General features: G+C 43.2%; 4 protein-coding genes and 1 pseudogene across 8 annotated transcripts in view; 3 read left to right on the top strand and 2 right to left on the bottom strand.

Annotated features, from left to right (window-relative positions):
- The window catches only part of TM9SF2 (transmembrane 9 superfamily member 2), a 60,414-nt gene extending 43,197 nt beyond the window's left edge, over positions 1-17,217 (bottom strand). Inside the window, exons 1-3 of the mRNA XM_081215190.1 lie at positions 16,868-17,217; positions 2,680-2,747; positions 549-642 (exon numbers count right to left, since the gene is read on the bottom strand). Coding sequence (XP_081071316.1) covers positions 549-642; positions 2,680-2,747; positions 16,868-17,032 — 327 coding nt within the window. The 5' untranslated portion in view covers positions 17,033-17,217. The remainder of the gene's footprint in view (positions 1-548; positions 643-2,679; positions 2,748-16,867) is intronic.
- Positions 17,218-72,713: 55,496 nt separating this feature from the next.
- LOC308604911 (G-protein coupled receptor 183-like) lies at positions 72,714-73,958 on the top strand (annotated as a pseudogene). The gene has a single exon. The product of its transcript is annotated as a G-protein coupled receptor 183-like (transcript).
- Positions 73,959-88,212: 14,254 nt separating this feature from the next.
- On the bottom strand, positions 88,213-253,462 carry UBAC2 (UBA domain containing 2). 2 transcript variants are annotated; one of them, XM_081214651.1, is made up of 10 exons: positions 253,028-253,195; positions 226,991-227,062; positions 225,799-225,926; positions 223,521-223,640; positions 222,545-222,654; positions 154,068-154,191; positions 150,543-150,590; positions 128,597-128,842; positions 100,301-100,423; positions 88,213-89,413 (listed from the first exon to the last, which is right to left on the bottom strand). In XM_081214651.1, exons 1-10 carry the CDS (start codon positions 253,056-253,058, stop codon positions 89,306-89,308), a joined length of 1,110 nt encoding a protein of 369 aa, XP_081070777.1. In that variant the 5' UTR covers positions 253,059-253,195; the 3' UTR covers positions 88,213-89,305. The 2 variants fall into 2 exon arrangements, with proteins under 2 accessions (XP_081070777.1, XP_081070776.1); XM_081214650.1 differs by lacking the exon at positions 226,991-227,062 and having other exon boundaries at positions 253,028-253,462.
- LOC308605157 (G-protein coupled receptor 183) lies at positions 160,243-173,355 on the top strand. Of its 3 annotated transcripts, XM_081214875.1 has the most exons (3): positions 160,243-160,288; positions 167,779-167,864; positions 171,546-173,355. In XM_081214875.1, exons 2-3 carry the CDS (start codon positions 167,809-167,811, stop codon positions 172,645-172,647), a joined length of 1,158 nt encoding a protein of 385 aa, XP_081071001.1. In that variant the 5' UTR covers positions 160,243-160,288; positions 167,779-167,808; the 3' UTR covers positions 172,648-173,355. The 3 variants fall into 3 exon arrangements, with proteins under 3 accessions (XP_081071001.1, XP_081071003.1, XP_081071002.1); XM_081214877.1 differs by lacking the exon at positions 167,779-167,864 and having other exon boundaries at positions 160,254-160,288; XM_081214876.1 differs by lacking the exon at positions 160,243-160,288 and having other exon boundaries at positions 167,656-167,864.
- GPR18 (G protein-coupled receptor 18) lies at positions 214,424-218,219 on the top strand. Its single transcript, XM_081214597.1, has 2 exons — positions 214,424-214,556; positions 217,153-218,219. Exon 2 carries the CDS (start codon positions 217,165-217,167, stop codon positions 218,179-218,181), a length of 1,017 nt encoding a protein of 338 aa, XP_081070723.1. The 5' UTR covers positions 214,424-214,556; positions 217,153-217,164; the 3' UTR covers positions 218,182-218,219.
- Positions 253,463-258,291: the final 4,829 nt, after the last annotated feature.

Genomic DNA, 258,291 nt, shown 5'->3' with positions numbered 1-258,291 from the left:
CAGAATAATTCTGGATGATGAAGTATATATACTGAAGAGAATATCTTATATTGTGCTTAGCTTGGTTCAACTGATGTCCTAAAAATGTATCAAAGATGTACCAAATATACTTCCACTGATCAAAACAGAAAGGTTAGCTTCCCCAAAACCCAAGGGGAAAGCTGAAGTAGTGCTTTATCTGCTAATAGGGAAATTCTAGGCATTCTGTTCCCAAATGAAGTTGCTGGGACAACTCTTCATAACTGAAAGCTGGGTTCCAGGTCCCTCTGTAAGGTGAGGCAGGGAGTCTGAGCACTTTTAGGCCACCACCTTATCATTTATTGATATAATACTGACTGTAGGAAATGTTCCTTTGAACAAACTTATTTATGACATATCCTGAGAAGGGGAGGGATCCTTCTAAACTGTGACTTTTAAGAAATTTTTCCTGGATGCAAAAGAGAAATGAATTCCTTCTTAGCTAAGTTATCACAGGCTTTTCTACAAGGTGGGGAGAAAAAAGAAAAAAGATGCAACTAAATAACTTTTAGATAACACTGAATACAAACCTTATATGGTGACGGTTCAATTCTTTCCCCAAATAATACCTGACCTAGATTTTCAGACGGGCGTTTTCCTTCTGATGCTTGGCAAAAATCAAACCTGCGGGCAAGAATATTTGAGTTTTTAAGCATAAAAGGAAGCAATGAGATATCAAACCCCTAGCCAACCTAGAGGACAGATTAGGTACTGATCACTCCAGCAGCTCTAGTAGATGAATAAGAAATATATTCCTACTCCAAGTTCCACGTACCACATCTCCCCAAAACAAACAAACAAAAAATCTGAAAATTATGCCTTAGAATGCTTTGATTTTTAAATAATACTTTTATTAAGATATAAATTATAGAATTTAAAAATTGACACATTATAATTTATTGTTGTTCATTTCAATGATAAAATTATTTACACCCTAGTGTTCAAGGGAATTTTGCGTAACTCACCTCCTTTTGTTATCTTTCTAATTCAAATATTTACTTAATGCCATTTCAAGAAGATGTGTTAACTACATGGGTTTCTGTCTCATCCCAATATACTGGCCAACATGAAAAGCAGGCTAGACAGACCCTCCGAGAACATGGAGCTGTGGAGAAGCCATAACCAGGCAGCTGTAAGCTTCTCTCTGTGCTATAATTTCCTTGTATTACTAACCAAATTTTCATAAAGTTTTGTTTGAACGTTACAGCCTAATTTCAGCCTTGCTATAGAATATTAAAGGGCAGTTCTGTGGTCACCATGGTTGAGACCAGCACAGTGATGGCTACAGACTAGTTAGATCCCTAAGAGGAAGATGAATCTTGGGTGATAAAAAACTGGGGCTGGGAAGTCCCCAAATGAAGATTCTCCATCTACTGGATATAAGAGATTCACTGAGTTTTCCCAAGAATAGCCACAAAGATTTAAGGAGAGAGATTTGTTTATTTAACAAAACAAAAACTAGAAAAAGTCTCCAATAGGTACATATATTATGGTCGATTCATTCATGAAATTTGTATTCTCTTCTTACACATGTTTAGGCACATGGATTCTTGTAGGATAGTCAAACTTTTTGTGTGTGTTTTCTACAGTAAACATATTTTCTTTCAAAACTCTTAGATACCAGAGAAATTTAGAAGCCAACAAAAATTTAGGAACATATTTTATACCCAATATGGAATATAGTGCTCAAAAGAACAAAGGATATTTATGCGGCATTTTTTATTTCAAAAAATGGAAATAATGAAATGCTCATAGAGAATTAGTGAAACAAATCATACACAGACTCTATACGATCTCTACAAAGGGATAATAAACAGCTACTAAAAAGACTGAGGAAGCTGTGTATTAATATAGAAAAGATCTCCACATAGATTCAGTGAGAAAAACAAGGTGCAAATAAAATATATAAACCCGCCTTCATTTAAAACAAAAATGGGGCTTCCCTGGTGGCACAGTGGTTGAGAATCCGCATGCCAATGCAGGGGACACGGGTTCGATCCCTGGTCCGGGAAGATCCCACATGCCGCGGAGCAAATAAGCTCATGAGCCACAACTACCGAGCCCGCGTGCTGCAACTACTGAAGCCCGTGCGCCCAGAGCCCGTGCTCCACAATGAGAGAAGCCACCGAAATGAGAAGCCTGTGCACTGCGGTGAAGAGTAGCCCCCGCTCGCCACAACAAGAGAAAGCCCGCACACAGCAACGAAGACCCAACATAGCCAAAAATAAATAAATTTTTAAAAAATGTATAAATGTGGTTGTGTATGTTAGAGTAAGCAGAGAAAAAATGCAGGGGGCAGACAACAAAGCAGTTATTTCTGGGGATTGATTATGTGGGACATATGGATTTTGTTGAAAACTATGTGGGTTTTTTTATAATCAAAAAAATTAAAACAAAATGGCTATTTGTCCAGTCAGGTAAAAAAGGAAATCGACTGTTTTCGTTGGTGCTTCTGGTGCATTGCACAGTGACATCAACAGATCACATTTCACATTTTAACCCTACCTGAGAAATAAACAATACCCCTTTAAAAAATGTTTTCAGGCCATGTACTTTTTTTAAATGCATATGAATTTATCCATAACTGTGGAGAAAGTTCTAAATGTACAAAATTCTGATGAGTCATAAAATTTCATATAAAAACCAAGCTGAAAAACTTACGCTGTATATTCATAAGGAAGAACAGATTCCACCGAGTCAAGCCTGTTCACAAATAGTTCTATTTCAGCCTGAAAATGAAGAAACATAGAATTAGAATATAAACAACTAGAGACCACAACTTAGGTCATGCCTAGAATTAAAAAGGAATTTGACTTTTGAAATGAGAAATTTTATGATACCCAACTCACTTTAAAGAATTACTTATAAATCCATTCACTGAGATTTATATGCATTTAAATTACAATAAAAAATTTTTCAGTTGCAATGTCTCCAATAGTTTCTAAATGCTTTAAGTTCTAAAAATTTCTAAAAAATTAAATAAGTATTTAAATTAAATAAGGTATCACTCACTACATCAATATAGATTGTTTTTTAAAACCTGGTTTTCAAATTCAGTATTTCATTCTGCAGCACAAAGATAATTTTTATTTTTAAACAGTTTTTAAAAAACCTTCTCAGGGCTTCCCTGGTGGCGCAGTGGTTAAGAATCCATCTGCCAACGCAGGGGACACGGGTTCGAGCCCTGGTCCAGGAAGATCCCACATGCTGTGGAGCAACTAAGACTGTGCGCCATAACTACTGAGCCTGCGCTCTAGAGCCCGCGAGCCACAACTACTGAAGCCTGAGTGCCTAGAGCCCGTGCTCCGCAACAAGAGAAGTCACCACAATGAGAAGCCCGCACACGGCAACAAAGAGTAGCCCCTGCTCCCCACAACTAGAGAAAGCCTGCGCGCAGCAACAAAGACCCAATGCAGCCAAAAATAAATAAATAAAATTTAAAAAAACACAAAACATTCTCATAGCATTCAAGGAATGCTGTCAACAAGAAGAAAAAGAGAAATGGATGCATCCGAGAAATATTTTGAAAATAAATTTGATAGGACTGATGGGTTTTATGTGAGAGTAAAGATAACACACGCCTCAAGTTTAAAGACGAGAGATGCTTTAATTTTCTGATTTTGACAAGTAACAAAAGGGACATTGGAAGAGGATTAGGTTTGAGGGGAGAGATCATGAGTTTGTCTTTAGACATGTTTTGTTTGAAGTGCCTTTGAGATACCTAAGTGTAGAAGGATAAACAGTCACGGCATTTAGAAAAAAAATCTGGAGATATGAATTTGAGACACATCTGCGATTAAATTCAATATGAGACCACTAAACTTTGGCTAAAAGTTTTCAAAAGCTATAACACCTGGGCTTCCCTGGTGGCGCAGTGGTTGGGCGTCCGCCTGCCGATGCAGGGGACACGGGTTCGTGCCCTGGTTCGGAAAGATCCCACATGCCGCGGAGCGGCTGGGCCCGTGAGCCACGGCCGCTGGGCCTGCGCGTCCGGAGCCTGTGCTCCGCAACAGGAGAGGCCACAACAGGGAGAGGCCCGCGTACTGAAAAAAAAAAAAAAAAAAGCTATAACACCTGTGGCTCTTTGAAATGTGAAGTTGTTACAGCCTTTTGGAAAGCAAAATACATACATTCTTCCACCCAGCAATCCTACTTATGAGAACTTACCTCCTACGAATAAAATCATGTGTGCACAAGAGATGTATAAGAATGTATACTGCAGACGTGTTCATTAAAAGACTAGAAACATATTGTAGTATGCCTGTTGATAGTAAATTAGCTATTAAAATAAACACCATGGGACCATTAAAAAAAAAGAAATGTTGCCAGGTAGGTAAGAAATTTCTAGATCAATTGCACTAGAAACACAATCTCATGCTCTTAAGCAGACAGGAGACAGACAATGACAACATGGTTTAATTCTGGAGGATTGCTTTGATCAATTTGAGAATGCTTAACTACAAAGGTAGTAACAGAGAAGAAATTCATAAAGACCAAATCAAGTTCAACAACAGGGGAGAGGGAGAAAAGCTGTATCAACTTCCTAGGAAATATGGGCTAACTCAAAGCCACACCTTCCTACTGAAGCTCCCAGGATTTCGTCAACGTATATTTGAAGTTCCAAAGGAACTTGTACCCAGGTACCCACTCTCCCAGTAGGGGCTCATTGCTACTCAATACAGAATTCTTTAGTTGAAAATGTCAGTAAGTAATCTGTGCCCTGAAGTACTTTTGGTACTAACCAAAAACAACTAAATAGGAGCTGTTTATCTGTATTTTATAGGGTTAGATCACTATGGCTGCCTCTGGACTCTGATCTGAGGCTACCTGGAAGAGCATACAGCCACACTTGCCATTTTGATCTCATTTACCAGTGCTGTCAGCAGTCTTCTATACCTGTTAATACCCCAAAAGTGAGACAAGATGTTCAGTGTACAAAAACTAATAATACACTGTCATTGGAAAAACAGCAAAACACAGTGGGCAAAAGTAGACCTCTGGGGCCAGTTTGCCTGGGTTCAAATCCCAGCTCTACCACTTATACTTGGTCAAGTTATTTAGCATCTCAGTTTCCTCATGGGTGCTTCAGTTTCTTTATCTGCAAAATGGGGATAACAGTAACTACCTCACAGAGGTATGAGGATTAAATGAGTTAACATTTATAAAGTATGTCAAACAGTGCCTAATACACGAAGTGCTATGTATTTGTTAAATAAAGAAAACCAAATAAATTTAATGATATTCAGAATAGGGAATGCATAAACTACACTGCTCATCCACTAAAATGCTCATCCAATATTCATGATATACAATGGAAGACATTAGCCTTTGCACACGGTACTGAAAACACACACAAAACCCCTAAAACCGTACTGACATAAAATGACAACACAATGGTAACACTGTCTCAAACACAAAAAAAGTTTAACTGTGTCTCCTTGTACAAAATATTCAAGACTGTATCACTGGTCTTTTTGGCTAAGAAGATAATGGGACATGATATTTAAGCTTACAGAATGCTTGAGTAATTATCACAAACTTACATAACTGTTGTGAAGGCAAAATTCCCCGTTGATAGCTTACTCTGCCAAAATAATTTTCACTAATTTAAGGGGTCAACACTGCTATGAAGATATACCAGAATCCAAGCGCTCTGTTTAATGTATCTTTTTTTTTTTTTTTGCGGTACACGGGCCTCTCACTGTTATGGCTTCTCCCGTTGCGGAGCACAGGCTCCGGACGTGCAGGCTCAGCGGCCATGGCTCACGGGCCCAGCCGCTCCGCAGCATGTGGGATCTTCCCGGACCGGGGCGCGAACCCGTGTCCCCTGCACCGGCAGGCAGACTCCCAACCACTGCGCCACCAGGGAAGCCCTATTTAATGTACCTTAATGAAGACTGAAAGTTCCTATAAAGCTAATCCAGTTCACGTCTTTAGATTTCTTTCTAGGGAGGAATGCAGCTATTATATTCTACACAGCTTTCTATGTTTTGAGTCTCAAAATCCATAGATCCACATTTTCATCACATAAGCTAACTCCCTTGTGCCACAATTAGGCATATTCCTTACTCTCAGTACAAAGAGATTAAGAACACAGACTCTGAAGCTAGGCTGCCTGGGTTTAAATCCTGGCTCTGACATTTACTAGCTGTGTGATCTTGGGGAAGTTTCTTCACTTCCCTGTGCCTTGGTTTTCTCATTTGTAGAATGGAGGTAATAATAATCCCTGCTGCAACTGGTTTTTGAGAAGATTCGAGAACAGTGCCTGTCACAAAGTACTATGTAAGTATTTACTATTATGCAGCAACATCCAATAGAACTTTAAGCAATGAAAATACTCTATCTGTTCTGCCAAATACAGTAGCCACTAGCCACACGGGGCCATTGGTCACTTAAAACGTGGTCAGTGTGGCTGAAGATCTGAATTTAAATTTTTATTTAATTTTACATTTAAAAAGTCACAGGAGGGGGCTTCCCTGGTGGCGCAGTGGTTGAGAGTCCGCCTGCCGATGCAGGGGACGCAGGTTCGTGCCCCGGTCCGGGAAGATCCCACATGCCGCGAAGTGGCTGGGTCCGTGAGCCATGGCCGCTGAGCCTGCGCGTCCGGAGCCTGTGCTCCGCAACGGGAGAGGCCACAACAGCAAGATGCCCGCGTACCGCAAAAAAAAAAAAAAAAGTCACAGGAGGACTTCCCTGGTGGCGCAGTGGTTAAGAATCCACCTGCCAATGCAGGGGACACGGGTTCCAGCCCTGCTCCAGGAAGATCCCACATGCCACGGAGCAACTAGGCCCGTGTGCCACAACTACTGGGCCTGCGCTGTGGAGCCCACGAGCCACAACTACTGAAGCCTGCAAGCCTAGAGCCTGTGCTCTGCAACAAGGGAAGCCACCGCAATGAGAAGCCCACACACCACAAGGAAGAGTAGCCCCTGCTCGCCACAATCAGAGAAAGCCCACACGCAGCAACGAAGACCCAATGCAGCCAAAAATAAATAAATAAAATAAATAAATTTATTTAAAAAAATAGTCACAGGCGTCTAATGGCTTCTATATGGGACAGCACAGTAATGGAAAAGAATAAAATGCTGCTTAGTACCCTTTATAAACCCTCTTCATATACTTAATATTTTACTCCAGTCAGTGCAATCTTCCCTTTACTTGGAAAAATAACTCGAACGTTAGTCTATCCCAGAGGTTGGCAAATTTTTTTCTTAAAGGGCCAGAGAGTAAATATTTTAGGCTTTGCTGGACAAGCAGTCTCTGCCTTTGGAGTACAAAAGCAGCCACAAACATTACATAAGTGAAGGAGCCCAGCTGTAGCCCAGTAAAACTATTTATGGGGATTGAAATTTGAGTTTCATGTAATTTTCACTCATCCCTAAATATTCGTCTTCTTCTAACTTTTTTCTAATCACTTAAAAATGTAAACACAGTTCTTAGATTGGGGACCCTACAAAAGAGACAGCAAGCTGGACTGGACTCCTAGTTCATCCTTGAGCTCTGTTCACTAGGTATTTTTCAATGTTCTTTAAGTTCATATCTTAGGAAACCCAAAACAGGGCAAAAGGTTCAGAGATTTGATGCCATTTAAAAAACATTTTTAGGACACTGCTGAAGAGCATATAAATTTAGGGTAAAATGGATGAGGCAAGAATTTCTGCTTAGCCTATGATGTTCTCTCTGAAGTTTCCTGGTCCATCTCTTTCTTACCTATAGGATTGTAAGACCGAAGGAAAACCGTAGTCTCGTTTTCTGACTTCTCTCATCTCTCCTTTGAGTCTTCATCTTTCAAAACGGAAAGGTCTCCTTGATCATGCCGCTGCTTTTCTCGGGACCTTGCCCTACTCTCTCATCTTTCTTAAAAGGTATAGCGCTGAGAATTACAGGCAGAATTCAAGGTATAGACATCAAAGCTTCATATACGTATAGAATGACACTGTTACTTTTCCTTAGCCTTTTTGGCCAAAAGCATAAATTCTTCAATGACACTCTTCATCTCTTTCCAATGTTCTGTAACTGATAGTTTAAAGCTCATCACCTCAAATATATAATTGTTAACTGTTTTTCTTCAAATATACTTTAACTTGTCCATGACCAGATTAATTTACTACCTTTTGTTCTCTCATATAACTTGAAGAGAGCTTCTGGAAGTATATTCCCAGTGGCTTTATATTATGTTGATACAAGAGTTTAATACTACTAGCTAATTAAAACATTTCACATTCATTCTTTTTGCTAAATTTAAGATCCAAATTAGCCTCAGGGACTTCTGGAAGTCTGTCTCCATTTTTACTACTCCCCATGGTTTATTCCCTACCCCCGCTCGCCCCTAAGCTAACCCACACCACTTGAAATTCCAATTTAACCTTTTTAAAAAACAATCTTGTCAAAACTTTAGACATCAAATTCACTGGCTCCCTCTAAGTCTACTTTAAGTCTCTGAAGCAAACTCTAGAAGCCAGGAAAATTTCTCTTTTAGACACCATGCTAGTCTTCTGCTTATATAATTTAGTATCATTTAAACTGATTATTACCACACTTATTCCATTTCAGTCTAGAGCCCAAAGACCCACACACCCTCCCCTCCCTATTTTCTTATTTGTACATTATTAGTTTTTATCCATCTCACACTTGGCATTTTGTCTACTATCAACTTCCCATTAAATTTACCGTATCTATCAACTTTTCCTGATCTGGTGACGTAGCTTCAAATTCTACTCCTAATGACAAAAACGTTAACGTCAACGAAGAAGCATGTTTCAGCCTTGCTGTGTGATTTATAAGGATGTCTACAATTATCAAGGTCTGTCCACAAAATTTTCCAAAATATTGACGGCAAAATTCAAAAACAATTCTTCTCACAAATCTTTCACCCAAAAACAAAACTAATTTTAGCACACACAACATATAAATAGAGAACACAACTTCAGTTTGGAGGGAGAACAGAGTCAGACCGCTGGGTTCATTTCAAATCCTAGGTCTGTTGCTAATAAATATGTGCTTATGGGCAAGTAATTTTGAATGTGAGCAACGAATGAGGTAGTAATAAAACAGAAAACGATACAGAAGCTGGCACACGATAACTGTAAGTTAAATGTTTAACTGTAAGCTAGATAAAGATAGCTGTTATTACCTGTTATTTCAGAGAAGCTGGACCTTCCTCAATCCAAATATGTATTAGTATAAGGACAACCTTGAGGGGTTCTGTGAGAGGCGCTCCTTCCTGCCTCCCATTAAAGGACACTAAGCATAGTGGCTTCTGATCTACTGTTTGTGCCTCTTCATTACTCCCTTCCTGGCTATCGGTCTCGGGAAGAGGAAGATAATAACTATCAAGCACAATTCTCATAGTAACCTTATGAGCTAGGGATTCCTTGCTCTACTTGAAGACAAGTAAGTTCAAACACTGGACCGCTGGCTCAAAGAGGTGAGTCAACTCAACGGCTGCTCCCACTTTTACGTTTTGCTGCTCTCAGTCCTCCACTTTTCTTCCTTCTAGTCTCTCCTGACACTTTTCCACACTTACTTTTACAGGAAAGTTGGTCCATCATAGATATCACCACTAAATCGTGGACCTTTTTCCATCGCTTGGTGAACTAATCAAAACACACCTTGGATATTCAGTTCATTTTGGCTATTTCTGTAGCACTTTCATTCATTCTTCCTTTTTTAAACTGTGAGAATTTGAAATTTTAGTATTTATCTCATTTAAAACATGCTGAGAATTGTAAATTTAAACTGATACATTTAACACAGAATAGAGCAATTTACAACGAATTTGTAAATATGCTACATTTACAACACTCTATTTTAAATATTGACCCTTATAGTGAAACAGGAAAATTTCAAAAATATTATAAGTATTATAAGAATAATATTACGAGATCCTCGGACTATGACAGTAGGACAAATATTAAAAACAAGAAAGAAGAAAGGAAATGAGACTGCTAGTGAGTTTATGTGGTTTCATGAAGGGCAAAAGTATGTTACAAACATGACATTCATCCCTAAAAAATATAAATGTACACAGAGATAAAACAAATAGAAGAAAATATAAACAACTGTTGGCTCTAAGGGTCTAGGTGGATATACAGGTGATCATTATACTATTCTTCCAACTGTTTTGAATTTTGAGAATTGTCGCAATTACAAGTTGGAAAACGAAAAGGCTTGAAAGATGAGAGTGGACTTTAGTCATACTATGAAGTGACAGAAGCCAAATCAAAGCACGAAGAAATAAAGACTAAAGAGTGAAGTTTAGTGTGGGAAGATGTCAGAAGCAGGAAAGATGACTTCAAAAGAAGTCGTAAATAGGGGGAAATAGCAGAATTTGCAATATATGCGAAAACCCAGGAACATTCACAACAACAAACCCTGAAAAACCATGGGAAATTCATTCAACCAACACATTTATTCAAAGCCCATAATGTCCTGTACTAGAGACCGTGAATGCCATAATAATATAAAACCCATGAATGGTTGCCTTTCAAAGAATTTATAATCCAGATGGGGAGATAGGGCACACATTCAAGGGAGTAAAAGAGAAAAGTGGCAAAGCTATTTATGTGTTCTTAGGGTAGCTAGTGGGATTTAGTTTTCTTATTAAAATAGCAATCGCTGTAAGAGAGCAATACTTGACTCATTTTAAGGTCATTTTCCATTCTAAACATCTTCTTTATTCCCCATCCAAGAGTTAATTACGTGCATCTCCTTCTGGAGATAGCCAACTCCAAGATATCACTTACATGACTCAAAAGAGCCTTCCTTAAAGGTTACTTTCTTTACATTCCCACTTTCAACTGTCCCAAAATGAGTTATTACAAGCATGAAAACTTGTGACAACATTAACCATTTTAAGAAATGTACAGATTAATCCTAAAGCAAGACTGTAAATTCTAAAGCAAGACATAGACAAAACAAGACTGATTACAATACCACCCTAAGAAACCTTTTATGGAAATGCTTTTAATTAATTTAGAGTTCTATCATCTTCCTTCTAAATCCTTCTCCCAAATGTACAATTTTATTTCTAGTCCCCATCTGCCCACTCTACTTCTGATCCCAACTTTGGTCACAACTACACCCTATTTTATTACTTCAAAGCATGCCATGCTATAGGACTGCATTTCCCCCCATTTCCTTGTTCCTTTGTGGGTTTTTTTTTTTTTTTTTTTTTTTTTTTTGCGGTACGCGGGCCTCTCACTGTTGTGGCCTCTCCCGTTGCGGAGCACAGGCTCCGGACGCGCAGGCTCAGCGGCCATGGCTCACGGGCCCAGCCGCTCCGCGGCATGTGGGATCTTCCCGGACCGGGTCACGAACCCGTGTTCCCTGCATCGGCAGGCGGACTCGCAACCACTGCGCCACCAGGGAAGCCCTGTTCCTTTGTTTTGATTCTGCTTTTACAACTGCCATCATGTATGTCCCACCCGACACCTACAACTGTTTTTCAAGGTAGAAAGAAATCTCAGTGAAGAAATGTGACTTTGTACAATGATCAAAGCAAGTGACTAGTCACAAAAGTGTCTGAGATACCAAGGTACAGCCATAGAAAAGGAAAACTATGGAAGCTTCAATTACTTTAACATTGGAGAAGCCCACAGTGGGAAAAAGTCCGAAGAAGGAAAACCTTAGCTCAGATACAATTTTAAAATCCCAATAGAAATGCTGGAACTCACAAATGGATGTTCATGAGCTTTGAGTTACCTGACCAACAATGCCCAGAAGCTGATCTCCTAGATACTAAGGTTCTTCCTCCACTTCCCATCAAAAAATAAAATTTCAACTTTAAACTGTATCAAAGAAAGGAATAAACATAAAATGTAACTGGTTAAAAACTGATGACATAGGTAAAGAGCTTTCTGTTGTAACTGCAATAACTGTGGAAGTCCAGGATTACAAGCAGCCCAGGATCGGCAGGGCAGGGCAGGAGAAGAGGTACGGCGCTCAGTCTAGAAGATCCAGGAGTACCCCAACGTGGTGAAGAGCCTAGACTTCGGACTCACACACTCCTGGAGTTGCATCTTAGCTTCGCTACTTATGGAGGTATGTTTGGTTGAGAGGGTACCGCATCCTACCCAGCTTCAGTTTCCCTATCTAAAAACCACAGGATTGTCTGGAGGATTAACTAAGATTAATATATAACTGGCACACATAAAGTACACAAATTGTAGTTTCTATCACTGTAATTAGCAAAGGGCACTAAAGAGGTATGAAAAGGTGAGAGTAAGAAGAACAAAGAAAAATATATTTCACAAATTTCTTACAAAGCCTTTCATCAACACTTAGTTAATTTTCATGGCAATAGCCAATGGCCTTGTAGAGTGCATATATTTAGGTAGCTACAACTAACTACAGTACAACACTTACTACGAGGACACTGCAATAGAAAACTGCAAGGAAGAACAGAAGTAGGGGTTTGGGAAACTGGGCTCTAAGGCTGACTGAGCTCAGACCAGTTTCTAGAACTTATGTGTGTCTGCATGTGGAGCACCTGTCTGTGGTTTTGTTTCAGATGTTCAAGAACATACCTCTTGAAAAGGGCTTCCCTTTGTAGACAGCAGTAGGACAGTATTTTATCTGTATCAACAACGCTTGCTTTCCTAATCCTAGCTCTCACATCCACTATAATGAACGATCACAGTTTCAAAATAGTTTTATTCGAAAATTTAATTTCTGAACGCAAACCTTCTCAGTTCCATGTACTTTTTCACAGGAACAGAGAACAATCGTTGGAATGTGGATTTATCCAAAGTCGTTCTTTCCAATGACAGATTTCATGCCTGAAACAATATCAGTAACCCTCACACACTGATTACTTTCCAGTAGCTAAGAGTCAATACTCTTCTTCCAGAAAAAAACTATGGGGCTTCCCTGGTGGCGCAGTGGTTGAGAGTCCGCCTGCCAATGCAGGGGACATGGGTTCGTGCCCTGGTCTGGGAAGATCCCACGTGCCGCGGAGCGGCTGGGCCCGTGAGCCATGGCCGCTGAGCCTGCGCGTCCGGAGCCTGTGCTCCGCAACGGGAGAGGCCACAACAGTGAGAGGCCCGCGTAACCGCAAAACAAACAAACAAAAAACCTATGAAAACATGAAACTAAATATCGATAAATATATACCAATTATATTGTTAGGTACACATGTAAATTATATTTTTTGTTCAAATATTTCAAAATCTTCAAAATCTCTATGGTCAAGTTAAAGCAGGTAAATAATACATTCATTCCTGTGTTTGTGCAGAGCAACGTTTAGAACTGTTTTCTTAAATTTGACTAATTCCATATTTATAGGCAATTGCTCCCAAAATAATAGACACAGAATTTATTAAAAGCTTCTAAAAGTAACTACTGAGAAAAGGAAAGTTAAAATTGTGATTCTGATTTTTTTAATAAAAAAGTTGTTAAACTAATCCATTTAAACTTTTTTTTTAACACCAGGGGGGTATATTTGGTCATTTTTCCTTACTGGACAGGAAAGAAAATCTTACTCTTTCATCTAAGAACATGACCTGTCCGTGCACACACATCATCAAACAGTAAAAAAGTGGCAAATGTTTTCCAGAGCTAGTTGTTCATGTTGACAAGCCATTAAATAATTGCTTGAAAGTTAAAAGCAGCAAGGGTGAACTGCTCACTAATCTTCAGTTATCAGCCATTAGAATGCCACTTAGCACACTTAAGACTCAATCTAAAGGTAACTTCACATTTATCTATTCACTTCTGACCAGGGCTTACTCTACTTACTGCAGTCAACACATTATCCCCTTAGCTTAAGAAAGTAAAATGCTAGCAGAAAGGAATACCATGGTTCAATTCTTTAATACTGTGGTTTGAAAAACTAACAAAATAAGACAAATAAGAGAATTGAAAGATGGAGAAACCTCAACAGCAACAAAAGCAATGCAGCATTAAAAAATGTTTAGGTACCATCACATAGCTATTAAATTGATAAATAAAAACTATAAAATACTGTGAAGACACATGGAATCATTCAGCTAATGGCACTGTAAATCAAACCTACTTTTCTTCAAAGAAACCTGGTAATATTAAATAGAGCTATAAAATTGCTTCTTCCCTTTGACCTAGTAATTTGTGAATATGCAATGAATTCCTGCTAAATACATTCTAGCAAAATTATTTACAATATAGAAAAATCGGGACCAATCTAAATGCCCTACAAGCAAGAAACAGCTAAGCAAACCATAGTATTGTAACACTACAATGAAATACTGTACAGTCAATGAAAATGTGCACTATGTTGATACTCAAATGTACCTGTAATGATAGCAAGCTAAAAAAGAAAAAAAAAAGGCACAGAACACAGTCACACTGTTTATTAAGGCTAATGAAGATCATAAATCAGAAGTTAAAGGAATATGAATATGACTGTATGTTCACTGGACTTCTGTTTCTATGTCAGTAAATTGAACATAAAATAATTTTGAGAGGAGAAAATGACCAAATCCTCAGGGTTCTTTTGATTGTCTCTCAATATACATGGTGAGCTAAATACAGGACATGGACTTCACAGGATATGTAAAGATTATACTCCATAAATTACACTTATGCTGAAGATAAACTTGGTTCATCTTTACACTTATGAATATTGTATAATATTGCAACAATGATAAATATTGTACTTTCCCTCCAGGAAAGGCAAAATATCTTTCAAGGGGAATATATAGTAAGCAAATATGATTATCTCTATCTTACAGATGGAAAAACTGATAGAAATAGTATGAATGACCTACCCAATTCATCCAACTCCTGATTCCCTAACCTAAAAGCACCTCTGGAAATAATTATTCCCATTTCACAACTCCCATTTCCAATTTTTAAAAGAAGTCCTTTCAACTTTTCTGACAGTGTAGACAAGACTGTCTTCCTTAACAAATATGAAATGGATGAGAAAAAAAATATTAATACCCTGATTGAAGTAATGGAAATTTAAGTTTACTGTTTGAGAAGCAAAGAGAAGAAATATTAAAGTGTACTTCAAATTCCCTACACCAGTTAGTCAAATTCTAGGGAAAAACTGCTAAAAGTGCCTCTTTCTACTGGTCTAAGATCTGTTTTCACTGACCAAGATGTGAACGTAGCTGCTGGCAACAAAGATGAAATCCAGACACTTCAGAAAAATGATCTGTCTTGCCTGCTTTATCCCTATACCTGTGAAAACTAAAAATCCAAAAGGACTCCCTGAAATTAATCGAAAGTTAACTGAAAGGTAACTACCTAAAGAAGGACCTGTTGAGGAAACAAAATTATCTAACCAGCAGACCACCTGTAAATTCCACTCATACTCATGTCTGAAGTCCGTCTCAAATGTTACTTCCTCTCTGTAGCTTTCCCTGAAGACTCCAATCCGCAGATGTTTCCTTATTTGTGTTTTAGAGCACTTTGGACAGCCATCTTTTATAACATATCAGATTTTGATAATCTGTCATAAGCTTATGACCTTTGAGGTTCCTAGGAGACAGGAATATCTTTTTTGTGTCTAAGGCACTAGTTAGACAATATACGATTGCTGTTAAATTTAAATTTAAAGACCAAATACTAAGTTCTAAAGGCTGATTACTAAAATATTTAATGGAAAAACCTGTGGGCTTGTGAGACTAGCTCTCTTCCACTTGGAAGCACTATTTTCTTTCAGTCAGAACTCTCAAAGAGTGAAAATTTCTTGCACTGCAAGGTACGAGAGTTACAGTATTCAAGCACTAACTGTTGATGTGAGTACACCTGAAAGATTCTTAGACATTTTTAGAGATCCAAGTTTTTAAACAGAAACTGTAAAATGCCATGAAAAGTTTAATAGCTTCTTTAGTGCCCTACAATAAGCTCAAAATTCACAACTATAGTAAAGCTAGCAGTAATAAAATAAACACCAACTTAAAAAAAACCAAGCTTAGTAAATAAACCTACTTATAGATTGTAAAAGTTTGCTGAACGATTATTTGAACTGTTAAAAGTATTGACGGTTTCAAAGAGTTTCTTGCGCCCCAAAGGGTAAGTTTTAGCAACTAAAATAACTGTGCATGTATACTTTCCTGCCCTCTACCTAATAACCTAAAAGCAGGTTACTCTACCTACGTCTCTTTTACTAGTGGTTAAACTGAAAACCTTGAGTTTAAAGTGGTACGAGATCAAAGTTTTCAAGATCTGCCCTAGGAAGAAAACGCCGGTTTCTCCTGTTGTCTGCTCCTTTTAAGTGTTTAAAACAATCTCAGAGAAACTAGTGGGGTCTTACGTATTTTTTGCATATTAATTTTTTTTTTTTACACTTAAATGGTAGACATTAACTGTCTCAACCATCACAGCGACTCCTTATTAATGCGGTTTACGCGGTTCTGGGTGTTAAATCCCACAAACAAGGAAGCGACTGCTAACCGTGAGGTTAAAACACCTAAGTCCTAGAAAGAACAAGTCCTCATAACCAACCAGGGTTCCAGAAAAGTAGAAAACGGGAAGTAATAAAATTACACGTTACTAGAAGACCTGGCCGTCCCCTTCCTTGGAGGCAGGACACGGGGCTGTGAGCGGACACTCGCCCGTGGAACGCTCGCTGACCCGCACGCCTCCAACGCCAAAGCGAGCGCCGTACACACACAGTCCCTGTTCCGGGAAAACTCAGCCCACCTGCTCGTGCTACCTGGCCCGCCGAGTCCGCCAGAATCTACCCCGGTACGGAGGCCGTTCCAGAGCCTGCGCCCCACAGCGCGGCCAACCCCACGCACTTCTGGGGACACTCGACCGCACCCACTGCTACGCCCCCTTCCCCTGAGACGCCGGCTCCCCCTGGCAGGGGGAGGCTTCCTCTTCCGACTGTGCACCGGGGGGTCCGCCAGGCCGCACCCACCTTGCACTCGTCGCTCTTTTTTTCTTCCTCGCAGAAGTTGACGGGCGCCAGGCCGGGCAAGTAGAAGGCGGCGCTCCGACGCGGGCCCGGGGCCGCCCCCAGCAGGAGCAGCGACAGCAGCAACTGCCACCGAGGTGGAGACGGCGCCGGCAGCCTCGCGCTCATAACGGCTGTTTCGGGGAAAGGGCAGCAGAGCCGCGGGGGGTGAAGAGGGAAGGAGGGACGGGGAGGCTCGGCGACGACAACCAGTCCGCCGGAGCTGAAGCAGGCCGGCCCCGCGACGGATAGTTCCGGTTGCGCTAGGAGCCACCGCGGGTTCCGCAACAGACTCCGAAGCGGACTTCGACGGAGCATGCGCAGCGCCGCCTGCACATGCTCAGTGAGAGCGGCCGCAAGCGCCCCGAGGAGTTTCCGGGAGGGAGAGTGGCGGAAATCCACTTGCCAGGTTTTCAGCGGGTCGGCTGGGTGTTTGCAGCGGGAGAGGGTCCAGCGCTCCCGTCCTGTTCCAAATTCCGATCTAGAGGCCCCTTGGGGCGTCGTAGAGCGTCTCACTTGTCCAGCGCCCCGTGCTTGCTGCCTTGCCCTGGTTTTCCACGGTTTCCTCACTTCAGTGCCCAAGGCACACCAGCCCCTATTACAGAGGTGGTGCTCCAAAAAGTACTTGCTGATGAAGGCTGAGTTGGTGGAGGGAAGGAGAAGTTTGGGAGACGGTTGGGTGCAGGATAAGGAAACCAATGGGGAGGAACTAGCCACAAATCTTCAAATAGACAGCTACTCAGAGGTGTGTGCACGGACAGGTTCCCAGCATTGGATGCAGTGACTCATTCTTGCGTGGGACAGTGATTGTTTGCATAGACTAAACAAGATCTCTTTAAAGAGGTGAGTGGAAATGAGGTGGGGGGGAAAATGGGAGTAGACAAATAGGAGAAGGGAGTGTTGACATTTCTTTGCAACGGAAGACGGGAGCACACCTGAGAGCCCAGTGAGAAATGTAGTTCCAGCAAAATAGAAATCTGCTATGATCATCCCTGGGCAAGTTTCTGTCACTTTTCCTATTGAAGTGATGCGATGTCCGTTTGTATATGCACAGACGTACTTGTGTGTGTTTGTGTGGTGCATTTTGAGTATTTTTCAAGGAGAAACTTGCTTTTCGTGACAAAGGAAAACACACAACATAAAAGATGTGAGTTAAATTTTATTCGGGGACTTTACTGAGGACCATAGCACAGGAGACCGCCTCTCAGATAGCTCTGAGGAACTGTTCTGAAGAGGTAAGGGAGGAGCCAGGATATATAGGAGTTTTTTGGCTGGAAAAAAACAGGTAGGCCAACATCAAAAGGTTACTGCTAAACACAGAGAACAGACATCTCAAGTTAAAGGTTTTAGTGCTTTTGTATGTATGAGAAGATGCAAGAATCTGAGTTCACTGAAATTGTTCCTTAGATACGCATCTTAACTATCCAGGGCCAGTATATAAAGCACAGAACATTCCTGTTTTTTCCTCCGTCCTGAATTCCCCTCAGGGTGCACTGTTGGTGCACGACTGCAGTAGCGAATAGCTTGATCCTTGTAGAACTGGACTGGTGGGCAACAGTCTTTATAAAGTCAATTCCTCTGAGCTTTAGCGTTCAATCGAATCTGCAGAAGAGGGCACCAACTTAGAGTACATAAGCAAGGGATCATAACCCAGAACTACCTCCCGCTCAGAATTCAAGAATTGGCAAGTCAGGACTTCCTTGGTGGTGCACTGGTTAAGAATCCGCTTTCCAGTGCAGGGGACACGGGGGTCGATCCCTGGTCCGGGAAGATCCCACATGCCGCAGACCAACTAAGCCGAAGCACCACAACTACTGAGCCTGTGCTCTAGAGACCTCGATCCACAACTACTGAGCCCGTGTGCCACAACTACTGAAGCCCGCGCGCCTAGAGCCTGTGCTTGGCCACAAGAGAAGCCACCACAATGAGAAGCCTGCGCGCCACAATGAAGACTAGCTCCCGCTCACCACAACTAGAGAAAGCCCGCACGCAGCAACGAAGACCCAATGAAGCCAAAATAAATTTAATAAATAAATAAAACTAAACTTTCATAAAGTTATTTAAAAAAAAAGAATTGGCAAGTTTGCTAAGTGGACAATTCAGAAAAATGTGGAGACCCGTGCAATCCTATCTAAATTCTTGTGGGGATGTGCACATTTCCCCCCTGGAAAGTTTATAACATTTATTAAGTTTTCAAAGGAATCTATGACCCTGCAAAAAAAAGGCTAAGACCCACTGTTCTATACTGTGGCGTAACCAGAACAATGAAGGAATTCTTCCTTGCAAAGGTAGTTTGCACTATGAACTCCAGCTTTGGAACACTACTATCTAGTTATGTGGACCTTGAGCAAGTTAAAACACCAAGTCCCAGATAATAGGGGAGAACTGGGAAGTAGAGAGAAAAGGATGTCCATCTTCTTTAGTTTGTTGTGAAGTTTAAGGGTGGGGGGGAATGCACATTAAGTGCTGGGCAGAGGAAAGGCAGCCATTTTTATAACCCAAACGGGGGTGAGGGTGGGTAGGCAGGTGAGGGGGGCCTGAGCAGTGGGATCGTGTCTAGGTCACTTCTCCCTCGAGCAAATCAACTAGCATATTTGTTGAACTTACTTGGGCCAGGGAAAATAATTTATAATATCCTATACTTGAAGTCATAGAGATTTCCAACATAACAAGAGGAAGCAATGTTCTCCCCATTTAGAAAGGAAAGGGGCAAGACAATTAACGTTTTTTGTTCGCTATCTTCTAGTTACCTGGTGCCACTAAATACTTATCTTCACTACCTCACCGCTCCCATCCCAACCTTTTCCTCCTCCAGTGTTCCACAAAGCAGAAAATGGGCACCGCTGCCCACCTGCTTCTCAGGCCAAAAACCTGGGAGGTAACCTAAATTTCTCTTTCCCTCACTCCCCACATACAGTCCTTCAACAAGTTGTGCTCGCTGGGCCGCTAAACTAGACCAAATCCTTTGAATACTTTCCATGTCCACAGCTACCCCCTAGCCCAAGCCAAATTCTTAGTTCTCTTGCACTAGTACTTACTGCTACAGCCTCTCAGGCTCCACTCTTGACAACAACGATCTCGTAAAATCTTTAAACCCCTCAATTCCACTCTTCTGCTTAACCCTGGTATCCCACAGTACTTATCACTACCTGGAATTAACGTGGTTATTTGTTTACTATCTCACTCCCTGTTTACACGTAAACCCCATGGGAGTAAGGACCTCTTCTCTACAGCCCCAAGCCTAGAGCAGCGTCTAGCACATAAAGGAAGGGCAAGTAACCGCAAAGCACTACAGGACTGGTACTGGCCGGACCCCATAAATCCTAGATCTGAATTTAGAATCGCGGACTTTCAGCGCCGAAGTAAACCTGAGGTTTTCCACACGCGTTTAACCGCCTCTGTTCACAGAGGAAAGAAGGGGGACTGACTGCCCGCAGTCAAACGGCCACTCATTGAGACCGAGCCCGCTGCAGTGGGGATGTCTAAGGGCGGAGGGTCCCTGACCTTCTTCCTTCCAAACCAAGCCGCCGCCTCTATCGGCCGAGCTCAGCATCAGCAAAAACCCGGAGAAGTGGAGTCTTCCTCAACAAAAATGGTCACCGGACTCCAGGCGCAATCCGGTCCGCCCACTGCGCGAATCGCGCGTGCGCACGGCCAACCAGCCGCACCTCGCCGCTCCTACCCCGGCGACCTCTTCCCCGCTTCCGCCTCCAGAGTTCAGACACGTCATCCCGCAAGGCCGGGCCTAGTGGGAAGGGCCGAGGGGCGGGGCTTGGCCGCGAGGCGGAGCGAACTCCTTACTTCCGGATCCGGCCTGGCCCCAGGTTCTCTCCGTTATCTGGCGTTTCTGTCTGCCAGGTATCCCGGGACTGGCGTGGGAAAATCGCCGGGCTCCTCAGCCAGGCCGCAAAATGGAATCCCTTCCTTGTGGGCGCTTTTACCCTGGGCGCTGCCACGCAGAAAGGCTGAGTGGGGATTCTAGTTCCAAACTAGGAAGAAATGAAGTTTTGCTTCCATCCTCCCCTTGACTGTGACGCTCCCTTTCTTCCAATATTAATACTTCTGACTCGGCTGTAAAACTTGAGGGATAAGATTTTCTCCTTTCCTCTGCTACAGGTAGCATTTGCCGGCTCCGATTTAAGGCTGTTAACAATCTGGCCTTTGTTTCTTCCACCCCTTTACACCAAAGTTATTTGGACAGTGTGCTTTTCTGCATTTCCCACGTCTTCTGTGTCTTTACTCGCAAATGAGATATACGATGCTCAGTTAAATTTTAATTTCATATGAACAATTAATAATTTTTTAGTCTTTGTACCTCCCATATATTCCATGGGACATGCATATATTTAATGGCTTATATTTAAGCCATTATATTTAATGGTCGACTTTATTGCTCGATACAGTGAGGGAGGATGCACACCATGGGGAACCATGGGGTGTCTCAGTAAGAGGGTGTTAGAAGGAGACTCATTATAGGATTTGGGGCTTGTGCTGCATGATCTGGGGGAGTGTTTAAAGAAGTGGAGCTTGGCTCTGGGTTGGATGCTGCCAGGAAGCAGTGGTAATTCTTAAGACTGGATATCTTAATAAGTCTTATCTAGAGGAGGGCAGACTAGACTGAGGCTAAAGTTATATAACTGGTAAAGAAACAGCAGGCATTACTCTTAGCCAGAGTAGGGGGATGTCTGGTCATTTTGTGGTTTGGACAATGTTCAGGGTTTTGCCTGTTGTTTAGACATAATTACAGAGGGCTCCTGTTTTGTCTTGAACATGATCAGAGAGTCCTTGCTGATGTTCATGTTCTGTGAAATTGTTTATACTCAACAAGGCCTACCTGTGATTACCAGGCCAACTCCTCCTGTCAGGGGCTTCTTTGCACTTTTTCACCAAGATAATGCCATCTAGTGGGCACTTTGTCTGGATAAACTAGCCACCCATTCACTCCTCTGTGTCATTAGATATACTTTCCTTTTTCCTGAAACTTCTGTGAAAAATATTAGGCCACTGGGTAAACCCCAACCTCAAACTCAGATTGTGATAATTTTTATGGATTTTTAATATTTTTTTTTTTTTCTTTTTGCGGTATGTGGGCCTCTCACTGCTGTGGCCTCTCCCGTTGCGGAGCACAGGCTCTGGACGCGCAGGCCCAGCGGCCATGGCTCACGGGCCCAGCCGCTCCGCGGCATGTGGGATCCTCCCAGACCGGGGCACGAACCCGTATCCCCTGCATCGGCAGGCGGACTCTCAACCACTGCGCCACCAGGGAGGCCCTTTTATGGATTTTTAAATAGTTCACCTTCATCTCGTAAGTGAGGCAAGTGAACAATATTAGTACTCTAGTTGTTTGCTTTCTTTCATGACCCTGCATCTTTTAAATGCAATTTAGCAATAGTTGCTATGCATATAACCAACAAAAGTTTCCTATCCAGTGCATAAGAACTCTTATGAAAGACAACTAAGTAGAAAAATGGGCAAGAGATAAAACAGATACATCAGAAGAATAGATAGCCAATGGTCAACAAAAATGAAAACATGTTCAACCTCATTAATCATGAGGAAATTGCAAATTAAACCTCAATGAGATACAGCTACACCCACAGCAGAAGAGCTAAAATTTAAAAACCGACAATATCAAGTGTTGGCAGGGCTGTGGAACAACTGAAATGCTCATCCACTGCCAGTGGGCATGCAAATTGGTGGAAAGTTGTTTTGCACACATATTCTATAACCCAGAAATTTCACTCCTAGATCTAAATGCCTATTTACATTCACCAAAGGATGTATTCACCAAGATAGAGCTCTAATGTCTATCTATAGTAGAATGGATAAACACATTGTAGTATAGTTCTACCATAGAATACTACACAGCAATGAAGACAAATCACTGTTAAACACAACAAGGTGTTTTAATCTCAGAAACATAGTAAGTAAAAGAAAGACAATGAGAATACTTGTATGATTCCATTTACATAAAGTTCAAAAACAGGCAAAACTAATCTATGATGCTAGAAGTCAGGGTAGTGGTTACCTTTTGGGATCTATAAAGAGGTAGTGATTAGGTGGGCATGTGGTAGGGCTGCTGCAGTGCTGGTAATGTTCTATAGCCTCACCTGGGTGGTGGTTACCTGGGTGCAGTCACCTTTTAATAGTTCATAGAGCTACACACTTATGATCTGTGCACTTTTCTGTATGTTATACTTGAAAAAAGCTTATTAAAAGATATAATTACTGTGGACTTCCCTGGTGGCACAGTGATTAAGAATCTGCCTGCCAATACAGGGGACACGGGTTTGATCCCTGGTCCGGGAAGATCCCACATGCCGCAGAGCAACTAAGCCCGTGCGCCACTACTACTGATCCTGTGCTCTAGAGCGCGCGAGCCACCACTGCTGAGCCCGCATGCCACAACTACTGAAGCCGCATGCCTAGAGCCCGTGCTCTGTGACAAGAGAAGCCACCGCAATGAGAAGCCCGCACACCTCAGTGAAGAGGAGCCCCCACTCGCCACAACTAGAGAAAGCCCATGTGCAGCAACAAAGACCCAACGCGGCAAAAAAAAAAAAGAGATATCGTTATTGTGTGCTCGCTTCAGCAGCACATATACTAAAATTGGAAGATATCATTATTGTGAATAATATCATTATTGTGAATAATATTGTGAAAAAGTTGGTTATCATTGAAGTTGGGTGTTGGGCACAGGAGGGTACCCTTCTCTCTATTTTATGCATTTCAAATTTTCCATGATAAAAAGTTAAATATATATGTATACATATACATATGTTTCTGTGTATGTATATTTGTGTACCTATATATTTATGTATGTGTATATATGTATATATATTTATTTGTAAATGTTTGAGTTGCTCCTTGACTTGCCAATCTCTTCAAAAGTAAATAAGATTTTCCAGAAACCATAGCAATATGAGAAGAGCCATGTAATTCTTTTATACCATGTTGGATTTAGAAATTGGCATTAAAGAAGTTCAGCATATTTAGACAGTATTAACCAATGAAAGCAATATATCTAATATGTGAAACAACCTGAGTGAACATTTTTATACACATATTAATGGAAATATGTTGAATATATATGTATATTATAGATATAAATGAAGAGAACAGGAGACAATATGACAATGTCTTTTACTACAGGTCAAATCCTATTAAAATGAACTTTGGCAAGGATTACAAATTTTTTATTTCATCAGAATGTTTTAAATATGCTAGAAATAAATGAGATTTGAATGTCATTTGTGAATTGTGTTTGAGAGAAATAAATACATCATTCTGTTCATTTTGCTTTGGGCTCCTGATTAATGATTGGTTTGAAACTTCTGAGTATCACTAGGTATAGTTCCCTAAAGTAAAATGTTGGACAAAGTTTTCAGGAAAAATGTCCAGAAAGGGAAATAAAGAGAAAGGGTGCAGGAAACAGGACATGATTGCTCAACAAACCATATGAGGCCTGTCACCATGATTACTCTTAAGTAGCTGCTGAATGATCCAAAATATACAAGTTCCCCCACAAGAAAAATATTTGAGTAACTTGGGGTTAGAATGTTTACTGAAAATAAAATGTGGACTGAGGGAGTTGGGGAGTGTGGATTGAAGGGTAACTGTATAAAAACAATTCAGTGGAGTCACAGTGTGGTCATGTTTTCTTGAGCACTAACTTTAGAACATAATACCCACGTGGGATGAACCTCACTATTGAATCTTGTTGAACCACCACAACTACCAATAACCACTTGTTTAAACATCTTAGAAGGTTGATACAAAACAGAAAAAGCCTGTAGGCAGACAGGAACACTTTAACATCCTCCCCTTTTTCCTCCCCATACCTACTGACACAAGAGGGAAATGGTTTTAATGACCAGCCATCTGCCCAGGGACTTTTCTCCTATTCCTGAGAGGTTCTTAAAGTCATGGAGCATAAGAATTACCGTATAAGGTAGAAGGCAAGACTCCACGCATTCTGACTTTGAAAGCTACTTAAAGGACTTTTTTTTTTTTTTTGGTGGGGGGTACGCGGGTCTCTCACTGTTGTGGCCTCTCCCGTTGTGGAGCACAGGCTCCGGACGCGCAGGCTCAGCGTCCATGGCTCACGGGCCCAGCCGCTCCACGGCATGTGGAATCTTCCCAGACCAGGGCACGAACCTGCATCCCCTGCATCGGCAGGGGGACTCTCAACCACTGCACCACCAGGCAAGCCCTACTTAAAGGACTTTTAAAGGCACTTTCAGCCTTATACAATTTTTGCCAATTGTGCTGACTTTAGAACCCAACACGCAATTCAGCCATGTTCCATGCAGTTTTGACTCTTAGCTAGGGTTGCAGGTAAGATACAGGGTGCCCAGTTACCTTTACACTTCAGATAGTTTTTAGTATAAGTACGTATGTCCCATGTCTATCTGGAGCATATTTATTTAAAAAGTATTTGTTGTTTGTTTTTATTTGCCAAATCCAGCGACCTTAACAATGATGGATCTTTGATTTACAAGGATTTGAACAAGGACTCAAAAGGGGCCTGCACAATTAAGGTACATTGAAATAAAACCAGGGGAAAACATTTGCAATAAAATATAGTTATTATAGAACAATAAGAAAAAGATGAACTACCCCTGTATAAAAGTATACATGAAGAGACACTTCACACACACACACAAAGATATACAAACAGCAAAAAGCATTTAAATAAATATTCAGCATTTGTAATGAAAGAATAACATATTAGAAAAAAGACATACTTTTTTTTTAAGCTACCAAGGAAGCAAAGTTAAAAAGCAATGAGAGTACCCCATGTGACTTCATATCTGATCATGAGACTTAAATATCCTTTTTGGAGGACAGTTTGCATTGTGTATTTTTTTAAAGCCTTTAAAATGTATATAATATGAAAGAACAATTCTGCTTCTCAGGATCTGTCCTAGAGAAATACTTAGAATGTGAAAAGATTTAGCTCTAAGTATGTTCACCAGTATAAAGTTTTTAAAAGTAAAAAATTTAAAAACAACCTAAATGTTCAACAGAAGAGTTTGTTAAATAAATTACAGTAGTACACCCATGCAAGGCAATACTGTACAGCCATAAAAGTTATATTGAGAAGAAGTAATAACATGGAAAGATGTTTAAGATACATTGCTAAATGAAAAAAGTATATTATAAAACAGCATGCACCTTCTGATTTCAGTTTTGTTTTTAGAAAATATATACACCCTGTTAACAGAATGAAAAGACAGACTATTGACTGGGAGAAAATATTTGTAAATCACCTGGCCAACAAAGGACTTGATTTCAATATAAAGAACTCTCCAAACTCAACAGGAAGAAAACAAACAACACAATTAAAAAATGATGAAAGGCTTGAACAGACACTTTATCAAAGAGGGTGTGTGGCTTGCAAATAAACACATGCGTTCAACATCAGTATCCAATAGGAAAATGCAAATTAAAACCATGATGAGATACCACTACGCACCTATCAGAATGGCTAAAATTAATTCACTGGTAATACCAACTGTTGGCAAGGATGTAGAACATCTGGAAACCTCATATATTGCTGTTGGGAATGCAAAATGATACAGCCACTATGGAAAACAGTTTGGCAGTTTCTTACAAAGTAAACATACACTTACCATATGACTCAGGAATCCCACTCCTAGATATTTAAGGTCTAGAGAAATGAAAACTTTTGTCCACATAAAAATTTGTACACAAATATTTATAACAGCTCTATTCACAATCACCAGAATTAGAAACAACCAGATGTCTTTCAATCTGTAAATAAACAAACCATGGTACATTCATACAATGGAATACTACTTAGGAATAAAAAGTAATGAGTTGTTGATACATACAACATCTTGGATAGATCTTATACACACTGAGTGAAAGAAGTCAATCTCAAAAGGTTGCAGACTCTATGATTCCATTTATATGACATTTCCCCAAACCCAAAGCTATAGTGACAGACAAGTGCTTGCTAGCTCCAGGGATTAGTGGTGAGGGAAGGTATGACTACACAGGGATAATGAGGGAATTTGGGGAGTGATAATATTGTGTACCCTGATTTTGGTGGGGGTAACACAATATAAGCATGTGTTAAAACTCATAGAAATAGGTGTTCAAAAATGGGGGAAAAATCGTTTGTATGTGGAATCTAAAAAAGTGGTACCAGTGAACTTTTTTACAAAACAGAAATAGTCACAGATGTAGAAAACAAACTTATGTTTCCCAAGGGGGTAAGGGGTGGGGAGGGATAAATTGGGAGATTGGGACTGACATATACACAGTACTATATATAAGAGAGATAACTAATAAAAACTTACTGTATAGCACAGGGAACGCTACTTAATACTCTGTAATCACCTATATGGGAAAAGAATCTAAAAAAGAGTGGCTATATGTTTATGTATAACTGATTCACTTTGCTGTACAGCAGAAACTAGTATAGCATTGTAAATCAACTATACTCCAATCAAAATTAAATAACTAAATAAAAATGGAGAAAAATATATAAACAGAAAAAAAGAATGGAAGGACACGTGAAAATTCTTAGAGTGGGTTATTTCTATGCAGTCAGATGCAGCTGATCTCCTCCCTCTCAGTTCTGCAGTATTTCCATTTTAAAAAATAATGAACATATGTTTCATCTGTAAAAATATTTTATATAGACAGGTTATATGTATTTAAACACATAAATATATATATATATAATATATATTTACATATATATGTAGAAAGATATTTTTTATAGGAAAACTTGAGTGATACCTGCCATTATTTCTTTTTGGTCCAGCCTTTTGGGGGCAAAGAAACTTCACCGTGCTATTGGAAAAATATCTTTTAGATAAGATGTTTCTTTTACTTATGAAAGAACTGGCAGTGCTCTCATCTTTCCCATAAATCTTGTGCACTGCCCTGGGCTATAGCACAGTATACTGGCCTCTGCTGCACCGTTAGGTTTGTCATTAGCATCCATTAACCAACAACTTCCACTTTGTGGTATGAGGCCAGAATTCCTTCTGAAATGGAAAAATGTTGGTATGATGATGTGATCATAGACTAAGTACTGTATCTGTTTCCCTTTCACATCATTCTAGTGTGTCTTACAAATGGATCAGAGTTCTCATCAAGAATTAAGCATTAGGAAGCTGCCAGGCATTCCAATAGCACTTGGCTTATTTGATTTTGCTCTACAAAAGTAACCAAGTTATGCTAGGTGAAGTTTTTAAATGGCTTTATCCAAAAACCTAGAGAGAAGAACTTAAACCAAGTGCATGAGGCCTCCTTAGTCATTATTTACCTCATCCAGGACAGAAGCCCGAGATTCTGACCGCAGACTGAGCAGCAGGCCCCTACAGGGCTGTGGCAATCAACACTGTAATCACTCCTTGAGGGATCCCAGTCTCCCTCATCTATTCCTACCATGGCCACCAGCAGGAAGTGAGGCCACAGTCATCCCACAGGCCAATTTGTTTCTCAAAAATCCACAGCTGTTATCCGACACTGAGCCTCTGTTTGACAGCTTGACCGTGAGCAATTGGCTGTCTTGAGAGCTATACCATGCAGGGCAAGGATATTCCAAAAGGCTAGGACAGACAGGTTATAACTTTTTAGGGGTTTGGTCTTGATTCCCATTAACAGTTCTAGAGCTCAAACCAGGACCAAAAACTCTGTATATTTCCACTGCTACTCAAATATATAGGTACATGCGTAGAAAATGATCTAGAAGCAACAATAGTAAGCTTGAGGGGGGTGGGGGGAATTTAACTTTGTAACTATCTAAGTTTTTATAACTTATATTATCTATGTAATTTAAAGTAATTTAAGTCTTAGAATTCTTCTGGGGCGTGTGGGGTGGGGAAAGATTGATAAATTCACCACTTTGTCATTTTATAAGAGCAGTTGTTGGGCTTCCCTGGTGGTGCAGTGGTTGAGAGTCCGCCTGTCGATGCAGGGGACACGGGTTCGTGCCCCGGTCCGGGAAGATCCCACATGCTGTGGAGCAGCTGGGCCCGTGAGCCATGGCCGCTGAGCCTGCGCGTCCAGAGCCTGTGCTCCGCAACGGGAGAGGCCACAACAGTGAGAGGCCTGCGTACCGCAAAAAAAAAAAAAGAGCAGTTTTTCTGAAGGAGTTAAGGGCAGGAGAATTTGAGAGAAGTGAGGGTCTTGCATTCTCTCCTTAACTATGGAAATCTGGAAGCGAACACAGCACCTGATGAAGGAATTGGGCTCTGAGTAAATCTGAATAGGGAAGGTAGCTTCGTAGTTGGGGAAAGAAGCTTCGAGAAATGGGGTTTGACAGTCTACTGATCCAACAGTTCTCACATTGGATTATTTCTGTTCTAACTGCTGAGTGAATGAGAAGTGGAAAAAGATCCAGAACAAAGAGTGACCACATGACTGAAGGAAAGAGATGACATCTGGAAGGGTGGACATACACTGGACAGTCCATGGAGGCAGGAAGGCAAGCTGGGGACGAGGGGCAGGGGGTAGGTGCCGAACCGTCCACCACCATATTTTCTTGCTAGTTGCATTGGCATAAATATTGTTCATTTTGCAGATTCAAGATCTCTCAGGTTGCAAGGAGCAAGGGCACACTCAGTGTAGCTCGAGTGCTAGGGAATGCAAAACTAGGATGAGGGAAATGTCTCAATAGCAAAGCCAGTAGGTTTCAAAGGAAATCAAAGCAGTACGAAAATCATTTGATAGGAGCTCAGAAGACACGGAAGTTGAGAGTCTGTTGTCCCCTAGGTTGGGGCCCTGTCCCCATGGATACTCATCAGCGTCTCCTCATCCATTGCTCCCGTAACATTTTTTTTTTAACATCTTTATTGGAGTATAATTGCTTTACAATGGTGTGTTAGTTTCTGCTTTACAACAAAGTGAATCAGTTATACGTATACATATGTTCCCCTATCTCTTCCCTCTTGCATCTCCCTCCCTCCCACCCTCCCTATCCCACCCCTCTAGGTGGTCACAAACCACCAGGCTGATCTCCCTGTGCTATGCAGCTGCTTCCCACTAGCTATCTGTTTTACATTTGGTAGTGTATATATGTCCATGCCACTCTCTCACTTTGTCACAGCTTACCCTTCCCCCTCCCCATATCCTCAAGTCCATTCTCAAGTAGGTCTGTGTCTTTATTCCCGTCTTACCCCTAGGTTCTTCATGACCTTTTTTTTTTTCTTAGATTCCATATATATGTGTTAGCATACAGTATTTGTTTTTCTCTTTCTGACTTACTTCACTCTGTATGACAGATTCTAGGTCCATCCACTTCACTACAAATAACTCAATTTCGTTTCGTTTTATGGCTGAGAAATATTCCATTGTATACATGTGCCACATCTTCTTTATCCATTCATCTGTCGATAGACACTTAGGTTGCTTCCATGTCCTGGCTATTGTAAATAGAGCTGCAATGAACATTTTGGTACATGACTCTTTTTGAATTATGGTTTTCTCAGGGCATATGCCCAGTAGTGGGGTTGCTGGTTCGTATGGTAGTTCTATGTTTAGTTTTTTAAGGAACCTCCATACTGTTCTCCATAGTGGCTGTATCAATTTACATTCCCACCAACAGTGCAAGAGGGATCCCTTTTCTCCACACCCTCTCCAGCATTTATTGTTTCTAGATTTTTTGATGATGGCCGTTCTGACTGGTGTGAGATGATATCTCATTGTAGTTTTGATTTGCATTTCTCTAATGATTAGTGACGTTGAGCATCCTTTCCTGTGTTTGTTGGCCATCTGTATATCTTCTTTGGAGAAATGTCTATTTAGGTCTTCTGCCCATTTTTGGATTGGGTTGTTTGTTTTTTTGTTACTGAGCTGGATAGCTACATGTAAAAGAATGAAATTAGAACACTCCCTAACACCATACACAAAAATAAACTCAAAATGGATTAAAGACCTAAATGTAAGGGCAGACACTATCAAACTCTTAGAGGAAAACATAGGCAGAACACTCTTTGACATAAATCACAGCAAGATCCTTTTTGACCCACCTCCTAGAGAAATGGAAATAAAAATAAACAAATGGGACCTAATGAAACTTCAAAGCTTTTGCACAGCAAAGGAAACCATAAACAAGACCAAAAGACAACCCTCAGAATGGGAGAAAATATTTGCAAATGAAGCAACGGACAAAGGATTAATCTCCCGTCACTACTGATCAGTCAACTCATTGAGCCTTGTCATTCTAACTCCCTTGAGAGGACTGAACTGATTTAGCCATCGCTGTCCAGTAGAGGGCTCTTGTGGTAGTCAGAGTTCTCGGTTGCATGTAATAAACTGCGTCATTTTCTAGGGCTGCCCTAGCAAAGTACTACAACCTAGGTGGCTTAAATAACAGAAATGCATTATCTCACAGTTCTGGAGACTAGAAGTCTGAGATCAAGGTATCGTCAGGGGTGGTTCCTTCTGAGGGCTGCCAGGGAAGGATCTATTCCAAGCCTCTCTCCTTGTCTTGCAGATGGCCATATTCATGTTCACATGGCACTCTTCTTATATGTGTCTGTGACTGAATTTCCCCCTTTTATAAAGACACCAGTCCTAATGGATTAGAGCCCACCCTAAGGACCTCATCTTAACGAATTACGTCTGCAGTGATCTGATTTCTAAATAAAGTCACATTCTGAGGTACTGGAGCCTAGGGCTTCAAAATATGAATTTTGGGTGGACACAATTCAACTGATAACACAAACCCAGATCAAAACAGTTTAAGTTAAAAGGGGCTATTACTGCAGATCTTCAGGAAGGACAGGGGCTCAGGAACAGTGGAAACCAGAGCCTGGAGGACCACCTTGACTCTGGTCTTTACTTCCCTGTAACAGCTTCGTTTACTTCTCTTTCATACAGTTTACATCCACAGGGCAGGGGGTGTGATGATTGACAGCTCCAGAGATCCACATTTCCATCATCAGAGAAGAGATGAATAATAGATTCTCTGGCTGCAAATTAAAACATTTCCGGATAAGGGCTGTGTTGTTCTGATGTGGTTTCAGAGCTCACCCCTCGACTAACTGCTGTGGTCACAGTTCTTCCCAAATACGTGCCACATGGTCAGAAGGAATGTTTCTCAAAAGAAGGAGGATATTTTTCTTGGTGGAATAAACAAAAGATACCTATTACCTCGTCCCTGGTGGGTAGAGTTCTCACAAAAGACTGCCTCCAAAACTGCTTCCTGCCATTGCACCAGGCCCCTAATCATCACCTAATCAGTGTGGCTATGGTCATGGTGCGCTGTGAAATCACCTGGTACCAAGCATGGCATCCTACATACAGGGATCTCTTTAGTAGGGATATATGGACAATGTAAGCTTTTTTTTTTTTTTTTTTTTTTTTGGCTTAGCCGGGTTCTAGTTGCAGTACGCAGGATCTTTGCTGCCACGTGCAGGATTTTTAGTTGCAGCATGCGAACTCTTTAGTTGCAGCATGTGGGATCTAGTTCCCTGACCAGGGATTGAACCTGGGCTCCCTGCATTGGGAGCCTGGCGTCTTAGCCACTGGACCACCAGGGAAGTCCCAAGGCAAGCATTCTAAGATATCTCAAAATTGCACAATGAAGCAAGAAAGCCCATCATTTAGGTGAATTTTATAAAGCCAGTTTATAAGTCGTTTTCTTATATATTTGCACTCTCTACTTAAAGTCAAATGCAGAGGAAAATATCCTAGTTAATTGAGCACTGCACATGTAAAATTCCCCAGTTCATTCAGGTTTCACCATGCTTTACTTATTCTGAAGTGTTCTGGTGACTAGAGATCACGTGTCAGGTAAAAGAAAAAACCGAACACTACATTTCCAGAAAACTTCTGTTCACACAAAAACCTGCACACAAATGTCTACAGCAGCTTTAGTCACAGTTGCCAAAACTTGGAAGCAGCCAAAATATCCTACAATGGGTGAAAGGATACACAAACTGTGGTCCACCCAGACAATGGAATATCGTTTGGTACTAAAACGAAATGAGCTGTCGGGCCATGAAAGGACATGGAGGGATGTACTCAGATGCGTATTGCTAAGTGAAGGATGCCAGCCTGAAAAGGTTGCATACCGTGTGTTCCAGCTGCATGACACAGTGGAAAAGGCAAAACTATGGAGATAGTAAAAAGATGAGTGATGTGAGAGATAAACAAAGCCTGATGCTAGTTCAAGTGATAAGGATTTTGGTCAGTTGCAAAAGGGAAAAGAACCCAGTGTGGACTGAATTCGACCTTGATCCATGCTGAGGTGACTGGGTGTTTAAAGGGAGAATGAAGGTGGGAGGAGGGGAAGAGGGGACTTGAGAAGAGTCAGGGAAGTGAACAGTCACAAAAAGTGGGAAATGGGGTGGGTCCACATGAAACCATCTGGCTTTGCTAAGTTAGGCTCCTTCCCTCCCACAGAGGCTGGGAGAAGGGACCCCTATCTTCAGGCGCTGGCTGGAACAGTCACCTCTTTGGGCAGCCTTGAGTTTTCTCAGGCAGGCACCTTAAGAGGGGGTAGGATCATCCTAGCGATACGAACTTGAGATGTTAGAAACCATGATAGTGTTTGACCAAGTCTTCGTGGGCCAAGGTTGAGGCCTGGGGGAGAAGAGGGTTCAGAGGAGCCTGGGTAGAGTTTGGAGAGAATTCAGGTCAGTGGTGACCAGAAGTTTGGTGGAGCACAGGGGACTTCAGGGGTAGTGAAATTATTCTGTATAATACTGTCATGGTGGATAGATGTCATGATACTTTGTCAAAACCCACAGAACGTAAAACACCAAGAGTGAAACCTGGTGGAGCAATGGTTAAGAATCCGCCTGCCAATGCAGGGGACACAGATTCGATCCCTGGTCCAGGAAGATCCCACATGCTGCAGAGCAACTAAGCCCATATGCCACAACTACTGAGCCTGTGCTCTAGAGCCTGCGAGCCACAACTACTGAGCCTTTGTGCCACAGCTACTGAAGCCTGCGCACCTAGAGCCTGTGCTCCGCAACAAGAGAAGCCACTGTAATGAGAAGCCCGCACACCGCAACAAAGAGTAGCCCCCGCTCGCCATAACTAGAGAAAGCCTGCAGGCAGCAACAAAGACCCAAGGCAGCCAAAAAAAGAATCCTCCTGCCAATGCAGGGACACGGGTTTGAGCCCTGGTCCGGGAATTTCCCACATGCCGTGGAGCAACTAAGCCTGCAAGCCACAACTACTGAGCCTGCGCTCTAGAGCCTGCGAGCCACAACTACTGAGGCCGTGTGCCACAACTACTGAAGCCCGCACACCTAGAGCCGATGCTCCACAACAAGAGAAGCCACCGCAATGAGAAGCCCATGCACCGCAACGAACAGTAGCCCCCGCTCGCCGCAACTAGAGAAAGGCTGCGCGCAGCAACAAAGACCCAATGCAGCCAAAAATAAAATAAATTAATTAAAAAAAAAAAAAAGAGTGAACCCTAATGTAAACTATGGACTTTTGTTAATAATAATGTATCAACATGTGCTCATCCATTGTAACAGGTATGGCACATTAATGCAGGATGTTAATAATAGGGAAAAATATTTATGGTGAAGAGGGGGGTATATGCGGACTCTGTATTTTCTGCTAATTTTTTTCTGTAAAACTAAAACTGCCCTAAAATAGTCTATTTATTTTAAAATGGAATTTTCAGGTTTTTTCATTAGGTTTGAGTGGAATCATTAAATTTGAAGTGAATAACGCTAGTTGTTATTTTAATATAATATGTTACAGACTTGAAGATAACTTTAGCACGTTATGTGTAAAGGAAAAGTTATGACTGAAAAGTTGATTGCTTCAAAAGTATTGCATAATGTAAAAAATGTTTAAAATAAAAAGTAGCTTCTGGGCTTCCCTGGTGGTGCAGTGGTTGAGAGTCCGCCTGCCGATGCAGGGGACACAGGTTCGTGCCCCGGTCCGGGAAGATCCCACATGCCGCGGAGAGGCTGGGCCCGTGAGCCATGGCCGCTAGGCCTGCACGTCCGGAGCCTGTGCTCCGCAACGGGAGAGGCCACAACAGTGAGAGGCCCGCGTACCGCAAAAAAAAAAAAAAAAAGGTAGCTTCCTACCCCACCCAGGTGACTTCTCTTAGGAGTTTGAAATCTCCCCCCAACTACCCTCATTATTTTGGTCCTCACAAAGTCTTTTCTTGTGTGTGACGGCAGGGAAGCTATTATAGTTCCCGCCTGGAGTCAGTGAGGCAGTTTTCAGAGTTTGGTTTCCATGAGAAAACACCCAAAGGCACCTATTCAGTGCCTGGCACAGGGGTCCTAAAGAAATAATATTTTCCCTCTCTATTGGAAAAGGTACCTCTTTTCATTGGAAAAGGTACCTCTTTGAGGTAAAGCATTTTAAAACATGCTCAAACAAAAAGACTGAGGCTCTAAAAGGAAAAAGTTTTTCCCAAAACTGAGACAGGATGCTAAGGAGCTGGGAGACTTCCTTCTTTATTTCCAGGGGTTACTAGCTTTATTAAGGCGCTAGCACAACCAGTCCCAGGAAGGCATAGCCTTTTGATTGAAAATACCCAGTACTCGGTGAACATCGAGAAGGGCTCCCTATTTGGGTAATGACTCAGATTAGATATCCAGGGGGCTTTCCTGGTGGCGCAGTGGTTGAGAGTCCACCTGCTGATGCAAGGGACGCGGGTTCGTGCCCCGGTCCAGGAAGATCCCACATGCCACGGAGCGGCTGGGCCTGTGAGCCATGGCCACTGGGCCTGCGCATCCAGAGCCTGTGCTCCGCAACGGGAGAGGCCATAATGGTGAGAGGCCTGCATACCGCAAAAAAAAAATAATAATAATAATAATAATAGATTAGATATCCAGCTGTCAGTAATTTTAGCGTTTGCTTGGTTTTATGAAATCTTTTATTGACTTAGGCATTCTGGTTCAGGTTTTGTTTTTTCATTCTCCACCTGTTTGTGGATAGATTTTTATGAGTGGTGTGGAATTCCTTATTTTACACATTTACTTACATTTCATGCTAGATATTTGATGAAGGAAATTGAGCTGTTCTTTCTATTCCCTTATGAGCAGGAGATCCTGGGGTAAACATTGCTGTGTGACAAATCAGGACCAGTAGGAGAACTACGGAAACAAGCTTTGAAAAGAGAGGTAATTACCTAAAATTAGATCAAGCAAAAACTGCCCTATTAGGTAAATCCTGTTGCTAAATTGCTTGCAGCAAGCGAAGCACGGGATAATACTGTGTTGGATGAAAAAAAAAAATTTTTTAAGCCTTAGCAACAGGAAAATGTGTCAAATATCTAGTGTTATCAAGTTCTCTCTTATTTTTCTTTCTTACTTTTCCAACTTGAAAGAAGACATGGGGAATTATATATAGACAACCGATTCAGGGCATGGTGGTGGATGACCCTGTTTTAAAAAATGTTTGAAAATAAGCAAGTTAGTCACTTTGAGATCAAGTGATATTGCTGAGAAATTAGTGATCTTTTTCTAGAACTTAATGGACAGACTGTTTTCAAAACTAGCCATTTGCTCTAGTTGCCCTACTTTCATTAGGGCATTACGAAAGGCTTTGAGGCATCACAGGGATTGAACTTCCTCAACAAAAGGGCCATAACGCAAGTAAGGGACCAGAGAACTGGGTGTCTTGGCAAAGTTGCAGTTACAGCTGTTTGTGATTTCTACAGGAGTTGCTTCTCCAGGGCTATGAATTCAGCCCAGTAGGAGAACTTTGAGCTATTGATACATACTTTATCTAGCTATCTCATGCCTGTTGGGGAAATCTACAGGCTGCAGGAGGTCCCAGTAAGTGGGGAGACAGGACACTGTATCGTTCTTTTCTCTCTCCCTCCTGCACCCACCACTTATAGCATAGTCATCTGACTTAAATCAAAGTAAGAGCTCATAAATCATTAAAATCATAATTTTGAAAACTATGTATAAATTTGGGGAAATGCTTATGACATCATATTACACAAAAGAAGCAAGACACAAAAATGAACTTTGCTACACACCACTGAAAAGCAATTATACTCCAAAAAAGATGTTTAAAAAAAAAAACTTTGCTGTGATTACGACTGTGTAATAGTTATGGATACATATGAACATGGTCTCCAAGACAGCAGGACAAAATGAAAAACATCTGGTTTCTGGGGAGATTTTTAAAAGATCTTTGAGTCGGGTTTGCTTTAATCTTGCTGTAGTTGGTACAAAAAGAAAAAGAAAGGCAGAGTGACATTAAAACTATTGAATAACTGGTATTATACACCACGGAGGCCACTCCAACAAGCAGCTCCCATAATTACAGAGTGAGCCAGATGGTGGCAGGTAAACACAGCCTTGCAAAGCCGGGTTGCACTGAGCATTTCCCATTTGGCTGTGTTGGGTCTTCATTAATGCACATGGGATTTCTCTAGTTGCAGCGAGTGGGGGCTACTCTTCGTTGCAGTGCGTGGGCTTCTCATTGCGGTGTCTTCTCTTGTTGCGGAGCACAGGCTCTAGGTGTGCAGGCTTCAGTAGTTGTGGAATGCAGGCTCAGTAGTTGTGGCTCACGGGCTTAGTTGCTCCATGGCATGTGGGATCTTCCTGGACCAGGGCTCGAACCCATGTCCCCTGCATTGGCAGGAGGGTTCTTAACCACTGCACCACCAGGGAATCCCCGAGAGCTTCCATTTGAAATAGGCATTTGTGGCTACTGCTCACAGTCCATTGGCCAAAGCAAGCCCTACAGCCAAGTTGGATGATAATGAGACAGGCAGAGTATACTCTTCCTACAGGGAGGCCACTGCAAATCGCAGGGCAACTGGAAAGGGACTCTCAGTGATAAGGGGAGTGAATAATTAGGAACAATACTATTCATACAGTTTTTCAGAATCTCTAAGATATACTCTTTCCACTCCGTTCTGCTTAGAAAAGTTTCAAAGAGAAAGTAAGACTTGAGTTGGATTTTCAAGGATGCTTCTAGGCAGGGGTGAAGCAGATGCTAAGGCAGGAATATTTGGAAGCAATAAATAGATGAAAAAGGCCTCATCTCCATGTTACTATCTTTCACGAAACAAGATATTTTTTGCCTATCAGACTGCCAAAAATTTTTTAAATTGATAATATTCAGGATTTGTGGAAGTGCTATTCACTTATAAACTGCTGGCGGGAGTATATATGGTTTAGCTTGTGTGAACAGCAATATCGCAGTATCTACTGAAAATAAAAATGCAAATATCTTTTTTAAAATTAATTTTTATTGGAGTATAGTTGCTTTACAATACACGCAAATACCTTTTGATCCACTGATAACACTTCTAGGAATCTCTCCTATAAAAATATTTGTTCATGTGCACAAACATATATGTACAAAGGATGCTCAATGAACTGGAGAGCCAAATGTATGTCCATCATGGTGAGAACTGTAAAATAAGGTATAGCACTGGAATACTATGCAACAATTAAAAGATATATATACACATAAAGATATATATATACATTAAATGTATATATGTATATATATGTGTATATTACATAGGTATGTATGTATATATCTGTATGTATACATATATATGCGCATAGATATATGTATGTATATATATATACACACACATATATATACATATACACATTTAAAGATCATCCAAACATTTTTAAGCACAAAAGGCAAGTCACAACATATAATCAAAACGCATAACATAATACCGTGGAAACTACATATAATTGTAAAAAAAGTCTTAGCAGGATGCTCATTAAATTGTCACGGCTCTTACAGCCGCAGCAAAATTTGTTGCGATCAGTGGTGACAGGAGTGGTGTAGGACCTTACGTTTTACTCTAAACACTTCTGGGTTGTTTGAATCGTTTTTTGTTGGTTTGTTTGTTTGAATCTTTTATGAATAGAATATATTCCTGTATTGTTTAGCATAATTAAACAAATTAAAATGCCTACAATTAAAATAAAATAATACCAGTTTATTTTATAATATTCATAAAATTCAGAGAAGTAAAAAAGATCATAAAAATCACCACTAGGGTCATTTGAAAATGACTCTAAAGGCAAACTCATTTGAAAGATTGGTCATATACAGGATTCTCTTGTTCTGCTAAGCTTCATTCTGAAAATCAGATAGCCATAAGATAATATTTCATGAAACCCACCTCCAGATAGCTTTAATCAGTTGACTTAATTTTGCTGGCAGCTAATAAAGTCCCATCTCAAAACACTTCTAGTAACCACAGCTGATTGCAAAAGTACTGAGGGAACATTGTGATAGAAGGCTGAGCTGAGAGATGTCCAACGCAAGAGAAATTTCTCGACTGGTATTTAAAAGAGAGTTTGACTAAAACTGATGACTGTACAGCCTGATCCAACCAATCACGTGCGGCATTCCTGCCAAGTTTATTACCTGCTTAAATCAAATCAATAATCTTGGTTATATAAAGCACGGTTCAGTGGTTTCAATTTTCTTTTGTCATCAGAAGGACAGAATAGGAGCTGGAGTAACTAATGGAAATTCCTTTCATTCTTCATCAAGCTGAGTTAGAGGTTTCCTGAAGCCAGATTTTCTACCAACTGTATAAATTGTTGAAAGCCTCGCACCCAGAAAGCTATTCACTGCCATTTTCTTCCTTGATGCGCTTTTCCTTAGACCTACACTGTACTCTTCCTTGTTAGCACTGTTACATTATTCATTTTAAAAGTCCCATTCATTTTAGAAGTGTCCTGGGGCTAGGATGCTTCTCCAATCCATTTTTGTTTGGACGGCTATCCCATTACCGTATTTAGGCCTCATAAGGCCAAGAAATCATCCTTAATGGCACCAGGTAACAAATCCAATACTATCTGCTAGGTACTTCTGTGATCTTTAGAAAACACCCAGCACTGTCCACATGAAGGAAAGGAAGCCCAGCGAGACTGGGTAACGTATCCAGCTCATGGCAGTCAATGTTTGATGGATCTCCAACTTCAAAGTAATTTTACCCCAGCACCACCTGGATTCTGGTTCAGGGCAGCACGATGCCTGTTATGCAGTGACAAAGGATGGAGCCTGGCTCTGAATCCAGGCACCCGAGGCAGTTTTCAGCCTCTCTACACCACTGACTAAAAACAGCTTTATTAAGGTATAGTTTACACACCACAAAATTCACTAATTTTTAGTGTATGATTCGATGATCTTTAAAACTTTTACAGAGTTGTGCAGACATCACCACAATCCAATCTGAGAACACATCCATCAAAAAAAGTTGCCCAGCCCATTTATAGTCACTCTCTGGTTCCCCGCCCCCATTACCAGCCCCAGGCAACCACAAATCTGCCTTCGTTCTCTATAGATTTGCCTTTCCTGGACACCTCATGTAAATAGATTCTCACAATACGTGGTCATCGTTTCTGTCTTTCTGACCTCACAATGTTCAGATCATCATTTTGACAATGTATTCCGCTGACTGCTCTCTCTTTCGGCCACATAGTCACATCTTGCCTTGTTGAGACTTAAGCTCCCTGGGGGTAGGTAGGCACAATTTCATAGCCCCTGTAGTACACTCTCTCAGCGTCCTGTCTCTTTCTCCTTGTTCAAACCATTTCAGTGCATGCCAGCCCAAGTTCAAACTGCTGGAAACTTCCTGTTTCCTTTTTAAGTGGAGGGCTGTTGGGCTATCTTTATGGCAGGGGCAAGGAATTAACTTCCCCTGGGAGCAGCCCTAACCAATGGCTGACTGGACACAGTGTATAAATACCCCAAGTCTCTCACTTCTCAGGAGCCCTTGGAGGTGTGTGTTTTGTACTGACTCTCAAAGAGTTTCCCTAGAGAGACCAAGTTCTCCTTGTCCACAGTAGCTCCTGGCTTGATTGCTGACCCCATACTGGCTGCCTTGCCTTCTGAGTCTCCCTCCCCTACTCCCCTTCTAGTGTTTTCTTTTCCCTGAAAATAAACTACTTACACTGGGATCTTTCTCTCAGTGTCTGATTCTGAGGGAACCCAAATTCAGACACTCCCCGCCATGTGCTCAATACATATTGAGCCCAGGGTAGATGTCTGTTCCACCTCAAGCTTCCTATTTCGCTACTTTCATCAATTCATCCCTGTTACATAATAGCCAACTGGTATAAGGTAGCTATAATAAAAAAACAGATAATAACAAGTGTTGGCAAGGATGTGGAGAAACTGGAGCCCGTATATACCTGCGGGAATATAAAATGATGCAGCCACTGTGGAAAACAGTCTGACAGTTCCTGAAAAGATTCAACATAGAACTACCATATGACCCAACAATTCCAATCCTAGGTACAAACCCCAGAAAAATGAAAACATATATCCACACAAAAACTTGTACATGCATGTTCATAGCAGCATTATTCATAATAGTAAGAAAGTGAAAACAATCCAAATATCCATCAACTGATAAATGGACAAATGAAATGTATTATATCCATAGAATGGAATATTAGCTTTTAAAAAAAATAAAGTACTGATTCATGGAAGTACAAATGGATGAACCTTGAAACAGTATACTAAGTGAAAGGAGCTAGTCAGAAAAAGCCATATATTTATGGTTCCATTTATATGAAATATCCAGAATGGGCAAATCTATAGAGACAGAGAGTAGCTTAATGGTGGCCTAGGGTACAGGGAGTGCAGATAGAGGGTTTGGGAAATGCCAACTAAAGGGTATTGTGTTTCTTTGCGGGGTGATGAGAATGTTCTAAAATTGATTGTGGCGATGGTTGCACAACTGTGTGACTATAGTAAATTCACATTGAATTGTATACTTTAAATGGATAAATCTTATAGTATGTGAATTATATCTCAATAAAGCTTTTATTTTTTTAAGAAATGCTAAGAAGTGTGGTTATTTAGGAAATCTCCCAGGTCACCCTCCACTTACATTCACAAACATGCCTTTGTATCTTGGCCCTCAGATTTCTGGCATCAAGATAAGATGGCAAATAAGTACATGAAAAGATGTTTCAGATCATTAGTTGTTATTGAAATGCAGCTTAAACCATAATGAGATATTACTACACACCTATTCAAATGTCTAAATTTAAAAGACTAACCATACCAAGTGCTGACAAGGATGTGGAGGAACTACAGCACTCATGCACTGCTAGTGGGAATGTAATACAGTATAGTAAGCTTGGAAGCACTTTGGGAATTTCTTAAAAAGTTAAACGGACACCAGTCATATTATCTAGCCATTCCATGCACAGCTATTTACTCAAGAGAAAAGGAAATATATGTCTATACAAAGATTTGTACATGAATGTTCATAGCACCTTTGTAAGAGCCCCAAACAGCAAATAACATTTTATGTACTGCATGTCTGTGTACCCACAAAATTCATATGTTGAAACCCCAATCCCAATGGGATAATGTTAAGAAGTGAGGCCTTTGGGAAGTTATTAGGTTTAGATAAGGGCACGAGTACGGAGCCCCCATCACGGGATTAGTGCCCCTATAAAAAGAGAAAGAGAATAGAGCTTCCTCTCTCTGCCCTGTGAGGAGAGAGGGAGCTCTCTCCAGAAGAAGAGAGCTCTCACTAGAATCAGGCCATGTTGGCACCCTGACCTCAGACTCCCAGACTCCAAAACCATGAGAAATAAAGGGCTTGTTGTTTAAGCCACCCAGTCTATGGTATTTTGTTACAGCAGTTGGAACTGACTAAGACACAGCCCAGTGGATAACAAATGGGTTAACAAGTCTTGGTACATCCATACAGTGGAATGCTACCCGGGAATAAAAAGGAATGAACTACTGATACCCACAACAACATGGATGAATCTCAGAAAAATTATGCTGAATGGAAGAAGCTAGACAAAAAAGTACCACAATATGATTCCACTTATATAAAACTAGAAAATGCAAACTAATCTATAGTGACAGCTGATCAGTGGTTGTCTAGGGAGGGGGGTTAGGACGAGAGGCAGAGATTACAAAGGGGCATCATGAGAAGACCTTGGGTGTGATGGAGATGGTCACCATCTTGACTGCAGTGATGGTTTCAGGGACACACACACACACACACACACACAAACTTAAACTGTACACTTCAAATATGTGCAGTTGATTGTATGCCAATTATATCTCAGTTTAAAAAAAGACATAATCTCCAAGCTCTGGATAGTTTACTATAAAATGTGCTAATCATAATCCTAGATTTCCATATTCCATTTTTCAGGATGAATTTAACTATATTGTTAAAAAAAACAGAAAACCAACCTTTTTTTTTAATTTGTCTACATTTTTTCTCTATTTTTGATTTTTAGATTACTATATGCACAGATTTTCCATGGTTTGCTATACTTAAATAACAAAACAGGGTATAGAAGAGAATATGAGTGAGCTAAAAACCATGCAAGGAAATACAAAGGTCATCTAATCTGAGGAACTATTCAGTTCATAAAAGTTTATTTTAACATTGCACCAAATGGTCGCTTCAACTGTGATTAAATTTTAAAAGATGAGGAACTCACCTTTTCCAAAGACAGTCTATTCCATTTGGACAGTTTTATATTAAAATGTTATCTGGGCTTCCCTGGTGGCGCAGTGGTTGAGAGTCTGCCTGCTGATGCAGGGGACACGGGTTCGTGCCCTGGTCCAGGAGGATCCCACATCCCGCGGAGCAGCTGGGCCCGTGAGTCATGGCCGCTGAGTCTGCGCGTCCGGAGCGGAGCCTGTGCTCCGCAATGGGAGAGGCCACAACAGTGAGAGGCCCGCATACCGCAAAAAAAAAAAAAAAAAAAAAAAAAAAAATGTTATCTACATATTGAGCTGAAATCTGCCTTTCTCTCTCTCTCTCTTTTTTTTTTTTTTTTGGCTGCACCGGCATGCCATGCAGGATCTTAGTTCCCCAACCAGGGGTGGAACCCGTGCCAGAAAACCAACCTTCGATACCTACATTTTTTAATCTTCAACTTCCCACCTGGCTCTTGGGTCTGCGAGCCCCTCTGACTTTGGCATCTGTTGCAGCCACAGGTAGGAGATTCCCTTTCCTAATCTGAGCCCCAGAAGAGCTCCACCAGCTGGGCTACTGCTCAGTCTCCTGCAAAGAGCTTCCAGGCTAGAAAGGGAGCAGACTGGTGGTTACAACACAAGTAACAAATACAATGATAGAGCTCTGGGGTGCAAAGCCTAGGCCCTGACTCACCCTACAGGCCTGGAGGAAGGCTCTGAAGAGGAAGTGTCAGAACTGAAGAGTAGGAACTGGTGAGGGAGGAGGCTGGGGAGCTACATGGGGTGCAACATAGCCAGAGGAGAGAGGAAGCCCAGTGGGTTTGGGGGAGCTCAGGCAGTGGTTGTGAATGGTTGACAGAAAAGAGAGAGATGGGATGGGGGGTGACGATGGGGAGAAGGAAGCTGTGGCAGGAAGAGAGGAGGCTGGAGAGCTGAACGCCCTGTATCTGAGGGGTACCGGGGACCCACTGAAGATCTTTATTTAGGGGAGAGCTATGATCAGAGTTTCAGCTTAGAAGCCAACTTTGATGTAGGCAAATGTTAGGATGGTATAAATAAATCCAGCTGAACCTACCTAGTCTTACGTCTCTGTATCCTTCATCACTGCTTGTATTAGTGTTCCGTTGCTGGGTAACAAATTACCATATACATCAGGGCTCCAAACAACACACACACTTACTAGTTCACAGTTTCTGAGTCCAGGCTGGCTTAGCTGGTGGGTCCTTCGCTTAGGGACTCACAAGACTACGCTGAAGGTGTCTGCCGGGCTGTGTTTCCACATAAAGCCTCCACTGCAGGAGAATCCACTTCCAACTCATTCAGGTTGTTGGCAGAATTCATTTCCTTACAGGTTTGGGACTGAGGTCCCTGGCTTTTGCTGGCTGTCAGCTCAGGTCCTAGAGGTTACTTGCAGTTCCCTGCCCCATGGACTTCCTCAGCAGGGCTTCTCCCTTCATCAAACCATCAAGGACAACCTCTGTAGTTCATGCCGGCAAGGTAACACCTTATGTGTATGTGTATATATATATATCTGTATATACAGTGATATAATTGTACAATGTATATCATAACGTAATCATGGGAGTGACGCCCGACCCCTTTTACCATATAACAGAACCTAATCAAGTGTGGTATTGGTTAGAAGCAAGTCAAAGACCCTGCCCACCACTCATCAAGTGAAAGGGATTACACGTGGCTTGAACTTGGGGGATCCCCTGGAATCTGTCTGCTGCACTGCCCAGATGTAAGAACTTTCAGCCTCAGGCTCCTTGTCCAGCACGTGGGGAGAGAAGTATATATCTTCATAGTTCTTTGCTGCCACGTCCAGACCTTGCTCCTCCACCCTCCAATAAGAATATTGTTCCTTCAAACTCCACCGTTTGTCTCTGTCCATCCTTTTTTTAAAAATATATATATTTATTTATTTATTTGGCTGTGCTGGGTCTTAGTTGCGGCATGCAGGATCTTCATTGCGGTCTACGGGATCTTTAGTTGCTTTAGAAACTCTTCTGTGTCATATTATCACACCCTAGGTGATGTCAGGGCTTCAGAAAAAAATAAAAGCACATAGCTGTCCTTACATAAACAGTGGAGACTTTTGCCAGACAGGACTGGGGTGTGGTCTAATACATGTCATTGAGGACAGTAAACTTTGTTTACTTAGAGTCAAATCCTTAACATTTTCTACTCATTAAAGGACAAGGGAAAATAGTAAGTACAAGATCCCTAACTTGGGAGCTGGTGACCCACATTTACTATGGTAGACACTAAATGTATATATTACTTCATATACTTTTTCTAATTATTTTTAAATTTCTAAAACTATCTTGAAAAATTTCAAAAATATAGCAAAGTTGAAAGAATTTTACAGTGAACACCTATATACCTATCACTTAGCTTCTACTACTAAGATTTTATTATATTTTATCAATATCTATCCCTTTATTCTATCCTCCACCCATCTACAACCTATTCTATTTTTTGGGGGGGACAAAGTAAATTTCAAACATCAGTACACTTTCCCTTAAGTATTTAATTAAGCAGAGTTCAATATCTGTTTAGTTTTTTATTTTAGTGTAAAATTTACTTTCAATGAAATGCAAATCTTAAGTGTACATACACTGTTTTGAAGATGCACATTTAGGGGTGGGATAGGGAGGGTGGGAGGGAGATGTAAGAGGGAGGAGATATGGGGATATATGTATACGTATAGCTGATTCACTTTGTTATACAGCAGAAACTAACACACCATTGTAAAGCAATTATACTCCAATAAAGATGTTAAAAAAAAAAAAAGAAAATGCACATTTACCTGTGAGAGCCTAGACTCTTAAGCACCAGCGGGGCAAAGTTTAAGGTGCTACTTGCCTGATTTGCTTTTATTTAGGCTAGGTGGCAGGGCCAGGACTCACCCTCAGGGTCCTGCGTGTAAAGTTGGATCCTCTTTTTACTTAAAATTTTTACATTTTGTTCATCATGGATTTTTTGCATTGATTTTGGTTTCCTAAAATCGTATTAAAATATTATTTATCTGAATTATGGAATTTTTTGCACGCTGGCGCCCCTTAAATTTTGCAGTAGGAGTGAATGCCGCACTCACCTACCCTGCTAAGTAGGAAGTCCGAAGGGAGGACCTATTTGGAGCAGAAAAAGTCTGGAACAGGAGCTGAATCCACTTGCTAGTCAACACAGAAGCCAGGTGGTTCAATCAATAAAAATCATGGTTCCGGATCACTTCCCTTGCGTACTTAATTACTAACCCCGAGTGATAAGCAAGGCACTCTCTGGCGATGACAGTCACAGACCAAATGCCCATCCACTGGCAACGTTAAGGAGCCACCTTAGGACCAACATTTTCCCGAGCTCAGGAATGGAAGTGGGAGGGTCCCAAATTAGGTGGCGTGGCCTTCTGGTGAGTCTCAAGAATCGAAGACGTTGTGGAAAAATTGGTTTTGTATTAGTAAGCAGACCACCGGAGCTAGAAACTGGGAGCTAGTGGTGGCGCTCTGCTGGGCGGAGGGCCTTACCTGAGCAGCCCGCTGGGCGTGAAATTGACTCGGAGCCGGCCACACAGGTCAACCTCCCTGCCAGCGGGCGGAGGGCTGCGGCTTCCCGTAGGGCGATACCGCGCGCAGCCCACCTGCCCCGGCTGCAGCCCGGACGCGGGAGAAGGGCGCTGGGGACCTGAGGGGCTGTGCGCTGCTGGGACTTTGTTGCAACGCACTGATTCTTAGCAAACAGCTTTGTTTGCCTCTGGAGCCGGTAGCTTTGTTCCAGGACCCGGGACCTTGGTTTTTAGTGATTTCACAACCTGGGCCATAGCAGGGTACTTTCTGTATGATCTAGTTCTAGGAAGTAGGAAATAAAAACGGAGCCCATTACTGCTGCACAGACCTTCAGCGGTAGGGGGGAAAAAAAGTGTATTCTAACGGAAAACGATGCATTGTCTATTAACATACCCTCTGTCTTAGCAGATTCTGGAATTTTACTTCTGATTCTGATTCTGAGCTATCTGACGACTCTAAGAGCAGCAGATAACTGGTAGCCATGTAAATTCCATCCTAACTGGAATTGGTCCAGCTGACTCCCCCTCCTCAGCTGGTGGGGAAAAAAACAGCTTTGCTTCCTTTACTATTCATTTCAACTTTTCTTTTACTCTATGTATATTTGTGCTTCTTGACTTCTTCATTGAAACAGTCATAAAATCTGCCTGATTCCCTCACTGAATGAGGAGCTAAATAGTATCTTTGACACGTGTCCATTTTTTTATATTTGAATGAGTCATGAGTTTATCTTCTCCTGAAATTTATCTTTAACAGCCTCCACTTTCTAAGTCTCTCTAGGATGATAAAGTAACACTCAAGTTGGTTTGTGCAGCTCCTCCAAGGGGAAAGCATGCGTTTTGGGGAAGCAGGAAGGGATGGGGGCTCACATTGACTGAATATGTTCTGTGCACCTGCTACTTTACAAACAAAATTGAATTGAATATGCACAATCCCAGGAAACAGCAATTGCTACTCCATTTTATGGAGAAGACAACTCATGTTCAGAGATAATTTCAGAGGTGAATACTATTCAGAGATAAGTATCATTGGAGATAACTATTATTCAGAGAGTATGTTCAAAGATAAGTAATTTGACCAATATCACTTAAGATTTGCAGTTAAGATTTGAAGTCAGGACTTCCCTGGTGGTGCAGTGGTTAAGAATCTGTCTGCCAATGCAGGGGACACGGGTTCGAGCCCTGGTCCGGGAAGATCCCACATGCCGCAGAGCAACTAAGCCCGTGCGCCACAACTACCGAGCCTGCATGCCACAGCTAGAGAAAGCCCATGCGCAGCAATGAAGACCCAACACAGTCAAAAATAAATAAATAAATAACTTAAAAAAAAAAAGATTTGAAGGCATATCCGTCTAAGCCCCAAATTATGCCACACGGTTGCTATCCAGTGTGAGAAGGTGGCCCTGCCATGTGTAGAGTTTTTAGGTTTGAGGAATATTTCTCTGCCATGTCCTGGGTCACAGGATACTCAGGATACGGGTCTGGCATACTGAGGAGACCGTTGTTAATTTGTTCAACAGAGGAGAGGCATTACCAACGTTAAAAGGAGAAATAGGTGGGGTTCACCTGTTACTGCATTTCCCTCATTCTCTGATCCTGCTTCACCAGGAAAACCAGGCAGAAAGCTGTCTGTGAAGTTTGCTGTCTGTGAAGGGCCGTGAGTTGGGGGTTAGACTATTGATGGGAGAAAGAGAAGAGCAAACAGGTCTTGCCTTCCAACTGACCTCCCTGTCAAAACTGTTCTGTAAAATAGGCAACTGAATAGCCCAGCATGCAGTTTGTTGGGATACTTTAACAAATATCAGGGTGATCAGATTCTCCGAGAAAAGACAGTTGGAAAGGGTTTCTTTTGCCAAGAAAAAAATGACTACATTATGTACACTAGGAAGCCTTTAGATAATGTTCTAGCTGGGTTGGCCAAAGACCTAGAAGGCCCCTCCATACCATGATCACTATGGATCACAGTATTTGGTATTTTGTATATATTTGTATTCGTAATGTGGTCAGGTTATTCTTTATATTAACTTCCATTTTATGCTCATTGCATTCTTTCATATAGGACACAGAAATTTCAAAGTAGCTCCAGCTATAAGATACAGTTTAAAAATAACTTTAGTACCAACTGTTCATTTAAGCATTTAAAAAACGGTATGGAAATTTTAAGAGTCAACAAAGAAATAGGATAGCAGGCCTGTAAGTATTTCCATATTCTGATCACTGTGTATACATTACTACTATTCTAAAAATAATATGAATTTAAAGAACATTTTTGTTTCTCCAGTGGGGGAAAATAACAGTAAAACAGGCAGCATTGTATGTGCAGCTTTGCATAACTGCTCTAGTGTCTTCTGCTGGACACAGTTGAGTACTGCAGGTGAATCTGAACTATTGGGCCATGGACTCCTTTGGCATTCTGCTCATGCCTACAAGCTCTTTCTCAGGATAATGTTTTCAAATGCATAAAATAAACTAAAGGGAATAACAAAGGAAATAATTATATTGAGTAAATCAACTATAATTCAATTAAGAAATTAAATTAAAAATAATTATATTGAAATATAGTGGTGAGAATATTAAAATAGCTTAAGATTAATTTATGTTATTTATTACTCAATTAAATAAAAATATACAGCTTTGGGTTTAATTACTATAATTTCAAAATAGTGATGAGTTTAAGCAATATTCTGAGATATTTTTAGCAAACATAACCTTGCATGAAAATATCTGTGATTTCTATTGGTGACAAAGTTTTAGGTAGTGTGTGTATTCACTTCCTAGGGCTGCCATAATGAAATACCACACACTGGGTGGCTTAAACAACAGAAATTTTTTGTCTCACAGTTCTGATGGCTAAACATCCAAAATCAAGGTGTCAGCAGGGCCATGTTCCTTCTGAAGCCTCTAGGAGAGGATCCTTCTTTGCCTCTCCCAGCTTGTGGTGGTCCCAGCCTTTCCTTGGCTGATGGCAATGTCACTCCAACATCTGCCTCTGTCTTCACATGACCATTTTCCCTCTGTGGCCGTGTGAATCTCTCTCTTCGTATAAGGACATCGGTAATATAATTAATATAATATGATATAATATAATAGATTAGTCTAATTCAGGACACCCTGAATTCTATCCATGGAACATAGGTTAAGAACCTCTAAAAGTTATTTCCAGTTAATACGTATTTATCACGTTCATACTTTGTTCCCAGGAGAGTCTTAAGTCTTGAGAAGAACGTGAAAGATGTCCCAGCTTCCTAGAAGGGATAAGACTTATACCTGTAGAGCAACCAGAAAGCAATATAGGGCACTGGGAAACATTGTGGGATGAATTTCATACTTTATGGGCTCAGAGACTGAGAACTGGGAGAGGTCACATGGATGGGACAGCTGGGCAAGTTTTATTGAGGACTTGGGACTTGATGTGGGTTTAGGATGGCCGCAAGATGTGAATCATCAGGACATGTGTCAGACCTTGGAAATGGTATGAGCTAAAACAAAACCTCAAGAAAGAAAGTCAGACACCCCAAAAAGATTTAATAGTCAACTAGCCTAAAAATTAAGTTTGGAAAAGCTTATCGATTATAAAAACTTATCATTATAATCAAAAGTATTAATTGAATTCCCAGAAATAAAATTGTCTGGTGTGATCAATTAGAGTTGACCCTTAAACAGCTAAGGTTTGAACTGCATGTGTCCACTTGTATGTAGATATTTTTCAATAGTAAATACTACAGTACTACATGATCTGTGGTTGGCTGAATCCAAGGATATAGCGGAACCTCGGATACAGAGGGCTGACCATAAGTTACATGTGGATTAACAATGAACTACTTACAAAATTAAGTAAAAAGTTTCTGCTGAAATGATTTACAATATCTATTTCATCACTGACATATCCCATGCAACGTCTTAATTTTCCTAATCTATAAAGAGCTCTACAAGCCAATAAGAAAAAAGAACAAGAAAAATGGTCAAAGAAGACTTAAGTGTACACAGAAAGGAAATACAAAAGCCTCTTAAGCATATACTAAAAGACGTTCAACCTCACTCTTATAAGAAACATTCAAATTAAGTTATATTGAAATGCCATTTTCATCTCTCAGATTGACCCAGATCAAAACATTGGATAATATGCTCTGTTGGTAACAGTGTGGGGGGATAGACATTCTTATAATGTAAGAATATATTGGTATAATATCTTATACCAGTGTAAGTTGGTGTAATCTTTGTGGAGGTCAATTTGGCAATATTTTATAAACACTGTAAGCACACTTACATTTTGACCCAGAAGTTCCACTTCTTTATCTTACAGATATATTTGCAAGAAATTACTTTTGTGAAATTACTTTTGTGAAAGGTTATTAACTGCTCCATTGTTTGCAAAAGATTGGACATGATGGGAATGTCCATTAACAGAGCACGTTAAATAACCTCTGGCACAGACCTATACAATGAGATTCTAGGCAACTTTGTAAGACAAAAGAATGAGAGTTCCTTAAAAACTACTATGGAAGGACTTCCAAGATACGGTGAAATGGAAAAAGCAATGATGCACGTACATTTTGGCTCATCTATGCATAAAATATTCTGCAAGGATACACACGGGGCAGACAGCTCTGGTTGCCTCTACAGCAACTGGGGGGCGGGGGGCGTGCATCTTTCTGCACCTTGTGAATTTCCAACTCTGTGGGTGCATGACCTATGCAATAAGCAGCCTGCATTTTGGTAAGATTTTCAAATGACAAGTGTTGATATTAACTTACTTTTGCTTATCCATTCATTCTATTCATTCAGCCAATAGTTACGCAGGAACAGAAGCACAGTGGGAAGGCCGCGTGCTCTCCTGGGAGAGTTGCTTCCAATTCACAGGTCTTTAGAGCTTCAGGCGTCTCAGGGTGGACAACGTCCCACTGGAAACTCTTCCCTGACTCACGGTGACCAACTCTCAACAGTGCAACCTCAGTGAGTTAGGATGCTGTCAGTCTACTCTGTGTCTCTGTCTCTGTATCTCTCTATCTCTGTCAGTCTCTCGTGTCTTCAAGTGTCCCCTCCCCATAAGCAGGGGACTAAAAAAAGCAGGGGTTGTGGTGCAAAGTGCCATCCCAGTGCTGTCCCAGTGCAGCACCATGAACCACTGAAGGGCCTGACCGGGGTGGGGCGTGAGCAGATTTTTTGGAGATAAAGTTCTCTGGGGCGGAGCACGTGAGGGCAGGGATACGAGGGAGGTACCTACTGCAATTCTTCCAGTGACGTTCCACATGAGTGAAAAGCAAGCACATGTAGAAAAAGATGACCGAGGTGTTAGCCCAGGTTCTCTTCATTACGCATCCCTGGACAGGGCTATGTGAAACTGCTCTCCCGCAGAAATCCATCAAGCAGATGCCACAACACCTGGAAAACATTCACCAGCACTGAAACGTAACTGCAGAATTCCCCAGGCCTGCAGCGACTCGCCTGCACCGTCCTCCTGCCAGGCCTGGTCTGTCGGTCAGAGGTGTCCACTTGGTTCTATCAGATGCCTTTTGCCCTGGTGAGGTCAGCCTCACCTCTGCTTCCAGCCCCAGGGAGGGTGAGCAGCTCCAACAGGCTTCGCTCTGCTCGGCCCTGATGGGTCTCACCTGCAGCAAGCAAGGCTCGCCTTTGGCTTCTCACCTGTGGTCGGCTGAAAAATGGCCCCCAAAGATCTCTCCATGTTGCAGTCCCCGGAGTCTGTAAATGTCCCCTTCTTTGGGAAAAGAGTCGTTGCAGTTGTGACTAAGGATCTTGAGATGAGGAGGATGACCTAGGTGGGTCCTAACTGCCATCACATGTCCTTACAAGAAAGAGGCAGAGGGAGGTTTGACACAGAGGAGAAGGCAACGTGAAGGTGGAAGCAAAGGCTGGAGAGATGCGACCACAAGCCCAGGAACGCCGTGGCCACCAGAAGCTGGAGGCAAGGAGTAGAGTGCTCCCTAGAGCCTCCAGAAGGAGCAAGTCTCCAAGACACCTTGATTTGGGCCCAGCGAAACTGATGGTGGACTGCTGGCCTCCAGAGGTATGAGAGAAAAAATGACCGTTAGGCACCCAGTTTGTGGTGCTTTTGTTACAGCAGCAGCAGCAGGAAATGAATGGATCACCCAGGGCATCTCCAGAGGCCGGCACTCAGCAGACAGCCTAGGAAGGCATGGGTTACTGCCCCCAGGGGCCCCCTCAACCAGTGGGGGGCCAGATAATGAGCTAAGCAAGGGGTGCCACTCTCCCAGTCCTCCCTGGGCAGGTGGACAACTCTGAGATCATCCTATACCCTCTGCAGGAGCTTCTGGTGGGCAACTCGCACGCCCGCCTTGTATGGTTTTCCCTCTTCTTCTTTCCCTTCACCCGTCCTTCACTGCTGCCTTCTGGGATCACGTCCCATCAACCAAATTACCTGCAGCACACAACCTTTGTCTCAGCTCAGGCAGAGTCCCCCCAAGGCAAAGGCAAGTCTGTACCTCCAAGACTTGGATTCAAGTGAACTCCAAGAAAAGCCTTACAGGGGCTTCCCTGGTGGCGCAGTGGTTGAGAATCTGCCTGCTAATGCAGGGGACATGGGTTCGAGCCCTGGTCTGGGAAGATCCCACATGCCACGGAGCAACTAGGCCCGTGAGTCACAACTACTGAGCCTGTGCGTCTGGAGCCTGTGCCCTGCAACGAGAGAGGCCGCGACAGTGAGAGGCCCGCGCACTGCGATGAAGAGTGGCCCCCGCTTGCCACAACTAGAGAAAGCCCTCGCACAGAAACGAAGACCCAACACAGCCAAAAATAAATAAATAAACAAATGTGGGGTTAAAAAAAATTAAAAAAAAAAAGAAAAGCCTTACAGAATTTTTTAAATATGAGATTAAAGGATCAGCCAATCAGGAACAGTCTTATGAACACTATCAAATGGGCAGTGTGACACCAACCATTTTCTTCTTTACCCACATTCTAAACTGGTATTTCTCGGACTAGGAGTTTATTAAAAATAGTTGGCAGAGTTGATGAAGGAGGGCACATGCCCCTTAAGAATTAAATTTAGCTATGTTTTCATTTCAGTGATAATCTAAAAAAAAAAAATGGATAGGACCAACTGAATGACTCCATCTGGGGAAACCGCATGCAGGGGACATCTTTGTGATATGTGGATGGCTGTGATGCGCCCGAGATCACCTGTGCTTACAGGGTTTTACTTGTAATGCAGTTTCTCAGAGAAGTCTCAATTTTCTTTGGTTCACAAGGAAGTCTTTTCATTTGAAGGGGTCCACGTGTAACTCAGGTTTGTGACCTTGGAGTGTTTCCCTTTATACACACACACACTCTCACAAAATCACACAAACACATAAATATATCTGAAGGGTAGTTGGGCTCATCAGCACACAGGTGGAGGGTCACAATTACCAAGGACAGATTTCAGGAATCAAAAGTTACCAGCAGAATGTAAATTGGTGCAGCCACTATGGAAAACAGTATGGAGGGTCCTTAAAAAACTAAAAATAGAGCTACCATATGATCCAGCAGTCCCACTCCTGGGTATATATCCAGAAAAAAAAAAAAAACTAATTTGAAAAGACACATTCAACCCAGTGTTCATAGCAGTGCTATTTACAGTAGCCAAGACATGGAAGAAACCCAAGTACCCATCAACAGAAATTGACTTAAGAAGATGCCATATATATGCACACACCATGGAATATTAGCTATAAAAAGAATGAAATAGTGCCATTTGCAGCAACATGGATGGACCTAGAGAATATCATACTTCATGAAGTAAGTCAGACAGAGAAAGACAAATATTATATCATATCACTCATATGTGGAATCTTTAAAAAATAATACAAATTAATCTGTATACAAAACAGAAGCAGACTCACACGCATAAAAAACAAACTTATGGATACCAAAGGGGAAAGGAAGGGGGGAGGGACAGATTAGGAGTATGGGATTAACAGATACAAACTACTATGCATAAAATAGATAAGCAACAAGGATTTACTGTATAGCATAGGGACTTCTATGCAATACCTTGTAATAACCTATAATGGAAAATAATCTGAAAAAATATATATACCTATAATGAATCACTTTGCTGTCCACCTGAACCTAACACAATATTGTAAACCAACTATACTCCAATTAAAAAAAAAAGTCAGGGCTTCCCTGGTGGCGCAGTGGTTGAGAATCTGCCTGCAATGCAGGGGACACGGGTTCGAGCCCTGGTCTGGGAAGATCCCACATGCCGCGGAGCAACTAAGCCCGTGAGCCACAACTACCGAGCCTGCGCGTCTGGAGCCTGTGCTCCACAACAAGAGAGACCACGACAGTGAGAGGCCCGCACACCGCAATGAAGAGTAGCCCCCGCTCGCCGCAACTAGAGAAAGCCCTCGCACAGAAACGAAGACCCAACACACCCAAAAATAAATAAATAAACAAATAAAGTTATTAAAAAAAAAAAAGTCACCCACCAAGTCAAGCTTCAGTTATGTGAGAATCACAGCTATGGTTCTGGTTACACTTCCAGCGTGAAATCATGGACCCTGTATCAAATCAGGAGGATGCGGGACAGCCCTGCTGCTCTCCATAATGTGTTACACCTGAGCAAAATGCTCTTTGCATTGTTATTTCCTAAAAATGCTTTGGATCAGATTAATTTGCCCAGCCTTGCAGGCCCACTTCACCTCCCGGCTGGGCACCCTGGTTGACCTGCACAGGTGAGTGGTGCAGGGGTGCCGGGCACCAACAGCCTGCCCTCCGATTTCCTCCATGAAACTTTGATCTGGGGAAAGGACCCGGCCAGAGGTCCCAGCAGCTATTTTCGTCTCAACAAGACTAAAACCAAGATGACTGTATTTCTTCAACTAAATAACAGAGCACAGAACAAGAGGTCAAGAAACCCAGGGGAATTCTTTTCTCTAAATCATTTGCCTAACTTAAAAGGCGCTCATCACAAGCTGCGAGGCTGGAAGTATCCCGGCAGCTTTCTCTGTTGCGTTTTTGATAGGAGAGTGATTTTACGTCTGTAAGAAGTGTGCGACAGGCCCTGGTGTATGCAGGCATATCAACTATGGAGAAACAGCTGTCAAACGTAGCTCTGCTATATAAGTAAGGTTTTGTCTTTGAGGCCTTAGGTGCTGAAGGGTTTCTCTAAGATGCTCGGGGTAAACATTCAGGCAGTTGAGTAAAAGGGACTTGGGTACACATATGCATAGAAAAGAGACTGGAAGGAAAGACCGCAAAATATTAACCAATGATTATCTCTGTATGTTAGAGTTGGCTATAATATTTATTTTCTTCTTTATGCTTGAGTACACATTCCAAACTGAATGCAAGGAGCATCAGTTACTTTTATCAGAAAATTAGTTTTAAAGTTCACGTTCTTCAAAGACAATCCCATCTGAGATGGACACAGGTGACAGGTGGGATGTGGATGAGGTCAGGACACCAATTCATCCACACTATTTATCCCAACCTCAGCGTGTGCCCAGCACGGTGCTGGGTGAGACAGGATGGGGAAAAAAAGGGAATGGACTCTTAGTATTACGAGATCCCAGACACAGTCCGTTCATATGTTACTCCCTTAACTCCTGCAAAAATCCGCCGGGTGGGCTGTTATTTTTCTCACTTTACAACGAGGAAACGGAAGCCCAGAAAGTGAAGCAACTGGGCCAGGTAGCAGCAAACCCTGCACCTCCCACCCTGGCAACTCCGGGCCCACGAGAGTGCACTCACCTTGGGCAGAGGGTACAGCAGGAGGCGGCACAACCCAGCGCGGGTCTCTTTCCTGCAGGAGCGTGCCCTTCAGTCACTTACCGACCAAAACCAACCAAAACCGCCTGGACTTTCTCCGGAGGCACAGCCCAGCTGGAGGCTGTTACCGGCCCCGCAAGTGAAGGCAAACTGAGCTGGAGGTGGGGGAGGGGCAGTGAGCGGTGGGACGGCCACGTGTTCCCAAAGCCCTGGGAGGCATTGCCAAGTAATCAGTGAAATGCACTTCAAGCTTAAAGACTGGCTGCCAAGTACCTTATGAAACGGAATTCCAAGCTGTACTTACTTTTATTGTTCTCTTTGTGCTGTAAAGTCAGGCACAGTACTAATAAACACGGTAAAAGACTAAGGCATGCATAAGACTTTTTTTTTTTTTTTGCGATACGCAGGCCTCTCACTGCTGTGGCCTCTCCCCTTGCGGAGCACAGGCTCCGGACGCGCAAGCTCAGCGGCCATGGCTCACGGGCCCAGCCGCTCCACGGCATGTGGGATCTTCCCGGACCGGGGCACGAACCCGTGCCCCCTGCATCGGCAGGCGGACTCTCAACCACTGCACCACCAGGGAAGCCCCATAAGACTTTTTTTTAAACAATAAAGCCCACTAACCTCCCCGCAGATGTCAGACTTTTAACCTGATTCAGGGTCCGTGGTTCTCCTTCTCTGTGTGTAAAATCTACATGAGCAAACGTCAGCTTACTGCTGAGCGTGAGTCTTCTGACATCAGCAAAGAGCAGCTTGTTCTTCTGGGAAATTCAAGCTCTGAAGCCCTGTTTTTCTTACAGAGAAACAGTAAGGTCACCAAATAACCCAATAACCCATCCCTGAGTCCCGAGGCCTTTCTGACCTATGAGTCTTTGAAGGCACTTCTGTTTATTTCTCCTTTGTGGTGACAGGAGAGTGTGGGTGTCACCTCAGGGAGCCCACTGAAAAACTTCACTGAGTGAGGTCATTTGTATGAGTCAGCCAGGGCTGTCGTAACAAAGTACCACGGACTCGGGGGCTTAAACAACAGAAATTTATTTCCTCACCAGTCTGGAGGCTGGAAGTCTGAGATCAAGGTGTCAGCAGGGCTGGTTTCCTCTGAGGTCTCTCTCCTTGGCTTGTAGACGGACGTCTTCTCCCTGTGTCCTCACGTGGTCTTCCCTCTGTGTGTGCCTGTGTTCTAATCTCCTATAAGGACACTAGTTATATTAGATTAGGGTCCACCCATATGACCTCATTTTCACTTAATCACCTCTTTAAAAACCCTATCTCAGGGCTTCCCTGGTGGCGCAGTGGTTGAGAGTCCGCCTGCCGATGCAGGGGACACGGGTTCGTGCCCCGGTCTGGGAAGATCCCACATGCCGCGGAGCAGCTGGGTCTGTGCGCCATGGCCGCTGAGCCTGCGCATCCGGAGCCTGTGCTCCGCAACAGGAGAGGCCACAGCAGTGAGAAGCCCGCGTACCGCAAAAACAAAAAGAACAAACAAAAAAAAAAAAAAAAAAAACCCTATCTCCATATACAGTCACATTCTGGGGTGCTGGGGGTTAGGGCTTCAACAGATGAATTTGAGGGGGGGACACAGTTCAGCCCATAACATTGCTGGGAGGAACAGAGATGCCATAGAAATGCTCTGCTTTATCCTTTATGGATCAGGGATCAGCCTATGGGAGGCCCCGTGAGGAGGCGACTTTCTCCACCCACTGTGAGCTCAGGATGGAGGTTCCGGTGAGGATGCTCCCAGCCCTCTGCTTCTACTAACTGGGACTCATACTTCCAGCTCAGACCATGCTCTGAGGAAAGGGATCCCTAATCCAGGCAGCTCAGATGCCCGCTAGGACCCTGCAGATCTCTGCGACAACACCTTGCCATCCTGGAAGAGGGCAGAGACATTCACACCAGAGTAGCCCAGGTGACGGGCGCTCCACCTGTCCACTGCCTTGAAGCAATTCTGTATCCACGGGAGTTTGGGGGTGGGGAGGAGGGGGTCTTACAGGTCATCCAGAGTGCAGGGCACCATGGTGATTTGGAGACACAAATGCCACTCAGAGAGGCAGTCAGGGCCGCCCTATCCGGCTGCCCCCCATCAGCTCTAGAAGGCTGCAGCTGGATTTATTCACTCATTCAACTGAAATCTGCAGGGGCCAGATCTGCGCCGGGCACAGGTGCTTGTGATTCATTCACCAGCGAAACAGACGACAACCCGTGAGCTCATGGAGCCTTTATTCCAACAGAGAGGGATGGGAACAGATTCGGGCTGCACCCAGAAGTGTTTCCTGTGAAATGTCCACTCCGTCCCAGGGAACTGGGGACTCCCAGCCTCCTCTGCTGAGGGCTTCTGGGTGGTTTCCTGTTTCAGCCCCACAGCCAGGGGAAATTTCTGCTTTTTGCTCCTCTGAACTCTAAGCTGAGACACGCACACGCTTGATGAGGGATTTTTCTGGTCAGAGGAAAGTTTTATGTCCTGTGTGCACTTCTTAATATATTCTGAAAATCTCAGTTCAAGTGTCACTTCCTGTAAGAAACCTCGTCTGAGCCCACCAGCCCTGCGTCTGCGCTCTTGCAGCTGGAAGAGGGCAGTGTCACCCTGTGGTGCGCTTGTTTGTCTGGATGAGCTGTACGCCTCCCCCAGCCCCTGGGTTCCACCGGGCAGGCTCTCTGCCTTACTGTCTATGTACCTGCCCTAGGGCTACTAGTGTCTGGCACAGAGCATGTGCTGGATTAAATGACAAAACAGAAAACCAGGTGGAGTACCTCCACCCTGCCTTCGGTCTGGTCCTTAGGGTCCAGCACCATCCTACGCTTTCTGATGCCCAGATGGTGGGTCTATGACCACGTGATTTCAAAGCAGCAACGAGTATAAAAAATATTTTGAGATATTGGCAACAGCTAAAGTGTGGTGTGAAAATCTGTTATTTCTCTCGGCACGGCTAAACCTTAGGGATTGTCGCCTGTGTTCATAATAGAAGGCAATGCTCAATTTCAGTGAGAGGTTAGGGAAAATAAAGATGTAAATTTTTCCTATTTAAGTTCATGAACCCTCTGAGTTCCAGTGGTAGACTCTTTGAAGGATCCACATACATATGATTAAGATCCTCCAGACCAGAAGCTTCATCCCCCAAGTCGTACTTAGCCTTTTCCCCTTGTAACCCCCAAGCCAGCTCGGGTGCAAGGTTCTGTCACCTACCAAACCTTGGGTTGATCTAGAAGTCAGATGCCCTCAGCTCCTAGGCTCCACCTGCATGGCGTCCTCCAGCTGCAGACAGAAGCTGGCCCTTTTCCTGCTCCCCCACTGGGCCCCAGATGTGCAAAAGCATCAGTCGCAGGTGATTACCCCAAACAACCTATAGCCCAGTAGACAATCCCTTCTCCCCAGTGGCCCTCCTTGGCCGCCCCAATGCCAGGGTTTGCTTCCTTTTCTTTTTCTCCTTTCTCCCCAGCACCGCCCAGTCTCTTTGGCTTTCCCCTTCTACCATTTCTTCCTCTCCTTTTCATGCCAGAGGCAAGTCACCTCTGTCCCAGCCCTGCCCGTCCCAGCAGCTCAGGTTCTCAGCCCAACATGAGGCTCTTCTTGGGTTGACATTTCAACAATTGCAAACTGTTTATCAAAATGTTTCTTCCAAATGCACCTAGAACCCTCCTCGATATTAACTTGGTTGAATACAATTTTCTCCATCTTATTACAACAGGGTCAAAGGTTCTCTGAAGAATCTTGCTCCTTTGGGATTTTCCCCCACTGGTGTACTCTTCTTGGAACAAGGATACGATCCTTATCCATCACTACCTCTTCTGTTTCATTAGCCTTTGGCCTCCTGTTCATTTGGGGTGATCTACTATATCTCAGTCTCTACATTAAACACAAATACTTCATGACAAGTAGGTTTATCCAAAAAATACAGGAATGGGTTATTATTAGGGAACCTATCAGTGTAATTCACTGAATTGAGGCATAGTTATTTCAGTAGACACCCCAAAAACATTTGACAAGCTGGATATTGTTGACAAACTCTTAGCGATGCAGGCACAGAGGCCACATTCCTAACCCTAACCAGGGTCTACCAGAAGCTTGCACAAATCATGACATGTAATAGTGAAACACTAGAAAGAAGGGGTACCTGCCGTCACCGCTTCTCTTCAACCTTGTAATGTGGATCCTTGACAATGTAGGAAAGTAAGACACAAGGGCCTGAATCTAAAATGAGAAGAAAAATATTGTCACTATTGCAGGTGATGTGATGAAGTACCTAGAGAACCCAAGACCCCGAATGAAAAACTCACGGGAGAATTTGGGGAGGTGGTTGGACACAAGAGCAACATACACAGATCAATGGCTTTCACATCCATCTGTGTGGATATTTTTAAAAAACAATAGAATATAACAAGTATTGGTGAGGATGTGGAGAAATTGGCTCCCTGTGCATTGCTGGTGGGACTGTAAAATGGCACAGACACTGTGGAAAATGGTGTGACGATTCCTCAAAAACTTAAACAAGGAGTTCAAATTCAAATTCTGGATATATATCCAAAGAAGTGAAAGCGGAGACTCAAACCGATGTCTGTACACTGCGTGTTCCTACTCTTCACAGCAGCAGGATTCACAATAGCCAAAAGGGAGAAGCAACCCAAGTGTCCACTGACAGATGACTGGAGAAAACACATGTGACATACATGTGCTACAATGGACTATGATTCAGCCATGAAAAGCAGTGGAGTGCTACATTGTGGACGAAACATGGAGACATTATGTTAAGTGAAAGAAGCCAAACACAAAAGGACAAATATTGTGTGAGGTTCCTAGATCAGATTCATAAAGATAAAAAGTAGAACAGTGGTTGCTGAGGGCTGGAAGTAGGGGGAACTGGGGTGTAAGTGTCTAATGGGTATAGAGTTTCTGTTTGGGAAGATGAGAAAATTCTGGAGCCGGATGGTGATGATGGTTGCCCAACAATGTGAACGTACTTAATGCCACAGAGCCATTCACTTAAAAAGGGTGAAAAAGGTCAATTTTATGCTATGTGTATTTTACCACAATTAAAAATCTATGGTTTTCTTAATCACTAACTCTAACTAATTAGAAAAGGTAAGGGGAAAGGGAACCTACTCACAAGAGCAACAGAATCCATAATATAACCAAGAATGAAACCATGTTTCCTGTTACAGTCACTATAGCTCTACAGGCAAATAAATGAACAAAGCTGAATGCAGAGTCCAGAACTCCCAGACATTCCGCTTCTAAGAATCTATCCTAGTAACAAAAAATGTAGACATGTGCATGGGTATATATGTACAAGGAGGCTCACAGAAATGACATTTGCAGAAGTGAGCAATGTTGAGAGCGATGTAGGATAAAACCCATGGTTCAGTGAGGAAAGTCACCTCCCATTTTGCAGCTGTTTCAGAGACGAATCAGAGCTGTGCGTTCTGACATGCAACGATCCTGGTGATATATTGAGAAGCAAGTTTTCACATAATTCCTCAAGCATAATCTCATTTGTTTATAGACAAAATAAAAGCTATGTAGTTGTATATTACCTAGAGTGGTAAATGCATGGAAAAGTGTCTACAAGTATGCATATCAGACTGTTGTGATTTGTCCTAGGGGAACTGTCCTTTATGAATTTTCTATGAGAATGTATTCACGTAATACTTGGGATTTCTTTTTTTTCTTTAATAAAGTAGGAAGAACCAGTTTTCTCAGTCCTGTGACAAGCTGGTCTTGTCCATGCACCTACCAGGTCCTCTCTGTGGAGCCAGCATTAGGGCATCGGTGGAGGAGGTGAGGACAATAGTTACAAGGCCTCCTGCTGGCCTTGCAGAAGAGGAGGTCTGCATGGGGCTGTTAGGGGAAGACCAGGATTCCACCTGAGACCCTCCCTTCTGGTACAGCAGTCGGCTACTTTGGGTGTCCTGTAACCTTTAGCACAGTCATCCTTGACTTTGACCTTGGCTGTACATTGGAATCACGTGTGAGGACTGACAAGCTCCTGATCCTAATCTGCACCAGGGGATTCCCATTTCTTTGGTCCGGGAGTGGCCCTGACCTTGGGCCATGCTGATGCGTAGCCCATCTCTCTGAATTCAGGGCTCGTCTGTTCTCCTGTTACAGCTCTCAAGGTGTTATCTAGTCTGGCACTTCTCACTTATGCAAGTGATATTTGAAACCAAAGGAGAGGCTTTTTTGACATTTGACCTAACTGGTTTCTGCTCATTACTCTAACCCATTGAGATGTGTTTTAACTTTTTCCATCCGGTGAATCTTTCTGCGTCTCCATCACCATGATGGGACATTCTCTCTGTCTCCTAGGCACAGAAGCCTCACCCGGACCAACCTCTCATTCATTTGGGTCCTTGGAGGAAGGCATGGTTTCCGTAGGACTAAAAATATCTTTCCCCTTCATTAATAAGAAACCAAGACCCAGGAAGACTATTCAGCAACAAAAAGAAACAAACTGCTGAAACATGCATGCCACAACAGGAACCTCAAAATCATTATGCTCAGTGAAAGAAGCCAGATGCCAAAGGCCATATATTGGATGATTCCATTTACATGAAGCATCCAGAAAAGACAAAAATATATGCAGAGAGAGCAGATTAGAGGCTCTCTTTTTCTCTTTTAAATATCAACTAAGTATGGCATCAACTAAAACTGCACCCATGTGTACTCTGTGGCCCAGCAATTCTGCCCTGGGCATATCCCAAAGGAAATGAGTGCAGATGTTCACCCAAAGATGTGCTCAGGAAGGTCTGTAGCAGCACTATTGGTAACAGCCTCAGCTGGATACAACTCAGATGTTCATCAGCAGGAAAATGAATAAATAAGTACTGATCTATCCCAGCAAAGGAATAAAGACAGCAGTGGGAGTGAATGAACTACAGCTATTAACAGTATGGATGAGTTGCACCAAAATACTGTTGAGCAAAAGCAGCCAGAGCTGGAAGAACACATGCCATGTGATTCCATTTATATCAAGTTCAAAACCAGGCAAAAATAATCTAGTATCGTTACTAACATAGTAACCCTGGGAGGTAGTGACTGGATGGGGCTGCTGGGGTGCATAGACTGTTCTGGGCTTTTAATCTAGTTGCTAGTACATGGGTGCATTTTGTAGGGGTTCATAATGAATCCCCCACCCCAAATGTGTCACTTTTGCATGAGGATTATTTTGAGCTAAAGGCAATCGATACCCTGCAGGTTCTAGAGAAATTACTGCCCCTCTCCTAACTACCTAGAAGAATTTCAATTGTGGATTTTTCCCAGAAAAAGAGTTGTTACCAGAGTTACATTTTACCAAAGTGGCCCCATCTGTATGTCAGGGAAAGCACATCTAATTACCCAACATCTGCTCTTCTTATTATCCCCATGATTGACCCTCCCGTCCTTGGAAACCCCAGGTCCTGATTGTATTCCTCAGCTCAGGATGGCGTATAGACCTCATCTTACCTTTATGTCTCTGACCCTCTCATGTATGTGTGGGTCTCTGACCTCCTGTATGTGGGGTTCCTGTATATACGAAACTAAATGTGATTTTCTCCTGTTAATCTGTCTCATGTTGATTTAATTCTTAGACCAGCCAGAAGAACCTAGAAGGTTAGAGGAATGTTTTCTTCCACATCCTCATCATTCATCTCTGGGAAACCTCCCTGACTACTCAGGACCAGGACAAGCATCCCCTCGGGTGGTCCCTTAGTGCCCTGAACTCACTCTCTCAGCTGCGTCTGTCTCTCCATAGAGGTCGCCTGCCTGCTCATCTGTCCATTTCACCAGAAGGAAGGACTCTGTTGCTGTTGTATCTCTAGCTGGTTCTGGAAGTTCAGCATAATGTAGACATTCACTCCACATGAGGGAATAAATAGGTTAGTCAAGTGTCTAGAAGTCTATCAAGGATTAAATGGATTTTAAAAAGGAGGAAGAAACAAATACATCTGTAACCACTCCCAATCCTTCTCCTCCTCCATCATTTAAAAAAAAAAGCGGGGGGGCTTCCCTGGTGGCGCAGTGGTTGAGAGTCTGCCTGCCGATGCAGGGGACGCGGGTGCCCCGGTCCGGGAAGATCCCACGTGCCGTTGAGGTCCCTACCACTGAGGAACTCAACAGCTGGTTGAAATGAAACACCCCTGCCCAAGAAATGACTGGAGAACAGCCCCTGAGAGTGTGAGATCCCATGCAGAGTACAGGTGGTAAGCACAGGACGGCGGCCAGTGAGGGCTGCTACTTACACTGGACGAGATCATAAAAGGGCAGGAGAGATGGTAACTTCGTAAGGGACCCGCTAGGCTCCAGGCCAAGCACGTGCTCGGGGACTGAGCGACGTGTTTCTGTGAACACAAGGAGAGCCCACCATGGACTTCCCAGTCACACGTACACACCAAGGGGACCAGAACATGCCACCCACAAGTGCCACTTTGGCATAAGGATTATTTTGAGCTGAAGGCAACTAAGAAAAATAGCAGAAAGAGAAGGAAAAAATATCTCTGCCTTCTTCCTATTTGGCTAAAAGCAGGATAGAAATTTCCATTGTAAAGGCAGTTCACCCTCCTTACCAGGAAGACAGCAACTCTTAATCATCTGAGAGGACTCTAGACTCTTAGTCCAGAGCCAACAGAGAGGAAGGTGCATGATTAACCTTACTAGACAGCCCTCAATCTCCTACTCCTTTCCCCATCTATTACGGCATCCCCACACCCCCTCCATGCTTTCCTCTGTCTTGTTAGTTTCCACCACTTACCGCTGTTTTGTTTTTTTTAAACAAATTATTTATTTATTTATTTTTGGCTGCGTTGGGTCTTGCTTGCTGCACACAGGCTTTCTCTAGTTGTGGCGAGCGGGGGCTACTCTTCATTGCAGTGTGTGGGCTTCTCATTGCGGTGGCTTCTCTTGCTGCAGGGCATGGGCTCTAGGTGCACGGGCTTCACTAGTTGTGGCATGCGGGCTCAGTAGTTGTGGCTCATGGGCTCAGTAGTTGTGGCACACGGACTTAGTTGCTCCGCGGCATGTGGGGTCTTCCTGGACCAGGGATCGAACCCATGTCCCCGGCATTGGCAGGCGGATTCTTAACCACTGTGCCACCAGGGAAGCCCTACTGCTCTTTGTTAAAATGCTGTATAAACTCATTCCTATCCACTTTGGTTCCTCACTTCTTTTCTGTGAAGCCTTGCAGGTCAAGTCAGAGTAAAAATGTTAACATCAGATAAAATGTGTGCGCCCTTCTCCTGTTTGTTCATCCTGTTCGTTAGTCTTTTGTCCAATTAACGGACACAACTGCAGCCACTAAACCCAGGAGGGCAGAGGAAAAGCTTCCCCTCCCAGCACACACAGGTACGTACATGTTCCTGGCTCGAAGCTGGTGCTCAGTAAACGCTTGTTGAACGACCCATGAGTGAACAGTGTGGGGTGAGGGTATTCCACAGTTTGTTGCCCTTCGTAGTCCTCCTAGTCTGCCCTTTTAGTGGGAGAGCCCTAAATGTCTTGAGGACACGAAGGAAGGTTCTCCTGGGGTTTGCCATCTGTGTGTAAGTCAGGCACCTCTGGAAACTGCATTAGTTGTTCCTTCTGGGCCATGGGAGGGAAGTTTATGGTAAAAGGTGCAGGTAAGACAGGGCTTCTTTACCAAACTTCTCTCCAACTGATCTGGAGCTTTGGGGGACATCTTTTAGGGACCAATCTACACAAGGGAAAATGGGGTCCCATGGCCTTCATCAGTGGGAGGTCAGTTAGGGGGGCGTGTTGACCCAAATTCTAGACAGAGGAGGGGTGGCGGGGAACCAAGGCGTGAGGGATGTCACGTCAGAAACACAGAGCTCGGGGGTGGGGCTGGGGTCCAAGGCCGGGCTGGAGAGCCGGCTGCTGACTGAAGCACCTTCCTTCCGCGTGCAGAGAACGCTCAGAAAGAAGCTCACGCTCACATGCCTGGGGGGGCAACTTGATCTGGGGGTGGGTCTGATGCCTCAGTGATTCGCCAGCTGTGTGGTAGGGAAACGAGGGGGGCACGGGGAGAAGGGGTGGCTGGGGGACACCCTGGTTTCATCTGCCGTCCAGCCACCGCCAAGTGCAGCCCTTGGGAGTGCGGCCCATCAGAGCTGCACGTGGGCTTTCGGGCTCCGTTAGAGCACCTCGCCTGGATCACAAACCCAGGGAATCCCGAGCCAGGCCGAGCCTCCCTTCGCTTCCTTACCCGCAGCCTGAGCTTGGCAGGGTCCCCAGTCGGCACTTCTCGCTTTACGTCGCTCATCACCCCCTCATGGCGGGAGGGGAGAGGGGGGAGAGAACGCTGGCTGCTTTTGAAGTTCCTGACTCTGGTGGCTTGGGAGTAACATCTATCGCCTAAATCCCTGCCTGTGGGGGGCATAGAAATGGAACAGAAGGGAAACCGGTTCCTAGAGCAACATCCCCCCACTCCCTCCTTCTCAGGAGGCGTGGGAGACAGGCCTGCGTGGGAGGCCATGTGTCTGAGCGAGCTTGTCCTGTGGCAGGAAGATCACCTTGGCTGATACCCTGGGTGTTTTTTTTGTTTTCCCTTTCTTTTTTTCTTTTTCAGCAGGGGTGGGGGAGGGAAGAAGAGTGTGGAGTCTAGTGCGGTGCACTGATTCAATTCCTGCAGAGGGGAGAGTGCTCGGGGCGCCTTCGATGCTCCAGGGCCCCCTGGGAAGGCAGCTGGCCACTGCACGAGACTCCGCCGGGCTCCCTGGCGCCACCCTTGGTGAGCGAGGTAAGTCGACTAGAGGTGAGTCTTTTCAGGCACCGCGGGAAGGACGTGCCTCGCTGGGGCTCAGAGAGAAGGGCTCAGATTGTTCTAATCTTCACACACCCTCTCTTTCTGCTTCTGCTGGGAACAGGGAGAGCACCCCTATGGACCCCAGCCACCAGCAGGACCCCTGCCGTGCCTGACCGGGCAGAAGGACCAAAGGTCAGTGTCCGTCTCATGTCACGGAGCAAAACCAGCTGACGGAACTGGGCTGCTCTCCCTGGATCACACCCTGGGGTGCAGACCCTTAGAACCTTCTGGAAGCTCTCTGGATCATTCTTCCCTACATGGCTGCACTAATTGATAACCCCTAACAGGGGCACACCTGGCCCTCCACAGTCACAGCTGGGTGAGTCTCAAAAGGCACATACTCCTGTGAGTGGGAAATGCGTCAGTAGCTTCGTATTAAGACGTAAAAGACTGTAGGGGAGGGGACATGTCCCTTCTTCCCTTCTGGCCGCTTTGGCTGGCCTAATCACGAAATTGACAAGAGACAGATTAACAGGAGAAAAACAAACAAAAGCTGAATAACGTGTATACGTGGGAGAGACCCAGGAAAACTGAGTAACTCGCCAAAACGGGCGAAACCATCGCCTCAAATGCTTTCCTCAGCTGAAGACAGCAGAAGATGTTAGGAGTGGGGGAGCTAGAGATGAGGGGCGAGCAGGACAAGCACAGTAAACAAGGGTAAGGTAGCTCTGCAGATGTAAGTCCTTGCCTTCTGCATTGACTAGAGTTTCTACAGATTGAGTCATTACCCCTCTTCTTGGTACGACAAGGGAGACACTCTTACAAATATAAGTGTCTTTTACAAAGGGTAACTTCTACTTGGTTTTCAGAGCTTCTTCTGTGCCTGTGCTTTCTTAAAAATAACCAGCTTAAAAGAATCCTTAGGCCAAACAGGTGTATTTTGGGGTGGCAGATTCTGCTCCCCTACAAGCCAACAGTGGGTCATTTCCTAAGAGCAGAGGGGATGGAGTTGGAGAAATGGGATACTTTGCGCTCGTGGGGGGAGAACCCGGGGGGCGGGGCAGAAAGGGGCCAAGGAGCACACCTTCAGCAGGTGTGGGCCAGAGCCCACAGTGCACAGACCCACCGAGCGGTCAGGCACTGGGCAGTCAGTGCTCCCGCTGGGGAAGGGACGCTCACGCGGAGGTCTGCACCCGCAGCGACAAGCAGGGGGCTGGGCTGGAGCAGCAGGAAGGCCAGAGCGGCAGGTCCGGGGCGTTAGGGCCCCTCTCTCGACGGCTCCTCATCTGGGTCTGATCTCCCCGGACTCACAGCTGTGCAGCACCCGCCTGCCCCTCTTCGGGATGTGGATGTGACTTCTCCGTGGGTGCCCTGGGAAGGGGGACCACGGGGCTCCCAGCATCACCCACCATCCAGACAGCTTGTTTTGTGCCAAATACCCAAACAGGAAGAAGATTCGGAGAGGCCCGAGGGGCACGGGGTTACGGAGGTTGCTAGGGCGCTGAGGGGTGAGTCATGGGGAGCGGGTACCTGTGAGTTGCCCTTAGATGCTCGAGCACCAGGTGTGGGGGCTGCTGCAGAGACCGGAGGTTTCGGGGAGGAAGTGGCGCTTGGTGGGGCCTCGGGGCTGTGCGGTGTACCCGGCGCCCTGGGTTGCGGGCCGGCGTGTGGTTTGCCCTGGGGAAGAGGCCCAGGAAAGTCAGGAAGTGGGGGACGCTTGCTCAGGGTGGGGTTTCCTTAGGAGCCAGTCCCACCCCTGTGCCCAGTGAGTCCTGGACAGACAGGAAAAGGGACACAGAAAGTTCCAACAGGCGTCAAACTGCTGCTCTGTGACTGCCAGTGATTTCAGCGGCTGAGTCGACCTGTGGTTGAGACCCTTCTGAGCTAAACTGGCCCCTTGAGACACCCTCCTCACCCGGCTGGGGGCACAGAGCCCATCCCTGCAGCTCCCACCTCAGTGCGACCTGAGGACCGGATTGTTCAGTGAAGGGATGAATAAGAAGAGCCTTCCCTCTGGATTCGGAGCTGGCAGGACCCCTGGGAGAGCGTAACTACCTATCTCTATCTAGCTATCTATTCATCTATCTCTATCTGTCTATCTAGTCACCATCTCTATATCTATCTAATCTATTATCTATCTACCATCTATTTACCTACCCCCCCATCTAACCATCTATCTAATCATCCTCACTATATCATTTCCATCTATCCATCCATCCATCCATCATCCTGAGGTTCAAAGGACTTTCAGTGTTCCTCTCTCTACTGTTCAGATGGACTTTTCTTACTTTCCGTTTGAATGGAGGCCCCTTCTCCACCTGTAGAGACTAGACAGAGCTCTCTATGCATAGGTTGCAATGAGGCATAATCTACTGCAGGACCCCTACTAGCTAGCCCCAAACTGGTAAAGGAGGGAACAGCTGTGTCCTGACTCAAGTGAGGTTTTGGGGCTCATGGAGCTGGTGCCCTTCAAGCCAGCATGTGACTGCAGAAATTCAGCACCTCCACCTGGATCTCTGGTCCCGTGAGCTATTGTGGCCCTCGGGTAAACTGCACACCCTCTGCAATCACAGTGATCACGTGTGCATCACAGGGACAGTCACTCAGGCTCCACCTGCTGCACAGAGAGCATTGGTTTTCTCCAGGTATATACCCAGTGGTGGGGTTGCCGGGTCATATGGAAGCTCTATTTTTAGTTTTTTGAGGAAGCTCCATACCGTCCGTTCTCCATAGCGGCTGCACCAATTTACATTCCCATCAACAGTGTAGGAGGGCTCCCTTTTCTCCACATCTGGAATCTAGAAAAATGGTATGGATGAACTTATCTGCAAAACAGAAATAGAAACACAGATGTAGATAACAAACTTATGGATACCAAGGGGGGAAGTGGGGGTGGGATGCGTTGGGAGATTGGGATTGACGTATATACACTACTATGTTCAAAATAGATAACTAATGAGAACCTACTGTATAGCACAGGGAACTCTACTCAACACTCTGTGGTGACCTAAATGGGAAGGAAATCCAAAAAAGAGGGGACATATGTATATGTGTAATTGATTCACTTTGCTGTACAGCAGAAACTAACACAACATTGTAAAGCAACTCTACTCCAATAAAAATAATAAAAAAGATAATGATAGCAGTAGTGATAGTAGTAATAGAACAGTAATCATAATAGTAATAATGTCTAACACATTAAAAAAAAGAAGATATATAAATGGCCAATAAACCTGTGAAAAGGCGCTCACTGTCAGTAGTCATTAGGCAAATGCCAATTTAAACCACAAGAAGATACCCCTGCACACCTACCAGACTGGTTCACCTGAAAAAGACTGACCATGCCCAGGGCTGGTGAGGATGAGGTGCCATGGGAACCCCATACACTGTTGGGAGTATGCAGAGCGGCTGCTTTGGCAACGTGATGGCCAGGAACTACTAAAACGAAACGTGCAGAACCTGTGATTCACCAGCCCCACTCCTAGCTATGTACAGTACTCAGCAAAATAGATATTTATGTGTCACCAAAGACATGTGAAAGAACATGCATAGCTGAACTTGATATAACAGAAATGTTCACCAACAGTAGGATGGATGTAAATAGGTGGTGACGCATACGTACAATGGACTATCATACAGTAATGAGAAGGAACAAACCACAACCACACCACAGTGTGGGTGAATCTCACAAACTAATGCTGACCCAAAGCTCTGTGTGTGAGAATACACACACCCATGGTGTATGATTTCATTAAAGTTCAGAAGCAGGCATACTGAGTTGTGATTTTAGAAGTTAGGATATTGATTACCCTTGAGTAGAGGTAGAGGCTGTGGGGGCAAAGGAGAGCTTCTGGGGGTGCCGGTGAGGTGTCTCCTAATCTGGGGGCTCATCACACAGACGTGTTCACTTTATGAAAATCGTCAAGGTCTACTTTTATGATTTGTGCACACTTTTCCACGTGTCGTGATTTGTAAGTGGCTGCAAATTCTTTGACCTTCCTCCTATTGAGAGGTGGGAGCTATGTCTCCTCTTCTTGATTCTGGGTGGGCTTGTGACTCACTTGTAACAGCAGAAGGCGGACGTGATGATACACACTTCCCAGGCCAGCTTAGAAAAGGTGCTGCAGTGTTTCTGAGTACAGTGTGTTCATAGAAAATCTGAGAGTCAGTAAGGCCAACCGATCAGGGGATGATTGCTGTTGAAAAAGAGAGCCTGTTACTTACAGACCCCAAGAAGAGGGGCCATGCCACATGACGGGGAGCCACAGGGGGAGAGCTGGGGTTGGTCAGGAGACAGCCAGAGGAGCAGAAATGTGGGCAAGAGCCTTTACTGTGGTTTTGGTGGAAGGGAGCAGGCAAGGCAGGGTCAGCAGGCTTAGGATTGTTTGAATCATCTCAGGGGGCTCTGGGACAGAGGGGCTGCCCCTGGTACCTGGCCTTGGGTTGATTAGGGCAGGTGGTGGGAGTGGTTGGTTTGCGTTTGAAAAGTGCACTCAAGGGACTGGTTAACCCAGGGAAGGACAGCCCCTCCAGGGTCAGCCAGGCCCCAGGATGTCAGAGCACCAGAATATAGAAAATAAAAGACATGGTTAACAGATGGAGATTCTACCTAGTTTCCGGGACACTTTCTTTTGGAGCCTCAACCTACTGTGTAAGACACTGAGGTACTTGCAGGCCACCATGTTGTGAGGAAGCCCCCGCCTCACGAGGAGCCCGCGTGCAGGTGCTGTAGCTGACAGTCCAGTTGAGGCTCCAGCCAAAAGTCAGCGTCATTTGAGTAGCATCACCTCCAGATGGTCCCAGCCCCGCCACTGAGGAACCCTCAGCTGCTGATTCTTCCCAGCTGGGGCTCCCAACAGTGGGGAGCAGAGAAAAGCCAATCCCACAGTGTCCTGTTCAAAACCTGACTGTGAAAATAATAAAGTGTTTTAAGTTGCTAAATTCTGGGGGTAATTTGTTACATAGCAACAGTGAGTGGAACAGTATGTCACACTTCCACATAAATTTACTTAAAAAGAGGTAGGCTTCTATGTACCACATCTTCTTTGTCCATTTACAAAACAGAAACAGACTTATAGATATTGAAAACAAACTGATGGATACCAAAGGGGAAACATTGGGGGAGGGGATAAATCAGGAGCTTGGGATGAACATATACACACTACTATATATACGATAACCAACAGGACCTACTGTAAAGCACAGGGAACTCAATCTGTGATAACCTATATGAGAAAAGAATCTAAAAAAGAATGAATATATGTATATGTATATGTAACTGAATCATCTTGCTGCACACCTGAAACTAACACAACATTGTAAATCAACTATAATCCAATAAAGTTAAAAAATAAAGATATATGCTTTTCACGGGCATGTGGCTTCAGCAAATTATTAAGTATTACTCGAAAGAGGCGTAACCCCATGGATACAATATTACATTTAAATATTTTGTCTCCCCAAGGACCTCTATGACATGGCTTCCTGCACGGCTGACCCAAACGGCCTCGTCCACCACGCCAACTCCTGCCTTCCTCACCACCCACCCCGGGTGGCCAGCCTGATGCTTTGTTCTACACGGCCCTCTTGGTCTTCGGCAGCCTGGGAAACATCCTTGCCCTTTGCCTTGCTTACCAAAAGGGCAAGAAGATCAACTCAACAAATGTCTACCTGGTCCACCTGGCAGTGTCCGACCTCCTGTTCACCCTGGCTCTGCCCGCAACAATCGCCTACTATGTGCTGGACTTCAGCTGGCCTTTCGGTGAAGGGTTCTGCAGGCTGACGGCCTTCATATTCTACATGAACACCTATTCAGGGATCTACCTGATGGCGTGCGTGAGCGTGGACCGTTACGTGGCTGTGGTCTGCGCCCACCAGCGTTCCCGGCTCCGTGGACCTGGGCGGGCCAGGCTCATCTGTGTGGCTGTGTGGGTCCTGGAGTTTGTGCAGACGGCGTGCCTGCTCCTGCTCTCCATGCGCAAGCTCGTGGCCGGCAGGCTGACCTGCATGGGGCACGACAGCGTCCAGCCGGTGCTCACGCTGCCCGGCATAGCCCTAGTGATCTCCACTCTGAGCTTCTGTGGGCCGGTGGGCATCGTTCTCTTCTGCTACGTGAAGGTCACCATGAAGCTGTGCAGGACGGCCTGGGACAACCCTCTGACAAGCAGGAAGGGGCACCACCGCGAGGCCTGCCCGCTCACCCTGGTGGCGCTGGTGGCCGTGCTTGTGTGCTTCATCCCCTACCACTTCAGTGTCATCCAGTTCATGGTGAGAAAGGTGCTCCACCAGCCAACCTGCCCCGAGCAGAGGGCTTTCAAACTGTACCTTCAGCTCACGGTGTGCCTCATGAACTTGAACTGCAGCCTCGACCCCGTCATTCACTTCTTCGCATCTACGCGTTACAGGAAATGGCTCCGCAGCATTTGGAAGCTCAAAGCGTCAGCATCCTCCTCCTCCTCCCCTCCGGGAAAAAGTTCCTCGGAAGCACAAAATATCCACCAGACTGGAGGCTCCTTGCCCTTAGAGGAGAATGAGGTCTAATAGGTCATGGGCTTTAAGACTGCATCTGGGGGTAGGGGGTCCAGGGTTGCGGGCCCAAAGCTTATACAATTTGGGCGGGTGTGGGTTCTTTTAAGAAAAAGAATACAAAACAATAGATGCAAAATTAGGTACAAGGTCTTGGATGGGAAGTGAGGAGCCCTGAAGCTTGCACTCATTAGCTTTACGGTGAACCTAACTCTGATGTGTCCTAATAAACGCCACTGCATCCTTGGCCTCTGAAGGGTGTGTGGTTTCTTCCAGGAAAAGAGTATTTTCACAGCAAATGCAGTCACGACCAGAAGAATCATTGGCTGAGTACTAGATCCACAATTTAGACAAGGTTTCCAAATTGGGGTGGCAAGTTGTTGTAAAGAGCAAAAATACTCCCCCCCCAAAAAACAAAATTTCTAAAAGCTTGGCGCTAACGTTTACAAAAATGCCAAGGTTTTCCTGAGAAAGTCAGAAAACATGGGGAGGACGCACTGACTCCAAGTTATTGGCCCAGCCGCCTCTGGCTTCGGGGGAGTGGGGTGAGGGACTGGGTGTTGTGCACTTTTGTAGGAAGAGCCTGAATCTGGTGCAGGGGGTACACATTCCTGTATGACATGTGTGACTGGGGACATCGCTGGGGGAGAAAGTCAGGAAAGCGGGCACGAGCTTTTCATTTGTTTTGTGTGTGTCAGAAAGCGCTTATCCATGGGAGTGTTGTTTCCATTCGGTCAAAACAAACCTTTCCGGCGCTTTCTTGAGTTTAAAACAAGGCACAGAGCATTTCCACTTGGGCGATTTTGAGTTCTGTAAAATAAAACACACATTTCCCTGCCAACGTGTGGGGAGCACCAGGGCCAGCGTGACGTCTGTCTCCGTGGCACGGGCCCAAAGCAACATGCTCACGGCCTCCGTGGCGCCCCCTTGCCCCCTACCCCAAAGCTCCAGCTCCAGATGGGTCCCCCCTGAGGTTGTCCCTGGTCCCTGACCAACAGCGGCCTCCTTCTGCTCCCGACGATCAGCTGCTTCCACCTCCCAAGTTCCAAGTTTGGGGCACTTGGCTCTTGTGCGCAGAGCTTCACGGTGGCTCTCTTGAGGGGGGGCTGTCTCACGGGACACCAGACTGTCAGCTCCTGAGACGTCTGGGGCACAGCCTCCTCCTCTCAGCCCCCTGCATCACAGTCCACGTTACACCTGGGACGGGAGTTGGTGCTCAGCCCGCCCTTGCTGGTTTGAGCTGATGAGCATCCTTCCTCTGACGCTGCTGTGTCCCAGGAGAAGCTCTCAGGGGCTCACGTCGAGGTTCTGGGCATGCTTTTCTTCCATCCTGCCCCCGACTCTGGCTCCGCTGGGCTTGGGGCAGGGAGGACACTCAGCTCCAGAGTGACCCACAGACACGGGGCTGTGGCCCCTGTGGCCAGACAGGTTCCAGCACTGAACGTCGATCCTGGGGACGTGGTGCTCACGGTGGAGGGTGCTTCCTGCCTGCGGCTGGGGCAGGAATGGTGTTTAAAGGCTGGAAGAATTTGCAAGTCTGCTCTTGGGGCCCGTGGACTGAAGGTGAAGAACCTCAGCTGAAAGGTCCATCTCTGCACTCTGAGTACCTCTCACAGGAGCCCACAGCTCGTGTCCACACCTGGCTGGGGTGAAAAGCTCACACTCACACCCTGTTTGCACTAACCCAGCCCTCATCAAAGGGCATGGAGGTGGCAAGAGAGGGCCTGGCCAGCCTGCAGTTTGCTGCCCTCACAACCAGGGGCTGCCTCCGTGGAGAGCGGCCAGGCCAGCAGGGCTGCAGACCTGTCTGACTCTGGACGTTCCAAGTCCCTCTTGGCCATCCTCCCAAGCATTTCTCATCACCTGTCCTTGCTGCACGCCAGGCTCCTCACATCGGAAGCTGCTTGGGGCTGGTTTGAGCTGAGCACCTGGAAACGGGAAGGAGGAAGTCACATCCGGAGGGCATTTGGGAACAAAACAGGATCAGGAAAGAGGACGAGATCGTGAGCTCCGGCCGGAAGCAGCAACAATCACTGCCGCAGGAGGAGGGTGACGGCTCTCGATTCAGACAAGGCGATGATGCGTGTGACGTACAAAGAGGGAAATCTGAATTCTGAGGACTGAACCAGCCAGGGATGTTCCAAAGCCGGGCTCAGAGCGCAGACTCCTGAGCTCAGGGACTCAGGAAGGAGAAGCGTCCTGCTGAGGATTCACACCCATGCCTGAGCCTCGTTTTCCTTGTCTGTAACAATAGGGACTATAACATCTACCACATGGGGTCAGTGTGTGTGTGGTGGAGGTGGTGTTTTATGAACCAGCACCTGTGTAAACCACTCAAAACTACAGAAAGCATTTAAATGAAAACTGGCTGTGGCCACGGAAGTTTGCCGAGTGGGCTGGCACAACTCACATCAGCAGGGATAGACATCTCATCATTACCGGGACCAGAAGGTCCCAATGCCCAGGCCACACCCAGGCCCCTAGAGCAGGGGTTCTCAAAGTGTGGTCCCCAGAAGAGCAGCATCACCTCCACCTGGAGACTAGTTAGAAATGCACATTCTTGGGCCACACCGCAGACCTGCTGAACCGCTGGTCTGGGGGAGGGGCCCAGCGCTCAGTGTCTTAACAAGCCCTCAGGTCATCCTGCTGCAACTCAGGCTTGAGAAACCTGGCCTGAGGGGTCCTTGGAGACGCCAGCATCTCTCTCGCCCACGGTATGAGTTTGCTGGGGCTGCTGTAATAAAGTACCATCAACCGGGTGACTTAAAACAACAAAAACCTTCTCTTGCAGTTCTGGAGGCTAAAAGTTCAAAATCAAGGTGTCAGGAGGGCTGGTTCTTTCTGAGGCTGCGAGGGAGACTGTTCCAGGTCACTCCCAGCTTCTGGCAATTTGCTGGCAGTTGTTGGCGTTCCTTGGCTTATAAAGCATCACCCCATCTCCGCCTCCATCTTCACATGGTCTTCTCCCCATGTGCCTCCGTCTTCATGCGGCATTTTCTTCTTTTCCTAAGGACACCAGTCATTTTTTTTCAACATCTTTACTGAAAGAAAGTATAATTGCTTTACAATGTTGTGCTAGTTTCTGCTTTATAACAAAATGAATCAGCTATACGTATACATATATCCCCATTATCTCCTCCCTCTTGCATCTCCCTCCCACCCTCCTTATCTCACCCCTCTGGGTGGTCACAGAGCACCGAGCTGATCTCCCTGTGCTATGCGGCTGCTTCCCACTAGCTATTTTACATTTGGTAGTGTATATATGTCCATGCCACTCTCTCCTTCGTCCCAGCTTCCCCTTCCCCCTCCCCGTGTCCTCAAGTCCATTCTCTACGTCTGCGTCTTTATTCCTGTCCTGCCCCTAGGTTCTTCAGAACCATTTTTTTTTAGATTCCATATATATGTGTTAGCATATGGTATTTGTTTTTCTCTTTCTGACTTCCTTCACTCTGTAAGACAGACTCTAGGTCCATCCACCTCACTACAAATAACTCAATTTTGCTTCTTTTTATGGCTAGTCATTTTGGATTAGGCCAACCCTTATGACCTCATCTTAACTTGATTACACCTGCCAAGACCTCAGCTTAACTTGATTACACCTATTTCCAATTAAGGTCATATTCACAGGTCCTGGGGGTTAGGACTTAATCTTATTTTGGGGGGCAAAATCCAACTTATAACACCACCCATTTCTGAGCACCCCTCTTTCCAGACACTCTTGAGTCTCATCCCACCCCTGACCCCTTCCCAGCTCTAAACCCCTATTATACCACATCAGAGCCCCATGTCCAAGATGAGACTTGGAGGAAGGAGTAAAAGGGGTCTGTTTTAAACACTAGTTGGTCCAAAAAAAGTTGAACTGCCATGGTTTGTTTTTCAGGTCCAATCAAGACCACCTCATGTCAAAACGGAAGCATCATAGTGACCCCCTCGGAGGGTCCCCTCACTCTGCGTGTGGGAGCTTAGTTCAGAGGAATGTGTAGGGTCCAGGGCAGCCCTGTAGGTATGGGCTCTACCCATACCTACAGGACCTAATGAGGACCCCCGAGTCCCATTCCAGGGCACGGACAACCAGAAGAGGTGTTGGGGAGATTCTCCCTTTGGGTGGAGGGTCTCGTGATTGCTTGACATTTTAAGAAGGAAGAATGGAGTTTCATAAACTGAGCTGGTAGATACCCAAATGTCCCTATGGGCTCTCGGCATTCTCCAGAAAGCTCATTTTCACTGAGAATCCCTACTCCCCTGGCATCGCCACACACCACAAGTTAACCACGGTCCAGCTTTCACTACAGTTTTCTCTCTTCGCCAAGTGACTGCATAGTGGTAGACACAGAGGCGAAGTCCCTCTGGCGTGTGTGTGGGTTGTGGGCAGCCAGGGTCAGGGATGGGCTGTGCCCCCTCGTGGGGACTCCAACCCTGAAGGTCAGGTCACACCTCAGGCCACATGAATCCCTCATGACAGGGATGCCCTGTTTCCTCTGTAATTGTTGAAATCTCGAGGTCTACACCACCTTCCAGTGCTCACATTCTTTGATTCCAAGAAGCCCTGACATGTGCTCTGTTGCCATAGTAGCTCTGCAGTGGGACAGGCAGGGGAGGTGGCCCATCCCAGGCCAGCGAGGCGCCCTCCTGTGTGTCTGTTTGTGTGCTTAATGCTAATGCCTCACAGTATTCCCTTTGGCTGGCTGCACATAAAGGGTAAAGTCCTAGAAACTGACTGAGGTAGGACATTGTCAGACATTCAGTCCCAGGAACACTCATCAGCTCAACCTGCTGCTGCCCCTGCCAGTAGGTGGCAGCTCAGCGGGACGGGGGAGAGCCCTGCAGAAAGGACAGGCTGGCGACACGCCGCTTCGCTTACAACTTACAATTCTGTCTCGGGGCCGGTTTCCTCCTCAACATTCACTTCTTCATTAATTCATACATTTATCAAGTATTCACCTAGGCTCTGAGGATACAGTGGGGATAATGGAGCCACGGCCCTTAAAACTCATGGATCACAGACCAGAAGGTGACACGTACAATTGTAACCAGACGAGGACACACAATGTGCTAAGTGTTCAGTGGAGATTGATGAAGTACAGGAGGAGAGGGTAGGGAGACTAGGAGGACTCCCAGGTTTGGGGATAGACAGTTGGATTGATGGTGGTATCACTCCCAAGGTTGGGAACACAGGAGAAGCTATAGGGAGAAGGTGGGCTTGGGTGCCCCTGGAATGGGCGTATGGAGGTGTACAGTACAAAGCAGGACATCTAAGACCTGAAGCCTAGAAGAGAAGTCCAGGGTGTGGGCACAGACTTGGGAGCGTGAAGTGGATGTTATTTCCAGGGGGAGTTGAGGGTCTGCTTTAAAATATAGCTTTTATTATTATTCAGGTGTGATGAGGCAGCTTACCTGCCCCAGCGATCGTCATCCCTGTGGAGTGGGGTGAGGAGGGGCATTTTGTCAGCGTCGTGTCCTTTAATTCCATCCCCAAGGGATTTGTTACTGATGAATTGGGTTCCCCCCAAAATGCATATGCTGAGGTCCCAAGCCCCAGTACCTCCAAATGTGACTGTACTTGAAGGCAGAGTCTTTAAAATGAGGTCGTTAGGTCCTAATCCAAGATGACTGGTGTCTTTATAAGAAGAGGAGATTAGGACACAGACACACACAGAGGGACGACCGTGTGATGACTGAGAGAGGACGGCTGTCTACAAGCCAAGGAGAGAGACCTCCGAGGAAACCAGCCCTGCCGACACCCTGACCTCAGACGTCCAGCCTCCAGAACGGTGAGGAAATTCGCTTCTGTTCTTGAAGCCCCCCAGTCTGCGGGACTTCGCGGCAGCCCCCGCCAGATGATACAGTAGTCTTCATGTCTCCACCCGATTTCAGGGAAATAAGTGGATCCTGCCCTCTTCTTTCAAACTTCACACCTCCTACCACCTGTTGAAAGAATAAGAGAAGCCAAGACACAGTGAAGGCTATTACTCCCACCGGTTCCCTTAGGCACCTCTAAGAGGCCTAGTGGGCCCCAGGCAGCCTCGGCGAGTCGCTGGCAGCTCCAGAAGCTGGCCTCAAGGGCTTTCGCGTTCCTTCATCAGGATGCCAGCTGATGTCATTTCAGCTCTGAGCACCGGGATTTCTGCGGGCGAGACGGGCAAGACCAGCAAGCGCAGCCTGGTTTCCTGTGAGTCTGCGGGGTTTGCCCGCTACCTGTCTTGGTGTATCTTTGGCAGCTTTTGTTTTGACTTCGGTGGGGGGACTTGATTCAATTCAGAGGTTTAGCCTCTGGCTTGTGTCCGCCCTCATCTGGGAAAACAATGGCTGGCGTGGGGCTGGTATCAAACAGTGTTGGAGAGAAACCTGAAAAGAGAGAGGAGGAGAGAGGAGGGCACAGCCAGGGAGGGTGAGGCCGGGGACGCCCCGCTCAGCGTCAACTGCGCCGAACGTCTGGTCGATGCTGTCGGGGCCCAGGGACCCCCAAATGTGCACCAGTGGCATATTGGTTATTTTGAATTACTTAAGAAACAGCTGATGTAAGAGGGACACTCTGACCCTCGTCTCTGTCTCCCTGAAGGCAGGAAATAAATCTCTCCTATGAAAGGTCCACTCCCTGCACCTGGAAGTAGAAGGACACCCTAATCCCCACAGAGGGAGAGTTCGGGCAAAAAGCCTGTATAAGCAAACCTTGTTACTTATTTCATTGACTACCCCACGCCCAAATTCTGTTTAGATTCTTCACTAATCAAGCACCAAAGCCAAAGTTTCTTTGTCCTGTCATTTCCTCACAAATTTGTTTGTCTAAAAAGTATAGAAGCTGCCTGCTTTGGCCACTTCTTAGGTCCTGTTTCTATGAGACCTCCCTGCGTAAGAATTCATATTTGTTTCTTTCTCTCCTGTTAGTCTGTCTTGGGTCAATTTTATTATTAGTTCAGCCACAAGAGCTCAAGAAGGGTCAGAGGGGAAACCCCCTCCCAAACAGTGCTCCTCCTAGGACCTCGTGGTGGGAGGCAGGGAAGCTGGGAGCTGGGAGACATGCTTGCTGCGCCTGGGATGCTGAGCAAGAAACCCTGTCCCCTAATCATGGCACTGGAACTGGAGACACCCTGTTACTCATTTGTCCCAGCTCAGTGAGGTTTTGGGGGCCATCTAGGCAGCGGAATAAGAAATCAGGGGCAGAGGCCCCTAAACTTTCTTACTGCCGCCCTTTGGGAGACCTCTTTGGCGGTTCTCCTAATGTGAATGCCTTTCTCGCTATCCTTGATTGATGCTACGATAGAAATTCTCTTAGCAGACCCCACTTAGCCATCTCAGGAGTTGTGTGGGTGTGAGGGTCGCCCACCACTCACAGTCTGCTTGTGGCTGGTGGCCTCTCCCCAGCCCCTGTTCTTCTGTGCCCACAACTGGGGCCCTGTGCACCCCAAGAGACAGCTGTGTTTGTTCCCAAACCTTTTCACATCAGCTGCTATCAAAATTAAATAAGTATTACATAAACCAATAAAGTATAAAGGCAAAAAGAAAGAGTTGTTGTTACAAGAACTCAGTTGAACGCTTTGGAAAGTTTGATAAAGGTGAATTGCTTACAAAACCAAATGCACTGTCAAAACAGATGTGAGTGTAACATTTATAGGACGTTGGAAAAAATGTAAAAATCCAAGATGATGCACAATCTGATTGCTTTGCTGAGTTCTGGGGCTAACGTTAATTAAAAAATCCAAACTGGGACTCATAAATGATGCAATATGGGTGTGGATTATGAAAGATACAAGTTTCTAATTAGTATAACTATGATTAAAAAAAATAAAAAAGGCCTTGGCGACATCAACACCAGAAGACTGGTGAATTAATTACATTGACATGTTTTAACTTAAAATATTTAATATATGGGCTTCTGTGTATATATACACAGTACATAAGCATATATGTATGTATGCATGTATGTATGTATATATACAGGTCTTCCCACTGTAAGTTGAAAATATCCTAAGTCGAAATGCATCAATACACCTAACCTACCAAACATCACAGCTTAGCCCAGCCTACCTTAAACGTTCTCAGAACACTTACACTAGCCTACAGTTGGGCAGGATCATCTAACACAAAGCCTACTTTTTAAAAAAAGTGTTGAGTACCTCATATAATGTACTGAATACTGTACTGACGGTGCAAAGCAGAATGGCTGTCTGGGTGCAGAACGGTTGTTGACCCTGTGATCACAAGGCTGACAGGGAGCTGTGGCTGCCACTCCCAGCGTCATGCAAGAGGATCGGACTGAAAAGAACATTGCCAACCTAGGAAAAGATCAAAATCCAGAATTCAAAGGACGGCCTCTACTGAATACGTATCAGTTTCATATGATCTTAAAGTCGGAAAATTATAAGTCAAACTACTGTAAATCAGGGCCCGTTTGTGTGTGTATATATGTTCTGCATTTTACCCAACTTTTTAAGATTAACTGCCTAACTACCAGTTCCCAGCCTAGGATGAGAGGGAAGGTGCCGTTTGTATTAAAAATAGTGGAGGAATATTGTCAGTCATGACAATGATGACATGATGACCAAAATTATTTCTCATATATATTTGGTCTCCATCCGCATTTCCTGGCTCACAGCTCCGAAACCCTTGGAATATCCTAAGTGTAGAGAATGATGTAGGTGTCTTTTGTTATGAGGATGAGGTAATTTTTGGAAGCCTCTAAGGATGGGGGCTGATTGCCAGGAGAACTAACCATCTGATTAGAGGGCTGGAACTTTCTGTCTCATCCCCTGACTTGCAGGGAGGGAAGAGGGGCTGGAGGTCGAATCAACGGCCAATTGCCGGTGATTTAATCAATTGTGCCTATGGAATGAAGCCTCCATAAAAACCCCAAGGACAGGGTTCAGAGGCTTCTGGGTTGGTGAACACGTAGAGATCTGGGGAGAGTGGGGCTCAGAGCACAGAAGCTCCGCACCCTTTCCCCTTACCTCACCCTATGCATCTCTTCATCTGGGTGTGGATTCCTATCTTTTAACATCCTTTTAAAACAAATCGGTAACCTAGTGAGCAAATGAGTTTTCCTAGTTCTGTGAGCTGTGCTTGCAAATTAGCCGAACCCAAGGAGGAGGTTGTGGGAACCTCTGATTTATGGCCAGGTGGTCAGAAGTACAGGTAACAACCTGGGCTCGTGACTCGCACCTGAAGTGGAGGCATCTCGTGGGACCGAGCCCTTCACCTGTGGAATCTGATTCTATCTCCAGGAGATTCTGTTAGAATTGAGTTGAATTCTTGGGCACCCTGCTGGCATCTGAGAATTTCCTGTCGCTGTGGGGACACACACACACACACACACACACACACACACACACACTCTCTCTCTCTCTCTCTCTCTCTCCTCTCTCTCTCTCTCAGATGGTGGAGACTGTATTTTGTTAATTTTGCGCATCCTCGCGCATCCTCACTCACTCACTCGTCGGACCCCCGGGGAAGTGGGCGAAGCTGGGGCAGAGCTGGTGGTGAAGGCTCCCCCACAGGGGGTTTAGGATGGTTATTTCATCCCTTGGTGCACGAGGCAGCCAGTGGTGAATGACCGGCACTCACAGAATCGCTGGTTACCTGTCAGGTTCACCAGAAGCATCACTCAGTTCAGGTCTGGGAGGGTCGCCTGGAGTGCTGCAGCTGGCTCTGGAACGCGGCATCCTGCTCTGTGGGGTGCTGGCCCCAGGCCCTGGGTCCCAGCCCCTTCCTCAGTCCCAGCAGGTCTTTGTCCTGCACCTGAGGCGCTTTTGTGTTCCCGGTGAATTTGAGGTTCTTGATGTCTTGCTTCGCAGAAAGAATTCAGTAGGAGACAAAGTGATAGGTAAGAAGTAGATTTATTCAGAGAGAAACACACCCCACAGAGTGTGGTCCATCTCAGAAGGTGGGAGAGATCCGAAATATGGCGTGGTTAGTTTTTATGGGCTGGGTAATTTCACAGGCTAATGAGTGGGAGGATTATTTCACTTATTTCGGGGAAGGGGTGGGAGATTTCCAGGTGTTGGGCCACCGCCCACTTCTTGGCCTTTTATGGTTATAGCCTCAGAACTGTCATGGTGCTGGTGGGTGTGTCATTTAGCAGCTAATGTATTACAATGAGCGTATAATGAGGCTCAAGGTCTACTGGAAGTTGAATCTTCCGCCATCTTGGACCTACTTGGTTCTAACCAGTTTTTGTCAAGTCCTATTGCCATGTCATTCTTTTAAAGGTTGTGCCTTGCCCCCTTCCCTCCTGTTTCAACTGGACCCAACACGGTTAGGCTGGGAGCATAGATGGGACCGAAGTGGATTAATTCCCACCCAAGCCACAAGCCCCACCAGACATCACAGTCCAGGGGAGGCCTGGGTCTGGCCCTCTGAGGATATCCACCAGCTTTGGACAGGTGGGATAAGGTTTGGACCATGTAAGGAATCTCCTGGAAAGTGTCTGAATCCATGCAAAGTCCTGAGGACATGCTGTGCCCTCCCCAAATCTCTACCAGGAGCTCGGCTGGAAGTGTCCTCACTGTGAAATGAGGGGCGCAGAAGTTCCCCAAAGATGCTGTCTTCCCCCCCCATTCTAATGCCCTGGGGCTGCAGCCACATTCTGCCAGCCTGGGCCCTGGGGCCCTCCCAATGTAGGGGATGCACTAGGCCCTCTCAGTCTGAACCTCTGGAAGAAGTCTGCAAGCCCTTAAGGGGGGATGCGAGATTTCTTTGGAGAGTTTCAACTTTTTGTTGAATATTTTGTAATACAGAAGAGTACTGTTGGTTAGGTTGCCTCTAACCTTCTAGGTTCTTCTGGCTGGTCTAAGAATGAAATTGACACGAGACAGGAGAAAATACAACTTAGTTTTTCATACGTACAGGAAGCCCACATACACGAGAGGGTCAGAGACAGAAAGGTAAAATGAGGTCTAGATGCCATCCTGAGCTGAGGAACGGGGTCGGGGCTTCTGAGGATGGGAGGGTCACTCACAGGACGAGAAGAAGAGCAGATGCTGGGTAATTAGATGTTTGTCCTGACACGCAGATGGGGCCACTTTGGTGAAATTTATCTCCGGTAATAATTCTTTCCTGGGAAAAATCCCCCGTTTCAACTCTTCTAGGTAGTAAGGGGAAGGGCAGTGGTGTCCCTTGAACCCACAGGATCTCAACTGTCTTTAGCTCAAAATAACCCTCATTATAGCTCATTCTGAACCCCTATACTACGTACAGCGTCTATGTAAAATATCAAAAACAAGAGTGAAACAGGCACCCTGTATGCCCCATGCCCTCTTCCCATATATCCACTTCCTTCCCTCCTCTGCCCAAAGCAACAGTATGCTCAAATTTGGAGTGGTTTTGAGCTCCGAATTTAGAAATTTCACAAATGTTTAAAATGGCCCCTCATACAAACACTCAGAAACAAGACAGGCTGGGAGTGGGTGCTGGGCTTTACTTGCTGTTTTGCTGACACCGGGGCTGTCTCTGTCCACTCTGCTGAGGGGCTGGCTTTTCCAATTATTTGCTTGACTGTTTTGCTTGAACAAAACAAGTGAGCTTTCCCCCTTTAAACAGGTCCTTAAGGCACCAGCAGGTGTTGATTTATGGACACTTGATTTAGGTGTCACATTTATGTCTGTGTAGATTTAAACTGGACAGGACCCAGCCTGCTGAGGGAGCCCTGACTCTCCATGCCCACTGGGGGGTTTTGAAAGGACCTCTGACCCTGGCGGCTTGATGCACAGGAAAGGCTGGGGTCAGGTACAGGCTACCGAAATAAGGGTTTCACAGACTTTGCACAGAAAGTACTAGGCTGAGCAATGTTCAGACACAACGCAGTACTTCCGTGGAATGTCACTGCATAATCTTACAATAAAAACTCCACACACACAGCTCTTAGAATAGCAAAAGAGCAGAACTGACCACGGTCCCCTGTGAAGAAATGAAATGGAAATCTTGTAGGACAGAAAAGTCAGCCACTTGGGCTCGGGTCCCCCACTGCCCACCCAGGGGGTCCAGTGCATCTCCGCAGGAGCAGGGGGACCAGAGAGGCCGAGGAGCATGGAGTTGGGACCCCGTTTCCCACCACAACACAGGCCTTCGCCCCTGGGTTCCCTGCGGCCTTCTGATAACTCCTCCCCTTTACCTTTGGCCTGGAAGTGAGGGGGAAGCGTCACAGGGATTACCTGACAGCCACAATCTTGTACTGAACTCAAGTGCTAAATTCAGGATAAGGGGTTTACAAAGGCGGTGAGGTGGCACCACAGGAACCCAGGGCCTCCTGTTCAAGACCCCGAAAGACATCCAGTCCAGTCCGCTGTTTAGCCAGCAAGGCCAGTCCACCGGGCCACTTCTGAAAAGGAGATTTGACCTTAATGCCAATTTAATCTCAGGGGGAGACACTGCATCACCACCAAGGCTCCTGCGAAGTCTGGGGGGTCAACATCCTTACCTTGAACGTTGACAGTGTTAGGAGAGCAGCTGCGGTTTCCCAGGAGCCCCGGGTAGTTGGGAGCAGCCTGGGGAGAGCTGGGTGGACCTGGCTTCGGGCCCATTTAGTAGTTTGGAAAGACAATTCTGGCCCCATGGGAGGAATCCTGGCCTCGCACAGTAAGAGAGGGTTTCCCCGCAGCATCCCTGGGGGGCCCTCCCTTCTCTGCACTGACAGGAGGGCGGCCACCACAGGGGAGCAGCCCCGGGGCCCTGCGACATGGTCGGAGCTGGGGGGAGAGGGGCAGGAGGCAGGCCAGGCCAGTCCCCAGGGAAAAGTCTGGAGGTGGAACACGTGAAACTTTCCTTCTCTCCTCCCACTGCCCCTGCAGGTTGCATGGGGGGCTGGAATTTCCCAGCAGGGCATCAGAGCCCAGCTCTAGGGCAGCCAGAGGGACAGATGCTAACTGTGGGGACCGGTGACCCGATTCCAGGAGCAGCCCTGGGCAGGGCCTGAGGGACTGGAGCACAGGTGCTCAAGTTCCCTAAAGTGTTCACCTTTTGAATCCCGAACTCAGTCTAGGTTTATGAATCAGGACTTGGAAGGCAGGGTTTCCTTTATTTGGGAAGGGGAGGGGTGGCTCGCTGTGGACAATTTCTTCTTTCTTACTTTACAATCTGGAATCTGCTCACTTGCAAATTAGGCCCAATCTGATAACTTTTGCACAAAATCAAAAGCCTAAATGATCTTTTCTTAGGAACCAAACCGAGTGGCTCGCTGATGCCCCCACTACGGCATGCGTGCCCATGCATGAACGCAAATGGGGTCCTTTAGGGGTCCCATCAGCCTGAAGGACTTCCGGGTGTCTTGACAAGAGGTGTGGGTGTCTTCAGGAACTCACACTCCGGCAGTGGGTGCCATTTGTGTCAAATGTGCAGGAAGCAAGGGGTGGCAACTGCAGCAACTGGTCCGAGAGTGAAGTCAGACGTGGAGGGTGTGCAGGGGTGTGGGTGGGGTGGGGTCAGGGACGCCCTAGAAGGTGGTGACAGACGAAGGGGGACAACGGCCTGGAAGCTGCAGGAAAAGGATTTAAAATAACGGGTCACCACTGGGAAGGTGAGACCCTGGCAGCCGCAGGGAACTGGAAAAGAGGTTGGAAAAGAGGTTGAAAGAAGCCAGGACAAACCTGAGGGGTCCTGGCTCTGCCACCGTCGGCGCATGTCCAATGGTCACGCCACCTGTATGGACCTCGATTTCTAGTAAAGGACTGAAGTCAAGGGTCACCGAGGCTCCTTTCAGCTGGACAAGGCTCTCTCATTAGGAGGGAATCCTGACAAGAAAACAAACAAGAACTTGGGGTGGGGAATCCTCTTTACGCCCCACCCTGTGATCCCAACAGGGGGCCCTCGGCTCCCCATCCTCTGGGAGAGAAGCAGTGAAAAGTCTCGAGTGAGAGTTTTGCCTCTGGTTTGATTTCGCTTCACTAGGCGCTCTCTGGAGGTGAGAAGGAACTCAGGAGATAGTGTGTTTTTGGATATGGTTGCTCTTTTTTGCACTGGAAGCCCAGAGGGTGGCTTTAGATTTGCTGCAGAGGTCATACACAAATCCACACTCTTCGGCCCTCTAGTCATGCCCTGCCAGTGACCGTGGTCAAGGACGTCCCATCACTGTCAACTGTCCTTACACCTGAGATGGGGACACTCAGATCAAGTCAGGGCCTGTGCTTGGGACCAGCTAGGCTCCCAGAAACTCACCTCAGGCCCCATTCTGAGCAGCCTGACGGCCCCAACAAGCCTCGGAATGGGGCCTCACTTGCACTCACTCACAGGGCCAGTCCTACTTAAAGGAATCAAAGGGTGCCTCTCACTTCAAAGAAAGCACCCAAATCTTCTGAAGAAAGATGAGCGGTCTGATAAAAAAAATTTTTTTTTTTGTTTGGATGGTAAAGAATAGTACAGACTACAACGAAGTTTTATTTAGGTAAGTCTAATAAGGAAACACCAAAAAGTAAAACACATTAAAAACTTTATTGTAAGTACCACGCATGTCTAAATTTGCATCAGTTTGCAACACTCCCGCTGGCTTTGCAGAACACAAGAGTTGCAAGTTTCCTTAAATCTTGCTTTAGATCTTTTCAGCCTCATCTGCTCTGGCCACCCCCTCCTCCCCACGGTGGGGTCAGTCTACCCTGCCTCAGGCTGGTATCGGATTACCCCAGGGCCAGGTGGAACCTGACTCCAGAGGGGCTGGCCCTGTAGCTAGGACACCCCGTACTGCTCCACAGAGCCCGCTCTTCTCTTTGTCCCATTTTTACTCCTAGCCTCAGTGGCTAACTGTGGATATTCTAAGCAAAATTAACTCCAGTTAAGTTTCATGGAGTATTCCAGAACCTCGAATCGGTACCTGATTATTATCGTTGTTTTTTAATGGAAGCAGGGAGTAGTTGGGAAAAACCCCCTAGACTGGAGCGGGCTGGAACAGGCGGAAGAGGGTTCAGTTCCCTGTCTCTCCCTCATTGGCCGGGTCTGGCCAACTCTGCGTGCGGCAGAGATGAACTGCTCATCCCTAGGGAGTGGGGACCCTGAACAGCCACCTGGGGTTTGAAAGCAAATTTGAGGGGGAAAAAAAAAAAAAGCAATGAAAAAAGTCCATAAAGAAAATTTGACAGTTCCTTTCTGAGTAACAGTCCCCTTTCCGGCACTTATGAACAGATATAATGTAGGAAGATGCATTATAGTAAAAAGAATATGACAATAGCAGTAATTTCCCATCCGGAGTGCTATTCAACTGCTTGCAGAAATCTGCAATTTTAATGCATTTTAAACACATTAGGAATGGGAGATTAATTCTCCAAACCAAGGAAAATACTCCATAAAAAAATAAAGATAGAAAATACATGCTACCTTAATGGCAAACTTATTTTGGATACTTAAAGGTAATGATCTTGGAATTAAGGGAGGGAGCAGCAGGGACCACCCTTTGCTCAGGAGGACAGCGAGGACATCTCGCCAGAGAGTGCCGGGTCCCGGGGCTGAGCCGGTAGCGGGATGGCACCGCTGGGGTCAGCAGCCCGCCAGCCCCTGTGCTGTCCGCTGGGACCGTCAGTGCTGCAGCAGGAAGTTGGTGGCCACGTTAAGGTCATTATTTGAAGCTCTCAGGGCTTCCAAAGCGTCACCTCTGGAAAATCCCATCTCCATGAGCCGGGCAACCTGAAAACAGAAACAAAACCAGAAAAGCCTGATGAGGCTGACGACACTGCCACGGACCCACCAGCCCCCAAATGTTCCTCGTGTGAGTTCTGTAGGACAGATTAAAGAACAACAACACCACAACTGGTTTTCATTTCAGTGTGGAATCTGATGCTTATAAAATTACAACCGGCTCACCTTTTACGGTGCTCACTACATACAGCCGATAAGTACGCATTTCCTCACTGAGTCCTCACTTTAGAGACGAGGAAGGAGGCCTCCGAGGGTCAGTGACCTGCCAGGATGAGCAGAGGGCGGCCGAGCTGCGGCGCGGGGCCTGGGAAGCAGGTCTGCACCAGCCACACTCCTTCAGGGTCGAATTTGACTCCCGAGGAAGAGCTTATCCAAGCCGCAGGCGTCCTGAGGCTGGCGGGCTCCGAGGGTACACGCGCCGTTAAGTTCCTGGCTTGGCTCAGGCAGAGCACGGCCTTGGGGAGCCCCCACCCCCGGCGTCTCACGGCAGGTGCAGCGTCCCCGGCGTCCCCGCTGGCCTGCGGGCAGCAGCCGCGCAGAGCGGGCAAAGCCCGGGCAGAACCGCGCGGAGGAGGCAGCTAAAGCCACCGAGGGCAGGGAGGTCAAGGCCTCCATCTTTCTGACCACAAATCCCGAAATCTGTGAATGTAGAGGTTTCAAACTGTACTTCTACATACAGGCAGTCTCCAAGGTCAAAACAGGCAGTGTTACTACAGTTTATTCGTAACCTGTTTTCCCACTTTTAAAATGTATCGTAAAAACATTTATGACCCTGGACTAGCCGCAGGTGTTTTGTTTTTTTTTTTACTTATTTTGAAATATACTACATTTGCAATAATATATAGTGAAAAGTGATACTCTTACAAATGTTGAGATTTCCAACGAGGTGTGAGTTGACAAGGGGCTGGGGACTGCGTCACCACTTCTAACCTTCCTTCCGGTAGAACGCGATGCCCTGGGGCTCCCCAGTGGTCAGAGCGCCGCGGCCTCTCCTTCCCCCCAGCTGAGGGGGGCGTGCACGGGAGGGCGAGGGCAGGCGGGGCAAGCGGGTGGCCGCAGGGGTGACTGAGACCCCGACTCCTCGTCCCTCAGGGGGCCTTAGGGAGAGGCTAACCGGCTGGGAGGAGACGGCCCACTTTTCAGAAGCTGGGGTTCTAGCTGCTGTTTTTGAAACTGACGCTCTGATCCCTCATCAGTGGGTCGTTAAGACTAGGATTAAAAAAAAAGCACCCAGTGAGGGTCCTCCCTCTAAGGAACTCATTCCAGTTCTCCACCTCCACACACGCCTCCTCAGGGCCGGCCTGGGGGAGGAGACCGCCGACTTCCAGCTCAACTTCCGGGGTAGTGGACTGACTGACTGCCAGCGTGGGCAGCACGGCAGGGATCCCTGCTTCCACCTCCTGCTCTGGGCAAAAGTGGCCCTTTCGGGAGTCTCAGGAACACTTCTTCACTCACTGGCCGGGATGGAAAGCTCTTCCTCAAGGGAGCCGAATCTGAGTCTAACTAGTTACCGCCATGGGACTTCAAAGGCCCTAATTTGCCTTTTGAAGCCACAGGAAACAGCCCCAATCCTTTCTCTGCACGAGGCGCTCGAGTGGCCTCCCCACCTCTGCAGGCACGCAGCTCCTGGTCGGTCCCAGGCCCTGTGGCTCCGTGTCTCCCACCTTTGCTGCCGGTGTGTCCTCTGCTGGGAGGCTCTCCCCTTTGCCCTTGGCCTGATAACTCGTCTTCATCCACTGACCTCGCGGCCCGTGGCCCTTTCCCCTGTTTCCCAGCCGAGGAGAAACCCAGAGTAGGGGTCTCGCGGTCCCACCGGCCTCTGTCCTGTGCTCCTCCCGGCTGTGACTTAGGGTCGACAGCTTCTCCTTACCACCATACTGTAAGGGCCCTGGCTGCCTCCGTTCACCCCTGTGTTTCAGAATCCAGCACTTTCCAGCCTGCCCCTCCCCTTCCAGCCCTCGTCCATTTGTGCTGCTGCAGAATATGGTACTGCTGGCATGGTCTGCCCAGGGCAGAGGGCGGCTAGACGGTGCCATCCCAGCCCTTGGCACAGTGGGTGTGCATGCATGTGTGTGCGTGTACATATGTCCCGAGTGTGTAGCTGGTGAGTTAGCGGGCCTGCTATAAACCCTGAGTGAAATGCGCTCAAGCTGGGCCTCCGAGTAAGTTTGTATCTGTTCTTCCAGGGATTGGGAGCATCTCTGTCGAACATCCTCTGATCGTTTTCTAGCCAACCAAAACTATTGTCGGCTTAAATTCTGTTGTTTCCTGTGTTAGCTCCCTCAAACTCTATCATCCCCACATCTGATTAGCACACTTGCTAAGCTCTACAACGTCACTGAAGTTAAAATGCCAAGCAGACAAGGTCAAAGACAGGGCCCAGAACTCACCAGAGCCCTCCCCTTTCTATCCAAGGGGCTCATCAACAGGTTTTTTGAATTTTAGCCAGTTTCAAACTTCGTATTATTATCTGTTGCAATGTCACTAACATCTCTCCCGACGTGGCGAGAAGTGCAAATGTCTTGGTGGCATCCTGTGTCAACAGGATCAGTTTGGTGCCTTCAGACCACAAGGCTCTTTACCTCTCACAAGTATCTCCTCGATAATCTATTTCAGGCTCTTGCCACACGTGACACATCAGTTTTGCCGTTCATTGATCAGAATCCACACTCTTGCCTTTCCTTGGGGTCATTTCACACTGAGTGGCACTCGGGCACCTGCTGGATGTGCGTCAACAGGGAGAGACCAACTCACTGGTCTGGGTACTCTGGCCAGGCTACTTCATACACTCCTGGACTGAAATGGCCTTTTACGATGTTTATTCCAGTCACTTCCAGTTAAGGACCACTCTCTTTAGTGGAGTGAACGTGGCCAGTGAGGGGGTGGGCAGCTCTGCCTGCCTTGTCTCTGTCACCCACGGACATGACGCCACGGGCCAACGATGTGGCCGCTCTCAAGGACGGTGAGCAATGCGGCAAATGCTACACTCGCTGTCACCTCTAGTACTTCAAGCATAGCTAACGCCTGGCTGCTCCTTTGCGCCCAGCCGAGAGGAACAAATCCACCTGTTTGGCAATTTACGATTCATAACCTGGAGCTGATGCCGTGTGAGCCTCGCCCCGGCGCTGGTACCGGGCGGGGCTGCCGGCCACAGCTTCCACCTGTACTGGAGTTCTCTCTCCACCGACTCCGAGTCTGGTCCGAAATCCAGGAGATGCTGAGCACGGGTTGCTGCACACACAGAGCAGGGCAGCCATGGCACTGTGGCCCCGAGGAAAAAGCGCTGGCCGGGCCACGCCTGAGGGGGTGATGTCTGGCGTGAGGAGAAACGCGTTCTCTGCACACAAGGCTTCCTCCGGGTTCACTCTCTCTTCAGACACACAACCACACATTCCTCACTGGCTTTGACAGCTCAGCTGGGTTTTTCACAGGTCTCCGCTGAAAAGGATGTTTGCTGTTCTGTGCAGGCAGTGGCTGAGTGGCCATCACAGCCCTTTGCCTAAAACTGACTTTGGAGCCTTTTGCATTTCTTCAGGGGTGAGAAGACGAGTGTGATTAGAGGATTTTCACTGCTGAATGACCTGGTACTCTGACCAGATGACAAAGCTCACAAAGTAGAAATAGTGTTAACGCTATTTAAAAACTGAACAAGCACAGGAAGAGAGGGCATCTGTAAGTTTCCTTTAGTGTCCAAAACTGTAAACATCTACAAAAAATGAAATGGCGTGCTCGGGCGTGGGTATGAGGATAACGATCAGAAAACCAGAAGAAGGACAGAGAGAGGGGCTCCGACGGTGTTTCCCGGCTGCCCCGACATCCTGCAGAGGACAGCGCTGGCTGGGGCGGCCGCAGCCAGGCAGGGGGCTGTGCCTCCCACTGTTGCCCCTCCTCGGGGGCTCAGCAGCTCACGGCCAGGACGGTAAGGGCCGCAGCAGAGAGCTGCAGCCCCCGTGGTGGACACTGAGAATCACCGTCGTGGTCCTCCGTGTTCATCGGCGCCTGACTTGCACAACCCTTGTGTGTTTCGTAACCGTCTGAGTGTGAAGCTTTATTTAGCACATGATGTGGGAACTCCCGTGCTCAACAGTAGCAAGAGAAGACTGAGGCCACGCAGACCTGCGGTCGTGTAAGCAAGACATGGATAGGTTCTAGAGGTTCACAATTCCTTAAAATAAAACCACAGGGGAGCTGGCAGCTGTTAGAGAAGCGCCCCAGCCTCAGCTGCTGGGAGGTGGGGACCCCACCAGGTGGCAGAGGGGGCTCTGCGGAGTCACTGTGTGGTCCCAGGCCGGGGACTAGAGCCTCGGGCTCCCAGCTTCCTCACAGCTTTGAGGGTAGGAGAGACAGGTGTGAAAGGCCTAGAATGGTGACCGGCACATAACAGGTGCTCAGTAAGGGTTACCTCTTGTGACCATTCTGTCCTGAGAATGATCTGAGAAGCCATTGGGCTGGGCGTGGAGGATCACTCCCTCAGAGCCTCCGACATGACAAAACTGCCCTCGGGTTTTGTTTTTAGCACTCACTTGAACTGTTTCTACTTTGCTAGTTTTATACCCTTCATTGGTCAAAGAACTGACGTGTCTTTCACAAGATCAAACACAGGCTTGTTTTCAGAGTGGCTGGAGGGAGTCCTGGAGCAGAAGGGCCACCACCACCCCGTCTCCTAGGACCAGGGTCACTGGCATCCAGGGAGAGGCCCGTGTCCCCAGATGACAGGGACCTGATTCCACACCGGTCCACAGCCAAGCACACCCACACGCACACCTCCCGCCATGGCTGAAGACAGCCACGCTGAACAACAAAGCAAGGGACCTTTGCTACCTGTTTCTAGCGTTTAAATTGTGTAAACAAGAATTGGCCTAACAAAACTAAGGTGGCCACAGCCCGAAAGAAGGCGGATAGGAAGACAGCAGAGTCAAGAGCACGTCAGTCAGTGCCGCGCTGGTGGGTCTGCGGCAGTCTGGAGAACCTTCTGAAACGCATCTCCTTCAACATTCCTTCTCTATTCCAGCCCCGTAGGTACCTTCCTCCTCCTGCCTGTGCATCGCAGGAAAGTTTCTGTCTAAAAATACTCACCACAAAACATCAGAATAGGGTTCATCTTGGTTTCTAGCCTAAAAACTTGAACGATCCTTTTCTCTAACTTCTTTTAGAAACCAGGTGTAGCTGGGTTATTTTCCAAAGAGGATGTGATGCTTTTCCCATTTTCCCCATCACTTACTCATAAAATCTCAAGTGACTCAAATATCACATCTCCAAGGCCTGTTTCTTACGATTGAAAATGCAACTTCCCAGCGGCAAGATCAGAGGGACAGGACGGCAGGGAGCGGCCGGCACTGAAACTGTAGCTCAGCCTCCTCACCGGGAGGGAAACACACTTGCACAAGGTCCCTCTGCGGTGACCTCCGACTCTAACAGCTGCTCTTCGTCAGCGACCCCTGAGGCCGGCCCGAGGTCTGGGAGCTGGGACAGGAGCGGGCGCTGTGGGAGAGCCCTGTCACTGTCACCTGGCAGTGCTGCAAAGGAGGACGAGGTGGAAATATGCTTCCCAAGGAGAGAGCTCACCAAACAAGAAAAGAAACCTATAGAGAAAGGAGACAAATCTGGACTGGTTTTCCTTTCCTTTTTCTTTTTGTTTTTAATCCTCTATGGCTGGAACTTGTGCCCCTCCTACCTCAAGGTAATTCTTACTCAAGAAAATGAATAAAACCCCACTTTAACATTCTACTACTCTTTGACACAAGTGAAGTAGGACATTCATTCCAATGAGATTTAGAGCAATTCCTCTCAGTTTGAAACACTCCTTTGCTTGTTTTGTTCAAAGAAGACTGTGGTTTTCTTTACTTCCCTTTAGCTAAGGGTGTCAAAAACAAATCGTTTTTGGGGTTCTTACTTCCCAAATTCTGACTCTTGCAGAAAACAACACCCACCTGAAAGGTAGTCCCGACCAGTCCTCTGTGGGCTGCCCATGGTGGCTGGCCGCTTCCCAGGCCATGTGTGCACCCTGCCGGGAGGAGTGACCCCAGAGAGGCCCTGGGAGGTAGGCTTGCCCTTCCCTGCCCTCATTATAGCTGTCATTTGTCACCAATCAGGGCAAGCTCAATGCCAGACCCCTGTGGGTCAGTGCCACCCTCATTCCCTATCAGCTGACTCCCTCTCTCCTCCTTGGAACTGCTGAACCCCTGTGATCACACGGTTGGCTGAGTGGACTGTACCTGCTTATCTTATGCTCCCGCCCAGCCGCAGGTGGCTCAGCGGCCCCTCATCTTTGTATTCTCCTGCTTGCTTCAGGGTTTAGTCCTGAGAAGGCCCTGGCTACAGGCTGGGGGGGCTCCTTTGCTTACATCTTTCAGTACTCAGCAGAATTAGGCACCCCCGAAAGCTGGTTTATTTGATTGCCACCCAATATTTCATTCTAATGGATAACACGTTCTAACACTAGCACTAGAGATTAGAGGTGGAAAGGTCTGACGAAGGACCACCCTCTAACACATTTTTAAGTGAAAAAAAGTGTTCTTTTGAAAAAGAACCACACCTTCACGTTCAGCCCTGCTCTAACCACCACTGGGGCACCTGCTGTGTGTCAAGCTCTGTGTCAGGAGGGAAACGCTGAGGAGATGGTACAGGCCCTCATGGAGCGCACCATCCGCCAGGGAACCAGATGACATGGGCGTCTCTATACCAACACCCAACTCACTGTGGTCCAGATACTCAGAGCAGAAGCACTAAGTTTTCATAAGGTGAGCATTTTGGAGTTTAGATAGGTTTGTCAGAGGCAGTGGTGAGGACTCCGGAGATGAGAAGAGAGACTCACTGAGATTTAGATTCGCTCATACTGAATACATTTCGCTACGTACCCGCCATGACTGAGAGTGTCTGTGTGCCATCTCTCTTGGGCCGATGGATATTTCAGAGGACATGAATGGAATCCACATGACGCGTCTCACGTATTATAAACGTACGAAGTGGTACCATACCTCGAGTGGGCAAGAGTCTCATAAGCACCTGCACTGTAACATGTTCCCTGGGCAGGGATGGAAGACATTACATACGTGGTTATGAGCATAACATGCCCCTTCTTTCACGTCGAGTCCGTCCTCCAGGGAAATCCAACAATGGGATTCCCTGTTTAAAATCCTGCGTTGTTCCTAATGCCCACAGCACGGAAGCAGAGGTCCATGCCCCGCTGAGGACCACTGGGAAGCCTCCTTACCTCTTCCCCACGTGAGGCCCCTGCCCCCGCAGTCACTCTCCGCTCTCACCTCACCCACCTGCGCTTCCCCCGATCTGATGTGCTTTTCACCAGGCCCCATCTTTACAAAGAGCACTGCCCCCCGCCCTCCCACACTGGCAATCCTTCAGCAGCATCGCAAGATTTGATTACGGTTGGCAAGAGCTGCCCCTGAGCCTGGCTCCACACTGGGCTCTGCACCACGTGCAGGCAGGAATCGCTTGCCCTACCTATCTCCGCAGTTCAAGAACCTAGCCCAGGGGTTAGACTGGGCAGAGCGGACAGCTGATAACTGCTGGCTGACTACAAGGAAGGGGAGACGTGACTGGAAGCGAGGAAGTCAACATTTGTGAAGTCCATGCTTGTCCTCCTTTCGTTGAATGCCAGCATTGGCTCAGTGAGTCCTGTCTAACTTCCTTGTCCGATTTCACCTGTGCGTCCCATTAAGCATAAACTGAAGGGACACCTTCTAAGCTTGGGGAGGGCTCAAGAGAGACAAACTTGGGAAGTTTTTTTCCCTTTTGAGTTAAAACAAAAAAATTGAGGCCAATATGACAAAATTTCATTATTTGTTAATTTTGTGTATGGGTGTAATATGAAAATCCCTGGTTAAGAAGAAAAAAATAAAAAGAGACAGAAACGCAATAATGCATACACTTATTTTTAAGATACTAGTAGGATTTGGGGTGGCATCTGCAAGGGGTGATGAACTGGCAAAGGTGCTTGTTGAAAAATAGTAGGAGTGGATCGTGAAGAACTAAAAATCCAGAAACTTAATAGCAATAGTAGAAAAAGTGGCAAACATTTCTATGGCCGTATGCTAGAGTCTTACTAGACTTAACGGGGGATGCACATTCTTTCTTAGAATGTTCTTTGTTTTCAAAATAGATGGACTACATTTCCTATCTTAAATAACTCTCACTAAAATTCCTGAAGTATTTGCTCACATCAGAAAAAACTCAAATAATCATTTCTCTTTTCCTTGGTTTAGAAAATTACTGTTTCTTAAATGCATTAAAATCACATGACTGATGTTTAAATAAAGTACAGCACATCTAATTGAAAAATAAGCATAAAAAGGTTTTGTTGGGGCTTCCCTGGTGGCGCAGTGGTTGGGAGTCCGCCTGCCGATGCAGGGGACACGGGTTCGTGCCCTGGTCCAGGAGGATCCCACGGGCCGCGGAGCGGCTGGGCCCGTGAGCCATGGCCGCTGAGCCTGCGCATCCGGAGCCTGTGCTCCACAACGGGAGAGGCCACAACAGTGAGAGGCCGGCATACCTCAAACAAACAAACAAAAAAAGGTTTTGTTAATTCAAACTACCTTAATGTTACTAACAAATAATTTTTAAAAATTTATTTATTTATTTATTTATTTATGGCCGATTGGGTCCTCACCGCCGCACGTGGGCCTTCTCCAGTTGCCATGAGCGGGGGTCACCCCTCGTCGCGGTGCGCGGGGCCTCTCACTGGGGGGGGCCCTCCCGCCATGGAGTGTGGGCTCCAGAGTGCAGCCTCAGCAGTTGTGGAGAATGGGCCCAGCTGCTCTATGGTACGTGGGATCCTCCCGGATCAGGACCCGAACCCGCGTCCCCTGCATTGGCAGGCGGATTCCCAACCACTGTGCCACCAGGGAAGCCCGAAATAATATTTTAGACAGTGTCTAGCCTCCAACTAACCAAGGGATTATATGTAACTATACACTTGTAAATATTACTGTAAATGTCTTGAGCTAAGAACAACATCTTTCTTCTCTTTTACAGTCTCTCGAGCACCTACCACAAAAACTACTGAGAGTCTACAGAAGTAATGTTGAGGGGGCCTCCGTATCTTACTGCAGGGCAGTCTGTAAGGCCATTTTTGGATAATCAAGAAATAGGAAAGACAAGATTTAGAAAGGTCAATGAATAAGGAAGCATGTTAAAAACAACCTCTCATGTATTTACATCTTTTCATAACAGAGCCAAGAAGAAGTAAATGATATTTAGAACTGATACCGACATTGTGTTAACCTCGCTCTCATCATTCTGGGAGGATCAAGGAGAGTGATTCATTAAAAACAAAAACGCTAAAGACTTCAGTTACACACATTCACCTTGTTATCATTTTTTGACAGTTTTTTTCTCTCAAGTGTCAAAACTAAGAACTATTTCACCTTTAAATACTTTCTATCGTTAACGGCTGCTCTGTTGTTAGGGATGTGACCTGGGTTCTATCAAGGAAACAGTAATATAACAGAACTTTATTTCTTGTCACCTGAATTTGAGAGTATTAGTTTATTTTTTAATCTGTTATTATAAATGCCTTACAAATGCTGAGTTGCTCGGCTTTATTTTCTAATCGTGGGGCTAACAGCGTTTTGGAAATTCACTAATGGAGGTGGAAGAGAACTATGGTTCCTTAATCTATCTCTCAACCCTAACGAGTTGCTCAAAGGATGGGTCTGAGCTGAGAAGTTAAGGGCGAGGGGTTGGGTCAGCTCGTCAGGCATATTCCCTTGGTTTCTCTCACTTGTGGTGGCCTAACCCAGAGGTGCCAGTGGGGGCCCTGCCCAGAAGCCCCTCCTGAGTTCCAGAAAAAGTCAGGATACATAGAGACCGAGTACCTTGGGTAGGACTGGCTTTTGTTGGCTCTGGGAACAGGGGATGGGGAAAGTGCATGGAGTGACTTGCTATGAAACACTGACCTTGATTTGCTTTTATGAGAAGAAAGCAACATTTGCAGTATGAAATTTAAAAGGGTTGTTACTGAAGTGCTCTCAACCTACTAGCTTAGATTTTCAGAAACTTTCCAGTGTGAAATAATTACAAACTTCTAGAAAAATTTCAAGAAGAGCACAAAGAACCCAATTACTCTTCATCCACATTCACCAATTATTACTTTGCCACAGTTGCTTTCTGTCTACACACACACACACACACACACACACACACACACTCACACACACACACACACACTCCCATTTATTTTTCCTGAGCCACCGGAGATTAAGCTGCATACATCCTGTCCCTTTAGATCATCCTATTTCCCCGTTTCCTCTAATCTACAATACATACAATATAACTTCAGAATTGCTGTACTCATACCACCATGAAAAATAAACCCATGAAGAGTTTGAGGTTTGCAGTTCTTTTTTTTTTTTCTAAGAGGGCATATTATGTTCAAAAGTTACCGAAATTAATTTTCCCTCTCCCTTTTGATTATCTTATTCACTTAAGATACAGCTGGAACATTTATTTCAGTTTCCTTTTAGTTTTATGATCGTCCCCATTGCTGATTTGCTTTTTCAGTAGGTAGAACATTCACTTGGTTCCTAAGTGAAAACCATACAAACAGAGAAGCTCCCTGTCCTCCTGCCTCCCTCTCTCCCAGCCTGCGTAGTGAACCAACTTCAGTAAACATGAAATATCACAGATTTAAAAATAAGTGATCACAATGCATTTTTTTTCAAATTATGCCTTCCTCAAACTCATAAGAACCACAGTAGCCAATAAAGGGCCCATGTATCTATCACTGGTGTAGGTGGTGGTTGACCTGGTATCAAAATCTTTGTATTTATATGCTTGATTTCTTTCAAGTCTCGTTCACCAAAACTGCTTGGAGTGTGAAGCATGGGTTTAGGGTAAGTACCAGGTGTTACTGATTACCTGCTCCTCCGAAACCTCTAGAGGAGGGGATGCTTGCTGCTCAGACTGCCGACCATCCTGATAGTTTACGTTTCGTCGCTGACGTAGAGGAGGGAAAAGACGGTTCCAGTTGATCATTCCTCCCTAAAAAGAGATTCAATGCACAGCGATCAGACAGGGGAGGAGCAGAAACATGGTAACGCACTAAAGAGCTTTCTCCTGCAATGCAGTCACGGCTGCAGACGGGAAATAAAATGTCAGATGGACCTGCTGTGTGCGAGCTGAATCAATAGGCTAAAATCGGCAGCCTGCAGTAGGTGCACAGAGAGAAAAGAAGGTAGCAGGAACTGCCAAAGGAATTTGTTCAATTTGACTCCAGAAGGCAGTGGAAGACACATGCAGTCACTCCTAACCTCAGCCCCGTGGTGTCCCCACCGACACTGTCCCAACTCCGCTGGACTCAGGAAGACACGAGTGGAGGCTAATTCAGGGCAGGCAACCAGAAACCTGGAGCTTCCTTCAGCAGCTCTTTAAAATGTTGCTCCCTCCCCTTCTCCTCCAGCTCTTCTCCCTGTTCTTGTTCTTTTTTAAAATTTGAGTAAATTCTGAGCAAGGTCCACGGAGGGAGACTGCAGGTGGAGATAAAACCCAGGTTGGGGGACAGGCTCGGGAATGTAAAGGTAAACCTTACACGCAGGGACAAGAGGTTCACACCTGTCCTCTGTGTGGCTTTATGGATAACTTCACATTGGTGGTGACGTCATCCTTTGCCTTTTCTATGTCATCAATGAAAAAAAGCCACTATGTGAAGAAAAAATGTGCGCTGCATGATGCTTTTAAAAAATTGACGTTTTTTACCTATATGCCACCTTTTAAATTTATCAACTTAAATCTGTTTCTGGACGTCTTCTAGTTCTGGAAGATTTAGAGACTGAGAAAACCTAAAATTTTTCCTATTATAATATAGGAAAATTATAATACCTAAACATGCTAGATAAAATTTAAAAATATTTCATATGCACAGCTGAACATAAAGGGAAGATGGAGGCCCCAAGGTGCCAGAAACAAGCTCTGGAAAACCAGGGCAGTAAAGAAGAGAGGATGGGGTGCGAGGGGGAGCACAACCTGCTAATCCAGAGCTACTTGGGTTTTATCACCTATTTGGGTTCAGGAGAGGAGGCCTTGGGACTGAAAGAGGCAGTGACTTTAAGCTCATTACCTCCTTAAAGGCACAGCCTCAAATGGCAGCACCATCAGTGAGAGAGGATGAGAGAAAAACCAACCAAAGAGCAGATCTTCCTGAGGGAGGGAGCAGGAATCTCGGTCTGCCTGAGAGGTGAGAACTGCAGGGAGATTTGGGGTTCAAGTTACACCACATATCTGCTCTAAGAACCCATCGAAAAGTACATAAAATTCGTCCTGGGATTGGAGATGGATACACCTAAGGAGCCAAGCAGAAGCAAATCTAAAGTTATTCTGGAGAGACACTCTCTCATCCTGGAAATAGATGAATTAGATGGGATTCATAGATACAGCTCCAGTGGGGGAAGACTCGGACCCCAAACTACAAAACCCATGAGGAAAAAAACCCATCATGAGCAAGAGTCAGTGTGTACAATAAATAGGAGGATTAGATCCCCAAGGACTTAAATTTACAACATTCTGAAAAAAACTATAAAGTTAGAAGTTTTAAGATGACTGAGATACAGAAGGAGTTAAAAAAAAGGAATAGGACACTATAAAAAAAGATAGTTTTTTTAAAAAATAGGGAAACTAAAAATAGAGATATTATGCAAAACTGTTCTGGAGAGATACTGGTAGAAATAAATTCAAATATATTAATGATCACACTAAATATACATTGACAAACTCACAAGCTGAAAGGCTGAGACTGTCAATTTTGAAATCTCTCCCATTCCCCCCAACCCAACAACAGACAAACTGAAAATATAAAGACATAGACAAGTTGATGTAAACAGATGGAAAAAGAAATATTAAAGCAAACTGATGTTGCTATATTCACGTCATATCAATAGACCTCAAGGGCAAAAGAGGCATTATTAGGGATAAAACCACTAAGATACATTGATATTATTTATATATAACATGACGGCATCAAAATACAGAAAGTAAAGTTTAACAAAATTACAAGTGAAGTGGAAACATCTAGACATATAGTTAATTTTTAGCATATACTGACAGATCAAGCAGACAGACAATTAGTAACAATATAGAACATAAATAACAAGTTTGTCTCGACGGACATATATAGCCTGCACTCAATTTTTAGAGAATATACATTCTTTTCTGTTATAAGTAAATTATTTATTAAAAAAGTGACAGTGCACTAAGTCCTATATGAAATGTCTGCAAATACCAAAATATAAATATTAGACAGACTATATTCTCTGACTACAATGCAACTAAAAATAAATATCAAAATTATAATTAATATAAAACAAACAAAAATGCACATATTTGAGATCAAAAATGAAAAATCATAATCGAAGTTAGAAGATCTCTAAAAGTGAATAAAATTGAGACTACTACCAATCAAAGTTTGTGGGATATAATTAAGTAGTTGATGGAATTTTAAAATATTGAGCTTAAAGAAAATGAAGACTGAAAATTAAACAGTTAAATACAATTTAAGAAGTTAGAGAAGGTAACAATGGTCTAAAGAAATTGGTAAGAACGAAGTACAGAGCAAATGTTAATAAAGTGGGAAACAGAGACACAACAGAAGGAATCAATGAAAACCCAATGCTGACTGTTGAAAAAGTCAAATAAAATGAATAAACCTGATGCTTAGTGAAAAGACAAAGAAAGAAGCACAAATTATATTAGGAATAACACAAGGAAGATAATGACAGATATTAAATAAGAATACTTTATTTGTGCTAATAACTTTGATGAAATAGACAATTTTCTAGAAAAATATAACTCGCCAAAACTCAAGAAGGAATAGAAATTGGTAATCAGTTTTAAAAATTGTTCAGGAACATTGACTAAAGCTGCACATACATGGATACCTCAGCAAGTTCCACTCCTGGACAACATAACTGCAAACACACGTTCACCAAGGGCAGGGACCAGAACGTTCTCAGCAGTGTTGTTTGTAAACCTCAAAGACTGGAAACTACCCAAATGCCCATTAAGTAGAATGGATACATTATAGTATATTCACATGATATAGTATTAAATAGCAGTTCAAATGAACAAACTACAATTGTATGCAACAATATGGCTAAATCTCTCAAATAAAATGTTAAATAAAATAAACACCAAAAAGTACATTTGTATGATTACTTTTATATAATGCTAACTTTTCTGTATGTTATACTTCAATAGAAAGTTACACAAAGAAATAGAAAACCTGATTAGACTTTTAGCCATTAATGTAATTGAAATAATACTTAAAAATCTACCTACCAAAAATCTACAGGTGAAGTCTATGAAAAATTTGAGGACCTGCCATCTTACACAAGTTGTTTTAGAGAATAGAAAAGAAGAAGTGCTCCCCACCTAATTTTTTGAGGCCATATAACGCTGTTTCCAAAAATCAGAGAAGGCTATTATGAGAAAGAAGAATTATAAAACAATCTATTTTTCATTTACGGACAGATGCAATAATCCTAAATAAAAGATTAGCAAACTCAATCCAACCATGTTCAAAAAAGATCATCATCTTATCCATTATGATGTACTACATTAGGATTTATCTCAGGAATCTTAGAAAATATAGTCATGTAATTCACACATTAACAGATTAAAGGAGGAAAACCAAAGGCTCACACTCAACAGATATAAAAATAGTTTAATAAAACTTGATGAAGAGACAAGAATGCGTCTTATCACCACTTGCATTCAACACGAGTCATGGCATAATGAGGATGAAACCAACCACTTGTGAAAGAAAAGGCAGGAGGATGGAAAGGGAGAAACTGTCATCACACGGGACGACTGTCTACCTAGAAAATGAGAACCAATGAGTACAAAATAAAAAAAAACGGTAACATTCCTTGCTTGTGATCACTGAGAAAGTATAAGTGCAAAAAATTCCTATTTACAAAGAGAAATAAAAACCATTAGGTACTTAGGAATTAAATCTAACAAAAAATTTGCAAGATCTCTATGAAAAATGGTAAACTTGACTGAAGGATATCAGAAGACCGAAATAAGTGGAAAGACAGCACATTCCTGCCTGGAAGACTCAATACTGTCACCTTTTCACACTCTGCCAATTCCAGGCTGTAGCAGAGACTGCTGGTTGACTTTCAATATCCACATTCCCTTTCCTTTAAAAATAGGACTTTTTTGGGGGGGGGGGTTACGCACAGTTAGTACATTTCTCAGCTTCCCCCACGAGGACTCAGTTCTGCCATTGGTATGCAAGCAAAAAGGGCATCTGGGACCTCCAGAAGAGATCTCTTTATTTCTTTTAAATGAGTTAAAAATTTAAAAAAATTTATCTTATTGAAGTGTGGTTGATTTACAATGTTGTGTTAATTTCTGCTGTACAGTAAAGTGATTCAGTTACACATATACACTTTTTCATATTCTTTTCCATTATGGTTTATTACAGGATATTGAATATAGTTCCCTGTGCTCTACAGTAGGACCTTGTTGTTTATCCATCTTATATAAATTAGTTTGCATCCGCTAATCTCAAACTCCCAATCCATCCTTCCCCCACCCCGCTCCAGAGAGATCTTAAAGGGAGGGATGCACCCTTCTTCATTGTTTCCTCCTCCTTCCAGGAGCCCAGGCGGGCTGAGGACAGGGCAAGAGCCAGAGAAAAGGAGCCTCGGGGCACAACTTCGTGCAGGGGCCCCACCAGCTCGGGGCTATCAACGTCTGACTTCTTTTACTCGAGACAAACTTCTGCCTTGTTTAGGTTTCTGTGATTTTGTTTTCTGTCATATGGAGCTAAACCTATTCCTAATGGGTATTATATTCAAAATTCACAAGTGTGTGCATGCGCGCGCACATGTGTGTATGTGTGTGCGTGTGTTTGGTTGAACGAGACAACCTCAAGGGTCAAAACTAGACCTGAATATTTTCAAGAAGTATAAGGGAGGGGTTTTTATTCTACTAGTTATTAGGACTTACTGTTAGACTACGAGAATTAAAGTAGGACGGTATTAGCACATGATAGGTAAATAGGTCAAAGAAACAGGAGAGACAGTCAACAAATCAAAAGTAAACACGGGCACTTGGTATATGATGGAGGAAACATTGTAAGTCAGCAGGAAAAAGACACACCACTTAATGAACAGTACTAGGACAAATGGTTATAGAGATGGAAAAAGAGAGGACCTCCCTGGCGGTCCAGTGGTTGGGACTCTGTACCTCCAATGCAGGGGGCATGGGTTCGATCCCTGACTGGGGAACTAGGATCCCTGGGGAACCAGGATCCCACATGCTGTGCGGCATGGCCAAATAAATAAATTAATTTAAAAAAAGAGATAAAATTTGACTTTTACTTCATATCGTATACAAAAACAAATTTATTTTATAATAAACCCCACAGGGACTTCCCTGGTGGTCCAGTGGTTACGACTCCGTTCTTCCAATGCAGGGGGTGCAAGGTTCGATCCCTGGTAGGGGAACTAAGATCCCACACACCGCGTCGTGCAGCCAAAAAATAAACAACAACAACAATGTGATTAAACCAGCCAAGATGACTAAATATAAAAATAAAATAAAATAAACCCCATAGATTAAAGATTTAAATCTGGAAAGCTAAACTGTTAAAAATTTTAGAAGAAATAAGAGACATTCTTTATGTTGCTGGGATAGGAAAGGATTTCTAAAACAAAAATATAAAGGATCAATCATAAAAAAGGATTGCTAACAATTACTACAAACAAGAATTTTTGTATGATTAAAAAAAATAAAGCTAGAAGGCAAAGTACAAATTAAGAGAAAATGTTTGTAACATATAACTGACAAAACAGTATCCAGAATATGTAAAGAATCAATGAGAAAAAATAAATAATACCAGAGAAAAGCGGACGTATATGAATAAATGTATATGAATAAATAATTTACAGAAGAGGAAACCGTGAGTCAATAAACATAAGAAAAGATGTTCAACCCCACTAGCATTAGGAAATGCAAATTAAAACAGCAATAAGTCATTTCATACCTGTAAGACTGGCAAAAATAAAACGTCTAACAATACCAAGGATACGGATGATGTGAAGGAAATAGGAACTCCATATATTGTTGATGAGAGTTTAAATTGGCACAAACATTTTAGAGAACAATGTGTCAAGATCTAGTAAAACTGAGGATGTTCTATGATCTAGGAATTTCATCTCTAGGGAGCTATGAGTGCCTAATGGGGCATTTATGAGGATATTCTGTGAAGCACTGATTATAATATTAAGTAAGCAAATGTAAAAAATTCAACTGTCCCTAAAGAGGGAAATAAATTATTAAGTGGTTCTATTATATATGTGCAGCTAGAATAAATGAACTAGGACCTAATGGATAAATCTCAAAAATACAATGAACAAAGAATGTTATATAAGAATATGTATATACAATGCCATTACATAAATTAAAAAATATTTAGAATAGTATACTATTTAAACTATTTTATGGATAGTTTACATATACATAGTATATAAATATAAATATAAATATAAATATATATATATATATATATTTGTGGTGATTCTGCTTCCCAGGGGCTATTTGGCTATGTCGAGGCATTTTTGGTTGTCTTGGGTTGGGGGTGGGAGGTTGGGGACAGGATCGTGGTGCTGTTGGTATTTAGCGAGTAGAGGCCACGGATGCTGCTAAACATCCTATAAGGCACAGGACAGACCCCGCGACAAAGGATGGCCTGGACCAAAATGCCCACAGTGTCCAGGCTGAGAAGGCTTGATATACACTCACAGGTGGTGAAGATACAAACACGCACCGGGAGTGGATACCATACAAAAGCATCAGACCCGACACACCTGCTACGGAACGGTGGGAAGAGGAATGAACCTTTGGCTGATTCTGTTAACATTTTATTCTTCAAAGGCAGTGAGAGTGAAAGAGTAGGCAAAACAAAACTAAACCCCAAGCGGTGATAGTAAAAAAGTGCTTAAAAAGCAGAAAGTTACAGGAGCTCTAGGTTCTGGGATGTTTTGACACTAATCTGCTCTTTCTGTAGGTTCAGCGTGAGCCTCTGCAAACAGGAAACGCTTCCTTCACTTTGTCTTCTTCAAAAGCAATAACCACATATTCAAAAGAGGAAGAAGGAAACAGCTTGCATTTTGAACAGCCATTTTATGTTATTAGTTGTAAGGAGATTTACAAATGAAGTAAAATTTCTTGTGAAAATTAATAAACAACTAATTTTCCAACTGAGAGCAGTAAACTTTTGTTAACGGTTCATCAAGTGGAACTCACATGGAGTAGAACTCCACCTCTAAAGGCCTCGGTGGGTTTCTGAAGGGACGATCAGGTCAGGCAGTGTCTATACCGAGAAGCCTGGTCAGAAGAGCCCCCCAGGGTCCTCTGGGGGCACTTGCAGCTCCCACGGGAGAGAGGAGCAAGGTGCACGGTCTGGTCCTTGCTCCCGTGGAGCTCCTGATCTCCTCGGGGAAGGCATGACATCCAGAAAGGGAAAAGCCAGAAGCAGGCAAGATGGTGTATAACCAGGAAGGAAGCCACAAGGCATCAGTTAAAGGGCACAGCCAAAGCTCGGGGTAGAACTTCAAAGAGGATGGGGGCTTAGCGGAGTTTTAGAGGATGAGGATGATTTCAACAACGGAGAGGAGAACCAGGCATTTTTGTCAGCCTGTTCAAAGACAGGGGACTGAGAATGGGTTTATTCCTACTTCAAGGGCCAAAGCAATGCTAAGGAGAAATAACAGAGGAACGAAAAATAGAGGATGCTGAGTGACTGAGAGGAGTCTCCAGAGCCAAAATACCTGGGTTCAAATCCCAGCTCTGCCACTTATTACGTGAACTTAGGCTTCATTTTTTTTTAACTTCTCTGAACCTCAGTTTTCTCATCTGTATTATGGGAATAATAACTACGCTCACCTCATAAGGATATGAGAAATAAATGAGTTAATATATGTAAAGCATTTAAAACAGAGCTTGAAAACTTCTAAAAGCTTATTACATATATATTAGCTATTATTACTATCTAATATTTGCATTGTATCTTACAGTGGTATTTCTTGTCTTCCCAGCTAGGCTATAGCACCCTGGAGAGCTGCATTGGGGGTAAGATTTGCATGAAACTCCCCAGGTGGCCAGCACAGCTCTCAGCTCAGAGCAGCCTGAGCTGACTCCCCAGCACAGAATGATTACAGAGCAGGCACAATGAATGTGATGGTTTAGGACAATTAAAATTCTTTCCAAAGCATCCTCATCTTATTTTTAAAAGGTCAGTCACTGGGGAAAAAAAATGCATCCTTTATTCTCCATCTTTGGTGATCTGAAACCCTTTATCAGAGTGCTAGGTTTTGAACTGTAAAGCAGGCGGGGCCACCTTCACGGCACTGTCTGTGGCTGCCTGCGGACCATGTCGGGAAGATTCTGGGGGAGGGTATGGGTTCATCAGGAAACAGTGACATGACTGCTTAGTGATACCTGCCTTGGGCACAGAGGAGGTGAGGTGGCACCTATACAGGAACTACTAATCCTGCTATAGACCATGGCTGTCCAGTATTTTCCACATCATGGCACACACAGAAAGATACATTTGTGTGACACACAGGACAGAGAAAGCTGCATGCAACCAGCCTGGCAGCTTCAGGCCCTTCCCAGCTGCCCCAAAGGCTGAGGGGGTCAATACCTCATCAGGCCATCTGTGACCGTGACACAGTGTTCGGAAAGTTCTGCCACAGACCCTAAGGAAATACTTGTACTTTTTTTTTTTTTTTTTTTTGCGTTACGCGGGCTTCTCACTGCTGTGGCCTCTCCCGTTGCGGAGCACAGGCTCCAGATGCGCAGGCTCAGCGGCCATGGCGCACGGACCCAGCCGCTCCGCGGCATGTGGGATCTTCCCGGACTGGGGCACGAACCCGCGTCCCCTGCATCGGCAGGCGGACTCTCAACCACTGCGCCACCAGGGAAGCCCTACTTGTACATTTAACGTGAGCAATTTACACTGGGTACGGGCTACCATGGAGTTCAGACGCAGAGGAGACCAGACTGTTTCAGGTGCATCAGTTAAGGTAAAATCAACGGAATTATTGAGTGTCTGCTCAAGTACCTGGTAGTACCTGAAGCCATGATGCTAAAAAGAGAACTAAGACAATGTCTGTGCCTTCTCGAAGCTCCCAGTCTGGTATCCTAACCATTAAATTGCTTTTTCTTTTTCTTCCAGGTTACTCGTAACACCCTCTGCTTGATCAGTGGTGCCTCATCCGCTGTCCGCCCGCCCTGACCCCTGGCTGCACTGGGCCCTACCGTGCCCCTCCTGACACCCCTCTCTAGCTTCTGTGGAATCACACTTTCTTGGTCTTTCAAGCCATCTGGTCACACCCTGAGCGCCCCTCAGAGATGCCTTCTCCGGTTCGAGTCCTTTATATGCTGGTGTCCCTTAAGGTTCTGTTAGGATTATTCCTCTTCTCTCTCCACGTCTGTCCCCATGGTTTTAGTCTCCCTGCATGTGGTGGAGACTCCTACCCGCTTTCCCCCTCCAGGTGCTGCCCCTCAGAGCCACACGACCAGCTCTCCTGACGCTTCCCCTTAGGTGGTCCAGAGACGTGTCAAATGGAGAGCATCCCACACAACACTCATCGTCAACCCTGTACCTCTTCCTCTGTCCCCAGTCTTGGAGGATGACATCAATGTCCTTCCACAGCACAAGCCAGCTCACCAGGCTCTGGTAATTATAACTCCTAAATACCTTTGGAGTCCATCCATTTCTCTCCACCCTGACTCTCACTGTCCTATTTTAGATCGCCATCAAGGGCGGGCATGGCTTCAGAGTGATTTTCCTGAGATACAAATCTCATCACGTCACCTCTCTACTTAAAAACTCTTCAGTGGTTCCCCGTTGCCTTTTCATTAATCTTAAAATACTTTTTTTCTTCATTAACAGCAATGGCAAAAATCACTACTTGGTAACATACTTTTATAAAAAAATGTTTTCCAAAACAGAAAAATAATTAATGAGAAGAATGTCATTATTTTCTATTTTTGTAAACCTCTTTTGTGTGACTTAACGGAATATAGTTGGATTCTCGTATCTGCTTCTGCGGTCAATTCTGTTACACGCTACTCTGGCTTCTGATGTATATAAAAAAATCTAGCCACGTATAGATATATAGTTAGAAAACAAATGGGAGTACATTAAGAGCCTTTTCAGATAATCGTAGATATTCTTCTTTGATACTACTCAAGTCCCTACTGGTTTTAGGATGCAGTTCAGGTTTCTCACCAGGGCTTGCCAGCCTCCTGTGTACCGTTCCAGTGGTTCTCCTCACCCCTCCGGCCTCACGTTCTCGACTCCTGCCCGGAAGGCTTCTCTACCCCCCGAGTCCGAGGTGAGCGGCTCCTCTCATGTACCCTCACATCTCACTCTGCAAGGACAGCACTCGGTACGTTACACTTCAGTGACATGCTCCCTGGTAGGAACCTCACAGCAGGTGACGAGCCCCACGAAGGCTGAGATTATTCATCTTCTCTCTGTAGACCCAGCCTTGCCTGCCGCCTGGCATATTCAAGTACGTAAGAAATATCTGCCGAGTGACTAAATCGTGGACAAATACACAGCAAAGCATATTGCTGAGATAAGTTCTATGGGATTTTCTTCAGCAAAGACCTCACAGTTCGTTGTAATACAGGCCCTAGTGTCAGGATGGACAGGGTGGGAGGGGAGGACGCAAGGAGGCTCAGAGAGCACAGCGGAGCACACCACGTGGCTGATGTGATCTTTAAGGGCATGAGGCACCTTCTCCCTCTAACACAGCAGCCAGTAGTTTCAAAGGACCACTGCTGGGAGACTGCAAATGGGGACTCCTCGCAGAAGGGGGCATCTGTAACGCACTGGACTGCTGCTGAGTGCCCCTTGGCGGCTACAGCTCGCAGTGTGACGATGGGTATGCTTGGCTTCATTCCTTTATCTTTTACGTGCAGTGCACTGTACTGGGGCCAGGTAAAGAGCGCTGTGACACACAGAGAAGTGACTAATTTCCTACGGCCCTGGAAGAGCTTAGCTGAGTTGACAAAACAAAGGCACATAAGAAAGTAAACAAGAGGCACTGAAGATGCAGCGTGTGACTAGACTAAGGGCTCCGTGAGAGGTATCTTATTAGACTTAGAACTAACAATACGCACTACCAACAAGAGGAGGGAAACATTGCCAGAGGCTGCTGTCATCAGCGATAGCTTCACGGCAAAACCCGAAAACAAAGGAAAAGAAAGAAAAGCAGAACAAACCCCATTACCACCACCACTCACGCAAACTAGCGATACATTCATCACACGGATGAAAGATGGAGGGACGATCACAAGGCCGAGAGTAAATCCTATCACACGTGTGGAAAGCAACTCAAGGGTCACGCCGTAGGAATACGAACAGCAGAAGCACGCAGGAGATGGAAGCTGGCCACGTCGTGTGAAGTGCCACATCCTCACGTTTGCACAGACGCCATGGCAACAGTCATTAGAGTATCCTTCTGGGCTGTTGGGCAGTGAGCTGTCTTAGTAGGTGTGGGGAGAAAATAATCAGCCAGAGGGAAACTAGATGGTGACTTGAACACAATCCCAGGCTAGCTTTACAGCTCTCAGTTCCACTTCTTCTTTGTGGTTTATCGGCCAGCTTGGGGGGCTCAGACACTTTGTATCGTATTATCCTTCGCAGCAAAACACAAAGCAGTTTGCGCGCGGCGAGGTGAGGAAACAGAAGACGCTGCGGCTCTCTGCCACAGCTCCTCCTCCTCGCTCCGATCGCCAGAGCTCTGGGGACCACGGCACTGTCGGTCCTCCCCATTGTTGGGTTCAGAGGGCTGTGGCCACAGATGCTGGTCTAGGGATTGAACCGGGGAGGCGGTGAGGAGGCATCTATCAGGAACCTGTGCCACAGCCCAGCACGCGACTTGAAGGCTCGGCCACTGCTGCTCCCTGCAAGGGACACTCCAGCTGTGCACGCCACCAGCCGTGCACCCTGCGTCCTCTGTGTCGAGTGATGACTTGTCTCTTGAGAGGCTGGGGCCTCCCACCACAGCTGATCCTACTTCTCCCAAGACATGGGTACGGTTTTCACAACAGGCAGAGGAAAGGACTCTGGAGAAAGAGCAGCAGGCTTCAGATTCTCCCTGGCAATGGGCTCCCCGCCCCTGGGGGGCGAGGAAGGAGGGTGGTGTTGGGAACACACTGAGCCAGACAGTGCCTGTGTCTGCCGTGTTTCCCGAAGGCTGGCGGACTCTCCTCTGAAGGGGACCTTCTCCTCCATGGACAGCCAGGATCAAAGGTGTCCCCACCTTCTGGGGGGAGGTTTGGTTTTGATTTTGGTACAGAATGGGAACGCTCAGTCTCCTGTGAGGAGCAAGTGCTGGGGAGGGGCAGTGAGCTCCCCAGGTTGGGGACATCTGCTATAGGAAGAGGACACCTCTCTCTTGCTGTAAGGCCTTTTTACTCTCTTAATCTCATTTACGTGCTTGTGAACACTGAACACAGGTTAGTAAGAACTGCACGGGATAAGATGCAGCTTCCTTGAAAGTATGAAGGGAAGGGCACCTTTTGGCACAGGGGTGACCGACGTCCGCGTTACATCTTTTGTTTCCTCCCTTCTCTGTCGGCCAATTTTCTGGTCACTTCTTCTGCTCCTTAACCTTAGCTCTACGCAGCAATTACTAAATAAAAGTCCAAATTAAAATTAGTTCTGGTACTTGTGACCAGTACATGTTTGGAGAGAAGAAGAGGTGAAACTTGTTATTAAAGAGGAGACTGGGGACCACTCAGGGTTTCCCCTCTCTTCACATCTCCTCCCTCAGAGTGGTCACTCATTTTCGCCCCTCAGCGATCACCTCTCACTCCCTTACTCGTCCTTCAGCCAACACTGGGCCAGGGTGGACAGCATCGCCTGAAAGCCCGGGGACCCTTTTGGACTCAACTCTCTCCCCGATAAATCAAATCCGGCCAATTCTCAAGTACCACTGATTTTTCCCTTCAGGGGGGTCTGCCACTGTTTAAGTCTTTGTCGTTCCCCTCTGAGATTAAGCCAACAGCCTCGTAGATGACCTCACTGCCACTAATACAGGCCTTGGTTTATGGTGATTCCCAGATACTGCATTTGTTACAAACGGAAGGTTTCTGGCAACGCTGCACTGAGCAGGTCTGTTGGTGACATTTTTCTAACAGCATTGCTCACTTTGTGTCTCTGTGTCACATTCTGGTAATTCTCGCAATACTTCAAGCTTCTTCATTTCTATTGCATTTGTTAGGGTGATCTGCGATCAGTGATCTCTGACGTTACTGCTGTAATTGTTTGGGGGTCACAGCAACACTGGGGCCTTAGTTTAAGAAGCTGCACGGCTACCTCAACCTTCAGCACCCACCGCTCTGATCAGTCGGCGGCCGTCAGCATCGAGGCGGGACCCTTCACCAGCATAAAGATTATGACTCCTTGAAGGTTCAGAGGATGGGGAGCATTTTTTAGCAATAATGTATTTTTTGATTAAGGTATACACATTTTTAAAGATATAATGCTACTGCACACTTAACAGACTACAGTGTAGCGTAAACCTAACTTTTATATGCACTGGGAAACCGAAAATTCGTGGGACTCACTTCATCGCAATACTTGCTTTACTGCGGCGGTCTGGAACCGAACCTGCACTGTCTCCAAGGTGTGCCTGTATTGTCTCCATCCAGCCTGCACGCCATGGCGGGTGAGTTGTGCATGAGTTACCCCACCAAGCCCCTGCACGACACCACTGCCTCAACTGAAAACCTTACTGCCTCACATCTCGATTATTCTGTCCTGGTTTGAACGTCCTCCCAAACCAGCCTCATCCTAACTACCTCTTCCCTCTTCCCTGCGTAGTCCTTCCACTGACTGTGTCCCTCGCTTATTCAGACCACATTTGCTCCAATTGTGTCTACTACCTAAAATGCCCTCCCCTGTTCCCTACGACCATCTGCCGCCCTACAGGTTTGTACAGGGCCCCGTTCTTGTTTTGTGCCTCTAACTGGCTTCTTTCTTGACAATCCAAATCCTTACTGGTCTCCCTGTCCGCTGAACTTCTACAGAACTAGGTCAGGTTGCCAATCGAAGAGAATGTAACACTGAGTCTAGGTTTCCTCATCTGTAAAGCAGAAAACTGGACTAGATGATCCTTAAACTAATAATTATTAGTTGCTTCTTCCTAATCAGTATATTAAAGGATGTCTTGAAAGCCAAGCAGTTCTCTCTCAAAAAGAGACCTTCACTGTTGCAGCAGAAGCCCAGTGGCCTCCTGCCAGAGATGTTGCAGGAGGGATGCCCGGACAGACACTGGTCTAGACACCCTCCATTTTATAACCTCCAATACTGCTTATGAGTGTTCCCTGCACTGATCAAGGAGCTCTAACGCGCATCTCTAATGATCAAGGATCCTTGAGCAACCACCCCTACTAGACGGCAGCGATGCACAGTCCACGAATGAGGAATGTGGATTTGTGGAAGTGAAGTGCTGACTCTCACAGTGGTCTCTCACAGCCCAAAGCCCAGGTTCTGAACTACCAATGAAACCTGCACCTGCACCCCTCACCCCACCCTGGGAATCCAGGCGCAACCAGGGTGCATACACCACCATCACTTAAAAAAGTATGATTTAAAAAAAAACCTTGGTATCGCTAATCTGTGCTCTAATCTCGGACAGGAGATCATGACTCATGAGTCTGGAAATTCCTGTACTCCTGCTGCTTTCTTCACAAAGCCACATCTGTCACCCACAGCGAAAGACTGCAGGGTCTGAAGCTGGGGTGGGTTCCATGAAATTCAAGCCTTCTTGAGATGATCAGAAGGATTCTTGCTGAGACACTCACAGGTGGTCCAGGGGTCTGTCCTGCACTAGAATCGTATTCTGGTTTTTGTGGTACACGGGCCTCTCACTGTTGTGGCCTCTCCCGCTGCGGAGCACAGGCTCCGGATGTGTAGGCTCAGCGGCCATGGCTCACGGGCCCAGCCGCTCTGCGGCATGTGGGATCTTCCCGGTCCGGGGCACGAACCTGTGTCCCCTCCATCGGCAGGCGGACTCTCAACCACTGCGCCACCAGGGAAGCCCCGTATTCTGGTTTTAAAACCCACAGCGATGGCTTTTTTTGAGGAGGAAAAATTTACAAAATGATTATAGGGACAATCTTTCTAATGTTCCCCTGTTTGACATTATGTCTGCTTCAAGGTACATCTCTAAATTCATTCATGGTTTTAAAAAGTGATTAATAAGTGAGAAAATAAAAATTATGAAAAGAATTAGGATTGCTGATAATTTCTATCTCTCCAAAACACCAAGTATGTCATCATCATTTACTTGTTTCCTTAAGCACCATGGGACTGTACCACACTCTTCTTTCTCATGAAGACCAAGGCAGAATGGAAAATAGAAATGATTTTCTCGAGGTCACTTAATGAGTCAGCCTTGGACAGGGATTAGAATTTATATTGATCCTATCTTTCTGTTCTGAATTTTGTCAAAAAGGTCAGTATGACCAACTACAAGAGCACCAAAAACATAACAGTAGTTTCTGCAAAGGAGGTGCAGATGGAGATAAACAGCTTAGCTTTAATTTCACTTGAAAACAGAGTTCTTGCACCTAATTTTCATTTAATTTGCAGATTTTTATCAACCAAGCACTAGTAACTTATTCCACACCTGATACTATACACTTCATACTCATAAAAGAAAAAAGTCATAAAAGAACTAACTCTAACTGATTAGATTGCTTTGTTGACAAGGCAGCGCAGCAACTTGAAAAGGATGGTTTTTAAATCAAATTGCACCAAAACGTGAAAGAGCAAAGCTAAAAAGGAAAAGTGCTGAGAAGCATGCCACGTGCCCGTGTGCTGTCTTCAAGGCTGCTTGGGTTCATGTTGGCTGAGAACGTGCTCCCTTTGGATTCAAGGTGGACTCCTTTGCTACACACACACACAAACACACACACATGCACACACACACGTGCTCCCTTTGGATTCAAGGTGGACTCCTTTGCTATACACACACACACAGACACACACACATGCACACACACACATGCTCCCTTTGGATTCAAGGTGGACTCCTTTGCTTCACACACACACACACAGACACACACACACGTGCTCCCTTTGGATTCAAGGTGTACTCCTTTGCTTCACACACACACACACAGACACACACACACACACGCACTCCCTTTGGATTCAAGGTGGACTCCTTTGCTATACACATACAGACACGCACACACACACACACATACGTGCTCCCTTTGGATTCAAGGTGGACTCCTTTGCTATACACACACACACAGACACACACACATGCACACACACACGTGCTCCCTTTGGATTCAAGGTGGACTCCTTTGCTACACACACACACACACACACAGACACGCACACACACACGTGCTCCCTTTGGATTCAAGGTGGACTCCTTTGCTTCACACACACACACACAGACACGCACACACACACGCACTCCCTTTGGATCCAAGGTGGACTCCTTTGCTATACACACACAGACACGCACACACGCACACACACACGTGCTCCCTTTGGATTCAAGGTGGACTCCTTTGCTACACACACACACACAGACACGCACACACACACACACTCCCTTTGGATTCAAGGTGGACTCCTTTGCTTCACGCACACACACACAGACACGCACACACACACGCACTCCCTTTGGATTCAAGGTGGACTCCTTTGCTATACACACACACACAGACACACACACGTGCACACACACACGTGCTCCCTTTGGATTCAAGGTGGACTCCTTTGCTATACACACACACAGACACGCACACACGCACACACACACGTGCTCCCTTTGGATTCAAGGTGGACTCCCTTGCTTCACACACACACACACAGACACGCACACACACACGCACTCCCTTTGGATTCAAGGTGGACTCCTTTGCTACACACACACACACACACAGACAGGTTTAGGCATACAGTTTTCAGGGCTCCACTCCAGACACACTCCAGACCCTCCGTGGCTGGGCGAGGGGCTTCTCCTAGAAGAGGACGCGTGACATTTTGCTGTAACCGCCTCTTCCTACCCTCAGCTCAGGGAGAGGAAAGATTGTGCTGTCTTGTCTGCTGCGGTGCTCCCCAGAGCCTGGCTGAACACTAAATAAATCTCGTGGAAAGGATGCTCATGGAAACTAAGAGGTGAGTAAGCAGCTTCCTCAGAGACCAGATGCAGGGGCGCTGACAGACACCGGCTCCGTGGGGTGGCACCCACCAGGAGGAAGGACAATCAGACATGCTGCCACATGGACAAACCTCAAAAACATGAGGCCGTGTGAAAGACACCCGTCACAAAGGACCCAAAAGTATATGATTAGATTCAATGTCCAGAACAGGCCAATCTAGAGAGTCAGAAGATAGATGGGCGGTTGCTCAGGGCGAGGTGGGTGGTAGGCCTGGGGAGTGACTGCTAATGGGAAGAGTCTCTTTCTGAGGTAATACCAGTGTTCTAAAATCCAGTGTGGTGATGGTGGGATAACTCTGTGAGTACACTACAATCCCCTGAATTGTACTCTCTTTTTTGGCCACGCCGCGCAGCTTGCAGGATCTTAGTTCCCCGACCAGGGATCGAACCTAGGCCCTGGCAGTGACAGTGTGGAGTCCTAACTGCTGGACCACCAGGGAATTCCCTGAGCTGTACTCTTTAAGGAGGTGAACTGTATGGTATGTGAATTCGATCTCAATAAAGTTATTAAAAAACTTAAAAAAAAAGAGAACCTGAGAGCACTTTTAATACACTAAAAATATTTTACTAAATTAAAAATCCTTGATTAATAAAAGGAACTCGCCTGATTTGCAAGGCAGATGTGACTCATACTAATGTATATGTTAGATGTCACCTAACAACGATTGCTGGGGTGGATAAAGAGAAAATTTTCACAGCCACAGAATGTTTCTAAGTGAGGGTGAGAGAATACACCTCACCCTCGCTTAGAAGCTTAGCTAACAATTCAACCAAATGCTGAGAAAAATAACTGAAATGCCCGTGTGAATGATGGTGAGCCGCTGTCGGCATCAACATCTTCTCTCCTTGCAGGTCAAATGAGCTGCTCGTTCCTGTTAACAGAGGTGATCATCAATCAGGAAACACGGGCAGCCGGAGGAAGTGAAGAGGTAATGAAAAAAATGAGCACCAAACGACTTCACTGCTTTGCTGGCAAAATTCCCACTTGGCTTATACCAAGCATGATGCGTTCTTAGTGGGCTTCCCCGTAATTCTACTTCTAGAGTAAATGGAGATTTTCCAGAAATACCTTAGAAAGTCTTATCACCAAGTTTATGTTGTGGTACATGATGGCATTATCACCATCAGCCAACAGAGAGAATGGTGGTCACACAAGTTAACAGACGATCACAACTCAGAGAATACAGACTTCCCGGGAAACAGAGCTGCCTGGAATGCTGCTGGCTGCATAATCTTCTAGAGCAGGGGGTGGGCAAAGTTCTTCTGTAAAAGGTCAGGTAGTAAATGTTTTAGGTTTTGAAGACCAATAGGCAAAATCAAAGATATTATTGTAGGTGCTTACAGAGCCACTGAAAGTGTAAAAACCATTCTTAGCATTGGGTTTGGCCCATGGGCCATAGCCTACTGACCCTCGTTCTAAAGGTTACAAGTTTTAAAGAGTAGTAACTATCCGGTTAGCTCCGAAATCAGGACTCTCCCTCAAACTTCCTAGAGCCCAAAAACAGATCCCCAATGCAATCAGAATAACTAATATTTGACAGATCTTTCTGGTATATCAAGTAATTCTGCATAAATTATTTTATCCTCATGACAACCCTATTAGATAGACTGTGCACAGATCTCACCATCAACCCAGTGTTGATTCCTTAACTGCAAACTTCTTCCCCTTTTCATTTATATTCTGCTTTTCTATCGTGATGGCATCGTGACCAGCAAAGAGGGGAATCCATGCTAAGAAGCTGCAGAGGCTCCTGCAGCAACCCTGCTGTTCAAATGTTCATCATTACAGGGCATCTCAGTGACTGTTCTGGAGGTGTGAACGCACAGAGGCTCGCAGAGCTTGACTGTGGCTGTGTAGTCTCACGCACTGAGGACATGCTGCCTCACCACCAGGACTCAGAGAATCCTCACCATCTCTCGACTGGTCTTCTTCCTCCAGTATCAGCTTTCTCAAGGGTATTCATGTCATGGCCAAAGTAGTCTTATTTATTTATTTGGTTGCATTGGCTCTTAGTTGCGGCAGGTGGGCTCCTTAGTTGCGGCTCGCGGGCTCCTTAGTTGTGGCATGCGAACTCTTAGTTGTGGCATGCATGTGGGATCTAGTTCCCTGACCAGGGATGGAAACCGGGCGCCACCAGGGAAGTCCCCGAAGTAACCTTTATTAAAGACAAATCTAACTTACTCTTCTGCCTAAAGCCTTCACTGACTCACTACTTCTAGCAGGAAGAAAGAAAAAACACTCCTCAGTGTAGCACAAGACCCCCGATGTCCTGACCTCGGCTTTCTCCCCAGCCTCTTTTTCACTGCTTCCTCCTTAGGGAAGCCCTGAACTTAGGCAAATGCAATCACTTGTGTTCCCACAGCTGTCTCAAGCCCTTGTGCTTTTTCTCGCACGGTTCTCTAGGCCTGAAATGCCTGCCTGAGTGCTGGTCTCTTCCAGATTCCCCTCAACCACATAGGGCTTTGCTGAGTCCCTCAGGGAGAACCAGGACTCTTTTGCTGGTGCAAACTCCAATAGAAACCTAGCACTTCGTATTGACTCATCTCTCTTCCCCCAGGGGCTGCAAGCTTCCTGAAGGCCAGGGCAGTGCCATTTTCTCCCTCAGGGCTGCACACTGCGGTGGAACCAAAAGAGGCATAAATAAGTGGAGCACACAGCTCCTGTCCTTCAAGAATTCAAATGCTACTTGGTGAATGAATAAAGCACAGACCCGTGAAAAGTTACGTAACGGTCCCAGCAGTGGAAAATGATCCGCAGCTGCTAGTACCAAAATGACTCGGCAACGTCGCCGACCATGGAGCCAGCACCTCTGTTGGGGGCGGGGAGCGAACCTGAGAGCAAGAAGCTGGTGGGAGTGGACTCAATGTGTGACTGACACGCTGCCGCTACATCAACGCACAGAAGAGTGGGAAAGGTCTGCCGTGGGGGGAGATGAGAGCTGGAAGAAAGGGACCGGGCGTTATTATGTCGTCTACTCAGCCCTCATCACAACGAGTCCATAAGCCAATCAGCCAAAAGCTTCTGCGTAGTGACCACCGTGGACGTGTCCAGAAAGGTCGTGTCACTGTGCCTGATGATGAACTTCAGGACACTGTGCACTGACCCTGTAAGCTCCAGATGAGGCAAGATCTGCAGAGCCATCACACTGCTCACTGCCCTTTAGAGCCATGGAGGTGTATTTGCTGCAGAGCATGTTACAACTGCTTCAGAAGTGCAACGTCAGAGTTCACTTCCAAGAACCAAGATGTGACTCCTGTGGCAATGTCCTAGGATGAGGCTGGCTGCTCAGGGCACAAGCGATGCTTGCCCTTCCTCTGCTTCCAGACCCTGCACTACTTCTTAACGTGGTGCGTTCCCACTGAAACTCCTTTCAAGAGCGAGCCAATTCTTGCTGACTCTTGTGATCTTCTCCTCGTCATTGTCTCTGCCTGGCCTTTTTTGGGGGGTGGGAGGGTAGCCTCTGAATCTGTTGAACACCCCCTCTCCCATTCTTCCTGAAACACTCCTCTCCCGGCTGCTGTGCCACTGAACTCTCCCGGATTCCTCCCCGCCCCCTGGAATTCCTTTCTTCCTCCTCTCTGCGCTCCCTAAACATGGGTCTCGGGCTGTCTTTAGTGCTTTGTCCTCTCAGAGGATAGCTGTATACTTTCCAGCCAGGACTACTCACCTGTATTCAGCTGGCCTCAGTACATTAAGAAACTCTGTAAATATTTATTATATACATATCGAGTCACTAATTCTCCAAATGTATGGGTGGCTACCACATGCCAGGCATTATTCACACATTAGAGACACAATGGAAAAGCCACCACCACCCCAAGACACACCACTGGCACAGATGGGACGTGAGTCAATGGTGAGGGGCGGGAGTGGCGAGGTCAGGAAAGACGCCAGGGGCTCTAAGGACAGACAGAGGGTCAGTCCTGCCCGGGAGGCTGGAGAGGGCTGCCCAGAGGAGGGGATTTCAGACAGTTTACTCAAGAGTGAGCAAGAGTTAGGCAAGCAGAGACTGTGTGTGGGGTGAGATGGGGTGCGGTGGGGAAGTTGGTACAGGGGAAGTTTGTTGTTGGCAGAGGGAAGGGTAGATGAAGAGGCAAGAAGTGAGAAACAACACGGGGCTGAGATGAACTGTGAACAGTTCAGCATGATTAGCCCGAGGCTGCTGGGGGCCGGGGGAAGGGACGGGCTAAAAAGCAGGCAGGGGCCTTGTGTAGCGAGCGTGAACTGCCTTGTAGGCTCAGGAGGGCCTCTGAAGGACTTTGGTGGGAGTGAGACAATCAGGTTTGCGTCTTCACAGAGCTCGCCCTGGGGGCTGGAGTGTGGGGCAGGGCGGGGAGAGGGCGGCAGTTGTGACACGATTGTATTAGGCGAGTGACCACGGGGGCCTGAACTAAGGCAGGGGGATGACGAGAGAGGGAGTGGTGGGTTTAGGGCGAGGAGGTAGACTCTCTGGGGTGCAGGTGAGGGAGGGGACACGAGGGACATGGATGCACAAGGGAAGAGTCCAAGGGGAAGCCACAGTGCTCTGGGTTGGGCCTCTGGGTGGACGATGGTGCTTTCCATCAGGGAGGGAGTGAGAAAGAGAAGCCAATTTAGCAAAGCAAGGGTAAATTTCCGGTGCTTGTGGAGCATTCAAGTGGAGATGCCCGGCAGGCAGTAGGATATTTAGGTCTGGAGCCCAGGAGAGAGGAGGTCTAGGCCATAGGTCTAAGTCTGGGAGCCATGAGCTTAGCACAGAGGGGAGAGCCATGGACTGCGAGTGTGCAGGGGGAGAGATCAGTGGGCTGGACCTCAGGGGACAACGTTGGTTAGGAGCTCAGTGAGGAGCTGGCCATTGTCCCGGTCAGGCATTCACAGAGCCGAGCGCTGGATTTCTAAAATCTCCTGTTGGTCTTTTCCTCCGTGGTCTCTCCTTTCTCCACCCATCTCACATGCTGCAATGAGGGGAAGTTCTCTGAGATACCTGTCCTACCTTTACAACTGACTAAACCACTTTTGACAGCCTCCAATGTCAACATCCAACTCTGCCGTCGGGTTGAAAAACAAACACGTCCCTCGATTACAGTCGCTGTGTTATACTTCTCTCTGTCACTAGGTACCCCACCACCTCAGCCGCCCATGTCTCCTCGAGGCCTTCCCCTTCCTTTCAGGCCTCCTTATCGCCTCCACGCCTCCCTCCCTCTGGCTGGTCCTCTCCTCTGGGATGACCTGCCTCATCCTCTCCGCCCGCCCACATCCTGCCCATCCTTCTAGCCCCTGAAACCTCCTCTCACTGTAACAGGACCCCAGTGGTGCCTTCCTGGGTGTCTTACTGCCCCGCGCACTCCGGTCTGTATTTCATCGTTCTTCGATGTTTCTCTAATTCAAGTGTATCTGCTGAGCTCCCTGACGTTGATCACAAACTCATTAAGGGAAAAGACGTTTTTCACTTCTTAGGTGCCCACCGAGTCCCCACCAGTCTTGGTCACTGTCTCAATAACGACCACTGGCTGACTGCGACCGCAGAGCCAAGTGCGGACCACAGGCGGGCAGGCGACAGCGAGCACAAAGCAGCAGCTGCCAGGCGGCGAGACAAAATCCGACAGAGGCAGGCAAAAGACGTACAAAGGAATTACACTCAAACAAGACTTTGGCATTATTTTGGAGTGCTTGAAATTAAAAACTGCAAACAGATCAATCTAATGTACAGTAATTAGGAACTGATTGGTTTTTTGACCGAATAAATTCTGGGTTCTATGAAAAACGTGAAAACCCACAGTTTGTGAACAAGTGAGAGACATCTTAAATGCAACAACAGAATTTGAGAAGGCCTACAGTAAGACACAAGGACACTAAAACAATCAAAAAAGATATTTCAAAAACATAGAAGATGGAAGCACAAGTTCTAACTTTTTTTTTTTTTTTTTTTTTTTTTTGCGGTACGTGGGCCTCTCACTGCTGTGGCCTCTCCCATTGCGGAGCACAGGCTCCAGACGCGCAGGCTCAGCGGCCATGGCTCACGGGCCCAGCCGCTCCGCGGCATGTGGGATCCTCCCGGACCGGGACACGAACCCGTGTCCCCTGCGTTGGCAGGCGGACTCTCAACCACTGCGCCACCAGGGAAGCCCACAAGTTCTAACTTTGATTGAACATTAAACTTAGCATTGAGTTTCCTGACAGCCGAAGCAAAAAAGGAAAGGAAAAAAAACCAACAACAACACACACACACAGAGGTCCTGGAATCGGACACATCTGGGCCCCTAGTCTGCAGCCCTGCCGGCAGCTGTGTGTCTCTGGGCAGACGGGCATCCCCGAGCCTCAGGGGATACAGAGGAAACAGCTGTGTTTCTTGAGGCCGACGCTGGGAAGAAATGAGGAGGGCACTGAGTAAGCCCCGGACTAAAGAACCACACGCTCTTCTCTCCAGCACAATTAGAAGTCTGCGGCAAGAGCCCAGGGGCTGGGATTCTGAACTGTGGGCAAGACTGACCTCGGAAAGTGGAAGAGCCTGCCACGCAGCGGGGAGAGCCAGACCAAAGGACGTCACTTCACAGTCGCCCGGCTGGAAGGCCCTCTCCAAGAGGGCGGGGATTTTGGTCTGTTTCAGTCACGGATGCTTGGGCTGTGCAACCCGGCAGATACTATGATATTCAAAGTATCTGTGGTGGGGAAGACACCGGGTGGAGTCTGCAGCGAGCCACAGAGGACCACCATGATGCGGATGTCCAGGTCACTGGAGCAAGGGCACGCATACACAGCAGAGAATTACACACTTTTGAAACACTGCTGCTGGACCCTGGGGGACAGGAAGCGCCTGACCACGGGTACAGAGTGAGCGTGTGGTCAGAAGTGTGAGACCTACCAAGTTCTGTGGTCAGGTGGGACCAAAGAAAGCCATCGTCCGATGTAAGTGGTGTATCCAGGGTCAGCACGAGCCGGGCGGGGGGCACAGGCGAGCTGCACAAGCAGGTTCGCCAAGACCACCATGTCAATAACCTCTGTTGCATAAAAACCTCTTCTCCAGTTCACACCTCCTGCTACATGGGGGTGGGTCCCTAACCACCAAGTGACAAGGAGGAAAATGGCCAAATTCGGTTCATAGATGGGTTGGCTTGGTACACAACTGAAAGCTGAAAAGAGACCATGGCTGCACTACAGCTCCACTCAGGGGTCACCTTGAAGGACAGTGATGGGGACAAACGCTCCCAATGGGTTGAGCTTGGGCAGTGCATTTGGTCGTCCGCTTTGCATGGAAAGAGAGGTGGTGGGAGGTAATAACACCTAGGGAGTCACTGGACGTGGTGAAGGACTTGGTTAGGTGGTCAGGGGATGGGAAGGTAGGGGACAAGGAGGCCTGGGCAGAGTCATGTGGGTCCAGCCAAGGAACAGGTATGAAGCGTGACATCTAGGTTCCAGTGTTTGCTGTGAACATCCAGCACAGAAGAGAGAGACAGAATGACTCAGCAGACTGACGTCAGCCAGCCTCTGTCACCGGCCATCCCAGGGCTGGCAGGTGAACAGAGCAGCCAAGATGGCCGGGAAGGAGCCCCACTTGCATGGGCCCCACTCACTAAGGTGGACTTAGCTTCCTGAGTAACAGAGAGCTGTGCTGAGCCCTGATACGTACGCCACCATCCACCAGGGAGAACCAACAGCCACAGAGCCGGGTAGACTATACTGGGCCCTTTTCAATCTGGAAGGGGCACCGTTTTGGACTGAAACATGGTCCCCGAAAACTCATAGGCTGAAGTCCCTAACCCCCAATGTGACTGTATTTGGAGACAGGGACTTTAAAGAGGTAATTAAGGTTAGATGAGGTCATAAAGATGGGGCCCTAATCCAATGGGACGGGTGTCCTTATAAGAAGAGACACCAGGAACACGCAGGCACCAAGACAAGGCCATGTGAGGACACAGCAAGAAGGTGGTTGCCTGCAAGCCACGGAGAGTCCTCACGAGAAACCAACCCGGACGGCATCTTGATCTTGGACTTCTAGCCTCTAGAACAACGAGGAAAAATTTGTTATTTAAGCTGCCCAGTCTGTGCTATTCTGTTAGGGCAACCTGAGTTGACTATTACAGGCAGCAATTCATTTTACCTGGAACTGACACATTTTCTGGTTATGGGGCTGCCTGCCTTTTCTGTCGCTAAGCACCACCTCTGTGGGTTGGCAGAGGGCATGAGGTACTGACCAGGGTTCCAGATGACATCACATCAGACCGCAAGGCCCGCTTCCAGCAAAGAGGGCGCGGCAGTACCAAGACCACGGGATACGCTGACGCTCACTCAGCACGACCCAGGCGCTACCAGCTCGCCAGACCAATCGGTAGCCAGGTGAAGGTGGGAGCGAGACGCCGACCTGGAGATGGTACCCGCCAAGGACAGCGCTTGAGGCTCTAGTGTGCAGTACAGATCCTAAATCAACAACCTTCACACGGGTGCTGTGTCCCCAGCAGGTGGAACACACAGCCCTTGGAAACAAGGGATGGAAGGAGAAGTGGCCCTGATTATCCTCCCTCAAGGGGACCCACCTGGGGAATCTGGGCTTCCCGTCCCACAACTCTGGATTCCGCAGTTTTCCTGTGAGCTCGGCTCACAGGAGGGGAACGCTTCCATCGGGGACAAAGCAAGAATACCGTTACATCTTAAGTTACAGCTGTTGCCCATTCAGGTTGGGCTCTTGTGCCAAAAGACCAGCAGGCAAGGAAAGGAGTCATTATCCCGGCAGGAGTAATTAATCCTGATCATCAGGAAAAGCTACAGCCACGGGCACAAACAGGGGAGGGAAGATCACGGGCGGCCTCGGGTGATCGGCGAGGGCACCTCTTGAACTTCCTCACCCAGTTTCTACAGTAAACAGACAAGTGCAGCAGACACAGCCGGGAAGGGCTTGGGGACCAGGGACCCAGACCCCACAGGGATGACAGCATGTGTCACTTCATCATGTAAGCCTTCCAGCCAAGGGTGGGGACTCTCAAGTGGACAACAGACGAGGGAGATGGTCGTCAGTGTATCCTTGAGACCAGCTTCAGCAGAAAGGGATGCAGTCTGTCCTGCTAACCTTCCTCTTGAAGGTTTCTCCTGGGAAAAGGGCACCACTGCAATCTTGGAGTTGTTGCTCCGAGAACTTAAGTAAAACAAGAAGATCCAAGCAGCACGAGGGGCGGATGCTCTGGACGGATCTGCATCGGGTCTGCGACCCAGATTCTCCCCCTCCATCCTCCTGCTGCCGGGGGGCGGGCACCTGATGGTTCTCAAGTAACACCTGCTCTGTGGATGGCGTGCATCTGGGGAGAGGCGCCTGCAATCTGCGCCAACACCTTTCTGAATCTGGGATGACTCGGAAGGTCTCTCGCAACCCCAGGGCTTGGGCACCGTAAGCTTGGCTCAGGCCTTCTTTGTGACTGGGGCTCGAAGTCTACCTCTGCGCTTCACCACCACTCCCCCAAAGATGCTCATGCTGACGGCGTTCTCCGATCCACTTCACACACGAGAGTGTGCCTGGGGACACCAACCTCAGAACCACAACCTCTCATTTTGCTCATGAGCACAAGACCACAGCTATCTACCAGGGAATCTCCCCCCAGGTAGCCTGAAGGTACCCCAGTCAGTGTATTTCCCATCGCCTGCTCTTCTGATGGTGGTGGGAGGGTGCTGTCGTTGATCTCTCTCCTTAGCTAAGCCAGGAACCTCAGAATCAGACACTACCTCTTTCTCTCCCTCATAGCTCTGTCCATTGTATCAGAAAATAGTTACACTCGTTATTACTCAGTTGTTTGGACACTGGTTGTTCTGGGTTCTCATACTTTTCATTCTTCCCTCTGTTTCCTCAAAGGATCTACCACTTCCTCCTGCTAAATACAGGCTTAGCCTATAGCCTACATTCATCCTGGATGTGATGCTCCTACAGGACTCACCTCCCAACCCTACACACTTAATCCACGATCTGCATCTGCAGCTCTGACCTCTCCAAGAGTGATGCCTGTCCTCCATGTTCAACTACACCAGGGGCACCTTTACTGTATGTTCCAGAGTCACCTCAAATTCAAATACACCCGTAGGGAACAGCCTTCACTTCTCTCTTTTACCTGTAGACTCGGCCCATTGATAAGGGGCCCCCTTCTTCCCACGCCAGACAGAAACTCTGGGACCCACCTCTCCACTGACGTCCAGGGACATCACGCCTGATTTCACTTTCCAGACCACACACGATGAAGACCTACTTCTCACACGCAATGCAGGCAGGAGATCGGGAGATGGCAGGAGAGAACAGAACTGTCTCTCATACCCCAGAGGGTAAAGGGGATGGAGACAAGAAACGAGGAGCCCAATGCACTGGATCACAGAAGTGCCAAAGAAGGACCAGGTATGAGGTTTCAGCCTGACACAGAGTAACCCTGGAAAGACCAGTGTGGTGTTGGATTGTTTGGATAGAGCAGTTTTTGTGGATAAATGCTCAGTATTTCCTGACGATTAATGACAAGGCTAAGAAAACACAGTATTTATCTGATCTACTTGTTGGTTGTTCCCTTGAAAATTTTCTTACCTTCATATTCTATCCGTTTCAACCAAGGAAAATCAAGAAGTCTGACATTTGCTCTTCAGTCCAGAGCACACAATAATAAGCATTTTAACAGGAAGACACTGTGGCTTTTACAAGATGATAAGAACAGATAAAGATCCCCTCTTGTTAACTAGGTTGGTGTTTCTCTAAGAAATCATGCTTATCTAATAGAAGTGGAGCAAGAATGTCCAGTTTGACCAGTCTTTCAGCTGCAAGTTACTTTTTTTTGCCTTAAAAAGAAAACACTAAGAATAGCCACTATCAGAGACCTACATTCCACTTTGGAAACATGTCAAAGTATCTATGATACAGTGCACACATACAGTCTCAGAGGAGGAAATGACGCAGGCCCGAGTGCTCCTGAATTTCCCCTTGTGATTATTGTCGCTTACCTGCTGCTGTCTTTGCCGCCTCACTTGTGCAAACTGTGACAGCGTGAGCTGCCGGTCCAGCAGCTCCACCCTCTGCTGTCTCTGAATGTCTACCGTGGCCCCCATCCCGATTCTGGCCTCGCTGGTGGGTTCTGAAGACGAGAAGATGGGCTCCAGTGTCCAAGAACAGAACTGCGCCATCCAGCTGGGGACGCGGAGCACCTCATGAACTTGTAACATTTTGCTGTTGTAGCAGAGCCCAGAAATCTACAAGAAAAAGAGTCCAGCTGGATTGTTGAAATGTCATAAGATGTTAAAGAACATACTTAACGTGGAAATCAATAACCGCAAAACACTTCAGGTGGTGTTTCCCTTCACTGTTGTAGTGTCAGGTGATAACCAGAACTCCTATCAGGTTGCAGGATACTAAGCAGCACAAACCAACAAACAATTGAATTTACTCAGTAAACAAATGTGTTTTTATTAAGTTAGAAGAGACAGCAAAATCCTAACTATTTAACACGCAAAGTACTGGTACAATATTTAAAAGAACAATGTTGTCTTTAAAAAAAAAGCCATGACATATTTGATTATCAAAACACTTTCACACGGTACTAACTCTGTGGTTATTCTTATTGGCAGATGGCCATCAGAGAGAGATACTGAGAGAAGACAACTTTGATATTCGATGATGTGACCCAGCATCAGTATCAAATATGTAAATACAATACATTTATCAGAAAATAAAGACTACCTAAAATGTATACAGTGTTTTAATAAAATTTGCAAGTATTTTTCCTAGATTTTAAAATCCTTGCCAATAGTTAGCAATTAAAAATTCTGTTTACGAATAAGGCTATTTTTCATCTTTAAGGCAATTTATACGGTAAGAGAAGTCTAAGGAGTCTCTGTGGTTTCCGAGGTAAAAATGAGAATGGCTATTCCTTTGTTGAAGAGAGATCTTTAATTTTGTGAATTTGATTCTTAGGATAAGTTATTCATACCAAATTAGAACATATTTGACAAATTTCTGTCTAATAAGAGAAGAGTACACTTTAATGTTTTACTAATAAAAGTTAAATTAACTAATTAGGCAAAAATTTATTGAGCATCTGCTATATACCAGGTGCTGTTCTAGGCACTTAAAGTATAGCAGAAGACAAGATAAATAAAGCCCTATTCTTAGAGAGGTAATCGTGATCAATACGGAGATTGGACAGTAAACAAGCCAACACACAAAACAATTGCAGACAAGATCTATGAAGGAAATAAAATAAGGTGACTTGGAGCAAGGACCTTCTTTAGGTCTGGTGGGAGTGAGACTTGGGCAGAGTTCTTAAGGATAGTGAGGTGCCAGTGATTTGACGAACTGAAGGAAGAACGTTTCAGGCAGAGAAAACAGCAAGTGCAATGCCGGAATGAGCTTGGGAGCATCCATTAGAAATCTTAGTGGAGCTATCAAGAGGGTTGTTGGATATAAAAATCTGGAACTCAAGAGAAAAGTTTGCAGAGATAAAGATTTGGGAGTCAGTGGTATAAGACCGTGTTTAAAGCAACAGGACTACAGGAGATAATGAGGGCGGGGGACGTATTACAGAGGAAAGAAGAGGACTTAGGATGGAACCCAGGGTGCACCAGCATCTTGTGGATGGACAGAGTCGGAGAAGCCAGTAAAGAAATCTGAGGAGGGGCCGCCAGTGAGAAGGAGGAAAACTAGGAGAGTCTAGTACCACTGAAGCTAAGAGAACAGTGTTTTAAGATGGGAATAGTCAGCTATGTCTAATGTAGCCCAGAGTTCAAGTAAGACAGAGAGAGGAAGATGACTGTTGGATTTGGCAAAATTAAGAACAGTTTTGGTGCAGTGGTAGGAGCCAAAGACACACTGGAGGAGGTTGAAGAGTGGATGGAAAAGGACTTTTGGTTTCAAATAATTTCTATGCTACTTCTCTCAAAAATGGTACAAAACGACAAAGAAAACAAAAACAGAACCAAACTTCACATTCACTGAAACTAGACAGCATCTGTAATCCTCAACCACACTAACAAAATGGAAAACACATTGAGTGGTTAGAAATACTTAGCATATGAGAAGCGTAAATCCAAATGAGGGAGAGGGTCCCCCTGACAGACTCAGGGATTAGAGGCACCAGGTACTGTGAAGGTGGGAGTGAAGTGGAGGATCACTGAACTCTGTGCAAGAAGCAACCCCAGTTCCTCCCCTCACCCAGCAGATCCCCCGTCTACCCTCTCCCTTCTCTAGAGGGAGAAGGTAAAAGCTCTGCAGGGCCTGCATCAAAGAGGCTCCGGAGTGGGTAGAGCAGGCCAACATGGGAGGCCGGGGGCTCTACACATGTGGACTTCATACAGACAGAGAGGCCTTCCGTGTGTGTCTCACAGAACTTCCAGAAGAAGACAACAGAAGAAATATCGGAAGAAGGGGACTATACTTCCAGAGGTAATAGCTGAGTTTTCCAGAATTAATAAAGAATACAGATACTCAGATTGAAAGTGCAATAGTCCCAAGGTGGATAACATAATGAAATTTATATCTAGATCCATCACAGTGAAACAGAGAAAGAAATCCTTGAAATGGTGAACGAAAAAGAACAAAAGAGCGTAGCTCCTTATACAAGGGTAAGTCACAACCCACAGCAGTCACCCGCTGACAGCACACCCTGAGGAGAATTCAGGGTGACAAATCCCTACGAGGCACTCTGCACTTTAGATAAACAGGCCCCTAGAGGGCTACATGCATATCTCAGGAAGAATTTCAATGACCCCGGATTCTTGCCCCTTCACATACAAAGAAAAGCACTAAACTTAACTTGAGATTCTGCTCTTTCTGACGGGTGGTAATCTTTGACTGAGATGTATACTTGACTAGATGTATTTCACAGCCAAAAAATTCACACTTATTATACTGGCGCCTCCCCTACTTCTTTGGAGCAGTTCCTCAGAGCTACGGCCCAGGCTACAGTCCTCAGTAAGACCCTGAATAAACCTTAAACTCACAACTCTTATGTTGTGTGTTTTTCTTTAAGTCAACAAAAGTAACCAGAGATCAAATACTGACTGCCTAGAGGAAGGAAGAACAATGAGCTGTGAGCAGACAACAGCAACAAAAACAATGAGATACTCAGGAATAAGTTTAATAAAAAATATATAAGGCTTTTATAGAAAACTAAAAAACTATAATAAGGGACATTAAAAAAACCCTCTAGTAATAAATAAAGATATCATAACATCACATCTGCAAATGGGAAGATGCAAAATTGTTAAGACATCAGGTTTCACCATATTAATATATATATTCAACATAATAGAAAAGAGACTGCTGGGGTTTTTTGGTTGGAACTTAAATAACAATCCTAAAATTTGTATGGAATATTAAGGTTTAAATGCTTAGAAACATAATGTTGGGAAAAAGAAGCTGGACCCAAAAGATTGCACACATTATGATTCCACTTTGTAAATGGATCAGTCAAGTGGGAAAACCATCAAGCGAAGCATGGCGGTGGTGACCATCTGCGCCAGGAGAGCAGTCACAGAAGGGAGGGGCACCGAGGGCTCCAGGGGCCGGCAGTGCTCTGACCTGCATAGGGTTTTACGGGTGTGTCCACTTCATAGTGAGTTGTTTGGCTTCATGACATTTATAGTTTATGCACATTTTGGTGTGTGTTATGCATCACAATGAAAAGATTTAAAAATAAAGAATAAATGACCCAGAAGAGTCAAGATAATTTTGGGGAAACATAATAAGGCCTATCAGATTTCAAAGTATGCTATAAAGTCTGAGTAATTAAAACAGTGTGGTCTTTACGTAGAGCTACTCAAATCGATGTAAAGAGCAAGAGCAGAGAAAAAGACTCCAGTACAAGGCACCTGGTTCACAGCAGAAATGGGTGCGTTAAACGGGAAAAAAATACACGGGCCACACATAAGGATAAAGACAAAACAGCTCTCCCTTCCTGACACCACACATAAATTCCCAATGGATTAAGGACACAAATATAATTTATAACACTGTAAATCTTTCTGCACAAAATACAGGAGGAACATCTTTTTGGCACTGGGATGAGGACGGATTTTTAAATAAGAAACATAAAGCCCAAACTATAAAAGAAAACACACATTCATCTACTTTACAATTTAAAAGCTACAGTGGGGACTTCCCTGGTGGTGCAGTAGTTAAGAATCCACCTGCCAATGCAGGGGACTCGGGTTTGAGCCCTGGTCAGGGAAGATCCCACATGCCGTGGAGCAACTCAGCCCGTGTGCCACAACTACTGAGCCTGCACTCTAGAGCCCGCGAGCCACAACTACTGAAGCCCTCACGCCTAGAGCCCGTGCTCCTCAACCAGAGAAGCTGCTGCATGCCCGCACACCACAACGAAGAGTAGCCCCCACTCGACGCAACTAGAGAAAGCCCGTGCACAGCAACAAAGACTCAATGCAGCCAAAAACAAACAAACAAATAAATAAAATAAAAGCTACAGGGGGCCAAAAGTTACCATAAATGAAGGGAAACACAACAAGAGCCTGGGAGAAGGTCCTTGTCCTCAACAAAGGTAGCGTCAGAACCTAAAGAAACTATCCATTTGTAAGAAAAAGACAGTCAACCCAATTTATAAAGCAGATGAAAAGGCAATTTCAGAAAAGGAAATTCAGGCTTCCCTGGTGGCGCAGTGGTTGAGAGTCCGCCTGTGAATGCAGGGAACGCGGGCTCGTGCCCCGGTCCGGGAGGATACCACATGCCGCGGAGCGGCTGGGCCCGTGAGCCATGGCCACTGAGCCTGCACGTCTGGGGCCTGTGCTCCACAACGGGAGAGGCCACAACAGTGAGAGGCCCGCGTACCGCAAAAAAAAAAAAAAAAAAAAGAAAAGGAAATTCAAATGTCCAACAAACACATGAAAGGATGTTTATCCTCACTTGCCTTTAGAGAATTGCAAATCTTAACTGAACAATGTTAAATATAATAAAAATTAGCAAAAATTGAAAAATCTGGTTTCAAGTTTTCGTGAGGATGAGGGGGAACTGAGAATTCTCCCACAGTCCTGAGGGAAGGCAAAGTGGCCCGACCATTGGGGAGAGCAATTTGACAATACCCAGCAGAGCTGCCAAAGGTGTATTTCAGGAAATTCTCAATTGCAACGCTCTGTGTAACAGCTAGGGAACAGTGTCCCAGGAGAGGAATGGTTAAAGAGTGGTTTATTCATCCCATAAAATACTAAACAGCAGTTAAATAAACTCGGTGTACATGTATTAATATGTTTCTAAAAAGGTATTACATATTGTATTCATCTTTTTGTATAACTTCAAAACACAACATGCTAGTATTTACTGCTTATGGACACATACTCATGTAGTAAGTACAGAACCACGGAGTGTGGTTTCTTCTGCAGCAGGATGATGAGGGGAGAAGGAAGGGGAGGCGTCCGGGGCAGCACTCTCTGTAACAAACATACATATATGTAATAAAGAAAGAGACAGGAAGTAAATATGGCCAAAATATATAATAATGAATTGGAGGCGAGGAAGTAAGGATTCCTTTTCTGAAGATCTGGATAAAAAGGAAGATAGAAAATGGAGCTGTATAACAGCAAAATCACGCTGATTTAGCTGAAGATAGCAAAATGTTGTTATAAATATAACAAAATATGAAAAAAAATTGATCAAATCAGAACTGTGAGATTTGAATTAAGTGAAAAATTAAACACTTGTATTTTTTAGTCTCAAAGCGATTGTGAATTTGTCCATTTGTCCACAGTTGTTTTAACTTCATGTATTTGGAAAACGGTGGTGTATTTGGAAGCTGTCATCAGGCACACATACACTGACCCTTTTGTCATAATAAAGAATCCCTCTTTGTTCTGAGTAATACTCACATAGAAATCTATTTTGTCTTATATTAATATGGCCATTTCAGATTTCTATTTCCATGATTAATCTTTCTTCATTCTCTTTCATCCCTTTTTGTGTCTGTGCTTAAAGTGTGTCTTGTAGACGCCATATAGCACTATCTTACTTTTAAATCCAGTCTGACAATCTCTGCCTTTTGATGAATGTGTTTACCTATTCACACTTAATGTACTTACCTTGACATAGTTGAATTTTGCTGTTTGGTTCTATCTCATTTGCTTTTTGTTCCTCCTTTCTTACTTCCTTTTGTGTTAAGCAAATATTTTTTAGTATTTCATTTTAATTTGTTTAATGGAATTTTTTTAGCAATAGCTCATATTTTTTTCTTGTGTTTGCTCTAGGGATTACAATACACACATAAGGTGCTTAGAGTTAATACTGAATTACTTCAGTTAAAATATAGGAAACTTCAAGAGTATAATTCCATTTAACATAACCCCCATTCACTGTGCTATTTTTCTGTCTTAATTATATTATACCTATATATGTTATAAACCCATTAATACAGTGTTATTTATGCTTTATGAAATCATATACTTTTTAAAGAAATACAGAAAAAAAATAACGACAATGTATAATTGTTGCCTGTACTTAAGGAGCACACAATTTAGTGAGGGGGCGGGTTCTTAATGGGGGGGCGGGGTTGGTCATAGATTCCTTCAGGGAATTGAAGAAGGCCGAAGATTTTCATTCTCTTGCCCATATCTATCCCCTCACCATCACATATACAGCTATGAAATTATGTGTTCAATATCAGTAGGAACATCCTATGAAGAATTAGGACATCCTACCCAGTAATAAACAAATGCACGACTGCAAATTCTGGCAGGGATAAAGTAGGGCTTTTGTGCTCACTGGCTTAAAGTTCTATTCTAAGGGTTACTTATTTGAATGTATGCTCTGGAAGGGGAAGAATTTTGGTTGGTTTTGATCACTGTTTGCACCTAGTAGCACCTAGAAGAGCACCTGCTGGGAGAATCGTGAATGAAGGGTCCAAAAAACCCCAAAAATGTCATCTTACATTCTTTTAAAGAAAATTGGAAAGGTGCCAGTAGACACACTTTTTTGGTCCTAAGTTCGTATTTCCCATGTAACAAAAAAGGTAGAATTCACCTGTCCACGCCTCTGATACATCAGCCTGACCTCAAGCTGTCAAACAAATAAAGTGCTACTGTAAAATGTTTCAGATGGTGAAATTAAAATTCATATTTTAAGGCAAGAGAAGAAAAATTCAAACACAAAACTTTCGCTGCCCATGTTGTCCTCCTCCGCCTCCTCTGGTGTGCACTGTGCATCTGCACTATGTGTTAGCCAGACGTCCCCTACGGCAGAAATACCTGCCCAACCACAAAGATCCATCTTTCTCCTTCTGGCGCCACTACGTAACTCCTCAGATGATAACACTCCTTACTCAATCCTGTAAATGGTCACAATGACCCACCACTTGCCTTGTACACGCGGACACCTTAGGTGAACTTTAGGTACAATGCCAACATATCATTTTCCTTAGAGATTGGTGCAGAATAGACTGGTCAGACAACCTGGGGAGATACTGGGCTGCACCTTAGCTCTTAGCTTAGGTACTGACTTATCACCTTATTAATTTTACTGGCTATGTTACTTGTATTCTGCCTATTTTACAAGATTATTGTTTTTTTGCATTACCAAATGTGTGGTAAAATAAATGATGATTAGGTGACTTGAAACAACTGACCAAATATACAGTCCTATTAGATCAATGATTTTAACGGTGTGACCCTAGATACGGGAAGAAGCAACAAGAGGGAACCATTTCCTAGACCATAATAGACTAGTAAGACAGGAGGTCCAGAGGGTTTTGGCTACTGTTAACAGGGCCTAGTCCAGTAATAGCACTGAGTAGCCTATCAGTGAAATCCTCCTCTGACCTGGGAATGAGCATTCCTAAGCACAGTGGGAAAAACTGGTCACGAAATGCCTCCCAAACCTTAGTCAATACTAAGACCGAAAGGGAAGGGACTGTGGAATAAACAACGTTGCCCACCATCCAGTTCTCCAAGAAGCAAGCCATTAGCCGCTGCAGTCGCTGACCTACAACAGCAGCACACTCTGAAAGGACTTCAAGGTGAAGCTCAGGATGCAGCACTTTGTGCTCTGGGAAAACGGACAGAACTGGCTCTTAAGACAGGTATTTCAGGAGAAAATGTTATAAACTTAGTTTCTTGCAGCTCTGCATACTTAGAAAAGCACTAAAACCATGAACTAAGGTATCTGTTCCTTGCAAATAGCAGTAACCTTCTACTAAGATGTGTGCTTGACTGCATGTACTCCTTCGTCAAAATCACATGTGTATCGGCCTCCCCCTTCTCCCTGCGGAACAGTCCTCAGAGCTCTCTGAAAGGCTGTCTCCTGGGTTATAATCCTTGGGTTGGCTCGGATAAAATTTTCCATGCTTTCTTAGACTGACTCTTGATTAATTTTTTGGTCAACACAGGTATTCACACAAAGGATTAAAATATAAAGAGCTTTAAGAATTTAGTTTCCTAAAAATATTTGATAATCACATCACCCTATTCTATGAGAAGATGGGGGATAAGATAAACACATTACATTTTACCTAAGTTATACCTCATTACTCCCAAAAGCCTTGAGAGAGTATCACTTATTTATTATACTACTTTACATTTACACATTACTTTTAACTTTTTTCATTAACTCATAAACCCTTCTTATACTGGGACTTCTGAATGAGAGTCTTCTTGAAACCCACAGAGTTTGTGAAAAAAGAGGCTTTAAAAATAGACCACCTGCTGGGATTTGCAACGTCAAGAGGCCAGGGGAAATTCTAAGGGAGAGGTCTGGCAGGCCCTCAGAGCCCAGAAGCCCAAGATCAAGCTGAGAGGCCCAATGACAAGGGATGAAGCCGTGGCAGTGATCTCGGGCAGGCCAGGAGTCAGGGCCAGGATGCTCAGATACAGTGGAAATGAACAAGCGGGCTGTGTCTGCGAAGGGCAGGGAGAGCTGGAACCAGAGCATTCAAGCGGCAGGAGCTGGGAATCCTGGCCAGGTAAAGGGCCCAGAGGTCAAGCAACCAGAGAGCATTCCGGACCTTGTGCAGCTGAAAGTCCAGGCCAAAGGGAAAAAAGCATTTAATTTGCTGGGTGGAAACATGTGAAACTCCCTTGATTACAGAGAGTAAACCTCAACTGTCCTCTGGTCTTGTTTAGTGTTAGCATGAAACCACAGCCAGCAAAGGTGAGAAACCATGACCTGGCACCAGCACTCAGCTTTCTGTTGATCTCTTTCCCCAGTCAACTGTGGCTGAACAAAAACCTACCTGGCAAACTACACTGCCAGGGTCCTGGTGAACCACAGTCCCAACATTCAAGAAACTTGTCATCTAATGGGACAGTAGGATAAACACAAGGGGCTGCTTTCCTGGGGGGAGAGCATTGCTATCCCAAGATAAAGAGGAGCTGAGGGAACAAACGTTCCCTTGTGTCTGGACCCCTTCATGCAGACTTCATATTCACTCAAGTCCTGAGGAAACCAGGCCCGCTGAGGCCTCACGTATTCATTCAACACGTATTTACTGAACTTCTATAAGGTGCCAGGCTGTGTTCTAAACACTGGGATACAGCAGGAGGCAAAACAAAGAAAATTCCTGCTCTAACGAAACTTACATTTTCCTGTTCCTTCTCCTTCACTGAAAAACGCTAAAGAAAGAAGGAAGGAACTTTGGAAATTACTCATTTTATTATGCAAAGAGTATGTACACAAGTTAGAAATGCCCGAAGTTATTTGTGCCATTTGTGATTAATTATGAAATGACTGTTGTTTTCATGACAGAATCATGTGGCTTTAAGCACTTATTGAAAGAGTCTTGCTGTCTTGTTCTCTGTCAAGTACAAAAGTGATTCACATGAATTTCCCATAGCCCTCTTTGCTTTTTCAATATTATTTTAAAGTATCTATTTAAACACTGGGTATCCTTCTGATTCTTGAAAAGTTGAATTAGAATAGGAACAGAATTAATTAAACTAATAACAGATTGTTTCTAACCAATTGTCTTAGAAAGCTGCTCTAAGCTTTTTCTTTCAGAAAATCACGCGTCAAGAGGATTAGGTTAACTGCATAAAGCAGAAAGCTGCAAACAACAGTGGCTTAAATACAACACAAATTTATTTCTCCCTCATGTTAGAAAAGCTCCAACCATCTTAACTGCATTCCAGGCAGCGGGGAGAAGAAAATGAGGAAGAACAAGAGGACCAAAGGCTACTTTAAGGAGCCTTCCTAGAAGTCCCACCAATATGTCTGCTTATAGCTCATTAGCCAGGATGCCAGGATTTAGTTTGACAGCCATACCTAGCTGCAAAGGAGACTGGGAAATGTGATCGTGTAGTTGGAGGCCTTGCTGCCTCAAAGAAGAGGAAGGTTCTGTTACGAAGGAAAAAAATACATTGGGAGTCAGCTAGAGTCTCTAGCACGTGGAAAAAAGCCTTAATCGAACGCTCAAATGTAAAGACCTTTGAATTTCCCTTTCAACAAGGAGACCACCCCCCTTTAAACTTATATTCACTTTCATAAACTGATTCAACAAACTAAAATTGAGGGGAAAACAGGCTTATGTTAAAATCTGCTTCTTACAGTGGACTAAAAATAATAAGTTAAAAGTGAATGTAAAGATCAAGAACAACTTAGGCATTTACAGATAGAGACTCAACAGGGAAAAACGAAATCCTTTGCTAAGACCAGCAACAAGGCAAGGATGTCTATTCACCACTCTTATTTAACATTGGACTAGAGGTCTTAGCTAGTGCAATAGGCAAGAAAAATAAAAGGCACAGATTAGAAATGAAGAAGTAAAACATATAAACCAAACATATTTCCTGATGACTTGATCGTATATGTGGGAAACTGTAAGGAATCCACAGAAAAGCTACCAGAAACAACAAATTCAGCAAAACTACAGGATACAACAGCAATATACAGAAATCAACTGCGTTTCTACATACAAGCAACAAACATTTGGAACAAAATAACTCCATTTAAAATAGCATCAAAACCCCACAGAAACTTAGGAATACATTTAATGAAAGATGTGTAGGGCCTGTACGTCAAAATTTTAAAAATTAAAAAGGGGAATTAAAGAATTACTAGAAAAATGTAGACACATATTATGTTTATGAATTGGAAGACCCAATATTGTTAAAATAGTTGTACTCGTTATCTAGTACTGAATAACAAATTACCCAAAGCTCAGGGGCTTAAAACCATAAGCATTTATTATATGTACAGTTTATGTGGGTCAGAAATCTAGGGACTGCTTAGTTGGGTGGCTGTAGCTCAAGGTGTCTCATGAGGCTGTAGTTGAGCTGTCGGCCTACCCGCCTGCATCTGGGACTCCTGACTGGGGCTGAAGGACCAGCTTCTAATGTGCCTCAGAAACACACCTGGCAAGTCAGTGCTGACTGCTGGCAGGATGCCATCATTCTGTGCCATGCAGACCTCTCCACGGGGCTGCTTCAGTACCCCTGTGACATGGCAGCTGGCTTCCCCCAGAATGAATGACCTGAGACGGAGCAGGATAGAAGTAACGTGTCTCTTATCATCAGCCTTTTGGAGTCACGCTCCATCCCGCCATATTCTATTCACTATAAGTGAATCGCTAAGTATAGCCCACACTCTAGAAGAGGGGAATTAAGCTCCATCTCTTGAAGTAGAAAATAATTTGTGGCCATATTTTAAAATATCAAAATGGCAATCCTTCCTAACTGATCTATACTTTCAGTGCAATCTCAAGCAAAATATTAACTGTATTTTTTCTTTTTTGAAGGAAATTGTAAGCTGATTTAAAAAGGCGTATGGGAAGTCAATGTTCCTAAAATAGCTTAACCAGTTTTGAAAAAGATGAACAAAGTTGGAATACTTATGTTACCTGATTTCAAGACTTACCATACTCAAAAGTACTCAAACAGTATGGTACCGGCATGAGAACAAACATATAAATCACTGAGATAGAAAAGAAAGTCAAGAAACAGACCCACACTGGTCAACGGACTTTCAACAAAGCTGCTAGGGTAATACGCAAAAGAGAAAAGAGTCTTTTCAGCGTTGATGGAACAATGCTAGATATCTGTATGGAAAAAAATACACCTCAACCCTTAACTTCACAAATATTATACTCAAAGTGGATCTTAGACCTAAATGTAACAGCAAAAACTATTAAATTCTAGATGAAAACATAGGACAAAATGTTTGTGACATCAGATTAACAAATATTTCTTAAGATACCAAACCACAAACTATTTTAAAACTTGAAACACTGAATTAATCAAGTTAAAACTTTTGCTTATTCAAAGTCATAGTTAAGGAAACAAAGAGGCAAACCACAGACTGGTATAAAATTTTTACAAAATATATCCAACAAAGGGCTTATATCCAGAATATAAAAAGAACCCTTTTGATTTAATTATAATACAAGTGTAACCCAACGAAAAAGTGGGTGAAAGATTTGAACAGACACAACACAAAGGAAGATATACGAATGGCTAGTAGTCACAGGAAAAGATGCCCAAATCACTAGTCATTAGAGAAATGCAAATTAACACCACAAGATATAATTACATGCCACCTAGAATGACTGAACTTAAAATGACTGACAATGCGAAGTTCTGGCAAGGAGGCGGAGGAACTGGAATGCTCGCGTACTGATGGTGGAAATGCAAAATGGCACAGTCACTTTGTAAGATAATATGGTACCATATATTTTTCATATGATAAATTCTAGCAATTCTACTCCTAGGCATTTACCAAGAGAAGTAAAAACATATGTCCACACATAAATGTGTACGCAGATCTTCACAGCAGCATGAAAAACATGTTTAGGGTGATGGGACTGTTTTCTATCCCGACTGTGGTGGTTACAAAACTGTATACAATGACCAAAATTCACCAAACTGTATACTTCAAATTGGTAAATTTTATTGCATGTAACACTTTAATGAACAAAAAAGAAAAAAAATTTTCATAAAAATGTGAAGATCTAGAAAGATTAAGACATTTCTGGATATATAATTCTCCCCTTAAACTTTATAAAAGAGGTGGGATTTTCAGAGACTAAAACCAATCTTTAGCAATAAAAAACTTCCGATATCTTAAAAATATTCCAAGCTAACATAAACTAACATAAGACTTTCTGATAATATGCTGTTGTTTATAATTAATATATTCAAAATCTCATGCACTGATTTTTACCATAGTTCTTTACCAGAGGTTAAAGTCAAGATATAGGAAAAGTATCAACACAATCAGCTGCAAAGAGGAAGGAACACTGGACATTTCTATTTTAAAAAATCAGTTTAAAGAGATAATCAAAACTGATTCAAGACTTTCCATCTCCTGATAGGAAAACAATGTAAAGACCCTGTGAGAAAATGCTCTGTGGGGCAACAGCCATGTAATCTACCAGTAATCATCTAAAATGAAAACGTATGCGTGTTTTTCTTGCTAACCTCTTCCTTATCTCCATTTCTTTTTCCTTTGACCAGCAGCAGTACTGACCCAGCTCAATATGTTTTATACTATCCTTTATGCTTTCTCAAAGCCATCGTTTACTTCGTTTTCTTGTACATGACAATGCCAGAAACACAAGACAAAGAGTTTGTTGAAGGTGAGGTTTGAGCTGCAGTTTTAATCCATCATATGGAGGACCAGTTAAATATCTTTGATGATATTAGAAAAGAAAGTACAGTACAGCTATAGACAGAATTCTTCACAATAGGGAGAAAGCAGAGGCTGCCAACGGGATCAAGTTTTCTTGGATATTGGTCGGCCCACAATATTTTTAATGAAGGCTGCAGGAAGTTGCTGTGGATATGTCTTTCGGCACCTCTGGGTACTTTTAAAACTTCTTCATGACCAAGACCTCCCCCAGAATCGTGTCTCCGTTGACGATGATCAGGGCCTCATCTTAGTGGTGTAGTCAAGGGAAGATCTAAGAACAGCTTTGTACCTAAGTGTCTTGTGGTTGAAACAGACATGGATGAGAGCCTTAAAATGTGCAGTGGAAGGCACTGAACCCACTGGACCGCCAGAACACCTGGCCTTTGGTCCTGGCTCTATCATCCATTAGCTGTGCAACCTGAATTTCAGCCTCCTCATCTTTCAAATGGTAAGCCCAGGTTCTCCACCACCACACAGAGCGTGTCAAGAACCTAGTAAGGAGGGTTTCCCTGGTGGCGCAGTGGTTGAGAGTCCGCCTGCCGATGCAGGGGACACGGGTTCGTGCCCCGGTCCGGGAAGATCCCACATGCCGCGGAGCGGCTGGGCCCGTGAGCCATGGCCGCTGAGCCTGCGCGTCCGGAGCCTGTGCTCCGCAACAGGAGAGGCCACAACAGTGAGAGGCCTGCATACCGCAAAAAACAAAAAAAAAACAAAAAAAAAACAAACCTAGTAAGGCAGTACACATTGACAGCATCCTAACAATCACGAAGAGTTACAGTGTTTTATTGCACAGAAATAATTATTTTGATAATACTGAATTTTGAAACTCAACAATTAGTTATAGAATAAAGATAAAATGCCAGACACTTTGCTAGGCATTGGGGATTATAAAATAAAGAATAATGTATAGTTTCTAAACTGAAAGGGCAGACTCAGAAAAGGCTTCAGAGTGAGAACTTAAATGAATAAGTTTTTTCTAGGAAAAGAAGGCATCTAATGGTGAAGGAATGGATATAGTTGGAAGAAACTGCATATGGTTATGCAAAGCCACCTCTTAAGAGCACAGACACCAAAGCTCCAGTACCTGCATTTGAATGTTGTCTCCACTACTTATCAGTTATTCTTGGCAAATAACTTAAGTTCTCTGTGCCTCAGTTTCTTCATCTATAAAACGGGGACAACAGTTCCTACATCATCAGGTTTTCAGGAGGACTAATTAAATAATATTCGCAAACTGCTTAGAAAAGAGCTGTATTAGTCTGCTTTCTCTAGGTTATACTGTGGTAACAAATTATCCCAAATTTCAGCAGCTTATAACAAAGGTTTATTCCTCACTCATCTTACATGCTGGCCACAGCCCTGATCCGTGTGTCTTCTTCATTCTGGGGTCTGGGCTGAAGGAGCAGCTTCTATATGTCACATGCTTTTCTCATGACAAACAGAACAGAGCAATGGCAGAACCACACAATGGTTCTTAAAACTTCTGCTTGTGAAGCATTCATCACTTCTGCTCATGGTCCAGTGGCTCACGTAAGTCACAGAGGAGAGTCTGATGTTAACAGGGCATGTAGGGGCAGGCCCTGCAGGGAGGGGCCCATAGAGACGGGCAGCAAATATTCTCAACAAACAAAACAGTTGAACAAACAATATAATCTACCACAAGTGCCTGGTACATAGTAAGTGCCATGTGTTTGTTAAAGAAAAATAAGTGATGGCACAGAATCCTGAGACAGCATGAGATGTCGGGAAGAGTAAGATGCTCAGTGTCCCTGGAGCACAGGGTCCACCGGGCTGAGAGAGGGACCTGAGGAGGCCTAATTTTGAAAGCCTCTGAAAGGTTTTTGCCTAAAAAAAGGTAAGTTAGTAAAAGGTAAGTTACAGTAATGAAAATTTTATAGCTATATTTTATGAGGCACTTCTCTGACAGTTTTATCAAGACATTGGCATGATTTCATCTGTTCTGCACTGAACATTTAAAAGTCTACTAGTCGGGCTTCCCTGGTGGCGCAGTGGTTGAGAGTCCGCCTGCCGATGCAGGGGACACGGGTTCGTGCCCCGGTTCGGGAAGATCCCACATGCTGTGGAGCAGCTGGGCCCGTGAGCCATGGCCGCTGAGCCTGGCGTCCGGAGCCTGTGCTCCACAAGGGGAGAGGCCACAACAGTGAGAGGCCCACATACAGCCAAAAAAAAAAAAAAAAAAAAAAAAAAAGTCTACTAGTCACTCCCTGTGTAACACTTGTCTAGTAAGACATTCTGTCGGCCCTGGACTGAGTTGTAATTGTCATGACAAGGCAGAGGACAGGAGGTTTTGGGACAGGGGAAGGGGGCACAGAGAGGAAGGGAGGGAAAATGGGGGGAGAGAGAAGGTATGAATGAATCAATGAATGAGAGAGAGAGAGAGAGTTGTACAATGGACTCATAAGCACTCAATTTGGTGTTGGGATTGTAAATACTGTGTTATGCAAGAAGGTGAAAGCACCCTCTAAATGGCTGTTTCTTAAGGATCCACTGCCATCTTCTACTTCTACACTAGGTTCTTTCACAAGCCCAACCCACCTCACAGCTCTAACCAGCCTTGACCTCCCTCGGCAGCTTCTGTCCTCATTTTCTTTTTCTTTTTATAAATTTCTTTATTTTTGGCTGCGTTGGGTCTTTGTTGCTGCATGCGGGCTTTGTCGAGTCGCGGCGAGCCGGGGCTACTCTTTGTTGCAGTGCGTAGGCTTCTCATTGCGGTGGCTTCTCTTGTTGCGGAGCACGGGCTCTAGGTGCGCGGGCTTCAGTAGTTGTGGCCCACGGGCTCTAGAGCACAGGCTCCGTAGTTGTGGTGCACGGGCTTAGTTGCTCCAAGGCACGTGGGATCTTCCTGGAGCAGGGCTTGAACCTGTGTCCCCTGCGTTGGCAGGCGGATTCTTAACCACTGCGCCACCAGGGAAGCCCTGCCCTCATTTTCAGTGAACTGCTAGAAAATCATCTCAGTCCCTAAAGTTCAACTGAAAACCCTGGGCATCAGATGAGTTACCTGACCTGCGACACTGTACCCTTCTTTTGGTGAATTGGGAAAAGAAATCTAAGGGAAGCAAGAATAAGGAAGAAGAAAAGGAAGCATGAAGAGCAGAGAAAGGCAGGAAAAGCAGGGCAAGGCTCAGAGGACCCAACTCCCCATCCTCATTCACCCGAGACGCAGGTCAGGGCTCGAAAACTTACTCCAAAGAAGTTCTGATTTCCATAGTAGATTATGCTAGTTCCATAAGCTTTCTCCTTAATGATATACCATGACTTGGAAAGCCCATCAACATAAGGTTCTGTCTGATACTTTTTCTTTTACAGTTACCATAAGACAACGTTTTACTTTTTTGTCTTCAAAACTCTTGTTGGGGGAAGAGAGACAGACAAATCACAGCCCACAAATGAGCCATCCTGACTCCTTCAAGGTTGCTCAACTCTCTCCTTCCCCCCTTCTTTGACTTACAAACCCTAATAAGACTTCTATAATCTTGCACCATTGTGAAGTTTTTTGTTTGAAAAGCTTTAAAGATCCTCCCTGCCTACAGATAAAAATACAAACTCAGACCACAGCCAAAGTCCTAACGAATCTGGTGTGAATCTACGTTTCTAATCTTGTTACTGGGTAGGACAGATTTTCTCTCACACTAAGGTTGCTTGATCACAAGATAATCAAAGTCTGACATACTGTACAGAACAGGTAACAGACGCAGGAAATGACTAGATCGTAAATGGACAGGTTGAAGGGGAGAAGCCTGGAGTCTGAGAAGTACAGGCCTGTCTGTTCATCTGCTGCGAAACAGCCTGAAAGAGGACCAGATGATGATAAAGATGTGAACTGTAAAAAGAGAAAAACTGGCAAAAGCAGGCTATTTTAATCATGCCAGAATCAGCTCAGGCCCGAGACATCAGCTTTTGAGAATCAGGGTACATCCCAGGGGTAATGACTCATAACTATGATTCATAAGATGGCAGAAAATGAAGAAGTGCAAGGATACGGAGGGCCCAAAGACTTTCTGTAGAACCACAAAAGAACTTAAATAAAGTTCGATAAGAAAGCAACGTTTTCTTTAAGGAAAAAAAAAAGTACTAATGTGTAACAAGACTGGAGGAACTGTGAATATATAGAGTGGCCTCAATTTTTGAAGGTCTCTCACCAAAGACGTGAAGAAGAGTAGTTAGACATGAGGTGCGAATATGACGAAAGTAGGTGTATACTAACATTCTGAAGCACTCACTTAACACTGAAATATTTCACTTGGCTACTATAGCCAAGCTTTCCAATTACAATTTTGCAAACTTTCATGAAAACAGTCGTATTTTAGATATTAAATGTTGGTGTTGGGACTTCCCTGGTGGTGCAGTCGTTAAGAATCCGCCTGCCAATGCAGGGGACACGGGTTCGAGCCCTGGTCTGGGAAGATCCCACATGCCGCGGAGCAACTAAGCCCGTGCACCACAACTACTGAGCCTGAGCTCTAGAGCCCGCGAGCCACAACTACTGAAGCCCACGTGCCTAGAGCCTGTGCTCTGCAACAAGAGAAGCCACCGCAACGAAGAGCAGCCCCCGCTTGCCACACTAGAGAAAGCCTGTGCGCAGCAACGAAGACCCAACGCAGCCAAAAAAAAAAAAATGTTGGTGTTAAAAGCCAGAATTGTCAAAGGAAGAACAACACAACATTAAAACATGTATCAATGGTACGTGTGAATACAGTTAAGTCCCCTACATACAAACGAGTTCTGTTCCGAGAGCACGTTCATAAATCCAATTTGTTTGTGAGTCCAACAAAATTAGCCTAGGTACCCAACTAACACAATCGGCTATACAGTACCGTACTGTAATAGGTTTATAATACTCTTCACACAAATAATATATGAAAAACAAACACAAAAAATAAAGAAAACATTTTTAGTCTTACAGTACAGTACCTGGAAAAGTACAGTAGTACAGTACCACAGCTGGCCTCCAGGCGCTGGCATCGAGTGAACAGGCAAGTACCAGCTACATCACCGCTGCTTTTACGCTTTTGCTTCCTGACATCCTGGGCTTGAGATAAAGATTCTGTACTACTGTACAGATACTGTATAGGGTACAGTATTGTACCCTATACAGTACCGTAAAGTACACAAAAGCACAACCACTTGTAGAGGATGCACGCACGTGACAATGTACACCAGACACGTGAACTAACTTGACTGGACATGTGAACGCGCACTGCCATCTCTGAAAGTTCACAACTTGAAGGTTCGTATGTAGGGGACTTACTGTAATCTTAATCTTTACGTAAAACCGAATGACCCTTATCCTTTCTGGCAGCAGCTGGAATCCCTGAGGGATCACAAAACAGAACTGTGGGGAGACAGCTGTCCTGGTCAAATTAACTCATTATTGCTCCTCATAAGCCAAACACACTTCCCCAACCCCGCCTCCACCCAGGAAAAATATTTAGTCCTTATTCTTTTCTGTGACATCACTGAAGACAGAAAGTGCACTCCCACCTAGCAAAATACTGTACTGATGTAATTTATCTCCTCCTCCTCTTTTAGTCAGCAGGACATTTTTAAGCTATGTACTCAGAAACATTTCTAATCATGAAAGAATGGGTGACACAAGGAGAGACAAAAAGCAGCCTAAGCAAAATAAATCCACCAACAGCTAAACAAAATAAAGCCAAAGCTGGCAGCTTTTCAGAAGGGCATGAGTAAAGGCTTTGGTTTCTATGACAGCAGATAACACATGACTTAGGTTTATACAAATGTCTTTTTATAAAAAAAAAAAAGCTCTTTCTCTTAAAAACACAGATTGAAATAAAATTACTTCCTTACTACGTATAGTATGTTAGGAGAACTATTGGTTTCAGAGCTGAAAGGTGATTATTTTATCAACAGGTTTTCTAACATTCCTCCAAAACACTGGAAACCATCTGTGCATTTCTTTCTGGTAATAAAAGTTTTATTTTCTTTTTAGTATTTTATTTAGCATAAAAACAACCCCCCCCCATACAAAAACAAAAAAGGGAAGTTGCCTGATAAATACGGGGAGAGGAGAAGTCAGGTTGAGCAAGAGACATCTGGGACAAGCTGTGGCTTCATGAAATCTCAGATCTCGATCCCTCAATCAGTGGTGTGGGTAAACCAAACATTCACAAATAATTTGAATATCCTCCTTTGTAATTATCCTTATCTGAAGTATACCATATTATATTAAATATTTCATAACAAAAGTATGATTTTTCTGGAAAAAGTCAGAAACAAAATATTCATTAAATTCAAAACAAGCACTCACATCCATGGTATAGCATGAAGGAAAACTGGTGTAATTATCCCTGACATTAATCATCTTAAGTAAAGATAGTATCATCTAACTATGGTGGAATAATAATAAAGAACAAGGCTGATATGAAGATTTATCAGATTTGTGTAATGGTAGGAGGTCAGTAATATTAGTTGAATTAGTTACTATAACGTGAAGATTCCGTTGTCTCAGAGGTGTTTACTAATAGTGGGATTATTCAAATGCTAGCTACATTCATCTGGGGATTATATTTCAAATGCTGAGCAATTCTTTCCACTCTTCTGAAACTAGGAATTTTAATGTGAAAAATTTGTCACACTTCTGATTCCTTTAAAAACTTAAATCAAGCACCTTACCACCTGTTAAGCATCTGTATGAGAAAAGACTGATCACAACACACATACTTTAGATTTTAAAAAGACTAGAAAGAGATGAAACATGGAACCTCCAATTGTAGAGCACTGCATGTCACCAAGTGAAACTTTCCGAGGTGACAACAAGAACTTATCTTAAAACCCGGAATCTGAAAACAGAATAAAGACAGAAAGTGGGATGCCTTAAACCAAATGAGCCACATAATGAGTTATCAAAGGGGCTTCAGATAATGTGAGCAAATCAATTAACAGTAAACTAACACAATGGAATGTAACACAGTAAGGTACTTCGCAGATTTTTGAATGCTTTAGGAAAATATCCAAAAAAAAGGGCTCAAGATTATCACTGCTAAGAGAAACAGAACGTTATCATGAACAAAAGAGTGAATTCTCAGGCTGCTTTCATTATGAAAGCAATGAACTACCTATAGTCTGCAGGCTGGTTAAGTACCTGCCAATCAAGCTGGCAGTTCAAGTGGGGATGAGATTAGACTGGGCAGAGCCTGGCCACTGTGCCCCACAGGATTAGTATGACCCCAGGCTGTCCTTTAAATCACTACAAGTCTTAAGAATACCAGGTGGCTCAGATGGCTTGAAGGCCCCACAATGGAGTTCAGCTCTGTGCTCCTGAAGCAAATCTGGGCATCTGAGAAAAATGTTTAGGGAGGGGGAAACAAAGTGACTTCAATCCCCAGAATTCTGGCTGGATGTTGTGAGGAGTGAAGGATTAAGTTGTATATGAAAAGAATAAACATAGAAAAGGAATAAAACAGAGAGCATAAAGGAAGGAAAGAAGTGAGCAGGCTTAAAGTAATGACCCAGTGTCTCAAAATACCATTCACCCAGGAAACAAGAAAAAGTAGTGATAACTTACTTAAAATGTCTGTAGTGGAATGCAGTTATTTCCAAATCCTTTCCCTTTGATGTTATACATGTTACTATAAATCCAGTCTGTAATTTTCTTAGTCTTTTCCAAGAAAGAAATTGAAAACTATATTTCACATATACTAGTTACAAACTTATTTTTAGATAAATTGGGGAGTTCAAATTTAAGCCATGGATGAAAAATAAAGCTCAGTTTCATGCTTTAGATTCATCTTCAATACCTCACAGAGTTTATTAAAATAAACTTATATGCTTATTAAAATAAAATAAAATAAAATAATAAAATAAAATACAGCAGGGTGGGGATGGGGGAGATGAAGGCGGTCTGCCCACAGAGGAGATGCACCCTCTTCCTTCTCTGGCCACACACCCTGATGAATCTTCCATCAGTTCCAATCCACCTGACTTTCCACTTAACCTTATTTTTCCCCTTGCATGACCATGTCTCTTTCCAAAACAAGCAGAATATCTCTCACTAATTTTGGTAAATCCAACTTCTTCATTTTCTTCTTCTGCCATTTTGTCCTACTATGAGTTCAACTACTAAGTAATTTAAAAATAACACTGACAAACTGAGCTAAAACTTTCATTAAAATTACCTTGAAAACTGAGACAAACTGGCTTCTTTCATCTCAATTATCCATGCAACTGGCTTTTTCCTCACTAAGGAAGTAGCTTTGAGATGCAATCTGACACCTGAATATGACCCATAATCTAAATATGACGTTTTTCCTAAAGTTTGTTCAGAAAAGAGGGGGAATTGGGGGAGGGGGGAATCACACTTACAAGTCCACTTATGGCTACAATCCAGATGTAGGAACCAGAGGTGAAAAGCTATAAAAGAAAAAAAAAGGCAACTAAAAATGAAATTCAACTGCCAGTCACAGCATATTTATTTTTACATAACTACAGCCATAACCATTTATATTAAGTCTTAATTATACATATCTTAATATAAACAAATAGAAAATTAATAAATATCAATTCTGTTATATAAAAGAAAACAACATACTAATTTTTCTTTTCCTTTCTTTCTTTTTTTTTATACCAAGACCTAACTCAGCTTTTCAATAGCCTAAAACAGATTGGTTGAACCCAGCCCACTCCCGTGCAAAGAAAAGTAAGTGAAACTGAAGCACATTCTTAATTACAAGTGGACATTAATTGGCTTAAACAAAGTAAAATACTATATAGAAAGAAATTATTAGCATTAACAACATACAAAATATGTAGTCACCACCCAATGCTTGGTGTTAAGTAATGACATGTAATATTAGTTTATATAATTCTCTCATTTCAATTTCTTGTTATTGCTACTCTAGTTTTAGATGGAAGACATCTGCCAGCATACAGGTCCATGTCCAATGCTGCTCTGCTTAACTGCTGATACTCTCATTCCAGTTTACCCAAGAAGAGCAAACTAAGTAATGGTATCAAAGTTCATTAATGGCAAAAGCAGTTAGAATTGGGTCTCACGAAACCTCTCCCTTTGTTTTCCAAATCATTTACATCCAAGGGTATGCTCAGGGTTTAAAAAAAAAAAAAAGTCACAAGACATCTCAAAGCGTTCCTGCAAGAAAGAAAAGACTTGTAGCCTAATAACAGGATATTATTGGGACGATTGGTGAAATTTGAATAAGATAAAAATTTGAATAAGATTGTATCAATGTTAATTTCCCAATTTTGTTAACTGAACAATGGTTACATAAGAGAATGCCCTTGTTTATAGGAAATATACACTGAAATATTTAGGGAATAAAATAAAGTCACATATATAGATTAAAAAAAGGCTTGTAGCTTAGCATTTGTTCACATTTAGATCTTTAGATGGGGAGTTTAAGCACTTCTGCTTGTGGAGAAAGAAGCGGGTTCATTGCTGACACTGTGCTACATGAAAACCTCAAAGTGGTGCCCATTTATCAAGGATACATAGAAATACACAGAAAGAAGACAAAGGTAAGAGATGACAAAGCACAGGTAAAAAAAGAATCTGACAAGCTGTGCTCTTGTGTCAGCTAACGTGGAAATGAGCACTGGCTACAACTTCAAATTTAATCCCTTGATCTAAAATTTAATCCTTTGATCTAGCATGGATGCTTGTTCAGTGTGAATGACTGATAATAACAAGGATGAGAATTATGTGCAAAAATATTTTTCTGTGGCCTTTTTCTAAAAGTATAGAGAACAATAAAACAGCTAATACTTTCACAGTACTTACTGTATGCTTCCTCCCACAGAGGGGCTTCTTGAGGGCAGGGGCCACATCTCATGCCTCATCTCATCCTCCACAGCCCCCAGCACCGGGCATTACAGGACTGGCCCTTGGGCCATGTGCACTTAAATGACCCTTCACAAATATTTTTGCTCTCCTGATAATGATTTAAGTCATTCATTCACTCATCCACTCATGCGTCAAACGTCCCTGGTTTTAAGAAGTTGTTGAGTAAGAGACAGAGGCACAGAAACGTGTGCGAAGGTCCAGAGGGGAGGGATGGAAGGAGAGAACAGAAGTTTGGGGAACAAAGGGTTCACGCTCATGTCAAGGTGGGGAGGGGTGGGGGCTGACAAGGGACAGGCAAGAAGAAACCCTGGATGCCCTTCATGCTAAGGACTGCAGAGTTTATCAAGAAGCCAGGGGCATTTCCACCTCTGCTTCCTGGCACCAACTTCTACCTCACCAACAAAACAAAACACAACAAAAGAAAACAACCCACTCACAATCTCAGAAAAACCAAAGGTGGCAGCCATAGAGACATAAATGATTAATTAATAATAGGAACCAACTGACTTAGTTCTTATTATCTGTTCAGATTACCCTAAAAACTCAATGCTATATCTCTAATCCTTCCAATGACACTGTAAGATAGATATCGTTGTCCCCACTTTACAGATGGGCAAATGGGGGCTCAGAAAAAGTGACAGAGAAAGAAAATAATTACCAGAGCAACTAATTAAACCAAAGTCTACATGGCTCCAAAGACTTTCCACAATGCTCCACTGAATTCCTACTCCACAATGAATATTTACAATTGTTATATCTTCCATAATGAATAAAACAATGTTTTTCACCCTCAAAAGATGCTCTATAACTAGAGTCAACAATGAGGCTTAGAGGCTTCCATAACTTGACCCAAGTCTCAAGGTAGTGTGGGCCATGTCAGAACTGGAACTTGGGTCTCCTGCCCCCCCCCATCCAGGGTGCTCTTCTACCGTTGCATTCTGCCTTCTGTTGTAACATCTTAAAAAAAAATTAAACATGCCACAGCAAATCCTAGTAATAACAGTAAAATGCGGAAATGGGCTATTAGGTTATAGGAGTATTAAGGAGAATAAGGGAGAGTGTAACGCTATATAGGTTGAGAGATGAAGAATAAACACATTTCATGAGAAACGGCTGTAAAGTGGTTAGGAAACACCCACCCCTGATGAGCCACTGCTAACACGGGACAGCAGACTAGAGAAGTTAGAGGAAATGCTGAAGGTTAAAAGGGGAGGGAGCAGGGTATTCTACAGTGACACTGGTATCCGGTTCCACGTGCGTGGGGTAAGGAATGTTATGAGCATAATGGTGGATCAAAAGGCCAAGCTACACACGGTACCACAGGAAACAGCAGAATAAAAGTTTACATCAAAAGGTGTGAGAGTGAAAGAAAAGTGACAGGTACTACAGGTTGAAAACTGAAAATCACATGTATCTTCTATTCTTGCGCCTGGAACCCAGCAGAGAGCAATCAATATTCACTGAATACTGGTGAAGATAATCTTTTTCAATTTAAGTCAAACGGTCAGTCCTCTAAGGGCCTTCGTGTCCAACCATCTAGTGGATGGTGACAGTGCAGTCAAGCCCGTGCAGCTCGGGAGTTAGGAAGCTGGCAGAGCGTATCTGGTTCCTGCTTCAGAGCTTTATCTGTGACACTCTATTCAATAAATTAATTTTGACAGCAGTTCTCCACTTTCCACCTTCTGACTGTTCTCATTTGTTTCCATTTCATACTAGGATTTTTAGAAGATACTTAAACGCAATTGTACAATGAAATTAAAATATTTTCCACCGATACAAATTACAGTGAAAGCTCTTATCAGATTTCTAAAGGCTATGAAAGTATTCTAGTATCTTACATGCCTTGACGTTCTTGTTCTGTAACACTTCCTTTGAACGTTTGATATAGATCACGAAGCCAAACTTATGGGAGAAAAACACATTGGTTTCAAGGAGATCAAATGAGAAAAAGACCGAGAAAAAAAAAAAAAAAAAAAGAGAGAGAGAGAGATCTGGTTAAAGAAACATGAACATAAAAATGCATACTGTACCTGTAGTCCCAATATATAAATCAGTGTCTTGTTTGTGATGGACAACGGGCCCAGAATATGTGCCACTTGGACTCTCGGGATGGAGCAGTAAAATGGTACAAACAGAGCAAACACAGGTGCCAGGCTATGCAAACAAAACAAACAAAAAAAATCACTATGGTATAACACTCAATTTAAAATACCAATGGTAAATGTATATTTGAAGTAACACTGCTTATCATTTTATTTCAGTCTGAAAGCACAGTCTTAGATACACAAGTTGGTTTCTATACGTACATCACATCCAAAATAATTTGTACATATATATAACATTTTATGAGACCTCTAATTATCTAACCCTTGTCGACCCTCTCAAAGCTATTGCAAAGGGGGCTTCCCTGGTGGCGCAGGTTGAGAGTCCGCCTGCCGATGCAGGGGACACGGGTTCGTGCCCCAGTCCGGGAAGATCCCACATGCTGAGGAGCGGGTGGGCCCGTGAGCCATGGCCGCTGAGCCTGCGCGTCCAGGGCCTGTGCTCCTCAATGGGAGAGGCTGCAACAGTGAGAGGCCCGCGTACCGCAAAAAAAAAAAAACTATTGCAAAGAGGTGGTTCAGCATCTACTAATGAACTGTCGGCACTGTGAGAAAATTTAAAGTTGATGCTATGGTTTCTTCTCACGAATGACCTGAAATCTGATGAAAGAGACTAGATGAACCAAAAGCAAGAAACATTACAATTCATCACACAGTCAAATCCAAAATCTTCATCCCAGACTCTGTCCAATTACATCTCACGTCAGCACTCGACACGGCTCGCCGCTCCTGTCCTCCCTTCCTCAAATTCCTTCCTGCTTTTGTCTTAAACCCTGTGCTCTTGCTGGTCTGCCCATGGGTCTCCCACCACTCTTCTCCTACCCTCTCCAGGGTTCCATTATAGGCTTTTCTTCTGGCTCCAGTCTCTCCTGGTATAATCCTAAGCCCTTCTATGGCTTCAACTAAAAAAATGAAGTGAGTCCCCAAACTGTCCGGCTGTCCCTCACCTTGGCTATGAAACTCGATTTGATAGCTTCGACCTGACATATTCCAAAGTCACAAACGTCTGTCTGCTTAAAGTCTTGTTCCTCTCTAATCCATCTGCTAACACTGCCAACAGTATTGTCTTCCCCAAATACAACTCTGATCATGTCACACCCTTGTTTAAAACCCTTCCTTCCACAGGCTGCCAGTTTTCAAAGAGGAAATTCAAACAGCACGAAAGAGCAAAGTCCTGCGAGTCTTTCTTACCAGTGTGGTTCCCTGCAACCTTCCTCCTCTCCCTTCCCCTGATCTGGCCCATCCCCTCTCGCCCCCTCCCCGCCCAGATGCTCCCTGGGCACCTTAGGCTCTGATGACTATTCACTGACACAGGCTATTGTTTCAACACAAGAGTGTCCGTGTACTTTTCTGCTTAGGAAACTCATACTTACGGTGTATGACAGAGCTCAGCTCCTCTGCCCAGAGGTGCCTCCACCCCGCTGCTGGTTAGCCGCCCTCCTTCACCCTCACAGCTACCCCAGTTTCACTGTCTGCGTGAATCTGTGTGAGAGGCAGTGGACCAGCCACAGCAGCTCCGTCCACATCTCTAAGTAAGAAGCAGCCCCGAACCTCAAGGAACTAGAGCTCCAGGATGGCGAACTCACATTCCTACGAGGGCGAGGCGGGAGACGTGAATGAGGCATGCGGTCTGGACACACACTTACACCCATTCTTCATTAAACTCACGGCTTAATTTAACTAGTCTTTTATTTTCTCATGTTTTGGATAAGTGGCATCGTACAAAGAACGACTGCTTTTACCATAAGAAAAATGCAAGAAGTATTTTTCACTTCCATAAAGAAATGTTCTCATTATCATCTCTGTGGAAACAACGGGTCCCTCTCGTGCATTTTCCCGTTTTCGATAGAGAATGTATTATTAGAAAAATCATTCACTGTCCTCTCGATTATATTAAAAACCAAACCAAACCCAACCCATGTTGAAGATGTGATAACTGGCAGCAGCATCTACAGGCAGCTGTAAGAATGTAGTAAATGCTAGAAGAGGGAGAGCCCCAACCAGCGGACAGCGGAGCGCCAGGCCCTGGTCAGGACTGGAGACCCGAAGACGGGTAAGATGAAGCCTCCCGCGGGCTCGTAAGGAGACGGCAGGGACAGGGCAGCAGGGGTCTGCAGACAGCTCGGCCGAGGGGTCTGGAATGCCCCTCCAGCCCTCCTCCTGGGCCGAATACGTCCCAAGGCAGGGAAGGAGATACATCCTCGTGGTTATCCCAGCATTGAACTCAGCGCTTGGCACAGGAGAAAAGCTCATTAAATGTGGGGCGATGAAACAATTCTAATTCTTGAACAGCTGTATGATCTACATCTTAACTAACTACATAGGGTTTTTTGTTCTTTTTTTCTTTTTCTGGTGGTACGCGGGCCTCTCACTGTCGTGGCCTCTCCCATTGCGGAGCACAGGCTCCAGACGCGTAGGCTCAGCGGCCATGGCTCACGGGCCCAGCCGCTCCGCGGCGTGTGGGATCTTCCCGGACCGGGAAACGGACCTGCGTCCCCTGCATCGGCAGGCGGACCCTCAACCGCTGCGCCACCAGGGAAGCCCTACATAGGGTTTTTAAAAAAATCTCCCATTAGATCATTCACTTTATGAGAAAACACCACATTCTATCTAGCGGTGCATCCCCTAGTGCCTAATGTGGACACTTACCCGTAATCGACCGGCAACATTTGTTAGATTAAAAAAAAAAAAATTAACGAAAGCAATTTTAACAGAGCGTTATTTAAATTGTCATTCTAAATATCAATACTACATACAAACACAGCTGATGAAGCAGCTGTGCATTCTTCTCACTAAAAAGAACAAATTAATCGCTCCTGGGCTTAAAATCCTGCAAAGACCCACCGCCAGCCAAGAGTAAAAGCCAAAGTCATGACAGACACGCACAAGACCCTGCGTCCCCCACCCCGACCTGCCTTCTACTCCGTAGACCCCCCCTCCTCGCTCTCACCGCTCCCCGGACACAGGACCGGGCACACTGTGCCCCAGGGTGCGTGCCACTGCTTCCCCCTCTCCTGGCCATCTTCCCACAGACAAGTGCATCACTCACTCCCTTACACCCTTCAGGTCTTCACTCAAATGGCACCTTCTCCAAGAAGCCCTCCCTGACCACCCCACTCCAAACTGTAGCCCGCGCCCACCTCATCACAGCCCCACCCCTACTCTGCCTTCTCTCTCTCCTCTCCCCATAGCACCAATAACCTCCTAATTTACTACGCGGCTTACTTATCATCTGTCTCCACGACTAGGATGGAAGCTCCACGAAGGCAGGGATCTCTGTCAGTCTGTTTGCTGCTTTACCTCCACTCTCTAGAAGCACGCCTGGCACAGGGTAGTTGCTCAGTGAGTACTTGCTGAATCAATGAATTTCTCTTTAAAATGGTAAAACCATACAGCAGAATTTGTCTTTTGTTTTAAAGAGCCCCTTGTTTTGTTGTTTTTAATGGGATTAAAACACACAGTTTCATAGATATACTCAAAATAGGGCCTGTTGTTCTCTTGGTAATAACAAGAAAACTCTATTTTGGTTGCACTTGAGTTTCTCACTACAGAACATGTCTTTAGGTACTTAACTTATAGAAGGTCTTCTGTTTACATTTAGCAATAAAGTGTAAAGAGTGAAGCTATAATAAAAAATCTGAAGCAGAGTTCTTGCTTGAGGTTACATTCCAATGTAAACTAAGAAATATTGATAGGAATTTTAATGACCCCAGCTCGTATCTTATATACCAATAGAAGAAGTTTCAAAATTCCTTAGAAGTTATTCATCACTGTGTAGTTTTAAATGATGACTAAACACTAAACCACATCTACCCATAACACAAAAGCATATAGTTCAGACCACGGTTATACAGGTTGTTTTGTAGAAAATTTCCATTGCTATTTCTATACACACTGAGTGTTTTTAGTCACTGACCAGTTTTTCTCTTTTCCTTATTTTATGACATTTGTTCCTTATATTGGCAACAATAACTCATTTTGACCTTTTTGTATGGTGAACAGCTAACTTCTGGAAGTCCTGTCTGGCTTAAGCATATAGGGCTGAAGTTCAGAAAAGAGGAACATGGTTTATAAGGAATTCACTCACTAATGTCACTAATATTTATTGAGTATCTACTCTATACTCACAACTGTGCTTTGACAGAACAAATAAAATAGTAGAAACTCTCAGTTCAGGTCACAAACGTCCATCTCTTCTACAGAAAAGGACATGGACTCCACTTTTACAGTACAACTGAAGAAATCCTGGTAACTTTCAACAATAAAAATAAGGTTTGTGAGCTCATGAAATGATCTCACAATAAACCTCAATGGCATCTCAGAGGACAATTACCCTATCACCTCTTCTTTATACACCTGACTACTCTAATACCAAAAAAAAAAGGGGAGATCCAGTTTGCTAGAACATTTACTTTACCTAGATTTCATCATATAATGATGTTTTCCTTAATAAAAAACTATTTCAAAAACTAAAAACCAAAACCCCACCAGGATGGCTTTTCAACAAATTGAAAGACTTTTTCTCAACAGTGTCTTCTTCAAGGATTCTTCAATCCAAGTTTTAAAGGAACTAGTTCTAGAAGATTTTATCATACCGATCCACCAAATCATAAAATCTCTATATTTCCCCCTCACAGAATTATTGGACTAGGAATTATCTTGGTGATCATTTAGTTCAATACTTTTATTTTATATAATGGGGTGGAGACCCAAAGAATTTAGGTGACTTGTAGCTCTTCCGTTTGACAAGGTTTCTCTACAGATCTTCAGCACTTTAGAGCTTATAAGAACCTAACAAGCCTCTCAATGGAATAACACCACTGAGAGGCTAAAGGTCCTCAGCCACTTTGACAGAATCCTGGAGTGGAAGGGCCTCTGAGGTCACAGGGTTACAAATTCCTACCCAATGATTCAATTCTCTCTACACCATCCCTCAAAATAGTCATCCTGTTTATGCAAGTACCTAAATAAGAGACAACATGCCACTTTTTTATGATCTCAACTTTTGAGATCTACTTTCACATTCTGATTTGAAAGCTGTCTGGTAACCTCCTCTCACAAGGCCTTCCTTCTACTCTCTGGAGTTAGGAAGACTGACACATACAATCTAAACCCTTTACCAGGAGAGCTTCCTAACACGTGAGGATAATGATCACGTCCCGGCCAAGCCCAGACATGCTCAGTTTATTCCATCATTTCTCCCAAGACCTGGCATCCAGACCTCTCACCACCCATGCTCTAAGGTCATCCGTGCCCTGGTAAAACGCAGCCTCCTGAGCTCACTGGGAATGGCCAGATCATCTCTCTTGTTCTGAGCGCTCTATTTCCATTATTTTAGCCTGCAAATCAATTTGCATTTTGATAGCCATGTGACACTGTTGGTTTAAACTGAGTCCATTAAGACCTGAAGGTGAACAGCACAGGTCTCCTTCATCCTGTGCACGAGAGGCAATTCTAGCTGTTGGATGCCCCCTTCAACTCTTCCCTTGTCACGCATGTGTCCATGCAATCAGCGATCCAGTCAGTTGGTCTCCTGCCTGAAAATACTGACTAATCACTGTACACAGGCAAAAGAGCATTTTTCTCCACTCACCACAGAAATTTGTTTCTTTCTCATTAAGCTGTTGATAAGATACAGAATGAGTGAACTACTCCCTGCACCAAGTTTCCAGGCAGACAGAATTGTCAAAATTGACATTTTTTCCCTTAAAACCTTTAAAAATTCACACTTTACACATAATATGGATACAAAATCATCAATAACTATGATTCTTTTTTTTTTCCTGGTTAAGGTTTATTGCTTCAGTCTCTTCCAAAGGATTTTTTTTAAACTTAAATCTTTATAGAAAAATTTATAAAGTTCCATAGATATCAAAAATTCATAAATTCCAAGGGGTTTTTGGATAACTCTTTTTAAAAAAATCACTAACAGAAAAATTTCACTTCCCATTAAAAAAAAAAAGTGCACACGCACACATGAGGCTAACTGATCATTACTGTGCTCAGTCACAGGGTGACAGGAAAAAAAGCCACCACCATAAAAGGATGTCTGCATAATCTCCCTTAAAACAACGTGCCAAGGTTAACCCACTTCAGTTTGGGCGAATACTGACTGCTACCATACAGAGGTCCCAACAAGGCACTAAGAGGTAAGTACCAGATATTTTGCTTTTTCAACAAAGTCTTGTGAGTTAAGAAGAACTTTGAAACCCTAATTAAGGTTTAAGGTAAAGGTAAAGAATCTATTCAACAAAAGGCTATAAACATTTCTAACAAAGATTTTATCATTAATATAGTTGAGACTCTCTGGTGACTGGCAGTTCTAATAAGCTGATGGTAAGCTGGGTGAAAGCAATGGATCATGCCAGAAATATCTTTGCCAAAAAACAGGGCTTACTTTGTACTTCTGTGTGAACTCACAATTACACAAAACAGTATCAAATATTAATCATCAAATACTGCCAGTATTTCAGGATGCTTTACGAAGGAAAGGAGTAAAGTTATTTTAAAATGGAGTATTCCTACACTTAAATGTGCTGTACTTATAACAAGTTATACGGCACAATTTAAAATAAAAGAGTTAGTACATGTTACTATTTGACCACATATGTAAGTACATAAAAGTCTTTCCTATACTTTTATTATTTCTCTACTTTTATACTTTCTATTATTGCTCAGGATAGAATCCCAGTAGTAGAATTCCTGGGGCAAAGGGTACACATTAAAAAAAAAAAAAACAACTTCAGATATAAATTGATATTCTTCAGTTTACAAAAACATTTTACCAATTTACTCTCCCACCAGTGACAGTCTGGGCCTCACTGCTTCTCAGCCAACATGAGTATTTTAATTCTAAATATAAACTATTAATCTAATAAGTGAAAAAAGAACATCTCTTGTTTGCTTTATATTTATTTGATGACCAGAAAGACTAAACACATCTCCGTATTTTTTTCTAGAACTTCTGTGTGCCTAGAAAATATCACAAAACAATGACTTATATGCAGGGAATTGCCAGTATTTACATCCAGGTTGGGAATGGAGGTAACAGAAACTTGGTAAAATATAAGCTGTGCAGAGACTCCCTCTAAAGGAGGGTGTGGTTTTTTTTTATTTTGGGGGGGAGGTGGTCTCACTTTAAGTACAATATAGTGTAGTGGTTAAGAGCATGGGCTCTGGAGTCAGACTTGAACTGGGGCTCCATTATTTACCAGCTGCGTGACCCTGGACAAGTTACTTCTCAGGCTTCAACTGCTTCATGTGTAAAATGGGGAGTAATCATACTGCCCAGGTCTTACAGCACTGGCTCTCACAGTAAGTGCTGGAAAACTGCCTGTTACCATTCTCTCTTCCCTCTGCCCATTAAACCACGGAAGGATGAATCCAATACGCAAAGTTTCCTTGCCCTATCATTTCTATGGGAATTATTTTTCTTGAACTTATTTCTAGATCTTTAGAAAATATTTTACATAAAGACTGAGTCTATGGATGATTATACATCTAACTGTGTTTTCTGTCTGGACTTTGCATTTGCTAGTATTTCAGTGCATGTTTTCTCTTGGGGGTTAATCATAGTTTTTGGACATAATACTGCAAAGAGCACGCTGCTCCAGAAAGCATTCTCACTCACAAGGTTCACCTATCATGTGGTGGTGGGAATTCCTTTTATAAATCACTTTCAACTAGCTTCTGAGAGCTTTTCAGTAACATGACCAGTCATTTAATGGAATAAATATTAACTCAGGTCACTATATGACTTTCATTCATTTATGCTTTCCGTAGGCATTTACTAGATATCTGTTGCTGGCCAGTCCTGAAACACTCTATGGGATAAAATGAGATAAAGCCATCATCCTTAAGAAGTTTACATCTAAAAAAAGAGCTCACCATCCAGTAAAGGAGTTTACTAGTGACAGTTTTCTCTCTGCTATGGTTAAGGGCCTCCTGGAGTTGTTAAAATGCCCTGGTTGTGTATGTGCTGAGGATGTGCAGTATCCTCCAGTCTGTATCCTTCCCAGCTTCCCAGGAAGTTTGTAAAATAGTGGGCTTCAGTGTAAGATGAAATAACACACGTTAAAATCCTCTGAAAATGACAGAGGTAACAAAAATCCTTGTGGTATCTGGAAAGCCCAAAGAGAAGAATAAAAATATTTTGCTAAATATCTGCAAATATTTAAATAGCAGTATAAAAATAAATTAACAGCATAAGAGCTATCCTAGGTATTCACCATCTTCTCTCAGTGAAAATTTCAGTCCAAACTGTTTTATAGAAATCTTGTTAAAAATAGTAAAAATCTAAATTTATTTATAAAACTTTTACTTCCCTTGAAATATGCTACAAATAAGTGAATAAATTCCTTATTTATGTCAACATATTTCCCTCCTTCCCTCCCTCCTCTTCCCTCTTCCCATCTCCCTAACCCTTCTCCGCTCGCTGGTTGAGACAGGTGTATGAGTTGGTATGCGTTAAAGTTTTGAGATGTCTTCCTGTTTTACTTGTTTCCTACCAAAAACATCAGATCATGCTGGAAATAGGAGCTAGGGCTAAAACATACTACACTGAATGTGATTTCTGGAGCCAAACTGCCTGGATTAAATCCTGACACTTAACAGCTGCGTCTTTAGGCAAGACTCATAAGTGCTCCGTGCCTCAGTTTCACCAGTGGCAATGGATTTGGGAAAGTTTTGTGAGATTCAGTGAGTGAACATACATAAGGTGCCCAGGGCAGTGCCTGGGACACAGTCTATGCTGAATAATACTGGTTACTATTATCAATCAAACGTATCCTGCAGTCTGATAAGAAACTTTGAGGATCAAGAAAGCTGGGATTCTGCTATTCCTTAATGGATATTTATTGAGCATTAATCATGGGCCAGCTGGAGATGCACAGAATTAACAACACAGCCCCCACTCTCAGGACTTCACAGGCCAGTAGGAAACAGAAACAAAACAAACAGTACAGAGGGCAGTGCCCTGGTGAGGACACCCCACGCTGCCTTTCTGCGGGGCAGGGGGAGGTGCTGTCGGGGGAGCAGGAGAGGATAAAACCAGAGAAGCTTCCAGGAGCAGCTGATTCTGAGCGAAGCCCTGAAGGAAAGCGGGAGCTGAGGATGCAGGACCGGGGAGAGGAGGCTCCAGAGAGAAGGAAGAGGGTCAGAAAGGAACGGAGCTGTGAGAGAACACAGGACATCAAAAGACAGCAAGCAATCTAGTAGGGCCGGAGCCAGGGGGTCACAGGATGGAAGACGGCTAGAGATCCAGCTGAAGAGGGAAGCAGACCCCGAGCACGAGGGAGACCGTGTGGCGTGACAGACGGCTTTCAGTTTGCCTGGGCACCATTTGAACGGCACTGTGCGCGTTGCAATTCCAACTCCACGGAGAAGAGAGGGCGGCCTGAGGCAGGCAGGGCAGTGGGAGCAGCACACACACAGGCAGACGGACAGACAGAAGGGGACGTGCAGAGGAGAGGCCGGGGGCCAGTGGACTGGAGGCAGGAGGCAGCGGGGGACAAGGACACGGAGGCCTGCACGCCTGCGTGGTCCCTGGCTTGGCAACTGTCCTGAGGGGGGACCCTGAGCAAATGATCCAATCTCTCCCGAATTTTGCTTATCCATAAAATAAGGATATTTAATGTTTCTGACTAATTTCTATGAGGTAATAGAGACGAAAATCAAAATTTGAAACTCCTTTGAACTTTAAGGAGACAGGGTACATAGTGTTTCTAGAAATATTTTGGATTCAGAGGATAAAGATTATACTGACTCAGCCCTTCATTATAAGGAGTCTTTGTAAATTATGCAGTTGGTTATCCTACATACAGGTCGAATCATGCCACAGGGAAACACAGTTGTCTTCCTTACACTGAAACGAGTATCACGGCGGGATTATTTTGTCTTCCAGTCCCTAAACATTACGCCATATATGTCAAGTCCAGAGCGCTACCACCTCCTGTCTTCATCTGTGAAGACTTTCATACCGTCCTAGTGAGTATTAAAGCCGCCAAAGGCCACAAAAGGAATAGATAATCAGTGAAAGGTGAAAGAAAAATAGCCAGACTATGTAAAACCCCAAATGTGCAAGTGGGTGTTTAAGCAGATAACACAAATGTCAGGCACCTTTCACTTTCCCATCAATTCCAATGTACATGTTTACAGAAGGTGAAGTGTCTTTAGCGGGTGCCCGCTGGGTTCAGGACACCACTGAGGCACAAAGAGGAAAGTGCAGATGGGCCAATGCTGGGTTGTTTTTTCTCTGTTCTGAGGAAGCTCCCTGTGCACTGTCCTGCACATGACCCTGTGCAGACCTACTGAGAGGTGGGCAGGACCAGGCTGTGCCCTGGGGTCAGCCGCAGGGTCACCCTTCCACAAGCCGGAGGATGCAAGCAAGCAAGCGAGCTCCCTAGGAGACAGGGAAGAGAGGTGCCCTCAGACACACGGACCACAGACGACTTGACTCCTGCCATAAACGCTCTGGCACGTGGGAGGTTCCGTCTGAGAAAGTGGGGGCACCTGTCAGTGGTCACCTTTCTGGATAATCTTCCCTATACAGTCTCCCAAAAAATCAGTCTTGGACACAGCTATCAACTTAGGACTCAAAGCTAGTGAAAAACAAGAATCACCTGATAGTGAAAGAAGATCTCTTTGACTAGGTTATCGGGGTGTGTGCTTGCTGTCAGAGTGGTTCGGAGCAGTGTAGTAGTCTGGAACGGCCATCAGACGGCCCCAGGGGAGGGACGCGAGGCTGGGCCTGTGCTCGTCACTGCCCGTCTGTGCCTCAGGGATGCCTGTTTCGCACCTGCCTATTTTGCAGGCCAGTGGGACACACAGCTGCTCAGGTGATGGTTGTTGAGTCACCTTGAAGCAGGTGAGAAACATGACTGGTTGAGTGCTAGGCCCCGGTATGTGTGACACTGGACCAAACTCAGATGTCCCTGTTTGCTCAGCTTCAAGAACAAGGAGGCTTTTTCAAGCAACTGATAAATACGTACAAAACTAGGTAACAGGAGGAAGCAGCAATGATTTCTTTCTTCCACGGGGTATGTTTGTCCTCAAAGGCAGTAAACAGCCTCAGCCTGCTGTCCTGATCCATCTGTGCTCGTCTGCCTCCCGGGAGACCAAATCCTTGCTGCTCCTTTGAGCCTGGAGCCCTTCTCTGCCCCCTCCTTTCCCAGTGACTCTATTTTCCCACTCCAGGAATTTCCCCTCAATCTTACCCCTCTTCAACAAAATAACCAAAGGACAGTGTAGCAACAGAAATCAGACAAACAATGGGATCAAACAACACCACTCATCATTTAACAACAGACAAGTATCATTTGTATCTGCACGTCCATTCTTCGGGTTGTTTTTGAGAGCACACTCCTGTAACTTCCTCTTTGGTGCAGGCCACTGTGGGCACTTTGAGTCACATCATCTCAATGTGTAAACATGGTCCTGAGCAGACTTCACCTCACAGAGAAGTCACCTCTTATTAATGATCATGTCAGCATGATTTGACCCATTCGATTCATTGCTAAGGTCTGAATTTAAACAAAATTACTAGAAGTTTAACCCCTTCTCACTTTTAAGTGTTGATGATTATTAAGCGAATAAATATTAGGGGTAAAGGTGACATTTCAGGAATCTTAAAGCTAAACACCAAAAGCCGGTATTCTAGCATTTACTAAATCTTTGAATATAATGAGGATTTTATTCTGTTTCTGCCACAAATAAAAGCTAAGAAAATCATTATCCAAGCAAGTAAATTGGGATTGCAGAGGTACCCTGTGAAAAATCACAAATGCCTCCGAGTTGCTATCCAGGGTAAATAGTTCTAGAGTACAAATCACATTAGCTCTAAGTTTTCTTTAATACAAATAAATGAGTTTTGAGGGGGCCTTTTATTTTTTCCTTTCTGTGGCTAGACAGAACTTGACAGTTCATGTCAACATGTCTGGTTATGCAAAACTGACACGATAGTGTCTTAAGAAACACTAGCTACTCTATTAGTGAGGAAATCAATTCTAGAGAAAAGCACACACAGGCCCACTTTCAAGAATGTAAGTGAAAATACTTCGGAGGATATTTTGCTGTGGAAGAACTTGCTGTTTTACACGTTAGGAGAATAGTAACGTGAAAAGGATCAATACTGCGTTACAGAGACCAACCTGAGAGAGGCTCCTTTGCTTATTAACAAAAATGTTAAGAGAAGTGGCACAGATGGCTGCCCCGTAGTTCCTTGGGTGGAACCTGAATAAGGACCCACACTTCCCGCAGCCCAGGTACTATCTGTGCCCTCAGGGCAAAGCTTGCAATCCTCATTCTTGTCTCTCAGCTGTGGGGCACTAAAGGACGACTTAGGGACATTGTACATCTTTTCATTAGGAAGCATCATGAGGAAATGATAATTATTACACGTACAAGTATTCTAAGGAAAAAAAATTAGAACAAACATTTCTTTATGCTTTTCTTAAGGCAATAAAATGACGAGCCATAGTATCAAAACTTTCAAGTACAACTCGGTATATCTATCCTAAATACCATGTCAGACGCTGTTGTCTAATAATTATGACAAATATTTAAAATATAGTGAAAGAAAGAAAGAAAGAAAGAAAAGAAAGAAAGAATGAAAGAAAGGCTTTAGTTATGACTAAAAGAGGAAGGACTAGAAACAGTTAAAAGGGGAATTTGCAATCGAAAGGTTGGTAAAGGAGCACTGTAACCCAAAGACCAAGTAGAACCCGGGTGTGTGTGTGAGAAGAAACATAGCAAATACTGAGATAACACCTCATTCGGACAACAGCACATTCCCAACATCCATCCTTCAGTTTGAGGTCCTCAGATATTAAAAGGTATCATTTCTGAATTTCCAGGATCTAGCCTATAGAGGAGGCACTAAAAACAATTTTTGCTGAATAAAAGAACGGAGTAAGTCAAGGTTCAGGAAAGTAATCCTGAATCCTAAAATGATTAAAGGAAGGGATAAAATAATATTTCTGAGGGAAGATGATAATAAACTGGGATTGGTTGATATAAGAAGGGGATAACACAGTCAAGTATGTGGAAGTGGCTTTCTCTCAATTTGGAAAAGATAAAATGGACTAAAACTATAGCATTAATAACACAGGATAAGTAACACCAAAGGTAATATACTAGAGCTGTTGACGGATGGAATCAACCTTCCAGAGGTTACTAAATATCCAAAAGAACACATTTCAAAACAGCCCAGATTCTCCTTTACTTGAGATCCTCTGGGTCAGCCCATTTACACATCCACGTTGTGCAAGTGCCTTTCTTGGACTGACTCGGGGCAGGGCCAGGCAGCAAACAGCCCTTCCCCAGTCTCCCCCTCAGGGCTCTATGACGCAGCGTCCACCAGTCTGGCCTCCCACTTGGGAAGGCACCTCTCCTGGAGTGGGAGTCCCGTTGTCCTCTGGAAGAATCGTCTCCCTGCTCTGGAACGGCTAGGCCACATGTGCCCCGGCTGTTTGTGTACAGGTGAGGATGGCCCTGAAGTCTAGACCACTTTGAAACCACAAACTCTCAGTTCTTGAAAGGCAGCGTGAAGCAGCTGCCCCTGCCGAGGACTGGACAGAGTAGGAGGCTTGAAGCCAGGCTGGCAGAGAGAAGGATCCAGCATGACCCTTACCTTCTCTCACAGTGGTTTCCTCGAGTGGAGAGTGCGTGCGTGATGGCAACACCTGGCTTGCAGGGCTGCTGGGACGGTTCTTCCAGACATGACTTAAGGTAGGCACCTAGCGAAAACTAAGGCATAAATCTGAATAAAGAGCACTAGCTTTGAAAAGTATGTCAGAGGACAAGGCTTTTGCAAGAAGAGCTGAATTTCAAAAGAGATTTCTTCAGATTCAAAAAGATTATTTACCTATTTATTCATTTCATAGTCAATTCATGTTTGGTGTTAAAAATTTAGAATATATGATGAAACTAAAAAATTACTTGTACTTGTGAATTATGTTTTGGCCTATATATCCATGCAGGGATGAGTGTGTGAATAGTTGCTTTTCCTACCCGCAAAGTGGCCTGTTGTGGAATCTTACTTGACATCGTTCTCTGTCAGGAAATAGGCATCTACATTGCCATCTTCAGTGTCTGCATCGTATTCTACTAAATGGCCATAAAATACTTAACCAGTTCCCTAATGATGGACATTTGATTTGGTTGCAAATTTTCGCACTTAAAACTAACACCGTGTTAAACATCTTTTCCTTAACTTAAAATGTTCTGAAAACACTGCCTTTGTGACTCTACTGGATGCTTTATTTCATTCGGTGAAGCAGCTGGGCAGGCATTTACAACTGGTAGGCAATGGCACATTCTCTGATTCATACATTAGTGTAACTCTCCTAATCTCTACAATAATTATTATTCAGATGGAGGATTAGCAGACTCCACAGTGTATTTTTTCCCCCACCATGTATTTTAAAGGCGGTTCCCAGGAACCTGCTTTGGAAGACTCCTCGAAATAAAATTTACATGTTGAGATTTTCAGAAAAAATTTTTTTTCACAAAAATTAGAAAAATAAAGGCAGCTCTAGATGCCTGTTCCTAAACTGCAACCCGTGCCTGGAATTTCCACCTCTCCCTCATGTCCAGTCTCGGCTCCTGAAAGCCACTTCTCACACGAGTGAAGCCTTTCCCTACTAACTGCATAAAGTTTTCCTACTTTTATTCCACAACTGCAATTTACACAATTTCCCTTTCAAGAATCACTCCATCCCCCCACCCCCGCACAAAATATAAAGTCCATATTTATTGGGTTTTGTTTGTTTTGTTTTCTATTTCATTAATATCTCCAATTCATTTTATTATGCTACTTTTTTGGGGCAAACTCAGTTCTTTACTAGCTTCTTGAGCTGTATATTTAACTTAGCTATTTTCAATTTTTTAAGAAATAAATGCATTCAAGGCTTTGCACCAATCTCAGATTAACTCTTTAGCTGCATTCCACAGTTTTGTAGTATTTTTGCCCTTTGGTTCTAAGTACTTCAAATTTTGCATTGTGATTTCTTAACCCACGAGTTCCTCAGAAACATAGATTTTTAGATTCCAAGTGCATCCTTTATCTTTTTAGTTTTGATTTCTAACTTCGTTGCACTGTACTGCTCACACGGAAGGGGAGCTGCTAGCTAATGATTTTCTGAGAAATCCAAGACACCTCTCAGGATCTAGTACATGGTTAAATTTGCAAATAACTCTAATGTGCTTTCAGCACAAATTCTGTTAGCTTTTAAGTCATGTTGGGTCAATCTTTTTTTTACCTGTCATATTCTAATAAAAATATGTTAAAGTCTCCCATTATGGCTGTGGATTGGACCATTTCTCCTTTACATTCTGTCAAATTTTGCTGTTACACATACAATTCATGATTCTTTTTATGTCCTTGGTGAACTGTTCTTTTTAACTTGTGTAGCGACCTTCTTTACCCCTATCAATATTGATTGTGCCTTGAATTCTATTTTTTTTCTGATGTTAATATTGCTACTCTGGCTTTCCACTGGTTGGGGTTTGCCTGGTATGTGTTTTCCCGTGCCTGTGTTTTCAAACTTTCCAAATCGCTTTGAGTTCCCTCTTTTCTAAGCAGCATACAGCTGGATTTTTAAAAATCCAAACTGCCAGTCTCGTCTTCTAATCGGTGAGTTCAAGCCATTTACATTTGTTGTGACGCATTTCCTACCCTCTTTTTTTTTTTTTGCGGTACGCGGGCCTCTCACTGTTGTGGCCTCTCCCGTTGCGGAGCACAGGCTCCGGACGCGCAGGCTCAGCGGCCATGGCTCACGGGCCCAGCCGCTCCGCGGCATGTGGGATCTTCCCGGACCGGGTCACGAACCCGTGTCCCCTGCATCGGCAGGCGGACTCCCAACCACGGCGCCACCAGGGAAGCCCCCTACCCTCTTATTTTGTGTTTTCTACCTATCATCCTCATCCTTTGCTTTTTCCCAGCTCCTTTCTTATATTCCCTTGATTAATAAAAAGTTCTCCTTCCTTTGTTGCTTCCTTTTGCTTTAGGTTGTATTCGCATTTTTCATGATTAACCTGTCAACACTGTAGATACTGCACACCTATGACATCAGTGCAGTCCTCTCAGAACCCTCCTTGTCCGTCAGCATCACTGTTTTAAGACAGTTAGAACTAAGTTAGAAGAGCTCCAATTCATTTAATACAGCAGTCGGAGAAGTAGATCTGTAGTCACTGCTTTGATAAGGCTAGGGATAGAGTTCTTTCCTTTAACATATAGGACCATCATCACTAGATATACTGAACTTCTCCCTCAGCTTTGGTGCCTTTCAGATTTGTGCATAGAGATAGACCTATCAGAAAATTATTTTTCTTCTAAAAATAACTTCACAGAATTTGTTGCTCTTCTCTTCCTTAGTTTTATCAAAGTTCAACCTCATATATGGAGTTTTATTGTAGGAGTTTTCCACTTTTCAACTGAGGACTTGAAATTTCATCTTAGACATTATTTATAACAAGAAAAGAGTTGGAAATAATCCAGATATTCATAAAGGGAGTAGGTAAGCAAATTATGCATTAACACACTGTAATACTGTAGAATATCTATCAAATGTCTATATAAGATCTACACATGTGACAAAAATATAGATTACACTGATCCATGAACATGGTAAATGAATAAAGCAGAACACAGAACACCACATGTGTAATGCTTCCTACAGTGTGTACATGCAGGAACACATACTGCATGCATCAGTGGGGTATCTGCATTAATTTTAAAGTTTCCCCTTGAAGCTCTTACGTTTTTTCCCTTTTTGTTTCTTTTTCTTCTTTTTTGTCGGGGTTGCTGTGGTCGTCTTCTTTTCTTTCTTTCTTTCTTTCTTTCTTTCTTTTTTTTTTTAAGAAAACCTAACAAAGGCCTTAGCTTGTTTCTCATAATTTTTGGGTTAACACAAATCAGATCACTGTGGTAAGTTCATATTTCACTACATAAATGTGTGACTGATTTCATTTCCTGGCAGTGATATGCATTTGGCGGAAAAAAAAAGTCCAACTGATATTCAATTTAAAAGCAAAGTTTTACGCTTCCTGAAATGTGGGGTGCTTTACATGATTTTACTCTTAACCAGACGATGATTCAGAAAAAGGAAGGGGAAATTTCTGCCGAAAAAGTTAGTGCATTCCCTCTTCTCACAAAAATACATTTGCCCTATTTAAATGGTTCTATTTCCTTTGCCAGAGCTTTGCCAAAACCACCAAATTGTGAGAGTAAAAACATAAATTTTATTCTCTGATCTTTCTGTTACTATACAGTATGTAACCACATTACGTACCACAGATTTTTAAAAATTGTATCAATCTTGAAATTTTAAAAGTTAGATCTATAGGAGGCAGTTTATATCGCTTTTAGTTAAATATGCTTTTAAGTAAATGTCCCCTTGGTTTTTTTAGAGACCTTGAACAACTGCTGATGGATATGAAAATGGACAACTTTACTACACCCTCTGCAGCTCCTCTGGAAGGCGACTGTGACCTCTACGCCCACCACCGCACAGCCAGGATCCTCATGCCTCTGCATTACAGCATCGTCTTCATAATTGGGCTCGTTGGAAACTTGTTGGCCTTGACCGTCATTATTCAAAACAGGAAAAAAATCAACTCTACCACTCTATATTCAACCAATTTGGTGATTTCAGACATACTTTTCACCACTGCCCTGCCTACACGGATAGCCTACTATGCACTGGGCTTTGACTGGAGAATTGGCGAGGCCTTGTGTAGGATAACTGCTCTCGTGTTTTACATCAACACGTACGCAGGCGTGAACTTCATGACCTGCCTGAGCATTGACCGGTTCTTTGCTGTGGTGCACCCCCTGCGGTACAACAAGATGAAAAGAATTGAACATGCAAAATGCATTTGCATATTTGTCTGGATTCTCGTATTTGCTCAAACACTCCCACTGCTCATAAAACCTATGTCAAAGCAGGAGGCTGGAAGGACTACGTGCATGGAATATCCAAACTTTGAAGAAACCAAATCTCTCCCCTGGATTCTGCTTGGTGCATGTTTCGTAGGATATGTACTTCCGCTCATAATCATTCTTATCTGCTATTCTCAAATCTGTTGCAAGCTCTTTAAAACTGCCAAACAAAACCCATTAACTGAGAAATCTGGTGTAAACAAAAAGGCTCTCAACACAATTATTTTTATAATTGTTGTGTTTGTTGTCTGTTTCACACCTTATCATGTTGCAATTATTCAACACATGATTAAGAAGCTTCGTTTTCCTGATCTCCTGGAATGTAGTCCAAGATATTCATTCCAGATATCTCTGCACTTTACAGTATGCCTGATGAACTTCAATTGCTGCATGGACCCTTTTATATATTTCTTTGCATGTAAAGGGTACAAGAGAAAGGTCATGAAGATGCTGAAACGTCAAGTCAGTGTATCAATTTCCAGTGCCGTGAAGTCAGCCCCTGAAGAAAACTCACGTGAAATGACGGAAACTCAAATGATGATACATTCCAAGTCTTTAAATGGAAAGTAAAACGGAATTAAATCTTGGATTTATAGCAAAGTAAACTGTATGACAAACTTTGCAGGACTTTTCTTATAAATCAAAATGATTGTTTAACTTCTAATTAGGATTCTTTTAAATTCCTTTCATTGGGCACTATTTCCCACCTCTGACTTGGAAGTAAATTGATATATATGCATTTTTTTACACTCAAGAACAACATTAAGCAAAGTTCTAATTTGTAAATGAAATACTACACCAAAAGGGAGCGTATTTTGATAACTCACAGTGTAGAAAGAAAAGTTTTGCGTTAATGAAAAATTTAATCATTAATATTTCCTGCCAATAATTTGGCAAAAGAAAAAAAGACTGTTAAAATTGTATATTGCCAGTGTAGAAATGTTAATATTGTAACATATTTCTTTTCTTTTTTTTTTTGATAACATATTTCTTCAGTGCATGTTTCTTTCAATCTTAGACTTTATCTCCTCGATAATAAGTTTTTTTGTTTTGTTTTGTTCTGAGTCATAAATTTTTGTTTCAAAAAACTCTTTTGGAATAAACAGCTGGATGCCACAAAATTAGAAGTATGTCCTTCAATGCTCACTGTCAACTCTCAGCAAAAGTTACAGGGAGGATGAAATTAGCAGTAGACAGATTCTGGACAACAACATTATAATGATGATGGTGACGAATGCAATGAAAGCTCTTCCCAAACAGCCAGCATAGCATTCGAGGGCCACTGCTCAGGAATACGACAAGGACTTGATGTGGAAGGAGGCACCACTTGCTAAATTCTTCTTGAGAATAAAAAAATATACAAATAGCCTTGGTTTTTGGGAGGTCCCTAGGGGATGGTTTCTTATTTATACAGAAGTTGACAGTACCCTGTATCTGTATGTCAGTGGTCTGGGTTACCAAAAAGGGCAGGGAGGATGAGCAGTGGGGTGTAGTTGTCGCTTGCCTAAAGAAGATGGGGAGTAAAATGCAAAATCATAAACTTCAGAGTAGCCAGGATTCTTTACAACATTATATATTTGCTCAAATAAATACCTTTTTATGAGTAGCATGACCTCTGTAAGTACAGTCACCCATCTGCCAGCTCAAATTTGCTTTATTGAATCCCCAAATTACCCCATTATAGTATCCATGTTAGCAATGACACCAAGTTTGATAATGGAACTAAAGAAATGAAATGCTGTGCCATGAGTCATACTTAAAATTTTTATTAGGCTTTATATCCTGGAAATATTTTCTTTTAAAGTCTTCTCTTAATCATTTTCAACTTTTATCCTGTAAGAAAACTAATCTTAATGGTTGATTCAGCACCATTTACTGAGTGCTTTCTGATTTGTATTTTGTTAATTTCATAGCTAGCTAGCTGACCTTAAAAAGCCACTGTCAAAAATAGGCACTGGTCCTTGTTTCACCTTACGGAGACAGGCGAGACCACAAGGATGTTAAGTCAGGAACTTAGGGCCTCTCCTCCACTCCATCTAATAAACTTTTCCAAGTGAAGGAGAAAAAAGGGCAAAACACTAAATTCTATGCAGGGTGGCACTTATGTAGTCATTTGAGTTGGATCCCAAAAGAGAAAACACTGTGAAAGTTGCTAAAGGAAAACCAGAAACAAAGCCTCCTGAATTTCAGATCATCTTTATGGCACCCTAGCTCTATGACTATGTTCCAGCATAGACTGTTGTACGTATAAGCCAACATGCTGTTGTTTCATAGCAGATAAGAGAGTCCTCTCAGTGCTAACGGTCAGTTCTTAAGATCCTCCAAACAAGGCAGTAAATACCTATGTCACTTGACAAAGGAATGACACGCTTCTTTCTGAGTAGTTTTCTCCCTCCTTCTTCCACTACACCACAAGTCTGCGCAAATGATTTTATCCAATCATCAGTAGCCATACTGCCAAAAAGTAAACTTTAAACCTACTTCCAATTCATCTTTTTTAAAAAAAAGGTCTGTACTCTAGTCAACTCAGCCATTCACTCTCCTTCAAAAGGACCTTACTTCCTATTTCATTCATGAAGCCACTGTTCACACCAGGCCTTGGGGCATGCTCCCAGTGTCTTGTAGTATTAGTTGGCTTTAGGTTTATCTCCCATGCATTTCCCTCAGGAGTAGGTAAACTTGGAGAACAGGGACAATGCTGTATAATTTTGTGTTCTGTTACAGAAATAAGGAGGTGGCCTAATATATAATACATTATTTGAAAATCACAACCTATAAATATTTTCTCCATCAGTCAGGTGATATGTTATTAACAATTTTAAATAATAACAGGTAGCTAGGAAAAATCATCTAGAAAAGCTGATAGTTATATGGCAGCTAACCATATTTACCTCTTCCATAATTTTATTTTTATTTCTAAAAGAATCATTTGATTAATTTTAAAAAACCTCTCAAAGCTACTTAATTTGAGTCAGTATAAACATGTAGACCCTTCAGTGATAGTACAGAATAGATAGTATAGAATAGTAAAGGTTAGATTTTAGAAATGACATCATGTATATATGAAGGGTGCAATAATTCACAAAAATAGTCCATGCATTATGTAATGTCTTCCTTTTCACAATCCTGTGAAACAGGATGAGCCGATTGTATCACCCACACTTTATAAAGAAACCTGAATTCAGAAACGGCACCTGGTAAACTAGAGGCAGCACCAGGAACGTAACCCTAACTTCATATCCCAGCCATAAAAGAGACGGAACTGAATCACACAGACCCTGAAAAAAGTATTACAAGGCTTGTTTCCTTGTAGGCCAGCAGGTTAGCTAACCCTTATGTAGGACAAATAACCAAGAGCAGGTAGATTACAAACTCAGGCTGTGAGTTCCCTGAGGATGAGAATGTCGTAGGTTATATACACAGCACGTGGTACAGAGCCTCACCCACAGAAGGCTCTCAGATATCCATCTAATTGAATAGCACCTGTTTTGTACTATTACTAACAAAATACTAAAGCCCTACTGAAATATCTGCGAAGTTCTTAATTTTTCAATGAAATGAAAAGAAACACTCTAAGTGCTTAATTACATATGCTAGAGAATATGTAATCGTGTAATTGAAGACAAAGACGCTCTAAGACCCTGCAATATAAACTAGACATATTAAAGAATAGAACTAATTTCCCAAGAAGCCAATTTAAATCTAGATACAGAAATATGTTCTGCTTGAAAACAATTTTATATTTCAAGAGGCGAGGGCAGAGACTCCTACCGATTAGTAAAAAGTACCAGGCAATTTTAAAACAGGAAGCACTGACCTTAAATTAGCCTTTAAAATGGTCTATTTCGGTCACTCTTAGCCCACTGTAATTTGTTATTCTTTGCAAAGCTAAAAACATTTGCTCATTGACTATTCAGGTAAGAGTGAAAAAATGAAGAGCTGTTCTGGTGACAACACAGCCCACTCTTTTGAATCCAGGGAAGACTAAACGCACTCATGAGAACCGATGTCACTGGAAGTTTGTTTTACGTTAAACTCTGAAGAGCTGGTCACTTAAAAAATAATCTTCAAATTTCGACTCAACTAAAAGCTCAATTAGCTGAGAAGGAATGACTACTGACTGTTTACTATGTGCCACTTTTTCAAGCACCTGACAGGCATTATCTCAGTTAATCCTCATTCCCTTAAGAGGTGGGTATAACTTTTTCTCCCTTTTGCTGATGAGGAAACTGGAGTGCCAGGCCACGGAGACGTGGAGCTGGGGACTCAATCCAGTGCACTACAGGCACTGGCCCCAGTGCCTGCAGCCTGACCTGGAGCACGAGGATGTCACCTCCTACAGAAACATGTTCAATGAGAGATGGCTCCATTCCTCCGCTTCCTGTGGCTTCCTAGGCCTCAGACACTTCCCATCACCACATCGGACTTTCAGCTTATCGTCTTTCTCCGCAGGGGCCCCCTAATTTCTCTGCAAACTCAAGGTCCATTCACTCAGTCACCCACACCTGATCATCCTCTCTCATCCACGGTATTTGACCAGTGAACCCTGCTTGGGTTTTCTCCTCTTGCACTCACTCTTGCCTGTCTTTTCTCTGTCCCAAATCATCATCCTAGTCCGGATGCTGGCATCACACACCTAAATTACTACAACTTCTTTCCCACTGGTCCCCTCAACTGGAGTCAGAAACTTTAGCCTTCCTTTCAGGTGCTATAGTGGAAGCCAGCAGATTAATAATAACAGCAATACTAAATAATTCCTAACAATTACATAGTATAATGCTCTAAGCACTCTCTATATAATCAAGCCGCACAATAATTCTGTGAGGCTTGTCCCATTATTATCCTTGTTTTACAGATGAGGAAATTATGCTCCAGAGAAGTTCAGTAAATTGCCCAGATCCACACAGCTAGTAAGTGGAGAGACAGGCTCTAGACTCTGGCAGTCCGGCTCCAGGGGCTGTCACTCTTAATCACTACATTGTCTCTCTTAAGCAAGTAGAATTATATGCCCAGGTCCTCAGAGAGCCTTGGAAGAGACACTTACTGCTCGAATATCCTCAACTTCCCTCTGGGGGTGCACATGACTACCTCTGGCCGATGGGTTGGGGACAAAAATGCTATCGGTCGCTCACTTCCAGGCTGGAGCTCTGGAGAGCAGTGAGGGATCTTCCATACTGTTCTTCTCTCCTGCCACAGCGACCAGCGAGGTTCTAAATGGTGTGACCTTTTGTCAGCCTGGGTCCCTGAATGAGTAAATGGAGAACTCCCCACCCCTGTACCCTATCCACCTGTGTTGGCCAAGTAGCGCAAATAAGAAATGCATTTATGTATTCAGCCACTGAGATTTCAGGGTTAACTGTGGCCACAACACAGGCTGGCCTCTGATCAGCACAGTGTTTAACCTACTTAGAATGCAACTGACCAATACAGTGAGCGTAAGAAAAGAAAAATGCACACACGGTGCAGTTCTCCTGGCAAACAAACATAATCTTCCTTAGTCCCAGTTTCATCGTGTCATTTCACGCCCTAGGACCGAGAGTATTTCCCCACGGTCTAGCACATGGAGTCCACATTCTTCTCCCACACTTTCAAGCCTCTGCAACCTCATTTCCCTCCACTGCCCAACATGTACCGTTCAAGATAGTATAGTTGGTCTGTGCTGTGAATAGAACAAATATTTGGTTCTCCTGGTTGGATTATTCTGCTTCTGCCATTTATTCTTTACACTCATAGCCTAATCATACCTCCTCCTTTAATTCTCCTTTGACTACTCAAAGCCACGCATCTTCCCTTTCCTCAACTTACTTGGCTTTTATACAGCCTATGCCACATAGTTTTAACTTTAAACAAACATTATCTTGAAAACAAAGGGAGAGGAAAAATACACTGGCCTGGAAACCTGGTTCTGGTTTGACTGCATGTCAGCTACATCACCTCTGTCCAGTCTTTCAGCCTTTCTAGATTTCTGTTATCTTATCAACGAAATAACGGCAGTACAGAATATGTATGCTCTCTGCTAACCGTCAAACAGCCTATGATCTGTTATTTCACGTGCATCACTCTTATGTCCCTCAGCTGAAACATAAACTCCATCAGGGCAGAGACCCTGACTTTTACTTCTTCCTATTCTGGGTAGCTCCGAGCACAGAACCTTGCATAGAGATAATGCTCAAAAAAATATATGTTGACTACAGGTCATCAAATGTTAGCTGAGGACACTTTATGATTAGTACTCCTCAAGTATGTGGATGAGAGGTTTTATTTTTGTGTGTTGTAGTTTGTTAGGCAGCAACAGATAACTAATACATGCTCAGTTCTGAAATACTAACCCTGGAAAATGCATGAAATCAGAAACTGGAATGACATTTAAATTAGCGAAGATTTCTTTCTCAAAAAGAAAGTTTTCTGTTGAAAGTATAAGAGGAGTGCCACTAGCTTTCCTTCTTCTTCCACATACAAGGCAGCTACAGAGGACTACTCTCATTTGTTTAATTTATCCCAGATAATGCATATCCAGACTCTTCAAACTTGGAGAAATCTCTGCAGCACTGTAATTGTTAGAAGGAAGAAACTATATAAGAGGGTCTGTACATGGGAAAATACCTGCTATGATGTTTCAGTAGTTTATCTTCCCCCCAAATTGTAAAGACCTGCTTTCTCTATTTGCACACTTACTACGCTGCTCCTTGTTGTTCAGTGATCTTCAGCTGTCTTGCCTACTTGAGTGAACTGCAAGTCACTCCTGGGCAGGAACCACACCACCTTCCGTCTCACGTGGTACCTACCGCAATGGATCTGAACCAAGAACTCCAGTAACTTTTGATGGGCTTTTAACAGTTTTCTCAGAGTGTGAGAACATTTATTTCTCTTCCCATATCTTGTAAGAATGATTTTTCCCATGCAGGTTGAGAAGAAAAAAAGTGTGTCAGAATGAAACTACACTAAGGCTGCAAAAGGTTTTAATCCTACTCTAAAAAAAGTAACATTTTGATGTGTTCTTACGGCTTCAGTTTCACAATTTTCCCCTTAAGTCCTACAGTGAAACATCTGCTTTTTTTTTTTTTTAATACGTAGTGAAAATATATGGGGTTACTGCCTGTGTTAGGGTTTAAAAAAAATCAATGCAAACAATATTATTGGTCTATCATATATTATAATTCAATGCAGTCCCTGTTGTGAGTCCCAACACAGGGTAAGGGCTCTACCTGAGACGGGGCCTATGATGGTGCCTGAACCCACGCACTCAGGTCCCCAGAGACCCAGGGAGGGGAGACCCTGGGAGGAGGGCGAGACCCCAGGGGGAGAGAGCCACAGAGAGGCCGGTCAACTGAAGGCAGGGGCAGGGCTGAGAGATACTGTAGGTCTTGGCCATGAAGAATTTAGAAAGCAAATAGTAAAATGGAAAAGAGAAAGAAAAAAAAGGGTACCATCAGGGATCCAACTGTCAAATTATTTGAAGTGTGTGTGTTTGACAAAATGCTGATAAGGTGATGGGTGTGTGGTAGTCACTCTCGTATTCTCCTTGCATTCATGTATGTTTGAATACATTTTCTGTAATAAATTTTAAAGCCCCCCCCCACGTTCCCCACACTGCTGTTACATCAGGGGTGGAAGCAGAAATTCAGGAAGGGATTCACAGGGGACTGAGAGGGGGAGGCAGGTGGAGGTCACGCGGCCGCCGGTCTCCGTCTCTCACCAGTCAGCCGCACAACCCAAGTCATATGGGAAGACAGGAATGGGGTACCCGGGGCCACATTCATATCCTAGGAGCACAGGGGAGGGTAGTGTCAACGGACCTACAAGAAGTCCTAGTAAGAGATGGCTTTTGGTGAGAAAGTCACCAGCAAAGAACAGGTTACACCAGAAATCTGCATGAAAAGATTGTCAGGGTTTTTCATAAACACACACACACACATGGGCACAGAGCTGCTTCCTTTCCCTTAAACCACATCCCAGTTCAAATCTGAATGTTTCAGATTCAGGTACGTTGCTTTATACGTATACATTTGAAGTCAAAGATAAAAGTTAACGTTCTTTTGATTACCAGTTCTGTCAGTCAAGTTTCACTTACAGATAATAGAAAGCTCTCCAGCTGTTTGGGGCAGAAAAAGATTTAGTATACAGACCTAGGTGTTTGTGAAATTTCTGAAAGGGCCAGAAGGGCAGATCCAGACTTTGCGTCCAGGAACAGGCTCCTGGAACAACACATAAGGACTGGTCTACCATGAAGACTGCTTCCTCTGCCACATTCAGGATGCTGGGAATCAGGAAGTCATTATGTCATTTCAGCAGAGTCTAGGGATCAGGAAGTTGTCTGAACACTGTAACCTGCAGGGCCCTGTTGGGTCTGTAGAAATGGACCAGCAAAATGGGCATCTCATATGCCACTGCCTTGGCTCACACTGAAATCAAGCACCATACAAGAACCTAAATCACAGGCAGCACTCCGGATGCGAGGGACTTTAAGAAAGACAGCATCCAGCTCTCCAACCTCTGCTTTATGTGGATATACACTAAGAGGACCCTGGAAAAGACAATGAGCAAGCTAATCCAGGCATATTCACTATACCATAAAAAAATATTAAAGTATTCTACCAAAAGGGAGCAAGGAGTGTCTGATTAAAAAGAGAGAGAGGGCTTCCCTGGTGGCGCAGTGGTTGAGAGTCCGCCTGCCAATGCAGGGGACACGGGTTCGTGCCCCGGTCTGGGAAGATCTCACATGCCGCAGAGCGGCTGGGCCCATGAGCCATGGCCGCTGAGCCTGCGTGTCCGGAGCCTGTGCTCCGCAACGGGAGAGGCCACAGCAGTGAGAGGCCCGTGTACCGCAAAAAAAAAAAAAAAAAAAGAGAGAGAGAGAGAGAGAAACTTAAGAGATATCACAACCAAATACAATACCAAATGTAAAGGGCTTTTTCAAAGAGAAAAAATGAATAGAAGAGAAATTTGAATATAGTTTTGGTAGTATATAATATTAAGGAATTCTAAATAATTTTGTTAGGTTAAAATAATATGTTTATATAAGCAAACGTTGTTACTTTTTAGACCTTACTTAAATATGGAATATTACGATGTCTAGAAATTGCTGCAAAATGCTTAAAAGTATTTAGTTTTTAGGGGAACAGAATAAGAATAAGGAAGGGGAGCAAAAATGTGAATGATGAATCCTGGGTAATAGGGGCTCCTTTTATTATTCTCTCTGCTTCTGTGATCAAAATTTCTCATAATAAAAATCTTTAACAGGTTATACCAAAAAAAACAAGGGAAGTACACATTATTTTCATCAAATGCTTCCTTCAAAATCTTTAATTTTACCACATGACTAAAATAAGTACCATCTTCTATAAAGTAACTAACATACTCTTCAGAATGTCAAGAACACAAAAGACAAAGACAGGATGAGGACTGTTCCAGATTAAAGAGTAAAGGGACATAACAACTAAACATAGGATGTAATTCTGAGATGTCCCGTGGACCAGATTTTTTTTTCTTTTTTGCTACAAAACTGGATAATTGCCAATTTTATGGTAATACATACTGATGTATTCAGGGGTAAAGGGGCATTACATCTCCAACTTGCTCTCAAATGATTCAGAAAGAATACCATGGGTACATAGAGAGAAAATGATAAAGCAAACGTAAAAAACATTAATAACTAGGGCACCTGGGTTTAGGGTCCTATTCCTGTAACTGTCCTATAAGGCCTGAATTATTTCAGAATTTTTTAAAAAAGTATAAAACACAGTGGCAGCACTCGGAAGCTCTGAAGAGAAACAGCACAGATTTTTTTCTGTCTATTAAGTTAAAATGAATATTAAGAGCTAAATAACTGGAGTACTTCATAGTGCTTTTTCAGATACCATTCCATGGGGGATTATTTTTGTACTTCTCATTTTAGCAGCAAAATTTGAATGTAATCATAAACATTGTCTTTAGAGACTAACATTTACTTTTATAAACATTTGCAACACTGTAGTTGAAAATCCAAATAGGAAGCCTCAGTTTGATGAGTCTATACACTCAAACTACTTTCTAATAGAATGAACAGGTGACCATTAACTAGATTTTTTTTTACCCCAAAAAAAAGAAAGCGGCATTGAGGCTGTGTTGCACAGAGGGGCATGTCTGTGCTAAAAGTTAGACAGGCATGAATTTCAATCTAGGCTTTGCCACTTAAATAGCTGTGACCCTGATGATTCGATCAATTCTCAGAACCTCCATTTTCTCACAAAGGATACAACCATATCAATATCTACTCTTGCAAGACTGCTGTGGATGTTCATTTAAATCAGGAACATACGTAAAATAGGGCTCTATGGTACAAAATAGTCGTTCAATATTTATTTGTCAAGATAACTAAAGAAAAAGAATAAGTTGTGCTGCCAAAAAAACTCCTCCCAATAGAATGTATAATATTAACATTTCAACACCACTGTATTTTTTTCTCCATGTTGTTGCTGATACTAAAGAACATATCCTCTGTCTAGTAACTTATTTATACAAAAAATGTTTATTAAGGGCCTACTATGAGCTAGGTACTGTTCTAGGTACCAGGATGTGAGAGCTGAAGATAATAAAGACCAAGGTGCCCTCATGAATCTTATGTTCTATAAGCCAACATTAAACATTAAATAGGCAAACAACATCAGCTTATGGGAGGGGATAAATTTAAGTATTAATTATGGTTTTATTGCATCCAAGACTGGATCTTTGCCCTCCCAAATAGTCTCTGAACTACTTTAATAATAAACCTCCTTTCTGCTAAAGAAGCCAGAGTCGGTTCTATTACTTCAACTAACAGGCATGCCTGTGTCTTGTAACTGAGAAAGCCTCTTTTCCTTTGACCTCAGATCAAAGAAGCAAATTAGATACTTCAGAACCCAACATATACCATATACAAAAAACGTCAACCCTAAGATAGGTATGAGATTATTTTTGTGTGTTGTATATTTTGCTATGGTTACCAAGGCGCGGTTAGCATTTTGAATTTTTTTTTCTTAGAATAATACAATGATCTGAATCTAAAATCTTTCATAAGGTGCAACTTTCCAGCCAATGATAAAAAAAAACAGGAAGTGAATCTTGAATAGAACCAGACTTTGAGTTCCCTTCAGTATTACCTTCTCTGCTGTCATCTAGCCCGATTAACAACATTAAACTTTTCACCATCCTATCCTAATTTAAAGTTATTAACATTGTCACTTCTGTTTGAATAAAACATATTTCCTACCGAACTGGAAAATTTGACATATACTCAAATATTTTAAGTCCTAAGAGGAAGACAGCTAAAATACAGGAATTGAGTAGCAAAGCAACTTACAAAAGCAGAAATGAAAACAGATGTTAAACTTCTTTGAAACAAATTTTTACTAACAGCCTCAACCAAAGCTATTTCAGTCAAGTAACTAGAAATATTCTACCTAGTCAAAAGATCTCAAGCTTCATAGGTCATCGGCTCCTCAAGGGTGTACACCAACGCTTTTCAAGGTTCTGTTTACCACCCAGCACCATGCATGGTGTGGGATTTCAAAACAGGTGATAAGCTCTGTAAAAGCTTAGTTTAGGGCACTGGCCCTCCATCAGGGGTAATCTTGCGCCCCAAATGTCATCTGGCACTATCTGGAGACGTTTTTAGCTGTTATGACTAGGCTGGGGTGCTACAGGCATCTGGGGCAGAGGCCAGAGGTGTTACTCAACATCCCACAATACAAAGGACAGTCCCCCACGGCAAAGAACTGTGCGGCCAGAAGCGCCAGCTGAGGCTGAGAAAGCCCTGGTTTAGGGTAACTGTATCACGGCCCCTCACATTCAAATATAAAATCACTGATCGTGTGGCTTCACATACTTTCTGATGACAGCTTACGAAGTCTTTCAAACAAGATACAGTATATTAAATCCGTTCCCTGGAAAGATGCTCTGGCCACTGCAACTGTCAATGAAATCCCTGCAGTGTAAAAAACGTGAGTCTCCTTTCACAATCAACCAGCAATCTCCAAGGGTAAGGAACTCGCTATTTATGCCACTTAATTTGATTCGGAAGACACTGGGCTTCAAACATTACTAATACCTTGATCATTTCTAATCATTCCTAGACAATGTCAAATGCACAAGTGAAGTAACAGAAGCCACTTCCTTTCCTTATGCATCTTCTAATATCATCATGATTTTTCTTTCGCCACTTTACAGAAAATGGTGCTCAAGGTTTCTGAGCCTGCTTCCTCAGAGGAGAGGACAGTTCCCACCGTACAGAGGGTTACAGTGACATCAGTGTGTGGGCAGAGTGCCTCGACAGGCATGGTGTGTGCTGATTCCTGATGCATGACATCAGACACACAGCATTAGACACCCGGAAACTAGACTGATGGGAAGTTTGAGAACTTTTTGGTTAAGAAAAGAGCTATTCTGAGAATATAAGAATAGATGGATTATATGTTTTCCTTTAGGTAAGATCCTGGGAATGATTTTATAAATCTACAACATTTCAATCCTTTAAACATATCATTGAACTCAAATTTGAAATTCATTTTTTACATTTTTCTTGTAACAGCTTTGAGGTGACTTACAAAAAAAAAAGAAGAAGAAGGAAGAGAAAAGAAAAGAAAGGAAAGGGCATTAGGGACTTCCCTGGTGGTCCAGTGGGTAAGACTCCATGTTCCCAATGCAGGGGGCCCAGGTTTTATCCCTGGTTGGGGAACTAGATCCTGCATGCTGCCACTAAGAAGCCTGCGTGCTGCAAGGAAGATCCCGCGTGCCGCAACTAAGTCCCAGCGCAGCTCAAGTAAATAAATAAAATATAATTTTAAAAAAAAAGAAGAAAGGAAAGGGCATTAGCACAAAAGAAAAATTGAAGTAACTAGTATGTGGCAGATCAAAATTTCCGCCGCAGCCAAGTCTCTCTGGTGTTCAAGAACCCTCTTTTCACTGCTCCATGCCGTCTCCCAGATGCTCCATGCTGAGGGAGCTTTAATAAAAGAAAGTAAGATTTTGTTCCTAAAAGCACTAAGTTGAGAGAGGGGCCAATTAGGTAAACAGTTACAAAACCGGGTAATAAATATTGTACATAAATTGTAAGCATAAAGTCATCTGTGAGCACAGAGGAAGGCGTGATCACTTCTGGCTGGGGTAGGGTTTCATAGAGTAGAGATGTCCAAGGTGAGCCTTGAAGGTCAAGCAGAATTTTGCCAGCCCAAGGGGAGAAATGATGTTGTGCTCAGAACTGTCTGATGTATTAATAAATTGATTCAGAGATGTGAAGTGACAAGGGGTGACAGATGGTGGTAAATAATGTGATGAGGCTGGTGTGAGGAGCACAGGCGGGGAATGAGAGTAAACGAGGCTGGAAAGGTTGGTGGGAACACTAACAAGTTAAACTTTACAAGACAGCTGTAGGAAGTCACAGCTTTAAGAAGGTGTAAAGGAGTAAGATAAGATCTTTTTGGAGATAAAATTACGGAGGTGGGGGGACCGTGCAGATGATAGCTTTGAGTCGGTGACAGGAAGAACAGCTGGGGGGCTACTGCAATAGTCCAAACAAAAGGAGATGAACTGGAATCCACGGACCGATGGCTTTCCATTCACTTATTTGCTCCATCTGCCCACCCGCCATCCGTTCACCCATCCAGCCACCCACCCATCCAACACAGCGCCGACTCTGTGGGAGCCACTATGCTGAGGCACGACCAGTAGGTAAGACTGGCACGGTCTCCCGCTTGCACAGAGCTTACATGCTAGTGTAGGAGACAGATATTAAATGGTCTATTACACAATTATTTAATCTCTGCGGTGACAAGTGTTACGAGAAATGTTCTAAGAAAGCGCATCACAAGAGACTGTGACCTAACTGCAGGGTGGGGATGGTCAGAGAAAGCTTCTTTGAGAAGTGTCCTTTAAGCCCTTCCTGAAGCCCTGGAGTCCGGGCTATTTATTATCTCACACCTCTCATTCTAAATAAAAATTTGAGAAACTTCTCTTTCATTCGTCAACTTCGCTTTTGTGCAGTCACATTAAAGTACTTACTTCCTAAAATCCCTGGTGGGTCTAACCAAACCGGTAGGTACTGCTGGGAGGGGAGAGGAGGACCGAGGCTAAACGGAGCAGGGTGGGCAGAAGCTAAAAGATACGAGAAGGGGAAAGAGGAGAAAGTGGGGACTGTGGGAAAAGGAGTGGGGCAGGTAACAGGGCTCAAGCTCCAAAGGCTTTGGCTACACAACAGCAGACTTTATAAAGAGGGACTCATTAAGGAAAGAATGCCTAAATCTTTGCTGTGACCAACACTCAGAAACATAATCCTCTGCAGACTGATAAACATGATCAACTAGCAGCCTGTCAACTTCCACTGCTTTATCTTGATTGCGAGGCATTCTATTTTTAGAGTGGAGTAATCTAGGTCAAAATTCCAACTGACTTCTCTGTCAAGATTGGCAGATTTCTTAGTCTCTCTGAGAATCAGTTTTCTTACCAATAAAATGAGATAATCATACCAATTTCACAAAGTACTTTCTAAAATGGGAATCAAAGGAGATAAGATATTTAAAATATCTATTTGTTCAACTCATCTAATCTATTAATCTAAACACATTAATGTGATCACTTCAAATCCGGAGGCCCTGGCAGCTCTATCTTTGAGAAATATCACTTTACTTCTAAAGTTAAGGCACTGGACATTATTCAAGCTGTGATGATTATTTACATGTTGAATATTTAGCCCAAGTTCAAACCAGAGGGACAAGTAATTTACAAGGCTAACTGCCACTTATTGTTAACTCTGCCCACAATACCCACTTCCCTTAAAATATCCCAACGGTTGATGTTCAAGATGCCCACAGATGATTATAGGTGTGCTGCTACTCTCCAATTGGCCCTCAGCTGGAGAGAACCCAATCCCTTAGCACTTTTTTTTTTTTTTTTTTTTTTACGGTACGCGGCCCTCTCACTGCCGTGGCCTCTCCCGTTGCGGAGCACAGGCTCCGGACGCGCAGGCTCAGCGGCCATGGCTCACGGGCCCAGCCGCTCCGCGGCATGTGGGATCTTCCTGGACCGGGGCACGAACCCGTGTCCCCTGCATCGGCAGGCGGACTCTCAACCACTGCGCCACCAGGGAAGCCCCGCTTAGCACTTCTGAGATTAAAAGTTAACACTACCTCTTGGTGGGGTCCAAATGAAAGCCTCATTTAGAGCAACAAAATTAAGAAAGAATTACATTAAATATCTATGACTGAGTTTTAAAAATACGTCTAAATAACCAAGTCCGTCCACCAAATAAATATGGTAGCACCGTAATATTTGTTTCTTAGCCTCCTGAATTGGCTGTGCCCAGTCCTAAAAAGTTTTATCCTTTGCAATGTCATGAGGCAGAATTAGACCTATGTCAAACATATAATCTGATCATCAAGGACATCAGGAAAGGTCCCTCTATGATAAGACTAACAGGAAACTTATCCTGCTGGAAACTGGGTATTTGCAAACATGCGAAGAACAATAAATTCCTGTGGACAGATCCTGAGACTGAGCAGGCCCCTCCCTGCTCCTTTCCCACCAGCACTCTAGCAGATTACAGTGACCCGTGTGGAGATGCCTAAAACACAATTTGCAAAGACACAGAGAACGAGCCTTGAAAAGATGCTCACAGCTGCTGGGATTGGGTGAGCAGAGTAGAGTAGTAACGAACTTGGCAAAAACCTGAGAAAACTAAATACGAAAGAAGCCACGGTGAAACCTGAGATGCAAACTGATTAACACCCAAGCTTCCCAAGGGCTGCAGGATCAGTGGCACCGAGTTTTCCCAGAACTGCGAAGAGGCAGGCAGTCAGGGCACTGATCCCCTCCCAGCACTCTGTCCACCTGCTGACCGCCCCTCTCCATCCCGGCAGACAACCCGGGGTGGGGTTATTATCTAGAAATGGTAACAAGGAGGGTCTTGCGACTAGGGGACTCCCATGCACGGTTGAGAATACAAATACAATACTGGAAATCAAAGTTTATGTATGAAATGTTGAGACTCCCAGACCTACTGGCTGAAGAGCATGCCCTGAGGAATCTGACAGTTCATGAGGGAAAAAAAGGCATATATTTAGAGACCCTGATATTGCGAGTTCACAGTGGAACATCCCAACGAGGGGACCCTACCGTGAAGTCTATGAGGGTCATTCAGCCCCTCACACACTATCCATTTTTTCAATCAGCTTTTTTAGAAACTGGCTCTTAAATATAGACAGATAGCCAAAGGCTCAGAGATATTTAAGGAAAGCCCCTAACATCAAAAGCAGAAAACAAGGAGGAAAAAAGGAACTCAGAAGAAACAAACTGTGCAGGGAAATGAAAACCCTGAGGCAGGGGGAGGATTATCCTTAATATCATGAAAGATACAAGAAAAAAGACTACATCTATGAAACAAAAACAGGATGCCAGCAAAAATGAATATTGAAAAAGTAAAAAAGAACTAATGGAAATTAAAACTAGAATAGCAAAAATATTTAAAAGGTACTCAATAGATGAAAAGGTACTTAATGTCATTAGTCATAAAGGAAACACACACTAAAACCACAATAATATATCAGTACACATCCACTAGAATGACTGAAATGAAAAGGACTGCTAACTCTCTTGGTACACCTGTGCTGGGGGGATCAGCTGTCAGGTCACGTAGACACTCGGGCAGCTTCATGGTGAGGAACTGAGGCTTCCTGCCAACAGCCATGTGACTGCGCTACCTTGGAAGAGGGTCTTCCAGTCGAGTCAGGCCTCCAAACCACCATGGTCCCTGCTGACATTCTGACTCCAACCACATGACAGACTCAGGGCCAGGGTCACCCGGCGAAGCTGCTCCCAAACTCCTGACCCACAGGGAAACTGGCAGCATCTGCCAAAGCTAAACATATGTACCCCTTACAATTCAGCTTTCAACTCCTAGGTGTACACCCAACAGAAGTGTATACATACACACAACAAAAGACATGTTCAAGGGTGTTCACAGCAACAGTGTCTATAATCATCCCAAATCAGAAACACTACCAATGTCCATCAACAATAGGATGAATAAACAGCAGTAATTCATATAACAAAACACACTATACAAGGCTAAATAAAGCATGAACTACTGCAAAGTACAGCAACATCAACATGATATTGAGAGAAAGACACTAGGTATAGCAGTCCACATTTCCACTTATATAGAGGTCAAAGCCAGACAAAATTAGACCAGGGCTAAAAGTCAGGATAGACCTTGGGGAGGAAGTAGTGACTGGGAGGCAGGTGATGTTCTATTTTTCCATCTGTATAGTGTTTAGAAGGGTGTCGCTTTGTAAAAATTCAGTAGGCTCCAAACTTAGGAGACGTACACTTTTCATGTACATGCTGTAGTTCAATAAAAGTTTATATTAAAATGATAATTAAAATTAGAAGACAGAGCCCAAGACATCTCCTAGCAAGGAGAACAAAAAGACAAAAAGAAAAAGGAGAGAAGAAAAAAAAAAAGATTAAAACTAGACTTGTCCAAGAGGCTGAACACCCAGATAGTACGATTTTTCAGAAAGAGAGAACCAAGAAAATAGAAGGGAAATAATCAAAATACTTCAGGAAAAATTCAAAAAGAGAATGTCTGACTTCCCTGATCGACAGGGTCCACCAGGTGTAGAACCAAAAGAGAGGAAAGCACCTCATCACAAACTGTCACTAAGTATTAATAAGCAGATCTCCACTCAATCTGTCAACAGCAACACTGCAAGGTTGGTACTGGTGACAAGAGGTAGAATTCCCTCACCTACTTCTTTCTTTACATCCTCCCTTCCCCACTCAGACAAACTGCCGTATAAAAAACCTGCTTCTTCTCAAGATTGTTTATTTCTAAGAGTTTGAAGGTGAATCCCCACCTAGCCTGCATGCCTGATGGGATGTCAGCAAACAGGAATGGGTAACAAATGGGCTCTGTGGTGACTGGGTTTTCTATCCTGGGGGGGCTCACTGCCCCAGGGATCTGCTCTGACATTGCCAAAATGTTTAATACGCCTCAGGGGAGCACAAGTTCAGAGGCCAAACTAACTAGGCATCCTTAGAATACAATCACAACGAAAGAGAAAGAACAAACCAAACAATATTACTAAGGAAAGCAGAATTTTTATAATAGATGAACCCCAAGTTATAATATGTATTAATATCTATACTAATATAAGAGAAACTATTAAAAATATGAAATCAGACTACATGGAAACATTAAATATGAAAAACTTAACAGATGGGACAAATACAGGTGAAGAACAAATTACCAAGCTAGAAAAATAAACTAAGGGATCCTACCAGAAGTCAGCATAAGAGGCTAAACAGGGAGAAGACATGGAGGTAACAGGTTTAAAAAAACCATTAGTCATTTAAAGAAGGCACACATATTTCAACTAAAGGTCTCTTAGCCATACAATTGAGATAAAAATAACCTACACGTAGACACATTATGGTGATATTTAAGAAAGACAAGGGGAAATTCTAAAAACTTCCAAAGGCAAAGAATAAACAACTGACAAAGCAATAAGATCAACCTCAAATTTCTCAAAAGACACAGGGGATTCAATATGATAGTACAGTGATACTATTAAAAATATTGAAGAAAGAGAACTTCAACTTAGAAATTTTGTATATCCAACTTATTTAAAAGTGACAGCAAACGAAAAAATATCTTTATGTATACAAGGACTCAGAGCTTTGCCAGACACTGTGAAAATACTCGTGGAAAGAGTACTCCACATGCAAACTGATACAGCCACTATGGAGAAAAGTATCGAGGTTCCTTAAAAAACTAAACATAGAATTACCATATGACCCAGCAATCCCACTACTGGGCATATACCCTGAGAAAACCATAATTCAACAAGACACATGTACCCCCATGTTCATTGCAGCACTATTTACAATAGCCAGGTCACGGAAGCAACCTAAATGCCCGCTGACAGATGAATGGATTAAGAAGATGTGGTACATATATACAATGGAATATTACTCAGCCATAAAAAGGAATGAAATTGGGTCATTTGTAGTGAGGTGCATGGACCTAGAGTCTGTCATACAGAGTGAAGTAAGTCAGAAAGAGAAAAACAAATATCGTATATTAACACATATATGTGGAATCTAGAAAAATGGTACAGATGAACCGGTCTGCAAGGCAGAAATAGAGACAAAGATGTAGAGAACAAACATATGGACACCAAGGGGGGAAAGCGGGGGGTGGGGGGAGGGTGGGATGAACTGGGAGATTGGGATTGACATATATACACTAACATGTATAAAATAGATAACTAGTAAGAACCTGCTGTATAAAAGTAAATAAATTTTTTAAAAAAAGCAAAGAAAGAGTACCCCACTAAGAATTAAGAGGAAACTACAGAAAGCTGAAGTTAAGGGTGATCAAAAAGGAGAAACAGGGCTTCCGGGGTGGCGCAGTGGTTGAGAGTCCGCCTGCCAATGCAGAGGACACGGGTTCGTGCCCCAGTCCGGGAAGATCCCACATGCCGTGGAGTGGCTGGGCCCGTGAACCATGGCCGCTGAGCCTGCGCGTCCGGAGCCTGTGCTCTGCAACAGGAGAGGCCACAACAGTGAGAGGCTCGTGTACCACAAAAAAAAAAAAAAAAGGAGAAATAGACAAATCCACAATTGGAGTTCAAGTATTCAACATTCCTTGTTCTGTAACTAACAAAACAAGTGGACAGAAAACCACTCAGGATACAGAAAACATAAAAAACACATCAACCAACATGACCTAATTGACATTCATAGAACACACTATCCAACAACATCAGAATACACACACTTTTTTTTTTTTTTTTTTTTTTTTTTTACGGTACGCGGGCCTCTCACTGTTGTGGCCTCTCCCGTTGCGGAGCACAGGCTCCGGACGCGCAGGCTCAGAGGCCATGGCTCACAGGCCCAGCCGCTCTGCGGCATGTGGGATCTTCCCGGACCAGGGCACGAACCCGTGTCCCCTGCATCAGCAGGCGGACTCTCAACCACTGCGTCACCAGGGAAGCCCAGAATACACACACTTTTTAAGTGCATTTGGAATATTCAGCAAGGTAGACCAAAAAACAAACTTCAACGAACTTAAAAGAATTAGAATCGTACAAAGTAGGTTCTCTGACTACACGGAATTAAATTAGCATTCAATACCAGAAAAGTATTTAGAAAATCCTGGAAATTAAAAACTTTTTTGAATAGTCCATGAATTAAAGAAGAAGTCATACGGGATGTTGGAAAATATTTTTAATTGAATGAAAATAAAAACAACATAAAACTTGTGGGATGCAGCTAAAGCAGTGCATAAAGAGAACTGTAAAGTATTGAATACATCTAATATTGAATATTAGAAAAGCAAGGTCTAAATCAATGGTCTAGACCTCTATTTTAAGAAAGTAGATAAAGAGGATCAAATTAACTCAAAGTAAGCAGAAGGAAGGAAATAATGATAGGAGCAAAAATCTATGACACTGAAAAGTGAAAGTAGCGAAGAATCACTGAAACTGTTTTTTGTTTTCTTGTAAAGACTATTCTTTCTAGAGCAGTTTTAGGTTCACAGCAAAATTGAAAGGAAGGCACAGAGATATCCCACACACATGCATAGCCTCCGCATTATCATTTGTTAAAAACTGATGGACCGGGCTTCCCTGGTGGCGCAGTGGTTGAGAGTCCACCTGCCGACGCAGGGGACACGGGTTTGTGCCCCGGTCCAGGAAGATCCCACATGCTGCAGAGCAGCTAGGCTCATGAGCCATGGCCGCTGAGCCTGTGCGTCCGGAGCCTGTGCTCCGCAATGGGAGAGGCCACAACAGTGAGAGGCCCGTGTACCGCAAAAAAACCCAAAAAAACTGATGGACCTATACTGACATAACATTATCATTCAGTTCATAATTTACATTATGGGTCACTCTTGGCAGACATTCTATAGGCTTAGACAAATGTATAATAACATATGTCCACCACTTTGGTATTGTATAGAGTACTTCCACTGACCTAAAAATCCTCTGTGTTCTCCCTAATCATTCCTCCCTTCCCCTTAACCCCTGACAACCACTGATCTTTTTACTGTTCCCATAGTTTTGACTTTTCCCAGAATGTTATATATTTGGAATCATACAGCATGTAGCCTTTTCCGATTGCTTTCTTTCACTTAGTGATATACATTAAGGGTCCTCCATGGCTTTTCATGGCTTGTTTATTTCTTGTTAGCATTGAATAATTCCATTGTCTGGATGTACCACTGTTTGTCCATTCACCTATTCAAGGACATCTTGGTTGCTTCCAAGTTTTTGTAATTATAAGTAAACCTACAAAAAAATCCGTGTGTGTATAAATATCTGTGTGTATATAAACATCTGCATAGTTCTTTTGACTTGTTAATATGTAAAAGAAACTGAATTCATAGAGGAATAAAACAAAAACAAAAACACATACCAAAAAAGAAAACTCCAGGCCCAGATGGCTTCACTGGCAAAATCTACGAAATATTTAGGAAAAAAATTATACTTATCCTACACAAACACTTCAAGAAAATAGAAGGCAACATGTCCCAGACCAGCACTAGCTTCATACCAAAACCAGACAAAGATATTACAAGAAAATTACAGACCGATGTTACACATGAATATACACACAAAAATTCTCAACAAAATATTAGCAAATCAAATCTAGAAATATATAAAAGGGATAATACATCAAGTGGAGTTTATCACAGGAATGTAAGGTTGGTTCAACAATCAAAAATAAATGTAATTCTCCATAAAGCAGTCTAAATAAGAAAAACCATAGACCATATCAACAGATGCAAAACAATTTTGGCAAAATTCAGTCTATTCAAGGTAAAGAACTCTAGGCAAACTACAAACTAAAAGAGACTTCCTCAAACTGATAAAGAGTATCTAGGAAATATCTCTGCTAACATTTTTAATGATGACCAAATGTTTTCCCCCTAAGATCTGGAACAAGACAAGGATGTCAACCCTCTCTACCTAATCAACATCATACTGGATTGTCTTTGTCAGTGGAATAAGGCAAGAAAATGAATAAAAGGCTTACAGATTGGAAAGGAAGAAACAAAAATGTCTATTCTCAGACAACGTGAATATCTACATAGAAAATCCTAAAGGATCTCCCCAAAAAAAAACAAAACAGCTACTAGAACAGCTCTGTGAGAAAGTAGAATGCTGGGTACAAAGGCTTGAAAAGAGAGTAGGAAATGGGGAGTTACTGTTTAATGGATGTAGTTTCAGTTTTGCAAGATGAAAAAGTTATGAAGATCTGTTGAACAACAATGTGAATATATTTAACAAGACTTAACTGCACACTTAAATGGTTAAGATGATAAATTTTATATTATGTGGGTTTTACCACAATTAAAAAAAAAAAGCAATAGAAAGCCAGGTTTCTGTTTTAAGCATGGCCATGACTTGGTTATATCTGAATTGTAAAATGATCATTTTTGCTGCCTTTGACCCACTTATGTAATGAAATACATGATATATGCTAATAGGTATTGATATCTTTACATTGAACTATATCAGTATTCCTGGAATAAACCTTACTTGAAAAAAAAATCAACTGTACTTCTATATACTAGCAAGGAACCATTGAAAAATTTTTTAAATTTAAATAACATTTGCCGGGACTTCCCTGGTGGCACAGTGGTTAAGAATCCGCCTGTCAATGCAGGGGGCACAGGTTCGAGCCCTGGTCCGGGAAGATCCCACGTGCCGCGGAGCAACTAAGCCCGTGCGCCACAACTACTGAGCATGTGCTCTAGAGCCCATGAGCCACAACTACTGAGCCTGTGTGCTGCAACTACTGAAGCCCGCACGCCTAGAGCCCGTGCTCCACAACAAAAGAGAAGCCACCACAATGAGAAGCCCGCGCACCACAACAAAGAGTAGTCCCCGCTCGCTTCAGCTAGAGAAAGCTCACATGCAGGAACGAACACCCACCGCAGCCAAAAATAAATAAAATAAATAAATAAATTAATTAATTAATTAACATTTACCATAACACCAAAAACTATCAAGTACTTAGATATGAATCTAAAAAAAAGTGTGCAAAACTTGTATGCTCTAAACTATAAACACTGAATAGAGAAATTTTTTAAAAAGCAGACCTAAATAAATGGAGACAGAACATGTGCATGGATTAGTAGACTCAATGTTGTTTAAATGTCAGTTTTCTTCAAATTGATGTATAAAGTCAATGCAATCCCAGGGAAATCCCCGGCAGCCTTTTGGGGTAGAAACCAACAAACTGATTTTAAAATTTATAATGATAGGGGGCGCAGGTTTGTGCCCCGGTCCGGGGGAATCCCACGTGCCGCAGAGCGGCTGGGCCCGTGAGCCATGGCCGCTGGGCCTGTGCGTCCGGAGCCTGTGCTCCGCAGCAGGAGAGGCCGCAGCAGTGAGAGGCCTGCGTACTGCAAAAAAAAAAAAAAAAAAAAAAAATGTATAATGATAAACAAAAAAACCAGAAGAGCCAAAGCAATTTTGAAAAATAAAAAACTCTGAAGACTCACAATATCTGTAATCTCAATATTTAGAAGGCTACAATAACCAAGACAGTGTGCTATTGAGGAAAGCATAAACATAAATGTCAGTGAGACTGAATACAGAATCCAGAAATAGACCCATTTGTACATGGTCAAGTAACTTTTGACAAAGGTTCCAAGGTAATTCTGTTTAAAAAGGATACTCTTTTCAATAAAAGGGGCTAGAACAACTAGATATTGTTGTTGGATATTCTTATATATCCAAATGGATATTCTTATATAAACAAATGACTTTCAACTCATAATTTGTACCATATACAAAATTAATTCATAATGAATCAAAAATCTAAATGGAAAACCTAAAACTATAGTATTTCTAGAAGAAAAAAATGGAAAAAAATCTCTGTGATCATGGATTAGGCAAAGATTTCTTAGGACACAATAAACATGAGCCATTAAAAAAAAAAAACAGACTGATGGTTTAGATGTCATCAAAATTGATAACTATGCTCTTCAAAGATCACTGTTCAGAAAATGAAAAGACAAGCAAGACAGGGAGAAAATATTTGCAAAATACACATCTGACAAAGAACTTGCATCCAAAACCTAAAGGACGCTCGTAACTCAGTAATAAGAAAACAACCCAATTTTAAAAGGCGGGGGGGGCAAGAGATTTGAAAGAAGATGTACCAATAACAAATAAGCACATGAAGAAATGCTCAACACATCATTAGTCATTAGGGAAATACAAAGTAAAACGACAGAAGATACTACTGCACATCCACTGGAATGGCTAAAAATTTTCTTTAAAAACTGATACTACCAAATGACCTGAGGATGCAGAGTAACTGGAACTCTCATACACAGCTGATCACAGTACAAAATGTTACAGACACTTTGTAAAACTGTTTGGCAGTTCCTTAAAAAGTAAAACATATACTTACCATACCACCTAGAAAAATAAACAAAATCAATAAATAGGAGAGCTCAATATAGTTGCCAAATTCAAGATCAACTTACAAAATCACTAACATTTCTCTACTTCAGCAATAAAATAACTGCACTTGGGAAACATAATAAATAAGTACAATATCATTCACCACAACAAAAATTATATGGTATCTAGGATTACAAAATATCTGTAACATAAAATGTTTAAATCTAATAAACAACATAGATGTTATAAATAAATGGAGAGATCCTTGAGGCTCTTGGATTGGAAAACTTAATAAAGGTATCCGTTCTCCCCCAAAACTATCTATAAATTCAATACCATATCAAATTCCAGCTGACTTTAAGATAACTTACTCTAAAATTTATATGGAAGAGTACATGACTACACGAGTAGTTAGGTTAATTTTGAAATAGCTGAACAAAAAAGTGACTTGTTCTACTAGATATTAACACATACTAAAAAGCAAAATGATTGAAAGATATTAGAGTATGAGGCACATGAACAGATAAAGAGACCAATGGCACAGAATAGAGAGCAAAAAGCAGACACAGACACACACACACACACACACACACACACACACGCCCTACGACCCTATATTTTGCACCTGGTTAAGAGGCCACAGCAAGTCCATCACGGGTTCATTAGAATCACGTAAGTGTGAGTGAAGATACAGATAAAACACGACGACTGTGAGTTGATCATTACCAAAGCTGGGTGATGTTGAAACTTGGATTCATTATAGTGCCCTCTCCACGCTTGCATATGCTTAAAAATTTCTGTATAATAATCCCAAATATCTGAACAAAAAAAGAAATCAAAGCATGTGTTGCTTCAGTGACGCCCCAAGGAGGGTACTAAATACATGCCCCGGTGTAGGGGGCTGAATTTTTAGGCTAAGATACAGCCTAAGATAGGAGACATGGCCTCAAGCTGCTCAAGAAAGAAGAGGAGGACTGAGCACAGATGCTTTTACAGAGAAGGCTAAAAATAGTCCGCTCAGTCTGCTGAAGCAGTGAAGACATTTAGCTTACACGAAAGGCCTTGGGAAAGAAAGAAAGAAAACAATAAACAGTTCCAACAAATCATCACAATCCAAGGCCAATATCATACCTAAATTTGTGGTCTAGATTTACCCCACTTGAATGGCATGGGAACACTAACGTAAGAAAATAACATAAAAGCTATTGCAGGACAGCAAAAATGCCTGGGGACCCAGCAAGAGTAAACACAAAGCCCTCCTATAGAAATCCTTTCATGAGCTAGGGCTTGTGAGGGGTCCCACAGCAAACAAAACCCACGGAAAATAAGTTCACTGTGGGGCTTCGCTGATGGCGCAGTGGTTAAGAATCCGCCTGCCAGTGCAGCGGACACAGGTTCGAGCCCTGGTCCGGGAAGATCCCACATGCCACAGAGCAGCTAAGCCTGTGCGCCACAGCTACTGAGCCTGCGTTCTAGAGCCCGCGCTCTGCAACAAGAGAGGCCACCACAATGAGAAGCCCTCACACTGCAACGAAGGGTAGCCCCCGCTCGCCGCAACTAGAGAAAGCCCACGTGTAGCAACCAAGACCCAACGCAGCCAAAAATAAATAAAATAAATAAATTTAAAAAAAAATAGGGCTTCCCTGGTGGCGCACTGGTTGAGAGTCCGCCGGCCGATGCAGGGGACATGGGTTCGTGCCCCGGTCTGGGAAGATCCCACATGCCGCGGAGCGGCTGGGCCCGTGAGCCATGGCTGCTGAGCCTGTGCGTCCGGAGCCCGTGCTCCGCAACGGGAGAGGTCACAGCAGTGAGAGGCCCGCGTACCGCAAAAAAAAAAAAAAAAAAAAAAGTTCACAATGAAAAATCACGAACTACAAGATGCAACAACAGAATGCCCTAAGGGAGAATTTGGTAATATGAGAACGACAAGTAACAGAACAATGTGTAAATGGGCAAAACGATTACACACTTTTTTACAGGAATAGGAACCATGATTTAAAAAAACCCCAGTATAGACCAATATGCCTCCATCTCCCAAAGAATCATGAAGGGCTCCCTATTGCTCGCCGAGGAAAAGCTAAAGCTGGTACAAAGGCCTGGAAAGCCTGGTGGCCTCGCCTACCCACCCTGGCTTCACCTCCTACTATCCCCTCCCCCCACCCACTCGGCTCCAGCTACAGAGTTGCCTGAGTCAGGCCTCCAGCTGAGGGCCTTTGCGCTGGCAGTTCCCCACACCTGGAATACAACGCCCCCCACCCCCAGACCGCCCCCTGCCCCAGATCACATGGCTCTCCCTTTGAGTCCTCGAGGCCTTTCCTGACCATACTGTTTGAAACTGCGACCATGCTTACACCCTGGTATTCCCTTTCCCGCTGGCTGACTGGTGGAATTGTTTTTACACAGCATATATCATCACCCGTCACACTAAATATTATACTATCTTGTTTACTGCATTCTATCCCCGATTATAATGCAGAGTCAATGAGAAAGACTGTGTCTGTTTTGATCAGTGTAGGATCCTCAGAGCCCGGAACACATACTGTCTACCACAAAGCAGGTTCTCAATAAATGTGTTGCATGAAGAAATGGAGAAATCAGAGGAAGCTGATCGTTCTTGTAAGAGATGAGGTAGAATTCTCTCATTCATTCATGCATATATACATGCACGCTCAAACACTACTAAGTGTTACCTTATAATACAAGGGAGTGTCAAGGTATTCCTTTCCTTACTGTGTAAATTATTCCTTCATTTCCATTTTCAAGGATATAACTCAGACTAAAGTCAGACTAAAACTGACTTTTCAAAAAATAACTTAGATAAAACATTAGAACATTTTCTAAGTTATTAAAAGTACACAGACAGTATAGTAAAAATCACCCTTCACAGTTCAGCTTCCTGTTCCTTACTTTTATCCTTCCTTAGAAGGATATTATGTCCACACCATCAACCATCAATTTCTAAATATATATAGAAACTATATAGTTTGTCTTAAGGCAAACTCTTATCTCCTACTGCCTCAGTTTATGGGCTTTGAAAATATTCTATTTGTTGCTGATACCTATACCCTTGGATATTGTATAGAAATGCTAGAAGTAGGCATTAAAATCTACCACTCCATTCTGTGCCCAAGAATCAGCTAAGGTACATTATTTGGGAAAATAAAAGCTGATGACTATAACATAGTATTATATTATCACCTCTGCTAAATTCCAAGTGTTTTCTTATTAACTTTTACATACATGTGCATTCTGGTAAAAATATAGCTTGTGCCTCATATAAGACTTCAGAGAAACAAAACATAAAACAATATTACTGTATCCCTTTGACAAAAATCTCTGCTCATAATTCTCTTTGGTTAGCCCAGATAACAGTATTTTTTTTTCTTATGATTAGCATTGGGACCAAGTAGGGTATTACTTCATCTTGCATAATTATAAATTTGAAATTGTGCTATATTGAGCCCACTCATAATCAGAACCTAAAATTATTCTTACGTTTTTATCATAGGATTTTCACAATTGTTATACCAATGGTGTCTGAAATAATTTGCCATGTAATTTAGGAATAAATAAACACACATATACCATACCCATTTTAAATTCTAACTACTGTATACAGGCTCTAAAGACAGTCACAGGGTATCCAAACTGTTCAAGCTGTTTGTATAAACCACAATATCTCTCTAGTATTTTTTTATTACAAAACTATTTCACCATTTGAGTCTCATTTAATAATTTTCAGAGTAGATTTAGTTTTTATCAAATTCTGCCTAACACTGCCATCTAATGGTTCACCACGTGACTGCAGGCAAAGCCAATTAAACTGCTTATGTGCTCACTCAGAAAGGGAAAAATATCCTTAACATGGAAGCTTAAACCGTTCATATTAAAGTTCTATAAGAATTGTTAGTAATATATGAAAAATATAAATTATTTTGGATATTTTATTTTACATATGTTTCAAAGATGTCACCCTACTAACTCATTATTTAGGTCTAGTCATTTTACCCTAAATTTTAATTTTGTCAAGATCTTTTTCATTCTGTTTCTCTTTAATTTTAAGTATTTATAAAGTATTTTCTGGAAGTATATACTTCAAAAATTTAAAAATGTTCTTTGGGGCTTCCCTGGTGGCGCAGTGGTTGAGAGTCCGCCTGCTGATGCAGGGGACACGGGTTCGTGCCCCAGTCCGGGAGGATCCCACATGCCGCGGAGCGGCTGGCCCCGTGAGCCATGGCCGCTGGGCCTGCACGTCCGGAGCCTGTGCTCCACAACTGGAGAGGCCACAACAGTGAGAGGCCCACATACAGCAAAAAAAAAAAAAAAAAATTCTTTGTTCATAAGCAAAAGCAATCATGTAGATTATATAGGAAAAAAACCTCTTCATTTTACAAATAGTTTATTTCACTAGTATAATAATCTACTGCAGTGAATTATGTTCTTGTTATATTTATTGAGTATAATTGACATGAAAGATTATATTAGTTTCAGGTGTACAACAGAATGATTCAATACTTGTATATATTGCAAAATGATCACCACAATAAGTCTAATTAACATCCATCACCACACAAAGTTACAAAACTGTTTTTTCTTGTGATGAAACCTTTTTTTCTTTAACTAGATTACCAGTTTATTATAAAAGGATATAACTCAGGACCAGCCAGATGGAAGAGATGCATAGGGCAAGATATAGGGCAAGGACACGGAGCTTCCATGCTCTCTCCAAGTGAGTCACTCTCCGCTCTCCCTGAATCTCCGTGTGTTCACCAACCCCAAAAGTCCTGATGAGAACTTTTAAGATCTATTCTCTTATTAACTTTCAAATATGCAATACGGTATTATGAACTACAGCCACCATGCTGTATGTTAGATCCTCAGGAGTTATTTACTTTTATTTTATACCTTTTGACCCCCCTTCACCCATTTTGCCACCCACCTCCCACCTCTGTCAATCTATCCTCTATATCTGTGAGCTTTTTTAAGATTTCACATATAAGTGAGATCATACAGTATTTGTCTTTCTCTGTCTGACTCATTTCACTTAGCATAATGCCCTCAAGGTCTGTCCACGTTGCTGCACATGACAGGATTTCCTTTTTATATAGCCAAATAAATGTTCCGTGTGTGTGTGTGTGTGTGTGTGTGTGTGTGTGTGTACACGCACCACATTTTTTTAATCTATTCATCCACTAATGAATACTTATGTCTTTGTTATTTAGAGAATAGGAGAACAAGGTTGCTATACCGCTGCCGGGCTGCACAGAACTTCCTGGGAAACACTGTCCCTCTGCTAGACTCCTATTAATGTCTCTAGTTCTCTAAGCCTACCAGCGAATCCCACAGTAAGGAAGAGCATACGAGCAGAGATGCTCAGAGTTTCAAGGGCTTTCACGGAGATTTCACTCCTGCCACCTGCCCGACGTGTGGATTTACTGGACATCCCTGCCTGGTGCTTTTCCAGCCACTGCTTGAGTATCTTCAGTGTCCGCAAGTCAACACCTCCCAAGGGAATCACTTTGCCTCGAGACAGTGAGTGCCTCTGAGTTACCCCTTACCAAGCCCAATAACCTCCTGCAGCATCTCTGAAGTCTTCCTTCACCCTTGGCCATGCCGCCCCCCCACCCCCACCCCAGTTTTTAACCCCTCTGTCGTACTGCAGGCCCTTTCAACAGCTGAAGACTGTTCTCCTGCCCCGTCATCTCCTCTCCAGGATCAACACTGCCTGCTCTCTCAACTGTTCCTCACATGGCAGGTCTGCATCCCCTCCCTGTTCTGCTGCGGACGAGGACCACCAGAGCCGTGCTTGTTGCCCTGTCATGCTACCTACAGTGTCAACTGGTAGTCACATCACAATGCCATCTCACAGGCTTCCCTTAGCTTTTCCAGACACACAGCTACCGAAACAGCCATCCTGATGTTCAGTGACTCTGCAGTTGATTGTTTAGGCTACAGAGAAAGACCTGATGTTCTCTCTCTTCAGCGTTTTACACGTTGATCACAGAGCCCATAACTCGCTGGACCGGTCAATGTATTACAGCAGCTCTTGGTCTTTGAAGGCGATTGCTAGCACGTCCCCCCACACCCATTCTCCCTTATCTCCAGGGACTTGGCCCCCTCGCGAGAGCTAGTTTCCCAGCCCCCCCTACGATTAGGTGGGGCCACGTGACCAATGGTGTATGAGCAGCAGTGACATGTACAACTTCCAAAGGACCTGGTGGAAGAGCAGTCCCTTATCCTGGACTTCCCTTCTGATTCCTCCCTATGGCTAGAAATGGAAACCTTGGAGGGCACATGGTGAGTGAGGATGACACAGCTGCCCTACCAGCTCGGTCCCAATGACTTCCTAGAACAGAGCCCACCTGCCCACCAGGGAGGTTACAAAAGAGAAACAGACACCTGTGTGCTCTGAGCCACTGTGTTCCGGGGTTTCTTTGCTCTACTATTATTAAAATATCTCCCCAAGCTTTTGTAATTTGCAAATTTCATTTGCAAACATGCTACATTTTCAAGGCAATCATTGATACATATTAATCAGGCCCAGCAGGGAATAAGAACACTATAGAAAGGTAAATGTTCTTTCATTTGCATATTATTGTAATAAGAGAGACAAACAATTTCCAGAGCATAAGAAGGAAGCACTTGTAAGTGGAAGGCTCTGAAGTGAGCCAATTCTGGGATACAGCTTGTTTCTGTTCACCCTGCTTTACACCCTCCCGGATGAAGGAAAGGTGTTGAGGACTGGAGATAAATACTCTTCAGATTAAGTCATTGGGGAAAGTCTCTAAAGGACAAACGGATTTTACTGAGGAAAATCTACTCTACCCTATCTTTTGTTTTGTTTTGTTTTTTTGTTTTCGCGGTACGCGGGCCTCTCACTGTTGTGGCCTCTCCTGTTGCGGAGCACAGGCTCCAGACGTGCAGGCTCAACGGCCATAGCTCACGGGCCCAGCCGCTCTGCGGCATGTGGGATCTTCCCGGACCGGGGCACGAACCCGTGTCCCCTGCATCGGCAGGCGGACTTTCAACCACTGCGCCACCAGGGAAGCCCTCTACCCTATCTTAACATTTAAAATTTTAAAGCATTTCAATTCATCCTTATCATGAGAATATGATAAATGGGTGGACCTAAAACCATGCCAAAAAACTTCCTTACATCAAAGGAAACAAGCAGAGCAAGAAGGCAGCCTATGGAATAAGAGAAAATATTTGCAAATCATATTATCTGATAAAGGGTCATTACCCAGAAAATATAAAGAACTCCTACGTGTTAACAACAACCACAAAAACTGATTAAAAAATGCACAAAGGACCTGAATAGACATTTCTGTAAAGAAGATGTATAAATGGCCAACAAGCACATGAAAAGTCACTCAATGTCAATCATCATCAGGGAAATGGAAATCAAAACCACAATGAGATACCATCTCAAACTCATCAGGATGGCTACTATCAAAACAAAACAAAACAGAAAAAAGTGTTGGCAAGGATATGGAGAAACTGGAACCCTTGTGCACTGCTGCTGAGAATGTAAAATGGTACAGCTCTATGGAAAATAGTACGGTGGTTCCTTAAAAAATTAAAAATAGAATTACCACATGACCCAGCAATTCCACTTCTGGATATATTACCAAAAGAACTGAAGGACGGTCTCAAAGAGATATCTGTACATCCATTAGTCACAATAGCTGAAAGGTGGAAGAAAGCCAAGTATCCATCAGCAGATGAATGGATAAATAAAATGTAATATATACATACAACTGAATATTATTCATCCTTAAAAAGGAAGGACGTTCTGACACATGCTACAACATGGACGGACTTTGAGGACATTATGCTAAGTGAAATAAGCCAATCACAAAAGACAAATATTGTACGATTCCACTTACATGAGGTATATAGGGTAGGCAAATTCACTGACAGAAAATAGAATGGTGGTTGCCAGGTGCTGGAGGGAGGGATGGGAGTTGTTCAAGGAGCATGGAGTTTCAGTTTGGGAAGAGGAAAGAAGTTCTGGAGACCGGTTGCACAACAATGTGAATGTACTTCAAACATTACTGAACTGTACCTTAAAAATGGTTAAGACAGTAAATTTCATGTTGTGTACATTTTACTACAATTAAACAACATTTAAACCATATCAAATTTGTCCCAAGGTCACCTTTATGTTTAACTCTTAGTAGAACATCAGGCACAAATAACATTGAAAGTGGAATCTTCTCAAGGCCCTAGCCCAGGAATACATGGTCCTACAGAGGAAAACACTTTCCTAAAAATGACAGAATGCTTCCCATGAAGGCAGAAATGGTCTCTAAGCCAAAACGTTTTAGAGGAATAAGGATATGTCTACTACATAATTCTGTATAATACAGAAATATTGGGAAATTAACATTAAAATATATGTACTATCTTCTACCAATTAACAGCTTTTAAAACATTGATTTCAATCTCAACAAGACTTCAAATCGGGTCAAGGTGAAGAGCTCCACGACCCACTGTCACCTGTAGGTGGCAGTAAAAGCACAGTGTTTATGTCAAAACAACCTTGGAGGTCAATCAGTATGGAACAGTGGAAAACATACATGAGCTTACACATGTGTAAGTCCTCCTACATGAAATAAATTGTATTAACTTTTCTGATACCGCAAATATTTATCTTGCCGAAACACCTTCGCCCTAGGGCCTCTCCTCAGCCAACTCTAATCTATCTCGTTTCACTCTTTTGCTTGATATTGTCTTTGTGATCCTATCTATTTAGAAACATTAGGCGTTCATTCTGGGGGGACACCGTATAGTTTTCTTTCCTTTAGAAAAAGAAACACACAAACACTTGTCAGATCAAAAAGCCTATTTTCTGAGGGTCTACTGTGTGTGAAGCACTATGCTAGGTGCTCTGACACATGTGAAGACGAAGGCACCAGGTCCTTGTCAACGAGACAGACACAAAATATGAAGAATAATACATGAGATGAGAGTACGAGCAAGGGATGAATAAAAACACAACTGTAAAAGAGAGAGCCATGGACACCTCCTACTCCCAACTCTAAAAACCTAGGATTACTGATCCCCAAATAAAGAACTACATTAACATTAGAAGGATAAATCCTCCGCTAGAGGCAGGCTGAAGCCAAGGATGTATGTCCCTCCGTCCAAATGCACACCAGCAGGCCGCCCTGCAGGTCTCTGAGGGTGGTGCTACCCACCCACTTCCTTCCCTTTTCTGTTAAGATACTTATTCAGATAGCACGGCTTGTGGATGGCAAAAGGCCATATGAGTTAAAAGCCATAAACTTCTCGTAAAGAATATCCATGTGAAAAGCATTAGCAATAAGGAGATACCATGGTTGCAAAAATTCAACTGATTTGTCACTGGGGCTAGACTAATTTTTAAGCGTAAGAGGGAGAGTTCTGGTAAACAACAATTCTGAGTAACGCAGACGAGTACAGATTTATTACCAAAGAAACAAAGAGCCCGCACAATTTTTACATCTTCCTCTGCAGGCGGATTATAATGTCTCAAGGAGGTTCTCCACCACCAAGAACGACAGCTCTCCTGAGAGGGTGGCGGAGGGCAAGGGACAGAGCGGGCAGCCTCGCAGGCTTAGGAGCTGGGCAGCCCTGGGCCCGGCCCATCCTCACAGCCGCACTTCCTGCTTGCCACTTACAAAAGTAATGGTTAAAGGAAAAAGGGTTAAAAGTAGATAGGCAAATTAGCTGGAACAATCTAACAGTCTACTAGAAATGTTTAAATGTCTGAAGAATAAATAATATCAAATATGTTAAGATTAAGTTGACTTGGGCTTCCCTGGTGGCGCAGTGGTTGGGAGTCTGCCTGCCGATGCAGGGGACACGGGTTCGTGCCCCGGTCCGGGAGGATCCCACATGTCGCGGAGCGGCTGGGCCCGTGAGCCATGGCCGCTGAGCCTGCGCGTCCGGAGCCTGTGCTCCGCAACGGGAGAGGCCACAACAGTGAGAGGCCCGTGTACCGCAAAAAAAAAAAAAAAAAAAAAAAAAAGATTAAGTTGACTTAAAGATAAATTTTAAATAAGATTTAAAACATATACACTCCAAGGTAAACAACAAGGTAGTACTGCAGAGCACAGGGAACTATATTCAATATCCTGTAATAAACCATAACGGAAAAGAATATGAAAAAGAATATATATATACATAATTGAATCACTTTGCTGTACACCAGAAACTGACATTGTAAATCAACTATACTTCAATTTAAAAATTAAAAAAAAAATACACACTAAAGAAATCAGCACAATAAAGGATACGAAAGGAAGGCAAAGGCCAGGAATTAGTTGGACCCCCACAGGGTTCTGGGTGCTCTGAGTTTCAAGTAGGACCCAAATACCAAGAAACACATTCAAGGCTCCCTGCAATGAGGTTTGACTAAATGACTCCTGGACACATTTGGGGTTCCAGGCAGAAGCTGTGAGGGCACAGAGGCCCAAGTACTATCCTATGTCTCTCATCTCCAGTCCTACAAAAATTCAAAAGGAGACAAAGATAAAATACGCACTGCAGTGGGAAGAGTTCCTTAGAAATGTATAATGCCAGAGGTGGGAAGCCCTTCGAGAAAGCCTCATCCCAATTCCCCTTTCTTCCAGCTGGGAAGAGTCATGATCAGAGAAAATTAACTAACTTTTAAAAACAATAACTCAGCTAATTAATGAGTAGCATAGACAGACCTCTTGCACTGCTATTCACTCCCAGTCTGAAAATTCCCATGAAAAATATGATGCAAAGAAAAAAAAGAGATTTCAGGCAGGAGAGAGACAATGAAAACTAGTATTTGGTGTCTAAAACATGTACTTTACACAAGCTATAAGAATGAGATGGGGCTTCCCTGGTGGCGCAGTGGTTGAGAGTCCGCCTGCCGATGCAGGGGACACGGGTTCGTACCCCGGTAAGGGAAGATCCCACATGCCGTGGAGCGGCTGGGCCCGTGAGCCATGGCCGCTGAGCCTGCGCGTCCGGAGCCTGTGCTCCGCAACGGGAGAGGCCACAACAGTGAGAGGCCCAATTAGCTAAAAAGAAAAAAAAAGAATGAGATGATTCACAGTTAAGAATAGATGATTCACAGATGAGATGAGACTCAAGGTGTTTAAAAAAAATTACTCACGGAAACAGCTTAGAAGAAGCAGACACCCTCAAACCCAGTTTTGCCAACTCAAAGCCTAAGCTTTTTTAAAGAAACCTCTTTGATATAAAATGTAACACTCATACAGAAAAACCCAGCATGCTGGAAGAATCCACTTGCTTCTTTTCTCTTCTGCACCCTGCTCTGTTCCTGAGGCTGAGGGTACAGGTTCCACCCAAAGGCTCAAGGGCCCCCTGGCTTCTGTTGAGTTCTGCTGGTGCCTCAGAGGACATCTGGGCGAGGAGGAGCCTGAGGCCAGGGGACTTCCTCCCCTTGTCCCTTGTTCCTTCACACTTACTGTTTCCAAGGCAGCTGACTCTCCAGGGCTGACCCCTCCAGGTTCTAGTACCCTCTCCCTTCCTTAACGTCTTTGGGCCTAAAGGTGGTGGGCACAACAAGGCAACAGTCTTGCCAAAGGTCCCCCTTTTGTCACTCGGTTCCATTCTTTTGTCATTCGATTTTTATACATAAGCCCTTGAATTATTCTAGTTTAAGTGTGCCATCTGTTTTCTATTGAGACCCTTATAGATACAAGGGCAAAACAAAAATAGACAGCTTAATGAATTATCACAGAACAAACACTAAAATAATTAGCACTCAGTTCAACAAACAGAACTTCCCAGCATCCTGGGAGCTCTCCCGTGTGCCCCACGTATTACACGCTCCCGCAACCCACCAAAAGTTTTTATCGCCTATGCGCGAAGCCCTCAACTCTTTATTTCAGTTTGGTCTGCTTTCTGAAATTCATATAAACGGAATCGTACAATATGAATTCCTTCATGTCTGGCTTTTTTCACTTAACACCATATGCACAAGCTTCGCCTGTGTTGTTCCATGCGCCTTCTATGTGATTCATTTTGATTGTGAAAAGCAGTCAACTGTTTGTCGACACAACTGATCTATCCACTCTCCAGTTGCTGAACATGTGGGCTGTCCCTAATTTGGAGCGATTAGAAATAATGCTACTGTGAACATTCTTATCTCTAACTCCTGGTGCACAGGAACACGCATTTCTACCTAGGAGTGGAATGTGAGTCCTAGGGTGTATGCATCTTCATTTTAGTACTTAATACCCAACTGTTTTCCAAATTTAAGCTCCCACCAGCCAGGCTCTGGACCCTCACCAACACTTTTTTTTTTTAATAGATCTTTATTGGAGTATAATTGCTTCACAGTACTGTGTTAGTTTCTGCTGCACAACAAAGTGAATCAGCCACATGCATACATACATCCCCATATCCCCTCCCTCTTGCGTCTCCCTCCCACCCTCCCTATCCCACCTCTCTAGGTCGTTGCAAAGCACCGAGCTGATCTCCCTGTGGTATACTGCTGCTTCCCATTAGCTATTTTACATTCGGTAGTGTACATATGTCGATGTTACTCTCACTTTGCCCCAGCTTCCCCATTCCCCTGTGTGTCCTCAAGTCCATTATCTATGTCTATGTCTTTATTCCTGCCCTGCCACTACATTCATCGGTACCATTTTTTTTTTAGATTCCATATATATGCATTAGCATATGGTATTTGTTTTTCTCTTTCTGACTTACTTCACTCTGTATGACAGACTCTAGGTCCCTCCACCTCACGACAAATAACTCAATTTCGTTTCTTTTTATGGACAAGTAATACTCCAGTGTTGGCCGAGTACGTATAATGGAACACTACTCAGCCAGCACTTCTTGTTGTTAGTCTTTTTCACTGTAGCCATTTTGGTGAGTGGGTAGTAACATCCTTATTATGGTTTTAATTTTCGCTTCCCTGATTACTTATGAGGTCCAGCATACTTATACATGTTTACCAACCTTTTGGATATACCCATTTTTGAGTGCTTAAAAGTCTTTGGCTCACTGAATGGCAGAGATCTCCCTCCCAAAATTAAACTTACAGGCTGACAGAATCCAGTTACAAAATCTTTCCTTGGGAATATCAACTCATTAGTGAGAAACAGGGAAAGGAAAGGATGGTCTATTCCCTCAGAAGATTTTTTTGCTACAGATCAAATTACTATTCTGATTATTCTCTATTAAGTAGGACCAACTTCAACAAAATTTACTAAAACAAAGTACAATACCATAGTACAGAAAGAGTACAACACAATCTCACAATCTGAGACTCCTGAGTAAATATCCCTGGGTTACACCATGCATACAACTATTGTGTCCTCAACATACTTTGCTGCTGGCATAATGATTAAATTCAGTGAAGCATGTAAAGCACTTAGACCTCTGCTTAATGATTGTTCACCTCTGATAATACAGATAAGAGTAATGGCAGAGATAATAAAAAATCTTAAGTAACTTTTTAAACCAACAAACTTCAACCTATAGACATGTTGTTACTTTTTAGTATACAGATGCCTGATACTAAAATCCTCCATCACACACACCAGTATACAAGTTTGGATTTAAGTAACTCAATAACACACCTCTCATTTCTTTACCAATCCTGACTCTCCACAATACCTTTTTCTTCTACGCTGCTACTTCACCATATTACTAGATATCTTCCCCTAGAAACTCATCTCCCTCTACATGTCTCCTTTAACTGTGAGATCAGAATCTGTAGGAGGTGGCCATGTACATCACAATAACCAGAGAGTTCCAATTAATTGTCTGTGCCCGGGGACCAATGAATGGCTCTCCATGCAGTTAGTGAGACGTCAGCCTGCAAATTCTTGGCCTGGGATTTTGGTGGGTCCAGGAATGATTTCACTGTCATGTTGATGCCTTCTCCTAAGATCCTCTAAGTGAAAGAATCTTTAATATCTTTAGGGAACTCTACTTTGATTGCCAATTTAGATCAATTTTATTTTTAGAATTATTTTTAGAATTAATTATTTTTAGAATTAATTATTTACTTTAGTTTTAGAATTATCTATCATTTTGGTTATCTGGGTTCAACTTGCTTGCTGTGAGGTAAGTAATCATCTGATTGTCTGTATGTCTGTGAAATTGTGAAACTGAACAAAAATTGCCAAGGAAAAGGAATTTGGGAAATGTTAAATTTATAATACAATTTAGGAAGTCAAGTGGAAAGGAGGTCCATACTAGTTTGGCTACAGCTGTAAGTTGCTGGGCTTAAAATAAAATAGATTTAGACAAATAGTATCTCAGTCTTCTTTATCCAGAAACCACTATTCAATATATCTGCCCCTCAAAAAAAAAAAAAAAAAAAAAAAAAAGAGCAGTGAGTTTAGATGCAAGCTTGAAAAAGAAAGGGGTATGGCACAAAGATTCCATAAGATCAAAGTGGGAGACCGTCAGGGCCAAATGATAAGATTTTCACCCTAGTTTGGGGCTCCCCCCATGTCCCTCACCACCTCTCCTTTCTGGGGACTGGCTGTCTACCAACTGCTCTGGCTGTGTGTGCTGATGGCCACCTGAGCTGGGAAAGATAAACAGTAACTACAGTGGGCCCCTCATCAAAATACTGGTCTGAGGAACTAGGAGAAGCCTCACTCACACTTGCTGAGGTACAGAGAAACGTGTTAAGAACGAGAAATACAATTTTATCTGTGGCATAGACAAATCTCTGATATAACATCATGTTTTCTTTTTTTTTTTAATATTTATTTATTTATTTATTTGGCTGTGTCAGGTCTTAGTTGTGGCGCACAGGATCTCTAGTTGTGGTGAGCGGGCTCTAGAGCGCACGGGCTTAGTTGCCCCGCAGTATGTGGGATCTTACTTAGTTCCGCGACCAGGGACTGAACCTGTGTTTCCCCCATTGGAAGGTGGATTCTTAACCACTGGGAAGTCCCAAAGAGCATCTTTTTATAGTGGGGATTTACTGTGTAAGTCTATTAACTACATCCTTTCTGATAATTATAAAATTGGCTTAACTAAATTATAACTAATTATAACTAGATTATATTCACTCTAAAACTGGGCTCGAGTATTAAAATAAAAATTCATTTAGGGCTTTTAGCATCTAAACCAGAATTCAAAAATGGAGCTAAAACAGCTGACTTTATAAAGTGAAGAAAAACTCTGTGAAATCCCTCTTTTGCAAGGGGAAAAATTTCTTTCACTCATATCCCAAAATAAGTGAGGAAATTAAAGCTGCATGAATGGTCCCCGAATGAGATAAGCTCCTCTATTTGAATAAAAATTTCATTAGGTTCAAGTATTAAAGAGGCAAACCAGACACTATAAAAGTTTAATTCTTGATCCATTGTTTACTTACTTGCTGCCAAATGGTTTGGGGGAATTTTTTTTTTTAACTGTAATTCTTTTCCAACATAAAATTATTGTGTGACGAGCCAGGAACACAGAGAACAATGCTAAGTGCTGCAGGGTCATGGAGAGAAGGAGAGTGGGTCTTGCCTCCAGTCTGCCTTGTGACTGGCAGGTTCCCCTCACATTAGCAAGTCAAAGTGTCCCTGATGCTGACACTAGGCTCAATAATTCGACCCTCCATTTCTTCACCTACTTTTTCAGTCACACATTCAACCAGTATTTCCTAACTGCCTATTAAATACATACATATACAACACATGCAAACCCTTAAGGACCTCAATGTAGTGAAGGATAAAAGGCAAATAAACTCCCAATAATAATACAAACACAAGCCACTACAGGGGTAAGAATCCAGTGCTAAGGAACCTTACAGGGGCGAATAACCAACCGGCTTCAGGGGTCAGAGAAAACTTCCTGGGAAAGGCAGCATCTAAGCTAAAACTTTTAAGATAAATAGCAGCCAGCCAAGCCAAGAGATGGGAGTGTGGTGGGAAGGAATGTCACAGCTGTTGGTGGAACAGCCTGTGAAAGGCCAGGAGTAGGAAATCCCGTAAGGCTAAGATGGAGAGAAAGGCGGGACCCACCTTCAAGCTGTGCCCCTGGGTACCTCTCTCTGAGAGACTGGCAAGTCAGGAAGAAGAATCTCCCTGTGTACAAGGGGATTTGTCTTAATGAGATATATGCCTTCCCTATGCCTGTTGATTTCAGCAGCACAGAGAACACGAATCAATACTGAATTTTAGAAGACCTGTCATAGGCTATATGAAATTAACACAATGAAAAGACTGGATCTACAGATAAGAGGTTCCTATCTCCAAGTGAAATATCAAACTCCTATCCTGCACATGAAACATAACTCCATGTATAAAAAACTGATTACTGTAATTCAGCAATGAGCAAATCATGTCTAGTGAATAAATCAGTGTGATCACCTCACAACGAGAAGTCTTTATAGCAGCTAGGGCAGAAAGGGGAGGGCACTGAACTTGGCAGAGAAGAGGCTGGGCCTGGTTGTCTGAGTTCTGCAGCAAGTCACTGGCCCTCTCTGGGCCTCAAATCCTCATTTACACAAGAAATAGTTGCTGTGGCTGTTGCTTGTGCTTCTAAAACCCATTACTCTGGCATTAACATAATCAAAAGTACTTTAATCACCAAAGGAAAGGATTTCAACAATTTATAAGTCACAGATTTACTACAGTTTTGTCTGAGGAAGAAAAAAAAAAGGAGCATGTGCCCTCAAACTGTCTTAAATTAAAAAACCAGTTAAGTTCATGTACCTTTTAAAGGCTGATAAATCACGCATAACCAAGTATAAAGATAATTAAAATTTTAGTACAAGCAAATGAAATTATGATTTTTTTAAAAGAAAAGAGAAAGTAAAAACTGTAATGTAACTAGGCGGGCAGGCAACGATTGGGGCTGCTCACTTCCCTTTTCCTTGGTCTCACTTCCCTTCTTAGGTTAAAATACTCCTAATATGTAAATTATTCCACTAAAGACTTCCAAAGTTCTTAACAATTTGTAGGGATGTTTTTGCAAAAGGAATTATTTCTAGACGTCCATGTGATAGAAAAGGGATATGAAGCACTGGGGACTTAATAAATAAAGCAAACCAAAGTAGGTAAAGGTATATGCAAAGCAGAAGCAAATAATTGAGGGTCCCAAAATTTCTACCATTTAGAAATGGTTTAGGGCTTCCCTGGTGGCGCAGTGGTTGAGAGTCCACCTGCCAGTGCAGGGGACACAGGTTCGTGCCCCGGTCCGGGAAGATCCTACATGCCGCGGAGTGGCTGGGCCCGTGAGCCATGGCCGCTGGGCCTGCGCATCCAGAGCCCATGCTCCGCAACGGGAGAGGCCACAACAGTGAGAGGCCCACACACCACACCCACACCCACACCCACACCCACACACACCCACACACACACAAAAGAAATGGTTTAGCAGTAAAAAGCAGATATTCAATGATTTTAGGAACTTTGTAGTAAAGGGTTAACGCTGTTTGGAAGTTACCTACTAGGTGCCAGGTTAGCCCTTGGGCTTCTCTGGTTTAGAGTCCTCACAATCCTACCACATGGGTATTATCTCTATTTTAGCACTATAGAGACTAAGCAGGAACAAAGGCTCAGAGTGCTTAAGTAACTAGACAAAGTCACACAGCTTAGAAACTAAGTTATACTATGAATTCTATTCAGTCAGCATCAAATCTCATTCTCTTTCAACAGATGATGGCAGACTTTAAGCACTAAGTAAACAAACTGAAGACATTTTCTCCTTTCTGTATGGTTCTCTTAAATATATGCCATCATTTCATGGGGAGCTTATGCTAAGAATGACTTCATAAACAAATCATTTGTGAAAGAGAAAAACCACATCCAGGGCAAAGTCATAAGTTGAAAAAGCCTTATTTCAGAGAGTACTTCCTGAAAGAGACAAAGCAGCAATTACAGCTGAACAAGTACCAACTCCTATACCGAGTATTATATTTGAAACAACTTCTTAAAGCAACGGAAGAACCTAAAACAAAAGAAATACAGCATTTCTTAAATATACCATTTCTAGAAAGAGCTGTTTTAACACAAGCAGCTCAAAGAAATCTTTTACAGAACTGGGTATACCGAGAAATGTTCCTCTCAAACACAGCCTTTTGATGGACAGGAGGTAAGTAGCATTTAATTAACTTCATCACAGATTATCAGAAATAATGCTGTACTTATTTACTAAATCTCAAAATCCTTGTTTTATTTTAATAATATATTACTGAAACTATGTTGGTGAAGGACCCTCAAATGGGATATACTGTCATCTTCCTACATTATTAACATGTTTCATTTATTTTCAATACTGTTTTACATTAATAGTAAATGTAAATTTTTTCAACTTAAAGAAAATGTTGATACAATAAATCAGAAATATCTTTAGGAGTCTTTGTCACCTGGTTTCAATTACATTGTTTCACAGAATGTACTTAAAGGCTTTTAAGAAAAGACTATAGCTAATCATGGAATCTAAAGTTTTTAAAATGCTGACTTAAAAGCCAATCACTTTTCAATATTTATCCAAAAATTTATCTGTGTGTACAGAGTACAACCTGTATGGTAATGCCTTTAAAACACATACATCACACATATTTTAGTTAACCTTAAGCAAATGAACACAACTGTTGGTGACATAAAGTCAGCTTGAATTCAATGAGGGGGAAAAAGATTTACTCAAAAATGGCTTGTAAGTAAGGAATTTCTGTGACAAAATTCGGGAATAAGGATGGGTGGAGGGAGTTCTGATACAAAAGAAAAAAGGATACAAAATGTCATTTACATTACAATTTTTACTATTTAAAAATTCATGGAAAGTTAAAAATGAGTCAAGTCAATAAACTTTTAAAAAAATAAATAAATAAAAAAAAAATAAAAAAAATGAGTCAAGTCTCTAAAATTATTTTCCTTTGTATGGTAATACTAGAGAGTTAATTTTTCTATGTAGTATTTTTCTCATTTTATAGAAATTAATATTCTAGCCAATACAATACTTGGAAATTTTAATAAATACAGGCTTTTAAATATATAGAATTCTACTCCAAAATCATATTTAACCTAAATATTTGGCAAACTCGCTACAGTCAGGAAGGTAGGAAGGGAAGAAAGGGGGGAGAAGAAAACAAATTCATAGCTTGTGTTTGTCCTCAGCAACTGCTCAAATTAATTTTAAATTACAGCCCATGATGCCACTACCAGATGGCTAACCTCCCCCAGTTTTCACTAAAGAGAGACTCAGGGCTGAATGAGAGACAGACCATTCTGCAAAGTGACATTTTTGAGGGAAACTTTTCTTACACCTCCATATTTCAAGGGGGATGCCACAAGGTTCCATCTCTTTGTAGTGAGTCTATTTTTAAAATCACTGTTGTTGATGTTATATCGTGGGTGATAGAAGTTTCACACTGAGGGGGTCACAGCTAAACTCCTTTCCAGTAGAAATGGGCATTTGGGGGGGGTGGAAATTAGTTTCTGCAAACACATAAAGTTACTGAGTGACTTCTTACTAATAACTATTTGTCTTTGAGATTCCTTTTTTAAAATTAAATTTGACAAATAATACTTACGCCTCTGGATCTCGGTAGAGTGAGGGCGTGAAAGTTACCACACGAGCAATATCTTATTCTCAAGGAGTGTAATCTGCTTCTGGGGCACTGGTAAACACCATCTGGAAGACTCAGCATTAGGCACTCCCAACTGTGCATTAAAAACTAGCCCATCTATTGTTTTAAGAGTCAAGTTCTTGTGGGACTTCCCTGGCAGTCCAGGGGTTAAGACTGCGCTCCCAGTGCAGGGGGTACGGGTTCGATCCCTGCTCGGGGAACTAAGATCCCTCATGCTGCAAGGTGTGGCCAAAAAAAAAAAAACAGAGAGAGTAAAGTTCTTGATCTGTATACCATGGCACAAGACACTGCTGTTTCTAGACCTATGATAATCTAGAGAGAACATAATACTATGAAGAAGTGTTTGCCACTTAAAAAAAAACAACAAAAAAAAAACGGTTTGATGGCCAATGAAGCAAGCCTTCATTGACAAACTAGAGAGTGCTTGCTATGGGTCACCCCGCCAAAGTTTCCTTCCTTCACTTATCCGTCAATTCAGCAAATATTACTTACTGAGTATCTACTATGTCCTCACCAGGCAGTGGGGATTCAGCAGTAAAAAGGAAAAGTTCCTGCTCTCAAATGAGAATTACTGTGAATATTCAGTAAGCAACCAGTTATATGGTTTCTTTATTAGTTTTCTAATACATAATTTATATATTAAAATTATATTTAATGAGTAAAAATTCATTATTTGGACATTACTAATCTGGGTTACCAAATATTTAAACAGAATGAAGACGATAAAAAGTGGCAAGCTATCAATACTTTCTAAGATTCAAAATTCAGAATGGCCTTTCCCCAATTAGTCCCAAACAAAGGATACCTACCATAGGCACAACTGCTACCCAATTTCACACTACAGAGAGAAAATGAATACATTTGCCAGTGCATCATGACACACCAGACCATCTTAATACACTAATATGTTAGTACATATTAGTAATAATACCTAGGGAGTGTATTTTTTAATAAATACTAAGACACATATATTGACTCTATGACATAAAATACTGTCAAAATTAAAATCCACTGATATGCCAAGTCGAGTGTGAGAATGTTAAGCATTTATTTTTTCAACAAAGAGTTTTATTCCTCCTATTCTTAACTATTTTACAGTTTCTAAGTGTCATGCCCACAACAAGCTATACGATGACCACCCCTCACAATCAAGCTCAACCTGGCCCTTCTATCGAGCCATATCCAGACGAATACAAAATAGCAGCCCTTGTCTTCTACAGCTGTATCTTCATAACTGGCTTGTTTGTTAATGTCACTGCCTTATGGGTTTTCAGTTGTACCACCAAGAAGAGAACCACTGTAACCATCTATATGATGAATGTGGCACTACTGGACTTGATATTTATCATGAGCTTACCCTTTCAAATGTTTTATTATGCAAAAGGTGAATGGCCGTTTGGAGAGTACTTCTGCCAGATTCTTGGGGCTCTCACAGTGTTTTATCCAAGTATTGCTCTATGGCTTTTTGCTCTCATTAGCGCCGACAGATACATGGCCATTGTACAGCCGAAATACACCAAGGAACTTAAAAACACATGCAAGGCCATGCTAGCGTGTGTGGGAGTCTGGATAATGACCCTGACAACCACCATCCCACTCCTACTGCTCTATGAAGACCCAGATAAAGCCTCCACCACTGCCACCTGCCTCAAGGTTTCTGACATCATCCACTTAAAAGCCATTAACGTGCTGAACTTCACTCGACTGATTTTCTTTTTCTTGATTCCTCTGTTCATCATGATTGGGTGCTACTTGGTCATTATTCATAGTCTCCTTCACGGTAAGACATCTAAGCTGAAGCCAAAAGTCAAGGAGAAGTCTATACGGATCATTATCACGCTCATGGTGCAGGTGCTTGTCTGCTTCATGCCTTTCCACATCTGCTTTGCTTTCCTGATGCTGGGAGGGGACGAGAACAGCTACAACCCCTGGGGAGCCTTCACCACCTTCCTCATGAACCTCAGCACCTGTCTGGATGTGATTCTCTACTACATTGTTTCAAAACAATTTCAGGCTCGAGTCATCAGTGTCATGCTATACCGCAATTATCTTCGGAGCGTGCGCAGAAAGAGCTTCCGCTCAGGTAGCTTACGGTCTCTAAGCAACATTAACAGTGAAATGTTATGAACGGTCATTGTTTGTCTTCGATCTCTTTAAATTCACTTTACTAACTTAGGGTCAGTGGATATTCTGTATGATATCATCACGTCCCTTCTCTCCCGAAAAAAAATAATAAACTTTAAGAACCCTTCCTCCTTTGTGAGATCTTATTATTGTGGCAGCATAATTAAATACACTAAAGTACTTCAATAAATTCATTATCTTTATTTTTAAAACCTGTATAAAACATTTTCATGAATTACTGGGAGAAAAGCATCCAATTCGTGTTTCATATTCAAGCCTTATCTAAATACATAGTTGACTTTTTGGATTTAATTCTATGTGCAGGTGAGTCATGATGTCAATCAGGTTAGCAGGCAAAATAATGGAGCTATTGTTTGAAATAATTTGATTGAATTATTTTCCAACTAGATGCAGCTCCCTTTGGTCTAACTTATACTCCGAATTGGTGGTCTAAATCCAGTTCTTTGTATTCTAAACACCAAACTTCCATGATTCCTACACAAACAACTATGTTCAACTCATCACTGTTACTGCTGCAGAGCAAAATCTGCAGAAGCAAAAGCACCTGAAGGTGCTGTAAAGGCCATTGCCATCAGCCCCCACCTACTCTAAGTTCATTTTCCTTTGGAAACAGACAATAGTCATTCAATAAACACTTACTGAGAGCCGAGTATGCACCAGACTCTACTTGAGACTAGTGGGGGGGGACCTCCCTGGTGGCGCAGTGGTTAAGAATCTGCCTGCCAATGCAGGGGATACGGGTTCGAGCCCTGGTCCAGGAAGATCCCACATGCTGCGGAGCAACTAAGCCCGTGCGCCACAACTACTGAGCCTGCGCTCTAGAACCCACGAGCCACAACTACTGAGCCCACGAGCCACAACTACTGAAGCCCGTGGGCCTAGAGCCCGTGCTCCGCAACAAGAGAAGCCACCGCAATGAGAAGCCCGTGCACCACAACGAAGACCCGTTGCAGCCAAAGATAAATAAATAAAATAAATAAATTTATTTTTTTTAAAAAAGGACAATTAATCCTGCCAAAGGGCAACAGGGTGCAGAAAGAAAACCAGCAGGTACGAGAATACAAATACATAGCATGTTAAGAAAGCTGAATGACTGACGGGGAAGTGGCTTGAAACATTGGATTGGGGTCAGATTATGAGGGCTTTGAAGAGAAAGAAAAAAACAACAATATATGGGGTGGGGAGACTGCTACTGCTAGGATGTTTGCATAAGTGACCTTACTTAGTTCCCTCCACTGCCCTGTGAATTACAGAGTATGAGCCCCAATTTACAGATGAGGGAAGTTGAGAGAAGTAACTTGCTCAAGATGACACACAAATAATACACGGCAGAGCTGGAATCTCAGGTAAATTGGTCTATGTGATGGCAAAGCCTAAGCCATCTGTACTATTCTAGATGGCCCTGATGCCTCCTTGAAGAAGCTTGATTTTTATTCTGAAGAAAATAAGGATTTAGAGGTTTTTTTGTTTTTTTTTTTTTTGTTTTTTTTTTTGCGGTACGCGGGCTTCTCACTGCTGTGGCCTCTCCCGTTGCGGAGCACAGGCTCCAGACCCGCAGGCTCAGCGGCCATGGCTCACGGACCCAGCCGCTCCGCGGCATGTGGGATCTTCCCAGACCGGAGAACGAACCCGTGTCCCCTGCATCGGCAGGCGGACTCTCAACCACTGCGCCACCAGGGAAAGCCCTAGAGGTTTTTAAAAGGAAGATTAGCATGGTCAAACTTGTATTTTAGAAAGATAACTTCTGAAAACATTGCATGAAATACTTTGGAATTGATAGGAAGACTAGTTGGAGAATTACTGCAAAAATCTAGGCAAGAAAAGACTGGTTAAGACTGGGATAATGACAGAAGGAGTCAAGGAGATGCGATGAAGAGCTGACTTATACAGGACTTCGAATGAGTAAGAGTCAGTGCCCTACTCCACTGATGAGAAGAGGGAAAGGTTTCCAGCTTGGATGACTGAGCAGATGAAAATGCCATTAGTTAAAATAAGGAGTACAGAAGGAGGAGGAGATAAGAGTGCAGAAAGAGAGGTGATCAGGCTAGGTAAGAGCTTCTGAACATGATGAATTTTCCTTGAGTCTTAGAAGTCACTAGGAAATACGACTGAAGAAAGATCAAGAAAGCAATATGGACTGGAAATAGAGAGCTGGGAAACAAACAACAGATGCTGACTGTGGTTGAAGTCATGGGGGTGGACGCGACGGCACAGAAAGCGCACCTGGAGTAAGCTTGAGAAAGGAGCTGCACAGAGTAAAGAAGGTCAAAGAGGACCAGGAGAGAGCAGTGTGCTGGGATTCAGGCGAGCAGCTTATTTCATGAAATAATGGGATGTCAAAAGCATATAATGTGCCACTGAAAGGTCAGATAAGACAAGTGAAAACAAGCCACTGGCTTTAGAAATTAGTTGGTTACTGGTGACCTTTATAAGAGAAGTTTTAATAGTGGTGAGGTTAAAAAAATAGAGAGTGAGAATTAAATAGGAAGTGAAGAATTGCAGGAAGTGCAGGTAAACTTGGCATTGATGAGAAAGAAAAAGGTAACAAGACATTATGTGGAAAACCCTGCAAATTATAAAACACATTGACTAAAAAAGGTTTCCTCTCCTGAGTTTTTGAAGCTCTGCTTACCATCAAATAAAAGATATATTTACAAAATGCAAAGTTTACTGAAGTAAAGATTTAGGTTCCAAGAAGTCTATGTTTGAGAACGCGTCAAGATTCAAAAAAGCCACACTATAATGTTTCATGATTTAAAAGGAAAGAGAAATATATTCTCATTCAGGTGATGTCTGAATTAACATTCACACTGTCTTTCAAAGGGGATCCTATAACTTTTGAATTTACTCAAATTTGCAATTCTTGCTACTAGCTAAGATTTAAATAGGTAAAAGCCTTCTGGCCTCAAGAATTAGTAAAAACATTGCCACCAACTTCAAAATTGAATCAATCTTCCTTATAGGTACCAGTCGCGATTCCATAAAGAAATAAGTGTCATGCATTCAAAGAAATAACTGTCATTCAACTCTATGTGCAATAGAAAAAAAAAAGTCATCACACAAGGGGACGATGTACATAAGAATTAAAAGCTATGTTACTACCCACCCACTAAATTTATTCTAACACAAACATACACAATACACATAACCCTTCTACAACTCAGTAGGCCTTATAAAGAACCAAAAAGAACTGGCCTCAGTGAGAAACGTTAGGGGAAAACTAATGATTTAGTAATGCTACTTCTTTTCTGAATCAACATGGAATCATTCCTAATGACGACACTATTTACCACAACAGCAGAATAGTCAACTTAAACTTCTTAGTCTAACTGCAATTACAACCCGTAAAACTCAAAAACTGCATAATTATGACACAGAACTTTATGGGTCTCCGTTAAAATATTATTCAGGATCATACATTATTAAGACAACTAAATATCAGTACTCATGCCAATAATTCAGTAAATCCCATGAAGGGTAGCTATTACCATCAATATTAACAATGTAAGTGTGAGAGCTATAAGGTCACTAACCGTATTTTAAAAATAGAGATCCAAAGTGAATCTAAATCAAGGTACCTGCACTAGCCTAATAGTTCTCAAAAATATATACTGAAAATTAAAATAAGGCAGAAGTTAGTACACACACATTTTAAATATGTTACCTTTATTTTATAGTATCTCATCTCTTAAAAACAGTCTCAGAAACTTACTTCAGAGATGCTTTAAAGGCACTTATATGTGCCAACAATTCTGCTCCTAAATGCCAATTATTTCATAAACGAATGCATGTTTTCTCATTTTGTTTTTAAAGAAGACCAACACAGTATGAAAGCACAGACACTCTTTGAGTTAGGTTGCCCACTGCAGATTGGCGACAAAGTTATAACCTATATAGTGATTTTCTTTTACCTTTGGTGGAAATATATAAACAATATCATTTAAGAAAAGCATCATTCTTCAGAAGCTTAACTTCAGACAAATAAATTTTGTTCCCTAATCTAATTAATTAAATTTTGTGTTTTTATGTTTAATTAGTTAACAAAGCTACAAAGACAAAATTTCACTATGAAAACACAATTCTATCTTCAGGACCAGAACAGAAAATTCATTAAAAATTCTCTAAAATATGAGATTTGAAAGCTACAAAAAAGAGTGAGTGTAAAACAGATTCCGTTTCAAGAACATAATGAAAATGTTAAGTATACACTGGAATTTTTAAATATAAAATCAATTTTACTATATCTAAAAGTTTAAAATATCCTCTTACTGACTTTCATGTATAATCACGCTCTAAGTCAGATTTAAGTAGTTATGAATTAAGCTAATATTTGAGAGCTACTTACAATCCAGAAGGCAGGTTCCTGGCTGCAGTGATACCAGAGGAATACCGCACAGCTTCAGCGAGGATAAAGTCACCCGCTGCTGACAACACCCAGGAGCCCAGCAGAAAGGACTGAAAATAAAACAGGAAGAACATGACAGAGAGGAGTCTTCTACAAATAAACTAACATTTATTTAATTAGAACCAGCTCAGGTATATATATATATTTTTAAAGTTTGTTTTTGTTTGAATAGACTTTTCAAAGTGAGGGAGTAAAACCGTATTGGTCAAATGTATTAACTTCCATAATTCTTAAGTATGTTGAAAAAAAGATATTTATAGCATGACTTATTTTTACAACTAATACACAAACCATTAAGCAAAATAAGTGATTAGAATTTTATTAAAATAAAAATCCTTATTAAAAGTGTTATGGCTGGGCTTCCCTGGTGGCGCAATAGCTGGGAATCCGCCTGCCAATGCAGGGGACACGGGTTCGAGCCCTGGTCCAGGAGGATCCCACATGCGCGGAGCAGCTGGGCCTGTGAGCCACAACTGCTGAGCCTGTGCTCTGGAGCCCATGAGCCACAAGTACTGAAGCTCGCGTGACTGGAGCCCGTGCTCCGCAGCAAGAGAGGCCACAGCAATGAGAGGCCCGCGCACCGCAATGAAGAGTGGCTCCCACTCGCCGCAACTAGAGAAAGCCTGCGCGCAGCAACGAAGACTCAGTGCAGCCAAAAAAAAAAAAAAGTTATTGCCCACTCACACTGATATTATTATCTATTATCATCATTATTATTTTATTATGCTAATGGCTTAAATTTAAATTTTTTCTTTGGTTAATGTCTATGTTCCAAATCAGACAGAGGATCATGTAATAAAAAGATAATTGTTAATGAAACACCAAGCTTAACAAAATAAAACTATTTAAAAACAAGAAAACAGAAACATTTTTTTCTATAACCTAAGTAGCAAAGGGAAAATACATAAAAACTTACTGCAAATTTTCTGCTTCCATATCTTCTTTCAAATATCCTAAAATTATAAATAAGCAGACTACTGCAGAAAGTATCTTTCAAATCAAGGCAAATTATTCTTCCACAAATCAACCTCCAAATCTAGATGGGGATTTAAAAAAGAATAACAAATAAGAGTAAGATTTGTTCAGGTCTCTTCCTTAGCAAATTTATTACGTTTACTTTATACTGCTTATTTTTAATACTCTAAGCTCAGATTCCCCAAGGTGGAACTGAAACTCTCCATATCTCTGTAGCAGCTCTTAGAAATGCACACTGAGGGCTCCTTAAGAGGTTCTAGCAGGAGAGTGTGGCTATTTGCACTCCTAGACAGAGGGTGATTGTCCTCCATCCAGGCAGGTCCCACCTCTAGAGCACAAATGCCCACAAAGTGGTGCAGGAGAAGGGGACTGCCGCCAACTTAGCCAGGTGAACCAAATTAACCCCCCAAACAGTAAAGGTACCAACACAGGGCCACAGGGCCCTGACATTCCCTTACAGCAGTGGTTCTCAGGGCTGGCCATATGCTAGAATCCCCTGGGGATCTTTCTAAAAAAGTACACCAATGCCCGGGCCCCACCACTAGGCTCCCTGACTCAGCTGGTCTAGGGTGAGGTCTTGGCATCAAAAAAAAAAAAAAAAACAGTTTATGTAGGTGATTCTACTGTGCAGACAGGATTAAGAATCATTGTATTACAGTAACTGAAATCATACTGAAGCTCTACTATATTCCAACAGAAAGCAGTAGTATGGATAAATAACTGAATCACAGGAACTTGGCAAAGCCCACCTAAGCAATGGCATTAATTATATCCCTATGAAGAAAAGATGTCAGTGCTCAATAATGGATTATCATGCTTAAAATGGCTAATCAAGTATTTAGCATAGAAAAGGTGGCAGGTTATAACCATAATTTGCACTAACACTCTCTGATATTGTGATTTATAATAAGAAATATATTTTGGTCTTTGCCCATTGGAATTTCCAAAGTGAAGAAAGCTATAACGGTGTCTTTTGTCATGTTAATGAGGTGACTTCTGGAAGCACCTCAGAATGGGGGCTGGCTTCCAGGGGAACCAACCTTGTGATTAGAAGGTCAGAACTTTCAGTCCCACACCCTGACCTGCGGGGAGGGAGAGGGGCTGGAGGGTGGATCAACTGCCAATGGCCAGTGTTAATCAATCCTGCCTATGGAATGAATCTCCATAAAAACCCAAAAGGACAGGGTTCTGAGAGCTTCCTGGGTGATGAACATGTGAAGATCTGAGGACAGTGGGGCTCAGAGAGAGCACGGTAGCTCCGCACCCTTTCCCCTTACCTTGCCCTATGCATCTCTTCCATCTGGATGTTCATCTATATCCTTTAATAATAAACTGGTAATCCAGTACATAAAACGTTTCTCTGAGTTCTGTAAACTGTTCTAGCAAATTAATGGAGCCCAGGGAGGGGGTCGTGGGAACTCTGATTTATAGCCATTCGGTCAGAGGTACAGGTAACCACCTGGGCTGGTGACTGGTATCTGAAGTGCGAGTGCAGTGGGCAGTCCCGTGGGACTAAGCCCTAACCCTGTGGAATGTGATGCTCTCTGGGAAGATGGCATCAGAACTGAGTTCAACTGTAGGACACCCAAGTTGGTGTCTGAGAATTGCTTAGTGTTGGTGTGGGGAAATCCCTGCCAAGTTGGAAATGGTAACGGAATACCCCTTTTGCACTCCAACTCACAGACAAGACCCAGCACCAGCATTTTTCATGTGATCAACCCATAAATCTCAAAAGCCACAGACGTCTGCTCTTCCCAGCAGCAAAAACCCAAGAGAAATTTCCTACTTGGTTTAACCACCACTGTAAAAGTAATTCACAGACTCTCAATCTATTAGAGCTGAGAGAGAGCTTAGCTCCTCTAACATATTCAAACTGAGGCAAGTTTTTGAAAATGTTAAGTATGCATACTAATCATACAAAAAACAGATTTAACATTGTTTAATTCTCTTGAAATTAAAAATTGAATTTCCATGAGTAAAAACTGAAGCTGAAAAGAGATGTGTAAAAGGAAATACTGCAACTGCTTCATTATAATCTGCTTTGCTGAAATTATCAATAAATACAACTAGAGAAGTTACTTGTTAGTGGAATATTAATAATAAATAATATTTCTTACAAATTTAGAGGCTTTGAGAGACTAAGAATGGCAGGAAGAAAGGCAAATCAAAGAAGAAGGCCTGCCTTCTCCCCTCCCAGAGGCCAGTGGAGCGGAGCTCACCTGGAAGTCGTCCTTGACTGCCTGGAGGTCGTACACAAAGAACCTCTGGCAGTGTGGAAGGAGGAGGGCCAGCAGGAGGGACAGGGCACTGGGGACCAGTAAAAGACCCTTGGACACAGGTGCTTTGTCTGGAGGGAAAAACAAAACTGCTTTCAGAATGACTGTCCCTATGATTTTAAAAAGCACATGATTGAAAAGCAAGAGAATTCACTTCTTTTGAATTAGAATGAAGACAAAGTTCACACACTCTGGAATTTAATTCTTATTAACATATATTTTCAAAACATCTTCCTGCAGAGGTAAGTGATCAAAGGGCACTGGAAAACAAGTGAAATCGGCTGATGGGGGCTTCACTGTCATCTGGCTCTTATACAAGACCAAACCAAGTTTACTTCCATGGAATACCTTTTTAGAAAACGGTCACCAAAGTATAGAGAAATAGACAGAGGAGTATGTTTTCTATCATACTGACCAGTTAGCTCCTGAGCATGACTGGGATTCACGTACATAAACATTCACTTTAAGAAATTTAAGAAGCGGTTAAAAGTGCTAACATTGCTGCCTGCAGTGGTCTGCTGAGATTTTCCACCACGGGCACCCTGGAGCCTTGTCTAAATCTCACGCAGCCTTCAAACAACAGCTCAGTTTCCACTTCCTTACATCAGTCTCTCCCATTTTAGCCTGAGGGGCTCTTCCCCCAACCTGCATCCCCGTTTCCAGGTACTAGTTGAGGAGTCAGGGTCTGGAACCTGTTTGGCCTTGCCGACTACATTAAAGATTCCCGAGGGAGGCCACCTGCCTTCTCTTCTCTATGTTGGCCATAAAGCCTAGCACAGCTCCTTGAGGGAATGAAACGTCCAGATCATCAACAGGCAAGACCACAGGAAAGCGTCACAGACACTTTCAGACAGAGACATTCTCAGATCGTGTGAGGTGCACTTCCATGGGGAGTGAAGCTACTAGTTATGGTTGGTATAGTGTGGTTATTACACTTGTTTGCGTATATAAAAATAGCCCAACTACTTCCTTTCTGGTAAGGTCTAACAAACAGCTAAACTGGAACCATCGGTAAAGTGGCTGCATACTATTTTCACGACCAAGATGCAATCAAGGCTCCAGGGAATCTAAGAGCTAATGGAGCTCCCCGCCCCCCAGAAAACGGAGTCCCCACCACCTAGTACCCCAAACGTACCGGAAAGCACCGTGGTTGTGAGCCTGACCAACCTAAGTCCTAACGCGAGCAATTTCAGCCTGTTTTCCTCACCTGTAAAATGAAGATAAGAGACGCTACCTCAAGAGTGTTATGAGAAGTAAATAAAGAATGAATATAGGGAAAACTGCTCCAACCACCACAATCACAACCCCAGGAGACTGGGCCTCCTTGGTTAAAGGCAAGCTCCTCCCTTATTATTCCAACAGGACTGAAGACGGAGCACAGGTGACAGAGGTGCGCCTTGAAGGTTTCCTCCTTCAACTTGGACTTCACCGATCCTTGGGAAATGGGTCCCATCATTTACTCATTCCTGCCTCTTCCTGGCTGCCTGCAAGATTCCACTGTAGGTTCATGGTCTCAAATCTCAAACTGACACTCTCCACGGACCAGCAATGCTCCCGCTCTTCTATAGTAAGTGTGCCCTCTCCTCAAACCTTCCTGCTGCACACTCCCAATGGCTTACATGTCACCATATGAATAAATGAATGGTTTGCTTTGGTATTCTCACTCATATCTCTCCAATTAATGAGCGCCTACTCCTGCACACCATGCATTATCCTAGGTCCTGGGGTATAGCAGCAAATGATGGACAAAGTCCCTCCCCTTGTGGGACCTACAGTCTAGACAGCAGAGAAAAGAAAATACACAAAGCAAGGTAAATATCATGTCAGATACAAACAAATGGTATAGAGAAATTAAGTGGGGTAAAGAGTGAGGCTGTGTTACCCACCATGGACTTCCTGCTCTCTCTTCAGATAAAAGATAGGACTGCTACCCACCCACACCTGCCCCTAACTGAAGTGGCATATGGCAATGTGACTTGCTTTGGCCAAGTCAACATAATAGATGTCACTTCCAGGCAAATATTGGAGAGCCAGTGAATGGCCTTTCCCTTGGCCAATGCTCAAGATGGTGGCTATGCTACGAGCCGGACGCCAGAGTTCAAGACAATACGGAACAGGCCCTGCCAGGCGACTCACCATGGAGGGACACCAGCAGTAGGAAACAAACCTTGTCGTTTCAGGTCCCTGACATTTTAGAGCCGTTTGCTACGGCAGCATAACTAGCCTATCCTGGTTTAGGGGAAAACATAGTGCTAGTGGGGAAAGAAGGGTGCTCTTTTTCATAGCGTGATTAGAAGGCCCTCTGACAAGGTGAAATTTGAGCAGACACCTGAGGATGTGGGCCTTGCAGATATCTGGGGAGCAGTATTCTTGGCAGGGAAAAGAGCAAGTCCAAGTGTTGTGAGACAGGAACACACTCAATACGATCAAGAAACAGTAAGGCTGCCAAGGCAGCTAATGGCAGAATGAGCGAAAAGCAGAGAGGCAGGATATAAGGTCAAAGAAGCCGGGGAGCAAACAGTGTAGAACCCTATAGGCCATAAGGACTTAACCTTTCCTTGGAGAGTGACAGGATGCTCTTGGGGACGTTAAGGAAAGGAATAACATGATCAGACGTGTTTTCAAAGGATCGCTTTGGTTGCTAAGTTGAGGAGATTACAGGAAGGCTGGCATAGAAGAAAGGAGACCAGTTAGGAGGCTATCATAATAATCCAGACAGAAGATGAGGATGGCCTGGACCAGGGGGGTTTGGGTGGGGGTAGTGAGAGTGGTCAGAACTGCGGTATGCTTGGAAGGTACAGCAGGCAGGATTTGCTGGCTGACTGGGTATAAGGTATGGGCAAATGGAGAAGTCAAAGATGATCCAAAGTTTTTGTTGCGAGCCAGTAGAACTGTTGCCAGCTCCTACGATGGAAAATTCTGTCACCCTCGCCCTTACCATGCCTACAAGATCTGGGGCCACCTTGCAAACTGTTCCCTAACCCCCATCTCCACCCCCCACCTCCTAGGGCTCTACCCTTTATACCAATGCTGCTCAAAGTAACTAGTCCACAAGCTGTTACCAGTCCAGAGTGAGAACAGAATGCGAACCAACACACTATGGCCTGCAGGGAGGCAGTCCTGCTATGAAAAAAATATCACCTGCACTGAACAAGTACTCTGCTCAAATGTTACCTTATCTGTGGATGTCCCATGTAATTCTCTATCCCCTTTGTTCTGGTTTATCTTTTCACAGCACTTATCAACAACTGACTTATTAATAGTGATTCACCAAATCTATGATTCAAACTGACTGTAAGATATACCATTATTTTAGGTGTTACTAAAAAAGAAACACTGTCAAATAACTCTAAGATGGCATCAACTGTAAAGTACAACCCAATATTAGAAACACTAAAATGTGAAAAAATGCAATTTGGAATCAAGAAATACATTTCTCTGTGTATTGTCCATCTCCCCATCCTCAGTCCCCACTAGAATATAAGCCTCTTGAAGGCAACAATTTTGTCTGTGTATGTTCACTGCTGCAGTATCCCTCATGCCTATAACAGGATCAGGTCCATAAAGGCAGTCAACAAGTGTTTACCTAATGAAAGGTGACTGATAGATAAGAGATGCTCAATAAATACTGGTGAAAGCAACCCAAGAATCCACTGATGGATAAACAAAATGTGGTATATCCATACAGCAGAATATAATGAATTATATTCAGTCTTTAAAAGGAAGGAAATCTTCACGTGCCACATCATGGATAAACTTTTTGGACATTATGCTGAAGGGAATAAGCCAGACACAAAACGATAAATACTGTATGATTCCATTTCTATGAGGTACCTAAGGAGTCAAATTCAGAGACAAGAAATAGAAAGGTGGTTTTGAGGGGCTGGGGGGAGAGAAGAATAGGGAGCTGTTTAATGGGTATAGAGTTTCAGTTTTGCAAGATGAAGAGTTCTAGCGACAAATGCACAACAATGTGAATGTGCTTAATGCCATGGAACCATACACTTAAAAATGGTTAAGATGGAAAATTTATGTTATGTGTATTTTACCACAATTAAAGACTAAAAATAAATAAAATATTTGCTGAATTAATAACGGATCCTATTTATACAATCATTTTAATTCTGCCTAGGACTAAACCCCTAAAAATACAGACCTGATTACTTAACTCAGATAACACTACCATTAAGTCCTCCTCTTAAGATGAGCAAAAATCAGATCCCAAAAACCTATGAGGAAAGTAACAGATAATATACAATGGTCCAAGAAGTCCCACATCACAGGACAAGTATACAGTATTACTATGGACAGCAGAATTTACCGATTAACTCAAGATCTGTACATTTCGCCATATGAAGTTTACCGCAAAACAAACCAAAAAAGAACTTTAAATGATTATTAAATTCTAGTTAACAACATGTATGCTTAAGTGTTTAGAGATAAAGTGACTACAACTTACTTTGAGATCCACCAAAAAATAAGACAAATTGATGAAACAGAGAATGGATATTTAATAAAGCAAATATGTAAAATGTTAATTGCAGAATCTAGGTGTTCATTATACCCTTCTTCAACTGTGGAGGTGGGCAAATAGTGAATCACAGAATTTGAGAGCTGAGATAAGACTTCAAAACACATGAAGCAAAAACTTATAGAAACAGATAAATTCACAAATATAGTAGGAATCTTCAGCACTCCTCTCTCAGTAATCAATAACACAAGTAGACAGAAAATCAGTGTCATGGACTGAAATGTCCCCCGCCCTCCTCCAGATTCATATGTTGAAGCCCTAACCCCCAATTCGACTATATTTGGAGATAGGGTCTTTTTTTTTTTTTACTTTTTATTTTATATTGGAGTACAGCCGATTAACAATGTTGTGATAGTTTCAGATGCACAGCAAAGGGACTCGGCTCTACATATGCATGTACCCATTCTCCCCCAAACTCCCCTCCCATCCAGGCTGCCACATAACATTGAGCAGAGTCCCCTGTGCTATATAGTAGGTCCACTGGTTATCCATTTTTTTTTTTTAAGTTTATTTATTTATTTTTTTAATTAGTTTCTGCTTTATAACAAAGTGAATCAGTCATACATATACATCTGTTCCCACATCCCTTCCCTCATGCATCTCCCTCCCTCCCACCCTCCCCATCCCACCCCTCCAGGCGGTCACAAAGCACCGAGCTGATCTCCCTGTGCTCTGCGGCTGCTTCCCACTATCTATCTACCTTATGTTTGGTAGTGTATACACGTCCATGCCTCTCTTTCGCCTTGTCACAGCCCACCCTTCCCCCTCCCCATATCCTCAAGTCCATTCTCAAGTAGGTCTGCGTCTTCATTCCCGTTTTGCCCCTAGGTTCTTCATGACATTTTTTTTTTTAAATTCCGTATATATGTGTTAGCATACGGTATTTGTCTTTCTCTTTCTGACTAACTTCACTCTGTATGACAGACTCTAGGTCTATCCACCTCATTACAAATAGCTCAGTTTCGTTTCTTTTTATGGCTGAGTAATATTCCATTGTATATATGTGCCACATCTTCTTTATCCATTCATCCGATGATGGACACTTAGGTTGTTTCCAGCTCCGGGCTATTGTGAATAGAGCTGCAATGAACATTTTGGTACATGTCTCTTTTTGAATTATGGTTTTCTCAGGGTATATGCCCAGTAGTGGGATTGCTGGGTCATATGGTAGTTCTATTTGTAGTTTTTTAAGGAACCTCCATACCGTTTAAGGTTAAATGAGGTCACAAAGGTGGGGCCCTAATCCAATCTGTTCTTATTGGAGAAGGAAGTGGCACCAGGGATGCACACATACAGAGGAAAGACCATGTGAACACACAGGGAGAAGACATCTACAAGCCAAGGAGAAAGGCCTCAGGAAAAACCAAACTTGCCAAGGCTTGGATCTTGTACTTCCAGCCTCCTGACCTGTGAGAAGATAAACTTCTGTTGTTTAAGCCATCCACCCACACTGTAATACATTGTCATATCAATCAGTAAGAATATAGAAGACTTGAAAAACAATATCAGTCAATTTGACCTGATTGACATTTATAGTATACTCCACCCAACAACAAAAAATTATACATGTTTTTTCAAATGGATAAGGAACATTCCCCAAGACAGACCATATTCTGGGCCATAAAACACACCTCTATAAACTTAAAGAAATTAAAATCATCAAAGTACGTTCCCTGATTACAACAAAATTAAACCAGAAATCAACAACAGAAAGATGGATGGAAAATCCTCCAAATACAGCTGACCCTTGAACAACACAGGTCTGAACGTCAAGCGTCCACTTATATGATTTTTTTTCAATAAGTACATACCACGGCACTACACAATCCATGGTTGGTTGAATCCACGGGTGTGCAACCATGGATATGAAGGGCCAACTATAGAGTTATACTCGGATTTTCGACTACATGGGGGTCAGCACTCCAAACACCCACATTGTTCAAGGGTCAACTGTACTTGAAAATTAAACAACATACTTCTAAATAATACCTGGGTCAAAGAGGGAGTCACAAGGGAAATTAGAATATATGTTAAATAGAATAAAAAGTAGTACAACCAAGCAGAATTTGTGGGCTGCAAATAAGGCAATGCTTAGAAGGAAATTTATAGCATTAAATGCTTATATGGGAAGAGAAAAGGTCTCAAATGACAATAAAGAGTACAAGCTTTAAAATACTAGAAAAAGACGAGCAAACTAAACCCTAAGCAAGCATATGGAAAGACAGAATTATGAGCAGAAATCAATGGAATTGAAAACCAAAATATAATACAGAAAAATCAATGAAACTAAAAACTAACTCTTTGAGAAGATAAATAAAATTGATATACCTCTAGCAGGACTGATCAGGAAAGAAAGAAAAGACACAACTACCAGTATCAAGAATAAAGGAGGGGGGCTTCCCGGGTGGCGCGGTGGTTGAGAGTCCGCCTGCCGATGCAGGGGACACGGGTTCATGCCCCGGTCCGGGAGGATCCCACATGCCGCTAAGCGGCTGGGCCCGTGAGCCTGCGCGTCCGGAGCCTGTGCTCCGCAACGGGAGAGGCCATAACAGTGATAGGCCCATGTACCAGAAAAAAAAAAAAAAAAAAAAAGAATAAAGGAGGGGACATCACTACAGATGCCATAGACATTAATAGGCTAGTAAGGGGTTGTACAACATTGTGAAATGCACTTAATACCACTGGACTGTACACTTAAAAATGGTTAGAATGGTAAATTTTATGTATGTACTTTTATCATAAATAAGATAATTTTTAAAGGATAATAAGGGAATATCAGAAACAACATTTTAGCCACAAATTTGACAACTTGGATGAAATAGGCAAATTCCTTGAGAGATGCAATCTACTTATCAAAATCAAAAAGAAATTTGAACAGTCCTATAGAAATGAAGAAACTGAATTCATAGTTAAAAGTCTTCCAACAAAGAAAACTCTAGGCCTGATGGCTTCACTGAAGAATTGTACCAAACACCAAAAGGAAAAAGAATACCAATCCTACATAAACTCTTCCACCACATAGAAAGGAGAGAACACTTCCCAATTCATTTTATGAAGCCAACATTACACTGATTCCAAAAACAAAGATGTTAAAAGAAAACAAGAGACCAATATCTCAGACCAATTTGCTAATATTTTGTTGCAATATTCTCAACAAAATATTAGCAAACTGAATCCAGCTATACATAAACAGGATAATACATCACAATCAAGTGAAGTTTATACCAGGAATGCAAAGCAGATATCAATGTAACTCACTACATTGGTAAAGAAAAATGTACTGCACAACTCTATTCACATCCTGTACAATTATGTGCTTATTCTATGAAGCCAATTTTTGTCCATTCATGAGACAAAACTGGTCACCTACTGCTGTGTAGTTAATGACAGGTTATCCCTTTGATCTAACCTTACTCCTAATACTATCCAACATTTATTGAGCCCTTGGCAAGTGCAAAGTCCCATTCACAGCACTTTATGTGTACCACCTTGCTCCTGAGGCTCCTACCCCTCGGGGCCTTTACATCTGCTACTCCCTCTGCTCAAGATGTTCTCCCCACATCCAGCCTGTCCTCATCACTCGGTCCTCATTTCGGACGGCATCTCAGAGTAGCAATCCCTCGTGACGTTTTGTTTATTGAAGAGCACTTTTCACTATTTGAAATTCTTCTTTGTTTCCTCCTTTGTCTGTCTCCCTCATCAGAATGTAAGCTCAATGAAGGCAGGGTCTTGCTTGTCTTGCTCACTACTATATATTTCTATACCCAGGACAGTATCTGGCATAGAGTAGTGTTTTAGTAAGTATCTGGTGAAGGAAAGGATTACGTGAGGTAGACGTGACCCTCTCCAAATTTATCATATGAGAAAACTGCGACTCAAAGCGTGAGTTACCTGCCTGTGATCACAAATGACTCAGCCTGGGTTCCACTTAAAACAAAAGGCAAGACAAAGACTAGCCGGCAGGTAGTTTATTTTGGAATGTGGTTCCAGGGAGCAGGAGTGAAGGACACAGGGAATGAAACACAGAGGGAGTCAATACAAGGATTCATTACGAAGCTGGCTACCTCTATGAGTTACAGATGTTTCTGTCAAGTGCTGAGTCCCACAGGATTTTCTAAGAAGCCTTGTGAATGTATCTCAGAAACATCACCCAGGGAAGAAACAGGAAAGCATTTTTATCCATCATCCCACAAATGTCTAGAGTGGCCACAGAAAAGAAGCCCCAAGGGAAGAACAGAGAAATAAGCTTTACCAAATCAGACCAGGTTACACCAAACAAGAGTACAGAAATACATGGAATAAGAGGTGAGGCTGAGGACACAGGAATGCTGTTCAAGAAGAGGTGTCTGATCTAATGGCCAGGGAGTGGAAGAACAAACCCTGACAATCTGACTACAAATAAAACTGCTCCTTATGCTGCGCGGCCACAGAGCTCCGTGGTCCAAAGGGACTGTCACCTGCATGGTGGATTTTAAATGAAAGACATACATAGTCACAAACAGCAATAACAGAAATCCAAGTGGTACCCTATGTCACAAAAGTAAATGCACTTGTGAATGGAGATATAAAAAGACGGCAGTCTGGGAGGGTACAACACAGAGTGGTGGGTACTTATTAAATGTTAAACTGATCAAAAGTTTAAAAAATATATATAAACCCTCTGATCCAAAAAGAAATCTACATCTAGGAATTTAGCCCAAAGTAATTATCACAGATATACACGAAGATTTTTGCTACAAAGACGCTCATCACAGCATTGTTTATAATAGTGAAAAAACTAGAAACATCAATGTCCAAAAGGAAAATAGATAAATTATGTTCTATACATAAAATGGAATAATACTCAATTTTAAGAACTAGGTTGTAGAAAAATATTTCATGCTTTGGAAAGATGTTCCTAAATAGTAAGTGCAATATTTCCAGTAGCATTATTATATATTGAATAATGCTTTTAAAAAAAATAGTTCATAAATACATGGGTTTTTTAAAAGCACGTATCAAAATATTAATCTCTAAATGATCTGTTCACGGGAGGTTTTAACTTTTTATGAAAATATTTTAAGAATTAGAAAAAATAATTTTGGTTTAACTAGTTACTAACTCAGTTAAAAGTTTCATTAAATCCTTACACTGTGAGATAAGGCAAATTGCTAGCAATCTGCTGGCCCCCCTGTGAGTGGAGCCAGGAAGTGGTTCATACATGAGGAACCCAAGCAGTGATCAAATGGAAGGTTAAAAAATGTGACTTCTTTACAATGGGTCCTTCCACTTTTGAAAATAGTGATGTAACAGATTTTGAGAATGACAGACAATGCATTAATCTAAAAATAAAAATGCAAAACATCTATGGTAAAGACAACATAAAACACCAAAGTTTAAGGTGTTTCCTTTTGGGTCATTCACCTCTTTGGTATGATGGCAGTACAAAGCCATCTCTCTGTGGCAAAGAATAGCAATCAGGCTACGGTGACTGCGTATTATCCTAAAATAATTATTACAGTATATGTGGATCACTTTTTGCCAAGCACTGTGCTAAAAAAAGCACTTTCTGTGTAATACCATCTCAGTGAATGCTTATAGTAAACCTGAGGCAATACTTAGTTATCCGAACGTTCTAGGTGAAAAATAGGCTAAGAAAGGTTAAATAACTGGTTCAAAGTCACAACTAGTTAGGCTGAGATCTGGACCAGTTCTGCCTGACTCCAAAGAAAAAGTTTTTGTAATATATAACAAGGAAATCTGATATCTTTATATCATGGTCCATGGTCCAAAGGGATTTTCACTCTTACTGTTTTTAGTACTTCACTTGTATCTTTTTGGTTGCTCAAAAAGTTAAACATAGAATTACCACATGACCCAACAATTCAACTCCTAGTTATATACCCAAGAGGACTGAAAACAGATATTCAAACAAAAACCTGAATATTCATCTCAGCATTATCCTAAGAGCCAAAAAGTGGAAACAACCCAAATGTCTATCAACAGATGAATAAACAAAATGTGGTATATCCATACAATGAACGATTAGTCGTAAAAGGACACATGCTAGTAACACATGCTACAATATGGAAGAACCTTGAAAACATTATACTAAGCAAAAGAAGCCAGACTCAAAAGCCACATATTATGACTCCACATACATGAAATGTCCAGAATTTAAAAATCCAGAGACAGAAAGCAGATTAGTGGTTGGCAGGGGCAGGGAAGGGGAGGGAATGGTGAGGGACTGCTTAACGGGAACTGCGCTTCTTTTTGGGGTTGATAAGAATGGTCTGCAAGTAGAGAGTGGTTGGTGATAACTGCACAACAATGTGAATGTGCTGTTAAGTCAATAATTGTACACTTTTAAATGGTTACAACGGCGAATTTTATGTTATGTGAATTCTACCTGAATAAGAATATGCATCTTTTAGGTACTAAAGATACTAACCACAGGTCTTGCAAAGCTTAGCCATGTGGGCCGTTACAGAAGCATCGTAGCTGAGGAGAGATGCAGGGGGTGGGGATGGGGGGGGAGGAAAAGGCAGTAACCCAGCAACTCTGCCCATCCCCACAAGTCACCATGTCAAAGTATACCCGTCAAAAACCCCGGTGTGGTTCACACCCCTGGAGGAGGGGCTGCCATATCCTACCAGATCGGTTTTCCTATTTCTGACTACTCAACTATTTGGTAAACTTCTCAGGGGTCCCACAAAAATGGGGTGATCTGGTGTTTTATGAAGTCACTTCCTTAAACTTTTTCATCAAAAAGGGGCTAAACCAATGTGTTTAAGTCCACGAAAATGCAGAAACCCGTGCACTGCGAGGGACACCTTCTGCATCCACCTTCCTTTACTCTTCGGGCCTATGAGCTTCCTGGAAGAAAACCTGATGAAACACACCCTCAGTGACCAAGTGCGTTCTGGTGACCGTCTCCACAAAGACGTCCATAAAACTGCCCGAGAATCAAAAGGTCCCAAGTTTATTCTTGTGACAGTCATTACCTACGATGCTCAGAAGTAAAACACGGTAAGCCATCCATGAACCCGCTGCTGTTCCTAACACCCTGGGGAGAATGTGAAGGCCCTGGACGTCTGCTGCACTGACCACTCCTCACCCAACAGGTGGCCCGGGGGCCTGGCCTGGGAGGGCAGCCCGTGAACACTTGTTACTGGACCAACGCTTGTAAAACTCATCAGGAAAATGAACAGGATAAAAGGCTAGAAAGTTTCCAGAAAAGAATCCCGAAAAAAGGCAAGAAAGAGGAAGATTTGTCCTCTAGAGACCAGAATGTATTCTATATCTAAAATATTCAATAGTATGAATTAGGGGGAAAAAAAGAACGAGCAATAAAATTGAAAAAGGAAGTTCTAAAACAGAGCTGAACACAAAGGCTCGCGACGCCAGAGAAAAGTGTGTCAGATCTGCAGTTCATCAACAGTGGCAATAGGCTCCTACACTTTGATTTTAGTCCTGCCACTATGCTGGACACTACTCGGGTTTATCCTTCTTAGGGAGATTTTATACAAACATAAAGCCTTTCCTTAAGTGTAAAAAAAAAAAAGGCAGTCATTGTTAAAAGTGCTAATTAGGGCTTCCCTGGTGGCGCAGTGGTTGAGAGTCCGCCTGCCGATGCAGGGGACACGGGTTTGTGCCCCAGTCCGGGAAGATCCCACATGCCGCAGAGTGGCTGGGCCCGTGAGCCATAGCCGCTGAGCCTGCGCATCCGGAGCCTGTGCTCCGCAACGGGAGAGGCCACAACAGTGAGAGGCTCACGCACCACAAAAAAAAAAAAGTGCTAATTAGACAAGGAATGCAATAAAATGAAATAATAATTTTAAAAGCCAAAAGAAGAAAATTATAAATGTTACACATAAATGATAAATTATTCAATGGTAGGAACAGCTCTGAAAAAGTGAATCAGAAAGTTTGTCCAGACAAGCTTGTTCTAGACCCATGAAATAAACTGTAAGAGAAAAGAAAAAAAAAATTTTAAGAGAAAATGTGTGGTTATTGGCAAAAAAATAAAAGAACTGTTGTAAATTCAAGTGCCTAAGGAGGCCAGGCAGGTAGCAGTGAAACAGGGAAGGCAGGTGGCAAAAAGCACGTTATCAGTGGATTTTTGTCACATAACAGTTCAGCCCTGGTGTGCCAGATCATCATCTCAAGAGCTAAAAGGAATCTGGATTTCTGTCTCAAAGACACCAATTTTAAAATGTTGGAAGGTGACTCTCCTCCCACCCCCCTACCCTCGCCACCAACACACAGCTCAAACAAAACACATCTGTGTGGCCTGCCAGTGTTCAAAGTCTGGCCTAGAGAATCATCACTGAGGTGAATGCCGGTCAGAGCAATGCTAATTTAAGAGAAGGCTGAGTCGTAAAGACCAAGGCTGCTGAAGGTGCTGCCCTAACGGTAACAGCTGAGGACAAACCAAGGATGGTTCTATATGTTCAAAGACCCTATGAATCTTTGAATCAAACAAAGTAGATTGACAAGTAAGGATACCGTACCTATAAAGACATACACTTGAACATCTGAGAAGATAAGCAGGAGGGGGAGTTATCTGTCAGCAGATGTTTAATGTAGACTAAACGGGTCTACTGGGGGGAAAGACGCAAACAAAACATACATCTGCAAGATGGAGAAAACCAAGTCTGATTTTAGAGTTTGATGATACAAGGAACCTCTTCCACTCCTGTCTGGTGGAAAAGCCTACTAAAATAGAGAAACAAGCTTAAATCCTCTTAAGTTTGGACCTGTACACGGCCTTTAGCACCTAATCCATGTGTGAGTAGAGATGCTACTAAACATCTTTAACCACTGCTGCTGAGACTGGCTGGTTGGTGGGGACAAAAAACCCCACTTAAACACTATAAACACTAAAATTAATTCTAAATGGATTCAAGAATCAAATAAAAGCAATGAAACCAAAAAGACAGCTCAACAAAATTTCAGTTCAAGATGACAGGCTCCTACACCTGTCCACTTTTCCCCCCTCCCAAAGTCATACTGAAATAAAAGGACCTTCAAAACACCAGAGAAATGCCTCCTTCCAAATAGTCCAGGAAACTAATCAATAAATACCAAGACCTGGAGAGGAGCATGAGCAAACAGAATTACCCAACAGAATAATTTACAGTATTTCTCAAACTTCAGTCAGTCCCATTACGGCGCCACAATTTTTGTTATATCCCAGTGTTACCTATCCTATTATTTAATATTTTTCTTTAAATCATCTTACTATGTTTTAGTTAAATAAATGTATTTTAAAGGAAACTTTATATCACTATAATAAGTGCAAAACGAGTGTCACTTTGTCATCAGTAGGTGGTAACTATAAAAATAAACACAGTTTACTAAATTCTAACTAATACTGTTGCTGCAGAAAGATCTGGGCTTGCCTCCTGTTCTCTACGTTACCAGAGGAAACTAGCTGCTATTAGAGAGGTATTTCAGACTAGCAGCTAACTGAGACTTTCTCTTTGTTACAATCAAGAGGAAAAAGAACTGAAAAGGGAATTACTATCTTAAGTTTGTTTCAATGGCCCTTAGTGTTGAGCCCACATCCTGTTTAAACCATCCCGGGTATAAACGGCGCACGTGCCTGCTGTGGCAGCTGGGTCAGGCCCTTCCACAAAACCCCGCCCCCAGACACACTCCTTCACATTTTCTCATACACAACCATTCATTTGACCACCCCAGCTGAAGAAAAGGCTTTGCCCCCAAAATAAAATCCGAGAAATGCTCTCCAAAGAAAGCGGCGATCTACTTAGGGAGGACATTGTAAGGGTCTGAGGGCTGAGAAAGGCTAGAAAAGAGCTCGGGCATCTTCAGACGCCCACAACAGATGCTAGCCTGGGTAACGTGGAACAGTGGGAGGCGGCTGGTAAGAGGAAGGGCGGCTTCACTCAGAGTAATATTTACACCAAGAGCCAAGCCCCCCCCGACCCTGGCCCACAGCAGGGGATTTTCACCGTCTTTGCCTGTCTCCTGCTCCCCACCTCTGCACCCTATATGGAGAGCAGGCTGCTCACAAGCTCTGTAAACTTGAACAGAGCCTACAGGCAGCTGAGGTTCGGGCCTCCTGGGGACAAAGACCTACCCACAAGTAAAGAGGAAACCCACACCAGCTACTTGCAAATCCAGTGTTTCGCTATGTACAAGAATGGTCAAGTGAGCATCCGGAAAGCTCACCCCCGTGTCCTCTGCACCGAAACGTTTACTGCAGGAGGGATGCCAGGGGAGAAAACAGGAGACTCAGAGAAGAAAATGATGCAAGGGTCAAGAAACAGCAATAATTGAGTGTGAACTTCAGTAGTGAAGAAACATTAAAACAAATTAAGAGACTCCTTGAAGTAGCACAGGTTTTCTGACCTAGGGCTCTATCTTCTTCTTCTTTTTTTTTTTTTTTTTTTTTGCGGTATGTGGGCCTCTCACTGTCATGGCCTCTCCCATTGCGGAGTACAGGCTCTGGACGTGCAGGCTCAATGGCCATGGCTCATGGGCCCAGCCGCTCCGCGGCATGTGGGATCCTCCCGGACCGGGACACGAACCCACGTCCCCTGCATCGGCAGGCGGACTCTCAACCACTGCGCCACCAGGGAAACCCTCTATCTTCTTCTACGACACCAATCACACACCTTGGTTCAACAATGAATACACAATCATAATAATGTAAATATAGCTATTGTTATGATTTTCTATATAAAATCAACCTACAGACAAAGCATGGAAGGCTTAACTATCATTACAGAACAGGCTATAAAAACACACAGCATACATAGAACACAAATTAAGAACTGAGAGACAAAAAAGTAGATGTTCTTGGGCTAATTTTTCTCATTTTCATAGTGTAGTCTACTGACTGTGCCCAAAATTGATGAATCAAAAAATAAAGTGTTTTGTCCATTGTTTAAAATTATAAATGTAACCACTACAAGGGGTAACCAAACCAAAACTAAAACATGGAGAGGTTGGAGGTATGCAAATTCCTCATCTTTCATTATGTGGAATCTATAAGTAGAACCAGTAGTTGACAAATCAATAAAGGCATAAATACATCATTTAAAGCTGTAATAACAGAAGAAACAAAGAAAGAGGAACTTAAAAGCGGCTACTGCTAGTGAAGAGAATTCATATTATATCCTTATATAAACTTTTACCATATGCTTATATTACTCTTATATTAATCACACACACACACACACACACACACACACACACACACACACACACACAGGATTCATAAGCAAAAAACAATCTACAAGAATATTCTCCAAACTGTTGGGACTGAGAAGAAAGAATTTCACGTTTCACTTTCTCCTTTTCCAGGTAGCCTGAATTTGTACCAGCAGTATATATTACCTACATAAGATACAAAAATATTGAATGAATATTTAACAGATCTCAGGAGGACTTAATAAAGAAAAGGATGAATTTGGCTAAATACAACTTATGGGCTAAATCCCTTTATTTTAATGACTTATTTAAATGAAAAACTTTATATGAGAAAAATTTCATGAATAAAATTAAAAAGCAACTGACAAGTGGTTAAAATATTCGTAACATATACCATGACAGAAGCTAGTACCCTTAAAGGACTTTTACTAATCAATTTAACAAAAACAAAACAAACACTAATACTCCAATTTAAAAAAAAAGGGCAAAGGACATAGTCAAATCAGTTCAAAAATATATTAAAATGGCCAATAAATATGAAAGATGAAAATAAGTTCACTTTCCCAGGCATTCAAAGAAATGCAGATTAAAACAATGAAATGTCATTTTTCAATCTCTCAATTGGCAAAAATCATGTTAAATTATCATACTCAAGTGTTACAAGAGTTTGGTGAGAAAGATATTCTCCTAAACTGCTGAAAAGTGTAAAGTGACACATCCTTTCTGGAAGGATTTGGCAATACAGATCAAGAGCTTAAAAATGTTCCTATTCTTTGACACTATAATTCCACGTTTGTGATCATTTCTTTAGGATGAAGTCAAAGATGTGATCAATAACTTAAAGACGTTCACCATAACATTGCCTGAGAGAGAAAGAATGCACAGGTAAGAGCCTGTAGAGAAAAAAATCTAAAAGAATGAGCACTAAAATATCAGTGATGATTATTTAGGTGGGAGAGTAATGTGTGACTGTTCCTTTCTATATTACGTATTTGTGTAATATTTTAATTTTTTTGGCAGCAAGCATGTTTCAGTTTTGTAATAAGGCAAAACAAAAAAATGTTAAAAGTCATCTTTGAACATTATTAATAACATGGGGCAAATTCATTTAAGGTTAAATGCAAAAATCAGAATATGAAACTGCATGTAGCTCCAATTTTGCTTTAAATCTGTTTACATACATACATATGAAAAAATGTATAGAACACCAATATGTTAACAGGGATGAAGTCTGGGCAGCACAGTGAAATGGAATTTTAGGTTTCTTCCTTTTATTTCCCAAATTTTCTACAATGAAAACCATTCCCACTAAGTCTTAGAAACAAAGAGTTAATAAAAAGTTAAATTTCCTTGTTGCCGGGCCCATAAGCCTTGGAAGTGCTAATTTCCATCGTCAATCTTTAAAAACAACATTAGGGACATCCTGGCTTCAGGACGCTTTCCAGATATTAATACTGTGCTCTTTCCACTGTATCACGCTGCATTCAAGGGACTAAGGTAACATAAGCATTGGAAAATGTCTGAGAACAGTGGCAATATAACTTATAAAAATCTTAAGAAAAATGTCTGGGAAAGAGAATCATGATTTAAATGAGGATTAAATGATAATTTTCATTTATAATTATAATTTAAATGAGGGCTAAAACTTAAGCAATGTACAGCATGATGACCACAGGTAGGAATAATGTACTGTATACTTGAAACTGGCTAAGAGAGTAGATCTTGAATGTTTTCACCACACGCACACACACACAAAAAGATAACTGTGAGGTGATGGATATTTTAATTACCTTGACTGCAGTAATCATTTCACAATGTATGCAAATGACAAAACATCACATACAACATGAATATATACAATTTTTGTCAATTATATCTCCATAAAGCTGGAAAAAATAAACTGGACAATAAAATTTAGGGTTTAAAAATAAAACAATTTTTTAATTAAAAAAAAAATTTTAAGCAGCCCTGCACAGTACCAGTGCATTCTAGAAAGCACACCTCAAAAATGCTGGAGTAAATTATTTATGAGATACTCTTTATCAGGTTGTATTTATTAAAATTCCATAGAAATGCAAGTTTTAAAGTAGCTTGATTTAAGGTAGGTTCTGCCTTCATGACTAAAACTGATACTGCCACAAGTTGAGAATGGAAAAAGTTGTAGAAGTTAGATAATAACTTGACTAAAGGGAAGAGAAATATAATAATAATAATAATAAAGGAAAAAGAAAAACGTGCAAATAAAAACAACAATAGTGCATTAGCTCCTACAAAAAGATCCTAATTAGGACATAAAACATCTCTAGTAAAAGCAAAACTGGATCTTGGTTCTGCTTTAGGAAGAAAGAGGGAGACTCATGGACTGAAAGAAGGAACATGGCGGACACATGAGGAACCAGCTGCAGCAGTCACAAGGGGGGCAATAAAAAGCAACTTGCCAGGACCCAGAATAAGTGTTCAAGGGCTGGGAAATAAGCTCCACTGCTAAGCAGAGCTGCTATATTCATCATGAGCCTACGAATAGCCCAGTGGTCAAGAGAGAGAAATGTGAGTAAACTTCCTTGTGTCTGAGCAGCAGTAGTGTGCGTTAGTTCAGAACACACAGTGTGCAGCCACTAGATTCAAATCCTAGTCCTGCTCCTCACCAGCTATATGATGCTGGGAAAGTTACTGAAATACCTGGGCCTCATCTTCCTCATCTGCAAACTGGGGAACAGAATCCTACTACCTCGTAGGGTTGCTCTGAGAATTACAGAGTTAATACATGTAACCTGCTTAGACAGAGCCTAGTAGTGTTACATAAGTAAAATTTACAGTTACGGTGTTACATAAGTAAAATAATAACTCACACCTATTAGCTGTTGATTGAAAAATTATAGAGAGATAGGCAGAACTCTCGTTTACCTTATGATTCTTTTTCCCAGATGTTCTTCCCAAGGCTTAGAAGTTATATTGCCGTTCCTCCTAGCCATTTTCCTTAAAGAGACTAAATTCACATCACTTTAGTCTCTTTAATGTGGCATGGCACAATGGAAGGAATACAGGCTTTGGAGGTGGGCAAACCTGAGTTCAAATCCTAGCTCTTCCACATACTAGCTATGTGATTTTGGACAAATTATGTTCTGAGGCTCAACATACTCATCTGCAGAAAAAAACAGAATAACAATACCTAGACTTACTGTGAAAATTAAATGTAATAACTTAAGTAAAGCAATCTTTTCTCCCTTAAATTGCTGGTAAAGTTACAGGTACCATTCTTTGGGGTTAGAATTTGGCAGTATCAAAATTATAAGACAATACTCATCGTTTAATCTTCTTTTACTTCTGGGAATATCTGAAAATTAAGATGCTCTCGGTGCTACTACAATAGAAAAAAAGGAGGGAGGCACCAACCTAACTGCAAGAATAGCGTACTAAGAAAATGCTTATGACAAAAGAGAAAAAAGAAGAATATATACAGTCATTAATGATTACATTTTAAGAGTACTGCATGAAATAAAAACAAGTTACAAGATAGTATTCAAGTATTCGGGTGTGATCAATTTATTTTTAATTATTTCTTTGGATATTCATTTTTGCAATGAAAAAAGTATGAAGATAAACACCAAGATATCAATAAATGATATTTTTATTTCTTCCTAACACTTTTCCAGACATCAGAATGTTCTTTGGTGAACATGTATTCACTTTATAATAACAAAATCAGTTCATTTAAAATAAGAACATAAATGTATAAGGGGAAAAAGATGAAGAAAATTAACTGAAATGCTAACTGTGGTTTTTCTCTGTCTTGCAAAGTTTCTATAATGTGGTTAATCTTACTTTTAGACTGCAAAGAAAAACATTGTTTTAAAAGCATCCTCCCTCAAGCTTGCCTTTCCCTAGTTAATACCTGTCTTTCCTTCTCAATCAAAATTCTTGAATAAAAAGTACTGTATTCTTTGAGAGTTTCAAAGATATACTCCCCCCAAACTTAAGAACTGTGGGAAATAGCTTATCTCCAAGAGTCAAGCATTAAAGGCAACTCTTGCAGGGGTTTGGGCAACCCAGGCCTGCTGAGTTAATCCTTTACTACAACAAAGAATGAAATCACAGCAGAAATATATATATTCTAAAGTCAACTCTAAAGAGGCCAGCCAAGTGATTCTTGGCCCCCAAAACAGAAATCCAACTAAAACAAGATGGTAAAATTACAGTTTCCACTGAGGTACTGAACTACAAGGGTTGCTGCACACCAAAGGGAGACTCCACAACAAAATGCAGATTTTACAAAGAAAGAGAACCAAAAGGAGTCCCATGACGCTGAGACTCCCCTCGGTCACATCATGAATATAAACAGTGAGTGGACGGGTGAGAGTTCTCTGCTGTGAAGAGAGGACGTCATGAGGAAGACGCGTGGAGTGAAGCACCGACGTGCTGTGCGTAAATCCAGGCCCTCGCGCCGAGCCGCGCGTGGGGGGCTCAAAGGGCCTAGTGAGTGAGATGAACACGTGACCCCTGAGAGCCGGGTACCGGGGTTTCTAGAGAGCAGAAGGAGGAGAAGCCATGTTGATCACTGAGATAAGAATGCATGACCAGGGCAAAGAATCAGCAGTTCCAGCAAGCAGAGGTGGACCACAGGCCAGAGGCAACAGTGGGGTCATCCTCCAATCAGTCCAGCAGTGTCCTCAAGCAGGCCAAACAGGCCCTAGAAGGAGGAAACTGTAGGTGGACCTAAGTTCCTAGGAGCTATGAGAGACACCAAATAAAGCTCACCAGCATAACAATGCATCCCTCCAGGTCAGGGGAGCAGCCGGAATGGGCGCCTCCCAAGAGACTCTAAAAAGCCCACAGGACAGAGTCAGCTTTAACCAGGTACCAGGCTCAGAGAGCCACGTATGAACAATCCTCGTTCCTCACCATTCCTTCCTCCTCCCACCGCACCTTATCTAGAACCCAGTAAGGTCAGAAACAGGAAACTGGGGGGTCAGAGGGGACACAAAAGGACAGAAGCCAACTATACCACCTTCTCTGACAGCAAGTGGTTGCCAACTACAAATCTTAACTGGGAGAAAGAGGGAGAAAAAGTCTTACCTTTGAACGAAGGCTGAGTGTTGATTAATACACTGAACTGGATACTTTTAATTTTTAAATTGAGCCTATGTTTTGTGACTTCTATTCCCTAAGATCACTGCCACTTGAATGCACCTTTTGTCTTTCACTTAATGAGCCATGTTCATTAAACAGCTGTTGAATCAATAACTTGAAGAGTGAATAAAAAGGCATAAGGCCTGATGCCTTCTCATAAAAGGAAAAAGCTTTCCAAGCTGAGTGCATTTTAAAGAGATGGTGAGAGACAAAAATAAAGATTTATTTTAATCATCTCCCACAAGTTATGTATTCAACACATTGAGTACATACCTAAAGAAAGAATATATCAATCAGAACATAGTTTGGTCCTTCCTGGGAGCACAACCACAGCTACACTGGGAAACTGTGGAAGTGTCCATCTCAGGATGATGCTGGGGACAGAGCCTTTGGGCTCCGAGGCTGGACCCTAAAGCTGAAATGAAGGCGGGGGGGGGGGGTTACAGACCCTGAATGACCCACCAGGCCTTGTGGCTCACCCATCTCTAGAGCGAAATGAATGTCCTCACCATAGGCTGCTACCGCTGGACCTCACATTCATCAACCTCCCCTAACTGCACCTGACTCTAGGCTCCCTAACTAATGTTTTAGATCAAAACGAGTTTCACTCAAGGGAAAGTGCCAGCTCATTTGAGAACTTTATTTCTCACTCTGGTAAGTCTGTACTGGTTCCCACCTCAGGACTGTGTGGCTTGAGTTAGCATGATATCCTGGGTACTGACAGCCATCTGAGTCTTCAGAGGGATGACTCCAGCTGTGCCCTGAGACTGCCAGCTGTCCATCCCAACAGTCGACTCTATTTCTACTCTCTACCTCTGGTTCACTCCGTACCTCAACAAAAATAGGTTTTGGCCTTAATAATCCACTGAAACTACTCTTCTTAAGGTAACAATAACTTAATGCCAAGTCCAGTAGACCCTGAGGATGTGAAAAACTACATAGATGTGGTCAGGAGATATGAAGAAAAAGTCAAAGAACAAGGAATTTTAGAAAGATACAAACTACTAGGTGTAAAATAAATAGGATACAAGGATGTAATATACAGCACAGGGAATGTAGCCAATATTTTATAATAACTTTAAATGGAGTGTAACCTATAAAAATAGTGAATCACTATGTTATACACCTGAAACTAATATAATATTGTAAATCAACTATACTTCAATAAGAAAAAAAGAGTTTTAGAAAGAAGTGTTCATCAAGGCCAGTGTGAGAGAACATTCCACTAAGATAAGGACTGAGAGGCACCCATCTGATCTGTTGACAAGGAAGTCCCCGGTCACTCGTCCTCAGTGGTGTCAGGGGTGGGGGGAGCAGAAGCAGGCTGCAGTGAGCATCAAGCCACAGCAGGTGACCATCAAAACACAGCTGATTAACTGAGGAGGGCTAAAGAGTGAAGGGAAGGGAGAAAGGGAAAAAAGTGAAGACATCGTTCAAGAAGCTTGGTTGGGAAGAGGAAACAAAGAAACGGTCAACTGATGGAGGGGTTATGCTTCTGCAGTTTTAAGAACAGACCCCAAAGAAGGATCCAGTTAAAAATACTTAACCCTGAGTACTTACTATGGCAAAACTCTAGGAGTTTACACATAGTAAATCTTTTAATCTTCACAAACCACCCAATAAAATAGGGAATAATATTATCCCTTTCCACAGATAAGGGATCCGAAGTACTCTGGGGGGGGGGTGTCTCTGAAGAGCCACAGGAAAAAGCATCAGCTTCAATGCACGCCAGGCAAAGAGAGGAGGAGGGAGCGTCACTGGAAAAGGCAGCAAGGAATGAGTTAAAAAAAGAATAGGTGGAGAGTGGGCCTCACTTAGAAGGGTGCCTCATTCTTTTAGACCGGAAAACAGGAACTAAGTTCACATGCCTGAAAACCCTTACTCATCCCTCAAAAATCAGCTCAAACATCGCCTACATAACAACTGTTGAAGTGTGGATACAAACAAGTTAGCGAGAGGACGTGCCCAGGTGATGGCCCTTATATTTAGGTTGGGTTAAGAGTGGGAACACTCTTGACCATGACAGGGGAAGTGCACAGGAAGACGACCAAATCCAAGAAATGTAACTGAGCAATCGCACCGAGGACTCAGCTTGGATTGGACACCCCACATCAATACGAGGCTGGGGTTTTGCCGGGTGAGAGAGCAGGACAGCCGAGGGTCTTGATGGGAATGCAACGCGGGTGATTAACTATGGTCTCCAGACTGGATGTGGAAGGTGCCAGAAATGGGCTGTAAACTGGAGACAAGGGGATCAAGAGTCTGGTGATCAGAGTCACCGTGAGAGAGTGCGAAGAAACTGCAGGAGTTTGTTTACAACGAACGAGGACGAATCACATTAGGTTGGGTGGAGACAGCTCTCTGCTAAAGGAACATCCACTTCTGCCTACTTTGCTGTCTGCTCTTTCTCCACCACGCAGTACATACTGGATTGGAGCTGCTTAAAGTCCTGCCCTTAGCCTTCTAGCTCTACTCGCTGCTTCCAGCATCCTCATTCACATCCACAGCATAATTCCCACCTAACAACCCATGTCCAGGCCAGCTCCCTCTCTCCAGATGGCCCCTGGGTATCTCCCACTGGACCTTACAAGCCCCTGGACATTAAACGTCTTTCCCCAGATGAGCTCCTCCCTCTCCACACCCCCTGCCTCTGTGAACCGTAACACCACCTGTCTACCCCAAGTCACCTTCAACTCCTCTCTCTCTCCCCCAGTCCAATGGGCTTGACGGACATAGCCTACCTGCCTGCACATCTTTAGAACCCCTCTTTTCTATCCTGTCCATTCTCACGGCTACCACCTTCACTGGGGCTGTGAGCATCTCCCACTGGACTCTAACTGTTCTCTGGGCCCCTGCTGCTGGCCACCCTGTTGCCTTGACCTAAGTCTGTCCATTAGAAGCTCCCCTCCGATGTTTTAAAAATTCAGATTTCTGATTCCCACATTAGCCCTTCTGAATCTGACTCTCTGGGAATGGGACCCAGGAATCTGGACATTCAGAAAGCTCCATAGCTGCTTTTGTGTGGCCATGCCACAGGCAGCATATAGAAAACACTGCTCACATCCGCAACAATAATCCGTCTTGCCTGCCACAGCAACGTGAAGCCTTCCCGACTAGCGTTCTATTAGATTTTCACCTTCTTCTGCTCCCCGGACTCTGCCCTACCATCTGGTCCTGGCTGTGCTCCTGAACAGGGGCAGCTGTGGCCACGCCTCCCCTTCTCCCTCTTCATGTTCCATCCCCAGCTCTCGACTCACCAGCCCTCTGAATGACGTCACTGCACACCTCTGTGCAGAAACTGCTCCCTTCAGCTGTAAGCAACAATCCCCCAGCTCATCACCTCCTGCCTCTCGGCCAGGCCCTGCGCAGGCTCCGTCCCTCATAGAGGCTCTCTCCCCACTTACGTGCCTGACAAACTCTTACTCATCCCTCAACATCAGCTGAGATAGCGCCCACACTGGAAGTCTTAACCATGCCCCTCCCCTGCCCAGCCCACGGCTGCCATAAACCTGCAGCACCCAGTACAGAAGCTGTTTCTTTTTTTAAGTTTTTCCCCACTACACACAGAACTCCTTGAGGGTGGGACCTATACCTAGAATACAACAGACACACAATTAATGTTGGTTGAGTCCATGTTAGAGTGAATACACTGTGAAGTGAATAAGTCATGGGAACACTTACTAACAAATGTAAGAAATGATACATCTATTATTCAACACGTAATTGAGTGGTAGCATTCGTCTCTAAGCAAAGGTCTAAGATAAAGCATGAACACAATTCCTATGCACTTTTATCCAGTCATAATTACCTGACAGGGCAGACAGCAATACAGTTTCATAGACATGGTCACAAATGCCCTTCCCTTGATTTACTGCCCTGGCAGCACCAGCTGTCTTCAACACCTTGAAAACGCCCTGCTGTGCCTGTTTGAGAGCCTTTGTGCTTGTTGCTCTCTTTCTACAAGATACACACTTTTCAACAAAAACTGACAGGTGGGTTCCTTCACGCCATTTGGGTCACCTTCCCAAACATCTTCGCTGACCACACCTGCTAAAGCAGCATCCTTAGCATTCTTTTAGCGTCCTGCTAAAGTCCTCCATAACCGCAGTCTATGCCACTACCCTCAGATTTTCTTCATGACGCTTATCACTGCGTGAAAACACATAACTTACTTATTGGATGTTGGTCTCCTTCATCCTGTGTACCACTTTATCCTCTATACACGAACAGTGTGTGGCTTATGTGGGTAGTAAACAGACACTTGTTGAATAAATAAATGAATGAGTGAGAGAGGGAGGAAAGCACGTATAACACAAATAAACTATCTACTAGTCACAGATGTGGGAAATACGCCAGTGGTAGGAAATGGCCAGGATTTTTCCCTTAAAAAGAGAATGTTATTCAGCATCCCTGGGGACACTGCTAGGCAGATTATTCATCCTCGGGACACTTACTCAGGATCCGAACTCTGAATTACCAAAGGGCTACACAACTTATCTAAAGGAAATCACTTCCCTCTCGGTGGGGCACAGTGCAAAGAAAAATTTCAAAGCAAAGTAAATTTTCCCACTCAGACTTGCTGAAAGACCAGTCTTGGAAAACCAGTGCCTAAACACCACTGTAAGCTCTGCAAACACTGACACCAAGACTTGTCTAATGTCGCATTCCCAGCCCTGCGCAGTTTCCGAGATGCTCAAAATGTTAAATGAGCATATAAGACATGGACTTCTGAGGAATGGCCATTCCATCAATTCTTATGCTGTGGATACATTTATTTTAGAAAAAGGGCAAGACAGCTAAGGAGGAGCCTTTGGCCTAGGCCTCTCCCTGGGTAGCAGTTTGGCTCCTAGAATTCAATACTCATCAACCATGTGCCACAGGTAATCACATATTACTACCTTCCCCAGGGTCACCCTGTATCAAATCTGAATACACTTTGCCAACATAATAGCTAATACAGCATAGTAACCAATTACAGATTTTGCTTCCTTTTTAAATTCTTTAATGTGTTTTCGTCAGCAAGGAAGGATAGGTCAAAATGATGAAAGAAAACAAATAAAATTGAAGAATTCTACCATTAATTTCATATCCACCAGTGTATGGCTCACAGATCCCAGGAAAATCACACCACCTTTTGACTATCAGTTTCAACAGTCATGTCCTTTTTCTAAAGGGTAGCTTGGGGAAGATTAATTACCTAGTAGTTGTAACATACTCTGAGGCCAATGCCTGAAAGATGCCATAAATCAAATTAAGTATGAAACAAGGGAAATCACAAATATTAAACCCACTTCAGAACCTGAGAAGTTGAGAAGTGAGGAAGATTTATAATTATGCCTGTTGCCCTGATACTAACTTACTCCCAGGCTAAGATATGTATTCTCAGAAAAAGATTCCTAACATTCACAACAGATCACTAATATTTGGAAATGTCAACTGCCTCTGTACTCAGTAAGATTAACTTCACATGTATAGAGATATGAAGCGTTAACAATGACAAGCAATTGCAAAAATTATAGCTATTCAAACAATTCACTGTTGCTGTGTCAGTGCCTAATCTCAGTGCTGTTTAGTTAACATACAGTCCACCTTATCAAAAGTCAATTAAGCCATTTCAATGAGAAAAAGAAAGTCGTTTAAAAGGCTATATATATTTCTCTGCCCTCTATCTGCTGACACTCCACAGCTGACACTCCAGTAAAATATAGCAACATCCAGCAGCAATGTCTCTGCTTTCGTACCAAACTACTTCCAAACTTCCTTCCACTTTCAAGTACTTTAATCAGTTTTTGTTTGCCTAAAAACTCCTAAGACAGACTGAGGAGAAAAAAAAAAAATCTAAGTAAAACTAAGGGGTCAGCTCCTGAAGCAGAGGTTGGAATTTGCATCCGGGGGAGAGCCAGTTCGGTCCCTCTGTAGCCTAAATGAATGGAGCAAGGTGACTGGGAAGGGAGCAGGCTTCCAGCATCGCTTCCACCCGGACAGCCTCTTCTTTCTAGCTGGCAAACCTACGCTGAGGGCAGGGGGCCGGGCCATAAGACCAGGGCAACCCAGCCAGACCCTAACCGCCCAACCCACCTGCAGCAGCCCCAGGAACATCTGAGCATCGCACCTGGGGCTCACAGGTGGGGGGCTAGCGGCTGACTCAGTCCCCACTGACACCTCCAGGCTGAAATGGGGGCGGTGTCCGCTGCCCCGCAACGGGCAAGAACTACCAAGGTTCCGGCACAGGGACGGCAGATCGACCCCCAAACCGCCTGCAACCCCGAGGGTCCCCGCTGCCCCCAGCCTCCTCAAGGAGGTACCCAGTGTGGTGTGTAGGGGACAGCCAGGATGGCGGCGTCCGGTACTCACAAAGCCCACTGGAACCGGTGCTGGTGAACATGGTCCCGCCGGACCGAGGCCCCGCGGGGGACAGGGGGAGGGGAAGCGGAGGTGGAGGGAACCCGGAGACCGCGCAGGCGCACTCCTGCCGGGCCGACGAAACCAGTAACTTGACTCCACTCCAGGGGCCGCCTGCGAACGGCGCATGCGATGCTTGTCTGCCCCGCCTTCCCTTCCGGCCGGGGAGGGGAAGTGCGTGCGAAGCGAAAGTGGTCCGCCTCTCCGGGTTTTTCCGACGGCCGCGGGAGCCTAGGAAAAGGAGTGGGATGGCGTGGAAGTAGCGGGTGTAACTCCTGGGAGCCGCACACTAGTGCATTAGCGCCGCCACTCGCCCTGTGGAGCTACCAGAGCAGCTAACTCCTGTGGAATGCCGGCGCGGAGATGTTCCTCGCGACCTCTAACCTCTCCCGGGACTGCACGCCCGGTGCGTTCCACGCATGCTCAGTCTTTCTGGGCCGTCCCGGGAGCTGGCTCCCCGGCTGACTGTTGACAGAACTGTCTCGAGTTCCGGTGCCCAGACAAGTGCAGGAGAGGCAGCTCCTCTGAGGGAAGGGGAGCCGGAGCTGGAAGACCCTCCCTGTCGCGGGGAGGGCCCCCCTCTTTTCCCATGTCGGTCCCGCGCGAAAGCCCCCGAAAAAGCGCCAAGCGCCATGGTCACTGGACCCTCACCCCTCCCCGCCGCGGTGGCCTGTGTCCAGGTGTCCCAGGCGCGGCGAGTCTGTGGCGGAGCGACCCTGCTCCCCAAACTTCTTCCCTGGAGTCCTTCTGGACCCATGTCGTTTAAATTTTTTTCCCTTGCAAAATTTTTACTCCTTGCCAAAGCAAAGTCACGGTTTTTAAAGTGAGTTTGAACTTGAAAACTTTAATGTTATGCAGTAGTTACAGAACGCCTATGGGGACACGGACCAACTCTGAGGCTAAATGAAAAGGATAGGCTACAAAACTATGTACGGTACACTTTTAAAATAGAAAAATTCTTTTTGAGTGCTCATAAGGGCCAGGCAGTATGCTAACTCCGAAATTTGTAGGTCAATAAAACAGTCCCTGCCCTTAAGGAGAGGTGACAGTGGGCCAAAATATTAACACAGTTACTTCTAGAAGACAAAAGTATAAAGTGACTTTTATTTTTTTCAGGCTTTCCTTTATTCGTGAAGCGTGTTCACAATCTTGAAATACGTTTTATGTTTAACTTAAGATTCATCCAATTGAGTTATTTTGCTGTAAAATGGCACTCTCAAGGTCCTTTATGTTTGCAGAAGCTGTCAGCTGCAGCCAACGTAGGACAGTGGTTCTCACAGTAGGTGTGGGGACCGCCACCCACCCTTTAGGGAGTACCAAAGGCCAAAGCTATCTTTACAGTGATATAAAGATATTATTTGTCATTTTTACTCTTAATCGTTCAGGAGTATCCAGTGGAGTTTTCCACTGCACATTCGGAACAGTTGTATACCTTAATGAGCCAGTATTTTCCAGTTGACCAATACATGATGTTACAAAATCATGCATGGGTAAAAGATCAGTTTAAACTGCAAGATAAACCAATAAATTTTGGTGTCAAAAGATAGGGTTTCAGACTTCTCATTGCAACTAGTCTTTAAGAAACTGCCATTTGTTTAGCTGCGGTGTCATATCAAAAAAGAATATCCAGGGCTTCCCTGGTGGTGCAGTGGTTGAGAGTCCGCCTGCCCATGCGGGGGACACTGGTCCGTGCCCCAGTCCGGGAGGATCCCACATACCGCGGAGCGGCTGGGCCTGTGAGCCATCGCCGCTGAGCCTGCGTGTCCGGAGCCTGTGCTCCGCAACGGGAGAGGCCACAACAGAGAGAGGCCCGCGTACCACAAAAAACAAACAAACAAAAAACTATATATAAGTTAGATATTAAGAAAAGAAGTTGAGAGTACTCAGCTGAATATTTGAAAATGTCCGTGCTGGCAACATAGTTTTTTTCTAATTCATCTAGATGAACCCATCAAGACCAAGTGAATATTTTATAAAGAGAGACACAGAGTCGGCAAAGATAGAAACTTCAGAGATTTAAGGAAAGTTTGGAAATCATAGTATTGTCCTTGAGATGTTTTTTTGATTCAATCTGAAGGATATGAGGTACCATTTCTTATAGAATAGCACAAATGACACTGTGGAAATCCAAACAATATAAGGGAAAATTAATTGTAACTGCTGTATAAGAAGTTATTTTTATGAGAGAAAGAAACTTAAATGTTTTCTTCTGTTAACTGAGCAATAATGTTGTATGTAGGAGAATCTATGAGAAATCCAGAAGTAGAAAATAGGCTCTGAAATGATCTACAGTCAAAAGAATGTGGCAAGTGAATTGCAAGAAGCCTCTATGATAATGAAGCTTTACTGACCACAAATGTTAAGGTTCATGGGAATAAAAACATTGGGCAGAAAATTTATTTCCATATGTATGGACATCGGATCCTAAGAGTTGTGAAAATTTGAAATTCTTTAAAATTTTTTCACAGGAAGACCTTTTTCCTTTTCCAGTGTCATTGGGCAGCAGATGGAGCTGCAGCTACAGTCCGCCAGTAAAGTAGGGTTGTAAACAACTCACAAGTAGCAACAGCCCCATTGGTAAGTCACTGCATTACTCGTTGACAACCTCACTCACCAAAAGCTTAGTGAAAGGCCCACAAGTCAGTGAATGTTATCACTGCTATTAATAAAATTTAAATTAATGCCTTGAGTAAAAGATTATTTTGTAAACTTTGCAATAACATTGAAAAGGAGTTTGACTGTCTTATCCTACATATAGAAATAAGATGGTGATTCCAAAGAAAATTGTTTTAAAATATTTTATTTATTCTTTAATACTAACATGCATTTTTGTTTTCAATCAATAAAAATTAAACAGTGGCATCAAAATATTATGAAGAGATTTGACATATATTGCATATGTATCAGAAATGTTAAATCAAGTCCTTAAACTGCAAGCGAGATTGATATTATTAAAGGGGAAGGAATTAACATGAGATTTTTCAACAAACTTACTTGATTTAAGAGAAGCTGTCTTGCCCAGAATTTTCCCAGTTCCTTTATCTATAGCAGGATAAGATAAGGATAAGACTAGGTCTAAGATACTGGTTTGGGATTATATTGCTAATTTTGATGCTATCTTAAAATAATGAGTAGATCTAAAAGTCAGTATGGATCTACAATATCAGATTTGGTGATTAATCCACTTGAAAATGGTAAAAGATATTAGCCAATGTTTGCAGAAAATGTTAATTGGGCTAAAACATGATTTGGGGACGAAAGAATTATTTAATTATGGAAAGATTTGGATTCAGCTAGGACTTCCATTCATCCCCCTTTAACATGGGAGCTACATTATTTATTATAATATTTCCAAAGGCATATTTAGGTGAAGAGTTTCACTAAACAATTCTGGCAAAAGCAACAAAAAGTAACAGAACATCTGAGATTTCTTTTAACAGAATTAGGACATCATTAAATTTCATCAATCAGATTTTTTTTTTTTTTTTTTTTTTTTTGCGGTATGCGGGCCTCTCACTGTTGTGGCCTCTCCCGTTGTGGAGCACAGGCTCCGGACACGCAGGCTCAGCAGCCATGGCTCACGGGCCCAGCCGCTCCACGGCATGTGGGATCTTCCTGGACCGGGGCACGAACCCGTGTCCCCTGCATCGTCAGGTGGACTCTCAACCACTGCGCCACCAGGGAAGCCCATCAATCAGATTTTTAAAAATATTTGAGATTATTACCATCTGTTTTAGTTTGGGTCTCCCCAAAAGCAGACTCTGAGGCAAAGTTTCAAATTCAGTTTCAAGTTTCTCTGGCAGTGGTCCTAAAAAAGACCACTGGGAGAATGGGAAGGGAAGGATGGATGCCAATAGAGATGAATTATCAAAAAAATTAGCACCGTGGGCAACTGAGCCAGCGCCCCACAGTCATGGTGCCAGAGGCGGAGGCAGCTGGGGTATTTATCCACTGACTCCCATGTGTTACTAAGGGCTACCCCCAAGCGGTGCAGTTCCCCAGCACTTCCAGCCCCTGACGTGAGCGGGCAGAGGCTCTGGTGGCAGAGCCAGAGCTGCGGTTGGGAAGTCTGCTCTCACGCTGCTGGGACTCATGACAGGGCACTGACTCTACTGCACCATCCTGCCTCTGGTTTTCTCGTTTGTGTAGCACAATGGTAAGAAAGCTGTGCTGAGAAAATTACATATGGAAATCAGGGTGTGGGTTTTTTTTACGGAAGTGATGGGTTGATGTGCCTTTTTCCCCCCAGTCTTCCTCCAGTTCCCACCTTAGAAGTCCACTGCATCATTTCGCTAGAGTTCCTTCCTTCCTTCCTTCTTTCTTCCTTTTTCATCTCCGTGTTCTATCACATAGTAAAGGATGTGGTCTCCAGGGTCTGAGTTTTAGAGACAGAACTTATGCCGTACCATGTGGTGGGATTTCAAAACAGGAAATCAGTTTTCTATCAAACTTCATCACTACCCCTCAAAACGTAGGGAAGTATGTTAGAGCAACTGATAGGGAGCCTGATTGTGAGACAATCAAACTTCCTCGCCTTCTTCACCCTGACCATCTGCTCTTTCCTGGAGGCTCAGTGAAGGTTACTTCTCTTTCTCATGTCACATACAAACATGTCTGGTCTCTTGGTACCACGCAGGTACCCTCTCATCCTCCATTAGTTATTTTTCTGCTGTGCATTCATTTTTCTATACATCCTGTGTGGCATCACTGCTGATCTTCTTACTTCTCTTATATACAAACTAATATATTTACAGGTGAATGCAAGCATTTGTCTCCTAGTGTAGTCCTGTCCAAACACCCACAGATCAAAATATGTATTATTTTCTTATACATTTCTTTCCTTTGTTTCATCACATCAAAGTAAGGGTGTTGTAGTATTAAAATTATGTATAGCATATTTTTCTTGACTTTCATTTAGGATATTAAAGACAGAATTGTAGAATATTTGTTATAAAAGGGAGAGTTGGGTCTCCTAGGATTGAGAACCATTAGACTAGATGTATACAATTTATGCCATGCATACATTTGACAAACTGGAATTGGATTCTGGATGGCCTAATGTGAATAAAGACAATGCAGTCTTAGGTCATCTTCAAAATTACATTTCAGATATATAAGACATTTTCTTATGTCTTGTTTTTAGATATATGACTTATAAATAGGAGACATAGAAGCTTTTAGTTATCTTAATACAATCATACATATTTCATAACACT

This window comes from Mesoplodon bidens (genome assembly GCF_964165515.1).
Source record: "Mesoplodon bidens genome assembly, chromosome: 17".
NCBI classification, from domain to species: Eukaryota; Metazoa; Chordata; class Mammalia; order Artiodactyla; family Ziphiidae; genus Mesoplodon; species Mesoplodon bidens.
Note: the sequence above shows the minus strand (reverse complement) of the source record. Positions and strands in the feature narration are given on the sequence as shown.

What these genes read in the sequence shown, in the direction of transcription:
- LOC308605157 (XM_081214875.1), top strand. Translation starts at nt 167,809, where the DNA reads ATGGCAACACCTGGCTTGCAGGGCTGCTGGGACGGTTCTTCCAGACAT. An exon ending in TCTTCCAGACATGACTTAAG is followed by an intron (nt 167,865 to 171,545) that starts GTAGGCACCTAG and finishes TGGTTTTTTTAG; the next exon opens with AGACCTTGAACAACTGCTGA.
- GPR18 (XM_081214597.1), top strand. Translation starts at nt 217,165, where the DNA reads ATGCCCACAACAAGCTATACGATGACCACCCCTCACAATCAAGCTCAA.
- UBAC2 (XM_081214651.1), bottom strand. Translation starts at nt 253,058, where the DNA reads ATGTTCACCAGCACCGGTTCCAGTGGGCTTT. An exon ending in TTTATATATTGGGACTACAG is followed by an intron (nt 150,591 to 154,067) that starts GTACAGTATGCA and finishes TTTCTTTTATAG; the next exon opens with CTTTTCACCTCTGGTTCCTA. An exon ending in GGCGGCAAAGACAGCAGCAG is followed by an intron (nt 100,424 to 128,596) that starts GTAAGCGACAAT and finishes ATCTCTTTTTAG; the next exon opens with GGAGGAATGATCAACTGGAA.